The 240,442-nt window shown below is 40.6% G+C and overlaps 2 protein-coding genes across 8 annotated transcripts; both read left to right on the forward strand.

Annotated features, from left to right (window-relative positions):
* The first annotated feature begins 16,711 nt into the window (after nucleotides 1–16,711).
* On the forward strand, nucleotides 16,712–214,100 carry LOC148414816 (receptor-type tyrosine-protein phosphatase F-like). Of its 7 annotated transcripts, XM_088428839.1 has the most exons (34): nucleotides 16,712–17,048; nucleotides 87,408–87,580; nucleotides 101,177–101,322; nucleotides 102,579–102,720; nucleotides 125,234–125,422; nucleotides 126,686–126,703; nucleotides 131,690–131,800; nucleotides 140,098–140,367; nucleotides 141,456–142,037; nucleotides 142,106–142,239; nucleotides 142,920–143,064; nucleotides 146,424–146,729; nucleotides 148,842–149,035; nucleotides 155,862–155,888; nucleotides 159,690–159,807; nucleotides 160,589–161,161; nucleotides 162,823–162,923; nucleotides 164,399–164,652; nucleotides 166,252–166,330; nucleotides 169,174–169,398; nucleotides 181,696–181,853; nucleotides 187,358–187,470; nucleotides 191,250–191,282; nucleotides 192,869–192,966; nucleotides 196,955–197,078; nucleotides 197,156–197,331; nucleotides 202,617–202,736; nucleotides 204,245–204,399; nucleotides 204,796–205,081; nucleotides 207,943–208,121; nucleotides 210,660–210,786; nucleotides 210,959–211,239; nucleotides 211,310–211,445; nucleotides 212,832–214,100. In XM_088428839.1, the coding sequence occupies exons 2-34, from the start codon at nucleotides 87,499–87,501 to the stop codon at nucleotides 212,898–212,900; spliced, it is 5,751 nt and encodes a 1,916-aa protein (XP_088284965.1). In that variant the 5' UTR covers nucleotides 16,712–17,048; nucleotides 87,408–87,498; the 3' UTR covers nucleotides 212,901–214,100. The 7 variants fall into 7 exon arrangements, with proteins under 7 accessions (XP_088284965.1, XP_088284966.1, XP_088284969.1 ...); XM_088428840.1 differs by lacking the exon at nucleotides 155,862–155,888; XM_088428843.1 differs by lacking the exons at nucleotides 126,686–126,703; nucleotides 191,250–191,282.
* Nucleotides 214,101–219,730: 5,630 nt separating this feature from the next.
* On the forward strand, nucleotides 219,731–234,650 carry LOC148414817 (uncharacterized). Its single transcript, XM_088428655.1, has 3 exons — nucleotides 219,731–220,037; nucleotides 226,928–227,225; nucleotides 229,910–234,650. The coding sequence occupies exons 2-3, from the start codon at nucleotides 226,955–226,957 to the stop codon at nucleotides 230,338–230,340; spliced, it is 702 nt and encodes a 233-aa protein (XP_088284781.1). The 5' UTR covers nucleotides 219,731–220,037; nucleotides 226,928–226,954; the 3' UTR covers nucleotides 230,341–234,650.
* Nucleotides 234,651–240,442: the final 5,792 nt, after the last annotated feature.

Here is a 240,442-nt window from a genome sequence, read left to right on the forward strand (position 1 = left end):
GAAACGTTGCTGAGTGTGAGGATAAGCGGCTAAAGAGAGTGGATGGATGGATGGATGGATGGATGGATGGATGGATGGATGGATGAGTGGAACTCCTACAGTATTTGCTCATTAAAATCCCTTGGCATTATAAGAATAAATGCTACATTTTTAGCATTTAGCCTACAAGTACATTCAGATGTATTTGCACTCGAAAGTATTTGCAAACATGTGCAATTATATTTGAAATACGTTTGAACATATACTTGCAGGTGTGTTTGAATGGGTTTACCAGTTGAAAATGACCATTTCAATCATTGCACAACTCAAAGGTTTTTCAACTCTTGCCCATCTGTCTATAACAGTATACACGCTTCAAATTTGGAAGAACCTGGAAAAGCTCTCTTGGTCAATTTAGCCTTTTAGGGATCCCTGAAAATTGAAGGAAAAAAATTAGGAAACACACTTGATTCCAAGGAGAGCATTTTTCTAATAGCAAATGTGTGTTCTCTGAGGTCTTTCCTATCCTTAAAGCACAAAGGGTGTCATGTTTAAGTCCTGCCTGGAAGACATTTGTAAAAACAGGCCGTAAATAGCCACTAGCTTGCCCAGCTCGTAGCCTGTAGCAAGAGATGAATGTTCTTGAGTATGTGTCTAATGAGGAGATAAGTTGCTTAATGACTTCAACATTGATCAGCTCTCGCCGGAATATGTGCATCCAGTCAGAGCTGTTTATGGGAGAGCTGAATGTTAGTGGACTTGAATTCCAATAGGATGGTTACTCATTACACTTTAAGGGAATAGCTGCGTGAGGATTAGAGACGCCACCCTCCGTCTCCAGGAATGGAGTGATAGTCAATACAAGGTCCTCTGAAGGGATGGCAATACTCAAAGTAAGTTTAGAAACTGATAGGTTTCTCCATTTTGTGTAGTGTTTCACCCTGACACAGATCAATTCCCTCCCACTGGAGAAGCCATGACTTCACTCAGAGTGAGATTCTGTTTCCTTTCTTTTCCAATTTAAGAGAAAGCAACACCCTTGTTGTAGAAAAGTACCACCACCAGCACGCACAGACCACCACCATCCTCCTTCCCTCCCTTTTGGAGATCAGCATTTCATCTTTTTGTCTTGTTGTTGTTATCCTTACAAGATTCTAGCAATTACAATGTCCATATTTAACTTCAAGAATAACCATGCACACAGCCAATCACACCTAAGGACTTTATGTCCAATTCACCTGCCATGCAAGTTTTTGGAGTTTGAGAGGAAACCGGAGTGCCCGGAGAGAACCCATGTGGGCTCAGGGAGAACATACATATCCCAAACAGGAAGTCCGGAGCCAGCTGGAATCAAACTTAACAGGATGGCAGACATGCTTACCACTGTGCCCGAATAATCATCCCAAAAAATTTCACCTTTGTCAAAAGTAATTAAAAAAAAGTAATAAAACATGGTATTAGTGTGTTGGTTTGTTAGCTTTCAGTCTGAAGTTTTTATTTGGTCTTCACAAGGTAGATATCTTTAACAAAAACCATTCCAGTAAAACAGTGCGACTGCAAATTAGTGATTGATTTTTCTATAAAAATGTTCAAGTCTGAGTTCGTTACTCACAAATTTGTTGCTTTTTCTGTTGTTTGTTGTTCATGCAAATGCTGAGAACCGACGTGAACAAAGTCTTCTCTTTTTGGTTTGTCCCATTCGGGGTTGACATAACACGTCATCCTTTTCTAGCGAAGCCTATCTTCAGCATCCTCCTCTCTATCATCTTCTGTCTTCCCTTTCTAAATCAGGCAGCCGTATCTTATGTCTTCCTTATGAGTTCAGCAAAGAATGTCTGAAAAAGTCCACCTAAAAGTCAGTTGATGGTAGGTTTGGGACGTAACCGTCATTCCCACCTGTGTGTGGCAGCGTGACCGCCTGTGGTACCAGATAGAGAAATGTTGTCACGGCACAGTGATTAGAGGTCCTGTTTATAATCTCCCCCTGCTCTGTCATTTTTCCACACATCATTACAGTAATACGACAGGCTCTATTACCCCCTCAGCAGCCTTCCAGTGGCCAGCTTTCCTGCAGAGGGCTGATGAGGATGCTTGACTTGAGTCAGGGCCCAGGGTCTTTTTGCTGCAGCATGGCAGCTTTAATTTCACGCTTTGTTAATGCTCCCCCTTGCAAGTGCTCGTCCTGTCCAATGCCCTCCAACACCCCCATCTCAACCGGGGGTCACGCCCATCCTGGTCCTTCTTCACTCTACCATCTGTTTCTACCTGCGCCTCCCCCACATAGCCTATGCACTTTGTCAATGCCTATTTCTCTCTCCCTTGCTCTCCTTGCACCCCTCCCCCCCCTTACAATTATCTGCCTTCCTCATGCCGGTAAACAGTTCTTTCCCCTCCGTTCACTGCATCGTCTCCCCTCGCTACTACCTTGATTACTGCTGTCCATCTCTTTCCACCCCGTCCTCCCTTTTCCTCCCTTTTAATTCCGATGTCTCATTGCACTCAACCACCCACCCCGGTCCTCCGTTTACACACTGTGCCGTCTGTGTTTGCTAAGCAGCAAAAAGGGGCTAGGAATCATCATTCTGTCAGCTGGCTTCTTCTGCATGAGTCGGCACGCGGCATGAAAAATGGCACAGTAAGCACAAAGTTGTTGGAATGCACTTTTCTTTTTAAGAGGCACTCCGGTAACTCAACCCATTCTGTGTGTATCCAAGTGTGTGTATCCAAGGACAAAAATTACTCTCTATTCTATTCTATTCTATTCTATTCTATTCTATTCTATTCTAATACTTTTTGAGCTATGTGTTAAAATGTTCTTGCCAAGAATGACGTATGTGATTGTTTTGGATTAGTCAATAATGTTGGTTAACCAAGGGGACAGAATTACGGACAAACAGACAAATGTCATTCCCTACTTTTATAATAACAGCAGTAGCATGGTTGTCCAGCCCTCCAGAAATGACCCAATGTATCAATCTATTATAGACCCAACTTTACATAAGAAAAGCCAGTCTATCTGTCCATGTATCCATCCATTCATTTCGATTCCATATGTACAAGTATGAGTCAACGTAAAGGAAATAACATCAATGTCAGATGATTCAGTGGAAGACAAGAAAAGTCCAAATAAAAGTGAGTAATTAGAAGTTAACGGGAGTTTGATTTATTTAAATTGGTAGCCATGGTTTTTACTTTTGCTACCCATCTGCCTTCTTCCAATTTAGTATTTACATAAAATTGGTTCTAACATGCCCGTCCATCAGTCCATCCATTTCCTACTAATCTGTTGTCATCAGGGCTTGGATATCTCTTTGTCCATCTCTTATCACACTATTTACCTTGAACCTAGTCATGTTCATCTCTCTGCCCCTATACAACTCAGAAATAATTGTTCATTTTTATTAACATTCCAACAGTGATGATTTACAGTTTGAGGCGCCATCTGTTGCTCTGACATGAATTTGACAACCTGTGACTTTTACCATGATGTTTCTTTCCACTGATTTCCCCCCCACCTCATTATGGGTTGTACATGTGGACATATCCTCAATGAGTGAGCAAAGCAATGCTGACAAAGCATGTATTCTCCAGTGCGTGTGGCACAATTTGACCAACAGCATGCGCCTCATTGCTCACAGTAATGCACCTGCATTTCTTTCGTCTCAAGAGAACCCAGGCTGACAGTGTAGAGGTGACATCACAGTAAACACACTATTCAGCACTTTGACTTACGTCTGACAACCTAACTCAAAATGGCACAGGCCTATCCGCCAGCGTCATGCTTTAGGTTTCTGGACCTGCTGTCACATTTCTATCAGTGAAAAGTACGTTCAAATATTTCTTCACTATGCTAACAACCTTGGAGGAACTCAGAGGAGTTAAAGACATAGGATGTTAGCCAGGAATCAATAAGTTCACTCATCAGGTTGTCAATTATTGGTCATGTACACTGATGGTTTTTAGCCTGAATCAAAATCAATTAGATGCTCTAATCCATTGCTTAAATGTATTTTCAAATTAAATTGTGAATTAATAGATTTATAATGTGAGGAAGATGTGGAATCAACATATTGTATGTCTGTCCAAATGAATGCTATGCAGTTATGCTACCTCTGAGTCATTCAACACAATGGAAATGGCAAGAGTTTGACCAAAATGCAGTTATAATCTAAGCTAAAACGTCACTTCATCTTTGTATTTTCCAGTACTCTGTGTGCACTTCAGCACCATACTGGCTCTCACTTGTCAGTTTAGAAATCTCTGCTAATCATTTAGGATTCATATTTTCCATCCTTCCCTTTTCTGGAGCCACTTATCCGCACAAGGGTTGTAGGCCTGCAAGTGCCTATCCCAGTTGACAATGGGCAATAGAAGGGGGATTCCCTGAGCTGGTTTCCAGGCAATTGCAGGGCACACAGAGACGAGCAACCATTCATGCACCCAATCACACCTAAGGACAATTTAGTGTGTCCAATACACCTGCCATGCATGTTTTTTGTTGTGTGGGAGGAAGCCAGAGTGTCATGGTAAATGGTAAATGGACTTTCACTTATATAGCGCTTTCCTACCTTGGGTACTCAAAGCGCTAAACACTAACTCGTCATTTACCTACTGATGATGCAGTATCAGGAGCAACTGAGGGTTTAAGTGTCTTGCTCAAGGACACTTTGATATGGTCTTGATGGTCGGGGGATTGAACCCACAGCACTCTCAGCTGGGAGGCGACTACTCTACCAGCAAGCCACGCCGCCCCTCCACCGCCTACTGCCCGGAGAGAAGCCAAGCGGGCTCAGAGAGAACATGCAAAATCCACACAGGAAGGCCGGAACAAGGTGGATTTAAACTCGGGTCCCTGAAGTGTGAGGTGGTCGTGCTAATCACTATATCACAGTCGCCTGAATTCATATAGGACATAGGACATATCAGTCGTGAACCTCTGCCTATTTATGAGCTGTTCTTCATGAATTCCCCTGTTCACATTTCTGTGGAACATATCCTCTGATATTCACTAAAAAGCTCACAGTGTGCTCTTTTTACAATACTCTAAAATGCCTGAAGATGGATAAGAGGATAGCACCAATTTATTTCAAAGAAGTGTGTTAAAGTGAGAGCCTTTTTTTATGCAGACGAGAAACATCTTAACCTGGGTTGTTAGTGCAAATTATGGCGAGTATGTACAGTATGTACCTGCGCACTTCCGGCGCATTCTATTGAAATCATCAATCCATCCATTTTTAATGCAGTTCTTATCCTGTTCAGGATCATAAGTTGCGAGAGACATGCCCAACTTACATATGCCACTTATATTTATAGTTATGTTGTAGGATGAGTTTGACATGTCATTAATGTGTTTAGGAAAAATAGTTGGTGTTAGATTGTAGAACAATGTTAACAATCATGTTAGAACCTTTAAAATTTGGGGTATCATTTATTTGCTGTATTTTTATGTTCATGGCTCAGTTTCTACAAATACTGGAAGGTTACTATACTTTAACACAACATTTACTGTACATAAATTTGTTCATAGCAGGTTTTAGATGAAAGGCTCAAACAAGCACACACCATTGTATTGCGATGATGTCTATCTCACATTTTCCACCGTTGTAAGTAAAGGAAACTCAAAACGGTGCACCTCCCCTTCAATTCCTCAGATCTCATTTAATTTCCTCTCTCGCCTACACTCGGCGAGATGGAGTGAAGAGATGGAGGATGGCGTTATATTCGCTCGGTGCATGTGTCACTGTCACAGGGAAGCGGCAGCAGCGTCCGGGCATCCAGTTAATAACGCCGGTGTGAGGTCTGGTGATGGGGCATCATCAGGCGGCTCCGTGTTGCTGTCATGAGCCATTTACTTGTGAGGAGCTCCTCACCTTAATGGAATATCTGTGTCGATAAAAAACTATCATAGCTGCCAATCTTACTGAAAGCATGGAGTTTTTCTTTTGTGGTCAAAAGAAAACATCATAAACATGCTTGAACGTTTTCAGAGATTTGCTTGATCTGCATGAAACCTCTTGTTGTTCATTTGTTAAAAAAGCAAAAGCAGCCAGGGAGCCACCAAAATTATTCTTGGCCAAAATATAAGGCTGAATTTTTCAGGCAATATACAGCAGAAAATTTTTGGTGTGTACCTACCATTGATAAGCCAATGTTAGTCTGACCCAGTTTGTGATTAATTATATTAAAATGTAAGAAACAGGAAAGAACCCACCTAACAGCTCATTATGAAATAAATTAATAATCATATCATTGCAAATATATGAAAGGAACTATATGCATTACATATCACTGATGTCAGGCCGAATCCTCATATCTCCAGTCATCTTTTTTCAGAGACACCAATATGGCAAGTTTGTTCAACCATTTGCATTGCATATTCAAAGTTAGAAAGCCAGTTTCAAAAATTTAGTCATTTGCAAAAATAACAGCAAAGCATGTGGCCTGACTAATCCTATGAATTTTTTAAAGATCTGATATTAATGAAAATGCCACATGAAGTTATGGCCAGACCTCAGTAATCTGTTGATTACACTTTTTTCCACAACCAGACGGTCTGGCACAAGACTTGGTCTACATCTGAGCAGGCGAGGGCTTGATTTCCATCCATCCACCGATATTCTACAGCCACTTATCCTAATTAGGGTCGCTGGCTTTCTGGTGCCGTCTTCAGGTAGCAGGCGGAGGACACAGACTTGACTTTCATTCATTTTCTTATTTTGTTCACAAATGCATGCAGCTGGGCACAGTTTACTCCAGGTTTTTGTGCTGTTGTGGGCATGAACACAGAGGAGCTGATCCACTCCCTGTAGAAGCGGCTTCTCTCATTCTCTTTAAAAATCAAAGCGTGAGAAGTGCACAGTCCTTGTCATGGCAGAGGGAGAAACTGATTTGCCGGAGTCCATGAAGGAGGTCAAAGCATCCAAAATGCATTTATAAGGAACTGAAAACTGATCTCCATGGACGGATGATACAGTGTTGGCCAGGGAGATCTCAGATTTTTGGAGTGAGCACTTGGGGATTGCTTTCCATGCTGATCATATGTATTCATCTTCCATGCAGAATATTGAGCCGAGTTAATTCCAGGGCTCTGACATACTTTGATGAACTCCTATTAGGGACTTCAAAATGTGCCCCAATCAAAAGAAGGTGGGCAGATGGGCAGCACTAAACTTCAAAGCACATCCTCAGCTCCATCTAATGTGGGCAGAGTGTAGCGTCAAAGTTTCGTGATTTTTTTGAGGATTCACCATGAGAAATTTGCAGGAGGGTTAAGTAAAAACATTGCTTAATTGATTCTCCAATTGACAGTTGTTCTTTCCCAGTGGTACTCGAATAGATGTTTTGGTGGGAAAATGGAAAACAAGTCTTTTTTGCACGAGATACAAATACTTATGTGTTTTCTCTCACCATGGCTTAATGAACTGGTCTCAGTATCCACTCAATATCTTTTCAGCCCAGACCCACTATTGTGCCTCCAAAAAGGGTCAATAGTTGGCAATGCATCTTGAGAGGCTTTCTGCCTCACTCCAGGACTCTTAATGGTGTTCAATGGAGAGACCAGCACACAACAATCCCTGGGGGCCGTTCCCAGATATCCGCCCATGATACCTAATCCGGGGGCCCATTAGCTCTCCTCCCAGCCATGAAAGAGCGTGGACTCCCTCGCATCTCAGGAATTAAAAATTAACCAGCTAATATCCATTTGTCTGATGGGCGGCGGCGCGGTTGAAACGGCAGATCCCCCCGTGAGGAATGACTGCTGGAACCCGATCTGCCGGAGGGGACCATGGAGGAAGAAATGCTGACAGGGATGACAGGGAGAAACAAGAAGGATCATGCCTGTCCGTCACATCCATCAGCTCCGCCGCCAACGACTCGTGCCTTTACTGAGAGATGACCTCCTCGATAAAGCCTCCGTCTATTCCCGAGGCGTCACCTAGCGGCATCAACACCTCACAGGTCTTACACTCTCTGCATTCGCAAACAGAAGGACGTGCCGCACACCCGGCATGGTGTAGCGTGGGGGATGTAAGAGAAGCATAGTACATCCTAGCCTAGTTTGAGGCTTCATGTAACAAAACATCTTTTTCTGGAAGGCGAGTGAACCAAAACCGGCTCTCGTGACTATGGAACCACTATTCTAATGTATTCCCCTTAAACACATGTTTTAATATACAGTATATTGAAGTTGTGAGAGTTAATTTCGTACTTGTGATTACAACCTCACATTTCTTCATATTTTAAACTAATGTTCAAGTTTTAAGTAGCACATACTGACCGTAGCACACAGGCGTCCCCAATGAAAGAAACATTTTCAAGTACGATACTTTTTCGAAAGCCTTCGTTTTTAGACTGAGTGTCAACAACCTTGGGTAATGACTTTTAATATGCTTAGCAAATCATTAATAGAACTTGTCTGTTTTAAAAATACTACCACAAGTAGTGTGTAGTGGAGAGCTTTTAATCTCAACCAAGCAGCGTTGACAACCTTGGTTGTTGCACAAAATGTTTCGAGCATATTAATAACTATAAATATTAGAGATGCACAAAAATGTAAATGTTTGCCTGTAACTGAAAACCAAAAACGAGGAACACTTGAACAAAAACCAAACACCAAAACAAACATTTAAAAAAAACGGAAATCAAAAAAGTAATTATCTTTTTAATCTGAAATGTTGTTTTTATGCAAAATCGCCTAGCCCTTCCGCAAATCTTCGCAGTCAATCCGTTCAGCATGAATTACTAGTATAATGTGTGCATTTGTACTTTTTCTGGTTGTCCAACAAGCACAACATGCAGAATATGAGAGTGAGGGAGGGTTTTGCGGCACGTTGCCTCTTATTACGTCTTAGATCCTGGCGCTTAAGGGCCGAGCCGGCCTGCTGTTGCTGCACGGCCAACGGCAGTAGAAGAGAACAGAAAGAGTGGGACGAGAGGGACAGCCTTATTTGCTTGCCCTTCATCTCTCTGCAGGAATTTTCCTGCCTTTGATTTCCTCTTTTTTTTTCATTCAGTAACTGAGGGTTCTTTTCACTGTTGCCAACCCAATAGGCAGTGTTTATGTGTCCTTCATCTAAATCCCAGCCCACCACCCTTCTTCTGCTCATCTCTGTCTTTGTTTCTCTGCATTGGCCCCTTTTTAAATATAGAATCCTGCATTTATGCTCTTGAGTGATTGCTCCATCTTACTGCTTCATGCCTGTTTGGGCTTAGGCGAATGCGTCACATCGCATCGTATTTATTAAAAAGTATCATGTGAGGCATGATTGGCTCATTAAGCTTGAATAAGAGGGACATCTTAGATGAATTGTTGCCAAGAGGCAAACCAGGACCTTAGCAGGAGGTTTAAAATGAGCTTTAGTTTTATTACGTCTGTCAGTTGATAAAGTGCGAAAATAGGAGGCAATTTTCAAATTGATTACCTAGCCACTTGAGGGGCGGCACGGCTCGGGGTAGAGAGGTCGTCTCCCAGCTGAGAGGCTGTGGGTTCGATACTCCGACCATCAAGACCATGTCGAAGTGTCCTTGAGCAAGACACTGAACCCCCAGTTGCTCCTGATGCTGCGTCATCAGTAAGTAAATGGCTAGTTAGTGTAAGTGCTTTGAGTACTCAAGGTAGAAAGCTGCTATTTAAGTGAAAGTCCAAGTCCATTTACCACTTGTGTTCTCGATAAAGCTATGCAGGTTCACTGCATAGTCAGTTCGCTAACTACACCTTAGTCTGTATTTTTATTACCTGTAAAATGATGTCAGGCTCCCTGATTGGGGAATTTGGATAAAATTCCTAGTGAACATTTTTCAATATAATAGTCCCAAAATGGATACATCAAACTAAAACAAATATTTAGGTCTTTGACATTTTTATGTTACAATGTGTTATACCCAATTTTGTATTGTGTTGTATTTTTCTAACTTTTGAGTTTTCTGACCCCTAAAATGCATGATGCAACAATCTTTCCACAAGCTTGTTAGAGGCAGGTTATAAAGCATGAATGGCTTATTAAGTTTCTCGAAAATTGAATCTATCATCTGTTGCCACAAGACCATACCTTAGCAGAAAACACAATAGAACTATAAAATCGACTTGTGATTACCATGGAGACCACCGACAACTGCTTTGAAGCCAGCTCTGAAGCTCCCTCGAAACTTTGCTGCACATCTCTAGCATAGCGTCGCTAAGGAATTCATGTAATGCTGACAGAAATTTGTTTTTGTGGCACAAGCTATTTAAAAGCCAGAGAACTGAGATTGATGCCGCTGGCCCAATTCAATTCTTTCATCTGTGTGACAACAATTTAACAGAAATGTACATGTGCATTTTCCGGCAGTGATACACACTGATACAACATTAGCATAATCTGTTCAATGTGTCCAAGCACTGGCGGAAGGTATAAGCAAAATCATTAACATATTTGGCTATATGTTGGTTAATGAAACAAAGCACTCCATGTGTTCTGGTCATTAACTTCCATTAACTGCCTTTTCCTGCCTCATTGAATCTTGTGTTAATTTTCTTAAAAGTCTTGATTAAAGCCAAAGTCTTGCACTTTTTAGATGTATTATTCATAACAAGTGCAACGAGGCTTAAACCTTATAATCAAGCAAATCGGAAATACATTTGAGGGCAGAATTTGGTCCGGATCCAAGAACAAATGGTAAAAGAACTGCAAGCAGCAACAGACGAGCCCTCACACCCCCTTTTCCATGGTGTGTGTGCATATATATATATATATATATATATATATATATATATATATATATATATATATATATATATATATATATATATATATATATATATATATATATATATATATTCAGACTAAGCTGCAAATAAATCTGATCGGGACAATCCTTGTTAATAACTATGCCAAAATGTTTAACTTTCCAATTAATTTTGACATGAATCCCTGAAACATTTTATGCATTTTGCCATGATAGATACCCACCAAGTTTTTCATCAGTGAAACCAATAAAAATCCTCTTTAAAATGTTGAACTATACATGTAGTTGCAAATAATTTGGGCATCATGAGACAATCAAAGATGGAACTTAATCATCAGTACAGTGAAGCAAATAAAATAATGCTTTGTGTGTTCTCGTAATAAGATCACACAAGAAATTATGGCATTCTCCTCTAGTCACTAAAAAAAGGTGATTTCTACAAGCCATCATGACTGTCTTTCTGATACATACTTTGTGCTTTATGTTATTAGAAATGCCACCTTTGTTCCTTTTTTAGTACTTTTATGTTTTGCATTCTGCATGCAGCTGGTATTGTGCAGATTTTGTAAGCTTAAAACATTGTCGTTGACCAAAATCCCTCGTTATTAAGGTTCAGAAACCCGAACTTCATAATGACCATTATCATGATGAGGATTTCATTACATTGCCAATCAATCTCATTACTAAACTCTTGTTGGGCTTGTGCAAAACATCTCTGTAAATGTTAGTAATTACCAAATCAAAAAAGAAGAAAAGTTGAGTGACATGAAAGTGAACCTTATCTCCAAAGAAAGCAAAAGGGAATTATAAGCCAAACATTCTTGCAGTGGCAGAATTTAATGGGGTTTTTTTGTTCTCTCTATGGAGTCACGGAGGAAAGAACTAATTTGCAAGTGTTCCATAAGATAACGGTCTTGTGTTTTAAATACTGAGAGATGACAAATTTGGGAGACGTGATTCCACTTTTCCAGAGGTGATCAAAAGCAATTCCACTGCCTGACTGAAAATGGATTTGAGATGTGGCTTGAAAACACAGCGGGACAGCAGTCTCATTACGCCAAAACCGTCGCTCGTCATTACACGTTGTATGGAAACCAGCCTGAAACCAGTAATTGTGGACTGCCGGGTATTTCAGACGAGTCAATAATTTGGTTTTCGCTGTCAAGTTAGCGTGTGATCATATCTGAGGCTGTGTGGCTCCAGTTATTTCCCCCACTCAGATTTTCCTTGTGTTGTAGTCGTACAAAATGAAGGATGATGACATTTGTATTCTTGCTTATATACGCACAGAAGCAAATTGAGATACTGTACTTGAAAGTCACGAAAAGAAGATTTTTTTTTCAATTTCAAAGCTGGATAATTCACTAGGTTTAGTGGCAAAATCGTGTTCTGCCCTTCCCCTTGCTCTAAATGTGCTTACACATACACTTATATGTGTATGTAAAAATGTAAATTATGAAAGACTTTTAATCTGAAATTAGAGCTTTTATTTTGTTGTGTAGCAACGTGTCCACTGCAAACAAGAAAGGTTTTGCTACTTTTCCTTGGGAAGGGGGGGAGTATACATAGCAACAACACCAACATTGGTGTAACAAACAATTCCAAAATGCTCGCTTTTCATTTTTTTCTGGACAATACTGGTCATAGCTTCTCATACTGCCGAGATTGAAAGTTTACTTTTTTTTTCTTTTTGACATCTTGTGAGAGGATATGCAGCAAAAGTAACTGCAGGCCCGAATAAATTAGCTTTCCAGCAGTCACTTATCAAATGAGAGGGCTCCGGGACCAAAATGAATCTCTTTACATTAATTTCCTTCCCTCTTATTTCCCCACAGAGATCAATAAAATATTAATAAAGCAGGGGCAGCCAATAAAAGGGATCCAAGTTTCATTCCTGGGGTGTTATGCTTGGAAGCCAGTTTGGTAGCTCTAACCTCAGTGAAGTAAATGACTGCCAAGTGAATGAGTTTTGCCAGGGGAGTACAAGACTTGAGCACAAAAAATGTAGTGGACAAAAGGAAGAGTTGCTTGGTAGCTCTACTTGCGTTAAAGGTCATTGGGACTGTCTCCATAATAGTCATATGAAAGAGAAGTTGAAGAAGACCTGGTGTTGTCAATTATAAAGACTGAACACCTTCTGCTGGTCCTTTTTTTTTTCTTTTTGGCACCCACACTGCCTAATGGCGTCGCCTTCTTGATGTAATAATGCTCTTAATTGTCTGAAAGGAACACTGTGTGCTGGCCAAGGTTATCATTTGTGCACTTAAGAGGAGATAAAGTCCCTTTTAGTAACTGCAGGAATCACCACAACCGTGATACAGATGAGACTCATTTGGAAGTGTGCATGGACAATTATGTCGATCCAATTTGGGCAGTCAGGAAGATTTTTTTTCCAGCTTTCATTTAAGATGCATCACAAACACAATAATAATTATCATTTCAAAAGTACAGCTATTTTATGCAGAATACTTCAATTTTCAGAGAACTCAATTCAACTGCATGTTTGTATTCATAAACGAATTGGGATTCTCATTTATAATGATTCATCCATCCATCCATTATCTTCCGCTTTCGTCTCAGTAGGGAAGCCCAGACGTCCCTCTCCCCAGCCACCTCATCCAGCTGCATCGAGGGTATCCCCAGGCGTTCCCAGGCCAGCCGAGAAACATAATCTTTTCAGTGTGTCCTGGGTCCTCCCATGGGCCTTCTTCCGGTGGAACATGTCCAGAACACCTTACCTTTGTCTGTTCTTGTATGAGATTAGTCTTGAACAAAGCGTTAGTGGGAGATTCTTGTGTATTATTTTATAAATGACACCAATGCTCACTCTCACTCACTCTTTATTAACATGGAGGGATTCTACCAGGTATACATTTCCACCAACATTGAACTCTTTAGTCCACTGTACTTAGCCATGCATCAGCAGTCACACTAAGTCTTCGACGATCTTTTAAACTGCACCTACTTTAACCCACAGGTGTCCGCAGACTGCATGCAGATAGGAGGGCTAAGATTTTCTTCCATCATTTGTTTTGTGAAGCAGTTTGTTTAAGCTGTAAACTATGAAAAGTGCTATTTATTTAAAGGAATGATTGGTTAATAAACTAGATTCAAGCCGAGATGTCAGAATTCTCAAGTCTTTTCAGGCATCTTGAACTAATCATTTTTATGATGCAAAATGAAATACGTTTCACGGAGGTGATTTTTGTGAAAAAAAAAAAAAGGGTCTGACATTCAACCAAATTCCTTTTACACCAAACAAATCCTAAAAGGGATGGTTCAAGACAATATGAGAAAATATTTGTGTCTTTTTAGACATGGGTCAGTCAATTTGTTTTGCGGTTCTTGATAAACATGTCTATAAAATATAATCTTCCTTGGCAAAGCGGTCTTTGGGGACAGAATTCAAGTCAAATTCATAAATAACGCCCAAGAGATGCTACAAAACATCTTCAAGCTTCTGATTTTGCTAAGTGATGCTTCAGAAACAGACAAAAACAACAACAAACAAAAATGGTTGTCTTCTTGCTACTGAGTGTGTATGCTAGGTCGTTAATATGGGGGGGGCAAGCTGCGGTTCAGCGGAGGGTTCAACGAGTTAATGATTGATTACACTGAGGTTAAGAAAGGTGATTGTAGCTGGGTGGTCAGAATCCTTAAGATTCAAGTTCCTCATTAAAAGAACGGTCACTTGCATGGCGAAACGCTCGAGTGTTCATGCACTACAATCCAAGTCAACCCCCTCTGTTGCCATTGGCATAGTTGTTGGCCACATCTATTCTTAATTGGCTGGTGGTTGATGCTGTTTTAATATTCAGAAGTGAATGAAAGCTTGAATAACGACACAAGTGTTCTGTCTTCCAATCCGTGAGCCGTCACCTTATCGCGGTGGAGGGGTTTGCGTGTTCCAGTGATCCTAGGAGCTAAGTTGTCGGAAGCTTTATGCCCTCTGGTAGGGTCACCCATGACAAACAGGACAGAATAATATAGGTCCCTTTTGTAATCAATTGGAATTTCAAGAGTCCTTGAGAGCCACAATTCAGTGTGTTTTCGTTGTTTCCCTTCAACCAACACACCTCATGGTCATTATCAGGATTCTGCGAAGTATTCCAATGGGCTGATCATTTAAATCAAGCGTGTTTTGTTGAAGAGAAACATGAAAAACAGGCTGGATTGTGGCTCTTGAGGCCTGGATTTTGCCACCTCTGCTCTATGCCATTGCTTTGTACGCTGTAAAAAAGAAATAGCAATGACATCTTCTCCCTTCCCCTTTTTGTATAACATTTTTGACTCAGTTATACTTTTTTTTCATATATTTGCTGCACACAACTTTAGCTTTAGGTGTACTGTACCTTACACTGGGCAGCTAACTGTAACGGGCTGGTCAACTGCTAAGTTCCACTACTGCTAATTGCGATACAAACCTTTCGACCAGTTGGTCTGTTTTCACTAGTTTGTTGAGTTCACCCTTCACTAAAAGAACCTCATCAGAGAGGGAAGGCAAACTAGACTCATATTGAAACACACTGATGGGTGCTAGCATTGAGACTTCCAATTACAGTTGCATCATGTGGCCGTCAATGTGAGTAGCGCAAGATGTGTGCAACCCGCCTCCGCCATCTGTTTTAAAAAACAATTTTCAGTGAAAGAGGCAGGAAAAAGTTGGCCCGCTCGCGCGTATAAATTATGAATTACAGCGTTGCCCTGAGCCTTCGCAAGGTGAGAGCAAGGATGACAAATGGGATTTTAGTGGGCAAAGATGGTGGTGGGTTGGGGAAGGGCATTCTATTTGTGGGGAAGTGGTGTAATGGGTAGTTTGTGCTATGTTTGAATGAAAGTCCAGAATCCTCTCCACAGCACTCATTTTTTCTATGTTGTAATTTTAATTTGCCAGTTACTGGTTTGGTATATCTAGAAATAGTTGTATAATATTAGTTAGATAATGATATTGTGTAATTATATAACAACTTCAGTGTAATTTAATCTTTTAATTTAAGATTTAGGACAGGGATTTTTGACGTGTTGTAGTTCTCTGGGTGTGTATATGTTGGTATTGTCAGGTTATGCAATAAAAAGCCATCAAATACCACTTTGAAAGAGTCAGTAATTTTTCTTCAAAGTTAGCCTTTTAACTATTTGCCAAAATAACCTAATCCAGAAAACCAATATCATTCATGTTACAAAGATGTTTGATTTTATCATATCGTAAAAACCTTTCATTTCAACAGGGATTCAAAAGAAAATCAAGACATACTTTTAACTCTTTTCCTTAAAAAAAGCACATATACACACGTTTACAGTGCTTGATATTTGACAATGCAGGGGTGCCAAACTAATTTGTCAGAGGACACATCACAAATAAGGTTTCCTTCAGAAAGCCATTATAACTGTGAACCCTAATAAATGTACGGTATGATTGCCTCATATTACAGTTGCACAACAAATTGATCAAAAACTGGCTTGGAAATTAGAGGCCAGCAAAAACTTCTTGTTCAATTATTTCTTAAAAGTGTGATCGGTTAAAAAATGCAAAATCACAACTTCACAAAATTACACTTTGCAACTTAAGTATTACACATCTTCGTGATGTGATGGGCCTGATCTGCCTGGGCCCCTAGGTTTGACCCCTGTGTTTTAATATGTCATTTTGGTGAATTGCAGTATTGCAGAGCAAAAACACTGAACATACTTTTTCTTTTTTATTGAGGTTTTTTTTCCAATCTAAAATTCATGTATGCTTTTAATGTTACCAGTTAATCGAAGATGAATCATTAATTTTGTCGGTGAAGCATATCGTGAGCAGAATTGAGACATTATTTTTTTTTCCAGGAGTTCGCGAGAGCTTCCGAAGATTGCCGAGTAGTGCCGAAGCCCCAGCCGGTTCGATTGACCGGAGCGAGTCGTCTCTCCTCGGAGGCGGCGAGGAGCAGAAGCGTGACCGAGTAGAGACGCATTCGACTCGCTTCCTCACCTCGCCGTTGCTGCTGCATCGGCTGAAGCGTATGTATTGTTTATCCACTCAAGGAATAAAATAAGCACACTTTGGTATTGTTTTTTTTTCGGGGGTGGTGGGGGATTTTGTGCCCATGCGCACACGGGCACCGAATAGATCCGCTCACTTGTCTCCACGACCCGGTCGGGATAGGACCTTGTGTTTCTTCTTTTCACCTTCGTACTTGGTCTCTTCACATCGCAACCCTCTTGGACTTCTTTTACTCTTTCCATTTTGATCCCCGTGTCGTGGAATTGCCCCGGCAGGCGACGAAGTGGAAGACGTGCAACGGTAGAGGTGGCGTTGAGGGGAGAAGACATGCCAACCGCGGCGGCGGCGACGAGGAGACTCCGTAAGTGCTCCGCAACCACTTTGCTCCTTCAACTTAACTTAAACTGGTTGTTGTTGCTGCCTGAGCTTCGGCTTTGTTTTGGGGACTGTCATGGAACAGTTTGGGGCAAGGACAGGGTCTTTTGGGGGGTGCAACATTTCGCGAAGGTCAGCCCTGGCGTTGACCGACCGACCGAAACCATATAGCCCGGGCTAATGGAGCTCCTGTCGACGGATAATTTTGCGAACTTTCAACTCCCTGGCGGTCAATATTCCGATTTAATTTTGCCCTCTGGCTGAGTTTCGACAACTCCGGCGAAAAAAAATGACGGAATATTTTTCTTAATGAGTTTATTAAGCTGCGCTTGCCTAATGACGTAGTCCCTTCGAAATAAATAAATAAATAAATAAATAAATATATATATATATATATATATATATATATATATATATATATATATATATATATATATATATATATATATATATATATATATATATATATATAATTTATATATTTATTTATGAAAAGCCGCAATGGCGGATTGTTAACGACAGAAGGTTTAGTTAGCTAATGTTGTCAAAAGTGTGGTCGTTGTGTGTAATTAGTGTGTGTGAGTGTGTATCAGCGTGTGCAAGCGCGTGCATGCCCGCAGCAGTTACGTCATAAGCAAGCAGAAGAAGAAGCTGTGGATGTGTTGTTGACACCTGTCAATCACAATCATAGACCTTCCTCTTATTTTTATTTTAATTGTGCTGATGCATAGATAGAAGCTCAGTGGTGATAGCCTGCAGCACTCCTCAAGGCTGGATCCAATCTGGGAAAAGAAGAGGATGGAGGAGGAGGATGAAGAGAGGGAAAAAAGCAGGGGGGGGTGCTTTTCGATGCACACGGGAAGGTTTTAGAGCGATGCCTGCGGTGTCCTGTGTGGCAATCTTGCAGGTTGCATGCGGAATTATCACCATGGCCAAAACTCGAAGAGTCTTCAACATAATGCAGACATCATAAGAGGAGATTGTTGCTTTATGGTTTCTCAAAATTGCATCAGATGCGTGTAAAAAGGAAAGAGAAAAAAAACCAACAACAAAACAAGGCTTGTGCTGTATTTGTGGGATTCTGAAAATAGGGTTCTAAGAGTTAAGCCTGTTTCAGTTGCGTGTCCAATTGTCCACTGTCTACAAGAAAAAATCAAGTGTGATTCTAGAATCACTCCGGTCACTCCGTGTCGCTTTTTTTTTTTTTTTCATCCACTTGAGGCAGGGTTTAAGTGACACAATTCCAACTTCTTTGTTTAATTGCCACTATTTAGATATGTATCATTGTAGGTCTGTTCAGTATTGAATAATTTTCAAAAAAAATTTTTGTTACGAATGATTAAAAAAAAATCAATACAGTATTCCTCAATAGTAGTAGATAGTAGAGTAAGTGTTTAGGTGTTGTTTCCACAGAAATCTGCCGTAGAACCATGATAAGGAAGAGACCAAACAGCTTTGAAAAACAAATTCATATCATAATTAATACTTATCTAATATAAAATAAAATGATGGCTACAGCAATTAAGCACCTGCACGAACAGTGGACATGACATCAGCCATGATGGAGAGTTTGTCATCAAAAGTAAATATCAACAATGTTATTTGTACTATTATGTGGTACCCAGTACAGAGTTTTGAGATTTACACAACAATTCGTATCAAGATGGTTATTTTAATGGATTAAACTTTGCTCGAGGCTTTGTCATAAGTTAAATAGATTTCATGACAAAAAAAAAGGCTACACAATCAAAATGGAAAATTTGAATGAAAGCAAAGAAAATAATGATATGCTGCCTTTTAACAGGAACTATTCAGGGTCCTGTTTGAAGCACTTAAGTTTTGAGCAAAAATATGTGGGTTAAAAAAAAGTAATCTAATCTAACTAAAAATGTATTTTTTACTTACATGATTAGAAATAATTGAATGACTGCAAATAGCATATAAGTACCTCGTATCATTAGTTAGGGTGTTACGGTTCACAGAAGTCATAGTTCTGTATGTACCTTGGTTTTGGGGGTTAAGGTTCGGTATGTGTTTGGTATAATAGGAAAAAGCAACAACAAGTCCGAAAAGCAGGTTGGCCGACAATAGTGCAGTAACATACTTTTTTTTTTAACATGGAGTTATTTATATATTTTAGTGCTATCTAAGAACACTCAGTATAAAGATGCAGATTATCGTAGCCTCACCTATGGCGGCGCAAAAGTAGCGCCATATTTATTCATAAAGCATTTATTGTACGTGGCAAGTTCTTGTCATGTTGTCATGTACACCTACGCGTCTCTCAATAATGCTATTTTTCGCACAGTATAGTTTTATTTATTTATTTTTTGTCCAGCACATATCTTTGGTATCCAATTTGAATGGAGGTGAAAGGAAGCATGCTAACAAATACACACTCAACCACCATCAAGGTAAGTTTGGAAAAGCTTTAAAACTTTCATACTTTCATCAGAATACAATTTTTTTAAATGTACTGAGCATGTTAAGTCACAACACAGTACACAACAAACTATTTGTACTGTGTTTAGGTATTTAGGTCAGTTTCTCAAACTAACAGTGTGAACAGAGAACCTATCACCACTGTTTGTCTGTTTTATTAAGTTTCCCCTTTATTGCTTTGATGCTATTTAGTGGCGTTTTTATGCTAAGGACCTATGCTGAATTGCGAGGTGGTCTAAAAAAGTAGAGCATTGTCACAACTTCTGGCATCTTTAGGCATTTATAAAGGCTTTTTTGTATGGTGTCACTTATTTATATAGTTGTTTGTTTATTTATTTAACCATTCATTTGAGTAAAAATAGCACTCATCAAATGAGAGTGTTTCTTGGGCAACTGGTCTGCCAGAAATTTGGTTGGCAAAAAAATTAGGGATGTTCAATTAATATTTATTTTTTCAGCCTGATGCCAGTATGAGTAGTACTTAGTATTGGTACTCGCTTATACTGAGCAAAAATCTCGATCAAGGCACAGATGAAATTAAAAGAAGCACCAATTTTTTATGTTGGTCTTGTTTTTAGCATCAGTATTCAGAGCCCACAGATAGCTGATACATTGTTTTTGTTTTAGATGTTTTTATACCTGTTTAAAATAGACTACAGGATTTTTGAATTTGAGGGAAAAAAAAAAAACAATTGTATGCTGTGTTCCCTGCTTAACCTTGAGTTCCTTCTAGACAAAATGCAGAATGGCGCATTGTCATTTAGATTCATGGCACTTTGTTATCAAGCTGTCCTACCGCTGTGTTCTGCTGACTACATTACATGGGCCATACGAGGCCTCAGTCTACTGTAAAACATTCCACAGGCAGCTGGTACTATTTGGATGTTGTTATACGGGTGGCCAGATATTTCATGATGTACTCCTCTAGTGCATTGTACTGCAGCAATTTATTCCCCCTACCTGATTGTTTTGCTTTTTATTGGAGCATGCTGTGCTTATGCAGACTGTTTGTGGGCTGTTAATAGTTGGTAATGGTTAAAAGAAGGCATCTTGAGTCAAGATGGAAAGAAGCTGTCTAGGAATCAGGAGGTTACTCTTTTGCTTTGTAGCCTGCAGGCCACTTGCTGAATGTATGAATGATTTTTGTTGACTCACTATTAGAAGTAAAACAGGTAAACAAATTTACACTATATATTTCATGCCGAGACGCCTCAATTTGTCACTTCATTCATTTTAATAGGCATTTATATTTAGAGGGAGATTAATCGATTAATTGGCATCCACTATCAAAATGATCCGAATAACTATTTTAATCATCAAGTAAACCTTTAGAACAATTATTTATCTGAAATATATCCAAATTCTCTAAATTCTGCAGTTCAACAGCAATTATTCTGTCATTTCTGCAGTCCTTCATGAAAACAGACTTGTAATCTTTTATTTAGGCAAAGTTTGACATTGGCAAACATTTGCTTTTACTTCTGAAAATTATGCCCATGCCAGAAACTGACTCATTTTCAAAAAGATTGGTGAGCACAACATCAATTCCTCTCCTGTGATGTTGATTTTTTTTTTTTTTTGTAATTGAAATCATGAACTCACTCCTTAACACTAATATTAAATAATAATAATAATAACAAGTTACACCTCCATATCATAAAATCTCTTCACTAGATAGTTTAAGCTGCCATCTCAAATACTTTAACATAAAGCCATGTATCAAACCAGTGCCCATACATAGAATTGGTACTTGTCTATTCTTAGTGACAGCTCTGTTTAGTGCAGAAATGTTACTTTTTTTGCCACAACATTTATTGTTGACCAAATGAGGTCTTGGGCCACACTCAAAAGAGTAATTTTTAAATTTTTGATTGTACAAAATATGTTACATTTGAGAATGAATGTGCTAAAGTCCTACAGGAATTTGGTTTTCATGTATTTTTATTAAATATAACCTGCAAGATTTTGTGACGCTATCCCTGAAAATTGAGAGAAATCATTTTACATGAACAGAGTAGTCACAACCAAATGTTTTTCTCTTAGAACCATCGCCTTTTTAAAGCATACAGTAAATAATCATAATTTTTCCCCCCATACACCTCATTATTCTTCTTATTGTTGCATTATTCAAAGATGTTTACATTTCATTATAGCTTCTCTCATGATTTTTTTAATTGAAGATCCTGGTTCCCAAACTAACCAACATAAAAGATTTCCTGCCTTTAGTTTTTTTGGCGCGTTTGACAGCCCTAACCTTTTGTATTCATCCAAGTCAAAGTCTTTGAACTTGTTGCTTCCCAAATGCATCTGTTGCTCATTGACCTGAATACGCGCCTGCCACTTGTGAGTTGTTTGCGAAGGGTATTTCCTAGAAGGCTCGGCCCGGGCCGCCCGCCAGAGCATCTGCCTCGGCCTCCTCATCCGGGCTTGGCGATTTTAGCCCTGGGGAGGAGTAGGGGTAAGTTGATGCTATTTCTGAAGTCCATCCACCCAGCGGGCCACACGGTGAGAAACCTGCCAGCCATGACCTACTCCCAGTTGGTTCCTACTGGTAATTTCAAGGCCTCCAGCTCTTTTTAATGAGAGGTTTTGCCTCCAGTGTGTTGGTATGTGGTGAGTGGTATCCGTGACTTTTTCTGGGGGGGTTTATCTGGATTCGTGGCCTGCCTTTTGGGCGTTGGCATTTGAGATCCCAAGGCCTCTTTTCAACCTTGTTCTGGCTGGGTATGAACTAAAAATGTGATGTATAGCAGCTGATTTAATCAAGCCTGGCTACAAGCTGTAGTTGAGGTCCACTTGCTGTGATTCCAACTCTTGTAGATTAATGCATAAAATATTCAGATTTTCTGCTTAGACATCAGATTATGCTGCATCTATAGGGCTGCCAGCTATTGTCCTGTTTAGCATCCCCATATAGTGAGAAGGTGCTCTTTAGTAGCATGCTTGTGGGGTTTTAACAATGCTTAACAATCCTTAACGTCAGCAGCATGGAGGCAGAATGATTTAGTGGTCTTGTCAAGGGTAATGTAGGAGCCATTTGACTGCTGATTGAAACCAGCACTCCCACTTGAGACTCCACTGGTGGCATTATAAACCATTTACACCAGAGGTTTTTATAGGGTACCCCTGAAGCAGAGCAAAAAGTGAAACCAGACCCAAAAGTGTCCTCTGAGCGACATCTTTTTGACAAAGTCTGACGCAGACCGTGTATTGTATCTGCGGAGCGAGGAAGTGCGCGTGGTCGACATTGAGAGGTTAAGTGTTAATCAATTCTGTTTGTTTCTCATTAAAGAAGAGTGTCCATCTGCGAGGTGGTTGTTGAGGAAAAACTAGCTATTATCGAGTACTGTTGGAAGGCGTCGCTATTTTTCGACACCGACTTTCAACCAACACAGTTTCTGCTTTATGATGAATCTGTGAACAGTGGAGGTTTGTTCCACTTGTAATCAGGTTTGTTAGCGACTCTAACAAATCACCTGCAAAATCCAATCATTTATGAATTAATGTGTTGATGATCCATATGTCATAGTGGATTAGGAAAAGGATAAGTCATTTCAGCGGTAATATCAGAGGTATTAACCTCGTGCCAAGCAAGGCTTCGCTGAACTCGCTGACTCGTCTTTTTTTATTTTTTACCGCTTAAATTAAAAATATATAACAGAGGCAACAGCATGCAAGCAAGCTTCGACAGAACAACTGTGAGCACTGAGCAGCGTAGTGTTTAAGAGGCTATTGTTGAAACTGGCTTTCTTTTATATTAGTGACAGTGGTTATTTTGAAAATCATATGATGAGCAACAGTGATTCTTTTCTTTTCTTTTTTTTTCCAGGGAAATATAGGCTGTCACCTATATTGCTAACATTTGCTAACATTTTAGAGCTTGAATTCACTAGACATCAGAAAACAGAGGCAATGAATGACCAGTAGACCATAAAGCTGGGTTAACCTTTGCAAGTACCAGCGAAACTAGAGGATTTGTTCAAGGTCGCAAATGTTCGGCAAAATTTTGCCAGAACGTGTTCAAAATATCCTTGCAACAGGAAACTGCAAATGCTAACATTATAAAATCGAAGGTGATTGCACGTCATTATGCCACAATAGCATTAGCGATAGTGTTGTAGCTCATCCCTTGGTTTACCAAGAAACTAAGAATGGCAATGTATTTGGAGTCCCAGAGTGATCTGAAAATACCAAAGTTTGAAATGGAGGCTCCATAGATAACAGAAGAAAAGTGAATTTTGTGTGGCTAACAAGTTCGACTAACGATGTCTGTTGTGTGTGCTCCCATAGACACAGCCTCCAGCTCTACTTGCTTGAGCTAATAAAGGCGCACATATCAGAACTATTTGTGCGGCGAGTTACACGATGCCATTTGAACAATATGTCGGTGTGCTTGTTTAGCTCAAGTGATACCTCTTGTTTTTGACACTGTGGGATAATTGCTTGTTTTCATTGTATTGTCAAAAAGGGAGTGTGCTTTTGTTTTGATGCCGTCCCGCAGAGAAACTGCTTCAGATGAGACATAACATGCTATGTTCACAGTGGAATAATATGTCCTTAATGCTTTTTTTTTTTTTTTTTTTTTTTAGAAAGTTGCAGGTTTGACTAAAATTGATAATGATACTTGCTCCCTGCCAGCCGTGTAAAATAATGATTACGGAATGAAATAATGATGATGCACAGTAATGCATAACTGAGAATTTTATGACTCATTAAAGCTCCAACATTCTCGTGTCCTCAATAATTGCTAAGTCAGCAAGTGAGCGTGCTCATTTTACATACAGATGCTGGCCTCTTTGGTTTTGTTTTGGTACTTGTCCAGCGGCTGCTTTCAAGTTAGCGCATGATTAGATTTGCGCACAAACAAACAGACTCTACCTGGACGGGTGCTGAATATCACATAAGGTCAAACAGTCCGCTATCTTTATCAGGCCCGACTTAAATGTCACACGCACAGCCTTCATCAAATATGCAAGTGCAAATGTGACACACACACACAGACACACACACACACACACACAGGCACACACCGACACAAGCGATGCAGATTAAACGTTGTCTGCGATGAGCAATGAGCCGATTGTCACACCGAGCTCAGCCGCGGATTCTCCATTTTCATTAGCAGCACGCTACATTAGCCGCACCGCACAGCAAATCAATGCATCCAGACACTTCTTCCCGTCGTCTCCCATCATCACTCACAGCTTTCTCACATTTAAAATGACCCCCAAACGACGATAATGACCGTGGTTACATTTGTGGCGTCACAGTCATAGAATCATTCTTTCACAGATTGGAATTTGATGTTTTGTCCCTGCAAGGAATGGGCATGAAAATCGATTAATTGATGCTCAATGATTTGGCCAATTGTGTGGAATAAATTGTTGATTAACTTGACCTGAGGCATTTGCTAGTTGGGTGCCACCAATAAGGCATTGTTGGTTCTGCTGGTTTGCTGTCAAAGGAAGTTGAACAGGATACCAGCATGGAACATTCTTAGCGAAAGCAATTCCTCAGGGCAGAATTACTCGATTTCTCGATTTCAAACCTTTTGAAATTGGTAGCTATTTCTTGATTATTGAATAAGGCAAAGGGCAACTAGTTTGACATGCACTGTCTGCTTCAGGTTCAGGCTCTTGTTAGTTACTGTTTATTTATACCACGGCTGTAAATTACTGTTATTTTCGAACAGACTAAACACTTTTGGTTGATTGATTGATTTAGATTCCGCTTAACTACTGGCAACGATGAGACATCTCGTCCCACACCAACGCAGTGCTGCGAAGGCCAACGTCAAAATAAACCCCCTACATAATACCATGGCGCCAATGCAATGGTGAGAGTAGGCTTTTATTTTGAAGTCTGGTACTACCTGATACTTCCTTGCAGCTTGACATCACATCTCTATCAACATCACACACCGGAATGATAAAAAATAATAGTAAATCGCTGATTTAAAATGCGCTCTTATACCGGAGTTTTACATCAACGCTCAGCGGCAAACATGCTCTGACGACTTGTTTTTGCGAATCAACGTGGATGCCTGTCCAATTAAAACTGTAACGACTATAGCTATTCTCCAGGTGTTATCTGCTTGTTATCTGCGTATTGCAAGCCCAACTAAGAAGCCACTTCGAAGCGCACGAAGGTTTGATGTAAGGTCGGCTCTTTGCTGGCGCATAACAATCGCACGTCCAAGAACGCAGACACCAGTGATATTAGAGATGGAAGTTCTTTCTGATTGGACAGAATTTGGTTAAACATCTGCCGTCTAGCGGGTTGGCACGCTTCTAAATGAATTTATGCGGATTTGTAGAGCAGCATTTTTTTTTTCAATAAACATAGCTATATGGATGGATTTTTTTTTTTTATGCACTAAGATGGGAGAATCATACGGATTTAAATAGCCCTGGTTAGGCTCAAACAAGGCCCGAATCAAATCCTAAACCCCTGAAGTCAGAAACATCAAATCATGAGGCAAAGATCCCCCCCCCCCAATTAAAAAGCATTCATCATTTTTTTTTTTTAATTTATGTATTTATTTATTTATTTATTTCATTACTTGTGTACTTTTAAACCCCTAATGGTCAGTTGATTCCACATACGTGCAAAAAAAAAAAAATCTTCATTGTGTCTCCTCACTATTTCGAGTTATGGCTAGAATATTAAGTCGGTAGATAATGGGAGGCTCATATTGTAGTGGTCTGTCAAGTGTGCAAATCACGCTGACAGTGAGGAATTACACTGAAGTTTCAAGGAACTTTGTCAGAACTGGCTGACTGACAGCTGAAGTGAACGTCGCCTTGTCATACTTGGCAACAAGCCGCTTTATTGTCACTTTATTCGGCATACGGGCAAAAACATTTTGTGATGTTGATTGCCCAATCGCGGAATAGCCAATGATGAAAAAGTGCATACCTTGCAGTATACAGTTACCTCCGCTGATGCGGCACATGAAAAGGATTTTGAAGGAGTGGGAACGTTAGGCGACCAGGAAGGGAGATGACAGCTCCCTCACAACCGGGGGCCTTGGCTTTGAGTGCCGACTGTGTCCTCCTGACAGCGCTGTAATGCCGTCAGAGATCATTAGCGCTGACAGCATCGCATCATGTCACACGGCAGCTCACGGTCAAGCCATGCATCACATCAATAAAGACAGGCTTGTTTATTCCAATCTCGCCCTGTTTACATTCGCTTCATCCATACCGTCGATGTTGGATGACAATCTTATGAACCTTGTTTCCACATCTCCATTGACTGCCAGACTTGTCCTTCAAACACTGCCTCATATCATATCTTCACCGGTTTACTTTGACTTACATGATGGTAAAATTCAAAGTCGATCACCATAGTTTTATCTTGGTAAACCTATAACCCTTAATCTTGTGTCTTATTTTAAGCAGGTGATCAGCACAAAATTTATAGTCCTTTTCACTGAACCAAATCTGTTTTAACGTAGCTCAAAATTAGGAGGATGCATTCAGGCTTAGCCATTTGAAATGGACCAATGTGACAACAAGAGGACCATAAAAGGGAGATTGCATCTGCTTACATGTTTTGAATTTGAATTACTAAATTAAAATGTATTCCTCTTGCGATTACTTTGTTGATTATGACAATTGATTGACAATTCATCAACCACAAACAGGGCTTTTATTTTTTCCAACTTTTTTTTTCCAGGAAATTTACAATTGTACCTGGTGGATTTTTTTGGTCAATTTTACTGTTTTTGATGGTAGCGTTTGATAAATTGGCTAAAATATTGATTTCTTTCCAAAGTAAAAGCAAACATTTTTATTTATTTATTTATTTTAAATTGTACACTATTATAACCAGACTGCTGAAAGAATCTGACTTTCAAGGCTGAAAATCTGAGATTTTGGACAGTTTGGGGTTTCTAAAAAATCAATTAAAAAAATTATTATCAATTAGTTGATGATTAATATTGTTAATAAAAATACTCATCATCAAACTATCAAATATTCATCATAATAAAAACACAATTATAGTAATGTAATAACAACTATATTCATATAGCACAGTTAAAAATGTTTAACAGAGCATTACCAGATCAAAAAAGTGTATATAAAAGCAAAGTAACACAGAATCAGAAGCTTAAAAACCCATTCACCCATCAAGCCATACATACTTTTTCTATGGCCGCTTATCCTCACTAGGGTTGCAGGCGATCTAGGTGCCTTCAGGCAGTAGGTGGGGGACCCCTTGAACTGGTTGCCAGCCAATTAGAGGGCACACACAGTGCCTCTGACTGGCGCTCATGTGGACACATTCCCTAGTAAGAATTCCTCTAAGAGCCCTAAAATAGGTGCTTCAAACCAACACTGATGACTTCCTGTTCACTTTTGGACGAGGGTGCCTCTTTGATGTTTAACATGTCCACAAAATTTCTTGTTAATCTGCATTTTTTAAGGGAATTTTATTGAGTGACCTCTGAAAGGAAGAGCTCTCATGTTTGGCATCTCTATAATATACTCATTTTCACTAGGTTATGTATGCTTACAACAAACAGTTTTCGTCCATGTTGAGGTACACCAAAAGATTTATTCGTAGGAAGAATGTTAATCAAACCACTAATTCCACTGATTCCATTGGAACCGTATAACAATCTTTTTTTTCAGCTTTTGATATATTTCTGGTTCTTGATTCACTTAAATCCCTTCAAATGACACAAGCGAAGACAAGTGACTCTCATAAACGTGTGTAATTCGATAATTCAGTGACCTAATTAGAAGATAGTCTATTTAGAGGTAGCTGTTTGCACGGCTAGCTAAAAGCTCTGAGCAATAAACATTTACCACTAAAAAATCCTTTCAATGTTTGTTGCACACTCAGATAAATGTTTCTGAACTACCTTAGTCAAAATGGCCTTGATCCACCATCAGGAAATGTGAGAATCAAGGACTCTGATTATAAGCCCGGGCGTTAAACTGAAAGTTCAGCATTATTTTGGCCATTGGAGTGTTCTATTGAGTAGGTTTTGTTTGACCTTGGCGAAAAGAAAAAGTTGTTGTTATATGCCGTAAGTAGGCCTTGTTTTCCAGTGCAGGAATTTAATCATTGCCATTGCGATAAGGCTGAAATCAGCAATACTTTATACGTCCGTGACCTGACTTATACCGTTCCATTCTTATCGTTGTGCAACATGAAGTAATAAGCAACAGGACATCAAACGAACTGGCTTTGATTGGAATGGCCGCATGTTGACTTTCTCTTATATCGTCTAAATACCGCCTTCCTTATTATAAATGACCATCCCGCACACCCATTACCAGATATTCTTTGTGATAAGTACATTTCAAGGTGACAAAAGAAGTCTGGAGCTGAAATACGGTGGAAATGTTCCTCACTGCGCATGGAGAGTTAATGGAATATCACAGTGTGGGGTTACAGGGCAGTTTGGGCAAAAGCATTTGGCTCTTTCAAAGATAAATTGGATTTATAGTACATTTATTTTGTACAGGCACAGGATATTCTGTTGGATTGCATCATTTGCGATGGAGCGGTCACAAATTAGATGTTTCACGGGCTCTGTGGTTTATGTGCATGTTTAAACTAAATTTGTTGGAGCAATTGAAAAACAAAAACAAAGACAGTGCTGTGAGGAAATACATTTTTACTTTATAATTTCCACTGTATCTTCAAACCAAGAGTGCCATCTAGAAGAGGAAAACAAAATCAAAAGTGGTTAATAAGGCTTCATTTTCTTATCATTATCTTATCAAATCAATACATGTCCTGAAATGAGTGCAGGCAGGCATAGGCCTATTACTCTTGATCGCAAATTGAAGCAAAGACAACAACAAAATTGGTCATATATGATGCCTTAACAGTTTGGAAATCTCTGGGACATTTTGTGTCAATGGTTTTAGCCGGATTGAATAAATATTGGTCACATTTGCTGGGGAATATTCATTTTGGAAAATGAAAAACACTTTAAAAGGGTAAAGCCACATAAAAAGATGAAAATGCCCAATTAAAAACTATTAAAGATACCACTTTTGATCCTACTTAACTAACCAAATCTTTGATGTTAAAATTTGATTTGTCCACCAGCAACAATTTGCTCATTTTTTTTCTTCTCTCTCTTATCTGCAAGATAAGTGAGTGCCTCACTACTGAAATGATAAGATTGTGCTTCTATTCATCTTGGATGAATGGTATGTACAGTATGTCAACAGAAACTGTGTGTCTGTGAGTTAATCATATTTGAGATTTTAACCCTTTTTTATCCAGTTCCCTAGCTTTCAAGTCCAGCTTTCAAATTGCTCTTACACTTTTCGATATGAACATAATTCAATAACAGTTACCGACTTACATTTCATATTTAAAACGGTAATTTATTCAGACTGAACCATAAGTTAAGTCAAAGGTTTGTGCCATAATTACACATATAAAACTATTTTTCTCATTAAATTCCAGTCGACTTTTCCTCCGTGTTGCGCTCATGTACCAGCTTCACTCACTCTTAAATGTAGCTGTACTCATAAATATGGTGATTGATGTGAAACATATCTCCCTGCTGTGCTAATGTGCACTTTCATGCTTTGAACATGGACTCCCGATTTTCAAGGCTGTGGTTTAAAAAGCATGAAATTTGATTTGAGAACGTGTGTAGGTACCCTGCTTCATTTTATTGAGAGATATTTATTCATGACATTCTTATTACAAGTATAAGAAAAAGGATCCAAGCATTACAACGAAATGACATTTTTGTCTCACTGGGAACAAACATCTTGAGTCGATGTTGTTTGCTTTATTCCAAAGAGTGATGGGATTAATTCGTTTACAAATTACAGACACACTTTACCTTGAGGAGTATTTAATTAACTGCAAAAGCCCTTGTCGCGTATCGAGCGTGAACTTTGAAGTAAAATGCCCAATTTTACTAGCACTGCAGTACAACCTGTAATGCACTTAAAGGGCGGTCGTTTTCAACTCGAGTGGAGAAGCACTTATTGGTTTGAAGTCGCTTTTTTAAAGAGGTAATTGTGGAACATTGTGCATCTTAGATCAAGGTATGGATATTGCTGTACTAATGTACAAAGAATGTGTTATTGTAATCACTCAACAGCGGGGTTAGAAAAAAAAAGCCATATTGTTTGGGTAACTGCTTTTGTTTAGTGTTGTTTGTTTATTTGTTTGTTTAGTGAAACTGTGGCATCGTCAAGGTGTCAATGTAAAGCAAACATTTTTCAATGGCAAACGCATTTGAAGGAAGTTAGAAGTACAGTGGACCCCTGGTCTACAACATCCCTGCCTTACATTTTTTCAGCTTACGATGTGATCTGTGACGTTTTTTCGTCCCCCCTTGACAAAATTTTGCCCGCTTTACGACAAAAACAACTGTCATGACCCTTGGCTTGGCTGTATTTGTGTTGTTTTGTCTCCATCTTCAGGTGTTTTTAGGTTATTGCTCTTATTTTCTGGTCCCGTCAAACTGTCTACGCTGCAGCACGTCACTCACATGCTGCTCTGCATGTCAGAACACATTTGTAAATATGTCATAAATGTTTATGTTTACTCTTCCATACAAAACAAATTATAAGTGGAAAAAGTAAAACTACTCAACATTTCCAAACGCCTATCAAACACATAAAGGATGCTGGTAACCTTTGCTATCATTTTAGCAGCATTTTTTGTGAGAAAATCTTGTTTTCCAATTTGTTTAACATGAAATTTGTTTTTACATACGTACAAAAAAGGTCACCAGTACACTAAAACAATTAACTAATTTTCGGCCCTTTTCTGTATGCAATTAGATAAAAAGAAAGAAAAATCTATTCAGAGCATTGGCATATCCCAGCTTGCTCCTTTTGTGTCTCCATCGCTTAATGTGTAAATGTACAGCCTTGCTCTACTTTTGGCTTCGTTTGTTGAAACACTACAGTATTCTTCTCTTTCATGTCCATGTGGCACTGAGTTATTGTGTAAGGCAGACCAATTTTTTCCAAGTCATTGTTGAGACATAGAACTATGCTTTTGCCTACTGAGAAGCACCTTAAGGACAGCAAGGTGAGATCTATGCTGTGGTGCTGCTAAAAGGCTAATGATTCATGAAACTGGCTCACTCCCCCCCTCCCCGCCCCACGTCGTCCCTGAGGCTGAAAGGAATAGCTGGCATTATCGTCTGCAAATGGGTTTGAAAATGCTCTCGGCCACGTTGACCGAGGCACTGATTTATGGGCAAGATGGGCTGATCACTTCGGTTTTCTTCACATATTGGCGTGAGTCGCCCCCATTCGCCCCAACCCACCTCCACTGCATGTACACAAACTCACATTGAATGTGCCAAAGTGTCTACAGTACTTGCAAATCCACCCCCATACCACAACACTCTCAATCTATGTATCTTCAATTTAAGCTTCCTTCTGTGAGGTATTCGGAAAAGCTCGAGATAGAAAGAACCTAATTTATGTCGCTGAAGTTGTTGGGTGATAGAAGTAGCCCATTTTTCTTAACACAACAAGCCGAAGAACGAGCACTTTTTTCCCATCCTGTTTGTAGTCAGCGTCTATATATAGATGTGTGAGCCTTATCCTTTGTTACTTGAAGTTTCTTTTCTTTTATCTCGCGTCAAAAGCGAGTACAATTTCCCCAAAATAGCGAAATGGTGAGGATGTATCTCAACAAGAACAGGGAGTTCTTGTTCTTCTGCGTTTTTCAAAAGATTAGCAACAATATCATATCACTCATTTTATCATGGTCACAATGATCATAGCGATCAGAACTATACTACGAAAAAGCCATTGTAAAAAAGTTATATAATGAATACAATAAAATTAACAACCCAATGTATTTTTAGTAGAAAATGATGAAAAGGCAATACAATTAAAAAGAAAACAAAACATTTTGAGGGTCTTTGATTGGCTGGCAACCAGTCCAATGTGTATCACCTGCCCAGTCGGATTTACCGTTGAATGTGTGCAACACTGAGAAACTAGCGAGTTGCACAGATTTGCTCATCTTTATGGAAACTCATATTGGTCTTGACCAACAACAATCACTGTCTCTGAAATTAGCAAGCAAAGAACAACCATTGCACAGGAAATTATATAAACAATAACAAAAAAAAGCAAGTACTGTACTTGATGTCTGTTCATTTTGTATTAGAGGATTATCCATTAACAAATTTTCACTGCATCAAGGTAAATTGCGTTTAGCTGAGAGTCTGGAGATATTAATGAAGTTTTGTTTGACTTCAGAGCTTTGCTGCAACTCGACATGTTCTAATGATTTTAATGTTGGCCAAGGCATACACAATATTTCTGGAATCTGCCCTGTGAGGCATTTTTTTTTATTGCCTTACTCGCAAAGCACTTTGCAGACATGGAGTTGAAACTGGCCCAAGGCCGCTGCCCGGTTAAATCGCGTGTTTGCGTTGATTTAGCCAGGCCCCCCCTGGGTCATGTCCACGTGCGGAAGCAGCTTATGGTTTCACGTCCGACATGCCCTTGCGTCTGATTGTGGTTCCAGCCTTTCTCACCAAAACTGCAGGTCCTTGCGTGGCCCGCGGGGCGGGAAAGACCGAATGCTTGTACAAACTGAATTTGACTGAATTCGTCAAGCGTTTAAAATGCAAGGGGACATAGTGTATTTCAGCCAACATCACCTATTTCTAGTGCCAACGTCTTGCAAACAGCCCCCATCCCTTTTTTTACTTCAGAACATTCCTCGTCTTTTCTCACAAATGTTGCATGAGCTCACACCTCTATCGAGCCGCCGGAAGCCTCTCGAGGTTTCGGCAGCAGTTGCTTTGGGTTTTAATGAGTGAGTGCGTGATCTATAGAGTGTGTGCCTCTGAGGTCTCCGTATGCTACCTAGGGCGGTTATTATCCATCGTCTTCTCTTGCCTCCCTGCCCTTCACCATCTGAAAATCTCCTTTTCAAAGATGGATGTTAATTTGTCTTTAATCTATGTATTTACAAGTGGATTATTGCAATGGTTACACGACAGGCAGATCTTTATCTGGCAGCTCTGCTCGACTCAGTGGGCTTACCATTTGAGAAATTAGTGAGACAGTAACACACAAAGTCTTCCAGTCCGTAAGTAGAATTTATTAAAAAAAAAATGTATACAACAATTTAAGACAGTTGAGTTTGTTCAGTAGTCTGAATTATGCTGTCCAATAATCAAATCATACAAATTGTCAGTATTTGATGGTTAGGTGGAAACAGACAAAAAAAACCTTTAGCTTTACCTCAACAGATTAACAACTAATCACAAACTTCTTAATATACGTTTCAACATATTTTATTTTGAGAAACTCTAAAATCTAAAATATCTAAACTATTTTCCTGATTCATTTGATGAAACATCAAATTACAGCTAGTTGGGGGCCTATATTGCTTTTAACTGGCTCAATATATATATATATATATATATATATATATATATATATATATATATATATATATATATATATATATATATATATATATATATATATATATATATATATATATATATAAAGAATAGTTGTCCATCCAGTGCACACTGTAGTAACAAGCAAACTGAGAAAGAAAAACAAGTGTGGCCATTAATCCATTTATTTGTAAAATGTGTATTTCCTAATTTAGTTAATCAATGCTTGCAGCCAATACATTTGAAATGGGAGAAGATTGCCTTGTCAAAGTTGCCTGTCATAAAAAAAAAGAAAAAAACGAAAAAAAAAGAAAAATGAACTGAACACTACCATTTCACCCAGTGTATTACTGCAATGGCAAATTGCCTGCATTGTGGACAGTGCAACTCCTAACGTGCTGTGACTCATGGAAACCCCATTTCTGTGTCCTCGAGAGAATATTTTCAATGAGAAAGGAATACCGCCATTGATCGAGTGCATTCATCTTTTCATACCTACGCAGAATGTTGAAGTCAAATGTTTCTTAGAAGTGATAGAAAGTGAAGAAAAGTCAGTACTTGCCCATCCATTAAAAAAATGCGCAAGATTGGGTTTGAAGTGAAGCAAAGCAAAAGGACCTGCTGTGAATCTGACCCTAAGGCATTTAAATAAAAAAAACTGAAAGTGTTTTTGCTGCTACTTGGTTGAGGAAGATCATCCCTTTTCTCTGTGTCCAAGTGTTGTATGTTAGCAGTGTAAAGAAATGTTTACATTTTCTCCCACCCTGCTTTTAAATTAGAATAGACACCAATTCTATACAGGAAGTCCATCCATCCATTTTCTGGAGCTGCTTAGCCTCACAAGGGTCGCAGGTTTGCTGCCTATTCCAGCTGATTTCGGGCAATAGGCGGGGTACACCCTGAACTGGTTGCCAGGCAATTGCAGCGCACACAGAGACGAACAACCATTCACACACACAATCACACCTAAAGACAATTTAGTATGTTCATTACACCTGCCATGCATGTTTTTGGAGCGTGGGAGGAAGCAAGAGTGCCCAGAGAGATCCCATGCAGACTTGGTAAGAACATACAAACTCCACACAAGAAGGATGGAGCAACGGAGCAGCATTGTTATTCATGCGACATTAACAAACAACTTCCAAATCAACTCATTGTACTTTTCCCAAAGAAACTATCTTAGTCCAACTAATTTGCATATCAATTCTGAGTTATTACCATTTCCTGTAGAGCCCGAATGTCCAACAGCAAAAATAAGAAGTCATTCAGTATCTTTCAGTGGCTTTCCAATTGAAACTGCAAAATATGAACTTCATACAGGTTAGGGGTCACATTTTAAAGGTCACCCACTTTTCTTTTGCAATCACAAATCTTGAAAACAAACAGAAAGAACTCCCACAAAATTGGCGGGATACTGATATGTGACACAGTGTTTTTATGCAAATTTTGAAATTTCAAAACCGTGGAATTTATAGTACTGTTACGTCCTTATTAGGCAAGACTCAAAATTGAGGATTCACGCTCAGTTGTGATCAAGCCTTTCTCATGATGGCTCACCGTGCAATGAATGGGTTCAGATGAAGCAATCTCATCCAAATGAGACAGGATCCCCACTCAAAAAATACTGATCTGTTTTGAATTTTCAAAACCCCTCTGAATTGTTTTGATTTGTGGAAAAATATCCCGTGTCTGCTCTAAATTTATGCAAAAACAAATGATGACTTGTACACACACACAAAAAAAAAAAAAACTCCACGCAAAGGACATGGGAAATAACTTGTGGCCATTAATGATCTCTCAACTCAATAATCAGGTCTCACAATCAAAAATCCCAAGCACTCCAATATTCCTAAGACCGCACCATTAATTATTAGATGAACAACCTTAACTTGTGCAAGTATGCATATTCATGGTGGCCTTATCCCGGAACACAGAGGCTCATTTAGATTTAAAGCAGCAAGTTGCGGTCAAGGACTGCGTGTACCACGGAAGCTATCGAACATTCCAATGAGTCCGCTTTTTGGCGGGAGAAATATGACTTAGACCTGCACTCCCAGCTTTTAGACAAAAAGTGTCGTAGTGTGAAAAGCCTGTTGTTACTCTTAAAAGCCAACACAAATTTTGACTTAATGATGTGTGGAAAACATCTGGAATGCTCCTTTTCTGCTCCTCGCTTCTGACCACCTGTTGCACAATGCATTTCTTTGTTGAAAGCACACACAAGCTTTTTCTCGCAATTAAACAATTGCCAGGTGTCTTTTGAAAAGGTTTAGTTAATTGTAATATTAATACTTTACCTAACGTTGGAGTTAAGTTAAAAGTTAATGCTGTTAGCTAATGTTACCATGTGGTCACACGGAAGCTATGCTTATCTTTTTGCTTGTTAACATGGTAGTGCTTCAGTGACTCAACTGTTGCTTGAAAACGGTGGATCTTCATCCAGGCAAGTTGCCAACTCATTCGCAGAGCGGTTCAGTCTGTAACAGTGTATATTTAAATAGTTTCATTGTGATGGCGACAAATTAGCCAGTTGTATCGTTTATCAGAAGCTATCACAGATAAGGGTGTTATCTAATGCTTATCTGTTCTAAAACTGCATCCTTTGGTATATTTTAGCTGAGTGGTTCTAATGGCTGCTTGAAAATGACAGCTCTTTGCTTAGCTCGGCCAAGGCATAGGAGGAGAAATATTGCAAGGGAGTGGATATGTAGTTGATCTGAATAGTGAGATTACCATTCCTGTTATTTACATCGTAAAATTTGACAATCTGCAGAACCGGTAGTCCACAGACACAAATCAGAGATAAGCGGGTGATATAAGATCGACTTGGTTGTTTAATTTCACCCTCTGTTGGTGAGTAATCACTGAAGATGCCCAACTATTTGTTTAAAAGCAACAAAATGTCTTTTTTTTTTTCTACAACATGTCCCCTTTAATTGTGGATTTGATGTAGCTACAGATTTGTCAGGACCAGCTTGCCTGTTGTCTTGCACGACAGACGTTGTTGTCGTAATGTTTGCCTCTAGTAAATATTTGTCAAATACACTGAAAGTCAGTGGAAAATATATAGCTTGTGTTTTGATGTTGGACACGAGTCAAGCCTAATGCTTGCTATTGCCAGTGCAACATGTGTTTTAATGACTGCTTGTTAAGCGCAGCCTTCCCTTGGTTTGAAGCCAGACTTTTTTTTTTTTTTTACATATTACTCAAATAGTCTTCCAGACACTGCAGCGGCTATTGAGCATCATTCTGCTGTGACCCTTGCTGAAAGTTTTTAAACTATTATTTGACTGATGAATTTAAGCTCTGGTAATTAGAGCACATGTTTTGATTTGTAATTTGAATGGATTTTGGGGTACTGACGACATTGTGTCTGTTGGCTTGGTGGTGTTGCCAAACACCCTGGGCTACAGAATGTTCAATTCTTTTGTTGCTTCCTTTTGGCTCCTGCATCTTTCATAAGCGCGGCCACACTGCTGCGTGCGCTGTGTACTGCAGTGGTTAACGTCATTCGCCAGTGTGAGGGCTGACACTTGGTGCAGCATGCGGTGCCCTTGTGTACACTTGGAAAACACCTACATATTACACGGTGCATACTGCCGGTTCACAGTAGAGGTTAAGGATTTATTCAAAGCACTGGCATTCAAATACATTTCCTTGATTAGTCATTATTTTAAGGAGATGAGTTAAGCAGAATAATGCAATTTCGAGAAGTTGTGGCAGAGCTCAACTTTTTCTAGCTGATCTCACCTTGGACTAGTTTATTCATCAAACTACTTTATCAAATCAATAGTGTCTCTAGGCGCACCCCACTTTGTTCACCTGCTTCAATCATGTATAATTAACGATTTTGCACAAAATTCTCGAGCTTTCATCATGTTAGTCTTTAGACGGCAACCAAGTGGAGTCAACAGCCATGGATGCTGCCCATTTTGCTTCAATTCTTTCAGGTTGTGAATAATCAATAATTCTACACTGGAGAATTTTTTATTCTCTACTTCCCAATGTTGGTTATTATTGTTCTCCTTTTGAAAGTGAATTCACAGCTCCTTCGGGGTATCACTTTTTGTCTGCATTGCTTCTTGACATCATTCTCCAGCAATTCCACACAATTGTTGGGATTTTTAACAAGTGGATTACTTGCCACAGCTGAAGTCATGTTTTTCTTTTTAAAGATCAGACTGCGGTCTGGTTTAAGCCTTTTTGTGCCAAGTTATGGTGCCCTGCCAGAATTGGCACTGGCCCGATTTAAAACAATACTTACCAAAATGTATAATTATGTATGTTGACCTACCTGTGAAGGAAATTGTGAAGTGTTTAGTAACTGCTTGATTAAGTCTTTAAAATTCTAATGATTGAACGTCAGATATTAAAAGAAGCAATAACTTGTTGACCATCACGTTTAATTATGATATTTGTTCTGATGACCTGGTTGGATTAGCATCAGTGAACTTCAGGCGGCCTGACAAAATCACATGGTGACCCCGGGACATTGATCCATTGATAATGTTGGATCAAGCTGTGAATTAGCTCATTCACTTCCATCCCATTGAAAATGTGTATCTGTTGTCTATGGCTGTCAAGGACACTGAAAGATTATTATTTTCAATAGCCAATTAATCGTTTAGAGACTTGAAATTGTACAAATGATTAGAATTTGAATCCCTCGACTGGAAATTTTATCATTTCTTATATGTTGAACCAAAATAAGACAATTGCAAACACCTGTTTTTAGTATGGATAATAACAATCAACTTTTTTGTCTGGGGTCAGAGCTTGATTTTTCTGAAGAGAAAGCAGCCCAATGGAAGCGCAGGAAGGTTCTGTTTTGAGTTGCTTTTCCCTCCACCTCTAGCGCACTGCTACAACGTGATCATGCGCCTCTTCGCATTAACAACAAGCAAGCGGCAGCCGCCGCTCGAATGTGCAATGCAGGAGGGGGCTGCTGCTGTGTCTGTGCGACACGCCGAGAGGCGAGAGCGAGCCGGTTCACGGGACTTGATCCTCCCGCACATGTCAATAAAACTGACAGTAAGGATGAGGATTATTCCTTTTTCTGGCAGTTTGGCCTGTAAACGACTTCTTCGAGTGTCTGCTGTGTACTTTACATTGAGGATTAGCGCTACCAGTCGTGACTCAGTGTCAGCTGACATAAACCTGTAGTCCTTACCTCTGCATACTGAAAAGATGTGTAGGAAAGATATACCTTACTGTAATAGGATTTCATCCTTACATCCATTCCTGTGTACGGTTTATCCTGTTCAGGGTCAACGTGGAGGGTGCTCGAATGGTAGCTACATATTTTACAAGTCCGGGATGCAGTCTGTATTAAGGACATAAAGAACATAAACAGTGAATACCAAATCCACTGTAATATAGAATAAATGACATTGCTTTAAGTATGTGGTCTTTTAATAAGCTTTTTAGAAAAAAAATAAAAGATGTGGCTGTGAATTGTAGCTTATTTTGCTGATTGTGAGTGATTGAAATGCAGATACAAGGTGAATGATGTACTGTATATCATGTTTAGCAAAAAACGTGCTGTAAATAAGTACTCATTATGCTTTTGTGCATTATACTTTTGAGGTGTATACCTTTAAATGAGGGATGCACTAATCACATGTTTTGCACGCTAGTCGAAATCCAAACTTCTTGATTTTGAATATCTGACTGCCAATACCCAGTTCCAATCATTACTTATGCAATGACGTACACATCTGAATGTATTTGTCTTGAATAGATGTATCCAAAGATAATGCCTTCTGACTTGTCTGTAAAGCTGCTGTGATAGTCAGTAGTCAAAGGGTAAAGAACTCAACTTGATTTAGAAATAAAAAAAAATCTAAATAAATCTTTATCAGTCGATACTGATCACATGATGACATCTCCACTGCAAATATTTACTATATCACATTCTACTATATATGATAATATTTATTTATTTTGTAATATGTATAAAATATTTACTTATTTATTTGTTGTGAGTGCGGAAAAAAAGCATCCACCCTATTTTTTCACTTTTAAAGTAATTTTTGTGTGTATATTGTCACGATGGTCATTAATGATCAGTCAAAGTACTTTAAAAAGGCTTGCAATATAGGGAACTGCATTCAACGTGTCTTGGAGTGAATGTGTTAATATATATCCCAGAAGAAATTCTGTTTTTTTTTACCCGCAGCAATCACAATTACCAAACATACCTCTTTTTTCTTAACCTTTCAGCGTAACCCTTGTTCAGGGCTCACCACAGCAAATTATCTTTTCCGGTCCTCTGCATCTTATGCTCTAACTCAAACTGCAAATCTTCCCACACTACATTCATAAATCTCTTTTCTGGTCTTCCATTTACAGCATTCGTCCACCGATATAGCCACAGTCCCTCCTCTGCAACTTCAGCCTATCTCAATCTGGCTTCTCTTTCTGTATCTCCAAACCTTCTCGTCTCTGCTGTCCCTTATGCAATATGACCTCATTCTTGATCTTGTCCACTCTCGTCACTGACAAAAAAAATCTCAGTATCTTTAACTCTATTTCATCTAAGTCTTTGTGCTGTTTTACGACCAACGTAACAGACCTCCAAAGCCAAAAAATTCTTCTTCTTCTTCTACCAAACACTTTTATGTATGATATTTACATCACGGCAAAACCTGTTGAAAGGTTGTAAACCATGTCACATTTGATTGAGCTAAGTCTGACAAGCATACAACAAAAATCCCAGAACATAGACACGACATCGTTTTATTGGAACTTAGGCCAGGAGTATAAAAATCAAAACAAAAAAAAACAACAAAAAACAGTACTTTGCTTCCCCCACCGCACCCCATCCTAAATCATGTTCCGGGAAAACGGAGGCAGAGCATAACAAACCTCATGAATAGCCATTTTCTGTCAGTTTTGATGTTGCTGCTGATTATATTCGCCGAGAGATGTTACAGGATTTACTCATGAATACAAATTGGGCTGCAAGGCCATTTTAATATTATGGGGTAGTTGAAAATATTTTTTCCTTCTGGTTTTTAGCTGAATTATTCATTCAGTTAAAGAGCCGCTTTGGGATTTTCCCAGGGAGTTTCCCCGAAAGGCTTTCTTCAGTGTATCCCTTGCAAAAAAAAAAAGTACAGAAAACAACAAATAAGTTACAGGGAAATCCAGTTATCCTTCATTCGATTTGAAAACACGAATGCTGCATGTAAGTAGAATAAGAGAACAGTTCTGTGGATGCCTTTTTACAAAATAAAATGGTTAGAATTCTCTCTAATTTTAAATGGGAATACTCAGGATACCAACTTGGACTAGTGGCAGGGACTTCTGCGTCACACGAGGGATTCTGGATACAACTCTCAGGTCTGGCTCTTCTGGTTGGAGTTGACTTGTTCCTCTCTGCGTGTGCTTTTCGTGTTTGTTTTTTGGGGGTTGTGTACTCTGGCGTGTATTTGGTCCATTGAAGACACTGATTTGTCTGTTCGCGTTAACTTGAGCGTCAATCACATTTTAAAGCTTTATGTATGATACAGTTACAACATATCCAAGTGAGATGCAGTTTGTTTTTTTGTCCACTCGGGGTCACAGTCCCCACTTTCCACACTCCTGTGTTTGTGACTTAGAATGTGTGTAGCTTCAAAAGATGAGGCTTGGCCTGTTGATGGACGCCTGAGTCTGCTAATGAGAGTTTAGAGTTGGCTTTTGTTGGCTCAGGATAGCGGCTAGCTATTAACTGACTAAGCCATTTTGTGTGTTGAGCGCCTCTGGGTGTCAGTTGTGCCTGTGCGGTTAGTGTATTAATGTGCTTGTTCTGTGCTTATTTTGTTACAGATTATTCAATAAAGCGATTGAAAGTGCACCAGCGGCTATGTCTATCCTTTACCGCTTATAGAAGGATTATAATTTGCTCTAACACGGCAATCGTAATGTGAGCACTAGCCAAATAGCATAAGTTGAGATGAAAAAATACCATGGGGAAGGGCGAGTACCGACACCAGGTATCGGTATCAGTGCCGATGCCAGCCTTATTTCAAGGTATCGGTAGTCGTGACTGCAGCTGATACCAGTATTGTCTGCCTGCTTGTGTCAATTTCACAATCAAGAGTTAGAAATTAGATTTATAAAAAAAGTTGTCAATTTCTTACACTTTTCAGGAAAGTGATATATTACATTGACATATTGGTCTGGCTTCAACAGTATCTGTTGTGTTTTCCTCTTTTTTTTTTCGTAAAATTGTCTGCATCAAAAAAAAGTGTGGTATCGGCACTTGGTATCGGTATTGGGAATACTACAGAATTGAGTTCACATATGGATATCAGTCTGAACAAAGTGGTATTGAAAAGCTTTAAGTATAACAAGAATATGGAAACTGAAGTTTAGTTCAGTCATTTCTTAATATGATGCAATGTTTTGCTCTTGCGCTTAAGATGATCAACATTCATTCTGACATCGATCAGCGTCCATTTTCTCCTGTCTGATGTACGTCCCTTGTAGAACAAAGCAAAAACAACAGGCGCAGCATACGCCATGTCTTCTAAGATTTTTTTTTTTTTTTTTTATGCTCCACTCATTTCGGTATGTGGCGCCTAGTGAAGCGCTTTTGGATTCATGCCATCAATCTCCACAACGAAGCGCGGGCTTCTTCGCAGCCTGTCTGCCGTCCTTTCATTCCGGCTCTGTTGGGGAACGGTGATTGGATCCCAGTCAACCTGCAATAGATGGATAGGCTCTCGTCCCACCGATGATTGAGTGACTGCACGGCTACCCGCCTGCTGGCCGGACGCCGTCCACGCACGTGTACATTTTACGGCGTTGTCGAGTACGCGTGACGCCGCTACCCTCTGCACAATGACACATCTGTTTCAATACATCTCCTCTCCCATTTGAATTTGGAATCCTCTCCATCACCAGTTTTTGTTTTAGGATGGTTATTCCTGTGAATGTGACAAATGTAATCCCAGAGGAATGGAAAATTCAGCTGACACTGATGTGAAAAGCATGTGAAACAAAGGATGATTACACAAATCAGCCCATTGTAGTTTATTTTTTATTTTTTTTTAAGCAGATTTTCATTTACTCTGAGGCAGGTGTCGTATAAAAGTGTCAGAATACAGGCGCTTCTCATGCGCGATGTTTTCCTGTGTTGTTATTTTTTCCTTAACATCTTTGTCCCCAGTGATTAGTATTTGCTTCGTGTCTCAATGTTGAGATATCTACCATGCGCTATTGTACGAGTTTAATGACATGAAACACTCCACGAATCACCAGCGGTACAGTTCGCCGATTCACATTATGCAGATATCGTGGTCAAAGTTTTGCTGCATTTTGAAGCTGTGCCTTTGCCATGTAAAGTCTATACAGAAACTAATCGCTCGATCCAACTCTTCGCAGTTCGCTATATGTGAATTCACCTCCTCAGTGTTTTAAGAGGGAAACCTATCTCAGTTATTTGCTGAAAAAATTTGCTGAAAATTGTGATCTTTTGTCTTTATGTACACCTTGAGATGGCTCAAGATTACATCAAGGGCCTCTTTAATTAGGAATTCGTGGTATGACTCAGTCTATTACTGTATGACTTGCGATAGCCATATGTTTCATTTAAAGCATGGAACGAATCAGTAGATGTAGTCAGAATGTGTAACATGTATGTATTAAGTATGAGGGTTTTTTTTCTGGGTAGTATTTGTCATTCGATTTGAATGTGTCCTGTTTTATCTTCACTGTGTTTTAGTGAGGCTATATAAAGAATCGTGTATGGCCTACAGCATACAATTCAGCCATCATTCATTGAAGATTCCATCATCTGTTGGGGTCATGTTGTTATGATTCAAGATCCCTCCGTTCCTCATTTCCCTGGTCACACTCAATTTTTTTTTTTTTTTTTTCTTTCTCGACGGTTGAAGCCTGTGTTGGGTTTATTTGCACTTTGAGCTCACGGAATAGCATCCATTTTGTCCCCCTCGACGAATGAAGAATCGTCATGAATCCCTCCAAAATGTTTGTCATCAATTTGTAATGCTACTATTAAGTATTTATCATGTTAATATGTATATTAATTACAGGATTTGTATTAGAGTGGGCCAAAACCATATGTATACATATCCATCTATCAGCTACCACTTTATTCGGGCTCGGGTTGTGGGAGCAGCAGCTTGGGCAGGAAAGTCCAGCCTTTCCTCGCTCAGGCCACTTCATCCAGCTCCCCCATGAGGATCCATCCCCAGGTGTTCCCAGGCCAGCTAGACATTGTCTCTAAAACGTGTCCTGGATTGTCCCCGGGGCCTCCTCCCGGTGGACATGCGTCCGAGAGGCATCATAACCAGATGCCTGAGCCACCTCGACTGGATCCTCACAATACGGAGTACCAGCGGCTTGATACTGAGCCCCTCACGGATGACCAACCTTCTCACCCTATCTCTGAGGGAGAGCTCGAACACCCTGCGGAGGGAACTCATTTTGGCTGCTTCTATCCGGGATCTCGCTCATGCCCATCGTAGGAACGTAGATCGTTGGGTAAATAGAGAGTTTCACCTTTTGGCTCATTTCCTTCTTGACCACAACAGACCAGTACACCGTCCACGTCACAGCAGACGCTGCACCAATCTGCCTGTTGATCTCCTGTTCCATTGAACTCCTCCGCTTGGGGCAGGACCTCATCCCCGAAGAGGACATTCCACCCTTTTTTGACTGAGGACCATGGTCTCAGATTTGGAGATGCTGATCTTCATCCCAGCCGCTTCACACTCGGCTGAGAACTGCTCCAGTGAGAGTTGGAGGTCACAGCCTGAAGAAGTCAGCAACACCACATAATCTGTAAAAAGCAGAGATTCAATGCTGTGCCTAGAATTTCTGTCCATAAAGCCAATGAACAGAATTGGTGACAAGGGGCAGCCTTGGCGGAGTCCAACCCTCACTGGAAACGGATTCAACTTATTGCCGTCAATTGGAACCAAACTGACATTTGTGGTACAGGGACCGAACTTCCCTGATCAAGGGGTTAGTTGCGCCACTCCCGAAGCACCCCCCACAGGACTCCCCTAGTCCCCCTAAAACACATGTAGACTGATCTTTCAAGGATCCTGCCAAGGGTGTCTATCTGGGCCACTGGTCCACGGCCAGAATGAAAACCATACAGCTCCTCCTGAATCCAAAGTTCCACTTTCTGTCCCTTTTCTCCAGCACCCCTGAATAGATCTTACCTTGGAGGCTGAGAAGTGTGATCCCTCTACTGTTGGAACACGCCTTCCGGTCCCCATTCTTAAAAACGGGGACTACTAACCCGGTTTTCCAATCTAGGGGCTTTGTCCCCGATGTCCATGTGATGTAGTAGGCGCTTGTGAACCAGGACAGCCCTACAACATCCAGAGCCTCCAGAGCCAGAGGAACTCCAGGTGGAACCGATCCGCCCCCGGGGTTAAGAAGTCTTTTTGACCACCTTGATGACTTGAACCCCAGATATAGAAAACCCCACCTGGGGTTTCCAGACTCTGTTTTTTCAAGGGAAGACGTGTCTGTGGAAATGAGGAGGTCTTCGAAGTATTCTGCCCAACGGCATAAGGCATCCCTCGTGGAAGTCCGCAGTGCCCCATCTCCACTGTACACAGTGTTAATAGGGCAATGTTTCCCCCTCCTGAGACGTCAGATGATGGACGAAAATTTCCTCGAAACCCTCCAGAACCTGTTTTTCACCTACCAAACTCCTCCAACACCAAAGTTTTCGCCTCAACACAACCTCAGCCTCATTATTACTATTTTAAATCAAATCAAGTCACATCTTTTTGTTATGCCTCTAATATATGTAGATACAATATATTCTATAAATCAAGTATTTCAGTCTAAAAGATTCAGTTAAATGAATAGTTCTGTATTTTTTCCCCCTGGGTTTTCTTGACTTGAGTGCCAGCACCAATCTAATGTGGTATTTACCTTCGTAAAAGCAATGTGAAAACCTTCAATGGCTTACAGAATGTCAGCCCAGCATTGCATTTAGAGAATCCTCTGACCTTTAATAGATAAGATGAAAATGTACACATAGCCAGGCCGACTTTATACATCGAGTGTTCAGTTATGCGTCCGAGGAGGAACTACAGCAAACTTTTTCTATTGTTGAGTGGCTGAAATGTCAGAGTGACTACCTCGATTTGAGTTTTGTGATGTGGTTGTTCCTTTGCTGTTTTGGCGCTTGTACACTCAGACATGCCATCCATCACCAAGCAAATAATACTGTTTGTCACTGAGAAGTTGACTGCCACATGTATTCTTACTTTAAATGGATGCTTTCCACGTCTGAACTCTTTGACTGAAGTTTCTCCTCTCCGGGTCTTCGTCTAAGACTTGTCGCATTTTCTTAAAATAATTTCTTGAAAAAAAGTAAACATCAGCCCCTAGAGCAAATTTCACTTACCAGTACAGTATTAGGTTGGAATGTCTATCATAAACCAAACTTGAGACTTGGGAGTCTCAAGAAGCCATGCTTGAAAAAACACCATAAGTCTGTCATTTCAATTTGAAGCGGCCATTTTATGGTCATTTAGTTCACTTCAAGTATGACCAAATGTCTCTCGTGTGGCGTGTCTTAGTTTAAGACCCTTTGAGACTTGTTTTCCGTTTTATTTTACTAACTTTTGTCATGAAGTATTACACCAAATGTACATATCTCATAGGCGATGTCTTTTTTTTTTTCTTTCATCCTCACGTCCTTGAATTATCCTCTATAGTATGTTAAACACCATCACTTTTTGTAAGAATAGTTCATGGCCTGCCATACATGTTGTATTACTGCCCATCCATTTTGGGAGCTCATTAATACTTTTCTGGTTATTAAATCACCCTGTTGTTAGAGCTAGACAGCTCCAACTTGCTATCGTGAAGCAACGATTGTGTCATATCTTTCTCAGTTGGATATTCATTTGCAGGAGGGGTGGCTTTTATAAAATCCCAAATTGATCCCCTGCAAACCCCAATCAGACGCCTTTACTTCAATGGCGCATCGCCAAATGAGGCTTATGCTTATTGTTAGATGAGAAGGGCACTCTGACAGAGTGTTGGAAAACCCACCTCCCCCAAACCCTTCCACTGTGTGCAGCTCATTTTGTACACGGCAGGCTGACAGTTGTGAAGGAACAGGCCTTAGGGAATGCAGCGCACGCGTCTGATGTTGTATCTTCTCGGTCCAGCACTTGTTCCTTTGGAGCTAGGCTCCAACCAATCCTGCTCCCCCGTTGCTCGCAAGACCCTCAGGGCCCACTTTGATCTCCCTGAGCAGGACAGCGGTTCAAGCATCTTGTAATATTTCACTGTTTAATCCATCAAATGTGTTTGTCTCAGCAATAGGCTAATGAACATGTCTATCCAGAGCCTCTCTTTGCTTCTGAACAACTCGACTGATGGGAAGAAAAATAGGTTGGAATGACTTGTGAATTATATCCGGCTGACATTAAATCGCACATTTTACAGGATGTTGTTCCAGGGTCAAACTGTTGGCACCATAAAACCTTTATAGAATATATGGGCAATGTATTAAAATTAAAGTCCCCTGGTTATTTTCTGGTTGTGCCGCACTCACAAATTATGACATTTAGCCGTGCGCCGATTAATAGACAACTAATCGATTATCAGATTAATTGAAAATCGAATAATCGTTCGGATACCATCTTATATAAAAGTTCTCAAAATTCTTAGACTTTCAGCTTCATAAAAGAAAACATTCTGCATTTCTGCATTCTTCTGTTTTGCAGACTGATAATCTTTTGTGATGCTAATTCAAAATAAAATGAATGCTTTTAATTTGACAAACAATGATCAACATTTGCCTTTTTCTGACAAAACGCATAACTAAATCAAAAATAGTTATGCAATAATTTTCAAATTATGTCCAGTTTTTGAAAAAAAATGTGATTGAAATTTACATATTTTTTTCAGTCAATACTGAGCAGCCTGGACAAAAATGCATATACTAAACAAGGCCAAGCCAATTTGAGACTAGCAGTGGTGTGGGTATACTATAGGCATTTTTTTTTTTTGTAACAATGCTGTAACTTGTGGAGTTAATTCATTTAAGCCGAAATGTCAGGAGATTTACTGGAGTCTTTTAAGATTTTACTGACAACATGTTGAATGCCAGGGGTTGAAAGAAGGCTTTTGAAGAATTTTTTTTTTTTTTTATCGCACTGTAATGTACCTTTTTTTTTGTCGGGGACGGTGATGTGGCTTCTTGAATCAGCATATTTTAGGTTGTGTCCCTTGGCAAGCCACGTCCAGCCTAATCCAGCGCACCCCCTTCAAATCCCCCTGTGGCTGAGATGCTAAGCCATCTAAGCAAAATGTCTCAACTAATTAGAGGCTTTAGAGCAAAGCTGTAGAAATGGATCATATGACTTGGTTTTTGTCTTTCTCTTCAGGTCTTTTCTTAAAATGAGTGTGCTTTGAGCACAGCGCCATATTATCCTAAACAAGGGTGCCAAAAAAGGGATGCCAATTTGCTATTTTGATACCCTTTTCAATTAACTGTTTATGCCTGTGGCCTTTGCTATGTGTTTTGGCCGCAAAACAAAGCCCGACAAATCCATAGGGAACAACAAGGATGAATCCCAGACTATCCCGAGGATTGTCAGATCTCATCTGTTTGTTTCACGGCAAGCACACTGACCGACAAGAACCGACGGCCTCTCCTTGAAAGTATCTTGCGAACGTCAGTCCGTATTATTGATGCAGGCAAGCATGTAGAAGGGCCTCAAGGATGGCTGTCTGTCTTTGAGCGCAAGGAAAAAATAATACAGAGCAAAAGAGAGACAAAAAGCTCTGTTGACCGAGTTTTTGACTTTTTAGTGGCCGTCACTTATCAGGTGGTGTGCACATTTACAGCTCGACATGGAGATGCTCTCATCCCACTTTGCTTCATCTGAGTCTGATGTCCTTTATGATACCTTGTCTCTGTTTACCCAGTCATCACAGGCAGTGCAAAATCAAAAACTGTAGACGCTGATCAATAGAAATGCAAGCATTTGGTCTTATCCTCTCACCCCCACCCTCAGTGATGTCAAAATGACATTCAAGGCTTAAAAGTTTGTGACTTTGTTGCAACTTCCCCCTCAACTGATGTTCAATCTTTAAATTGCTTCTTTAAATTGCTCAATTATTAAAGACATGACATGCCAACTCCCCTCCTACAAATTATATAGGTTTTATACATGTCTAATAATTCCCAGGTGTCAAAGGTGACGTCAAATTATGAATAGTTGGTAAACGTTTGCAAATGTTATTTTTCTTTATTCACTTGACAGTTTGATCCTTCATTAATGGAGTTATGTGGGTGTTTAGAAGATGACACATTTTCAAAGGATTTATATTCGAGAAACAAGTAAACATATGTATTCTAAGTATAGTGTTACTGGCTGCCATGGAGGAAATGATTACTGAATTAGAAGCTACTTGAAGAGCTATTTAGCCATGCATTTAGCTGCACTAGTAGCCAGGCAAAGCTTATTGCTAGCTAGTGGGAGGTGAAGCCAATCTTCTTTTGACTTTGACATTATAGTGCTACTGTGTTATCCTCAAAAAAGAATGATGGTTGCTGAGGGGGTTGTTTAAATTAGCCCTACTGTTCACAATTTGACAAGCCTGCTTACAACTTATTTTCTGACAGAGGAAGTCTGAAAGAAAATGCACTTTGTCGTGTGATTTCACACCGATGTGTGGTACGGCAGTTCTGTGCGTATGCAATGCAGCCTCACGTTGCTTTGCATTCTGTGCCCCATCTTCTCCCTCAATCATATCACGATGCAATATTTGAAAAAAATAAAAAGAAACATGATTGCTTTTTTCGTCCCCAAGTCCATGAGCTTTGCAAATCTTCAAACAAAGTCGTGAGGTTATTTGTAGGATCACTCGGCTCCTTTTCTGTGTTTGCTTGATCAACCTGACACCAGCAGATGAATTTCCCAGGCGACTGTTTAGTTCACAAGTAATGGGAATCCAGAGCATAACAAATGTGCCCATAAAGAGCTTGCTCTTTGGGGCGGTGCAGGTGGTCCTACATTTGCCCTTTGTCAAAGCCCCACTTGAAGCGTGTGCAGTTTTGTTTTTGTATCTGTGGTCAGATTCTGGCATCAGGTCTTCAACCACCCTCTTGTGGTCACATGTTTTTTCAACTGTCCACACACATTTTTTAAAATACTATCTGTCTCTTTTACAGTTGAAAGGTTGAAAGCATGTTATAGCTGTTTTATTCTTTTCATTATTAGTAAAAGACTGACGTCATTCTGCGTCAATATTGCTTAGATTAGAAATTCAATCACCATTTCAACGGTCAATGACTTAACAATAGAATCGATACATAAAAAATGGTAGGGTTATATTTTGACGATTAACATCAAGTCACGTTTTCACCACAAAAGTGTGATAGAACAGAAGAGCAAATACATTTTTGTTGCATGAATTACGCTAATTACTAGCTTGGATGCAATCTGTAATATGCCTCCTATTTCCTCTTCCTTTTGTGACTTGCCAGACATCATAAAATGCTGAGTAGTTTTACTTTACTTAAATCTTAATCCTCAAATGTAATATTTTTTATCCCGAATAAGCTTGCAGAAGGTTCTATGGTTGTCCAAATGTCCGTAAATGTACAAAGGCTGGTAAATATATGATAATAGTTGGTAATGGTGTGCGCTGGCAAGTGGCTGACAGAAAGAGCTAGAAATTAGTTTACTTAAGGATTAAATTAATACGACAACTTAGTCACTTTTAATAACCATAGTTTGGGCCAACTTGCACTGAGTTTTTTTGTCATGTTTTGCCCCCAGAGAGTCTTTCTCATTCCTCCACTTGTATTATTTAGTTTTTTTTTTTTTTTTAACTTCATTTAAATTTCCAATTAAGCTGGGAGTGTGTGACATGTAGACTAATTTGCATAGTCACTCAAAGGGACACGGGGTGGGTTTTATTTCAGTTGCGGACATATTTCAGAGCTTAAATCGGCCATGTGGCGTCACAATTTCAATATGTATCTGCATATGCGCTGCTGCGCTGGTGAATTAATCAATAGACTGCAAACTGGCACAGAAAGCCTACTTTTTTTTTTTTTTTTTTTTTACATATTTCATTGTCACTGTATACATAGTACAGCATTTATACCACAATAAGAGCATAGTTTTGCTAAGACCTCCAGTGATAAACGTGGCCTAGATTTAGCCCTTATTTAATGTCATAAATCAATGCTGTCAGCAAAATAAGACGAAGTAGTGACTTTTATTTCATGTTGTTCTCATAGCTGGACCAACCTTCTTTCCCAATTCCCATGTGGGTTATAAATCTTTGTAATGTAGGGCTAAATCATGAGAGGAACAAAACCTGAACAAAAAGAATAACAACTAGTTTGGATTTTGTTAGTTTCCATGCATATTTGAGAACATAACTATAGATGGAACCTCTCTGTTAATGCCAGCAGGTCTGATAATTTAGACTATGCCAAAAATGACCTTTCTGCATTTGCCGGTACCCTGGTTTCAAGGGGTTTTTATGCACACTCACTATTTTAAACACAGCTTTGTAAATATTGTTGTTTTTGTGAAATTATGACTTAAAGGGAAAGTGTGTAAGATTTTGACTGTTTTACACTACGGACAGCAGGAGGTACTGCAGGTGCTGCATTTATCATTGTCCGAAGCTATAACAAAAATGGCCACAACTGGAAAAGTGCCACCCACCCCCTATGTAACATAATTTAATGATAACTAGACCTATGATTAGATTTAAAACATACCGTTGGTCATTAAGAATACATTCATCTGCAAGTTTTTGAAATTTACAATCATTTAATTTATTCCTTTTTCATGAAAAACGGTCTAAATCTTACACAATGTCCCTTTAAGCAGCAAAAACCGCCCATTTCTACCCATCTCAGGTGGTGCCCATTCTGCCACTTGCTGTCGGCTGAAAATAACATCATAGTGCATAAACGCTCAGGTAACGACCACGTTAATCACAGCTGAGCTTGCAAACGTCACATAACCAAGCTCAAAATACAGCTGAGGAGGGACTGGTCATTACCTGAGCAACGGTGATGTCATTTTAGGTCAGATTTTATACATTTCATAGGTTTTAAACTCTCATTAAGATCATAAACCTAAAGTCTCTTTTCAAAGTCAGCTTAATAAGCCAAATTTGTTAAGATATGAAATAAAACATAATGTACAATACACTGTACTGTGCTGTTAGAGATAAAATGTTGAGCTTGCTTGGCAGGTATTTTGTTTCCCACTCCGCAGTTTCATTTGAAAAGCGTTTTTTTCCCCTCCTTGCCTTTTATTCACGCCTCAAAGAGCTCTCGACTCCAAGATACATTGTAAGATTCACTGGTGATGAGCCACAGTGGGCTTTGAATGTTCCTCTTGGCTCTCTTAAGCCGAGATCTGTACTACCTTGTTCATTCACCCCCTTGTGGATCTCTCTTTTCTAAAGACCAGACGCTTTCAATGTGGATTTAATGTGTCAGAAACTCTAGAGGTAAGTATTACAATGCACATCTCTAACATTAAGTCAAATAGGGATGCTGGAAGTGTCTTTTCTTTGCCCATTAGCTAGCTCGCATAGCCACTCTTCTTTCCTCATTGAATGAAAGAGGCAGCAATGCTATAATAAGAAGCTTTGTGTTGAATTTTTCATTCCCGTAATTATTTTTGGGGCCTCACTTGAAGTCCATTTGTCATACCCCACCGACGGCGCCTGGTTACTAGAGAGAAGTGTTGTCTGAAGTTTTTGTGAGGCTCTGAGTGTAGATTTAGAAATCTTAATGGACATGTTAACATCACTTACGTTTTTAGAAACACCCCCCTAACGGTTACTTTTGATGGCCAAAAACATGTTTATCTCAGGACATTTTCTATTTTTCTCCATTGCTACCATTTTCTTTGGCCAACATTGGGCTATTATCTTGCAGTTTGTCAAGCCGTCAACTCAGAAAAGCACACCATGTTGAAGCAAAATGGCATGAGTGATGGATTACTCCCTTCACTAGGCAGGCTTTTCATCTCTCACGTGAATGTCCACCACCGTGTGAGGATTAGTTGGATATTAGGAATGTTTTTGCTTGTTATTTTCCCCCAAGGAGTTCAATAGTTCATCCTGAAAAAAAATGGAAAATGCGTAGTATTGCTTGGCAAGTTTTTACATGCCCAAGCAGGATTTTGTCAGCTGTATTTTTTTTTAAGTAGTATAATGATCAGTTAGGAGTTTTAAGGTCATGGTATGCTTCTCATTGGTTACAAAAAGGCAGTTTCCCAACGTTTATTGAGCCAAAGAATATATTGTATATACAGTCCATAAAAAATATCACATAGCATACCACGGAACAAAGATCTCGTCTCCATTTGCCCACAAATTCACTTTCTCACACAAAGCTGATATACTTGTAAGAATTATAGCAACACACACACAGATCCTAAATGATCTCTCTTAGAAGAATAAATTGAAATCGAATAATTTCCCATGTCACACATGATGATCTCGAGTAATGTCTTTTTTTTGTTTGTTTGTTTGTTGTTTTTTTTTATGAATGAAGCTGACTAGTGCAGTAACCCCTAGGACAGTCTAAATTACGCTATAAAAGAACAGTGGCATTTGTTAGTGGTTTGGCTTCTTTTGTAAAACATGGGAGGATGGTCTATTCGTCACCTGAAATTGGTTTCTTCCTTTTTGAAATATGTGATCCTGTTTGCTGTTCTGCCAACACGCTACAGCTAGCTATAATGTCTGCTGGCTAAAGGATGAACTGAGCTGGATTCGTTGATGAAGTCGACTTGTGTTCCACTTCCTGTTCATATAGTCGTGTAGGAACTTGGTACACCTCTCTACTATGTCAAACGCCAGTGAAAACACCTTTATGGTCCCTTGCTGTTACCCATTGTCAAAGGTACTTTATTCCACATTTTATTGTCTTTATACATATGTTTACGATTGACTGGGAGGGCTTTACATTATTTCCTATGGGAAAATATACAAAGTATTTGGAAGTAAATGTGGAGTTCAACACCTCAAGGGAATAATTTTTGCCCAAAATGAATTGTTGTTAAAGGTCTCCGATGCTGAAGCTATTTTTTGCCAGTAACTTGTCTTGTGTTCTCATGAAACATGATGAAACACACAAGGCATCCTCAAAACACAGTCTAGAAAAGACCCCGGTGATAGTTTTTGGGGGATTCAAGCCACACTATGGTGAGTTCTTTGCTTTGGTTGAAGTGGAATTGGTAAGTGACAGGGAGAAGGCGTGATGCTGGGGAGTGTTAAAGCAGCAGTTGACACTTTCCACTGTAGCCAGTCAGGCAACTTGTCTTCTTGAGTGCCGTCTTATCGTCAGCGTGAGGCAGAAATATATCGAGGGGGAAGCATCCGGAAGGCAGGCATGTCAAAGACTGAGCGTGTCGACATTTGACTGAGGCGGCACAGCTCCCTGGGGCTCGAACCTACCGCTAAAAGCCTTCCTCGTTTTTCTTCTCAAGCACAGCCAAAATGTGACATAAGCTGGTGACCCCTCTTTGCATTTAATCAGAATGCATTGCTGATGGGTTTGTTTTCACCTAGCTGTCAAAAGCATCATTTGTCAACCCAGTGGTATAGTTGCATCAGAGGTAATGTAGAAGACAGAAACAAACTTTTAAACCTGTTTTGAATACACCGTTTTTTTCCCAGCCATTATTTAACCAAGACACCCGTTTTACATTATACATCATTTAAAACAAACAAAAACAACCTCCAGAGACACTGTCCTGACAAATAGCAAACGTTATAGAATCAGATCTCCTTGATTACCCATCCATTTTGTAATGCCTAGTTGGGGCAGCAGCTTTAGTAGTGAAGCCCATACTTCTCTTACCCTCAGCCATTTCCCTCACGTATTCAAGGGGGATCCTGTGGCATACCCAGGCCAGCCAGTAGACATAGTCACACAGGCATGTCCTGTCTTGCTTCATTTACCGCTTCCTGGTGATATGTGCTTGGAATACCTCACCAGAAAGGCATCCAGGAGGTGTCCTGACTAGATGCCCAAGCCACGTTATTTGGCTACTCTCATTAGGACCGTTCCTTTCTGAGCCCATCTTTGATGATCGATCTCTATATCTCTTAACCCTTTACTGGGCACAGTGCCCATTTTCGGCCAATAGTCTAAAGAGGCAAAATGGACGAAAGTGTCCGTAACAGCTATTGCTTAAATTTTAATGTACCGCTCCTAAATTTCTCTTGAATCCTCAAAATTCTTTCCTCTTATGGACTTTTAAATAGAATAACACATGCCCAATAAAGGCCATTTTTGCCTCTTTAAACTATCGGCCAAATGCGGGCACTGAGCCCAGTAACTGTCCAGGGACTAGACAGTAAACACCTTGTGTCGGGAATTAATTATGGACGCATCTATCAGGTCCTTTGGAGTTTAAGGTATCACTATAGTCATTTAGAATTTGCTGTGTAGCTCCAGCTCAATCGTCAATTTAGTCTGACCTTGGGATCACACGCTAGGTATTTTTTATTTTCTTTTTTTTATGTTACAGAACCAGGGTTCCAAACGGGATTTATTGGCTAATGACTCTTAATAAACATCATAGTGGTTGTAGAAACAGTGTAGCTTGGCTTCTACCCAGTGCACATCATCACAAGCAATATTTGCTTTTGGCAGTACGTCAAACTTGTTTGAAACAGTTTGAAAGTTGCACGGAGCAAGCATAACTTCCACTGAAATTTAAACAGCCTCTCTTGTTCTCTGCAGATGGAGCCAAAGCAATAACAAATGCCATTGGTGTTTTGATACCTTAATAATTCACCATGTTTAAACTGTAAGTGTTGCACTTGTTGGCATCATTCATTTCCTATGCAGAAGACAATCTATTAATGTTGCCATTTCCTAGTAAGATTTAACATGTAATTTAAAATGAAATATGTATGTAGGGAGGGGCTTGGGTCAGTGGCAGTGTGGTCGTCTCCCAACTGAGAGGTTGTGTTTTTGATCCACCACCATTGTGAGAACGTCAAAATGCCCTTGAGCAAGACACTTAACCTCCAGCTGCTCCCAATCTTGTGTTATCAGTAGCGAGATGAGTAGTGAGTATAAAGCGCAATGAGAACCTAATGTAGAAAAGGGCTATATAAGTGAAAGACAATTTATTAAAAGACCGTGTAAGTAATTACTTAGCAAGTATTAGGTCATATTTGGCATTTTATAATGATTTTTTGTCTGAATCTATCTTTTATTTTTTGGGAAATTTACTGATGGTTTCATTTTAGATTTCATTGATCCTCGGTTTATCACGGTACAGTACCAACATGGTTTGGGATTCAGTTCTGAAAAATATGTGATGTATGTCGTCCTGCTACACACGAAGACTTGATCAACTAAAACTGCACTGTTTTTCATTTGACATGTTTTATGTATTACAAAGTGTGGCCTATAAGTGATGTTCTTTCATATTTTTATTTTAATTAAGACTTGTCCTAACGCATGTATAGATTCTAAGGTTCTATACAGTAAATCAGTGTGAAAGCAAGAAGGTGATTGAGCCCCTACTTGGCTTTGGAAGTAGGAGGTGTATGCCATTGAAGGTCACCCGCTAAGATGCCTTTGGATAAATGGGAACCAACATCCATATCATCGATCGCTAACTTAGCCTTTGAAGTTGTATAGTGTTGCCCCGGAGCTTTTGTCTCGAATGCTGTCTGTGTATGCCTCTCGCCCATTGGGAGTATCTTTAAAGCGGGAGCAATCATTATCACAGCAATACAGCTGTGCAAACAAGAGGTGTATGCTGCGAAATGATGTTACGGCACTTTTGTCACCATCTGTAATACCTAGTTCACCTCAAAAAGTGCAGCCCGCCTTGAACGTGCAACAACTTGCGTCGAATGTGAGCCATTCAGTCTCCGTGGGGAGTGAGGGCGGGGGCCATAGGGCAAAGAGGGGCGCTCGGTGCCTCTGTGGTGCTTCATTTCCTCGTTTTAATTGGGCTATCTAAATGCATCCCCATTTTGTCAATACCCACTGGGGTGCCTGATAAAAATGATTTGTCTCCTGCATTTGGTGACATGCTTTTCGCCAATCTCGCCCCGTCAACTGTCAGTGGCAGAGTGTAATTTAGAGTATTCGTTGCTTTTTATTTTCTACGAGTAGCGGTAAAAATGTGCAGTGCTTCGTCCTATTTCCCCCACCCTTGCCTTCTCATCTTGTTCCCCTTCCCCTGCACTCTTTAACCTGTAACCCACGAGTCAATATCAGCAAACGATGCACGCCCACCTCAGTGGAGTGGTAATAAATGACACAAATATGCATATTTGTCATGAAGCCCTACTACTGTCAGTTCTTACTTTTATCCTTTGTCCTTTCTCGCACATCTAATTGTGATGCATACTTTCTTGAATGTTACTGGAGCTTTGGTCATTCATTAGCAGACAGCACAAGGTACAAATTCAAGGTTCAAAATGTATTCTTGTTCATTTATCTTTATTTCTTTCACCGGTATTTTGGGCTGCACGATTATGGCCGAAATAATAATCACGATTATTTTGGTCAATATTGAAAACATGATTATTTATCACCATTATTCATCATGTTTGGTCAAACGTGTCCATTTATTGTCATTTTTTTTAAACAAGCAGTATATAAACGAGGCTTCAAGGCTTGATACTTGTAAATACTAACAATAAAGTAAAATAAATAAAATAAAGTATTAATAATTATGGCAAAATCACACAGGGCACACACAGCTAACTTACTTGCTGAGTGTAAACCAATGAAAAAAAAAAGAATCCTACTTAGAACCAAGCACATTATTTACTTTTAGACAAATTGTAATCAATTAGCAGTCAAAATGTCATTTTCAGTCATTTCAACCTGAATTTATTCAAATTTTTTTATCGGATTTTTCAAAATGGGTCTCTATTGACAGCAAGCACGGTATACAGTATATTAGGAGTCAGGTGGTAAACAATGCCATTTCACACTGATAAATAATATATTAGGGCGAGAAAGCAGAGGCTTTTGTCATGCAAACATGTGGGAAACATTGCCCATTGGTGGTAGGATGACAAAGTGCTTGATTTGACATGTAGTGTCAACTTTTTAAATGTTAATATCGCAGAGGATCAGCTTCATTAATTGTTGCAGCCATTATCGTGATCGTGATTAAAATTCGATTAATTTTACTGCCCTATTGGTATGTAAAGTTGGCAAAGGATGCTCTGTCCATACACCACTAAATGAGACATGTTAAGCTTTTTCAGAATTATAAATGTGAGGGTGAATATCTGGCTCCATGTGATTTCCAATAAAAACAGAATCGAACGGGATACAGACTGAGTCTATTTTCACTTCAACATGCGTCCCAATATTTTTTTTTCTTAGTAGCCATTAGCAGTGAGGTGCTAATGGTAATGCTAAAGATAAACCGCAAACTAGATTCAGAAAATCTAGATCTGGAAGAAACTAGGAAGACTGCGGAAAATTTGACTCAGACAGAAACGAGGAAGACAGCTTGACGTGACATCTTGAGAGCTTGACATTTTGACGACGTGTTAATGGTAGTGTCAATGAGTAACTCGAACTTAAATACTGAACTGTACTGGTTCATTCAGGGTTGGTGGTTTGAATGCATATGACTGATGATAGCTTTGGCCCAAGCAACAGTGGTTGCAATCTATCTTCATTTGTACATTGGTCCCAATAGTTTATCTCATGCTCAACAATGATCTGACCCTTATATTTAGGAGCAACATGCTTCTTCTGTGGGTGCCTTGTGGGAAATTAGCTAACAAGTTGACAAGAGCAGCAGCCAAGCATCGGTAAATAGAAACTCTGGCGGGCTGAGAGGAGTTGGGGGGGTGGGGGGGTGGGGGTAACAGGTGTCGCCCAGCTGTGTCTTTGGCCATGACGACATAGCACTCATGTTAGGAGGCCGGCAGCAGCAGCAGCACACTAACTTTCACAACTTGCCGTTTATGACCCAGGTCAGCATTTTTCTCCCTGGCACGCCGCCACAATTGGGGAGAAAAAACAAACAAACAAAAAATTCTCATTTGAGTCATGTTCTCCACAGGAATTTTAATGATATTGTTCTAACACAGAGGTGATGAATGAAGCGTATATTGTTTATTTATTTATTGAAGAAGCAGAATAAAATGAATGATGGAAAGCTTTTTCCTTCTGTCAGCCGCTCGCTGATGCCCCGACCCCAGCCTGACTCTCTAGGAGGCTTTATTTCCTGAACCGTGAGAGGGTGTTTTGGCAGACTGAACTTGTTAGGCTTGCGCAGACAGTGATATTGATAAAGATTCACCCCCGTTCTGCCGCCTCCAGCATACTCTCTTCCCATCAGAGGATGACTGTAGCCCTCCACTGCCGAGCAGAGCTGTCTGGCTCGATCCAGGTGTTCATCAGCCTCGGTGAGCCTTCAAGCATTGTTTCCCCACCGGCTTAAATCACTCTACTGAGGCCGCCGGGCTCCCTTCAGATTGAAAAGGTTGTCACCCTTTTTGCAGTGTTGTGGAATGAGCGGGGGATGGGCGCTTGTCACAATGTTATAAATTCATTCTTTGTAGAGGGGGTTGGCGGTGGTGTCGGTGGTGGTCTATGCGAGCCTATTCAAACATGGGGGTGGGGAAAGTGGTAAAAAGGCCTCACCCGAGGCAACAGTTTTCATTTAGCATTTTAGCAGTGATTGCGGGGGTCCCTCTGTGTTGTCAGTTTTAACGATCAATAAAGGCAGTTGCGAGCTAATTTGTTGCAGCCAAAAAAGACTGAATTTGCATCCCCAGTTTCTAAGGTAGGGTAAAGTACCCTTGAAATTAATTCTTTCTTTATTCCTATAATGCATTGCAGCATAGATCTATCTATATCACCAAAGCTGTAAAAAACAATTCTAGACAGGGACATGAACTGTGGCTGTCACAGTGCAATGTGATGACACATTATTTTCTATTTCTTACTGAAAGAGATTTTTTGCATGCAAACTTCCTAATAAAGATGTGACGTTGATCTGAGTTTATCATCAACATGGTTAATAAACTATGAAAAAATAGGCTATGATTAGCAGGAAAACCTTTTTTAATTTAACATAGTATTGTAAGTCTAATGCCTGTTTTAGGGACCCTGATTGACAAAATGGCGTCCATAAATCACATAATTTGATTTGAACTATTTCCAGAGCACTATCATGAGTTTTACATATCCAGATTTTGTTTTCTACAGCGTTGTGTAACAGCAAAAAAAAAAAAAAAAAAACATATCTGGAATGCCCCCAAATCTTTTCTTTTAAGAAATTTCAACATCAATAGTTTGTCTTTTTATTAGGACACTTGCGACTTGTGTAACAATAACAAAGTGAATATTTTTGCAACGGCAGCAGTCGCATTTGTTATGGCTTTAACCGTGTGAAGGGCCCGGGAGAGGCTGATTAAAGGCTGTTGAAAATTGCATTGCTCCCTTTTAAAAACTGTTTTTCAACAGGCTGACAAGTTTTACATACTATAAAAGTGTGAACGTTTTTGATGTCCTGATTTTATAAACGTGACGCCCCATCATCAAAAAATAAGACAGAAAAATTCCTCCTCCTACTTTCGGTCTTCTTTGCCACCCCATTATTAGTGTTTTTATGAAACACTAATGTGGAGGCCTGATTATGTTACCACACAAATTTGTACAAAAAACAACATGTGATGTTTTTGAGTTTCAACCATTGTCTATTGGCAGTCAAAAAGTGCTTCCTCTTCCAACACAACATTATTTGTAGTACACTACGTTTTCTCATGGATAACTGTTGGGCAGTGGCTGTTTGTGTGTGTGTTTATTTTTTGTCCATTTATGGGAATTATTGCTTAGCAACAAAGTGAGGGCATAAGAGGTAGGGAAGCATTTAATTGGTTTGACAGTTGACCTACGCATTCCAGCTCTGCTCTGGGACAGTTTTGACTCTTGAAACCCACGAGAAATGTTGACAATGACCCAAATCGTGCAGAATGTAGCAGAACTAAATGCAAGGCTTGTCACCATTGTGAAACTCTGGCGGTAGGTACCATTTGTCTCTGAACAGCAACTGATAATCTTTTACCGTTTATGCTGGTGATATCTGTTCTTCAATTTGATCGTGAGTGAAAATGATGTTTGACACCTACGCTGTTTACGTCTGCAGCAAATGTGTTCCTTTTTCTTCTTCTCTCAGGGGTGCGTGGGTGCTAATTGTTCTCCAGAAGTTTCGCTAGCACATTCATCTCTTTGTAATGCAGTGACAGATTTCCAAAATTCTTCTCTAGTTGTCATTCCCCACACCACTATTTTGCTGCTAGTTGTAATGTACAATTTTAGGACTTTAAATGAACAGGATTTTATTGTCACGCTGAACAGGCGATGGAATTACAGTTTAATCAGATGACCCATATCCTGTTTTGTTCAAAGCCCGAATAAAAAGTTTGAGATAAAACAATTGCTGCTCTTGCTGCATGCGCACATCTGCAGCCTCCAGTGAAATTAGGCTGTCTCTCATTGTTAGCGACGCGGAGAAATGTAGAACACATTGCACTTCGCCATTTTCCGCTGTGGAATTTAAGCCTAGGAGACATTCGACATTACCGCTTAGCGGAAACCCATCATAAGGAGTTTGAATCCTTTAGTAGACTTCTTAAAAAATGCTGTACTTTGTCAGTTGTGCTGCATTGTTACTTCAATTGAAGGGGAACAAACAAATGGCCAAGTAAACCTGTTACGACAGCTAATAGCTGGTAAGATAAATACAAATTTAAAAAATAGGTTCTCGATTGTTGGACATAGACATGCTTGGAAGGCAAGTCACAACACATGAGGACGCCATGTAATTAACTTGTTCAGAGCCATTACAGCCATCGATTCATTTTCTATAGCACTTATGCTCACAAGTGTTGAGGGTGAGCTGTAGCCTATGCAGCCGAAGTGGGACAGGTAGTGAAGTACACCCTGAACTGGTTGCCAGTAAACATATGGAAAAAAAAATAACATTTCACAATGATATTCATAGCTAAGGCCAATTTAGTGTCTTCAGTTTATCTATCTAAGGAGTATGCTTTTGGAATGTGTAATGAAGCCAGAGTGCCTTGTAAGCCAGATTCAAACCGCAGACTCCAGAACTTTTAGGAGAATATACTAACCACTCGTCTGCTGTGCCGCCAATACTTTACATTAATAATAATATGTGCATAGAACGTCAAAGCAATTAGTGCTGAAGTTGTTTAGCTAACTTTGATTACGATCGCTCCGAGATAAAGTGGTGTACTTAAAAAAACAAAAACAAAAAAAAAACCACCCATCACAATCTTTTCAAGATTCTCCAAGTACGGTGGTTCTCACCCTATTTTTTCAGTGACCATAGAAAAATATTAAACAGAAAGCGTCCTGTTTTGGGTTTGCAGGAGAGATCTGTTCAGAAAAAGTGTCAGATATGTTCTCGAAACAAAATAATTATTAATAAATTTGTCCACAGAAAAACAATCAACATAAAGTTTCATGTTTTGGGATTACAGTCGAGATCTCTTCACAAAAAAAAATCATCCACTTAATTATTGATAAATATTTGTCCCCCCAAAAATAATCAACATATTGTCAGACGTGTTCTCAAAAAGAAATAATTATGAATACATATTTGTCCAAAGACGACATTCAATTTAAAGTGTACAAAAATGAATAATTAACTTGACAGTTAATGAGAGGTGGCACATGTCAAGTTGGGTCGAACCATTCTAGAGTGTGGGAGAATCTGTCTTTTTACAATAATGACATTGCATTACCTACTCAACATAAGAATTTGTTTTATGAACTGAAGCAATGAACTATTTCAATCATTATTTTTAAAGGATTTTTGCATGTTTGTTTGTTTGTTTTATTTAAAATCTCGTGTACCCCCTGAAGTTCCTTCACGTACCCCAGGGCTACTAGTACCCCCATTTGAGAACCGCTGCAGTAGATCCTATGTTTAATTACTGTAATTCCCTTCTGCTATTATATTTTTTGGCATAGCCATCTTGTATTGAACATCCAGAACTGACGTAAGGAACACTTTTTTTTTTTTTTTGCCAAGGTACTGCTGCATTTCAGTAACTTAATAATTGTTCTCCTCACCATTGTGACTGGATTCAGAATGGTACAATTTCAAGGACATTTGCTTTGTGCCTCTACCGTTGTTCATATCATTCATTCCATTCTTTTATTGTGATTATTGACTGAGACATATTGTGGTGCACAACCAGGACTGCTTTTCTTAGCTATGCTATGCTTTTCAGTGATGATGTAGCAAATATGCCAAAGATAGGAAATCACACTAACGGTCACTAAACCGAATTTTTCTAGTTGTTATTGGTTTCACAAGGTTCAACCGCTGGACTGGCGAAATAACTTAAAGGGAGTATGTGTAATTTTCCCCATGTGCCCATGGGAATTTTATAGGCATTGCGGTAAATGCAGCAATATACACTCCTTCTCTGGCTGTCCGTAACTATAACAGACATGGCAGCCTCCGGAGGAGATCCACCCACCCATGTAATATCATTTAATGATAACTAGACCTACGATTATATTTACAACTTACTGTTGGTAATTAAGAACACACGTACTTTTACATTTTTGAAATTTATAATCATTTAATTTATTCATTTTTAATTAACAATGGTCTCAATCTTACATATTGTCCCTTTAAATATGGTGATCATTATACTCTAGTCTTAATGCATTATTAAATCCCCAATACTGCATGATGTTATGAATGGCATCGTCTGCAAGCATTTGTCTTGGCCATGACTTGCATTGTCAGCAATGTTGCTGATTAAAAAAAAAAAAAAATCATTACATGGACGGGGGAACATGGTTGAAGCATCGCCGGATGAGCCAAGTTACAGTCCACGCAGTATTACTGGGATAAATGAGCAAACTTCCCTCAAGGTCCCGAGGCCGTGTGATCTATTAAAGCACTGTCGTCTCGGATGGCGAATCTCACAGAGCAAGGGAATTTTGGGAGGGGAGAATGGTTGTGCTGACATCCTCCTCTCGGTGCCATCCCTCGTCCTTGGAGGACAGAGGAGGGAGGGAAAAAAAAGAGCACCCGGAGGCTGACTTGGCTGTTCCTTTGAGCTCCGTCATAAATCCCGCTGAACATTTTTGAACATCTGTTGTGGATGATTAGCTCTGTGGCTAGCAGAGTTTGACCACAGGGAGTTGGTACGAGTGTGTTTGGGGACCGTGTGTGTGTGTTTGTGCGCACACTCGAAACCCTGCTGTAAGTTTATCATTTTTGCATATTCTTTCATTTTCAATCATTGTCAATGCAAATGTGATCGTCAGGAGCAGTTATACAACCTTTATACATTTCCGCCAGTAGGGAGCACCTATTAATCTCTACTGGTGGGCTTGTCACACGTCGTTTGAACAAGCTATGAAAGCTGAAATTATTCATTATTTTTTAATGTCCCTCAGTCTAGTATTTGTTTTACATTTGGTAGCACCCAGACAAAAATTCTGAGCTAGTTTGTATTCGGAGGTCCATCGGTTGCCAAAATGACATTAAACTCAAGCCAAAATAAGAGACCACTCATATGCGTTCGAACATTTCTTGAAGCTTGAAACTTTTTGAGGGGGTGTCCACTATACCATGCCAAATTTCTTTGTTTTTGCTGTGACATAGAACTTGGCAGTCCAAAGTTTGAGGACAGTAGTCCACTATTGTGGTTTGAAATTCAAACCACAATAGTGGACTTCTGTCTTTTCATACATAGGTTAAGACTTTGTTGTGAGTCTACCTCTCATGCTAGACATGCAGTCAGTTATCTTCAAAACTTAATGTTGCTAATTATAACTGACCCCAGGGTCTGAATTTTCAAAACATTATTATTATTATTCATTTATTTATTTATTTTTACAAAATGTCACTAAAATGGTCCTTAATGCCAAAACGTCAGGTTTCATGTCTCTTTCCTGGCTCGCAATTCGTGGGACTTTTTTGTGTGGATATTCTGTTGATGGATGGAAAATGTACGTTGTCTTTGACCCCTACAAAACTTCATGTTAATCAATGAAACTGACTTTGGTGGAGCTGAGTTCTCTTCAAAAAAGAAAAAAAAAAAAGAAAAAGGTGTGTTCTACTGTTGCATCGGACATTCATCTGATTTATAGCTGTACATGATACTCGAGTGAGCCCTGGGTTTAATATAAAAACAAATAAATACTGTTGTCATTGCATCACCAAAAGCACACTTGCACATATGAGCACATAAGTAATATTAATAATAAAAAAAAATCAGAATTGACCCTGCAATACATACTGTACGTAGCCTGCTCCCAAAATTGAACCACAAGGGCCCAACAATCTGTACATCTGTATTTTTTTTTTGTTTTGTTTTGCTTTTTCATATTAAATTGTAAGTGCAAGGCAAGAACAAGTCAAACTTTTTTCTAAAAAAAAAAAAAAAAAGAGGGTGTAGGGTGGGTAGATTGTATTGGATTGGATTGTAGGCTTCCAATTTTCAAAAAGAAGAAAAAATAAAAACAACACGTTGTACCTTGTTTAATTTCAAATGAAGGTGCTGTTTCCTATTGGCCATGGCGCAACAAGGTAAGGCCCCACCCCGCCCCCTTTTTCGACCCACTGAAATTTGACACCAGTGACATCACGCAAGTGGGTTTGGCTTTTCCCATGCCAGTGCTGAGCACCCGCTCAGTGTGTGAACCAGCTCTGCTCTTCGAAGGATCGTTCACTCGTGCCGAACTGCTTACTGGCTGGAATTGCAACACGGGAAAGAAGAGCATATGATATTTTCCTTTTTTTATTCCCCCATTTTGCGGAATAACAGAAGAGCAACTTGAAGAATATTTTGAGGGATAATCCTATTTTTGTATGTCATTGGATTGCCTTTCCCAGGATTAGAACGCTCTTCCCTTTGGAATAAGTGCCTGAAAGTGTAAAGGAATAAAAACAAGATTTATTAGTAATTGACATGAATGGGTAAGTGAAATATCAACGGTGAATTTCTGCGTCAGGGAAATCTTACAGGAAGATGATATGGTGCAGGTGCATTTTGGGGGAACTGTTGCCGAGTGATCCGGAAAAGTTGCTTCTTTTAATCGACGTAATAAAAGTAACCAACTAAGTTGATGTGTCACACGCGAGCGGTCAGGTATTTTCTTCCTTCAGTCTTTTTGTGGGCTTTCTTTTTGTCCTTGCTCACTCTTGCTTGTTAAGCCAAAACAATAGTTTAACCTCGTCTTGGTTTAGCTCTATTGGCTGGCTCTCTGGCAAATTGCCTCGTCTGCCGCGAGCCCTCCCCGAACTTATTGAAGAGAACTTTGAATAGACGGGGGCCATAGAATGTCCCCTAGCTACCGCTGCTAAGGTGAGGCACCCTGCCATTTCTTCTGCGTTTAGGGCCTATGCCTGGGCCAAACAACCAGATTGCAACCCCGGGCAATCTGGAGGCTAGAATTTCAACGACAAGAATTCCAGTCCGAGGGGGACACGGGGAGACTTTGAAATCTCAGATAATTGTAGGGGGCAACACTCCAAATCTACAAATGTTCCTTTTGAGAGCTGCAGAGCCTTAGAATAGAACCTCCGTGCTAAACGTCACGCCTCTTATTGTTCAATTTTAAACAACAGGCTGTAATAACCAAACGTAAACATGGGAGATTTTTGGACAGTTGCTTTTATTTGCAGAGGCGGGGGCTCTCAGAAGCCGCACATTTGGATTTCAGGAGCTTTTCAGGCCTCAAAGTTTCACTGGCACTTAAGACTTTACCCTCTTGTTATATTCTTATAAACAGGCACAGATAGTAACATGTATATATGAAGATCTTTTAGAAAACGTTAGCCTCTTCACTTAACAAAATTTCCCAAAATGTTGCAGTTGGTGTTTCACATTCAACACCTTGTTATTATTATTTTTAAACCGACTCTAATAACCACAAGTAAAAATGGGAATGATTTGAATAATTAGTTTTTAAATAGTCTTAAATAGTCTTTTCTATTTGATGATGAGATTGTTTATTAGAGACACGTTTTCCTTTTGTCCCCCTGTTGCTTCCTCAAAGTATAACATCCACTTAAAGCACACCCCTCTTTATTGCTATATTTTAGTAACAGGTCACTGGCTCTTAAAATGAGTTGGAAACATGAGACATTGTTAGCCTTAGTCTTCGTTTTCAGTATTCGTAAGAAGCTATGGCGGCTTTGCTTTTGGGAAGTGCTCAATAATTGTGAGAGTCAGGGCGAAGAAGACATAAAACGTGTCTTGTGTTGACACATGGGTAAACTATAACCTTGAGGCAAAACCCCAAAAACCATAAGATGGCCGTTAGAATGTCTGTTGAGCTGCTTAAACAAAGAAGACAAAAAGCTACGGTCATTTATTTAAACAAAGCCAATTCCTGTCCACCCCGGGGTGACCTGTGGGTCATCCCCCGCTTTCACCTCCGCCATGCCGGTCAGTGACACTTCACACCACTTTTTACAACTATACCTCGGTCAGTCATTAGTACTGTTGGAGAGAATCGCCAGAACGGGATCCGAGGAAGTGTCTCCTTATCTTTATTAGAGCTTGTGCAAACAAATATCCCTTCTCAGACTTGAAGGCCTTCCTTTGGAATGAATCACACTCAGTCACATAGGCAATCTTTCAATTTTCTTCCCTGTAGTATTCCTCAAAAGTAATTATGGATTGGCGCCCATAGATTTTTCCATTCAACCTGATTTGTCATCACTGGTGACTTGGATAGATGTTTAATGGCCTATTAATGCATGATGAATTTGCCTAATCACTCTCATCCCCGTTGGGACACCAGAGAGGGTTGCTTTAGAATCACAGATCGATCCCTAGGCAGGCCAAACAAAATATCAATATATTACTGTCTGTTATGATACAATTTCGATACACAGGCACCCAACATCGATATAAATATACAAATATAAAATGAAACATAACAATTTAACATCGCCCTCATCTACATTTTAATACATTTCTTACATTTATCTATGGGCAGGACCTTTACTTTTTATGAAAAGAATAAAAATACATTTAAAGCTTACTGACAAAATATAAAGATACAAATATAATGGACAGGGAAAATACACAGACATGAGCAAATTAGTATTTAATAAGCCATTAAAACAATATTAAAAATGACAATTGTTGATTAAAAAACATAAATGTGTAAAAGTATGGTATACACACTAAGTCAGTGGATCTTAACCTGGATTCGATCGAACCCTCGGGGTTCGGTGAGTCGGTCTCAGGGGTTCGGTGGAGCCTCCGCCGCAGAGGTCCACCCCTCAGTCTAGTCTGCAGTTAGTGGGCACAGTCATTGAAAGCGTCCTGCTCTGAGATTTCCTACAATGCACTGTGTTGGTTTTGTTATTTGAACAAAGTGATATTAATGCACAATTCATTTCGTGCACCTGTAAAAAAAAAAATAAAAAAAAATCATATTTTATTTTTTACTAAAGAAAGGTTCGGTGAATTAGCATATGAAACTAGTGTGGTTAGGTGCCTCCTACAAGGTTAAGAACCACTTCACTAAATATTTTGCATTAGGGCAAATTTTTATGAAAAAGCGTTACAACAACAGGTTCACAAATGTTAAACGCAAATTTAAATCAGATGAAAAATATGCACTGTCGTTGGCTGGCAACCAGTTCAGCGTGTCTGTTTCCTGCCTACTGCCTGACATCAGCTGGGATAGGCATCAGTAAGCCCGTGTGAGGATAAGCGGCTATATGATGTAAAATATGCATAGCAAAATTACACCAGAAGGCAACTACACAAATATAGCACAAAACGTAAACAATCATAGAATACATTCAGGCATTATAAAAAAAATATAGTTTGAAATGTTCAACCAAAGTGATTCCATCCAAAAAAAAAAGAATAACTAGTAAATGAACCAAGTACCTTTTGAACATGACATTCCATCATGTTTATTTTGCATCCCTATTCCACAGCTAACAAAATTGCTATTACAATTTGTTTTGCCTGTCAGCAAAGCTTAATTGCTTGGAATTAAAACATGTATCTTATATGTTTTTATTGGATTAAAATGCAATTAATTACCATGCTTCTAATCAATTCGATTAAGTTTTTTTTTTTTTTTTTAATCGAATCCCCCCCACTGTGAGTTTCTCTGCGATTCCCACCCTTAATATGCAGCTCAAAAATGAGTCCGGCGCTTTGATGTAGAACAGACTTGTTTGTGATCTGCCTCAAAGAAGTCAAAGTTGTTTGGTTTTTGCGCCAGGAATTAAACTGCCCGCCGGCGACAAGGTCAAAAGTATCTGCTTTGTGATGACGGGGCCTAATTGCCAGTCCCTCCGTGCTGCGCCAAATAACGTGTTGATGCAGCGAGAGGGGGCTGAACGCACCAGATAGTCACGCATAATATCCAACTTCAATCAGCCGCCACCAACAGCGCGAATGTGTTACTTGTGTTGACAGTCACTTTCCGGGCATGGTTGTGACATTTTGCTCCTAGCGCGCAGCCTCATTCATTGTGACGGCTGCTGGGATGAGATGTATGATGGGGGGGGGCGATGCTGCTTTACCACTAAGATCACTCTGAGAAATAGCAGGAACTCAGAGTACAGCAGTAAAATCCAAAAGAGGTCGGTTCTGTATGTTGACGTTTAGTCTACAGAGTTGCTGAAAAAGACAGAAATGTCTGTGGACAAGGAGATAATGAGAGATTTCTTTAGAGGCAGGAATGCTTAGAAATGCATCAATGAAGGAAAATAAGACTTTGGATTGTTTAGGGTGAGAAATCAACTTTAGAACAAGATTAAAAGCTCCAAAAAGTTGACTTTTCATGTTACTGTACCTTTCAATAATAGCAAAACACAGCAGCAGTTGACGAATATACATTAGATTGTTTTTTTTTAAATGAATATGTATTATAAAATGACAAGAAAAATGGTATGAATTTTTAAAATAAAAACTCAAATACAAAAATAGAGAAAACTACAGTAACCAATAGGCGAAAAGAACGTTAGACAACAAGAATTTCACAATATTGGATACAAAATGCAAAGGTGTTACGACTTATACGGCTATGTTTTATACATGTCATATACCACTAAAGGACATAAATAGATAATACTGTAGATGATAACTGCAGTTGTAACACTAATCGAAGCTGCACTATCATACTATCTGATCACCCCGATGCTACTCATGGCATAGCTCATCAAGGCTCATGAGCGTTACTCATTCACAAACCATTTTTAGTTTTCTTAATTAGCTCCTCAGTAGTCATTTTCAATAACAATTTCATACTTCAAATCTGCTTTGCTTTTTCTGCCAAGTCCTGTTTCGTACAAGCTCAGGTTGCACCTTTCATTCAAACCTCAACGGCTATGGAAATTTCTTAAAAGGAACACAAATCCGCTTTGTCAGCGGGGATGATTTCTGCACAAAACTCATTTAAATCCAATTGACGTAGCCTTATGAATTGCAGCAGCCTTCGTTTTCGATGGGCTGATCAAATTCATTATCGTTTTGGTACAAGGCTGAATGCATACACAAAAAATATGATGTAGTACCTGTCATTATGCATGTTTTGTTGTATGGAACGTCCATTTCTTGAATAACTATGATATTGCAACAACTTACAATGGTGCTTTTACTCACTATTACTAATACATTTTTGAATTTGAGACATTTAAATATTGGAAAAAATACTACAAATATTTGCTCAGAAAATGTCAACTCCAGTTTTCCCAAGATTTGTTTATTAACACTGTTTTTCATTAAAAAAAAAAAAAAAAAAATATATATATATATATATATATATATATATATATATATATATATATATATATATATATATATATATATATATATATATATATATAGGCCGTACTAACCTAACCCTTCCGTGTTTCATGTACATGTGAAACTTTATTGAGAGGGTTATGGACTTATTATTATTATGGGTTATTTTAGTGCTTATGGACATTTCAGTTTACTACTCAGACGAGTCCATGGATTTTTTTTTTCCCTATTTCTACATTGCTGTGTTAAAAGGCACAGCACTTCCTTGAGTGATGCCTTTGCCCTTTTTTTTTAGCTAATATTTTTCGAGGTCTGCAGTTTATTTTTCCCCCAGACATTTCGGTACAAATTAATCATGATCACAAGGTTCCACTGTACTCAATAGGAACACAAATCTTCTTAGTCAGTAGAAAATATAAAACCAGGGTCCCATTTTTTGAATTGCTGCGATATCCTGACATGTTAAAACTGCTTCATTTTTTTTCCTGTTGGTTGCTTTCGAGTTGGTGTTGCTAAACCAAATAAAAATGGAAAAGGCATCTTGATTTATGCGCCGCTTGGTTCTGGCAGCATAGTCTCTTTTGGCAGATTTATGCCACCGCTTCCCAACGCCCCGCGTTCGTGCCCTGGCCCTCCCAATTTCTCCAAATGTCGGGTGTCGACTCCACGTTCTGCTTGATTACTTTATCAGCTCCCGCTGTCGCCGCTTCGGCGAGTTATGACCTCATTTTCATGGGCCCAGCGTAGCGCAACAAAACATGACAGAGTCTGACTATCATTAAAATGTTGCTGTACATAATGGCGACCCATTTCGAGCCTCACATTTTAAGACATTTTGCTTTTTCCTTATTCCTTTTCTGCATGACTACAAAATCCCTGGCTTGTTTTAAGAAGATGGATGGACGTTGGTTTCATTAGTACGCCTGACTTATTTATAGACTGTGTGCTGCTTTTTTGGCCCGCTGTGGGCCCTGTAAAGGATGCTGGAGGCTGATGAGACATTCCTGCGTCTGGGAGGCATTCTCCACGGAGGCTAGGGCGAGAAAGAGGGTGACAAGGCAAGAACTACAGTGAATATAAACAGTCTTCACACCCCTCTACATGTGCCAGGTTTTTGTGTCTGCAAGAAATAAGACAATGGTAAATCACAGAAATATGAGTAGAAGTAAAAGCAAACAACTGAGATAATGTGGTTGCGCGAGTGTGCAGACCCTTTTATAACTGAAAATGTGGCTGTGTTCAGAATTAACATTGCATCACATTCAAGCTCACATCTGCCACCATTCGAAGTGCCTCTAATCAACCTCAAATATATCCCAGCAGTTCTAATTGGCTTTTTCTTGTTTTTTTTTTTTTTTGTTTTTGTTATTTTTCCCCTTAGGAGAAACCTGAAGGCTTTTTTCTAACTTGACTCCTGTTTGGAACTATTCATCATTCCCTTCACCTTGAATAAGGACCCAGTCCCAGTTATTGAATGCATTCATAAATGTTGTTCTTTAATTAACTGCCGCGAGACCCTTACTTGATGTCAGTATTGCCTCATCCCGTGCAATTCAATTCACAGTGGTCAGCTCTTTTAGTAGAGAATCCTACCCTCCTTCCCTTGGGAGAACCACATCTTAATCCACATCACCAACCACAAGACCAAATCACCTCCATCAATTCTGGCCCCCGAACAGCGATTTTCTGCAAGTTAGTTACAGTCTACACGCATTGAAGGGACAATGTGTAAAATTTAGACCGTTTTTCATTAAAAAGAAATAAATTAAATGATTATAAATGTCAAAAACTTGCAAATAAATGTGTTCTTAACGACCAACAGTATCTTTTAAATATAATCCTAGGTCTAGTTATCATTAAATTATATTACATGGGGGGGTGGCTGCCATGTCTGTTATGACAATGGTGGATGCAGCACCTCCTGCAGCCCGTAATGATAAACGGCCTAAATCGTACACATTGTCCCTTTAAATCAGTCAATCAATCAATCAAAGAGATTTATTGTCACTCGTATAGCACAAAACCACATCCTCATAGTGGGTACAAAAAAAAGATAAAAATAAAAATGGAATGATCACTGGATGTGGACCCTTACATTCTCAGTTTGGCACCTGGGATTCATTTAATTTACTGATTTCTCAAAACTGTATTTTATATTATTATAGGGATTGAATCCCCATTTTAAAAAAATAGAACCTGCATATATTTTTAGCCTCATTTATTGCTGAATTGTTTGTCCCCACAAATAGCGAAACTCATTTTTATAAATATATTTTATAAAATATAGTTCATGTATATTAAACTTAAGTGCAGTACAATATGTCATTAAAATACTATGTGTCTATGAACTATTTATCCAGTCTCTACTGTTGCTAGCAAAATCCCCAGTGGCTATATTTTACATAAAAAACAAACTTGTGTTCAAGAACCAACGCAAGTGAAGTACCCCCCCTTCGATCATGCACCTTTTTAGCAGTCCAGACCTACCACCAAATCTTTATCGGGATCTCCCCCTTCTAACTCTAGAGATTAGCTCTTCGCAGCCCTGCAGCGGATGCTGCCTGCCTGGCAATTTGACGGCTAATCCCCTGCCTCTTCCCCTACAAATCTCTTCCCTGATAAAGGCGTTGCTCTAACATTAGTAAACACGGCAGACTCTGCTTGCCCTACTCGTCCTAAGAAGCACTGCTAGGAAATGGAGGGATCACCAGCATTATCATCGTGCCTGCGTTCATGCAAATGGCACACAAAGAAACTCGTCTGAAGGGCCAAGACGACGGACATTCACTTGAACGTTGGACCACGGCTTTTGACCTGAATGTGTTATCCTATTGATCACTGCACTACCGCCGGCTGCTGCAGGATGTCGATGACTTGCAAAAAAAGAATTGCTTGCCTCAGATTTTACTTCACAAACTACCTGTATGGTGTCTCACTGGAATTTAACTGCAAGACTTAGCCTCTGGCCCCTTAACCTCATGTCTGTCTCCTGCACATTTGTTCAACCTTGGGGATCAAAAGCGATGCCTTCAGCCCAAACAAAGCTTGACTGGGGTGACGTTTAACCAGTCGGCGGAATGACTTCGGCTTGATGACCGTGATGGCTTTTCGTTTGCTGACCCGACATGAGGCACTTCTGGTGTCATGATGGATCTAGGCTAGCGATTGAGTGATATGTCCTTTTCCCACGCGACGGCCGCAGTGGTCGTCCCTATAATTGTCAAGAGAGAGAGATGACCTGTCAGGAAGAATTTGGTGCGATATCTGCGCAGCAGTCAGTACGGTGCGTAACAGGTTTGCCTCACAGTTCTGAGGGTCTACAGCTTATATGAGACAAAAGTAGTTTTTCTGCAAAATTTTTGTTATTGTGATACAATCAGGTGCAGCTTATAGTCCGAAATTCGTGGTACTTACTAGTATGGTATCAGTCCATAGTTAGCCAGCGATTCCTCTGGACCAATCCTGGGTTTACCTTGCCTCTTACCCAGTTAACTGTTAAATTACTAGAGTCTGTGTGGTACAACACAAACCCGCCCCTTAAAACTGCAAGGTAAAGGTTCTGTTGACGCTCGAAAATGTTTTATATATGAATCAGCCTGTATTCTGTGTCAGTTTTATGCATTGGCCACAGGACAGTCAAATCCACACTAACATACTGAATCTTTATGATAGGTTAATGGCCTACAGGTCAGTCTATGCCTGGACATTTATCCTTTATTGTGCAGGTGTATGACAAGAAAGTTAAATTCAATCCAATTTGATGTTTCAACTTTACTGAAGTGCAAGAATATGTGGTCAAGTGTCAAAAGAAGGCATGTCCACTGACTGCTTGCTTAGAATTTTTAATTATATATTTTTTTTAACCATGAAGCCCAAAACGTGTTTTTGATATGTTTATTGAATGTACTGTATGAGAAGTGCAGGTTTGTGTTAGAGCACAATATGTTTCAACTTGGATATTGATTCAGGCTAAATAAACTTTTTGTTGAGTTGTAATAGCCCGAGACAGCTAATAATGAACACAGGAAAAAAAAAGTTTAACACATTTATGTTGGGCCTGAAAACCAGTTAGCTCCATTGACTATGAGTTCTAGTCTCTAAAAAAATTCAAACTAAGCCACAGCTAATCCTAGGAGGGGAATATCCTGGAGTTGCCCGCTCATCATGACTGTGTGTATGTAGAGGTGTGAGCAGCAGAACAGTGATTCTACAATGGGTAACAGTGGTAATTGATAGTCTGGAGGTTGTTTGGGTGGCAGGTAAATTCTATCTGCAGCCACACTGCTGAGCGAGCAAGTGGCTGGGGGTACAGCGAGGGTATAAATAAGTCTTCCAAGGTCTGGGGATTTGAAAATAACCAGTCGAACAGCGGGTGGGGGGGCAAGTGGAGCAGATAGCGTGTCTGTTGATAGACAGGTCGAGGGGTGGGCAATATGTCACGTGGCGGCTGTTTCCGTATCGCACCTGATAGCGTATTTAAATCTGACACATTTTTTGTCAGATTTGGAAAGTTATGGTGACTTTCCGTAACCACAGCGCCAAATCCAGTCAAGAGATTTGGAAAGGGAAATGACGATAATGGGGAAAAAAAGTGTGACAGACTGGAGGGTGCGGGGGGGCAATAGAGATTGCTCCCACTGAGAGATTCGTAGGTTATAATGAGGCCATCGTTGGAGTGCGGGTCATCGCGTCGCAGCTCCGGCTTGTCATTATAATGGACCTCGCTAGTCAGCTTGCAATCGATCGAAGCACTCGCCTGTTGTTCCTCACTCCTCTCGCCTGTCAAGGCTGCCACCTTGAGAGAGCAGGATGAAGCATAATCTTTTTCTCGACGACTGATCCGATGTCCAGATATGACCTCATTACCTGCAAGGTGGTCTGAGGTGATGTGTGACCGGCAGAATGTCCGACATCCAATGTGGTAACCGTAATCACCTTGAAAGTAATAGCATCATTTAACATGAAGACCAGTTAATGTGGTTAGCCTGTTTGCCTCGATGGTAGAGGACCCTGGTTCAAATGTTTTTTGGAACATCTACCACAAAGTCAGCAGGTTGGTCCTCCAGGTCACAAAATGGATGATGGCCAAGACTAGTGGTCTATCAGAATGCTATGATTGACTTGATTCAGAATCTATTTTCACCAGGAGTCCTCTGGCATTGACTCCAGCTCACCAGTGACCTTAATGATGAAATGGATAGACTAGGTAATGCAGCTTCATCCTACATTCAGAAAACATGCACTTAAGATCATTCGAGGAATTTAAATTGTCTGTAGTTGTGATTGTTTTTTTTCGTCTGTGTCCTTTGATTTTCTGGGCCTACTTCTTCCCTGGAATAGCTCGGGCTGACTTAAACGAATAAGCCCTGTAAAATACAGTATGTCTACCACTCTGGGTTATGTTGGCTTACAGTACTTTAAATTCTCCTCGTGAGAGTCCGTCTCTGTTCAAATAGTGTCAAACTAAATCGATTAGGATTAGGTATAAGGACATCCTCCTTGAAGTTAATTGCTCTATGGCACATTAATGGTGATTTAAGGCAGACTGAACGAGACCTTGTTTGATGAGTCTGGAATACATAGAAAGTCTGAACGACTCCTGCACTTGTCTCGTTTACATTTTAAATCCCCTGGCCTCTGGAGAGCGATGGGAGATATATGGTCCCATCTGCTCGGGCAGACCGGCTCACGGCTCAGAAGGACAGGAAAAGGTAGAGCTGGAATAATTGACCCACAGAAGCTGAATTTAGGCAGCAAAGAAACAATCAAAGGCAGAAGGACTTGTTAGATGGACAGCGTGGCAAAGAGCCAGTTTTAAAATGGTTTTCCTTTTCTCAACACAATAATCCACCGCTATAAATACAACCTAATTCTTTGCCTTAGAATTTGTTACTTTAGTTAATAAAGGTATCACATATATGTTTGTTTTTTTTCACCTGAGCATGCTTGGAGTTGGGACCACTCTTTACCATACTTTACTTCTTTTTGGATTAGGTTGCATTTTGATCATGGTGCCTAGGTAATATTCCAGGAAGCTTTGTCAGCTTTTTTTTTTTCATGTTATTGACATTAGGCGTCTTTTTTTCTGTGTTGCCAAATAAAAGCTACCAATATGGAATAGGCTCAACTCAGACTGTTTTCCAGTGGTTGGTTCTGTTCACTTCATCAGGGTATGATGAATTTTGATCAAGTTGTGTAGGCGCGATGGTCCCTTTTACACTGTCATTTGATATCCTTTAAAAAAAAAAAAAAAAAAAAAATATATATATATATATATATATATATATATATATATATATATATATATATATCCAGGACATTACACTGATAATACTTCTGAGATGTTGTTTAGATGCTGTTTTTATGTGTGAGTGCACACAGTTGCAGTAATATCACATCAACATTTGCTACAATGTTGTGTCCACTCAACCTTGAACCACACATGCAATTTTTGTCATTGTTTTCAACGTAGTTCCTTGTAAAATAAAACAAATGTCGCTGGGTAGGCTATTGTGAAAGAATGTGGGCATCCAAAGCTACAATTGTATGTCCTCATTGTGGTAGTCAGTGGTTGTTTTAAGAAAATTGATCTTTGGATTTGTGTTGAGTTTCTCCCCCTCTTGGACTATATATGCACTGTAATTCTTTTGTGCCAATTGAACCCCTCCTGTAGGTCTCAAATGGTTACCTATTCAGGGGATAATGTCATCTAGTCAAAGCTATCTCAGGCGCATCTCAGGCGGCCATTGTGTAAATTGTTGTCAACTGAATATAACATATATCCTCATAGCTCAGGTAAAGACCAATTACCACTATCCTGTATTCTGAGTTTGGTCATGATCGCAGGATGAGCTGTGATTTGTCCTTAACTGAGCCCTGAGTAAATGTGGCCATTTTCAGAACCCTATACAATAGTTTAATGATGTTTTGACTATAAGATTAGCTAAAAAGCCCTGATGAATTTGATGTTAAAAAATGATGCAAAATATTATTTATTTTTATGAAACACTTCCATTTGATCACTGTCCTATTATACACTGATCATGCTGGTCCCTACACATGCCACCAAATCCATTATTGCACTAATCGCGATGTTGCTACACAGCAACACATGCCACCAAATCCATTATTGCCCTTCAGCAGTCCCATCCATTGATCCCGCATTTTTTTCCCCCACTGTCCTGACATTTTAAAGGTATAGAATTAGTATTGGAAAAGAGCAAAAGTAACAGCTTGCACAGTGCAGGGCTCTGGCATTGCGTATTTATCATGCCGCCACAGTGTTCTGAGCCAGGTTGCTCTTAAAAAAAGAGCCAATCGTTATCTGTCTCACTGTCTCTTATTTCATTTGAAAGTATCGCCAAACAATTACAACTGGGCGGGGGAAAAAAAGTTACTGTCACTCCTACCTCAGAATTGGGTCCCTGCTGGCCAAAGTGCTCCACTCTACAGGCCGTTACAGTCCCTAATATGGCTTGACATCAAGCTGATTTACAATACCCCCTACCATAAGCGCTGGCTGACTGGAGGTAATTGATTTAGAACAGTGCAGACACCTGCTGAATAGTATGAGACCCTCAAATGCCCCCTGTCTCTGCACTCGCACAAACTTGGGAGTTGAATGTTCTTACCTCGGTGCAACCTATTGAATAAAAATACGTACATACAGTAGAACGTCCATGCTGTGAGGAAACGTTCTGTAATCTAAATTATGCCATATGATACACTAAAAATTTATGTTGTTGGAAAAGTGATCTGCACGTAATTAACAAGATTATTTAAAATTGTATCTGCAAAACATATACAGTGCTCCCTCGCCACTTCACGCTTCATCTTTTGCGCCCTCAGTGCTTCGCGTTCCCCTTTTTTTTTTTTTTTTAAAGATGTATGGCGGCGAGGCGCACTGTGAAAGTTTCCTCCGGGTCAGTCAGACGGGTTGACTGTAAATGCACACTCCACTGACGTCAAACTAGAATGGAGCCCATAGCTGACTGAACATGATAAATTGGGAAAACAGATTTTGCCCTCAAAATTCAAATTTATTACAGTTTGGAACATCTTTTCAGCGCTCTGTTTTGTCCACATCGTATTCCTCACAGCATGCTTTCGAACTCGTGTGTGAGGTGGAGCTGCTAAACCCTGTTTAGTCAGCTACGCGCTCTACTCTAGGTTGATGTCCGAGGGCTGCTAGGCCAGGGGCAACTTCCGCCCTCCGTGTTCTCCGACTAAGAGATAACAGTACAGTTACTGTATATTATACAGTATATTATACAGTAACTGTACTGTATGTTTACCGTAGTAGTAATCCTTTGTCTCAAATATGTAAAGTTTAAACACTTTTACCATTTAAAAAAAATCTGGTACCCACATTTTTCTTTGTGGATTTCATTTTTCGCAGGGGGGAGTTTCGGTCCCCATTAACTGAGAAAAATAAGGAAACACTGTACTTAAAGGGGAGTATCAACATTTTTTTTTTTTTTTTTTAGACAAAATGTCTTTATAGCAATTGCCTCAAGTCATCGGAGATGAGAATCGAACCTTGAGCCTCAGCAGTTTGAATTAAACATGCTAATCATTGATTGCTAAATTAGCCGTAAGCGATGGTAGCGCTTGTCTCTATAACTTAATGACACCATTAACCATTAATTGATTTAAAAAAAAAATGCATCATGAGGCCCCCTCAAATCCTTAGAAAAAATGCAAACACAGCCCAAATTCATGCTCATTTTGAAATGGTCATAATGTAATCAAAGAAACAAAATGACCACTTTTTTTTTTTTTTTTCCCAATTCCAGTTGTCTCATACAAAAAGGCCCCTTGAGATACACAGGGCTACAGTGCGGCTAGCTAATGACGGCCTTCTGCGGGGGTGATAAGAGGTTTGTGTTGTGCTACACAAACGAGCAGAATTTGAACACGGCTCTCATGTTTGTTTTTCATGCCCTCTGAGGCTTTTCTCACTCAAAAAAGGACCTCCAGAGAATAGCAGCGAGACACTCGGTCCCGCACGGTGAAATTAAAGTGTAACATAACCACGTTATTTTCTTTCCCTTTGGCTGTAAGCGCAAAGTTGATGTTGCGTGTCTTTTATATGCCGTTGCCGCGACAAGGCTTCGCGTTGAAATCTGAGCCAACAAAGGCTAACGTCCTGTGACCTATCGAGTTTTACAGAGCGTCTGTTTACAAGCCGATTGCAGGGGGTTAATTGTTAACGCCTTACTGCCAAGAAAACAGCTGAAAGACTGCAGCGGACGACTGGACGTCTTTAGACTGAGACAGGGTGGACTGTCCTTTTTATTTCCATCATGCAGCCGGGTGGGTGGTGGTTACCATCAGTAACTGGCAGCAGGAGCAGTTACATTAAAAACACAAGAGGACTTCAATAGCTCTGTTGAGCAGTTTATCTAAGCGTATAAGTTCCGTCAGCAAGTCTTTTTCTATAGACATGAGTGTTAATGCTGAGAGCTGTGTCCGTTTGTGTGTCTGCCATACGTTTAAAGATGCTTCAATGCAGAGAATGATCGTTAACAGGTGTCCCCAAACATTTGTGAAACTACTGTAACTTTTAAGTGCGAAGCTGATAGTTGGCGCCCCATGGCTGGTTCAGAGAAACAATTCAATTTGCCAAACTTGAATTCAGACTTGAGCGGCTCGGTGGCGCAGTGATTAGCATGTCCGCCTCACAGTTCAGGACTCAAGTTCAAATCCACTCAGCTCCGGCCCACATGGGTTCTCTCTGGCTTCCCCCCACACTCCAAAACCATCCATGACCATCCATGACATCCATACTAAATTGTCCTTGGGTGTGATTGGGTGCGTGAAACGTTGTTTCTCTGCCCTCCCATTGGCTGGCAACCAGTTCAGGGTGGATAGATGGATGGACTTCAAACTTGAACTTGATATAATTTGGTATGGCTCCAAACACCAAACCAATATCCAGTTTAGTGGGTCCATCATGAAAATAGCATGCCCATGATCCCATCCCTTCTTGATGTTCTCTGTTATTTACAGTTTTTTTCTTCTCATGTTGCAGACATTGTGTCGACTTATTGCTTCATGTTAGTTCTGTGGCTGACTGAAGTAGCAGAAGTCTGCGGAAAAACTATACTACTGTAGCTTCGAAGTATTTTTTTTTCTTCTGTAATTGCATGGGGTGTACTTTGACAGTACCAAGTGCTTCTCAGTTGTTCAATGTGGGGAGAGAGAGAGTGAGAGAGAGAGAATCATATGACGCATGGCAGTGGACTTCTTTTTGGACTCATGAGATTATTTCTATTCATTCTTTTCATTGATATTGTACAAAGTGACAGTTCTAATGAATAATTGGCAAGGGATGATCACATTACAGTAGCTGGTATGACATGCTACATTGCTACTAAGGGTACCTACACACAAGCCAAGTGTACTACATTGTTAGTGTCAAGTGGGCTCGAGCACGGATCGCACGTCTCGCACGGCCTAGTGTGAGTGCGCCCAAACACAAAGTGAACTTGACCTACAATTCAGTCCAAGCCCTGCTGTAATAAATCAGATGAGTCAAGTGTATGTCCATGCTAGTGATGCAACCCAGCCCCATTATGTACGTGAGATATTCATGTTTACGACACTATGCTCCGTTTGTGACGCACAAGGAGCGGCGATTGAATGTGCCTGATTAAACAGTAACACGGACAGTCGCTCGTCCCAACATTTCAGGTTGCTTCACTCATTCGATGCAATGTCTGTGGCATTAATTCTAGATGAGTGAACATTTAACTAAACTCAAGCGCCTCCATAAATTCCCACTGATCGGGAGGGGATTTACACCCCTAGAGAAAGGGGGTGCGCAAATCAATCTGGGAATGAGAGGTGATGGGTATTATGCTGATGTGTATTACACGGTGGAGATGATACACACTTTCAATTGGATTTATTGGAGGGTGATTATCGGTGTTGTCGCAAGCAAAAATGGCTTGCACTGCAAAGCGCGGTGCAAAGGCCTGGTAATAAATCAAGAGGCTGGCTTCGATGTAAAACACATTCATCAACAAAAAAGCCAAAGGTGTGAATAGTTTGGTTCGGTGTAAGGAAAATAAAGTATCGACAACCGGCGGCATAATTGGCTATTGTTTAAACTGTAACGCGAACCACAGTTGTAGAATTAGAATGTCATTCATCTGTATGGAAATTACACAATGTATTTTCTTGTGGATTGGAAGGCTTGACTGCCACTGTATGAATGAGGAAGCATACATAGTCATTTAATTGCTTGAAAGAGCTAGTGTCTTTGTTGCCAGTACAATGGTCCAATTAAAGCGGCAAGGTCAAACCCTCACACCCCCTTTTTCATTCTAAAAAAGATCTATCTTTGGTGGCATCAGCCACATTTGATTTGAAAGACAAGGAACGCAAAAAATGTATTTTTTTCATCTACTCCAGAAGAGTATCGTAACAGGCAATTCCATTCTTTCCCTAGAAAGAAGGTAAAATTGAAGGTAAAATGACTTACTTACCTGTGTGCTTAGCTCGAGCCATTCTTTCAAAAGAATAATAGTTTTGTGTTTAATTAAACAGACCCACATTTACTATTGAGTCAATGAGACAAGCCAATGCAAATTTTTGTTAGTTTTTAGTGTCCTATTTTGTTCGGTGCCGTGCTGTCAGTTTTTGGATTTGAAACCGGTCTAGATAATCTGTTTCCAACTGGGACTTATTTTGGCAAATCACACAGGAGTTTGTAAGAATATGAGCTCTTAAATTCACCCAAAATGGCTGTGCCACAATAAACATTAAGATTTGGGCTGCAATAAGGTGAATTCGCCCTCCAAATCACACAAAAACCGGTACCAGTTGATCCACGGCCCGGTACCGGGCTGCAGACCGGTGGTTGGGAACCGCTGATTTAAAAGACACGAATCGATTTCAAACACAGTTGGAAACATAGCAATCTCAGAATGCGCCACTTGGGTACTGTTTATTCAAGGTTTAACCAGTTTGCTGTCTAAAGAAGCCACGCTGACAACAGGTACATATTTAACCAAAGAAATTGTACTCAGAAGTATATTTTCAACAGCAGATGTGCACGCGTACATCAATGGCAAATCCCCACCCCGCAAGCAAAAATGGCCCAAGGTGGCGCCACTTGACGCTTTGCTTGAGGACAGATGGCACCATAAAATGACTGAGCAGGCAGGCACAGAAGGCAAAGCCTCCCACCCACCATCCCCCCTCAATCACACGCACACTTCAGTTCCGACAACCCCCCACCTCCCCCTTGGCGGTAAGCCTTTTCTCCACCAGTACAAGACAAACAGTGTGAAGGCATGCAAGCGCAGGCACTGTAGAATGCAGAGCACTGCCGGTCAATAATTATTCAAGCTGATCTTTAAAAAAAAAAAAAAACATACTGGGGACTGCTGAGCTTTTGAGGTTGCCAATAGTGCAAGTCGGTTCTGTAAAATCTCAACTTGCGAAAGTCACAAGACCAAACTCAGTAAACAGATGAGCCATTATTCGTCCTTACCTGAACACTAAGCAACTTTTGATGTCATTTTTCAGTTGACAGCAAGTGGCAAAATAACCACTCCCTGATGTGAGTAAAACTAGTCAACTAAACTCCTTAATTTATACATAGTACAAATGCCATATTGATCAGTATGCAGCATTTAAAGGAGAGGTGCCCCCTTAAATTGCTATAGTAGTAATGAAATACTGTAGTAATGAAAAAGGCCTGCTGATATTGTCTCTAAATACAGATTTTTTTTTTTCTCTGTTGTTTTGGAAATGTAAAGCTGCCAATGTAGAGTAAACATTCTTAAGTGGTAATCTCATTCAAAAGTACATACAAGAAGATTCCTACATATTTACAAGTATGCTTGAATATATGCTTAAACACAAACGCACCTTCATATTTGTTTGAACTTACTGGAAAAAATGTCTGAATATACTTTTGGCTATACACTTAAAAAATAGTTTTTTTCCCCATAATGCTATGGAGCATGCTCGTCAACGCTAGTACTTCATGAATATTTGTGAGTGTGTTTGGACTTCCTTCAATATATGTCCGAATGTATTTGCAGGTATGTTTGAACATATTTCAATACCTTTAAGGAATTTGTAAACACTTTTGAAAGAGATTTTCAGTCAAAATTGCTTACTCCAAATTAGTAGCGCCACACCTTCATAAGTATTAGGACCCTTTTATCTCATCATTTCACTTTTTCCCCTGCTCCCAAAGCCCCCCAAAGACTTTTGTTGTTTTACAAATTTGTAAAGGTGTACAGAATGCAGGCGGGGACGTGATTTTCAGTAAACAAATTATTTAGGATTCTTAACCCCACACTAAGGCTGTGATTGGCTGGCGGGCTGAGGCGGGAAGTTGCTAAGATGTGCTTCCCATCCCCACACCTTTGAAACATTTTTCACGTTGACCATTTTGAGGTTTCCGCTGTCCCATTCTTGCTTGGCTAATTACTTCCCTAAACCTCTTAGTCTTCTGTCTATTGAGCTGTTACGGGTTGGTTGGGGGCGGGGCTCCCGAGGAGGCTACGGATGAGTCCTGGACAAAAGCTTCCTGTCAGTATGGTTCATTCAAGTCTCTGTGCACACCCTGTGCCCATGTTTCCACGACACCAGGGCGTGTTTCTTACAGTATTTGAAGTGTGCGCGGAGAGTAAATAAGTTGCTTATTAAATAAAGAACTAAACATCGCTCTAGGAATTTGTCTCATTGAAGATGAAGAGCATCTGCCCGACGCTGGCATCTGCTGCGGAAGATATCTGGCGACAACCGCCAAGGGTTCGGAAGCTGCGGACGCGCGCCAAGTCTATCAGCCGCGCCGCACGCGAAGTGCACATGAAAACAGCCGTCAAAACAAATTTGTCAGCCAACAAACTTGACATGAGCTACATTCCCTATTTTTTTCATTTGGAAAGCCGACAGGGCATTAGAAGGAAATAATATTTTGGGTTCACATATGTTTAATTTTGATTGCAGAGTATTGCGAGCTACTTCTATTTGCATCCTAAGTGACTTATTTGCATCTTTCGCTAGCAATTGGGATTTCCATCATTTTGACATTTTGGAGAATCCAACTCCGCAGACTCATGAGGTTTTCCGATTCCCTTTAACCGCAAACAATGAGGGAACCTCGGCAGTGGTTTTCCTTATTCAGATGCATTGTGGACTGGTTTTATCATCTTAACCTTCCTTTTTTTCTTTTCTAATTGTTCATTCAAACATCAAACTACTCAATATTGTAGCAGAGTTTCTACCTCACCCTCCACAAGCTAACATTAAGATCAAAAGGGTAGTGAGAAGGGAGAAGGATTTTGTATGAAAGATCATCTTCAATTAGCTTTTCAGTCAGCTGTTTTGTTGATTCAATGTAAATTGAACCATTGATTTTTATTGAAAATATCTTCTCAAATAGTGCGATGTCTATAAATATACAGGTAGTTGTGAACATCTATGAAGACTGATGATTTGCTATGAATGACAGAAAGGATTGCTCGAAAAAATCCAGTGCATTGGTTGAACACAAAGTAAGGGAAAGGTTTTCAGCATGATAGGTTCTGTAACGATTTGCTGGGAGGATGATTTGAAATGTATTTTGTCTCCTAGATGAATTTCTTTCTTTCTTTCTTTCTTTCTGTCTGTCTGTCTGTCTGTCTGTCTGTCTGTCTGTCTGTCTTTCTTTCTTTGAGTTGCAGTTGCTCATTAAGGCAGACAACGCGGGAGGGAAAAAAAAAAAAAACACCCGGGTTAAGCAGATTTGGACAGTTTTAAATAATCGTGACTTTTAAAATCACGGCATAGTGCCAAGCCGGTTATCGGCCCATGCCTAGTCGCAACAACACGGAAATCTCACTGGAGGAGGCAATGTTTCAGGTGACTCACTGCATTCCTTTGAGCCATTCCACTCAGTCGTGCTCTCACAGAAGAAAAAACAAATATTACACTTCAACTTTTTTTTTTCTTGATTCCCCCTCAGGGTGGTCGGAAATGATGTCCAGCAAATACTTTGAAACAACCATGCGAGTAACACACCGCTCAACACCTCCCGAAGCTCAAGAATGGAACGTTATTTTCTCCCTTTTCTCCACACTGCAAATACCGCAGGCTTTGTCTCCATGACAGGCTAACAAGCAGTATCTATCTGAAATGAATAGACAAGAGCTGACTGGCCACCCACCATGTGTGAAAATATGCCGCACGCTTTTTGAGATTCATTGTCGTTAAGCCTTTCAAGACATAAGTTTTCTAAAAACTTTTCTCATTTTTCTTTACCCCAAAAGTCCTCTGGAGATACTGCTTTAATTCCATGAACAGACGAGATTTCTATCCGTACCATATTGTGGGTCTTCTTTATAGCGTTACAATTGCTCATCAAAGATGCCCCACGGGTGAAAGGATAAGAAATTTTGTTAGTGCAATTTATGGGCACGCACAGTTACTTTGTTTGTAATAGCATTAGGCAGAAACTGCAGGCTATAAGGGGGAAAAAAAGTTTAGGTCATATATCTTGATCCTATTATTTCCTTCACTAAATCTAATTCCTAAAAAGACAAAAAGAAATCCCGCATGCTTTGAAACCACCTTTTTTTTGCTTCTAGTACATTTCCACTGACTGTTTTAACACCAATGCTCTCGCCTTTACGACTTGCTTAATTGTGCTTCATTTGTGGCACACATGCTGCTGGCAGGGTCCCCAGGGGGGCCACGGGCTGAGAGTGTGGTGGGGTTTAGCTATGCATACATGTTGCATTTCAGTGACATTGCCACACTTATTTAATTTGAACCCATCTGGGATACCAATCTTCCTAATGGAGTGCGTCAAGTCAGCTTTGTCCCTCTGGGGGAGACTCTAGGTGCTGGGGCTGGTGCCTGCCCCAGGCAGAATTTTCTTTGTTTGGTGCTTTGTAGTGTTGGAGCAGTTTCATATTGAGAGAACTTTTTCTAGTTTTCATAATTGATGTTTGGTCTGAAGTTAAGTAGGTACTTTAATCATTCCAATCGGAAATTGTGTCCATAACAGGAATGTCTCAATCACATTTTTTTTGCATCTGTTTCCAAGTCCAAGTCATCTCATTTTGAGTATATGCGCATACACAGTTTTGATTTGATACCTCAGGATTATATTAAGGACATCCAAAACTGTCATGCAAACTGCCTTTTTTTCTTTAAACGTCTAGTGAAGCAGTGGTTTAAACCAAGTAGCCAAACATCTTTAAAGGGACCATATCATGGGAGTTAAACTTTTAGGAGAGTTGAAACATTCCAATGTTGAAGCTCAAATTCGTCCCTTCATTGATTCATTTTTAAGCATTTCTTTTTTATTCTGCGCTCTCAGCAACCAGCCCCGCCTGAGCAGATAAACATGATTTCTGAGAGGCATAATGACGGTAGAATGCCCCCGCACCGCCATTGCAAGAGTAAATACACGACGACCTTACCCACGTCTTGGTTTGCGAGTTGAAAAGAGATGTTGCACCAAGTGGGACTAGTAAACAGAAACGTTTCATTTATTAGTTACAATGTTTTACTGTAGAAAATGCAGAAGTGGTGAAAATGTGTGTTTGCTGCACAGCTAAATACATAATATACCAACTGTTGAATGTCATATTCCATTTCAGGAAGCTATACAAGTTTTGCGTGGTTGAGTTTACGGATGTCTGTACTGGTTTACCTACATGATTGTAAAGTGTTTTTTATTTTATTTTTCTGTAATTAATTATACTTACTCTTTCGCCCTTGCAGGTTTTAGCCTTTGATCGTGTCGGAGCGGGACACGTCTAAGCAGGGGGACGACGACCAAAGGCGAGAGCAGCAGCAGTGCCGATCTTGAGACATGGCACCCCCCTCTCGCAGAGGGGCTTGTCTCGTCCTGCCTCTGCTCCTCAGCTGCACCGTGATCTCCTCTGTGGCAGACAGTAAGTTGCTTTGCTCAATTTGGTGGTGTTTTCGACTGAGCGGCCACATCTGAAACGCGTGCATTACAAAGTTCTTTTTCCTTTCCTTATACTGTCGTCTTGGATCAATATTGAAGAGGCACTGTGTTATAATAAGGAGCCATCTGTGTCGCTACTCCATCTGCTGTCACTGTGAATGACAGCCCAGACGGGAAAAAGGTGCACACTTGTATATGGCACTCTAGCTGCAACGTTGGCTCTTGAGAGCCTCTGTCGCATCCAAGGCAAGGTCACGGGCGAAATTAATTCAACACATGACCTCGCCTATAGTACTGTCAACGCGTCACTATAATTCAGCTACACACATGCACGCACAGACTGGCCCTTCCTTTCATGTGTTGCTTGCACTACATTTCTTTTGGTGATCCTGTTTCTTCCCTGAACTCTTGAGTACAGTGTTGTCGTCGTCCGAGATGGTGTGTCTAGGTTTTTTTTTTTTTCATGTGAATTTCATCTCTTAGGACATATTGCATGCGTTACTTTTATTTTGTCTTCTAATTACATAATATGTAACATACATATGTGTATTTCAATTATTTTTTTAACGTTTGCATTTGTAACATACAGATTTTTTTTCATGCAATGTTTGTGAGCAAATCTTTAGGTATATTTTTGTCTTTTTAGTTTGTTCTTTTGGTTGATTTTTTATTGTTTTGTATTGTTTTATATTTTATTATGTTATTAGTCTTTTTCATATATAAGTCACTTTGTTTTTATATTTTAAATAATTAGTGTTATTTATTGTTATGAATACCAGATATCGGTTGATACATAGCTTTATTTTAAGGTATTGATACATCCAAGGATGGCAGCTGATACTATTATCATTCCCGCTCCTTGAGGGGGTTTATGACCACGATATAAAAATGGCATATTAGTTTAATAGAAACTTGCTTTTTTATGATCTTGCTATTTTGGAATGTATAAATTTATGTTTTAAATTAAGCTATTGTTGTGTAGCGGTAACGGTAATTTTTATCTGTATCGATCATGACTCAAGAGTAGTTAATTGTACTGGTATTGTTCTGAAAAAAGTGGTATTGAATGCCCCTATTTAATAGTTTTAATCATTCCTTTGTTTTATTAATATACTTTTTTTGCTGTAGAATATTTGTATTAGTTATTTTTTATTATCTTTTGTGATCTTATTTTTTTACATTATTTAATATTAACTTATTTTTTACCTATGTCGGGCTATGTTACTGCAGTACCAATTTTTAACTCTTAAGTTGCAGTGCTGCAAAACACAAGTTTATCGCACGATACGTGGCTAGTCATCACTCGCTTCCTACTGAGCAACATTGTCTTTGTCGCTCATTTCACAAATAAAGCCACCCAAACGCACTAGGAAATGAATAAGTGATATGGTCACGCAAAAGAATTCCCTCTGAGAAAGGGAACATAAAATCCAAAAGGAACTAATTGAAGCCCGCCTCTGGTCTGAGGTTAAGCTATGCTTGTATTTCAGTGAGCATGCATGCGAGGAAAAAAAAAACGGGCACAGCAGACCTGTTATTACCGCCAGCGTGGAGCAGACGTGGAATTAAAATAAGACCGTTTGGGGTGCGAAAATAACACCTACCACTAATAGCAGGGTTGCGTAAATGTGGTGCCTGTAATTTCTCTGCAACTCAAGTTATGTGAACTTGATAGTGCCGGTTTTGGATTTCCTGTGTTATAGTGCAGACGGCAGACAGATATTATGGGAAAGGTTGCATGACAGGTTTGTGATTACACAGTTTCAGTGTGTCTTTCCAAGATTCTTAAAAAGAAAACCACCAGAATTGTCTGACTCTTGTCATAGAAAGCGATCAAGGTCAGGAGCTCAGAAACAACAAAAAATAAGAACATTAAAAAAAAAAAAGAGGTGTGACAAATCATTAAAGAATCCACGCATGACTTCATCATCTGGAGGGGTTGTGATCACCTGCGCTGAATCGGATTGTCAATGGTGAAGCACCTTCTTTGCCACTCTGCCATACCCAAAACAAAATCATAAGGGTCGCCATTTAACATCATCCATCCATTTAGTATACATTGCCTGAACATGAAAAATACTCAATGACAAAATACTCTGAAGGAATGAAATTTGGAAGGCAACTCCAATGTCATTTGACAAATGAATAGACACACGAAGCAGTCCTAAGATTGTATTGCCCAAAACATATGCATGAGTGAGTACCAAATTTCCAAACCAAGTATCAGGCCAAGCACTAGAAATTACAAATAGGAAGAATACAATACTGCCATATTAAGGAAAAATGCTGCATATGTTTTTCTTCGAAATGTGTGGTTTTTTTTTTTTTTTTGGTCATACCAGTACCAGTAACTACTCAGGACTTGAGTACTCATACTGGTATTAATGTCAGAGGGTGATTGTTATTTTGCCTCAAGAAAACTGTGAAAATTGTTTCGCTTTAAGTATACAGGTTAGGGACATTTTGTAGTTGGTCCTGCAATCACTGGAATCGTGTTTCTTTTCTCTTGTCCAAATTTAAGGATATAAAGCATATACAGCTCAGCCCATATTCTGTACTTGAACCGGGCACATATAGTGAATGGGTGAAAACTCCTCAGTTCACTGCTATCTCTTTGGTTTTAAATCAAAGTCTTAGTTTCCTTAAAAGTCAGTGAACTGACACGCAGTTTGCGTGTGGGCAGAAAGACAAGAAAAAGAAGGAACTAGAGAAATATAAACGGCATGTTTGTTTGCAGACGCGGCCAAGAATAGCCTTAGCTCCTCGGATGCTTTGTCAGTTCCTTCGCTTGGCCAGAGGTGCTCTGAAGCAGCTGGCTTCGAAGCGAGTGGCGTGTGAAGGATCCTCGGCGACGGAGCCGAGCGGCCGCGAGATGCAAACATTTGCTTGTTGCCTTTAAACGCCCCTTTATTTTGCACCGCTGCACAATTAAAGCACCGTCGTGATTCGGCAGCACAAATAAGTCCTCGGGCCGCTCTATCAGCTCGGTGACATTGTTGGTCTTGTGTTGTCATTGAGTACACACAATTCAGTGTTATTACAGTGAGTGCTGATCTCAGACATCCCCATCGATCCTCCCCCGGGAGCTAAGCCTAATCAAGCAGGGGGGGCTCTCTACCAACCCTACTTGTACACAATAGGCCTTGGGGCCCACAAGGTCGGTCTCAAAGTCACACTGCCGGCTTCTTGAAGTGACCTATCTTTGTGTAGCGCTGCCGTTGTGAGTTATTTCACTAGCGTTAATAAGCTTTTGATGTATGTGTTGCCTCTGCGTGCCTCCCTCGTTCTAATCTGGGCTTTTCATGCGGGGACGACCACAAAGGCCTCCTTTGGGTGCACGCCTGAGGATTACGATGCCACATTAATTAACTTATTACCTTTAAAGTGACTTTAGAATATCGAACCATATGTGTTCCCATATGTATGCTGTTCTTTCTGAAGACATCTATTAGTCATACATGCAAATTGAAAGATGAAAAAGCATCACTTGTATTTTAAACTTCAGCATACGAAAACGTGTGACCAAGCAACAACAGATTGGTAGGCATCTCTATCATCATTTGGCCGTTCTCTACACAGTTTCCCTGAGACTATGACAATAAGCGATAGAAAGTTGTTCTTTTTTCCTCAGTTGTGATTTACATTTTTTAATGTGAATTTATCTTGGCTACTTGGATTATAGGCGTGCAACAAAATTAAATGTTTATATTATATTTAAAAGGTTTATTCTTTATTTTGATTCATTAGCATACCAAACACAACAATGAAAGACAAGCCTAGTTAAATTGATTAAGCATTGTATACATAAGTGACTACTTGGATCATGTATTGTAATTCAGTAAAATATCAAAATATTTTCATAACAGCCATTCTTTTTTGTGTATATCCGCTTTAAAAGGTTGACAGGAAGCTCATTATTTAGACAATTGCAGTTAATAATAGTTAACACATTGGCAGACTTTTTTTCTGTTTGAAATATCCACTTGCATTTGATTACAAGCATATGAAATACATTTTTAGCTGCTAGCGCTAACGCTGGAGACCTGTGCTATGTCGTACACCCTACTTGTGGATGGTGAAATGAAGTTGAATAAAGTTTGACTAAGTTACTGTACTGGTTTGTTTCCCATAATGTGTGACAATGTGCTGCTTTATAAACCAATATATATGGAAATTTCATTCATTTAAACTGCACCTTAAAATCCGATGCACCTGATTGTCCCTAAATACGGGACTACAATAATTGCATAAATAAATACATTGTGCCATGCAAGGCAAGATTTCAGATTAAAAATCTCGATCAGCTCTTACAATGTGGTGATGTTATACATGTGCCAAAGTGGTTTGCGGTGGGGGGAGGGGGCAACCAAACGAGCAGCTGGGCGGCAGGAAATTGGATTGTTTTTTTTTGTTTTTTTCTGTTTTTGTTTTTTTACGGTCCATATGGTCTCCTGGTTCAAAATCAAACGGGGGACAGAGAAATTGATTATCTTTTAATTAAAGGTAACCATATCCACCTCGGAGAGCCACTTGGAGAGAGTAATGCATTTAGCACACAGCTGCGGTCCCCAGCCCGCCAAAGATGGACTACAGGGACCACGGCAGCGGGAAAATGATTGGGAAAAAGCAATACGCCCGATTTGTAGAATAATAGCGACGACAAAATAAAGGAAATGGAGTTGTTTTCATAGGTTAAAGTGGAGCGGTGTCACAAAGTGGTGGGGAGACAGGGGTCTGTGGAGGTTAATGATGTGAGATTAATAGTTTAATTAGGGAGCTCGATAGCGGGGCTCGAGGCAGTCACCCAAAACCTTACGCTGTGTCCCAGATTCATCAGGATAACACAACAAGGAAGGCATTTCAATTTGTGTTCATACAGAATGGCTTTATTGACATGAGAAGCTATGCCACCGACTGTTGTCCTTTTGGAATGCTTTGAATTCAAGCTGAAGGCTACGTTGTGCTTGGATGTCAAGCAGAAAGTCCTCAACTCAGGCTGGTAGGAAGTAATAAAATTAATCACAAGTATGTTTCCAGAGTATGTATACTCTTTGGTTTGAAGCAAACAGGTTTGCGGAAGCAACACATACTTAAATTTCTAGCACCCTTATGCGGATGTGCAAATTCAGGATCAAAACTGCCTCCCTACTGCCTTACCATGATCATCCATGTAGACCTTGTTGTCGCTTTCATACTCTTATCAGTTCAGACAATCACACCTTGGTGATTTTTAAGTGCCATTTTCATCATTAGGGCTGCTGGTTGGCTCGAGTCTGTCTTAACTATGGGCAACCTTGGAAGTGCACCCTGGACTGGTCGCCAGCCAAAAAATCGTTTGTGAACTTAAAAATACTAGTTTTTGGAATGTGTGGAGCCAGACTACCCACACAAGCATGGGTAGAATTTGCAAACCCCACACAGAAGGGCCTGATATAAACGTCTATAACCTCAGAATTGTGACGCAGAAATTCTGCTCTATCTCACCGTATTTGCCCATGGTTCTTAAGTGTTGAAGGCATTGGGTTGTGAAGCACTTGAATTGTCCTCTAATCCAGAGTGTAGTCTGCCTTTTGCGTAAATGTCCTTTTTCCAAGATCAATGAACAAGGGAAGCTAGAAGAGAATATACACAATAGACATAGACATGCATATTTGTCAATATTTCACTTGAAATTTAAACATTAGCTCGAAAATTTCAAGTAGTTTTCCAAACTTCGTTGCCTATCAAATGGCTAAAGTATCACACAAATGAGCCGATACGTGGTTAAACTCTTACAGTAGAAGAAGCAAATCCTGCAAAGCCTTAAATACCTCTTTCTCATATTACTACAGTAAGATCATTTATGTGACGCAAGCGGAGACTTGAATAAGCTAAGGCTAAAAGGGCTGGTGTGGTCAAGACGACCAGAACAATGGTCGCTCTCCCAGGGAGGGCTAATCCAAAGAAAGCAAATTAATTAGGTAAGTGGGGTTACAGCCTTAGGATGGGCTTGTACAGTGATGGATGATGAGCTCACCCCCACGCCCCCACAATGGGATGCCTGAAGAAGTTGGTAGCCCTTTTCGCCAGCTGAGCCCCTGCGCCTCTTGGGATCATTTAATACACTTAACATTTAGCCAGCATTGATCTATTAATTGTAGTGTAGGTGACTGCAGGACCCTGACCAGCTGCATTTACAAAATCCCCGCCCTCTTATTGTAGTATCCACTTAGCTCAGATTTCCATCACAATGGTGACACAATATTGAACATGCACTTTGAATTTGGACTGGCATGCAAGTGGTTCTTATAAGCAAAAGCCTGGTAAATGCCTAGTAAGGAATAGTCATTGAAAACATGAACTTTAAGAATGTTGTTGATATTTTATTAAAATAAACTCCCTGCGATTGTTGAGATTTTATAAAGGCCATAGGCATCTGAAGGCCAATTTTGACATTAAATGGAGACAACGCATTGAAAACATAATGGTTATTGTCCAAGGTTTCACTAATTGGTTTATTAATTAAAAAAAAAAAAAAGATATATAATTGTCTTGAGTCTGCCCTTCGTCTAAAAGGAAATACGCATTTGAAGGATTATTATGGCGCTGAATTTAGATACACAGCAAAAACATTACGTTCATTATCCAAGGTTATCAAGACAGTCTGATGAAGATCAACAGCTGACTGTCTGTTTGTTGAAGGGTTCGCCATGTGTGATTTGACAAATTGCCTAGGCCAATGAGTCACGTTCATCCAAATGTAGTTGGGACCCTTGTCTGTGTGAATTCTACCGCTAAAATCAAACTAATGGTGTTATCACATGAACACCCATGTGATGGCCATTACAAAGTCAAATCTTTTTCATAAAACATTTGTTTTAAATGGCCACTCCGTGCGTCAGTTTGGTTCTGAAATCACAGTGTGTGTTTTTCTTCTTGGTCACATGGTGCTTATTGGGCCGTCTAAAGAGGGGAGAGAGAGTGTAGATTTTAGCAATGCCTCCCAAAGTCATAATCGGGCTGGAGAAGATGAAAGCTATTACATAACGGCGACTCACACTGAGAAGAGAGGAGCGAAGGGTAATTGCACTTAGAGTTCTTGTTCTTTCTCTGCTGTCTTGAATAATTCACCGAAAGCTGTGAGGCCTGATAGAAAGTCGCCCCCTTTCCCCCCCACCCCCTTGCCAACCCCCAACCTCTGCATCTTCATGGCACACTGGGGTATTGAAAGTTTGATGTTTCTTTTGCTTCTCGCTGTTATGGGTTTAGACAGATAGGAAGGCATCTCAACGGTGTTGAGTCACGTCGCTCGTCCAATTTGACTTGGGTGAATCGGCGTTCTGTGACTCGTGGAAAAGAAGATTGTTATTGCTGTGTCATGAATCAATTCTGTGTGATTTGACTGGTAAGGAGCGGGGTAATAAAATGAAAACGTTAGAGCTGAAAATTAGACTACACTGCCTTGCTTATGGGAAAAAATAGGCTTTGATCAATATGCCCATGGTTTTAGATGTGACCCACAAAAATGGGCTTAGGAGCATCCTCTGGAACTGTATTAAAATATCCCCAATACAAGTTTGACTCAGTATGTATAACAGTGCCCTCTGGAATTAGCGGAACAACAACAAAAAAGGAGTCAAGAACTCATACTCAAAAGCATAGATCAATTTGCCAATTCTGTTTTCAAGCGATCCTTTTAGGGTCTCTACTATTTCCACAGACTCTTACCTCAAGATTTTTTTCTAATTACTACTAAATTAAAAAAAAAAAAAAAGTTTCCATAGTGTGTAGGCGCATCAGATAGCCAAAATTGATGAGTTTCATAAATATGAAACTGTTAGACATCCCAGACTTTTCCATTTCCATGTGCAAAACACAAATGGAGGCATAATGTTTATTGCCTTAAACAGCCTGAAGTGCCTCAATCTCATTGGGGTAAATAACTTAAAGGGGCGAGGCGGCTTTATTCGGAATTAATTGCAAACAAGTTGCCCGCTAATGGCCTGCAAAAAAGGCCTAAATGGAAGCGTTCCATTAAACCCAGCCACTCTGATGGCATCAGACTTATTCCCGCTAAAGTGTCGCCTTGTGAAAATGATAACTTGCTAATTTATTATTAATAAGAATGAATGGTTTTCACTCTGCCGCGTGCAAATCGATCCACGATACTCTACACTGCAGAGACAGCTCTCAAGCAGGGCAGGTTTGGGAATACGCTAATTGTCAGCCAAAAAGAAGAAGAAAAAAGAAACTGCTACCTACTTATTTGCTCATATCGGTAAAATACTATATATTGTCTTTTATTGCCTTTTCTAACGATGGACAAAATAATTTTTCACACAATAGACCTAATTTTCTGTTCTATTTTTCTCTGAAAACAAACATTTTCTTTGCTTTGTATTGCAACCGCAGCTGAACAAACAGCAATTAACTCAGAGAAAGTGTTCAATACCCACTGTGCTATTTTTTCAAGGCCTGTAGGTCAAGGCCATGTAAAGGTTTGCATATAAATGCGCAATAGAACAGTATTATCTGCCTCATAACAAAGTAACAGTAATATAATGTGTTGTGCATTCAATAACTCATTACAATAATTATGATGAAGAATGTTGCATGTTGCATGTTCGGTCCACATTGCACACATTCACCAGAGCAGAGGAGAAGAGAAACTCTCCTGGAGCATGTAAATCACATGTATCACTGGGTTTTGCCAACTAGGGGTGTCAAAGTCCTTTAAATACTTAAAAAAAATAGGCAAGGTTTTTACTTCTAGATACATACACCAAATAATACATGGGCATGAATGTTGTCCTTTGCAACAGTGCTTTTGAGGACTCATCATCTCGTGAAGAGTTTTTGTTGCCATCACACCACATTACAACACACTGCCATTAAAAAAAAATATATATATATTCAATTGATTTCAGACTTTCAATCATATTCAATGAAAGAAGTGAAGTCATTGACAGGTGGAAGGAAAAAAAGAAAGCGCTAGTAAGTGACGCTGTCATTGTATGATACAGCAGGTCTGGCGTTAGCGCTTGCCAATACTATCATATCGTGGGGCATTCAAATGTAGTCGGACATTTCAAACTCAGAAAAAATGTTAATCCATGCATTAACTGTTAACACCTCCACATAGCTAAACAATTTGGGGTTTCTAATCTATAACTTTCATCTTGCCATCGTCATGATTGGTAAGTCAATCAATCAAAATAAGCAAATAAACATGACTTCATTTAAATTGCTCTTTGAAGTCCATATTCCAGGTCCATGTACAGTATACTGTATATGTATACTACAGGTACGAATGACACTTGCCTTATATTGTTCTTTGAGTTATATTCCTAAAATGTAAACCACTATATTTGACATTTTGAATGTAATGTTGTTCCTATGGAAAAAGAACTTAGAAATTCATACATCCATTATCTATAGCCGCTTATGCTCTCAAGGGTCACAGGATTGCTGGTACCTGTACCAGCTGACTTCCTGCCTGCTCTCGCAGTATCGATGACTACTTATGGGGTGATAACTGGAATTGGTATCATTTTGGGGGGTGGGGGTGGGGGGGTATCAAACATCCCCAGTAGGGAGTGTCCATTTGCTGCATTATGAGTGACTGAAATATGTAGGCACTTAGGAGGAAGCACAAGCCATAGTGTTCAGAGAGATGGAAAAAAAAGTGCCATTTGAGTTTTGAAATCCCACATGATTTTTACATTTGATCCAGTAATGTCACTTAGGCCCTTTTAGGCCCTTCAAAGTCCAAGTTTTAATTCCTGCAATGACTTTTATTTACTCACAAAACCGCAAAAAATCTGCCTATTGTGCCTTTTTAATAAATACTGTACTGTACATCTACTCCAATCATTGAACTTTAGAGTATCGCATCTTTCATCACAAACATAAAAAAAAAAGCATTGTTAAAGTGATTTTCCTCGGACTGAAAATATCGCAAATTGAAAAAGAAACGTAAGCCAAAGTACAGTGGAGAAAAAAATAAAGCTGTGACTTAGTTGTGAAATTTCACTTCATTTCAACTTAATAATAACATCTCCACTCATTTGATATTTATAGGGTCATGTCTTTGATCACAACAAAGACATCCCAGTGCTGTCATTTTATCAGACTTCAAAAGCGATATTGGCATAACCCCAACCTTGAAATTCTGTCGACGCGCACGTAGCCCGAGCTTGACAGTTATGGCGAACGCCACCTCGAAGGAGAGCATGTGTTAGAAGACATGCTCTGTCAAGAAAGGAGTTTTGAAAATTCTTTAGAAAAAGCTTTGAAAGAAGGCGAGTGAGCGTGCACCTCAGCTGAGGGGGACGATTTGCATAGGTAGGCTTATGTGTTCTTCACCTCATCCTTGCTTTTGTTTTCATGTGACAACTGCCTGACAGCTAAGAAATGGGACACAGGCAATGGAAAAATGGCTTTAAAAACGAAGTAACGAAACCCAGTTTGATAACCTCAAGCCAGGCGACTGGAACTCCTTGTCCAAAACGTATACTCTGAAATGAATAGCATTATTTACATTAGAGGCACGTTGGCGGGCTACTGACCTTCTTTTTTTTTTTTTTATTGTATTTATTTTTCTCAATTTATACAAATTCAAAAATTAAAAGAATTATCATCGTCTTTAGGACTACCTATGTAATGCTAACCCACATATATGTATACATATAATGTATATGTATGTAATGGATGTACACACACACACGCACACACACACACACATATATATATATATATATATATATATATATATATATATATATATATATAATATAAGTCTTTAACAAAAAGAGCCTCCATGTTTTTCCCAACACCCGCAGTCCTTAAAGTTGTCATAACTGGATCGCTTGTGTTTATGCCAACACTGAACTCTAGCTGTCCCTTGTTTACCTTGACTGAGCGCCACACCCGACACGATCGCGTGTCGATGCGACAATGGACACACCTCTGCTTTATTTACCGCCACAATAATATGAGCATGGCTTTCGACCAGCGTCACACTGGTGCTCTTGCTACCGCCTCTTCTTTTCAGCTCACGTTACATCTGCGCAGTCACAAGGGAGGCAGGAGGGAGAACACCTCAACCGCTTAGGATAGGACAGCCACACACACACGTACACACAGGGTGGAATCATTATGTCCACAATGGAGACTGCAGCGTTCCCTTATGGAAGATCCACAGGGTAAACTCCAGCAATCGCTGCCACCACTTTGTTCAATAACCTCTATAGGCAAGGAAGCAGTTAGCAAATTTGTCAGATATTTAACGACCGGTTCGCCGCGTTCCTTTAAATCCGGTATGCCCAAAGGACGTCAGACATTCCTTCAAAACAAACTGTTGTAATGATATAGATAACATTTGACACTGGGCCTTTTGTATGCTTTTATTTTGAAGTTCCTCCAGGAAGCATAATCATCACAATGCTGAGCCACCTTAATAATCTTGAGTTCCCAGAGTGAAGAGGCTCCAATGTGAACAACATGGTGCTGTTCTGAAATCACTTTCATACAGAGTTGTTTTGAAGTGAAGTTCATAATCATTCAGGGTGCTTCATAAAAAACAAAACAACAACAACAAAATCAAGCAATGAGTGACTTTCTTTTTTTTCAATTGACAGTCCTTTGTTTTTTTTCTTGATTGAGGTGCTTTTTAGCTGACGAAAGACGAAGTTTCATATCTTGAAAAGCTCATGTTTGCTCTTACGCTCATTTCATTAGATATACCTGCATTACAGCTGTGTTCTTAAGTTTGCATAAACTTATGAGCACAGCTCAATATCCTTAACTCTCATTTTCAATGTTATTGGACTGGTGAACTCAACAGATAAGTACGTTTTGCAACGTTGTGAAAAAACAATTGCAACTCTTCAGCCGGCACCATAAATGTGACAAGTTGTTTCGCTTTAAAGCACAAGCGGAATAATCCACCGTAAACGACGGATGACACTTAGTGCAAATTGCTACAAGGTGGGGTTTTTTTTACACATACTTTGGGGAGTGTGTGTAATATAAATGTGAGGTTAGCCAGCGTGTCTTTGAATTAAACATGGTTATTCCCCACAACACTTTCCATTTAAATAATAGCTCAAGACGCTGAAGTGTGCGGGTTGTTATGCCACACAAAAGAATCTGACACACACACATGCACACGCACTAGCATCACTATTGTTCCTCAACCCGGCTGACATTTGGCTGATATTTTGGGCCTGCTTGTTGCACTGAAAATATTTAGAGTGCAAATCCGTTTTTTTTTTTTTCCTCCCTGCAGGCACCGAGCCGCACTAATGATCACAACCTGATAAGCTCTTATGCCAGAGCATGCATCGTTGCGTGCAAAGGGAGGATTGAATAGTGAGGGGGGGTCTGTATGGCAATCTGAAGACCTGATTATCACCATTCTGACTTCCAGTCGCCGCCGTAACATATGCCTCGTGACGCCTTCTGTTAAAAGTTAATTTTGGGGGTTTCACTTGTGGATCAGAGGGTATCAGAACCACTTTCAAATAAAGGATGCACAGCCGCAAAACATTTAGCATCACCCGATCATAAAAATCATGAGACTTTGTGGTTGAGGAGGAGTTGACATTTTTTTTTTCCCTGTTTAACCCACTTAAGAAAGGCTTGCTAAATTTTGATAGCTAGCTCTGATGATGAGGAAGCAGGCAGTGTGCGCAGCGCTAGTTTCAATGGTTCATTTTACATTATCTAACCTAAACCATTCATGACATGTCAAAAGTGTGGCAATACTCTTTCGTTCAGGCATAATAAACATTTAATTTTTATTAAAAATATATTTTTAATCGATAGTTATAAAAGAGATCCATTCTTGTCCTATTCAAAATGAAAAAAAATATGTTGTTTTGTAGTTATACAAAAATTGTATTACTTATTTTATAATTTGTATCAAATATTGTGTTATAATTCCTTGATAAAAAATATCTTTTCATGAATTATACAAATATTATTTTAAAGTTGCCTGTAGGAGCAGATTGAATAATCAGCTGATATTAGCTGTATTAAAAGCATTTTTACTATTATTATTATTATTATTATTATTTTTAAACCCATATTTTCATGATTTTTGTCTGCCAAATCTCAAAATCTGCTTCAGTATAAAAAAAAAACAATGCTATGCTACATTATTATTGCATTATTTACTGATGACATTTCTTCCTATGTATGCAACTTTAAAATAGAGTTTTTAAGACATTTTAAACTTTAGCTTCTAAAGTATAATATTGATTTTAAAAAATATTTGTTGTGGTGTCTTACATGGTATTCATCATTTCTTGATACATTTATTTATTTGAGATGATTCTTTTTCCATTATATCCTTTGAGCGCTATATTTTCAATGTGCATTTACGTTTCCTAACTTTATAGTTTAATGTATAAATATTTGTATTCATACGCCATTATTTGGTGTGCCATTTGCGTGCCAAACTTCTATCTTCAAAATAACTGCACATTCACTGTGTATCTCTGTTGTCGTGCCATCGATTGCTAGTTTTCATGCGTATTGAGATCTATGTTAAAATTAAATGATGTTGTAACGATAGTTCACTGTCACCCATTTTCAGACTTGCCGAGTTTCATCAAATCCCCCGAGGACCAGACGGGCATCTCGGGCGGCGTTGCGTCCTTTGTGTGCCAGGCGGCCGGCGAGCCCAAGCCCAGAATCACCTGGATGAAAAAGGGCAAGAAAGTCAGCTCGCAGCGCTTCGAGGTGAGCGCGCACAACTAGTGATTTATTTTTGCAAACGAACGTAACGTGTCGGCCGGTCTCCCCATTACTATTGATCCTCAAACAAAGCACACCCGGCTCCTTCTTTCCAAGCAAGACCAGACAAGCCTCCCCTCTTTGGCTTTAATCTTCTTCTGTTTCAGTTTATAGAGTAGTCCACTTCATCTTTGTGTATCCTCGCACCCGCATCGCTTGGCTACATTTTCTCCGCCCATGCATGGCTCTTGATGTGGGACTTGCTGCCGCTTCTTTCAACATGTGTGAGCCAAAAGGATACCTCACACTGCTTTCTCTGTAACTGAATATGCAGGACGTGGCGTGGGTTCTTTTGTCTTTTAAGTTTCCTGATCTGCCTCTTAATATTCTAATCCAAACTTAGCAATTAGTTCTTTAGTTTAGTCTTTCGCAAACCTCTTAAACCAAATACCATGTAAAAGATTAGTTCGCACTCATGAACCATCGTCATTGCCAAAAGCCACATACACTGGTGTGCTAAGTGTGAAAATGATATTATTGCGCGTCACTGTAACAATATGCATTTTGACATCAACGCCTCCTTATTTGTTGTTGTTGGAAATTCTGTTTTATCATAGGAGATAAACCCCTTGAAATGCAGTAGCTAATATACAAGGTGGTACCACACATTTATGTGGAAGTTATCAGGGAGAACAAATTAAGCTCTCCCTCAAATATGTCATGTCATATGTCATGTTGGGAGTTAAATACAACTGAACTGGACTTGGGCAAGGATCCTCCTGTATTACTCCTGTAACATTGCAACAATCTCTGAGTTAGGGTAGGGTTATTGCAACAAAAATGAAAAAAGTGTTTTATCTCTTTTTGTTTTGTAATTTTATTTATTTTTTCATTAATTAAGTTTTTAATTTGGAGGGTTTTTTTTTCATTCATGACATTTTTGCATATTTGTTTGCATTTAATTTTCTTAATGCAATTCATTTTTTTGCCTAAGATACATCTTTGTTAATTATGTTGTTCATATAATATATGGTGATCATATATTTATTTGTTATGATAGCTTGTGCTGTGTTCAGCAATTGGAGTCATTACTTTTTTCACATAGTGCTTATGTTTTTTTTCTTCATACATAATATACAGATAGATAGATAGATAGATAGATAGATAGATAATTGTTCATTTGCTGCAATAGAATGAAACAGCAAGAAGAGAAGAAAAAAGTAAAACCAAACCACACTCCAAGCTCCTCTGCCTTCTCTCAGGTGATCGAGTTTGATGACGGCTCGGGGTCGGTGCTGCGCATCCAGCCGCTGCGCACGCACCGCGACGAGGCCATTTACGAGTGCACGGCGGCCAACAGCGCCGGCGAGATCAACACCAGTGCCAAGCTGACCGTGTTTGAAGGTAGGACGGTGCTCTCCTCTCCTCTCCTCAATTCACCTCATCTAGCTCACATCGCAGACATCAAGATGTGGCTTTTCATCAATTATGCATTCATTTGCATCGAGACACTTTGAAGGATTCCTTGCATTTGTCACTGTCAGTGTGGAGCAATTCATTTGATGTTAACATTAAGTCACACAGTTTTAGGTAAAGATAAGCGCGCTAACTGATTGATTGGTTGCGGAATTGGTTGTTGATTAATTGCTTACTTGGTTGCAACAACCAGTTGCTCTGTCTATTCAACCCCGATTACTTTTCTGTCACAATATGGTGGCATCCTCTATGGAACGATAAGCTAGTACATCCTGATAAAGGAAAAATAAATTAGGTTTTATTTTGTCTTTTGTCATTTGGTTTCTTGACTTAGTCATAGTCAAAGTTTTAATTTAAATCTTAAACCTGCAGGTACTTTGGTATACAAAGATGTACTTTTTGGCCTTGAAATTTACATTCAGATTGTTCATCCTTGGGGGAGGTCAACAGTCGGCACCCCTTCCCCTGAAAACATACTTCACAACCGACATCTCTGCAGCTCCACAAAATGGCCGCAAAATGTAAAGTAGTCATCAAGCGACGTGCCGGATAATCACACAAACAGCATTTGGAGTGTTTTCCACATATTGGCGTTTCCTCCGCCCCCTGCTCGCCCTCTACCCACTCTCCTGCTGTGTGGCGTTAATGTACGTGATGTATGTGGACAGAGGTTCTGCACTCCGTCCCCCGCTCTGCCTTCCATATCAGCAGCTCGTGAGCATGCATTTGCTCCCTAATTGATTGTAATTTTGTCATGTGGATGCGAGTCACTGCGGGGCTTTGATTTCATTAGGGGGGGGGGGGGGGGGACAAGCCTCCGAGCGAGCCAGTGGGAGGATGAGGGTCATCCGTCGCCGTCACGCCGGACTTACAGAAGATCCCACTCCTTCCCTTTCCCCGCCACGCTCATTTTATATCATTGGTCGGGCCTTGCGTAATCTTCCCAAAGGGAATTTTGCTTTACTTTCTTTGCCCCCACCCTCTCTTATTCATCCTCATCTTGTACATCAAGAGCACGAGGTGAACATGAGTCACATAACATTAGGCGCAAGTACAAGTATACAGTCCCCCTAGTTATTGTTGCAGTTATCAGGAAGAACAGCTTCTGCTCTCCTGGGGGGAAAAAAAAAAAAAAAAGATTCTCCAACGTGTCTGTGGGATTTTTGTCACTCATGTTGAGCCCTAAGAGGCCATACCTCACTGTATTCGTTGCAGTTCATCCCGGAGGTGTTTGAGGCCCCTCTTACGCATCTGAGTCATGCATTTGGGCTGTCGGAACACTTCCTAACAGTGTTCCCACAAACTTACAAGTATACCAATGTCTTAGAGTCCCAAAACAAAAAAAAAGTAACAGACCTATTGTGAAAATAATGTTCTTTCTCACAAGAAAAAATACGTAAGGCATGACAACAAAAAAATGGGAGGCGCTTTTTACCGTATGTAACCTTTTGAACCTTAAGATCGTGATTTGTGAGCACAAAAAATGTATCAACACACTTAGATATACAGTACAATGTGTCATTAGTCAGTAATTTGATATCTTCAAGGAACTAGCTGTTTTATACTTTCCCCGGGTGAGCTGCCAAAGCGTTACGGGCATTTTATAAATGCAAAGTTTGACAAAATTATGTTTTATGGTAGCAACACAATTATTTTGATAGTTAGTAATCTTGATTTCTATGAGCATTTTTTTCAATGTCTTTTTGTGGCATTCAGCTCTCCTTTCTCAAGTGATGACTGTCCATAGAATTTATCAGTTTCAAAAGTCATCTTGACATTCCTTACAGTTTTCCGTCAACGGTTTCAGAAGAAAAGAAAAAAAAAAGACTTATGGTGATGAGTAAGAGTCAACTGTTTTGAGCCGACAAAAGCAAAACAATGTGAGCTCATCCATCTTGCGGAGAAAAGCCGCTCTCGGCCTACAAGCTGAGGCAAGCCTCTGCCGCCTGCCTGCACTTACCTGCCCGCAGAGGAATGGGCAAGCAGCCAAAGCAAACGGGCGCTCGCTGAAGGTGAACGCTTCATTGAGCGTCTGAAGCGTCTGTCACAAGAGAGACAGATGTTCTTGCGTGAAAACAGACTCCTGTTGCTCAATGGCCTTCATTGTTTTGCGTCTGCCCTAAATTTACAATAACGTGCTGCCTTTGGCTGAGTGTCCTTTAACATCAGAAATATTTAATGTACAGTACTCAGGCGGTCCTCGGGTTACGAACAAGTAACGGCGTCACCCAAATTTCAGCACAAGTCAGAATTAACCCTTTAATACCCCAAATACTGTACCCTCTAAAATAACTATCCAAATACACACCGACGCCTGGCCTTTTTCGACTCTTCAGCTTCGTTTCCGTCATAATGGCTTTCCTCTCGGCTGGAACAGGATAATAAGAAGATTCTTCTTTTTTTGGGGGGCCAATATGAGAAAAATTTCATTTCATTTTTTATTTCATTTTCCATTCATTTATTTTGGTTGTTTTGAATTCATTTCAGTTCTGTTAATATTTTTTGAAACAGCCCTTAGTGATCCTTAAACATCCCAGCTTTCCAGGGACCATAAACAGGCTTATGATGTGACTTCTGAAAATGGAAAATTACCAGATTGACTTGAGCTACGTTCTGCCAGGCAATGCAGAAGTTGGAAACTTGTCAGGTTGACTCGGGATCCCCTATCCTTTTTTTTTTTTTTTTTTCGGGGGCGGCAGACGTACATTGTGATCAACCTATGGCAAACCTGCCCAATAAATGTTACAATGCCTTGGTAAAATGGTGTCACATCCCCAACACCCCTTAGCCTCAATAGTGAACAACTTCACATAGAATAGCCTTTTATCATGGGTTGCTTGAGGCACACCTTTGCAATAAATGTATTGCGTAAGGAAAGTAGTGGTCACAACAGACATTGGCTTATTTTAAAACCTCTCCGGACCCTCCCAACATATTAAACAACCTTTTGTAATGGGCAGCCTAAGGCACACCTGTGCAGTAATAATGCTGTCTAATCAGCGAGAGCAATGTTTGCTGTGGAATTGGTCTTTTTTTGTATAGAGAAGGAAAATGGGTTGTGCTCATGAGGAATGGGAGCAAAAACAAAAGTGTTATATTTATATTTTTGTTTCGGGTGTAAACACGACAACATAGACCATGCTCATTCAGCGACACAAACCCTCTCTAAAGAGCGATGTCGCCAGCCAGGCTCGACTAAATTTAGGCTATTGTTTGCGGCCCCGGCAATGCATCAAGTTCACAGCAGCGGAACTTGGTGCGAAAAACACGGGGGCAGCTCGCAAGCAGACGGAGATTAATGGTCGCCCAACCTTAATGGACCACGCTAGCCCGCAGCTTTGAGAACTTGTACAGCAGCTCTGATGAAAACAAAGGATGGTGGGGGGGGGACTTTTGTTAACGTTAACTGCAGTGCCCTTGAGCAAAGCACAAGGTGAACACTGTTTGATACTTAGATCGCCTCACTACCACTGTTGATAAACAAATGTGTATATACTTGAAATAAAAAAAAAGGATTTATTAAAAAAATTAGGATTACATTTAAGTGATGGCTACAGATTTAAGTAAACGTTTAAAAAATAGACTAAATTGTTTACATGAGTAAATGAATAATATATAAATGAGTTACGTCATTCATTGAAATGATAGTTTTATATTGAGTTTCTAACCATAAAAAATGTATTATAACTGATCAATAACCAAAATTCATACTTATACTAACCGACATCCATTGAAAAATGAATACAATTTAAAAAAAAAAATGCCCCAAAACGCTGCTAACACTCATAGATATACATAAATATGAATTTGACATATGCTTATCTATATATAGCAAGAAACACATGTACATTAAATTAAAAATAAATCTAACAATTTGTCACTCATTGTTAAAATACGTTAGCCGTTGTAAATTAACACAAAATTTAATTCCAAAGTTGACTTCAGGTGCTGCACTATTTCCAAATCTGTAACTGCAACGCATTTTAAAAGTAAGTTCCAAGACTCACATCCCGAGACCAAAACTAAACAGAGCAAAAATACTCAACCTTATCAAGATTGTACACAGAAATGGAAAGAAGGGGATTGTCAAGGAAATCTTTTGTATATTATTAACTGCCATGCAAGTGTGAAAAGAATTTCACCACTTTATGCTATTTATTTCATTAGTAAATCCTTATGGGGTTTAAGTTACTAAGAGAATGCCTTCAAATGAAAAGAATGTCACGATAGAGCTGCTAAAGCACGTTTTTCCGACTCTCTGCCAAGTTGGACTTTAGCACTTTGGCATGTCAGGAGTCTCCTGTCACTCTGTAATTCATTCTGTCACGCTGTTAAGAGTCCCGCTGTTTTGTTTTGCGGCTGTTCTCACGCCCCTTTTCTTGGCTTGAGAGGTCATCCAGACTTCCAGACAGGGCCCAAAGTCATCATTGTTTTCACCTATAACAAAATAATTATCAGTGTTATACCTCGCTTCTTTTGTCTCTGCTATATTCTTTTATCGCCGCGCCGAGTATACCGGACACTCGGCGATGACCGCAGGGAACAATGACTCGTTACATGGGTAACGATGCCTGCGCCCTGACCCTGCAGCACCCCCGCTTGAATTGAAGCGCTTCAGTAAATGTCCTGCTAAATGGCGCTTGTCCGGCCAATGTGTGAAATAGCACTCCCGCCATCGGAGAAGACATCAGAAGCGACACGGGTGTTGGAACTGCGAAAACCACGCTGCTTTGAATGCGTCGCTAGGAACAACTGGCCAACGAACGCCAACGATGGTGGCTCGGCCGCGCTTCTAAATGTACTATTTTTGGTTCGGAGACAAAGGTAATTGAGAAGAGAGACTTTGGACTACAGGAAGCAGATTGCCAAAACTTGTGCTCAGAGGGAAAAATTGTCCCCACCTGGATGCATTTGAACAGGCAGTTAACCGTGCTGTTGACAGCTGCATTGACTCATTATTGTGCAATTCAGGGGAAAGTCAACCCCCCAAAATTATTCATATTCCTTGCAGCCCCACTAGTCTAAGCAGAGTTCTGATTATAATTGCCCAAACACACAACACAAACACACTCACAGATCAAGAAATCCAAGCTGTTATATTGCACCACATTGAACCTGGAAGTCATTTCACATCAGAAAGCATCAGAGACATCATGAGGCTGACTGATAAAACAGAAAGATGTGCGAAACTGTTATCGCAGCAAAAGGTGCTCACTTGATTATTAATCTACAAGTCAGGGAATGTTCAAATAATGAAAAAACACTGAATTAACCGAAGAATTTCTAACTTTTGACTTGTTAGCTGTATGGCTGGATGGATTGGGATAGGACACACACACACACACACACAGCAAGCATGTGTTTATGGTTGTTCAATGGTTTACGTCAGTCAAACAATCTCTCTGTTGTTGCTGAAAAGCCTCAGCTGGAACAAAACCTGATAAACTGGTTTTGTTGACGCAAAAAGCGTTAATGGCTAAGTCTCGTCACCAAAATGTTGAGTAGTAGAATTGGAGGTGCTTTGGAGAGCCTAGTCTGGTCCTCAGGGGGAAACCGTCGACGCGTCTGAAGACAGGAGAAATGTTATCTAATGGTAACAGATCAAACGCGGACCATCATTACCAAAGTCCTCCCCTGTCAGAGCGTAAATTAGAAATGTTCTTTTTTGAAGAAGTTACCCCGTCAACTCCCTTTGAACTCGCAAAGTTTTTAAATGTGGAGAAAGGTCAAGCAAGAAATAAGCAAGTTATCCAGGCTACGAAGAAAAATAAGCCATCTACTTGTTGAAAACGTGGCGGAAAGAAAACTGTGGAGTGATGCAGCTCCTCGGGAATATTAATAGTACCCCATATGAATTCAATTTGTGCTCTAAAAGGAGACATTTTGAGGAAAACCTCATTGGTTTTTGGACCTCAGTTCATGGACCGCGGCACAGCTCGCCTGTATTTAGCGGCGCTGTGTTTGGTGTGCAGTAAACAAATTACAGCCCGGTCGCCTCGCAGAAGGCCTTTATTTGCTCGTCCGGCTTCAGCGGGTCCCCGGCGCAGAGGCGGGAAATGACTCCGACACAATGCTCAGTAATAAATATCTCTGCGGCCCGGGCAAGTGCGGACAAACAGAGCGGACGGGATAAATAGCGGGGAAATCTCATTGCGCCATGAATGTGTATGCGAGCCGTATTGGAGTGATTTAACACGGAGCCGAGCTCCTCCGACAGCTTAATCCTTTCCTTTGCTTGCCTCTATTCAAATTGCCCACAATGACCAAAATAAGGTGTGTTGTATAACTGATATTCTACCACGTTCTTTCTTCTTTCCTTCCCTCTTAATATGTTTACGTAATGTCCACGCTGCCTTTTTGATGTCCTGAAAGGCAAGCTTAGCATGTCGTTAAACTCTTCCGCCGATGTTCGGTTTTTTTGTCACAACAGACCGGGAATGAAACGCTTTACTGATAAACATTTCAAGGCGGTTAGTATTACAGTTTTAAATTGTTGTAATTGGTACTACTGTATTTACTGTCGCGTCGCTGTGAGTAGTGCTGCATTATCGGATTCGAAATTCGTCTGATATCGTAGGATATCAGATGCAGGTTCAGCTTATCCCCTTGGAAACATGGTGGAAAGTCCCCTGGGTGACTGCGATTTTTGTTTTTCCTTGTATTTTCAATATTATTTTTTGTCTTCGGGTTTTTGCTTTTTTTTGTTCTAATAATTGTGTCAGAATTTTTAAAAAATAAGACGTCTTTTTGGTTGTTTTTCCTGTATGATATTCTTGTTTATGTTGTCTTAAGTTGTCTTAGGTGGGGGACAACCTGGACTGCATGGTTGCCATTCAATCGCAGGGCACAATGATAATACAGACAACGATAATTATTTTGAATTGCAAAATCATTCCATTCCAGAGACAAAATACAAAAGCACGTAATGGCGTTTTGACCTCCTCAAGTATATTCCTCTCTTCCCCCCCCCCTCGTATATATATTTTGCCAGGTCTACTGTGGCGAGCCGATTTAATATCTCCCACCATCTGCTGGCTGGAGGCCTGGCGTCGTAGATCATATCTAGGCTGACAGTTACAAACTGCATCTGTCTCTGCGTGCCTCTCCCAAGGACTTAGACATTATGGCGAGGGTGGACGTAGTGGTCTGCACCCTTACATCCTCGCTTTCAAGGACTTAATGGGCATTTACAGGGCTGACGCCTTTTCAGTTTTGGCCCGGACTGGGAGAGATCTGACTGCGGTAATAAGTTATCATGAAAGACTGCAATGGAAATATCGCAAGGGAAACATGCATAATGACAGATAATGACAATTTGATGATATTTACTCTTAATTTTTTGTCAGTTATTTCACAGTAATGATTTGTACAGAAAATTCAACCATTTTAGATGCATTGCTGCATTCATTTTAAGGATCAAAGACCAGAAGCAACCTTGCAGTGTCCTTCAAGAAGCCAGAATTGCAGTTGGAAAGCAATTTTTTCACAACCCTTTTTTTTTTCGTCGATAAATGATACCTTGTGCATTTAAAGTGAGTGATAAATGCCATCAAAAGTTAAATTTGGTGGAATATTTCCCTCCCGTCGGATGGAGTCGTCCGTACTCTCGGGCGACGTTTTATCACCTCTCCTTGTCCATCAATTGCCGTTTGCTTTTGGCGAGCTGTATCTGCAAAAGAGCAAATGCTGCACTGTCAGTGATGATCATGTCTGTGGCCTCGGGGAAGCAAGGGAGGCAGTGAAGGAAGGAGAAAGTGGGCAGAAAAGGGAGAAGAGGAGGAAACCTCAATCGATGACTAAAAATACAACAAAAAAAGTTGGGGATTGCGGACAAGGAAACCATAAGGCAGGCATGCAATTTTGTAAGTTTGTAGTGAGATTATAGAAGTCTAAAAGTGGACACTTTGGTAAAATGTCGGAAACGTGTAATTTGGTATTAGAAACCCACCCCGACTGCATCTGCAGCCTCTAGAACAGATTGACGCCAAAAGGCTAATGTTTAGATGCATTCATTGGGGTTTCAAGTGGCTACATGAAAAGTCTCGCATAGCGGGCTTCTCCCTCTTTACGCACTCAAGTGTGTTATTTTGGGGAGATATCAAATGGCTTTTTCATGCTAAACGTCCATGCAGCTGTGGACGGACGCTTTTTCTTTGGACTAGCTACTCTGTGTTCGCTCATTTGGATGTCTATTGCTCATCTGACATATCTACATATTAATATGTTGGGTTGTTTTTTTTTGGGGGGGGGGGGGGGCATTTTTCCCAATAGGCCTGTAGTGATCTATTTTTTTCTTGTAATTTTCAAATCATGCAATTTTTTGCATTCTTAAACGAAATATTTTTTTAATATTTGTATTGTATTGATATGTTAATATTTATGTCATATTTATTACTAAATTGAAACAGTGTGAGCTTAACTTGTTCTTTTTTATTATTTTTTTAATACCTACTTGTTTTTGACTGAGTTTTGAAGGTAGCATTTTGAGGTGGCAGTGAACACTCAAAATCCATGCACAATCCTTCCACACAGGATTCGAACTGCGCCACCGAGCCGTCCTTATTTTTGAATATTGAAATTAGAAAAAAAAAAAAAAAAACTTGCTGTAGTATCTGTTTTCTTTTCAAATTATTTTTTTTTCCCTTGAATTGTGTTGTGCATTTTCATTTTATTTTTGTAGTGGAATAAATCAATTCAGTTTTTAAAATCTTCATAGGTTACTGTTAGAAGAATATGCTCAAAGTTTAATGGCCGCACCACATAAAAAACAAAATCCTTATAAATGTCTCGCTAATATTATCCCCCGTTGTAGCGTGGTGATGTATCGGTTTATTGTCACGGCTGAATCTCGGGATGTATTGAACCCATCTGGATGTCGTCTCCGGCCCCGCGGGAAGATATTAAAGATGTGACATGACACACGCCTCCGCTTATATCTGCCAATTGTCAAGAGCAGACAGTGACGTCTGCGAATTGACGTGTGGCTGTTAAATATCCGCAAGCAAGCAAGCAGATTTTTGTTATTAATAAGATACTTTTCTCAGAAGGCTTGTCAGAACAAGACTGATCTGATTATCAGGAGTCGTGTGCCATGTGTCCAGCTTTTTGTGGTTCCCAATAATTTGACCTTCTTTCTGCTGACTTTTGACATGGATCTGTTTGAGGGGGATTTTCTTGATTTAGAGGTTGCCACCATTTGTTTTTGTGGTACACAAAGCAGGTGGCACCAGGCCCTTCTGTGGAATCATCAGAAATGGAGCCTCCAGAGTTCAAACTTGCACCCTGGATGTTTGTCAGTGACAGAAAAGTGACTATATGAATGTCAACTGTATCCTGAATCGATGTCCTTGATGCAGATCTTTATTGTTGTCAACTGCATAGTATTTTTTTTACCTCCCAAATTGGATTCAGTCAAACCTCGGTGTCATGGTAGCATCCCTCGTGAAAAATTGTGTTTGAAAGAAAAATTAGGATAGTTCATAAGAACTGGAGCCAGTTTTACCGCAGTAAATTTCATAGGCATATCTGAGTTGAACCACAAAAAAGCTAATCATCGAAAAGACTTAGGACGTCTGCAGTTTTGGTTTCAAGTGATCATTTTAGGGTCCTTATTGTGACAATGTACAATTGGTAGCATTCAGTGCAATGCTTGAAAATCCATCTTTTGCTACAAGTTTCACTTCAAAAATATGACATTTGTATTGTCATATGCATAGTAATACTACACAATGAAATTCTTAATCTGTTTACTTTTCTGAGCACACTTACATTCCCCACAATGGAGCAAATACAGTAATAAAGTTGCCAATAGTAGTCAATAAACGCAGTAATAGAGCAATGAGGGCAGTGATAATGAGGCCTACAGTCAAGAACCAATGTCCACAAAGACATAGGCAGTAGTCCATTCTTATTTGAAGTAGCCATTTTAGGACTATTTTGGCCATTTTCATTCTCTAAGACAAATTTGATTCCATTAGATGAAAGTTTGCCCAAACATCTCTTTTTAAGTAGAACATTTTTCACATTGAAGAAAAAATGCCTTAATTCCACGGCAGTTCAATCCAAAACATTTTCACTCAGCGATACAGTTTATTTTGGCTCAGTAGACTTGAATTTCCTTATTAGGCCTTTTTTCCACTGCTTTTGTATAGGCAATACGGTCATTACTACAGCTCGACTTCAAAGTTAACAGGAAAGTCGGCACGTATTTTGCCTAGTAACTTAGCATACCGTTGGGCCTAGCACTTAAACCAAGCGTGATTGGAAAGCAAGGTGGCTAGGGTCACATTTTACGTTCATACAAAACAAACTATAGCTTGCTAGAAATAAGAGATTATAAATTGTCCATCTTATACTCACGGTAGCATAAATCGCTATTGCTTGAACTTTGCTTTGTTCGTAATCACCCAGGGTGAAAAATATCAGAGCCGTGACCCCACCATTAAACTGCAATGTCCACCTCATGGCTTTGTGGGCCAATGAGTCTACGGCTCCCCGCTCGCCCTGACTAGCAATGGATAGATGGGTCTTAGCGCACGTCTGCGCTGGAGTCCTCATACCTGCGCGCCATGAACTGGCTAATGAGAGGCCTTTCACCATGACCCTCTTTCTACCCCCCCCCCAGCACTCATGGCGTATCCACCGGACCACCGAAGGTAGAGGTTGCACATCGCATCACCTGACAGCTTGTCTCTTTCTCCGAGGTGTTGTTAGTTGGGGATTGTAATCGTTCACTCTATGTATACCTGCGGTGCTCACTGTTGTTTCTGAGGGCATTGCGTTCATACCCTGCTGCAAGGCATGGCTGACTAAGCAAACATGATCTCATCTGAGTTTGACCTACTTCTAAACACTTGCAGTGTCACACTTAATGCTTCTCTGTTTACTCATTTAGAAGATAAGAATGGTATTTTGAACACTGTCACTCATGGTATGGCTGTGGTTGCCCCCCCCCCACACGGAACCTAAATAAATAAATAAATATAACTAGCCCATTGCCCGTATGTAGCACTAATAATGCAGGTTGGTTCTATTTGTTTTCATTCACTTGTTACAACATGACAACTTTATTAAGAATGTATTAGAAATAACGAAAATGTCCTTTATACACAGCATTACAACTTCGCTTTCTCATATGCAGGAAACATTTAAATTGTTTGTATTTATCTATGTTTAATTCTAATTTTGATGTATTTATCCCCTGTAAGACATGTAAAACAATTGTGGAAAAATAATATCACAATTGTCATAATCACAAGTTTTTTTGAATACTAAAGCATTTTATTTTTTATTTTTTTCTACAATAAAAACTCAAGTTCAAGCATAACCGAAAAGTACCACAAATAGTTATGACAAGTAAAACAAAATATACTACTGGTGCTACTAAAACTAAAGCAACTACTACTACTACTACCATTACTACTACTACCAATACTACTACTACTACTACTACTACTACTACTACTACTACTACTACTACTACTACTACTACCACCACATTAATAATAATAATAATAATAATAACGATGTAAGAAGTAAAAGAAGAACGGCAATTAAAAAAAACTGGTAAAAATCCAGTAATGATCTAATCTGGATACACCCCATAAAATTCACAATATGAAAAAAACAAAAAACAATCCACTAACAACTTGGCCATCAAGAAAGCCTCTCCAAAAATTTGCGGTGGCTTGGGTTGAAGACATGACACTGACAAACTTTGCAAGCAGCTTGGTTGTGCTTGACGTCCGTCAGTTGGAAGCCAGAACGTCGCCTGCTGCTTTTCTTGTTTCCGTTACAGTATATTTCACTCACTTGCCCCACATATGGGGGTACACACACACACACACACACACACACACACAAGCTACACCTACAGGTAAAACATGACATCTGGCCTGTCTACCATACGCACAAAAACAAAAATAGAACCTGCTTGAAGGCAGCCATTTTATCTTAATTTTGGCCATTTTCAGGACTCTTTCATTTAACTTAAAATTTGCTTTATATTCCACCATATTTGTATCATGTATACTAGACAGATGGGTAAAGGGTAAATTTCCAAGAAACTGAGTGTTGTCAAAGCGTGTGGGCAGTGCTTGGCAGCATGTTCAGTTAGCTTGCTACAAAACAAACTATAATAACTGCTCATCACTCAACCCGTTAGAAGAAATGTGAGGAACGCTAAGATGATGCAAATGTGGGCGCAGTCTGAAATCAAGACCGGGATCAGGATGATTTCACTGAAATGAAATTGATACTGAAATGAGATCTTTTTGCAGCATTTTTTGCTTGAAGGTCATGTTTTCATCGTCCCTCTCCGAGCCACCTGAGCTGTTGCCCAATACACGGATGCAATTACCTCTTTTGGGGAATCATTTGCAGGTTGTTTTTGAACTCCTCTGCTATAATCAAAGTTGACACTGTTGACATGGACTGCGTATTATTCATTATGTCTGGCCGAGGGAATGAATAAAGCCTGTCACAGAAGCCGAACATTTTAATTAAGTCAACCCACCACCATTCACTCTCCAAACTCATAAAAGTCGCTCCTATCCGCCCGTAATTACACTTAGCGTGTCACGGCGAAGCTCCGCCAATGATTAATTTGAGGCGCGGAGATGATTGATTCATTCGTTTGTTTACAAACGTGTTGCTCTGCTCGAGCAGACCGTTCCACTCTCCTGGTTTTTGGACCCTTGTCCTTTTTATCCTGTGACTCCAGGAGCGACAATCAAGTCTCATTAGTCACACTGTGGTTTGTTTATTTCCGTCTCCAAAGCGTTTGAATAGAGCAGTAAATGTGTGTACATCATAGTTTCTAATCCAACAAACTCCTCCAGGGTTTCTCCTGGCTGAAATCAAGGCAAAAGCGGTACCGTTTCCAGCGTTCTCACGTGTGTATGCTAAAACACCCCCGATTGGTATAAACTTTTTTAGAATGAAAACCATTAATGACTGTTCTGTATCTTTTTTTGACAGTTTTAGGATCCATAATCAACTATTTGTGATACACCAACAGTCATCAGAAACATAATTAATTTAATTTTTATTGGCCAACTTTGTAAAAAAAAAAAAATAAATAAAGTAATGATAATAATAAACAGCATGAATGTGGTAGTTGGAGCCATTCTAGTGTTGAAGCAAGGTCGCTGACAAAATTGACATTTAGGACGTAAACACAGAACTAAGCATTGTGTGAACTGTAATGCAGTTGTACAGATGTGCAAATGATGATGAGTGACAGTAACAACAGCAAATACACTATTGATGGCAGTACAGAGATCTGCAATTTGGCAAAGTGGCACTGTGAAGTTATGAATCAAGTTAATTGCAAGGAGCTATTGAAATGTTTGCTCGTGCCTATCAGAGGAAATGAACTGGTGTAACACCAAAAAGGCAGTTAAAAATTGTCCCCATCATAGACCTGGTACAAACATAAAAAAAAAAATCTGGCTGTATTTGTTCCGATTTTTTACTTTCCAAACAATGCATGTAAAAGCTTGATCATATTATTCTTCAGAATATTCAACTTTTAGCAAATAGGTTTATGTAGATATTGTGTCAGTAGGTTAAAAGTTACTTGGGTATTCATGCTGTTAGGCTAACCGTATTTAAGAAAACCTCACTGTTAGACCAGCAGTTCTCAAATTAGGCTTCAAGTACTCTTTGGGTTATGTAAATGCACTTCAGACGACACGTGAGATTTTTGCAGATATTAGGAATTTAATGCTTTTGAATGCTCTGACAGGAACAGTTCATTTTTCAAATTTTTCAAATTTAGAGCAAATTTATTGGACTATAAAGTAACTAACTGCTAAATCGTGTAATAGTGACCCCTTTGCAAAATATTGCATGCCTTCATTTTGTTAAGGCTTATTTGGATGTACATTGCCATTAGTGACAATTTTCCAGAAGAAATAAAAGAAATTGTTCCACAATCTCTCTTCTGAAGTTCCTGGATAAAATATGCAACCATAAATAGAGTTCCAAAGTTGAATCAATCAGATATGGATGGCATAACACTGTTTTGAGCCTTATGTTTTTAATGCTTAGCAATGGTTAATGGGTACTTGGCTAAAAAAATGTTTCCCAGTGGCTACATCATTGATAAAATTTGAGAACCACGGTCACAGACACACCCCGCAGACTAGAAAGATCCTGCGAAGGGATACAAGCAAGCGCGGGTATATTGTTTGTCGACACAAGACAAGGTGATTCGGTCAACAACCGCGCGCATTTCAGAGAACCACCCGTGGGTTTGTCATGCCGGGTCGGAGGCCAGGGTTACGTAGGAAAGAGTGCGGCCCGGCATAAATAAGAGACGCGTGGTTTCTGGCAGGGCCGTAGATCACGCTGATGGCAGTGGAAGTATGATATCAGATTGCACGAAAGAGAGAAATAGAAAAGTGGAAGAGATGAAGATGATAAAATAGCAGGAAAAAGAAGAAGGACTTGGGTCGGGTTGAGGGGGAGAAATTAGATGACTGTTATTGATTATGTGCTCACAGGCGGGAAAATAAGAGCAAATGTTCTGCTCAGCCAGACAAAAAAGTATAATGTTGCAAAGGTCACAGAAATGCATTACAGTCATTTTATTCTGGGTAAACAGCACACTAACAGCTACTACATCTTGTTTTGGGTGTGTTAAAAAGCAGCGGTGGCAGTGTTTTTTTTGTTTTTTTTATTTCTTTGGCTGTGACATTGTTTTTGCGACGCTCTGTTACATAGAGGTGTGTCGTGGCGTGCGCGAAATGTTTGTTTGATGCACCATAGCAACTTTTTCAACACCTGGAAATGTCGTGCGAGGCTTGACAAGACGCGTATGTCGTCTCCTCGTCTTGGGTTACGTTGTTGCCCCCCTCTTCCCTCCACTGCGGTTGAGTGTCATAAACACACTTATCTGCCTCTTAGAAAGTGGTGAATGGGAGCTTTCAGGCCAGCCCGTGCAAAGAATTTGTCCATTGTTCACGTTTTTCATTCCGGTCACCTTTTCCCACAGAGATTCTGATCATTTAACGGCCGTGTAGCATCAGGAGACCTTGGAGATGTTTCTTGAAATCAAATGAGGGGCTCCTTCCCATGGTCTTCACGGTAGAGCACATGAGAGTCGTTTGGATGTTTTACAAGCCCGATATGCAGAAATCCTGAATTCCTGGCGTGAATGCTAGCCTATTAGCGGCAACAACTTTGTTTCTTTGCCATTTTTAGCAGTGGCCCAGTTTCAGAGTGTTGTCATTTTTTGTATTTGCACATGCCAAAGCTTCTAAATTACCTCAGCCACACTTTTGTAGGTTTTGGTGCAAGTTTGAACCAGTTTCACTTAACAGCATGACTCTAAAAAATGTCTTTAAAAAAAAAATGTCTTTAAAAATAACGATTCTGCAAAGCACAAAGGAAGATTTCCATTTTGTTTTGAACCTGCAAATTTGGAATCGTTTTGGCCATTTTCAGGTGGCAGTTCATCAAGTTTCTTGCATGTACAAAAGGCAACAAATCATCCAAATAAAAACATTTTGTCAAAAGGGTGAGATTTTTCTCAAAACGTTTGATACAGCACATCAATTTTTTTCATCCCGTTGCGTATGTGTGACCAGTAAATTTATCTCAAATTATTTCTCTTATCCCTAATGAATATTTTATGTTATGTTTTATTCACACAACACTTTAGCCCAGGTTTTGGTGATAATGCAAAAATAGTTTCATGGTGGAGTCAGGCTTTAACTAAAGATTATTTTAAGCAGAAGTGGGCAAGTCTGACCATGCACGTTTCGCAGTTTCCTCTCCCAACACACCTGATTCAAATGATTAGCTCATCAGTACGCTTCAGAAGCTTGACATTGACCCTTATCATTTGAATCAGGTGTGTTCGAGAGAGAAAACTGGAAAACATCCAGGACACCCACCCTTGAGGACCAATTCAACATTTAAAATAATAAATCTGTCAATTATTTTTAATCAATGAATCAGATGTTTAAAAACAATTTATTTTCCATTAAAAAGCCATTTTTTTTTCTTTTTCAAATTGACATTACAGGAAACATTTTTCATAGGAACTTTTTATGAAAAGAAAAGTTCCGTCTTCCATTTGTGAAACATATTGACGAGCAACTAATCAGTCAAGAAGGTTTTTCAGTTGAACTTGCTGAACTTTGTTTTGCATCCTACCTCCCCATCTCCATCCCTTCCGTGTTGATACCTCGCCTCTGTTTCAGGCACATGCAAATGTCTTGCCTCTGTAATTCTCCCGTCAGAAAACAGCCGCAGGGCTTTCTCTTGCTTTTTCTTCCCCTCCAGATGACTCGTGTGGCTTTCAGTGCCATATTGATTCAAGCCCAATTGGAGAACAGACAACACCTTTAGTGCTATTTCGTTTTTTTTTTCATAACAGATGAATAATAAAAGACTTTAGTGTGAGACTTGCTATTGATTAAAATAAAAAAAAGTGGGCTTAATAAAACACATCAGACGGAGAGAGTGCCTTCTCATTCTCCGGAGTCAGAAAGCTTTTTATCCTAATCGAACATGGCATGATGAATGTTTGCTCTTTACAATGCAGCCAGCGGTTTCACTATTTCCTTTAATCTCTTTTATAAATGTTAGTTGTACAGATGTTTTTTTTGCAGATTGTGATGTCACAGTTGGGCTAGTTGAATAGTATGCGAATCACCAACTTTTTTTCTTTTTTTTTTTTTTTTGCATTACGCGGACATGCTTTTGTGTCCCTACTTGCGTTTTTCCATGTATTAGCACTCGTTTTTCCAATACTTGCAGGCAAATTTTGGAGCTGTGTGGATGCCAACTCAACTCACTTGACAACAAGCAAAACTTTAGCAATGAGGAACTTAATTTTGCAACGTGGCCACTAGGGGCCAGTATAACTCAATCATGCCAAAATTGTACTAATAATAGTCAATGTTGCATTAAATTAGCATATTTCTACTGTCTATCTACATGTGTAGATGCATCATTTGTATTTCAGTGTGTTTTTCATAACACCAAGGCTAGCAATGCTATTTGGTTGCCTTTCTGTGGTGTTTGGTATTTTGTTAGCATCGAGCTCATCGAAGCCAAAGTTGTCTTTTTTTTTTTTTCCAAGCACATGTGCTATCCTCTTTGTTTCTTGTTTAGTTTGACAGTAAACTTCAACTGGAACTGGCATAAAATGGATGAAGCCTCTTTTCACTGCATACGACCTGCCAAACTGCTGCTGTTTGTGAAGTGAATTGTGTTCACTGCCCATATGCCGTTGTATCTCAAACTTTAACTCACAATTAAAAATGCTACAAGGCTGTAGGATGTTACACGAAACCGGTCCCAAGCATAATCAACATAGCCAGAAAAAAGTCTAAGGCAAATCACCACCATTTTATTTTGGGAAGGACAAAACAGAGTGATAAAATTTCAAACTTTCAATTCCTCAAATTGTATTCACTATTCTTTAACATGTTGGGAACACTTGCGAACGGTTTTAATTGGGAAAAAAAATGTCATTATGTCTCCTTGAACAATTGATGCAGAATGCACTGAATTATTTTCCTCATGAATATTCGCAGACATATGCTTGCTTCCCTCACATGTTTCACAACCACGTATAATCCATAGGAGGCGTCTGTTCGTCTGCCTACACGTTAAACATTCATAGCAGCACATTTGTCTGCCTTCCGCACTGCAGATTGAAACGAGTAATGAGAAAGCATGGCCACATGAAAATGAGGCACAAGTGCATGTCAGGGCTTCCTTGTTACCAGTTTTCCCCCGTCGAGATGTTTGGGGTTGATGGGGGGCGCTATTGGGAGAAGCAAGGCTGGCTGACATTAGCGTGGTATTGCCATCCAGCGGCCCTCCCACCGGGACAGTAGGACGAGGACGGGTCTATTTCAGCGGGGCTCTGATTAGAGCCATCGCCCTCGTCGCCACGCTCCGCTCGCACTGGTAATTGGAGCTGGCAGGAGGTTGGCATGCAAACCCTCCCCAGTGCCCACCCCCTTCTCCTTGCTCTCCTTCTTGCTTATTTCCACTTTCTCGCACCTGCCTTATACCTCTTTGCCACAGTATTTAGGACTGCCTCATGCCTTCTTAATTGGACTAATTACCATTTTAGGAATGTGGCTGGCCCCTTGCTCCACCCCGCTAATATTCTAATGCAGTAACCCCCCCGACACCCAACAGCCTTCACTGTGATCTCGACTTGAGCCAACTTTACATCACCCACTTGTGTCATATGTTTCTATATTTATGTGCTTAGGCTCCCTTCTTCTCACTGTTGCCTACGGTGTTTGCTGGAAATGTCTGCTCTGCTTTGTTAGTTTAATAGCAAAAATGCGCATGCACAAATGACATTTTGATATGTTAGCTAGTGTCTGCTTGTGTTTCTCCACCAAGCTTGACACCGGTACTACAAATACAAGTCCTAATGGGCCACAAATCATTTTTGTAGTCTACGGTCCATTTATTGAGGTCGATCAGCTATAAAGTTGGGGTGTGCCCAAAAAATGATTTCACATAAGAATTGGAATGCTCATTTTCTACGTTTTAAATCGACTCAAAACGTCACTAAATCGATATTGAAGATTATACAAAAAATACGATACGCTTTCTTTCGGCCTCTGTATTCCAACTGAGGCATTCTGGGCCATGACGTCACCACGCAGCCCGAAAGTGGAAAGTCAAGCCTGTGCTGCAGGAAGCACAAAAACAAATAATGGAGGATATTCGCCCGCCCTGGCTTCATTGAAAGACGGCATGTCTTGTTTTATAATTTTGTGTGATGCACGAAAGCCACACGGTTGCGAATGTAAATGCTGTCACGGGTGTGCTGATTGCTTAAGCATCAAAAGTGGTTTTCCCTATCACTTGTCCCTATAATGGTGAAGCCATGTTAAACATGTCTGCTGCCTTCCTATTAAATAGAATCTCATTAAGTGGGAGGAAGTAACTCCACAACTATCATCGCAGGCGAATATTAATGAAATAACAAATATTCATACAGAGCAGATAGCAAAAAGGTCTGTAATCAACACAGTACAAAACTTCAGCATGTCCACGAAATAAAACAACACAAAATAAAATAATAAACAAACTCCAAATTAATTTGTGCACACATTACTCACATACATGTGCATACATTGTAAATAAGGATAAAATCACGGAACCAAAAAAAAAGACTTACATTTCAGGTAAGAATTATCTGTTCAGGGTTTTGGAGTCAATCGTACGCACACACAAAAAATAAATAAATAACCATCGAGCAATCAAGTCATAAAATGTTGTAAACAACTTGTTTAACTACTGTAAGGCCCACCCTCAAATGCGCTGGGGAAATAAAATAGTAAATGCTAAAAAAAAAAAAAAAAAAAAAAAAAAAACTTTCCCCAACACATTGATAAAAATTCAATTCCTCAATTAGTTAAACTATTGAAAAATCATTTAAGAAATGATGCAGTCATTTCAATGATACTGTCAAACCTTGAATTATAAATAATTGCAGCATAGAATGTCCACATCATCTTTTACTATGTGCATCTGATTAATTATGTCACTTATTGGAAAATTATGACCTTACAGCTGATCATGAATTTTGCATAAAAAAATATCTAATGATCTAATCGAGCTGAGTGGATTTTGTATAAAATCTAAATTCAAGCCTTTGTTAAGGTTTTTATTCTGGATTTTTAGACTGGGTTAAGTTTTAATATTTAGAAAAAATAGACAGGAATGGGCTTTCAAGCAAAGTTGAGATTAAATCAAAGTTTAGTATTTCAAGCAAGGCTTAAAATTTCAAATCAGTCGTTCAAGCTAGCGGTTGTAGTTCAAAGCGGGGCATTAAACAAGGGTAAAAGTTTCAAATTAAACTTCCAAGGTTTAAAGTCAGAGTTAGGGTTCTAAATCACTGTTTCAAGCAAAGGTCAGGGTTTCAAGACGGGGCTTTTACTTAAAAAGTCTTGCTTATCTCAAGAAACATCAAGCCGCATGTTTGATTCGATTCATTGGCTTCCCTCCAAGCATTGCCTGCCTTCTCTGGCGTCCCAGGCAATGAAAGAGGACGTGAACAAAGGCTCCTCTTTGTCTTGCCTGGAATGACAAGTTGGCAGACAGACCAGCTGCAGGAGTTGGGAAAGCAAGCAGCCCTCAAATCTTCCACAATAGCTTGTCAATTTCTCATATTCAGACAACTTTCACATTTTTTTCCAATCAAATCCGAGGGATATGCAAAATGTTCAGCTACTTGTGACAAAATCTGTGTTATTTTTTAAGTATTGTAAATTTGTAAATACTGCCAATTTTTTCACACTATTAGCCTGCAGATTTGCCTCATTAAAGCTGTAAACGTTTACATGTGCGTTTGCATTCTACCCAAAACCAATTAAGATAAACTGGCTCAGATAAACAGGGATAAACAGATAAACAGCGTCAGGGTTTGAAATTAGAATTTTAAATGTTGGTTTCCAAGCCTTGGTTAGGGATTCAATAATGGGCTGGAGTTACATATAAGGATTTAAAGCCCACTTGCCTTAAAGGGACAATGTGTAAGATTTAGACCGGTTTTCATTACGGGCAGCAGGAGGTGCTGCATTTACAGTTGTCAGTAGCGATAACAAACATGGCAGCCTAGTCCCACGTCCCCCATGTAAAAATTTGAATGATAACTAGACCTATGATTCTATTTAAAACTTACTGTTGGTCGTTAAGAATTTATAATCATTCAATGTATTCCTTTTAATGAAAAACGGTCTAAATCATACACATTGTCCCTTTAATGTTTTAAAGTACGGTGTCAAGGCGCAGGTAAGGTTTCAAATTCGTGTTACAGCCTGAATTAGGATTTTAAAATGGTGTCCCAAACCAGCGTTATTTTTTAACAGAGTAAAAAAGAATATGTCTCTCTTCTGGTTCAATGGGACTGAATTTTCAGTGCAAATCACGGGACAGTGAATTTTGCCGCTCATCTGCCAAGCAAACAGGGTGAAAAAGCATCGGGTTCATGTATAAGCCATTATGATTTATTCCCTCCCCGTTTGGCTCTCCCGATATGACTGCACCGCCGGCTCATGTAATATCTCCGTTTGCATTTTTCACCGGCCGGAAACACTCGCCAATAATCTTAATCATAAATATTATATGGGCGGCGGTACAACATTGTTTGCTCTAAAATATCCCCTGTTGACGTTGAGAACGAAAAGGGCTCAACTCGCCAAAACGCTCCAGCATGAATACAAATATTTCCATGTGTAAAGCAGATGCTGGTGCGTAGGATGTTGGAATCATTTCAATGCTGGAGGCGATACGATACACAGTATCTTTGCCATTGTTATATGTTAATATGTGCCACACCTTGTCCAATAGGAATGGACAGAAGGACTCACTAATCCACAAAGCCCCAACCCAATCGTGTTCTAAATTCATTGCGATAGAGCCTGCTGTCACTTTATATTCAAACTGCCACCATGCACAGTTAAATGAACATAACTCAAAATAATCCGCAAAGTCAATGCCTGAGCATCATCATGAATCTGATCACTCCATGTCACCACTTGAATGAACAGTCTATTATAATTAGTAATTGCCTCCTTACACAGTGTCATTCAACAGAACCAATCATTTCCCATCGTCAAATGCGAGTAGACACTACCTGGGCATATCACAAGGCAGCATTTTTTTCAAATTGGGGTACAGGTACCCATGGGGTTACGTGAAGGCACTTCAAGGGTTACATCGATGCTTTTTAATGCTGTGACAGGAACCAAACAGTTCTTCTTTCAAATTAAGGGCAAATTAATCAGAACATGAAAAAAAGTATTGCTCAATTGTGTTACACATTTGCAAAATGGACACAATCTTCATGTATCATATATATATTTGATGTATCATATATATATATATATATATATATATATATATATATATATATATATATATATATATATATATATATATATATATATACACACACACACACACATGATCCATAAAGTTCTGGTGGTAAGCAAAACCACCGTACAACAGAAATGAACAGAGTATGGGAAGCATGTGGCCGTATCCAATGTGTTCATTCTGCCATTTATTAAAAAGATAAGAAATGAAGAGAAAATGAAAAACAGACACAAAACAATTCGCAAAGCTAAAGCCCTTATTTGTCTTGCTCACATGTGGTCACACCTGCCACAAAGTCATAAAAACAACTACCATATGAATAAACTCGACAGCTCCTAATAATGTAGAAAACCCAGAAGGCTGGTGGTGTATTCTAAAGTCAAGCTTTTGGTGTCATTTCTATGCCAATGTTACTTTTTTGTATGCTGAAGACATCTTCATCCTGCACTTAATGTTCATGCGAGCCTGCCATCCTTGAAGCTCTCAAACCTGCTGAGAGGCCTCTCGACGTCCATTCCCCCCCCTTTCTAACTGGCTTTCCTAACAAAAACCCCCGTGTGATCTTCTGCAGAGAACCAGATCCCCCACGGTTTCCCCACCATCGACATGGGCCCCCAGCTCAAGGTGGTAGAGCGGACCAGGACCGCCACAATGTTGTGTGCGGCCAGCGGAAACCCCGACCCGGAGATCACCTGGTTCAAAGACATGCTGCCAGTGGATATTAGCAGCAGTAACGGTCGCATCAGACAGCTCCACTCAGGTACACTCTTACAGCTTTTTTTCTGTTTATTTTTAAATACTATTTATTCACAAATTTGTAAAGTATTATTGTAAGGCATATGTTTATTGAACAACGATCACGTATTACCTTTTTTTTTTATTTGTACTTGAAAATATATATCTTTGTACAGTAATATTCTAGCAAAACAAGTTCAGGAACAGAAACTGAACAATTTTTTTAATAAGTTAAGTTTTAATAATTTTAAGTTCATGCATAGCTACTTCTGTATTGAAGTAATGTCAATGCAAAAACAAGCAATTGGTATGCAACTTGCCCAGTTTCCCAAATCATTACCAAAAGACTGGAAGTATTGTGGCCAATCGTAGACATTGTAACTCTTGTAGCTAGTGGCAAACGTTCATTATTAAAAACAATTATCAATGAATAATAATAATAAAAAACAGATCATACTGATTATGGAAACGTTTTGTGGTGTTGAAAATATTACTTACTATAATATACTATTGCTGAATAACAGTCAAGGCCGATTCATATATATATATATATATATATATATATATATATATATATATATATATATATATATATATATATATATATATATATATATATATATATATGCGTGTAGGATTCTCACGACATCGTCCTCCAGCAACTTTGACAAAGTTTGTGTGAAATACTTGATATGAAAAAATATAGTCAAGAACCTATGTTAAAACCCTATTAGTAGCTCCACTTTTTTTCCTCTCACAAATAAAGCCAGTAACATACTTACAAGCCGAAGTTAAAAACTACTGTCATATCATATGTTCCTCCATTTAGTCAAGCAACAAAACTTTTAATTGGTTTTCTTTCTCGAGTGAGACAGTGAGGGGGTGCCTGGAAACACGCTGATATGCCCTCGGACTAACAACTCTTTTTATCCACCCCCTTCCTATTACCACAGCCCACAATTTCACAGACATCTGCTGACGCATCAGGATTTACTGCTAGCCATATGACGAGATATATAACAAAAATGGAACACAAAGACAAGCGATGCGTGAGGTTTCTGCCTGTTTATTAACAGAACGCACTGTGTCCGGGAACGTTACGTTTTCCGCTGCACCCAGTACGGTGTACTTTATCACATAGCTTCTAATCTGTTTATTCCTTATCTGCGGCCTGCCAGAAAGCCGTGTGTTTTATTTGCCTTTTGTTTTCTTCTCTCCCACTGATGATTAAGTGGATTACTAACTAAATCTCTCAACCCCTGTCTGCCTCAAAATGACTCCTACATAGGTGGTACGCCAATTAGAGGTAAGGACGATGATGTTACAAGAACAACAAAAAAACATGTACTGTATCATCACATCTCATGCATACAGAGCCTTTGCATCAGCCACCTCGCTCTACCCAACGTCACCACCACTTCAGGTTCATTGACGCCTCTTCCACTTTCTCCCTTTGTCTGGAGAGCACCTGGTCTGTCTGCTGTGGTTGCGTTTTACACACAATGTTCACCAGCCTTTGTCCTCGACATTTGCCAAGGTGTTACCGCGTGCGTGTCCTCAGAAACCGAATTCAACGCAATCCATAGTTATTGTACAATAACGTAATGACGTACCCGTTATGCAATTTTTTAAAATGTATTTACTAGCTGTCCGTGACCCACTTTTGGTTCGCAACCACCGTTTTAAGAGCCATTTAATAGCCAGTCAAATCATTCTAATTTGCTGCTTCCACGTCATTCAACAGGCCAGTCACGCCTTTCAAAGGCCCACGCGACCTAGCAGGCAATCAACTCTCACGCCGTAAACGCTGACTTTTAGCCGACCACGTCTTGACCTCGTGGCATTGGGCCAAAGCTGGGAGGATTTTAAAAGGAAGGTCGATTTTGCCACTTGAGGTTTTTGTTGCCATTACATGTCTTGAAATGTAAATTGAGGCCGGATTAGCATGCACTTCGTGCAGCTAACATCCCCGTTCGCCTATACCTTGCGAAGAATCTTGATTTAAACGCAGAGGTAAATACTATTAAGTATTTGTCTCTACACTGCTAAGGAGACTCCTTTTACAAATAGCGCCTTGACCTTGTGGAAGGTACACTCTAAAAGGGATTTTCAAACTTTTTCGGTGGAGGAGAACTTTTCAAAGGACCCAAGTATAGTCTTAGTGCCATTTAGATGGAGATGCCATGTGGAACTCTGGAAACTTTTGAGGCCTTGCATTACCTCTGCTACATGGCAAAGCAAGATTTGCCAGTTTTCTTATCAAAGATTAGGAATATTGGGCATTCAGGTGATATAAAATGACCTTAGAATTTCACCGGTAAGCTTTAGTTGCCCTCACAAACATTTTACTGCAATTGTCTGACTCTACTGTTTCAGTACCAATTGCACGACTTGCTGTTCTCTAACAAGGCCGAAATCCACGACAGAAGTTTGTCTTTATCAAAAAAAAATTCTAGTCGAACAAGAATTGGTATTTTAACGGTCCTCTTCATCACGCTGTTCACAAAGCACCAATCTGCAAATGAATTGTCGGAAGCTGGAATGACAATCCCCATCCATTCGCAAGAATGACTTTACAGATATCTCAAATGCTAGTCGTGGATTGAAAGAATACAATTACAATCTGAAATGTTCTTCATGAATTGCAAACTTCTTCAAATATTCAGTCTAACATTTACATTATCAAAGGGCTTCTAAACTTATATGGCAATTTTTAGAAGTAAATTGTTAATATTTTGCCTGTAGTTAAACAATCATTTTTCATGTACAACTAAAATCCTTGATTGCACATTTTGTCATTTGCTGTCAACTGGAAAAGTCGTGCTTTTTTTATCTATATTAATTTGATTACTACATATTTTTATGTCTGATTAACATGCTTACACATGTGCTTAGGACTCTAGTAGCAACCAATGACAGAATGTCACAAGACCTAAGTCAGGTGACTTGTCATTGGTCATTACCTGAGCCTTAAGCACCTGATGTCAGTTGAAAATGTGTTTTCATAGTGGACAAAATTTTAACTTTTTCCTTCTTAAATTGGCTAAATAAGTTTAATATTCCTTTAAGAATGCTCAAAGGTTTTAAGAAAGAGACTTAGAAGAGTCACAGCATAGCATGAGGCATCCTTGGAAATATTTTGGTCGATCTTTGGATCAAACGCCTGGAGTGAATTTTGCCTTTTACTTTTCGTGAGAAAAAGCAAGCTTTGAAAAAAACACAAGAAGCACTGAGCAGTTGATCAAAACTTTGGAAAAAGTAAAATTAAGTTGACCTGTGTATTTTAGATCCACCCTTTGTAAGCAGTGTATTTTTCTGTGGTTGGGGAGGCTTACCTAGACCTAAAAAAAAAAAAAAGATATGACACAATGATTAATTGTAAATTATCTGGCAGACCACTAGGTTACTCCTCACAGACCCCCAGGGATGCCCAGAGCCAAATTTGAGAACCAATCATCCAAATAGTTGAAAATAACCAGGGAGGGAGAGTGAGGGGTTCGAGTGTCGCAGGTCTGACAACTTAAGCGCCCTCGTTCCTGCAGGCGGCCTGCGCTATTTCCTACCCAACGTGAGATTGACAGTTTGGTGACAGTGTCATTAGTATGCAGGTGCATGTCAGCACATAGTCGCACGGCGGCAAGTTCGCCACCTCGGAATAGAGGATGCGCTGTCGTGAGATCTGAGCACTCTACTCCCTCCTACCCGAGAAGTCTCACCTTGGTAGTCAGTTTGCCGGGTGGTGAGCCTTGTTTGTCGCATCCATCTCATGCTGCATGATGTGGGCAAAAAAAAGAATAAAATTGTATCCTGACACATCATCTTACGCCGACTGTTCTGTCTTGTTCCCAACTGTGCGACTGGCTGGCTAACTTTCACGCTAGTCGTGCTGTTTGGGAAGTGTCATATATGTTCTTGTCATAAACACGTGTTCCTCACCGAAAGTTTTTAAGTGTATGTTGTCAGTCATGAGAGGCAGGTAAGTTTGCTGTTGTTTGTCAAACTGCCATTTGGGACAACGCCTCAGCCTCTTTCACCTTTTTTGGGGACGTGACAGTAGAGCTGGCATTTATTCGCCAGCGCCTTCTCGTGACGACGGAGGTATCACTGGTGTTAAACTGCATACGTACCTTTACTCAGTCCACATTGGTTAATTTAGACACCTAGACGATTAGACGTGTCGTTTGTGACAAAAGATTTTGTGGATAGTGAGATTCCAATCATGAAATTTAATTGTTGGTCATGACTTCTCACAAACTCATGCAAATCTTTTTCTGTTGCCTTAAGCATATAGATGTTGAGGGACATGGTGTTGTCAGTATTGTCTGGGACGTCAACGTTTGCTTTCAATGCAAACCGGACATGAGCAGTGATACCCGCTCTACCCTTACTTGTTTTGTTTTGGTGTTCAGGTTATATGATGTCTAGCAAAATCACAAGCAGCATTCAGGACAGGGACAACCGCTTCCAACATCCTGTTGTCATGGGTAGCTAGTATATGTTTAACGAAACATAGGTTACACCAGAAATTTTGATTAACATTAATATAAAATATGTCAGTGCATCGAATGGAACCAAATCGAGTCATTACGTTTTTAAATTTTTTGTACCGAGATACATATCAAATCATCATCCAAAGAAGTAAAGGTATATCTTAGAAGGAATTTGCACAGTACAGACAAGTATAATTAACTGAATGTAAATTACTCACAAAAACTGAGCCGAACCAAATTGAATCGTTCCACTTTGAAGTTGAACCATTCCTGAATCATTTTGCACCCTACGTCTCATATTGTTTATGAAAACAGACTCACACCTACTAGTTAGTCTCATGTGTCACAAACACAAAAACACAATAGTTGCTACTGTCCACTTTATTACCCTGACATGTTCTACTTCCAGATAAGTTGATGTTTTTGACACAAAGTTTCCATGGGCAGCGAGTTGGTTTAGATTAAACTAAATCTTGGTTTGGATTAAACTTCCGACATCCCACAATACTCTTTATCAGTCTGCCCTTTTACATTACACTTTGTACAAGAATATGGCCGGCAACGCCAACATCTGGGATAGCAACGCTTGCTTTCGAAACAAATCAGGCGTGGTCATCTAAGTCACATATGTTAAACTCAACATGCTGTTCAGGACTTCCTACCACAGCCTATACACTTCACACCTCTGTTACACTTTTGAGACAACAACAGACGGCAGCAAATTCGCGGCCCGACTTCAGCGGCCTCATCTTGCAACCATACCTTACACATGACAATGATCCAGGAAAAAGCCTCCTTGTACAGTACAGCCGGTGTGAAAGGGGCTCGCGATTGTTCTGTATGTGATGTGTCCGAATGATCACAGCATGTCTTAAGCTTTTTGTGATTTATTTATTTATTTATTCATTTTACATTTTTACTCTAAAGTGCTACTGTTAAAAGCTATAACCAAAGCCATCTGCCAGTGTCATGGCTACCCTGGGCGAGCCATGTTGACACATGGTCAACAAAAAAAGTCCATTAAATATGGTATCCCTCTGGTAAAGAACATTAAACGCACACATGCGACTTGAATGTGATTTTATCAAATGTAATGATCATCAGTCTAATAAATAAATGAGTAGAATTTGTAGTCTGAAACACCAATTTAGGCATCTATGGGTATTTGACAGCATTTTTTGATGGAGATAATGCTTAACTCTTTAATTCATTTGCATTTTTTGGGGTATTTAAGCACAATATTATTCAATATCTGTTGGTAATTTAGTGCTGAAATAATCAAATACCTACAGTAACTCATTAAATACCAAAATTATTGATTCCTTTATGTCCTAAACTACTAATCAATTACTTCAGATACTACAGTACGGAAGTTATTAACTTCCATCCTTTAGTACTTAATTTAGGTAGTTACTAAAATAAACAAATACTTAATATCCTACCTTAACTGATTACACTATTACTTTGCACCTAAAGTTTAATACTTAATTAGTTCAAGTGATTGATTACTTTAGTACTTCATTCATTTACTACTAGCCATGTTTTCGCCCTTTAGCCAAACAGTTGAATTGAGTACCTGGAATTGTCTTAAAAAGACATAAAAATATGTCTCAAGGATTTAAAGAGATAACTTAATTTTGTGATTTTATTATTACCATTAGGCATCCATTAGGACACCAGACTTTCAACATGACCAAGACGTAGAATCATATCGAGTTTTTAGCCGACTCGATAGTCGCTGAGCTTTTATGCCAAGTTCCATTTGCGGCTCAATTCTTTCTTCCTTCCGCTCGACACTGCAGGAGCTCTGCAAATTGAGAACAGCGAGGAGTCCGACCAGGGCAAATACGAATGCATCGCCACCAACAGTGCCGGCACCCGTTACTCGGCTCCCGCCAACCTCTACGTACGAGGTAAAGTCCACCAAGTCCACCAACTCACATTTCATCTCGTTTGGTGTCTAACCTGTCTATTTTTGTACCTCTATTTCTGTCTTTTGTGGCTTGTTCATGCATTTCTATTACCTAACCTCCACCTCCAGGTGCAGCGGCCTCTATGCAAACAACTGCATTTAAAGCTGAACTTCCACACAGAAAGGCCCTGTCTCAAATTTCTTATTTTGACTGCATCGCGAGGCTCTCGGAACAGGATTGGCGGGATTTTGTTTCGGTGCCTCCGTGAGCGGACTAATGCAGGGCAGGCTAAGGGCAACCCTGCAAGCCCTGCTGCAGTAGGAGGGAAAAAAAAGACAACAAAGCCTAAAAAAAAAACAAGCCGGTAAAGCAGAGGGAGTAGTGTGCAGGTCAGCCCCAATGGATAAGACTAGCATGTCTGATGTACATGAAACGGCATAGCAGCTTCAGTTGTTAGTATGCAGCGAGAGAGGGATGAAGGGAAAGTGTGAGGCCAAAGACACACACACTTTTAACATCTCACTACTCTGTACCAAGCAAATATAGAAGTAGCCTCGAGTACATTTATCCTCCGTGTCATAGTCACAAAATGACCAACAAAAGCCCTAACATGCTGCACTTTTGGGTTTTCATTTCAGCAAGCATTAAAGAACTGACTCCTCATGGGCTTTTTAGTTTTCATGTCTATTTGCGACAAGAATGTTGCAGTGATATTCAAAAAATTGGCAGAATTGATGGGGAAAAAAGCTGCATTAGCTTGCGAAAGTAACGTGACCTAACTCAGAAAACAAGTGAGCCTGATTGGTCGTTACCTGATCTCTGAGAAACTGTAGTATCATTTTCAGTCAACAACAAGTGACGAAATGGTTGCTGCCTGAGATTGATTAAAAAACGGGTGGCTTTTTTGCCCAAATTCATATTCAACAAACACAGTATTAATCAGATTGGTGTCTTTAGATTGGTGGGATACAATAGAATGTATTGCAAACAAAAATAATTGCCCTTTAAAAAATCGATTAAAAAGTGCAATATTGGCTATCCTTTTATCCTTTTAGTCGTAGCATTGTGATCCACATTGTGTTTAGTTGGATTATTATAACCAGGGCTGCTTTTTTGTTTTGTTTTGTTGTAGTCATTCTGAATTATTTTGATTGTAATCAAAGTAATAAACCCCCAACAAAGATTAAGGTTTGATTCATTCAAAAATAAATCCAGTGCAAAATGGTCAGACAATAATGTACAGTATACTGATTTTAAATCCATTTTAACATGAACTTGACATTCATAGCTTGTACAACAAAATAGCTATTCATAGCTTGTTTGAATGCCACAATTACATAATTAGCAACTTGGTTTCAACTTAATATTGGCTCATTTTTAAATTGTCAATGTTTAAAATGCATTTAATTTGATTTATTGCCCAGCCCTAATAAATATGCATCAAGACAAGTTAGCAAGAGTTAGGCTCAATATTTGACTTAACATGCAATGCAGCATATCAAGTTGGGAACCTTCATGTTTACCTAAAACATTGTCTGTACAGTTGCTAAAGTAAAGGCATCAACTGTTCTAAATGGCGCGTGAGAAAAGTGAAACTACAACAAAATATCTGCCTGGCGAGGGACTTGCATTATCTTTTCAAGGGCAGCTGTGCCATCCAAATTGCTTGATGGAACACAGCAAGCCTCGACAGGTTCTACTCTTAAATCTTAACTCAAATGTGGAGGAGGGGTACGAGGGGGGGGGGGCTAAAAAAGGGATGTAGGTCCGTCTATTAATCAACTGTCACAGGTGCAGACTCTGTCTTTGCTTCCTCTCGCAGGTAATTACAGTGATTGCGTGGCGTGGCGCCAACATGGCCCACCCTTCTGGCTCCGGTAGGTCTCTTAACACCACCCAGGTAGCTGTCAAACCCCCCCTCCCCCAAACCCCTACGCACTCAAACTGATAGAAATCAAACCGAGCGTAACCTTTTAAAAAGTTGTCTGTGATGGCAGAAAATGGGCTTGTTTTCACTCCGTCTTTGTTACCGCAACGATGTAGAGCGTCGGACCCACGGGCCCTGCTGTCGGTGGGCTTTGATTGGGTCCAAAACATGAGCGACGACACCAGTCTGGTCTGTACTTTGTGTGGTTTTATCCTGCGCGCCAAAGGCGAGATTTAGGGGATTAGTATATCTAGCCTCCAAACTGTAAACATGACAGCTTTTGGTTGCAAAATGGAGTGTTTGTAGAGTTAAAAAGTGGAGCAAAGACATATTGATCAAAAATGAGTCCATTCCTGGGAGGGCTGTCACTATCAATGAATTTTTATTGTGGTCATTGCATCGATTAATCGAATAATTGTATTTTTAAGAAAAAAGTAATTGTTCAATTGTTGTTGTTTTTTTCCCCTCTATTACTGTTTGGTAACCAGTTGATCATTGGCGCGTTTGCTGTTTGGCCTAGCAAATAACTTGGAACTGATTCAATTATTGGTTTCATGTATGTTTCTCAAAGTAAAACCGGATTTTTGTAAATGTCTTATTTTGAACTCACAGCTTCATCAGTGTGCTTTCATCACGGACTACAAAAGGTAATAATAATTACTATGTAAATCAGATTTGCGCCGTTAAAAATTTAAATGAAGACAGTTTAAAAAAAAAAAAGGTTAGACAAAAGTCTCAACGATTACTCGACTATTGAAGTAGTTGACTAATATGATAGTTGATTGGTTTTCAGTCAGTTGATTTATTTTGATACCTCTGTTTGCCATCATTCGGTAAAACTGTACAGACAATCTTTTAGGTAACATTAATACTGTATGCGTCACTCTTCTGGGGTGGCATGGCAGAGAAAAAGCCAAAAAATAAAAAAAATCACAATTAGCAAAGCCTTTAGCTGGACATTGGCTGGGCTCAGGAGTAAGGGACTTTTACAGGAAATGAGTTATTCAATTTTCTGCAAGCTCTGAATGGGTGCGGGTGTAGTGTCACCTGGAATTAAAAAAAAAAAATGTAAAAGCTTGAAATATATCCTTATCCAATGTCTGTAGCGGAACACTTCTCACTCTTAAATTCTGAGGCATCCTCATAGAACAGTAAATGCTGTGAAATGTTGACGCATGCTTTGAAGAAGATACAGCAGTGCCATCTGGTTTGTGTAAAGCTAAATGTGGGATCACAAATGGCATTTTTCAAACAGACATTTTAATCTTGTGGAGCTTTGCTATTTTTGCTTTAATTTAATGAACAGACAATTATAAACGATCTCCCTCCGTTCATTCGTCCCAGGCAAAATGGCTTGAAAATAAAATAAATGAAAGGCGCAAAAGGTCTCTCTTGGTCATCCACACACGTTTTCACTCGCCATTACGTGACTAACATATCCCAAAGCTGTTCCTGGCTGAGGGTTTCTGCTACCCGCAGCACAGCCGCCACCCCTTGTCTTGAGATTTTATAGCCGCTGCGGAATGATGTCTTCATGCTTCAGCATGAGGGCGGGAGGGAGGAAGGGGACGTCTTGTTTTTGCTCCCTGTCCTTGCGTACAGACTCTGTCCATTACGAACATTCCGTAGGTGTTGCAGGTGCGGGTCACTGGAAAAGGGAGGACTTGATCAGCGTGGGCGGAATGACAAGCGTCCTCATTTATCAAGCGCTTTGTCCGGCGCAGAATAGCTCCTGTCTGCAGCTGCCCCTTTTCATATATCCATGTGACATCCCCATACGTCACTTGGATAAAGTGCTGCATTCCCACTTTTCATTTCTTTCTTTTCCAAAGTCTCTTCATTCTGTGTGTCGGGAAGGAAACCGTTTGCATATGTTCTTTCAAAAACATGCGTTTGAAACAGCTCTATTTTTTTTCAAATGGTTTACTTGTTGCAATTGTGAAAATACACAGAAATTAACGCAAACAGTGTTAAAAGGACGCAAGGAAGTACAATTAAGTAAAATTCAGGCAAATTCATATATATATATATATATATATATATATATATATATATATATATATATATATATATATATGAATGCATATATGAGTTCACACACAAAGTGTTTTCTTCACCGCTGTACATGTAGCATCTGTGCCCTGTTTTCCATAACACTATTGTCTTTCACCTGTGCGTTGTCTTACTCTCCATTCTTCATTTCCATTGCTCACCTCCATCCAAATCACTTCATCCGCACACAGATCAACGCGAAGGTTGGTTCACTTTGACTTTTCCACCCCACCCCACCGCCTGCCCTTTTAATTTGACACAGATTATACTGTAGGTCACCTTGATGAGGAACCCCAGAAATCCTTTTCCCAGAATTGGGAATCTCTTAATTTCCTTGTTTGTTTGTTCGTATGTTTTTTTCCCCCGTATATTCCTCCTCTCCTCGCATGCAGTCCAAAGCCACTCCCTCAGAAAACAGGTTCTGTCAACTGTCAAAAAATACACAAAGAGCTCCCATTCAGTTTGCTAAAGGCATTATTCGATCTGTGTTGTAGTGTTACTCCTTAGAGGCAGTATACTTTTCCATTCCTGTCTGTTGGCTCATCATGTGTCTATGTTCCAACTGGTTGGTCAAGTGTTTTAGGGTTAGTTTCATTGAGAAAGAATACCCAACACGGTTCTCAGGGTGATGGTCCCATACCTGTTTTGTGTCCCATAAAAACATTCAAAAACGTCCAAGAGTTGACAAGCGATTCAATAGTGCGACTCTGCCAACCCGTCCAGCGTTCAGGAATGAACTGGCACCATGCTGACAGACTGTCTGATCAGCCGTCATCATGCGAGGAATCATCTGGGTAGTTCGCTGACGCTGCCAGTTTGCCCGTCCCGATGGATTGGATTGACGGAACACATTCTGCAATCCTCAGGCGCTTTGAAAAGGCCGTTAAATTTATAGATACCCAGGGCTGTGTGGAGACAGGGCTTTATTTTGTGGTTTTGATAGAGTCCCGTCGGCCGTCTAGGCGAGCGGCTCTCGTCGGCGTTAGAGACTCGACGGGGGAATCGATAACAATTACCTGCCCTCCAGTCATTTAGTTCCGCAGCACCTCTCCAAACTTAACCGCACATCATGAATTATTCACGGCATTAAGTGTTCAAAATACGCAGGGCCCATTGACTGTCTCCTCTTAACGCTGTTAAGTCTGCGCTATCATGACAGAATAACAGACACTTTGAGCGTAATGGTCTTGCATTAGGCCCACATCTCCCCGGGCATTATTCGCCGATGCATGTTGTACAAACTCTCCCCTTGTTCAATGACTAGGAGTGACACCAGTGGTCACAAGGCTACCAGTGGACAAGAACTAGTTTGTCATTTTTTTCGTCCTCAACCAAATCGGTTGCTTTGGCGTCGGAATGCGAAAATCAGACTAAGACGCTCCTTCGTCTTCCTCCTCCTCCCTTATTCTATTAGTGATTCCTTCCCGCATCTTTCCCATGTAACTCCCATGCATGTCTTGCTTGAGAATGTCCTCCTTGTCCTGTTCCCAGTCTAGCAATGTTTCTCTGTCTTCCCAGTTCCTTGCATGTACAAATCCTAACCATACAAAGTTTTTTTTTTTTTTTAATCCTTCCCCCTTAAAGCTTTTGTTTTTGTGTTTGTTGTATTTGTTGTATTTGAAAACTCTATTATGCGTGTTTCCAAGAGTTGCCTTTTTAAGGCAACAACAACAACTAATAATTAGAAGCAGAGATGTATGATGCGCAGCCTACACAACAATTGTAAGGGTCCAGGTTGAGCTAAACCTTATAGTTTATGAATGAGTTAGGTTTAGGTTAGGGTTATGTTTAATGGAATAGGTAAACGTCGGGCTCAGGGTTTATTGCTGTGGTTAGATATGTTGTAAGTGAATCTATGAAAAAGGTCGCCAGTGGTTTGGCATGAACAGTCAGGGATTAGGGGTATTTTATGGGCAAGGCTTTGGCCGTGTGGGCAAGGGTCGGTTGTGCGTTAGTGAGGCGGTTTAGAGATAGCATTGGCACTGTAGATAAAGATTTGATATTCTTATGCTCTATGACTCTTCACTGATGTTTTTACAAGGCACTAGTGTTTGTACTTGCTATTTGCTTTTTTGACTATTTGTTGAGAAATATATAACGCTTTTAGTCAGTCCAACTGTTATTGTTGGATGCTAGGTCTATGTGTACTGTAAAGTTCAGCCAGAACATTTGTCCGGTTCTTTTATCTTTAATGGTCCCTATGTTAAGAGTGATCACTAAAAGACTGCATGAGCTCCATTGAAATATTGAACTGTTTGCCAGAAAGAGTTCACAGTTGTGGAACCTTATTCCCCTCAAAGCGGAAGATGGTCTGATCTCTCACCAAATGGTTCCTATTCTTACTCTGTCTTGGCCACCCATACATAGGGTGGCGCTACCTAACCCATGTGACTATGTGTGACAGTGTGTGCCATTGTGCAAATAGGAAGTTGCAAGGAAAGGTCGTAGTGACACAACAGCCTAATTTAACGCACTTATCTATTCATATGTGCCAAAGAGGCCAAATCCAACAATGTCCTAATTGAATATACAATTGAAATTGATTGAAAATACAAAAAAAAAGAAGGGCAATGCCAATGAAAGTCTTGCAAGCAGAGCTACGTTTCACCAGTGATAACGAAAGGAGTGCCAAGCACACTTGGTAATGATGTTCCCTTTGGAATTTGATGTGGTGGTGAAGGGTGGGTGAAAGGTTGGGAAAAAGGAAGTCGGATGAGGACTTGAATTTGAAAATTGTATTTTGATGGAGACTTTTGCAAAAAAACAGCGAAGCAATTACCGTCAAGGGCTTTTTTTTCACAGAGAAAATCAGATGCTGCAGTAGGGCGGGGAGCGCGGCAGACCAAAATCTGCAGGGATACCTTAATGCCATAGTGTTTAGAATATATTCCACCTATCGTTTTCAGGATAGCTGTAATGGCATCCCACTGGGGAGCTAAATGTTTGGCTTAGCTTCCTTTTTCTTTACAATCAAACTAAGTCACAGCCTCCCTTCCTAAGCATTCCGTTCATGTTGTGCTCCATTATGTTATCGATTAAAAAGTTTGGTTTCACTGCCGTGTCTGTTGCTGACCAAAAAGTTATCTAGAGCGTTGAAAACGGCAAGCATTTCTTATCCGTCCATATTCAAACGGTGAAAACAAGTCATATGTAAATGTTGTCTGTTTATTCTGGGCCCGACTTCTCAGAATGGCACATTGGAGCCTCCGCATCAGTGTTTGCCTTGTCCCTCGGCGACGTCAGCGGGCCTTCTCGTCTCCATGGGAACCCCTTTTTAATGTCAGCCCATCTGCATATCACCACTGCACAAAGAGTGAGCAAGTCAGCCAAAGTGAGCAGAGAGAAAGAGAGCGAGATAGAGAAGGCGAAAGGGAGGAGAAATTAAACAATGCCCTCACTGCAGGCTTCTTCATTGATGGAACTCTTATCATCGTCTGTTAGAATCCCTTGCATATTTATTTATTTATTTGTTTGTGATTTCATGCCATTTTGTGCAGCAAAACCCAATAAAGATAATTTGGTATTGTCCTAAAAGCAATTTTTAACATTCAATCTGAAATATAATTAGCATACCTATTCAGAGTAGCCCCACTTCAGACGTCTCAAAAAGGGATACTCAAAAAGACAGAGTGTCTTTTTGGTTTGAAGCGGATTTTTATGGTCATTTTTAGAGGTAATTAGAAATAGACTTGATTTTGTTGGCATGCCTTTAGTGAGTAACCCCTCAAAGTCTCAAAAACCAGGCTTGAAAGACACAAAATGTCTAGCTTTTAGGTTCCAGCAGCCGTTTTAGGTTCCTTTTTTGCCACTTTGATTGTTCCTTTAAGAATGAAATTTACCCTACATGTCTAGTTCCTACCTTGATTGCACTTCCCAAATGGGTAAAAATGGCTTTCTCACGATTTTAGTTTTGGTTGGCATTTCTTTTGTAACTCAACCCACAAACAAACCCATGTCCTGAAAGGTCTGGCATTTGGTTTAAATCAGGTATTTAGTGGTATTTTTTAAATTTAAAAAAAAACAAAAAAAACATGCAAGTATACCGCTCTAGCCAGGTGAGTAACACCAAATTACTACGACTTTGAACTTTCATGATGTTCCATATGATTTCAAGTATTCCTTTTCGTGAAGGCGATAGTGTTGCACTATATATACTGTATATTCTATATTGTTTGTACTACACCCCCCCCCCCCCAAAAAAAAAAAAAAAAATCAGTCATTCAAATTTAACGACAAATAACAAGAAACTCTAGGTCAAAGCATCATCGTACCCTGCGCACACTAACTACTTCCAACCTTTGTCCCGTCCCTTCTCTAGTACGCAGAGTGCCGCCAAGGTTCTCCATCCCGCCCACCAACCAGGAGGTGATGCCGGGTGGCAGCGTCAATTTAACCTGCGTGGCGGTGGGCTCACCCATGCCCTACGTCAAGTGGATGATGGGATTGAAGGAGCTGACCCGAGAAGAGGAGATGCCCATGGGGCGCAATGTGCTGGAAGTCACCAACATCCGCGAGTCGGGCAACTACACCTGCGTCGCCATGTCCTCGCTGGGCATGATCGAAGCCACGGCGCAGGTCACCGTCAAAGGTGAGAGTTCTACAAATGTGTCCATTTACCTTTTGAAGCTAGGAAGGAGTGACTCATCACCCGGGCTTTTTAAGCTTACCTAAGGGTGGTGTCAAGGGTGCTTTGACATACAAGTTTTATATGTTTCTTCACCACACTCATATCTCAAATATAACTTAAATAATCATGCCTCATTGACATTAATGGAAAAGTCATTTTTCTGTTTCTGCCTTCCAAAAAACTTAAATTTAGCGTTGTGTACCTTAATATTATGCTTGCATAAGCTTAATTATACAGTGCTAATGTAATTAAATAGAAATTAAACAGCATCATTTAATTCAAAGCACATTGTTCTGCTCATTCTGTTGTATGCAACTTGTCCGCCTGGGGGCATTATTCATTATTCGTAATTTAACCGAGGTAATCGATATTTCGTATACACTAGCACTTTCACAACAGCTGCAGCTGTAACAAAACGCTTTACATTACACAAACCCTAAACCTCACTCTTCCAACTGGATCAAACAGCCAATCATATTTGCAGTGAGACATGTTCTTCCTGAAATGAAGTGGGATTCTGAAGTGCTTCTAGCCGGATGTATCGCTACTGTTTCTGTTCAAATATCCATTGCTCAAAGGGTAACTTATAAAATGGCCAAAATGATGGTAATCATCTCTTATGCTAGCATTAGCCTTCAGCTAATTGAGGGCTAGATACACAATGGTTTATTGTAAATGGGCGAGATACACGTTTATTTGCTTTGATTTATCGTATTTTTCAGACTGTATGACACACTGGATTATAAGGTCGTAGGGTTCAAAGCATGAGAAAAAGTAGCTCCTTAAAGTCCAACGTTTACTGTATGTTTAATTTGACAAAAAACTTTAATTGACAATATGGAATCCTTTTTAAATTTCATCTACCACTGTCCCCATACAGCTCTCATATCTCAGATTTGCACTCAAAAAGCACAAGTGAGAATAATCGGTGGGCGAGTATCATGAAAAATTGATTAGTCAATCACTTCTCTCTATGTTTGTATTTTGCATCCAAGCATTTCCCAATAATATGGCCCCTTTTTAAAGTGAGTATTAATCTCTTTCTTTAGCCTTGCCAAAGCCCCCCGTTTCTCTCACGGTGACCGAAAGAACCGCCACCAGCGTGACGCTGACATGGGATTCTGGCAACCCAGAACCCGTGTCCTACTACATGATCCAGTACCGGGCCAAGGCGTCAGACAACGGCTTTCAGGAGGTGGAGGGTGTCGCCACTACCCGTTATAGCATCGGCGGCCTCAGCCCCTACTCGGAGTACGAATTCCGCGTCATGGCCGTCAACAACATCGGCCGCGGAGCTCCCAGCGAGCCGGTGGCGACACGCACGGGCGAGCAGGCGCCGTCGTCACCTCCGCTGCGCGTCCAGGCGCGCATGCTGAGTGCCACCACCATGCTGGTCCAGTGGGACCCGCCAGAGGAACCCAATGGGCACATTCGAGGCTTCCGCATCTACTACACCTCGGACCACACGGCACCGCTCAGCGCATGGCACAAGCACAACACGGATGACAGCAGCTTGACCACCATCTCAGGACTGACGCCAGACATCACCTACAGTCTCAGGGTGCTGGGCTTCACCTCGGTGGGGGACGGACCGCCCTCCGAGGTCCTTCAGGTCAAAACCCAACAAGGAGGTTAGTGTCCAAAGCCTCTCGTCGGCCATGTTCACGTTTGGTTCATATTTGCTTTTTTTTTTCCTCAGTGCCGTCCCAGCCGTCAGGCTTCACGGCCGAAACGGAGCTGGACACTCGTGTCTTACTGTCCTGGCTGTGGCCTCTCCAGGACCCGATCATTAAGTATGAGCTCCAGTATTGGGAGGCCGGCACGGACAACAAGGTTAGGAACACAGATGATTTACACTAGGGCTGGGCTATATTGCTCAAAAATATAGTTCCTTGCTTTTTTTCCTAGTCATTCTGATCAGTTTTAATCAAAGTAATAAACACAACAAACGTTTGTTTAACTCTTTACTGCGCACAGCTTTCGGCCGATTGTCTAAACAGTCGTTGCTTAAATTCTAACGTACCCCTAAATTTCTCTGAAATCTTCAAATTTCTTACGTTTTTTCCTATCGGCCGACAGCGGCTGCTGTGCCCAGAAAAGGGTTGATGATTCATTAAAAAGTATATCCTCAGCAAAATGATCAGAAAACAATCATGTATACTTGTTTTAAATCAGTTTTAAAATAAATGTAAGATTCATAGATTGCGTAAAAAATAGCTAATCATAGCTTGTGCATGACTCGGTCAAGTGCCACACGTAGGTGGTGAGTAACTAATGGAATGTCTTCTAAACCACCCATTCGACATTCTGACATTTCACGATTTAGCTCATTTTCAAATTGGTGATTTGTAAAATGATTAATTCATCAAACGAAAACGATTGATCGCGCAGCCCTAATCGAAGCAACTCGCCAATATTCCATCTGCCTATATATCACAATTCATTTTAAGTGTTTCCTATGGGGAAACGTGACATTTTCCTTTCTGTAAACTTCGAAACTCTGAACTCCGCAGATACACGTGACCTTCGATCCGGCCGGCTCTTATGCGGTGGACGGCCTCAAGCCAGACACGGTCTACTGCTTCTCCCTCGCTGCCCGTTCCGAAATGGGCTTAGGCGTATACACCCAGCCCATCGAGGCTCGCACCGCCCAATCCAGTAAGTCGGTCATCTTTATTTTGTTTTATCTCCTCCCTACCGACGCTAACCAAATAAAAGTCGCCCGCCAGCCGGCTGAGGTCATTGCTTTTAACACGCAAAGTTGAGTTAGCAAAGTGGCAGACGGCGTGGGTTACCCGAATGTCAAAGTCAATTTCCGCACAGCGTCAAATGTTGTCTGTGCGTCCGTCGTCCTTGTCACCACCACTAACGCCGTCCGCTCATTGGAGGGCCAGGCTCTGTTGTTCAACGTCAAAGGTAGGTTTTATGTGTCCCAACCGCATATCATCTGATCCACTTAGCAAGACCTCCACCATGCATGTACTGCATGAATCCCTTTATGTCTCGATGCGATGGGCTGATTCGTTGTCAATCTCTCAAAGAAGCCTTGAATAATTCGCGTGGTTAAACGTGTGAAAAATGTATAAGGCTTTTTACATTTGAAAGAGAAAGAGCTACTTTATCTTTAATTTGATCTTGGTTTCACTCTTTTTTTGCACGCTTGCTCTTTTTTTTTTTTTATCCCCGAGGCACGTGTATTTCCTGTGTTTCCTGATTCGCCGTTTGTCAAGAGGATAATAAGAGATAGATTTGAACGCCTAAACTCTGTACAAAAGCTATTTTTGCTGTGCTGAATTGAGTTTAACCCATGAAAGGCCCATTAAGATTGACTTCCATTGTCAAAAATCATCACTTTCCCACATACCGTTATAAAAAATATACAGTGGCCCCCCGGTTTACGAGATGAATCCGTCCCGGGGTCGGGATCGTAACGCCACTTCACAATATGGTGGGCAATCCAAACCTATGTTAATTAGCTAATGCGCACAAAACCCCAGGTAAAAACATCGAAATTGTTTATACATATTAAAAATTGGCATTGAAATAGTATAGTGAGGAGTGAAAAAAATGGCAATTTTATAATTAAGTACTGAGGTAATTGACCACTTTAGCTATCAAAAGTACTTAAAGTCATTTTTTTACCTTATTACTTTAGGGATTCATGAAATTAAAATGGAAAAGTAAACATTTGGTTTAGGTTACAAGGTAGTAAAGGAATTGATTAATTTAGGTAATAATAACCCGAAAAAATATTTTAGATGTGAGTAATATTTATTATTTGTTAAAATAAAGCAATTAATTACCTTAGAACTTGATCGCATAAAGTAATTGATTGCTTTTACACTTATTTTTTTTACTTTTTTCTTTTTACATGTATTTACAACCAGCCATTTTCAGACACTCCTTTAGCTAAACACTTGGGAAAAAAATAGATCTAAATAGGTACATGAATATTTGGAAAGATTTAAAAATATGTCTTTGAAACAGACTTAATATTAGGTTCATATATGTTCTTATGTGGCTAGAGCATATTTCAAACTTTTGTTTTTGCTTTAAATCAACTGACAAATAAGATACATATCCAACTGAAATGTGAACTATAAAGAATTTTGATTTTATTAACACAGACTGCAGACTTGTGTTAGCATGACACTTGAAATTCAAAGGTTTTAAATCTTGAAATAATTTCATTGTCACACACCAGGTGGAAAATGTAAAAAAGTAAAAGGGATGACATGTTGCATGTTTGTTTGGAGTAAACATCACACCATCTGGGGAAAGATAATTGTTAGCATGCAGGACTGCATAGGTTGTTTGAAGGTAAAAGTCAATTGAAAAAAAACACACACACAGTGTTTTGTTGGACATATTTTCATCACTAGGACCAAGTGTTCCTCTGTCTGTATTGCATTGCCCTTTTAGGCTAATTTAAAAAAGAAAAGATGATGAAAAATATGTCTCTGAAAGATTTTCCTTGGGCATATTCAACCGGTTTTCATTCAACACAGCTAAAAAAGCCTGCAAAAAAAAACGGCACAATATGTCCCTTGGGGTTAATTAGTCTATTAGTTTCCCGTTTTGAGCTCACTGTTCATAGCGCTGTATTATAAGAAAACAATTCGTAAGCATGCTGGCTTTACATTCCATCTTATTTCCCCTTTGTGCTCTTGAATATGTGTTTGTGATGAAGATAGATGCATGTTGTTACAATGCGTACCTCTGGACTAGGGAGCGTTTTTACCATATCACGCTGTGGCTCTTAATTAGCCATAACGACTTATGAGTAGCAGCTTCGTACAGACACGTTAGCAGCCTTCCCAAAAGCCATAAAAATCCCCTCCGCCGCTACGCTTCGTCTTCGCCACCAACATGCAAACATCACTAGACACTTGTTCGCACCCTCGCGCAGTTTTAGGCTCGCTTCGGCGGGGGGGGGGTGGAAATAGCAGTTCAGGGCAAATTACATCTTTATGAAAACACTGACCTGTAAAATTCTTTGGGATATTTTATATTCTGCCCCCGCTGTTGTCATTGTTTCACGGTCTCGCGCGTAATATGAAGTGCCACAACACACACACATTCGTCTGTGTAATCGAGCAAAACTCTTCAGTCCAGAGGTTGCATTTTAGTGTCTCAGGAAGCTTTTTGTATTTGTCCTGCTTAAATTGCTGGGCTAACAATACACTTGTAATGGACAAAAATATTGGGACACACCCCATGAGTCAATTTCGTCCCATTTTAGATCAACTTAAGACACAATTTGGGATGACTCTTTTCTGTTCCGGGTGAGTCTAAGCCAGGTGTGCGTTCTCTTTCATACAGATCAGCATCAGAACTCCATGTGTCATATGGCCACTATAGATTTGCATATTTATTAACTCATTCAATCACAAAGACATGTTTTTTTTTTTGCTTTGTTTTTAAGAGTCATTTCCCGCTACTTATTATTATCCAAGCATATTAATGCCCAAAATGGTCCTTTAGGGTCACTATTTTGATATCATGTTTTTGATATGTCCATGCTCCAACGCACCTGATTCAAATGATCAGGATTGTTACCAGGATTCTGCTGATCTTGCTGATGAGGTGGTCATTGGGGAGCACAGAAACATCAAAAACATGCAGGATAATGCCCACGAGGACCGGCTTTGAACACCTCTGGGTGGGAGGTCCAAAGATAATTGTTACTCTTTTAGTAACCAAAGGTAAACAATTACTTCAGCAATTTAGTAACCTAAAGTAATCAATTAATTTGGTTCAAGTTTACTGGTGTCTTAAGCTTCAAAGAACTGAATATTTTTCTGGAAGGGTCCTTGTTTCTTGTCCCAATATTTTTAGTCAATTTTAAACTCAAAAGAGGACAAAAAGCTTCAGATTTTATTTTTTATTTTTTTGGCTTCAGTTTGCTTGTCTTTTAGCTTTTTATTTTTTTTTACGTTTGCTTGATCCACCCCTTCACCCCCATCCCTCCCTTGTGGTTGTGCTCCCCCCCTCCCCTCCACATCCCTCCTTCGCAGCCCCCTCGGCCCCCCCCCAGGATGTCCACCTATTCAGCCTCAGCTCCACCAGCCTCAAGGTGAGTTGGGCGGCGCCGCCAGCTGGCCGGCGCCACGGCGTCATCGTCAGCTACACAGTCAGCTACCAGGCATTGAGTGGCGAAGACACGGAACGCCACGAGGTTAGCGGCATCGGCGCCGCCGCCTCAGTCTACGTCATTCAGGACCTGGAGCGCTGGACCGAGTATCAGGTGTGGGTGCGAGCTCACACCAAGGCGGGGCCTGGCCCTGAGAGCGCCCCGGTGAGGATGAAAACCCAGCCGGATGGTAGGTTGATGACACCAGAGATGGAAAAACTATTCACGTTCTGTGCTGAACTATTTTAGAGTTAAAAAGAAAAACACTTAAAAAAAAAAAAAAGGCGACAAATGTGGAAGCACTGACTCAACACCTTTACTCAAGTAAGAGACAAATTCTCAGGCAAAGGTTTGGGAGCAACTTTTATTTTAACATAAAGAGGTCAATTCAACTTTTGAACTCTTGAAAATTCACAGCTGTGAATTTAATTCATCGAGTTGATGAAGCTCCATCCATGTCATTTAAAAAAAAATAATTAAAAAAAAAGTGCCCGATGCAGTTTGTTTCACGCATTATTTGATTATCCACGTTTTATTCTGAAGGATTGTCTGTCTTCCTTAGAACGAATGTGTGGCTGCTTGACGAAATTAGAGCGGCCTGACAGGCTAACAAGCTAATTCTGGGCCAACGTGCTAAAAAAAAAAAAAACAAAGAAAAGAAAAGCAGATCTCGTCTCATAGTTACTGGCCAGTAAATATGTCTATCATGCCTGGATCATTTTATTCATCCCTCCCTTCTAAACAAGCTGATCAAGTCAGACTCTCACTGCAGTTGGACAAATGTGAACACAAGAGTGACACAGCTAATTATATCAGCCGCTATATCACTAAACATTGTTTGGTGATGTCACGGCGAAAGAGGAGATATTAATGTCATATGTTTTGGTGTATATGCATCACTGATTATTGGGAAATCAACTTCACGAAGATTCTACTATGTGCCTTTTTTTTTTTTTTTTAACACTGTTATTACTTCGTCCTTTTTACTGCACAATTTTTTGGACTATGAATATTCCTGTTGGGACCCATAGCTTTTTATTATTGCAAGTCCCGGAGACCCAACAATTTCCAGGTAAAATGATCATTGATATTTTCAACATAACTCTGACAGAATACTGCAGAGTTAAAAAGCATTTCAAACTCAAAATCAATACTTTGATTGTGTCTTCTTCTGTCTCCCTTTGTTTAATTAATTTATTATATTAAGGAGCATTTAAATATATTACACACAATTCATATATAAACTCACACATATATACAATATATATATATATATATATATATATATATATATATATATATATATATCAAATTTACCTGTCAAAAACTTATACAAGTCTTTATTCAATTCATAGATACACTTTATATTTTTATTACAATATTTTTTTCCGATCTGTTTCAGAGTTGTTCCATAAATTGACACCATGAATAGAAACACATTTGCTTTGCTGGTGGATTGTCTCCTGATGACTAGCAAAAAAAAAAAAAAAAACCCAGACAAGCTGCACTGGACTATAAGCCGCAGGGCTCAAAAGTTACGGCTCTTATTAGGCAAAATACAGTAATTAAGGCCTTAACCACGGTTGATTTGAGTCTCTTTTTGTATCGTTTTTATATTGCCATAGATGTTGAAAAAAGTAAGCAAGGTTTAAAAAGTAGAAAGTGCTGATTTCTGTTTTCAAATGTAGGGAGTAAAAGTAAAATGGTACCAGACAAAAATACTTAAGTAATGTACAGATACCTGAAAAACCATCCTAAATACAGCAAACAAAGTACCACTGGTTGATGCAAATAAGATGCAAGACTTGCCTTTTTTGCTTTTTGTCTCTCGTTTGTTGATCAATAACAAGCTAATGAGGCGCTCCTGCAGCCACCAGGGGCGCCATGTTGTTTTTTCTCTCCCCTTTTTCTTCTTCTTTCAGCTTTTTTTAAATATATTGCAGGTTATTTCTCATCACCTCGGGACTTGCCTCCATGTCACTTTCCTCTTTCACTGTTTACACACCATGCAGGTTGGAAAGTGGAGCACGGCATTCTTTTGCCCCCCTCTCCTTCGTTTCTTTGCTCGTCCCTCAGAGAAATCAGCCTGTAATGAATCTTTTTTTTTTTTGAAGTTCGGGCTCATTTTTACGCCGTCACTGCACCCAGATGCTGGCCCACATTCTTCCCCGTCCAAAAGTTGTTGTTGATCAAACCCTGCGTTTATTTTTGTGTGTGTTTGTTTTATTATCAGTCCTTTCTCACATCAAAGCGCAGTGAAAATCGCAAAGTCAGCATTTTCCGGACTTTCTTTGCTTCCTAGTGCCGGGAGCGCCGCCCCGGAAGCTGGAGGCCGAGGCGGTCAACTCCACCGCCATCCGCGTGACCTGGAAGCCGCCGCTGCAGAGCAAGCAGCACGGCCAGATCCGAGGCTACCAGGTGGCCTACACGCTGGTGGAGAACGGCGAGCCACGTGGGCAGCCCAACATCCTCGACGTGGTTTTGGCGGAGGAGCAGGTACATTGTCTCCAGTTGTGCCTTGTCCATTTTTTTTCTTTTTTTTTCTTTTTTTTACATCTTCATTTCTCTGCTGCTTCCATTCTCCACTAGTTCATGCTTCATTCCCCCCGCATACACGCACACAATTGTCTCTTTACACTTTCCTCTTCATTTTCTCGCCACTTATCATCTCTGACTTGAAATTGCCTCTTACATCTTTATGTTAAAAAAAGAAAAAATCTTTTGATGGTCTACCTGCAGCCATACTGGAGCTGTGCATACAGTAACCTGTGGGAAGATTTTTACATGCACTGCCTTGTTTTACCACATCTCTAACCAACATTATGTTAACACAATTAATGTACACTGGTGAGTGTCTTTGTTCATCTACCTCAAAACACTCATATCTCAAATCACGCTCTTATGGCCTTTGGCCTTCTAAAACAATATATAAATATCATTCGATAATATTGGATATATACTTAGCGCTTAATTTTAAGTTTAACTTTAGCGCAGCTCCATCTGTTGGATGCATAATGCAACCCCAGCCACTACGGTAGCTTCTGTTCTATGCGCCTTATAATGCAGTGGGCCCTATAAATGAAAATAGTTTTTAAATAGGTCATTCGATGAAGGTGCGTCTTATAATTCGGTGCACCCTATTGTGCGGAAAATGTGGTATGCCTACATTATAGGCAACCACCTTTTTTTCTTTCCAACATCTTACACCATGGTCTGTCTTATTCACAGTGTGATAACTATCTAAAGAAGCCAATAAAGTAGCAACTCTGTTAGTCGTGCTGGCCGCAAACATTAATGGGAACACGCATCCGCGCGCCGCCCTCCGCCGCCTTAGAAAAAACATCTCATTTTTCACACGCGCTCTTGCCGACTCCTTTTTCGGGAGAGCAGCAGGGGTACCGATTGCTTCTCCAGCAAATATACACTGTTGCGCCCTTGAGCGAGGGAGGCTATTAACCCTCATTAGCAATCGTAAATATCCTGCCGTCTTCACCCCATTTCACACTGCCAAGGTCAGCAACGTAAGTAGGATCTTTTTTTCATGATAGGACATCCCTTTGTAAAAGGCGTAATGAAAATTGTTGGTGTGGACAGCTGTAGGCATAAAATGATCATCATTAGTTGCAGGGCAGCTCGGGGTCAAGTATAAAGGCTTCGGCTGGATGAATAAGAGTTTGGGAATAATATAGCATTTCAAGAACTTTTGTTGTCACGATTTAGGCAAAGTTACCTAAGACCAAATGTAACACATTTTCACTGTACACTTACATAGATAGTTATAATGAATCATGAGTAATCTTTTGGCCGGTTTACACACACACGAGCCGCAAATAGAAGATAGGAAGTTGGACTTTTTGCGTGAGCGGGAACCTGCCCGGTTGAACTCGACGTGACCCCAACCTGTCGTGCGAACAATCGTACCCAACAGCTCTAAATTGTGGCAGCTCCGCACAATTAACACATCTCGCAAATTGCTACTCAAGCCAGTCCTGGCGACGCCTGTCTCACTCTCTCTCTCTCGCTCGCTCACTGTAAAACCTGTTGTTCTCGCCTCTGGCAATTCTCTATCTCGCCTTCTGTTTCCCTTTCTCTGTTGTGCTCCACAAGCCTTTTGCGTCATTACAAGTGGGCCTTTGCGTGCGAGCCGGTTCCCCTCCATTTAGTCATCTAGAGCGGGCGACCTGCACAGGCCTGCCTCAACGTCAACAAAGGGAAGGACCACACGGCCAGCCAAAAAGCAAAGTAACGCTCCGACGGCCTTTTTCTCACCAAACCGTATCGACCCACATCGTCTTCCTCCTCCCAAACCACGATATTGTGTTGACGTGTAACACAAGCGTTTTTGTTTGTTGTTTTTTTTAATTTAAAAAAGAAATAGAAGACCATATCCTGCATATTTGTTTAGATGTATATTAAATTTACCATTCCCAAAAAGTTAGAGATATTGGTATTTGCATGAGTGAAGGCACACTGTACACGATGAGACTATTTCATGGAAAACACAAAATGAGGTGCATTAGTCACCCCAATACGACTGCCTCACTATCACAAAAATCTCTGAAGTGAAACAAATATTGTATATATGACATCCACCGAGTCTCTCACAATATCCCTGATGTATTGTGAATGGTGTATTGAGCTTAAAGTTTTTTCGAAAAAATAAAAAGGCGTTGAGGTTTTTTTTTTTTTTTTTGGTAACATTCACATTTGCATACATTGAATGATTTGACCCTCCTGTTGTTTATTTACCAAAAGCTAACGTAAAACAAGTTACCTATAAATCCTGACTTTTTATGGCTATATTGTTATAGCTTTCAACTTTTTTAATATTTCAAACTAGTTTTATTTGAATATATTGACACGTCAGTGTGACAAGGATGTATCAAGCGAGGCAAAAATATCACTCAATTTTTGGTGTACCAGAGAAACAAACTTAATAGGCAAGTTTTGACTATCTAACATGTCACGCAAACCTTATGCGATTGGATGGCGAATTCCGTCTGCATCGCTATCACCTCTCCCTCACCTCTTATCTCCGGCTGCCGCTCGCCTCCTCACGCTTAGCCGCAATGCTACAAGGACTTCTCTTTTTGTGTGCGTGTGGGTGCTACAAGCACCTCTTTTCAAGCCCCAGCCCACACAGCACCCTCATTTTCCGTGCTAATTTTAAACCAAGAGGCCAACGCTAACAGTGCTATGCTATCGACCCCTTTTTTCGCGACTGCGGCAGACGTGGGCCACTTACGTTGCTTTCGGCTAATCTATAGTCAATTTTTACCTGTCATAAAAGCCCCTCTTCCACTGTGCAGAAACTACTCACTAGCTTTTTTTCTTTTTTTTTAACATTCAAAAATTCCCACTGCGGTTCCAAGCATGGCATGGGTGACATCCAGCCAGAAATAAACAAACATGCTAACGTCAGCTTGTCCTGCGATTCAAGTCTGAAGGGAGCGGTACTATGCCCACAGTCTCCACCAGGTGTTAATATTCCAATTTCTATCTAGCCCACTTCTGTTTACAATAGTTAATCGATTTAATCTACTGATTTGTTTATATATTTAGTGTAAGAGGACATGAATAGCTGGTGTGCGAGATGGATGTCAGAAAACAAGCTTAAATGGAGGCGATTGATTGACTGTGGTGACCCCTGAAGGCAAATCCAAAAGGGGAAGATTTATTTATTTTTAGTTAATTTTATTATATATTCTCTTTGAAACATGTACTTTATTTTATATATTCATCATGTTTAGTCAAATGTGTCTATTTTAAACAAGCAGTATATAAACAAGGCTTCAAGGCTTAATACTTACAAATAATAATAAACTAAAATGAATAAATAGAGTAAATAAAGAGACAATTTCACTCAGGATATGGCAAAAACTTGGCACACAGGGCAACACGGCAAACTTAATTGCTGAGTGCAAACCAATGGAAAAAATAAATAGGGTGAGAAATATTCATACTGTTGTAATGCAAACGTGTGGGAAACAATGTCCCCTGGTGTAATGATGGCAAAGTGCTTGATTTGACTTGTTATCAAAAAAAGTGCTTGCTTGACTCTTAATATCACTGAGGATCAGGTTAATTAATCGTGGCAGCCAATACCGTAATCGCGATTAAATTCGATTAATTGTGCAGCCCTACCTGGCCCGAAAATTAGTTTGACACCCCCTGGCGTAGCCTGTTGCTACAGTGTTTTACTCTAGAGTCTCCTTTTAGCTGCAGTAGTCTGTCTTCTTTCTGCCCTATGGCCACAAGTTGCTCGGAAGCTATAAACTATGTAACATTTGGGGAGAACAGCGAAAAATGCCAAACTCACCAAATGATGCAAGCTATATGGTTGCTGCAGTATTGTGTTTCGCAGTTTCTGTTTTGTTGCTGACCACCTGTAGTCAGTCACTTATCAGTTGAGCAAATAGTCATGTTTGCGGATGCAAATATAGGAATTGTTTGCTTACATTTTTGCTGCATGGAAACTAGACTTTATAGAGATTTGATCGGCTTGTTCGAATCGGAAGAGATTTCTAAATTCATGCATAGTTGACGATTGCTTGTGATGTCATTAGCTGTGATGTCATTTACAGATCAGTTGATCAATGGTGTCAATCGGACCCACAAAAAAAAATAAAAACTCGTTCACTCCAAGGTGTCGGCATGTATGGTCACTTTTTTTGTTTTAATTTAATTTCAATATTTTTACTAGTTTGACTGTGATTTTATGCTATTCCTTCTGATGTGCCCACCTTCTTCACCAGGGGGAGTTTTGTCATGCAAATGATAACAAATAATAGATGGCTACCAAATACTCGGATATGAGTCAGTTTATTTGAAAATTAAGATTACACGCCTCTAATTATTTTGTCTCTGCGCTTGTCTTGCGCCACTGTCAACGCTAATCTCTAGCATACCAATGGCGATTTGCATTGTGTTTTAGCATGAATCAAAGCAGACTTTGCTATCCTAGCAACATCCTATCGACAGCGTGCAACCCGTTTTTAGATGAAATATTCAACCTTTTCCAAATTGCAGGTGTTTTGTTGAGCTCACTACTTCGAACAACACTCATATATCACGTTTGCACTCAGTTGTCAAAGCAGAAAAGTTGGCAGGATGACTTGTCGCATCTTAAGAAACTCAAAAGTCGGGCCACTCGAAGTATCTCAAGGCCCCACTGTAAGGCAAAATAAGGACAAACGCAATGTTAGAGAGTGACTTTATGAAGGTGGTCAACCCCGGCTCTAAACTAAATTAGAATTGGTAGGCGCACCATTGCACTTTATCATACTTTTATCAGTGACAGCCATCGGAAAATGGTGTGCTTTGTGGTTGAATGCATCAGCCCGTCTGTTTCTCTATACTTACCGCCCATGTTTGCCCGCATTCAGCGTCCGTTTTCTGAGCTCCATTTTGCTTGACCATTCATGCGTTTGCGCAGTTCACGCGTTTATGCTGGCTCGCGCTTGTGTGTGTGTGTGTGTGTGTGTGTGTGTGTGTGCGTTTGTTTCGCATCACTGCCTCAGATAGGAGCTGAATAGAAATAGGGAAAAAAAGCGCCTCAGCCCGTTTCACTCCATCACTCATGACAGCTCCTTCTCTTCCACATCACTCGTCACGCCGCCGCCACCTCGCTCTTATTCTGATAGCCGCAAATCTCTGCCCGTGTCATCACATTTGCATCCATCGGCGACGATGACACTTATCGGCTCGCCGTGGCGTCGGAAATATAAATGTGTGCCGGGGTAATTTATAAGTCTTGCCTAGGGCTTAGGTAAGAAGAGAGTCAAGACGAGACGGGAAGCTAAAAATGGTTACTGTAGGTACGGCGCTTTCGACTGAGAGTTGTACCTTATGAGTTGGTACTTTAAAGCGAGTAACAGTAAACCTCAGCTTTTGGCAAACCCAGCCGCAAGCAGCAAAAGTTTTGAGTGAGGCACCGCTTAAAATGCTTGGAATTGCCCATAACAGTGTTTCTGAACGGCTCTTTTTGATAGATTCTTGAATGACCCTTTAAACACCCAAATGTCCCATCACTAGTCACATATTCTAACGTTGGTTTCCCTCAGACTCATTATTACCTTACCTTACCACCGACTTTATCGACTCTTTTAAACTCTACTCGACAAAATCACAGTTTCCAACGAGAAATCTACCTGGATGAACTTTACCTTACTTGCCTTTTCTTGTATCTGTTGCGTTGTGGTTCCCAAAAATATTTATAATTTAATTTTTATTTAAATGAAAGCTTGTTTAGGCGGCAAGCTAATTGGTTCTAAACTAATGGTATATACGTTTTGGATTTAACTTTTGATCTGCGGGCCAGCCAAATGGGACCTCTTAGAGAAGTTTCTGATTTTCTGGGGGGGTTGTTGTCGTTCATTGTACATAAGGAAAGAGTGGGACAAAAACCCAGTCAAAATCTCGTTTTTTTTTAATGTTAGGGTTAGGGTTTAATAACTTGAGAAATGCACAAAACAAACTTTGACAAACTTCCTATTAAGCTTTACTCGGTATTTCATACTTGGAATTTCGTAGAATTTCATAGCATGAAAAATGATACCAGTTCACTGTCTTTCACATCTCGCTTCCCTGTAAAATGTACGCTTTCACCAAGTGATCCCCGGCTATTGGGCCGCGCCACTGTAATATATATATGCCATTCACATTCAATATTCTTAATCCTGCTCCAAGTCCTCACTGTGACCTCCCATCAGTGAACTTGGCCCGCGAGTTGTTGAACTATGCAGCGAGTTGCCGGTAAATGGCAAGCGTTTGCATTCCGCACGGACGGGTTTTGATGTCGAAGCGCGAGTACAGTGGTGCTGGTAATAAGATTTCACGCTCGGCGTCGGAGCCGGCGGTAGGAAATGGGCTTTTGCGTCCCGCAGGAATCTCCCGGAGCGAGCAAAGGGGAACATTTGGAAAACATATTGAAATGTAATGAATAAAAAAAAGGGTGCGAGGAAAACGCTTTCTCCCTGAAACGTCCACTGCAGTTACGGCTAATGGAGACGTGTGGGAACATGTTTTTCTTAAGATTGATAGGCAGATGGGAAAACAAAGTAGTGCATCATAACACCAAAAAGTTTCACAATCATTCCCGACCTTGACGACACGCATTCAACTTTTTTTTTTACTGCCTCCCCTCCATCACGCTCTCTCTCTCCGCCGCTTCCTCTGCACGACACCTACATTCATCTGTCTCGCAGCGGAAAAAAAGTCCAAGTGCTTTTTTTTCCATGCCTGTTGTGTTACCTCTTGACTCACTCTCCTCCTCCATGCACCCCACCCTGTGTCCTGTGTGTCTTGTCTTCTCTCCCATCAGTTCAATATTACGGAGTTCACCGAGCATGTGAGTAAGCCTCATGTGTGCTGCTGGGATTGGCGTTTTTTTTTTTTTCTCACAGGTTCCCAATCTGCAGTTTGGGGGTGTTTTTGTGTGTGTGTTTATGTGTTTGGGTTGAATGTATGATTGTGTGCATACCGTGCCTTAAAAGCAAATGATTTGCATTCTCACTTTACGCATTATGACCGCGGCGAGAGCTTTTCACCCATAGCTAAGGATAGGCACTTAGATAATGAGGAACCTGAGTTCTGGAGATCTAGTAGAAAATATTAGTTGGCATTTAAAATAGGATTCTCAAAAAATAGCTGTCTGTTTTGAACAAAACCATAGAAAACTTGAAAACACACTGTACCATTCAGACTATTCAGAATAAATACATATGAACAGTTTGGCTCTTAACGGTACAGCAGTTAGTTGGTGTTCGGACCCAACTAGTTAGTTTAGCAAGAGTTCAGGCCCAACCTGTTCACTATATGAATGAAATGGCATTAAAATTCAAATAATTGTGTCAGTATTACTTTATATACAGTTCAGCTCCAAATTGTTTTAGCACATTCAAATAATTCAGGTCCAACTTGTCTATGTCTCTGTGTCCCTCTTTCATTGAATTTTTATTTGGGCAGCAAACGTGTATTATTATTTCTGAACATATTTCGTATTTCTGAACTAAATGATATGTAACTGAAATTGCAAACGAAGGCAAACCAATCTAAAGAGTATTTGCAAGCAGACCCCCAAATATACAAATGCATTTACAATTCATTTGCTGTCTGAATGGGCTTTCATTGTGATTGAAATGGAAGCTAAATGGCTAATATTAGCATCATCTATCCTAGTAAGATCCAAACACTTTCATTTGTAATTAGGTCAGGGCCAAATAGTTTGCTTTCTGTCAATTTTAACAACAGACCAGTTAGGCAGCAAACTCGTTGGCCTCAAACTTTTATGCGTAATTCCGTCCCAAATTTTTTTATATGGTAATGTTTTTCCATTTCAATCCCACTGCCCACGCCGACAGCAAACGAGATGGGCTAGATAATCTCCGCCTCTGTTCTGCTGCTCGCCGTCAGATAGTTAACTCATTACACTTCAATTGATTCCTAAGACGACGTAGCGATGACATAACAAAACCTCATTATTAAAAGCGTCGGATGGATTTATCGCTGTCAAATTGGATTTATCATAGCCGTCACTGGCTTGGTCCTCCCTGTATTCTATATACATACTGTATATACACCTTCAAGATGCTCAATGCACGAGAGTCAGCCATTGCATCTTCCATTTGGCATGTCCTGTTTTCCTGCTGTGGGAAGACCAATTAGAAACGAGCCTGTTGTCCATCTTGGCGTTTTATCATCCGCGCGATCAGCAGCGGATTTTCATGCCGACAGCAGCTCACCGTTTCGCGTTGCTGTCACACACTACCGTTTTATGGCATGTGATTACCTCGTTTTTATCAACACATGTTAGCATCAACGTGACACCACTTACTCGTCCCATGTCAGAGAATTTATCAAGTGTTGTCACAATAACAGATCTTCAAAGATGTTGTTTTGTAAGACATCTTGAAGAAATTAATTTGCACAGGACATGTGTTTAAAGGACTTTTTGCAACAAATGTCGGTGATGATTGTATTTTGCATGTCACCAGACTATTGAAGAATAATCAATTCATACATGATTGCTTACCTTTCTGACTAATACATTTGAAGTTTTTATCATTTATTTTATACAGTTTGTATTGAAATATGTCATCAAATAGAATTTGTTGTTCAGTGAACCAAAAATACTAGTCCCAAATAATTCACAACGTTCTTGCTTCTACCACTTGATTATCTCTACACACATTTAGACCCTATTGACAAAGAACATTGATTTTGGGGGGAAAAAAAACAGTCTGCAGAGCTAATTCAACCTTGGCATTCAAAAACGTCAAAACTGATTTTGAAGTCTTTTTTTATGATTAGAATAATGGCAATTCATTCCAAAGTAAATTAAAACATGTTTAAGATACAGTTGTCGTTATACGATACCATTTCACTAATGACATGTATAGGAGAGCTTAGCCACCCGTAAAAGTTAGAAGACTTAGTCCTTCCTTTATTTTCCTTTGCTATGATAATGTACTCAAACATTTGAATAAGAAGGATACCAAAGCCTTATTTGTATATAGATACACAGAATGCCGACTTGTGTGTGCATGCATGTGCAGCAAATACTTAAAAAATGCAATTGTGTAAGTGGTGAGTATACGTATGTATGTGCTTTCGTGTGTGTGTGTTTTTTTTGTTTTGTTTTGTTTTTTGAGTGCAAAATTTGTGTTGCTCCATTATTTCACCCAAGCGTGTCCGAGTTCTTATGTCCGGCCCAATGTACACTATGGGAAGCCAGAGGAAAATTACCATTGACATTACTTCATAGGCCAGCATCCATACTTTTCCAATTTTTCAGTGGGGATGTGCTTTTTATTATGTTTCTCCAGTTATTCCATGAACCCCTTTTTCTATGCCACCTTGACCAATGCTAATGCCCTAAAGAGGTGTTGCACTACAATGTTACATTGTGCTCACACTATGTAATTCATGTGTTATGCCATGACCTCATTAAAAAATCTGTATTGCATCCAACCCGGTCAGTTAGCGCTTTACTAGTGGGTCAGTTTGTTTCTGAATTGATTATACGTAGCAAGCAATATTGCGCGTGACAGTTTTTTTCACCTCGGATTATCTCCAGTCATTCTGTTGATTTTTATTATGCAAGATGGTTGTTATTATGAATAACTAGGAAGAAGATCTAACATGACACACAGAGTACATTAAGCATGTGACTGAGTGTTTTATTGTTATTATTTATACAGTATTTCTAGTCATTTTGTCATTTGTATTGTGCAACGCCGTGGTTATTGTCAATGATTGACGAGAAGAACGTCAGCATTAATTATGAATCCTCTACATTATGCAAGCATATGCCCGGGTGACCAAGTGTGCCATCGACGTGACTGTAAATTGTTCGTTGTTGTTTATTTTTGTACAAGGTGGTAGTTATTATAAATAAGTGGAGGAGGGATCACATTAATTATAAGATAGTACAAAACATGCAAATCATTTTTGGAAGTGGATTATTTCTCATCTGTCTGTTTATTTACAATATATTGGGTAGTGTTTATTGTAAATAACTGTGAAGAGGATAAATTGAGCATGTGACAGAGCATTCCAAGGACTTTTTGGTTTTTAGTCTTCTTTATTTCAATGCTTGAGGTGGCAGGGGCGATCATACGTATTGTCTTTAATTAAAAACTTCATGAGTGTGACCCAGCATGCCCTGTCGTCTTTCTATCTGGTCTGTATAATGCCGTTTAGCAAGCTCCGTTTGAATGGCTTAGTGTGAGTACAGCCTTGAACAGCAACAAGTTGAAACAAACTCAAAGCACCAAAGTTTTGATCAGTTCAAATGATTACAATGCCTATCAGTGATTTTCAATGAGTTAAACCTCTGGTTGTCTCCCACACCGCTGGTATGAACACTGACACGTTGGTGACGTTCCCGCTCATCCGGTTGGTTGATGGGGTTTGGAGTGTGCCTTGTAAATGGACATGGGAGTTTTTCTTGACCAAGAAAGATTCCTTTTCCATCTTGTGTGCCTTTTTGGAAAATTGCAGTGTTTTTGAGGGGTGCTGTAAACAGATTTGACCAGGACCCCTAGTGGAGGATGGAGGGTGTCGAGTTGCTTTTGCGGGTAACGTCTGAAAAGGATTCTTACTGTGGTCGTTCATAATTTTGGATTCTGTAAATGTCGCCGCATTGCAGGAGGCCATCATTACTGGGCTGCAATCTGAGACCACCTACTCTATCGCTGTGGCGGCATACACTACCAGGGGAGACGGGCCTCGTTGCAAACCTAAATTGGTCACCACCACTGGAGCAGGTGAGAGTGTGTTTTTTCCATTCCATTCCATTTTTTCCATATTTTAGTAGTGTACTTGCTTACTGTAATGCCAGCAACTTCAGAAGATAGATTGCGTAATCTCTATTTTAGATGGAAAATTGTGCCACTAATTTCATTTGTATGAAATAAAAACTTAAATAAAATGAAGGCATATAATGTTTTGCAAAGGAGTCACTGTAAGACAATTTAAGGATGAGTTGCTTCATGTTCCAGTTAGCTTGTGCTAGAGCATTACTGTACCTTATCTCTTTCAGTGCCAAGTGTTATTGAAAAAGACCAACAGAATACTGTGTGCTATGTCTATGTAAATATGGGTGCTGACATATCAAAGATTGACGTCCATTCTTCAGTTAGAATTGGTAATTGCTGTGTTGGAAGTGGGAAAACACTGCCATCCAACGGTCACTGTTAGCACTGCAGTGTTCAATTGACGTATTTTAGGTAAGCATTCGTCAAGGGTGTCAGCTCTTCTCCATAAAAAAAAAGTATTTGACCAGAATTGTGTTATTTATTATTGTTATTACCACTTTAAAAGATGAGAATTCTCATCCATGGCACTGAAAGAGTTAGTTACGGCATTGTATTTATTTATTTGTGTTTTTCATCTGGATAAAGCCATTAGAAAGAGATTGTCATCTATACTAGTGGGACAGGGACATATCCCCGGCGATATACCAGGGTCCACTCAACTCTAATCTGTCTCCTGAGGGCAAACAAAAAAAGATTCAGCCACTGACTGAATGTGTGTTAATGATTCCAGTGCCCGGCAAGCCCACCATGATGATCAGTGCCACCATGGGCAACACGGCGCTCATCCAGTGGCAGCCCCCCAAAGACATGGTGGGAGAGCTGATGGGCTACCAACTACAGTACAAGCGTACCGACGACGACACTTTCACGTCGCGCGAGCTGCGCAGCACTGACGACCACTACACGGTGACGGGTCTGCACAAGGGCGCCACCTATGTCTTCCGCCTCAGCGCCCGTAACCGGGCCGGCGTGGGCGAAGCCTACACTAAAGAGATCGGCACCCCCGAGGACGTGCCGTCGGGCTTCCCGTTGAACCTGCAGGTGACGGGCCTGACCCAGTCCAGCACCCAGCTCACATGGGAGCCGCCGCTGTTGGCCGAGAGGAACGGCAAGATCGTCTACTACGTGGTGGTCTACCGGGACATCAACAGCCAGCAAAACAGCACCAATCGCACAGCTGACACACGCATGACTATCTTTGGCCTGAACCCCGACACCACCTATGATATCCGTGTGCAGGCGTATACCAGCAAGGGCGCGGGACCCTTAAGCCCCAGCATCCAGAGCAGAACCATGTCCAATGGTAAGACTAACAATGTATATCATATTTATCCTCTTCAGTATAATTCTTGTTTCCCCAAAATCATCATTTTTCAGGAGACCCCCAAAATGGCGAATTTGGTCAAGGCTTCAGTTCAGAGTCTTAAGGGCTTTTTGGCCTTAACTTTTCACCGCTCTTACAGGCAGTGCGTTTGTGGCTGTGAGTGCAAGAGCGGCGCAGAGACGTACCAGACATGAGGGAGGGGGTGGGGCGTGAGGGGATGCATGAAGGAATGACAACTTTGACTTTTACAACTTTGAAGTGCTGTGTTGTTTATTGAAGACTCTAAATTGTCTTCAATGCCATTTCAAAGACATCGACTTAATTCAAGATTATTTATTTTCATCAAATCTTTGGGTAACCTCTGGAAGACAGTGAGGTACTCTGATTGTAATTTGTCATTGGATGAGTGAGTGCCGGTGAGGAGCCACTGGAATGATGAAGAGGGATGAAAGGCTTAAATAATAGAAGCTTGATGTGTCTGTTTTTCTGCATAGTTACATTCACTCTTCATTTTCGTCAAAAAAAAGATTACGCTCACCCTCTTTATCATTTACAGCGACATTACTGTTTATTTTCTACATTTTCACCGATGTGAGAATTTAGAATTTTTGTTTTTTAATCTTTTCGAGTCAGTGGATGTTTTTTAAAAAAAAATTTAGAGACAGTTATATTTGAGGGTAGATCCACAAGGGTTAAAAAAAAAGGCAGTAACAGACCAGTTTGTGTATTGCCATGACCAGAATGGCTGAGAATCCACACAGACACTTGATGGTAAACATATATAATCTGCAAGTGACCATGGCACTGTAAACTTTCCACACATGCTATAATACGCGTTTGAAACTGTTGTTGTGGAGTGGTTAATTAAATCGTTGACTAATCTGTTTAACCTCTACTGTAAATCGTCACATTGTTCCCAAAACCATGGGGCTCTTTGAAGACAAATTGTCTTTGATGTTACTTAAAAGTTTAATTAAACACGCTTGTATTCAGCACTGTAGTCTTTGATGCTTCCCAAAAGTCAAACATACTGTAAATCATCTTTGATGTCTAGAAAAAGCGCTACGTTCTTAAAGACAAAATCATGCATTGAAGACGCGATCGTCTTTGATGTTTGCACATCACATAAACACAAATTAATGTAATATGTGTTTGATCATTCCCCAAAATGCATACATAAGGTTATTTGAGCCCTGTGTTGTCTTTTATGTTTAGCAAAACAAGCTTTAGTAAATTGAAAACCATAAACGGTCTTAAAAAAAACACGAGATTCTGGATTCACATGCACAGCTTGTGGAAGTCACGTTGCCGTCTTGCATTTTTGAACGTTGCCGCCACTCTCGTCTTTTCTAGCGTGCCTCCCTCACCCCCCCACCCCACCTCACCCCTGTGCATCGGTGTGTGTGTGTTTATTGATTTATGGCTGACTAATCTCATTACACGCTACAGTCACACCATCCTCCCTCACATACACAGTGCATCATTGTGCTCCTTATCGCAGTATGAAGTAATGCTACACATTCTTATTTGGGTGCTACACACGTGTGTCTTCCGTAATCAAGAATATTTTTATGTTGTCTAAAAAGCAAGCTGGGCCCAAGCGTGTACGGATAACTGTTTCCCCTTCTATTTGCCCACAGATTTTCCCACTTTGAACTTCGGCGTCAAAGCAGTCATGAAGACGTCTGTGCTCCTCACCTGGGATTTGCCGCCCAATTACAAGTCCCAAGTGCCTTTTAAGGTGAGCGTTCTGCAGGTCAGCGCACGAATGCAGCTATTGTTAGCAAAGGCTTTGATATCGATTTCTATTGTGCAAGGTGGTGCACATGTCGTGAAAAGCCGACAGGAGGAGCCTTCAAAATCATATACTGTAACCTGTATATTATGCGCACGCGTGCGTGACTCAGGATACCGAGAACTATTTTTTGCCTCTGTGGAATATTTCTGTTAAGTTCATTTCTTATTTACAGGGTGAAATGGTGGTCACAGTAGATGACATTGACATGCAATTTGTGCATTTGCCTATGTGCTAGAATGTGACAAGATCTATTTTTCGACTGAATGTTTTTTCTAGTTGCGCTGTTGATTCTTCCCAAGGTGACAGCTACCCTGAGAAATTGCAATAGTAATGTAACAAATATATTGCATTCACACGTGACCGTGTGCACATGCATGACCGACTGTGATGGACTGTGCGGATGACATTGAATAGTTGTGTTGATTTTTATTTTGCAAGGTAGTATTTGTCAGTATTTGTCAAAGCGTCGTATTTGTCATATTTGTCATACTGGAATCCAGCCTTTTAGTGACTGACAATTTTTGACTGACAAATGTATTTGTCAAGTATAGTTTTATGTGTCTAAGCAAGTAAGAGAGCCCTCCTCATTTTGTCTGTGCAATTCTGGTTTTTACCCCCCTTTAATGACTAAAATGTCACTGAAGATGGCATCACTGGATTGCTTTGCAGTTTAGGTCAGCATAGCTTTTGAGTAGAAGATAAAGAAGGACTAAACAAAAGGCCGTATTTATAAATCGGAGGACAGATCTCACATTTGGGAATGTATGGTATAAGCAGAATATGTGGTCATGGTAGGTAGTAACAAGTGTGTTAATGAAATTAATGAGTACACCCTGTGTTTGCGTGTATGTAAATAAATATATATATATATATATATATATATATATATATATATATATATATATATATATATATATATATATATATATATATATATATATATATTATAGACACACACACACACACACAGTTGTTCTTGTTTTTTTCTCCATGATAAACTCAACCCATGTCCTTCTGGTAATTTTTAAAATATTGAAGCGGTGGAAACAAATTATTTCTTTTGTTCACTTTTTTGCTTATGTTGTCACAGAACACAGTATTCTGTTGGTCTGACAACATGGGGGACCTTGGACTTTAAAATGCTTGATGATGGATGAATTATTTGTATAATGTGTATATTTTGCACACACATTCTTGAGTTGGTCGTATTTTTGATGCTGGATTGTGTCATTACATAATTTGGCATATCACATTTGCAACAGAGGGTGGAATTGACTATTTTTTCTTGATATACTTTGCGGATTAGACTTCTTTCTATTATGCAAGGTGACCGCTGTCATGAATAGGCTTGTGTGTTTGCCCAAGCCCCTGCCTTTAGAATTAGCGCTTTAAGCTAACTGTTTGCATCCTATTTCCAGATTCTGTACAACCAGCAGAGTGTCGAGGTTCAGGGCAACCTGAAGCGAAAGCTGATCACGCAGCTGCAGCCCGACACAGACTACTCTTTCGTGTTGACCAGTCGTGGCAACATTGCCGGCGGTCTGCAACAGCAGGTGTCCATCCGCACCGCCCCAGACCTCATCAAGACCAAGCCATTGTACAGCACCCATCAGGCGCAGGGCGGCAAGATGACCATTAACCTGCCCAAGGTGCAGACCACCACGCGTGTCAGGTAAGTGAATTGAAAGGAATATTAAACAGCTTTGATTGAAGAAAAAAAACAAAAGCAGCTTGGCGGTTTTTTGATTGTGGAAGTGTGTGTGCGAGATGGGGTGGTCTGCGCCTCTCAAAATCACAAATTTGGAAGTGCAAGAAGCAAGCCGCCTTGGCTTTCAGCGGCAGACGGCGGGAAAGCGGAAGAGGACTTTTAAAGTTGGCGACTACACAGACAGCAGTCGAGCAGCTTTACAATAATGAGCCTTCATACCCGTCTGTCTTTGTTTGTGCGAGTTGTCTTTTCTCAACATTCGCTTTGAATGAAACAAATCAATAATAACTACAAAATAAGCTACCTGGCTCACCCAAGTAATACTTAAGAAGCTGAAGTAAGGCTGGGGTTTCTAATAAGGCTTGAAATTTGACTTTCCAAGCTAGTACTCAGGTTTCAAATTAATGGTTCAAGCCGAGGTTAGGCTTGCACATTGTTCATGATGAAAATGATAAAAGAGCGATACTTTAAGATGAATTTCTTCATCGTACATAGAATAACATACCGTTGTGGTTATGGGATGGGGCGGAAAGGAGACAGGTACGAGGCAATGTGCGCATAGACACAAATGCTGAAACTAATGTTGCAGCAATGAAATGCTATGAAGTCTCAAAGCTTTATTTTTTTGACACGGCAGAATATTAATTTGTCAAAAAGCCCTAAAAGTCATCATCACTATCTGACAGGTCAAATAAGGATCAAATTATATATATAAATTTAAAGCCTGGTAAATGACATGCTATTACTTATTTTGCATTCAAATTAATGTTGTTCAAACTCAGATATGTGGAAAAAAATTGGTTGGTTTTGTTTTATGTGGTTAGAAGTTGACACCCCTAATATGGAGGTTGAGGATGAGGGAAAAAAATCCGACCTGTACTCGGAGAAATACGGCGCTCGGATAATACAGACCGAGTGGTTTTAGGTTTCTTCCCTTTTATTGTCGGAAGCTCCGAGTGCCAATATTGTCTTTAATGAAAACATGCTTCAATCAGTAAGTGTTAGCGTACGGATAGCATCAGCCATTCAGCCAACTGGTTGGTGTACCATGAGGTTGTATATCAAGGCTTTTCTTTTTTTTTTTTTTTTTTTTTTTTTGAGAAATGATCTCAAAAAAGCAAAGCAATCTGCGGTGAACATTCTCATTCACCCATCTCATTTCATTGTCGGGGCATTGAATCGATTGCAGCTGGACTGTTCTGCTTGTCTTCTATTTTTCAGGATCTTTTTGTAATAGAGATTGGAGATATCATAATGCATGGAAGATTTCTTCCCCCCAATTTATTGATTTATTCTAATTTCCAGATGCACTAAATTCCTGACTTATGGCTCTATTTGAGAGCTGGCTAATTACAGCGATTAGAGCTTACTCACATAGGGCGTCCTGTTAACCTCAGGAGTCTTGCGGGTGGCTTGATGCACCAGGCTCATCTGGCTAAGACAGTGTGTGTGTGTGTGTGCGTGTTGTGTTGCATGGTGGGCATATTAATCTGCCGATCTTCGACCTCGTTTCGACCTTCGAGTGTGCCATTGTCATATGTGTTTGTTTTTTTTTTTTGTCAGGTGGTACTACGTTGTAGTTCTGCCAGTATCCCAGTCGAGCCGGCGCTGGAAGAATCCAGATGAGATGGACCTGGAGGAGGTGAGAATCAGCCAGACTGCGGCCGATTGGCACATTCCATGGCGGATGAAAGGTCGCCATTAATTCCGACTGGGCGGGAAGTGTCCGCTTGTTACCAATTATCTTCACCGCTCTCCTGAGCTTGAGCTCGGTGGAGGTGGTCCGCTGGGGTGGCGACTAATTATTGCATGCCAGGTCTGCAGACAGTGCCCATCTGTTGTATGGAGCATAATCGGTAAACGCTGAATACACAAACACTAGCCTGCACAATAGGCATGGACACAATACTATACATTTTTCAGAAATATAATAATATATCATATAAAATTGACCAAAGTGGACAGTGAGAAAATACTGTATAAAGCATTTGTAGAGAATGGAAACCGGAGAACACATTAACGTCAGGAGTTATAATTCACTGATAAAATACAGTCAATAAATTATGACGTACAGTTAAATAAATAAATCATCTGAATATCAATGCAAAATGAATCCGTAGCATAAAAATCCAACCAGTATCCTAAATATTAGTGTATTAACCATTAAGAAGCCTAAATGCAATGAATTCCAACGTGATGATGGATAAATGCATCTGCAAAGTGCATACAATATACTGTCTAAGAATAATGATCAATCTCAATAGCAGTATCGAAAATTAAAATAAATCCCTCAACTAGTTTAAGTGATCTATACAGAAATAAAGAAAATAACTAATATGATTATATAATAGGGTTAGGGTTTAAATGTTACCTGAATGAAAATATACACAGTTTACCATATTTTTCGGACTTTAAACCACGCCGGATTATAAAACACAGGGTCCCAAGCATGAGAAAAAGTAGTGGCTTTTTTTTTCCGTATCGTATTAAAAACAAAATTACAATACAACCCCTGCCTGTCTAGATATAAAAAAAAATATACTGTGTACAAAATGTGAAACAAATAATATAATAATACCTAAATTAGGACCTTAAAGTGACACTGTGTAAGATTTAGACAGTTTTTCATTAAAAATGAAGAAATTAAATGGTTATAAGTTTCAAAAACCTTCAAATAAATGTGCTCTTCACAACCAACAGTATGTTTTAAATATAATCGTAGGTCTAGTTATCATGAAATGATATTACATAAGGGGTGACACTCCTTCGAAGGTCGCAGTGTTTGTTATAGCTACGGACAGCAGGAATAGGAGCGTTTATTGCTGCATTCACCATAATGCCCCTAAATTACACATACTACCTGTGTAATTTTTTCGCATGCGCCTGTGGGAGCTTTAGGGGCATGACGGTAAATGCAGCAATAACCGCTGATCCTGCTGTCCATAGCTAAATCTTACACAGTGTCATTTAATTATTACTACATCATAAATAAAATACATCACTCATTCGCTTGAATAAATATGCTGTATTTATGAAGAAATAACAAAATTGTTTTCAAAATCAATTGTTAAATATTGCAAATATTGTCATATAGTATTTCTCCGAGTGCCCCCGGCTGCAAGAATTCATGAATTTGATCCAAAGTGCCTCTAAAAAGTCTTGTCCTCCTTAAAACTCGCAGACATCATAGTTTTTACATCAAGTCTTCCTGACTACTTTAACATTCCTTTTAATAAAGATTTTCCCGTCCCACGAGGGGGCTGAAGCGTAACGACAGCGAGAATATTAATAGCAGCTTATTTAAATAAAGCACAAGGCTGGCAGAGAAAGAGAGGGGCCTCCTTGAGTCATTAAACAGCGAGCGGCCCATTGTCTCCACGTTGCGACATCATCATTTAATAAGGCCGCATCTGGAGCCGCGCTTGACATGAAACAAAATGCCGCCGCAGTGCTTTGCCTTATACTGCAGCTGGCTTTATTGCTAAATGGAGGCATGGTGTTCTCTGCTGAGACATTTTAGCCATTGACAGACTTTGGGCTACAGTGATACAAAACATGATCCATACATCAAACTATAAAGGGGGAATTTTAATTTCTCTAAAGGCAAAATCTGTAACAACATAAAGTAACTACTTTAAGGGGATGGATAATTAAAAATATTATTAAACATCAGATTTAATGAATACATTAATTTCACGTATAGTGTAATTGAATAAATACATTTAAGAAAATATATATGTTCAATTAAAATAATTTTTAAAAGTCAAACATTAACTACAGCTGTAGTTATTATTACAGGTCATTTTTACCATAAATCCTCAAATATATGACTCACTTTTTTTCCCAAAAAACGAAGGCCAAAAGTATGGGTGCGTCTTATAAATGGTAACTTCAAAATTTGATTTTTTTTTTCAACACCATTCAAGGACGTGTGATCTGTCAGCCACATAAGCCGAGTTTTGACGCATAGATGTGCATTTAAATATCTATTAGAAGTCATTGATTTGAAATAAACGTACTATTAGTATTATTTAGAGTAGGAGTGTCAGACACTTCTAGTTCAAGTCAAATACATTAAGCGTGATCGTCACACATTTCTTTTACTTAATTTTGAAATCAGAGGCTCGTAAAAACTGTTGCTTGTCCAGAAACTTGAAGTCATAATGAGCATTTCACAGGCAACATATAATGATGTGAGTACCTGGAGAAAACCCACACAGGCATGGGGAGAACATGAAAACTCCACACAGAAAGGCTAAAGCCGAAAATGAAGCCACGACCTCTGCACAGTGAGGCGGAAGTGCTAAGCACTCTACCGTTGCGCCACTCTAAATAAGTAGTTACAGTACTTACAAAAACTTGGACTTTTAAACAGATTTAGAAGTCGCGTTTTCATTCTTCACTGCACAAGCAAGGTTTAGCATGAAGTCACGCCCACCAATGAGTTGCACATCTTTCTATCGAGCAATTGTGTTCTTTCCGCAGCTGCTGAAATCGAGCGAAGGCCCCGCAGTGAGGCGGCGGCGTCACCTGGACTCATCCAAGCCGTACATCGCCGCCAAGCTCGCCTCGTTGCCGCCCGCCTTCACGCTGGGCGATGAGAAGCACTACCACGGCTTCTACAACAAGCCGCTGACCAGCGGGCAGGAGTACGTCTGCTTCGTGTTGGCCGTCTTGCGATCCGAAGGCACCGACAGCGCCTCCAATTACGTAAGCTGCGCCCACACGCATCTGGATTCATATCCAAAAGTTCAATTTGACATTTTTCGATGTCCACCAAGTAGCGTTACTTATTCCAATCCATAAGACACAACAGCTTTTCACACATTGAGACATTCTCTTGCCGATCCATTGACAGGTTTCGCAGACCAATGAAAATAAGCACGTCCTTGCAAGTGTGTTTCTTATGGTAATTATTAGATTTGATCAGAATCATAGAGTCAGCGAGTTCAAAATGACCAATTAGCAATCTGGTCACAATTTGTCATAATAACTTTAAAAACTTGGTAATTAACTGCATATACACGTTCACTGTTTACCAAGTATCAACCAAAATATTATTGTAATATTTATAAAATAAAACCTCTTCTCAATCCCCAAAACTGACAGCGAGGCACAGGTAAGAACATCAGTGATGTGTAGACATTCAAGAGCTAGCCAGACATGAAATAAATGCTCAGGTATAACAAAAACAACTTGAGAAACAAATAATAGATGCAAAAACATATTGTCATGAAAATACTAAACATTGTAATCATATTTTTGGGTCCATACAGTACTGCAAAACAGGAACACATGCTACAGAAAATATTCCTGTAACTCTATAAAACGAACATTTACGTGAATTTTGTCTCTAATAACATTTAGACAGTATATAATTGATCGATGACATCATTGCCCAATCAAGATTAATGATGACATTACAGCCAATCACTGATTTTGCATAAAATAGCATATATCTGCTCATCACGATTGTGCCGATCAGATCGGGATAGAGTTTGGTCATTATTATTAAAATGAAAATAAAACACGCATAAATTAAACTTTAACATTAACACCATTATTATTAGTGGGGTACATTTATATAGTTGTTTTATCTACACCATATGGCGCCCAAAGACACACGCAAAGCCTGACATTCACTCATTTTCACACACATCCTTCAATTCAAGCAGAAGTAATTTTCAAAAAGAGCTACGTGTAAAAAGAATATAGAGTATTTGTATCGAAGTCTTTGGGGGGGGTATTTTTGTTGCCAGGGCCAAACGAGGACATTTTAATGACTAGTTACGGGTTAAGCACCGACTTTTCCAATCAGCACCCTGGTGATAAATCCTTAATGCGTTGCAGTTTTGCAGAACACAACTTGTTGATGACATTTATGACAGTGTAAGTAGAAATAGTTTTTCAATTTCAGACCTAAAGCCTCCTCCTCAAGTCGCCAAATTAAAAAGGAGTCGGCCTCGCTCCCGCTCGCCACTCCTCGCGTCTGACAAACTATTTAAGTTTATCACCCATCCCCAGGCTCTAACTACGCCGCCGCTAAAGCGTGTCCAGAATAGGCGGCAATGGAGAGCCAAATCGCACTTGTTTTTATTGCCACTTAGCCTTTAATACAGCAGCCTCTAAAAGTCATTGCGGCTTGTCCCGCTAAGCCCGCCGCCCCGGCCCCAGTGCCCACCCCCATCTGGCCCCGCCGAGTCCTAGGAGATGTGGCTTTTCGCAAAGCCCCTTACAATACTTAGAAACAAGACGCGTTGGCTTTTTAAACGGACGCATCAAAAAGAGCGCCGGCGCAGAGCCCCCCTCACCCCTCTAGGCCCTCAGCGGGACGGTCAGCAGTCGACAACTCGCAGAAGAATGAGAACCAGCGATTGCTTTGGGCTCCGCTCGACTCCGCGCATGCATATTTAGTAGATACCCCCCACCCCCCAAGTGAGCAAGTGCAAATTAGCCCCTGTTGCTACGTTTTCAGTATTAGTGCTGGTGTCACAGTACATACATCCGTTTTGTGAGGTTGATTTCATATTGGGTCCATGTAAGCAAGGAGATCGAAATATTGAGATAATGCATCAAATCTCTTTATTGCAGAGATTTCCATGCCTGTTGTTCACCGTATGAGAATTTGATGTAACCAGTCCAATCAGTGTCGTAGGCCGCCTGAATGCTGTCGCCCTACGGGTTTGCCCACTTTTCGCAAATGCGAATTTGCAGTTTGTGGTTACGTCACAAACTGCACATGTGAAGAAAACCCCCTCAGAGGCCTCAAAATCGGCGCCTATTCACCTATTTCTTCCATCCATCTCCTCGCTGGCTTTTCTCCGGGTCTCTTTCACCACCGTGACGGGAGCAGAGGAGATTGATTAGCACAGTTGGAGTTAAGAGGCAGAAGAGGGCCCGGTCACAGGGGGCCCAGGGAGACTGTAAAGCAGGCCAGATTCCCTTGAAATGCTGCTTTAAATATCCCTTAGGCCCCCTCCTCGCCTCTAATCCCCGCCACAGTGAGAAGGGAAAAGAAAGGTGCGTCCGATCTTTAATGGGCAAGCCACATATGCTCAAATTGGAAAAAGATCATTTTCCAGATGAATTAACGCGGTAGAATATAAAGTCTAAAAGCCTATCCTTGTTACTTTGAACTTTTTCATCTTGTTTGTCATTGACTTAAATTGGGAGTTAATGTTGATTTCAATCTGAAATCTGAAGTCCCAAACATGAGCATGTGTAATGAACAACAAAGAGTCATGCGCTTGTCATATCTGACGCCGGACTCTTATGTTGGCTTCAGAAAACCCCTCGGTATTATGTCCCAAACCTATGCCAAACGTGCTTTTCTTTTGCCCTCCATCAACATAAACAGGAAGAAGCATGAGATGGAAGTGGCCACTGAATTGTTGGAAGTAGATTGGTCAATTTATGGTGCGTGTACCCCCATTGATGTGAGTTCTCATGTGGTTTTGTTCGCAGTTTTGCGTATGTTAAAAAATCATTTAAAAAGTAAATAATAAACACTTCTGCATCGGTATTTTGAAATTTGGCCCAGGTATTACTTGGTAATGGGTTGAAAACAAAATGATCGGTATCACCAGTCCCTTGTTTGTTAGGGTATCACCAGTCTCTAGTTTGCTGTAACATTGTCACAGCTGCATTTTAATTTTAAATAGAATTACATTAATTTTTACCTTGTTATAAGAAAAAAACAAGTGCTGACAAACATGGAATCATACTGAAAGTAATGATTGTTGTGCAAGTATAACAGTAAAAACACAAAAATGCTGGCAACCTTGGCTTTAGTTGAATTTAGTAAGAAAATACAAGACTAAAAAATGAGATTAAAGTACGGAAATGTGTTGATTTCAATGTTAAAGAGAAGGAACGGGAGTCTGACTGTGATTTTTAACAAAGCTAGAGACTAGAAGGAAAGGACGAAGGTGTGACTGAGGCTGTAGGGCAAGCGACGATACGCTTGACTCGGAAACGGGATCCTGGCCGGCTGTCCCCCTAGCCGCTCAACGCCTGTCGGACACACTCGGCTGCGTTTAATGGGATTCAATATGTGTGTCTTTCTCTGCCAACTGCCCTTAACAGTGCAGCCTCCCTTCACCTTTAATCGCTCGCTTCAATCGCCGACATTTAGCTGCAACAAGCAACATGCTTATTTGACAGCTCAACTAATGTCCTCAACACACCTCAACAGGGTTTTCGCACATGCATCAGACAGGATATTCCAATGCCTTGCTAATATCGTGATGGAGGGATGGCATAACCACACTATACTGGGTAAAAACCCATGTATAATACACATCTTTATATCTTTGCAACTAAATTAGGACAAACCTGTCATTTGTCATGGCTTATGAAAGGCACATTGCTATAAACAGAAAACAACATCCATAATTTCTAACAGTTAGAAATGTGGACTCATCAGACCATAGCACACTTTTCCACACTCAGCCAACAGCAGTTCTGGGTGTTGTTGATGACATAACTTTTGCTCTGCATGGTAGATTTTAACTTTGTTAGATGAAGGATTGTGTTTAATGGTTTTCTGAGGTGTTCCTAAGCCCAAGTGGCAACATTCTTTTTATTATCCTCTTTGGAAATGTGATTTGTGAACAAAGGCGCAATTTTGGTGATTGTCATGTGTGTTCTAATGAATTACAAAAGTTCAAACAGCCTAGTATTAGGCAAAAAAAAAAAAAAAAACAACATGAACACACTTAGGACATTTGTATGTATGTCACTATGTTTTATTAAAATATTAAATGTGAGCTTATTATGCAAGAAAGATACCACGACGCCCACCTTAAAGTTCACTCACGCGTTTGCGTGAGTCACACGGCTTGGGATTAGCGAAAGTCATTACTCATAGTGGCTCTACACTTAAGTTAATTATATCTGGAGTCGGACTGGAACTGGCATTGAAAATGAGATTATTTTTCCCCGGCAGAACAGAGGCAGAACTACAGAGCTTGTCCTCTCACTGAACCGTCAGTCCAAATCTTTGACAAAAAAAAAAAAAAAAAAAAAATCTGTGGGTTGCAGCATACTGCGTCAAAACTCACACGGAATTTGTTTTTCCTCGCCTTCAAAAGTACGTGGAAAGAATCTAATAACTGTATACACCGTACTGTAAGCACAGTTTATTATTGCACCGGCCCCAGCGCACAGTAGACGTGGTGATTACGAGGCGGCTCTCGCTGATTGCATCACAGAAGCCCCTTGCCGCGCTCGGCAAGCGACTCAGCAGGCCTTTGTTGACTATAAAAACAGGTCGTTACCGGACGCCAAACGACGTCATCGCTTTTTACCCCTCGCATCCACCCCACGTGGATCAAAGTGCAGCGCCCGAGTTTTAATAAGCCTTCGTCTATCAACGGCTGCAAACAGCCAAGCTTGGAGATGGGAAAGTGGAGAAGGACGGAAGGAAGTAAGGACGGAAGAGGGAGTTGTGCGCCTTCACGTCGCCCCAGAACCTTAGGCGGATAAACAAGCCTGGGGAAGTGTGAAATGGGATGATAGATGCTGCTGTGTATAAACAGTATCATTTAATGCGAGAGGCGCGCGAGGGAGGGGAGCTAGCATGAAATACTGTGTGATGTGCCGCAGAGAAGGCGGGAAAAAAGGAGGCCTCTCATCCTGCGCAGCCTGGGATGACAGGTGCAGGAAGATGAGACTGTTGTAAAATGTCTCGTAATTGTATATTATTCTATTATGAAGTTTATCAAAAATACTGGCGCAATTTCTTATAAAGTGCAACGATGCAGTGGTCCCTCATGATTCTTGATTCATAGGGACTTAGCCATGAATAATAATGATGATAAACCACAATAATGCCTCCGATTTACCTCTATTAATGTTGTCAAATATCACAAACTATGATTCTAGAACAGTCAGACGCAGCTTGTGCAAATAAATGATTGATGATTTGATTTTGTTACTTCCACCGGAAATGTTAATGTACATGTGCACGCAGTGGAAACGGTAACTAATTTCTGCTGACAGCACAGATATTTATAGAGAGCTTGTATCTCAATGAAGATGCTAAAGATTAAACAAGGCCTACAATGACCATGTCAAATGGATACTTCTACCTATACAATGACATGTGAGTATCACCATAGAAGTAACTATCACTCCGGAGTGGATGTGGCAAAGCTTTCGTTCATGGCCACGTTGAGGAAATCGTAGCGTTGACCTGAAAGAAATTGGTGGTTGTGAAAGTCAAACAGAGCGATCAACTTGTTGTAGTAAGAGGTTATGACCCCAATTCATGGCGACTGGAGAGCAGGCATGGTATCTGTAAAGCTGACACCCGTGGCCAATTCCAAAGGGAAAGTGTTGGATGCGGTGCAAGACCTGCTTAACTTTTTCAACACTAACGTAAAAAAGAATGAGAGAGTCTCTCCATTTCAGCTTGGGATGCTTGTATGAGAGCTAGCAGGTGGAGGACCTTGCTTTTTGTTTGAAAGGAGGGCAAGAAAAAGAAGAGCAGACATTTCTGATATGCCGCAGTATCATTCCCATAAACAAGTGCCCAAGTTCCTGGCCTAATTCTGCTTTGAGCTTTACATTAATCATTTTAAAGCAGGAGCAAATGCTTTGGAAAACACCATCAGAGGAAAATGTTAGAACAAGAGTAGGTAGCGTATTTGTCTATCTGGATGTTCAAGGAAAATATATTGAATTAGAGGAGTGGAAATGTAGGCTCAGGAATTAATTGGTTAAAGATGCGCTTTTCCCGTCTTGCTTTCCTGCATGTAAGGTACTGATCTGGAATGAAGGGTTGAAGCTCAAATCTGCTTGCTTTTCAAGTCATAAGAGGTGGAAAGATGCCTAAGGGTAAAGTGGAAAATAGTGACCAGAGTGGATGTGAGCTCAGAGGCTGCCCTCCCCTTTCACGCAGACCATCTACGATGACTTTTTCCCAATGTGTGTTGATATGAGAAAGGGACTTATGTTGAGCCTCAACATTGCTGGCTTTGAAATAGAGGTGTAACAGGTGGAATCACACCTATGTTATGGCATGTAGCTGGAAATCACGACTGGAATGCTAAGGCTAAAATACTAACAGCAGCGATCGCCCCCCTCGACAGTAGCCCTTTAAACCAGGATATTTGCAACGTACGTGTCCTTTTTGTAAGGTGTACCCATCGGGATGGGTCATTGAAGTCAAACCATGAATTTGCAATCAGAGGTGGCATACTTTACCTGGCATTTATCTCGTGTGTAAGCTGGTGTTGCGGAATGATGGGATCGCGACATTATATTTTATGAATGATGTTTTTGGCGACCAATACTCCCCGGCCATGCTCCCTCGAAGGCAGACACCTTGCGAGGCAACAAATGATCCGAATGCATCAAACCACAATAGCTGAATGAACGCACACTTTGACGTGTTCTCGATGAATGGCACTGGAGAACAAATGCCGTCTCTTCCAACTATTTATGCCTCGGATGTGCAGCGTGGAAGGAGCGCGCAATCACTCTCCAGCTTCCACTTTTTGTCTCTTCGACGACTTCCCCTCGCCTCCCTTCCGGCTGTGTCACGCTCGGATAAGGAGCTGAGCGTGGGCTTCCCCGGGGGAGGCAGCAGGAGACACATAATGGCCGTCTTTGCACGCGTGTGTTTGTTTTTGCCGCTGCACGCCCCCCTGCGGCTTTTTTAGGCCACTTTGGGAAAGACGAGAGGCTCGCAGGGTCAACAGCGAGTTGAAACAAATGTGTTGGTATTTTCCCAGGCACATTGCGGATTGGGAGCTCCGGGGAGGTGGGGGGTTATGTTGCCCACGGGCCAGATCACAGGCTGGATATAGTGCAACTAGCAGAACAACCCTTGCTCTCGTTGTCTCTTTGCTTGCTGCCAGCTTTCATCAGCTGCTAGTTCAGTGTAGGAGTTACTACTTGGGGCCGCAAACTTGGCCAATGTTTTATGCATGCTACTATATGTGCATCTATAAATCACTAAAAAGCTCGGTTTCCAGTTCCTCAAGTACATTTGAGTGGACAAAGCAGTATTGGTTGCTTCTTCTGATAAGCACTTTCACTCTACCCATGGTTATCGCAGTAGCTAATAACGATCTCTTTTTCAAGTTTCGCAGGGTTGAGCTATTTTTAAAATGAAAATTGTCCAAACATTTTACCAGCATCTCAACCACAAGTATTCCTTAATAAGTGTGGACATTAATAAAAACAGACAGATTATTGTTTGTGTTTCATCAAAACATTTGCAAACATCTGTTCAGAAAACCAACTGTACTGTTAGCTCACTCGCCAAAAGTTTGCTGAGTACAGGATTATTTTTGCTTCTATAAGAATAAAAAATTATATAAATAAACAACAATAATTGGTTGATAAATACTAAATGGGGAAAAAAAGGTTTTCTAATACACTTCCATGCCAAATGGTATCCAATTTAATTAACGAATGGAAGTCAGTAGACTAATCGATTCTATAACCATTTGAGTGACACTCTTAATCACCACTGACATCGATGTTATGCATCTCATTGTTGAAATGCATTCAGAACTGTTGATATTAGCCCTTGCTGTTTTCCTGTGAAAGTCACAGGCTTATAAATAATAGTTTTTTTTTTACTTTTGTGCGCCATATAACCCTGCTGTAAGCACCTTTCACACTGCCTGTGAAATCTGGCTTTTTCACAGCATGGCGTTGCTCCGTGTAAAACGTGCCAGCACGATATGGCTGAAGGGCAAACGTGATCCTAAAATTTCCTAGCCTCTGCAGTGATACCGCACAGGTAACAGAGGCGGGACACTGCTATTCGTCTTTGCCCTGTCACAAACAAAGTCTTCAGACACTTTTAGTCCAGTAAAGCAACTTCCTTTGTAAGATCATTAATCTTTGGCCTGTCATGAAAAAAAGTTTCAGATAAGAAGATAAGTTGACAAGTACCAAATAAGACAAGCCTTTTCAAAGACAGGTAGTCTCTGGCCTGGAATAAACAAGGAGATTCACACCCTTGAAAATTATTTGTCAAGGTCCAATTAAGCGGGGACTTTAAGAAGACATTTAGTTTTTGCAGACTGAACAAACTCTTTGACATACTTTAAGATAAGCAGTCAAAGTTCCAGTTAAGGCAGGTTAGCCTTTAGACCAACAGAAACACACAAACACGAAAAAAAAAAAAAAATGCTGTCAAGGTCCAGTTAAGCTGCATCCTTGCAAAGACAACTGGTCTTTCACGGTCACACCAGATGAGATTTTGCTCTGTCATAAACGCCTGATTGTATAAGCGTAGCTATTTCTCATTTCCGAGTTGTATCTGAAGGTTCTGATTATCTTCAGAAATAAAAGAGCAAGGACACATTAACAGGACAAACAACAAAGGGATTCCTGTACTCTACCATAGGGCAGTAACAGGTGGCATGATGCAGGGGATCCTGGGGGAAAAGAAAAACGTTTTTTTTTTCTACCCTTGTGCCGTAACAAATGACTGCAGCTGTGCTTTTAGAAAAGAAAATCGCAAAGGAGGGGTGTTGCTAAACAGAGGTTTTTTTGTTTTGTTTTTTTTCCCCAGTGTTTTTATTTTTTTTCATCGGTCACAGCAGAGTACTCTGAATCATCCAATTGAACGCTGCTAAAATCTGATAAAAGCCAAGTCACACAGCATCTCCGGTGAAGGGCATCACATTGAAATGTCCATTGTGGAATCAGTCATGTTCCGTTTCTTGGACATCGCTGCAACAGAGCTGTGTTTTTTTTTTTTTTTTCTCCATTCTGTTTTGTCAAGCGTTTCAGCTCATTGGCGTGTAGCTTGTAAACAAGAAGGCCATAGCGGCTCCGGTAAACTTTTCTATGTGACTCAGTCATATAAATCCAATCAGCGTTTCACAGCGTTAAATGCTGTGATCTCATTCCCACTTTATGGTTAGACTTGCAAATGCCTCGGAGTAATTACGCTGCCACTCAAAAGCCTTAAAGCACCTGCTTGGTCTAAAGCAACTAAATGTCTTTGTATAACATTGCAGTTGCTCGTATTGTGGTCAGAGATATTTTTTTTTTACTCAGTTTCAGCAAAAGAACGCTAGAGACTATTATTGGTCAGGCACAAATACTACGATGGAAACAGACGCAGTCTGCGTCCTACTTAATTATTTTTTTGTGCCTCTGATTGCAATCCGTTGTTATTGAGTAACATGAAATTTGCTTTTTGTCTCTCGTCAGTCTCAAGATCCTATGCCTGAAAAGGTACAGGAATTCTGCCGTTTTTATTAGAAGGGGTTTTTTAGGGTTATTTTGAGCAATTTATGGGGCTTCTTCAAAATTGAAAGGTTTTGGCCAACTTAGACACGTGAAATTGTTTTGGCAATATTGTCAAACCCCAAAGACACAGAAAGTCAGACATTCAGTTTTAAAGGTCTTTTTTTTTCCTTCAAAATTTCAATTTGTGAAATCCCCTGGAACGTTTTGAAAATTCAGCCCTCAGGCAGTTTCCTTTCACAAAATACATCTTTTTGTTTTTTTTTTGTCTCAAGAACCACTCTCTAAAAGATAGTACTCTTTTAGTCTACCCCTTTTGTCTACTGTTCAGTTTTGGAGCTATCGTTTTAGTTTAGTTCTCAGCTACTTCTTAGGAGCCTTTAAGATAAAACTAGGCCCTCCCAATCATGCCCTGAAGTCAATGTTGTTTGAACTTTGATTTTTTTTTTCTTCAATATGTCTACAATGATTCGACACATTAAAAAGTCATCAACTCATGCCTGAAAAGACACAGCAACGCAGAGATTGTGCTGTGGAGCAGCCATTTTTTTTTGTCATTTTGCAGATGTTTCTTTCAAGAGTAGACCTTCAAAAAAGTCTCAAGAACCCATGCCCGAAAAAGAAGTCTGCTATTTCGGAACGAAGCAGCCATTTAGAATGATTTTGATCCATTCCCTGTGCCTTTAAAAATTAACTTGTCAGCAGATTTCGGTCAAATGCTACCAAATTAGAACCCTATATACTGGCTAAATGTACAATGATAATTGTTTTTGCCTATATGTCATTCGTGAGAGGTTGGAACCTGAGCAAATATCTTCCCACCCTGATGGCGCCCACTATTGGCATAAATGTGTTATGGCAAAAACAGGTTCCTTTATTCAGCTGCGTCCTCTCAGTGTTTTTGTCACCTTTTCACACTTGACCTCTCATGTGTGCGTCTACGTGTGTCCGCATTCTCCCTCACGAAGCTCACACACACCCGCTGTACTCATTTTCCCTGCTCAAGTTGCGATAACAGAAGAGTATATACGACTTTGAGCTCATCTCCGTTTATCTTTCCAATTAATATCTGCCTTTGTGCCGCAGAGCGGGCCGCTGTGCCACTAATGATGCGGATTACTGTCGCCTGCCGGTACCGCCGCACGCTGGGAGCCCGATTTCCCCGCTAGGGCCCGCGATCTGTCACCCGTGGCCCTCCTCCTTTCCCATACGGCGTCCCCACGTTGCCGCGCAATGAGCAGCACGCTGAGCTCTAATGATGAGAAGCTTTGCCGCTCTCTCGTCTGTCACCTCGCTCTCCCGCTGTACCTCTAGCTCACACCTTCGCCCTTTTGTTTCATCTTCCTCCTATTCGCTGTCATTTGAAGACGAAGGACAAGGGAGGGGCGAGACGTCTCATTTACACGCCCCTGTCTCCGTCGCCCTCACCTCACTGAAACCGTCATGCCGCGCACACTAATGAAGGAGAGATGATGCCCCATATTTACCTTTGGCGGAACTTGGGTGTAGCGGGGACATTTTGTTCTTCCGCCTCCCCTTACTTCACACTTCTCAAGGTTAAAAACTCACAATTCTTTACCATGCTCAGTTATTCTCTCCTAATCACAAGTCATTACAGACTTTACATTATTATCTTGCATATTACATATAATATCATGTATAACAATACTATTGTTATTCCAGTGACATCACACATTATCATGGGTGCACATTACGCAACTCTTAAATCAACCCTTTTATGTCATTTGATTATGGCAGAGCCCCTGCAAAAACAGGATAAACTGCTTTGAATTATTATTTAACTCTCTCTCTCTCTAGTTAGTGGTGTCAAGGAGAGATGTTGAATTGATACGTCTTGACTGTGAGACAACCATTTTTGTATGTCAAGAGCACCGGATTTTAACCTTGTTGTTGTTAGCGGAAATTTGGGTTAGGGTTCGCCAAAGTGTGCATTACTTCACAATCAAATCATCCAGTAGCCAATTACGTTTAAAGTTAATGTCATTAAGATGAATTTGAAATGATAGATGCCTATTTGCAGTTTAAACTATTAAAAGAGGTAATAGCGTCAGTTACTTGCATTAGGACTTAAGTAAGTATATATATCACTAGTTTACTGTGCTAGATATCATATCTGTCATATTTAGACAGCAACTAATGTTTGGAGTGTTATTAAATCCACCACTCTCTCCCATATGTCCTGAACTTTTTTCCCGCAAAAGTGTCGAACAGAGCAAAATATTGTGAATAGCGTTTCTCGTAAATGGTGTCCTCTTAGTCTTCTTCAGACACGTAACTCCCCCTGTATAATCCGAACTACTACTTCCACACACATGCTTTAAAAAGCAGAATATGTTCAGAATAATGTTCCCTTGTTTTTTGTGGTTAAATGGGGAACGAATTAAAAAAAATGAATAAAATTTGTAATTATTAAACCTTATTCAATAGCTGTACCGTTATCCCTTTCCATTTCCCATCCCTTGGCTGTCGGGGGACACGGAGGGCCAGTTGCCCTCAGAGTAAAGGCCCTAGACAGGAGCCCATAACTGACCGAACATTCTAACTGAGAAGCAGACTTTATACTGGAATATAGCTTTTTTTTTTTTTAATGAAACATGATGAATAAAACAAGATGAAGTATGAAGTGGCGAGGAATCACCGTAATTGTGGTAGAACAATGAATGACTGTAGCGCAACTTTCCATAACTGGTGTCATGTTATTCTTTGAAACACAATAAATCTCAACGTTATACCCCTCACACTGTCTCTATTTTTGTCGTTCAACAGATGACGTTTTCAGCCAGTCCCTATTCGGACCTCATCCAGGTCACCACACAGTCGCTGGCTCAGGGGGCGGAACAGACTGAAATGCTGTGGGTGATGGGCCCCGTGTTTGCCGTGGTGCTCATCATCAGCGTTGTCATCGCTATCCTGCTCTTTAAGAAGTAAGTGTCTCTCTTCATATTTATATGTAGTAAATGTGATCTTCACTCATTGAAAGCCCTAACTTGAAAGTTGAGAAGCAATTGAATGTGGGTGCATGCCTTTCTAACAGGATTTTTTTTTTTTTTTGTGCTTGTGTTTGGTGTGTTCAATCCTATAGTTCGCTTTTACTGGTCCCAGTAAAATTGAAAAAAAAAAAACCCAACAACTTCATTTTCATTAGTTTAATATCCTTTGAAGCCAGTCAGTCTTTTAAAACAAACATCAGTTTGAAAGGTACACATCCAAATATTTTGTTTGACAGTTTTTGACTATTAATTGTGAACTTCTAAAACCATCAGTCACTTCAGTATCAAGGCAGCCTGCTGGGAAATAGTGAAGATTGTTGCATGCTTTGAATGGGCAATAAGAGCAGCCATACCTAGTGGACAAATATGACCATAAATGGATAACAAGTAGTCCAAAATAGATTGACACAAATATTTGCCTTTGTTTATGATGAGATAAATATTGGACATTGCTTTTCGTTGTTTGGAAGCTTATCATAGCTATTTTTCTTCATTTCACATTCTCTCAAAGCAGAGCTGCAGCCATTTGATTCGTGATGAATCCTATCATTATTAGTCTAAACAACAGCCTATTGAAAAGGCAACCTGTTTTCCAGTTAGCCTCCGCGCCTCACCGCAGTCCGCTAGGAAACTCGCCTAGGCTTGATATCAAGGCCTCGAGACAGCCCACCGCTGCGCCTCCGCCATAGCCTTTTTCTTCCCGCCGACAGATTGACAGGAGGGAGTGTGGGCTGGAAGCTGTGAGCCCTTTTTTCCCCCTCTGCCAATAAAACACACAAAGCGATAATTGAGTTCTCGCCGGAGCGGTTGTTATTGCTACCTGCGCGTTTGCCAAACGCCGAGCCGGCGATGAGGTTGTTCGTGGAAAAGTGGCCTGCTGTAACATCTCATGCTTGACATTTTCAAAGAGCTGGATTAAAACAAGAGGATAATAATTGCCTATTAATCCCCTCCCTCCCTCTCCTTCCTTTTTCTTTATGAACGCAGCAAACAGGAGAGGTGGGTACTGTCACTCATCATCACTCATGTGTCCTCCATTCGTCTTGTGGAGTTTTCAGTGGATCTGCTTCCTCTCACGTGCAAAATCATGACAAAATGGAGACTCTAAATTGGTGCATTGACTTATATGTGTTGGATTTAAAGATGTGAGATGCAACAGACTCCATCTTTGATAAACAGGTTCAAACAAGTCACGTGAAGTTAGTTTATAACATTGTGGATTGTATATGGATATTGTATCAATTACCACAAAAAAATCGGACAATTTAAAATGAGTCCCCTTTAAAACGGTGTAAAAACACTGAACAAGAATTTTACTCAGAGCTAAAGTATGCAGTTTTATTTCATCTTCATCAATCATTTATTTGTACAGGACTGTGAAGGACACCGCTTGTGACATTAGTCCCCCCCCTCTCTACTTCCAGCAAAGTGTTTCTCATTTTTCATTTATGGCCAAACATATTTATTTCGACGCATCTCTCACTCATTTCTCACTGTGAGACGACACAACACAGATAGAAATCATGCTGATCAGTTCACTAGTGAGGAACCTTTCTGTAAAAATGGTAAATGATGTCAACTATGCTTTGAATGTCCCCATTCAGTGCATAGCACCATCGTGTAAAGAAATATTATGGCAGAATGGAGAGCTCGAAGACAAACACCGTTATCAAGCACAATGGAGTTTAGCTGCCAGACACCCTCGCAAAAAACAGTAAAAATGTAAAACATTGCTGCACGCTTTGAATGCGGCAAAGGCAACATTATGTGATAGGCATGTATGAAACCGAAAGTGTTAACAATTTATTCCATTTATTTGCAAAAACTCTGAATGAAGTAGTGTGAACTTGACTGCAAAAATTGAAAGCCAGCAGTCCAAATGAAACATTTAACATAATCCAGCAGTTTAAAATGAATAAGACATCAAAAATAGTTTGCAAAAGACCAGCATTGACAGTTTAACATTAGGAAGCGGTCTGCTTTGAAAAACCACGTTCAAGCAATTCACGGGAGGTGTGGATTGGAGGTTAGGTTAACGCGTGCATGTTCCCACATGTGGTGGCCGTGTTCTTCATCACATCAGCCCTGTCTGCCCGTGCTGTGTTTCATTATCCATCCAACATCGGCATGCGACCCTAGCCGTATCCCACCCCCCACCCCCCATACGTGAATATGCCAAGGCAGCACACGGCTGCAGAATGGCCCATTGTCAAGTAAATGCCAGGCCAGGGGAAAAGTGCCGCAAAAAGAAATGTTCCCGTCTTTGAAGCTGACATTATCCGCAGAGACCCGTTCTTCCAGGCAGAAGTCGTAACAAAGGGCTTGTTCTGCCCTCATTAAGCATACCGCTTACTGCAAAAACACACATACACTTAACATACTCCAACTCACAAGTATATTCTCACGCTCAATTGAGGCATGACGTTCATAATATTGAAATACTCCAGGGCAGCATTTAACCCTCCTGTTGCATTTGTTTCTTGGGAGGTAGCAATAATATTCCAGCGTCACATTAACAAGAGACGTATTAAAAATCCCAAAGTAACCAAAGAAACCACAAAAATCCCAGTAAACTTTGTTTACATGTCATGAACACATTAACAGTTTTAATGAGTTTACAATAGGTCACTTTGACGTCTAACATAATGAGAGTTAACGAAGGCAAATTTAAGACTAAAAGCCATTTTTGATCAAGGTTAAAATGGGTGCCCCGCCAACTGCCCGGAGACAGATGAAATAGGGTCCAGCACGCACACCCTCGTGCGAAAAAGCAGCTTGGATGATGGATGGATGGATGGATGGATGGATGGATGGATGGATGGATGGATGGATGGATGGATGGATGGATGGATGGATGGATGGATGGACATTAGACGTATGTAAATACAGTGTATGAAATGTGTTTCTTGAAACCTTGCCTGACTTTCTTCTTCCTGCCCACTGATCTCCTAACTGTAGTACAGAGGGCATATTGTCATTCATCTCTTTCATTATTATTTTTTCTTTTACAATAAAAAACACTCAGTGAACCAGAGCTAACTTTTCCGACCACCACCATAGTAAAACACAATGTCCATTTGCCCCTAGTAAAACACAGTGCCCATTCGCCCCAAAAGAAGGTTCTCTTAAAGAGCCGGGTTTAGCCTGTGTTCATGTCCCCTTTCTGTAGTCGGAAGACAGGGAGGTTCTCTCGCCAAAGCTGGTTGCCCTCGGGGTAGCAGCCGTCGCACTTTGACCAAACTGGAGCCACAGGATCACAGGGAGCCAGAGTCTGCGATGCAGCAGTCGTTTATTTTTAATTCATTTCATTATATTTTGCACGCCACTTTACCACATGCTCACTGCTTACTTCTCTGTACTCCAGGTCGCACACTGTCCACACCCCCCCTCTCCCTTAATTCCATGCAATTGTGAAAAGAATCAAGTTGTTGCCAAAACGCGCTTTTATATTGCCATGACTATCGAGGTAGAATGACTAGCAGCGGTTTAATCCTCAGCAAAAGAGCCTTTATTTGTGGCTAAACAAAACCAAATATTAATAGGCTGTTAGACTGGTTCAAACTTTACATATGACTAAGCGTGCAAGTATTACTGCCGTATATCATAAAGTTTAAAGTGTCTTAAACAGTGCATCTACAGTGTTATCAATATATGACATCAGCCCCGCCTGTAGTTTTGATATTCAAAATGTCTCCAAAAAACAATGACGAATCCTTTGAAATACCTTCCTTTTCAGTATAGTATTTTCTTAAAAAAAAACATGAAAGGAGTGCCAATTTTCTGTTCTTCTAATTTGTCATTTCTATTTTGTGATTGTAAAAATGCTCTAGGAGTGGTAAATAGTAGTATTAGCTCCTACTGCAATTACCAATACCTTGAAATAAGGACAAGCATTGGCACCATACTGATACTTGGCATTAGGACTTCTTTATTTTTTTTTCATTTTTAAGTCTACATTCACCAAATTAGACAAACAAACAAACAAAAATCACAGTCATTATTTTTTATGTATGTCAGACTAAAACCTTAAATAGGTCCATTTGAAAGCTACTGTAACATGTAGGATTAAATGTGATGTAAATGGGAATCACAGACCAGAACACCCATGTACAAGTCATCAACTGCCTCCCCGGACACAGTGTGGCTCCCAGAGAGGAAACGGACGCTTGTCTTAGATTATGAGTCACGCTGCTCGCATTATCTTAAGACCCCACCGTTTAACGTAACTGGTGGTGCGAGCTCAGGCAGCTGTATATCTTCTCAGCGGCGGGCCTAAAAACCTGTGCTTTATGGTGCGCGGCGAGATGTGAAATTTCCACCGAGTGTCTCCATTTGCAGTCAGAGGGCCCGTTGTGTTGGATGTGTGCGTGCATGTCGACAGGTGCTGGCCGTCTGAACTTTACAATACTGTCCACCTGATGGACAAGGTTACGGTCGACCGAGCCGAGCGAGGCTGAGCCTACGTTAAGATTGGCCAGGCGACACAGGTGCCGCAAAACCGATTTCAATTATCCGGTCGTGCCGCCCAGCTGATGAGCTAATTACAGCGACCGCCTGTTTTCCCTCTCACTCCGGAAAGACTGTAAACACAACGTGTTGTTGGCACACACACATTTACACAACTGTGAAAATGACGCATATGCGCATGTACACATTCCCACACAGCAGCTGTCATTTTTCCAAACGCAGCTTAGACCACTCCAGGAAAATGATGGTGTTTCTATCTCCTTAATTGTCAGACTAATGAGGGTAATGTCCCTATACTTCAATTTCTCTCTTGTTGCGTCTCATGCCATCCTTAAAAAAAAAGACAAATCTGGCTATGCTATTAACCTTAGTCCAGTAAATTCAAGACCGATCTATTCAATCAAGACCATTCGAACACTGATCAAACGAGGAAATTCACTCAGAAATTTGATCATTCACAAAGGTTGTGCCAAGAACCAATCTTTCCAGGTAGTTAAGCGAGGCAGAAACAAAAGCATCCTTAAAGTTTATTCAAGAACTGATTTGTCTGTGAGAATGAATCATACACATAGATCCAACCAGGAAGTTAGTCACAAAATGGATCCTTCAAATAAGCTTCTGCCAAATTTCAGGCAAGAACGGTTTGCTGCCAGGAACTGAAACATTACGCAAGTTGAATAATGAACAGATCCTTCTGTCAGGTTCAGTCAGTCATTTCAGAAGTATCGTTATTGTTATCAACATTTAGATTTACAGATCCTTCTATTTGTCCAATATCTGTCAATCAAGGTATTTAAGTTAATAAGAGACTCCCTATGAAGTTGCCAGACTCTTTTCCTCAGCGTGGCAAGGAGAAATAATCAGTGTCACTCTCAATCATCTCATCATTTCCACTTAAGTGGATGAATGGCTGCCTAGCAGTGGGGCGCCCCCTTTAATGATGTGTTGTTGTTGTTTGTCTCTCTCCCCAGGAAGCGGGCATCGCCCCTGCCCAAGGACGAGCACTCGGGTGGAGTGAAAGACTCCCTGCTGGCCAACTCCTCCGACCCCGTGGAGATGAGACGACTCAACTACCAGACGCCAGGTAGGAAACAACATTCTCCCCCCCTTTTGGCCCATTTACGCATGTCGCCGACATATGGTTATGTTTGTGCCGCACTGCAGGGGGATGTGTCAATTCAAGTCTTCCTGATTAATCAGTCAGTGAATCATTGCAATCAAATAACTATTCCAGATTTTTAGGAATTACTATTTTTCATTTCATCAGTTTAAAAAAAAAATTATTGGACACCATTTTCTACTTGATGAAAATGTTTCCCGGCTCGTGCAGCGTTCACTCTTGAGCTGAAATGAACGAACCACTTCAGTTTATTTGCGAGAGGACTAAGAGCGCCTCTTCAAGCGGTCTTGGCCCATTTATTTGGTGCGCCCCATGACGATGACGAGTTATGGTTCACTTTATTTTACCTTAATCGGATGATGGATTTTTAAATAATCTTCTTGTGGCTCGCTCTTTGTTTTTCCATGGTAAAAAACTGCAACCCAAATTCCCTCGTTTCTAAATTATACGAATGTCAATTGAAAGAAGGTTAGCAGCATGGGCTAGTGTGTGAATAAAGTGGCATAAACAGAGAAAAGGTGAAAAATAGGTATTTAGTGAACAATTATCATATTGTCCACAACGCACCATATGATTGGGCGCAGTCTTGATTATGGGGGTCATTGCCATGTTTAATGAAAACATAGGTTACATAGGCAAGTGTAAACATACAGCCATCAATAAAAGAGAATGTATTTAATCTTGGTTCTATGCCAGCCAGCCACAAAACATCCATCCATCCATCGTCTTGACCGCTCATCTTCACAAGGCTCGCGGGTGCTGGTGACTATCCCAGCAGAGTATATAAAAGAGACAAAAACAGGTGTTCTAAAATGCTCAAGAGTGTCAATCCACCACTCACACAAAGAACTGTTCCCGTAATCAAATACGTCCCCAAGGGAACCTAGAAATTCATAACAACAGTTAAGCATGCAGGTGAATGATTTACTATTGATGTTGATTGAGCGGCTGTGTGCTCCCAAACTCACATTTTCGCCACGTAGGCATTTTCTAAAGTAAAATGTAACACATAAATTAAACGTTGGTTTTCACTTGATTAACTGCAAAATTTCTCCTCTTCAACTCTACTAAAAGTAGTAGATAAGGTCGGCATAAATTTACTTTTGCATTGGTGGTGCTGGGGCGGTGTAAGGGAGGTACAAACTTCTACTGTCCTCATAATTACTCTCTCAAATCATCTTAATCTGCTCGGGCGTGGCTGGTGAGTGCGCAATAAACTTGGAATGCTTTGAAATGCATTAATCAAGGAAATGAACACTTTCAGGGTATTTAGGGTAATGAGCATTGTAACATGGTTAAAAGCTCCAAAAAGTTGACTTTTCATTATAGGGCACCTTTAAGTGCCCAAGCAACTTTTTTTGTGTGTTTTTTGACTGCTTCGCGACTCATCGTTAGACTTGTTAGTGTGTAGTTTCCGCAGCAACGTTTCATTTATTTGTTCCAGAGGAGAGGATCCACATCACACAGCTTGCTGCTGTAATTTATGACATATTGGAGTTCCGTGCAGCTGCAGAGCAAGCTAGAGTAGCACCTAGCGTTGTACAGCAGCTGTAAAAAAAAAAAGTCTTATGAAAATATGGGTGACATAATGCTTTGTTTTTAACTGGTTCTGAGTTGCTCGGTATAACCTGTCCCTGGTTGCATGCCGCTGATTGATGAGCTTGAAAGCAAAGCAAAACACAGCTTTGATAATCTCATATTCGCGTCTTCTGAGGTAGCTATTGCAATCCCAAAACAATACATTGCTCAGTGCTAATTTGGATGAAACTAATTTACATGAAATAACGTAGTATCCTGGCATTGTTCCAGACAGGGAATCCTCCTCTTTGAATCAGTGCAGTCCTCTTTGGAAAAAAACCCTTTTTTAAGCCTTTTTAAGAAGTTAAGATTCAAACCATCTGTGCAGGCTACAGCGTTCAGACGTTAGAAGGCTTTCGAGTTACATGCAAACCACGCTTGGGTCGTTCGAAACCAAACAAGACCATCGGCTGCAGGCGGTCTCCGACCGGTTTACGTGGTCCACACCAGGGAGGTGGGGAACTAACTAGAATTTCATATCAAACAAACTAAAAAAAAATACCCCGGCATTGTGGCTCAGGCAGTCGACAGGGAAAACTCTTTTAGTCAGTCCTTTTTGAAAATGATGCAATCTCTTCACGGACTGACTCATAGCTTTGGAAATACATTTCAATTGCAAGCCAGTGTTTTTTTGTCTTTTGTAGCTCGAGAAGCAGCACAGATCTCTTTCGGCTCTGTCGCTACCTTTCGCAGACCAAGGTCGGGCGTTGGTCTCGAACCGGTTTGGTATACACCAATAAGCGTGTCCAACAACAGCTACAAACATTGAATCGTGGCGTCGCTACTAAGGGCTTCAGACAGGCAACGCTCCCCTTGGAAACCGACACAATTCTATCATCATTGCAGAGGCACAGCTCGAAACATATTTCATTTGCAAACCTTTTTCCCCCACTCTGTATCCTTTCTGAGAAGCAAAACAGAGATTAAGCCAAGCGTTTCCAGCTCTGTCACTGTCAGTGCACAGTAGCAACGTGGGGAGGATTTAGCTGAGGTGTCCGACCTCAGCCTTCCTCCTTTCTCCACCACCCCTCCGCGCCTCCCACATTCCCCCCGCCATCAGCTGCTTTCATCCCCCCCAACTGGTAATGAGTCGTGCTGCCTCTGATGTCAAGGTGAGCTAGGTGGAGGGAACAATGGAGCTGAGAGAAAATGTCAACCCTGGAACAGACACACACACACACGCATCCACTGTGTGTGCGTGTGTGTGTACATTCCTTCTCACAGGTTATTAGAGACCACATTGACACGCACAAACGCGCACACACACAGCCTCTTTGAACCCCTGCAGAGGAATTAAGCAGCGTTGGCGCTCTAAAGGATCCCTGTACTCCCCTCCTCCCACTCCACCTCTCTTTCCCTTTTGTCTTCCATTTTCCCTCCCGTTAGATAATCTTTTTTTCCTTCTTGCGCTCTCTGACGCCCCCTTCCTTTGCCAGAGCGTCAACATTTATCTCTGTCTTTTCCTGCATCATCTCGACACAGGCAGGCGTTTATTATCAAATATTCGCCAAGCTGCGCAGGTCTGGAGCTGCCATTTCTTGCTCGCTTTGACTTGATTGTCCCTCAGCGGGGGAACGTTCCTGCCTTCTTTGTAATTGTTCTTAAGTGCTTCTGTAACATGTTTCTTTGTTTAACATAGAGTGGATATACTGTATAGTCAACACAGCACCGTTCGAATATCAGTTGTTTTTTTTTACATACAAATAATCTTTTCATTGTGTGATAGCTCGAGTTTGCACATCCTCTCATAAGGGATTTGGATATGTTTAGCATTAAACAATCACATTATGTATTTAAGGCATCGGGAATGTTTTTGTACTCTTCTTCTGGTAACTTTGAGCAATGGGAATTAGGATTCCCATGTTATACGGGAAAAAAAAAAAGCCTACTGTTTGAATGTGGTTACCAATTCTGAACACGGATATATCTACATTATCTTGGTTATTTTGATTTACTCTATTTTTTTTCTCAGTTGAGTTGTATATGTTATATACTATGACATCCACTAGCCAGAGCCTGAGCTTCACTGTGTTTGTTTACATAGTAGACATGTGGCTGCTACTAAATGTCCAAAGCAGCAAATACAAATTTATATAGTTATAATTCAGCAACTCTTCTTTTTTCTTCTCTACTTGCGCTCTCCATGGCTTTCCTTTCTTCCACAGGTCCCAGCTCTCACCGCAGCCCCAACACGCCAAGTTAGTCCGCTATTTCGCCCTAAGCCCTTTCACCCGCCACCACAGCCGTACAGTTCCGTTTGGTAAAATTCTCTGGCCTGTTTTTTTTTTCTCTCATTAAGTGGGAATTCTCTATCATACAATCAACACCTGGCCTTCCTTGCACAACTATACGAGTATCGAACTGTACTGCTTGGTGGTAATATCATGTGTCAAATGTGTTTCACACTTGCTCTCATTCTGTGTTCTCCACATCACAATTCTACCTGTCTGGCGCTCCATGGAAGCAGACTTCATGGATAGCCGAGTATACGCGTGTTTTACACGGGTTCCTCCATTTCATCTGTACTGTGGCAGGAAAAGACTCGCGTCGAGGCTAATGTGAATGCGCTGCATTTAATTGGATTCATTGCTCAGGTACTGTGGCGTGGAGAAGTCTCAGGTAGCAATGAATGTGCTTTAGGCGGCCATTTCAAATGTTAGCAAGTTAGACGTACTGCCAAAAGTGCATTACTAGCCGCAGTGCCTGCATGCGTTGCCAGAGGCTGAGCTACACTGTATTTGTTTACCGAGTAAACCTGTCGCAGATAAGTGGCTGATCAATGCACGTCTCGGTTGAGTGGCCTATTTTGTTACCTCCGGTAATCTAAATCTACCACAGCAGGCATGTCATCGGATAACACTGCTTTTAATGAAGCAGCATTTGTTTCATCGCCCCAGGTTATTTTTGCACAAGCAGTCGCATACAAACACTTGTATGTATGTGTTTCACAATGATCCTTTGGCTTAGCGGGATAAGTGTGATCAGATGGTATGGCTGGTCATCACCAGTAAATATTCGCACTTGTAACTGTAAACAATTTTCTGTTTGTAATCACCTCTCATTTGCATAAAGGCAGGGCAGCTACCACCGTTGTGTACTTACTGCGTGCACGCACTCCTTTTTTGTTTTTTTTGATTTTGTGCTGCTTTATCATTGTGAAACTCAACATCTTTAACGTATCTTTGAGTAGTGAGAAGGTGATATACAAGATGGATGATGAACTCAATGCCATCTTGGTGATCTTACTGGTTCCCGGTGATGTGTTTTAAGGCAAGATCAAAGGCGCATGGGGGAATTTGCACTAACACATTAGCAATAAATCGCCCCAATAACTCAAGAAAACAGCAGGAGTGGGTGGCGGGGGGGTGCGGTTGTTTGAAAGTAATCCAGGCCAAGCGCTCCAGGCTGCACCAAAGGATGCTCTATTGTAAGAAGAGATATTTTCAAAGAAATGAGTTCTGGCGGGTGACCAGTCATTTTTTTCTTCCCCTGCTTCCTGTGAAATAGGAGTGTGACTGATCCGATGAGACTTGCGGGGTTCTCTCTCTCTCTCTTTCTTTCTCCGGAACCACGTTTGCTTCTGAGACCCAAATCTCCAGAAGCATGCCTCTCACCCCACAATCACTCGTGCGCACCCACCTGTGTCCTCGCTCGCCATCTATCGTCACAAATGCAGACATATCAACGCCACCTCATGATCTCACCCCATCTTGTGACATTTAGAAACATCAAAGCCATTCTTACCTTCTTTTTTGTTGTTGTTGTTTTTTGTTTCTTCTTTCAGGGATGCGAGAGCACCCGCCCATTCCTGTTGCCAGCCTGGCCGACCACATCGAGCACCTCAAAGCCAACGACGGCCTGCGCTTCTCCCAGGAATATGAGGTAATACTCTTTCAGTGTACAGTGAACCACGGCCTTGCATGGGGGAAAGAGACCGAGCCAAGCTAGGAAAAGTGAACGTTCATAAGCAATTAAATCCGCCATCCCTAAAAGGACATCGTAATTGGCTATACCACACGGTGGCAGCAAAGCACTCAAGGCAGGCACTGGTGTTTACATTGAATTGAACAGCAAAGCATCATGAACCCGTGTTACGTAAATGACTGTGTTCAGTATTCAAATGATTCAACACAAATTGCCATGACATCACATGGGATAAATTGTTAAAATCACCCTATGGCATGTACATGCAACAAATGGTAACGTATACAGGCAAATTATAGCCGTAAATGAGAGTGCAGGGGGCTAATATTTATTTAACAAATGTAATCAAAGACCAACAAAAAATAAACATCAATAGGTTAAAAATTAACAGGGCCAAGATGCCACAAGATGGTGTCTAAGTAATACTGTTTTGTTTCTTTGGGGCTTAGTACAAAAACAGAAAATAAGCAAGGTTTTTTTTTTTTTTTTGTTTTTACCAGTATCTGAGGTTAGGATAAACAACAAAACAACATGAATACGCGGGTATTCACTTTATACCCTCCACCACCAAACACAACTCCCTGCTTTGCATGTTTCCAGGTTTGATCCCAACCCGACATAGCTTGATTACATTAAGAGCTGCTGTGTACTGTTTATGCTTTTTTTTTTTTTTTGGTACACAAAACTAGCAGGTGGTAACGACGCAAAGGCAATCGGTGCACGTCGTATGCGCGCATCTTGTGATGCACCCGGCAAGGGATTACCTCCCGTCCTCGATAAAAGGGAGCAAGGCAAATTAGCATTTAAAGTGGCACATTGCTTTGGAGAGCGAGGAGATGTACCCGTGTACAGAAAAACAGGATACTGTTGTTTGGTTTTTTTTCTGTTTATTCATTTATTTGATCAGACGCTTCAATCTGTTTTGGGTACCAGTGAGTGACTGGTTGGATTGATTGAAGGTTAAAAAAGCAACAACAATCTTTTCCCTTTTGGAAACTTTTTTCCTCCCATAGGATGTAATGGAAATTCAAACTGTGGGCATATATTCACAACTACATCATATGAAGTATGTTATCAAATATGACATAATAAACGTAAGTAACAATAATATGTTCTACGCACCCCAACTATTTAAAAAATGAGTTCAGCAGCAGCAAAATCCTCTCGTTTTTATCAATCTTGAGGGTAGACGTTTTGCTACTTGCTATCAACTGCAAATGACACAACAACACAGAGGTTAAGGGTTCAATTTGTGAAAGTCACATGACTAAACCCAGGAAGTAAGCCACCTGTGATTGTCTTTCCCTGGGCAACTGTGATGTCATTTTTAGTTGAGAGATAGTGACAAAAAGCCTGGCCCCTGAGGGGGATAAAAAGTGGCGGATTTTGCTGCTTAATTTATATTTATATACCGTGGATGAAATAGTGTCATCGTGATTTTAAATGTGCTGCGAACAGCTTACCATCAGCACTCGTTCATTCTGAATGGAGAGCTCAGTCTCAGGCTTTTGGCCAGCTGAGCCGAGTCAGCGGAATCCGGTGCCCACTGGCGGTCCCTTCAAAAATCGGCATCCCCGAGGCGGAACACACGACCGTCAACTGAAGCGTGGCTCCGGCTAAAGACCTGTTTCATTCAAGTAAACGGAACCTTGTGATTGCTGTACGCAATGGAGAAAAAATGTCATCATTAATACATATGGCGTCATCTAAAGGTGTATTTGTATTACTTTGGCAACAGGTAGCTTGCGGCTCTGTCTCGATTACACAAAATTGAACTGGGCACATGAAGCCCCTTGCTACATCGCAGTCGGCCAATCAAATGTCAACGATCAAATGGCCCCACTGGACCCCGGACATTCGGAATTTCAGAGCCACCTCCAAGATGGTTCTGAAAAGCCATTCTATTGTAAACGTTAATGTAGAGGCTCAAAATCCACGGCCAAATGAGGCTGTTTCTGTGCAGAATTGGGCTAATGGAAAAGCGGCATATCACCATCTCCATTGACTTACTGAAGACAGAATCAGGAGCATCTGGGATTTCAGTGTTTTGATCAAAGACACTACGACATGGTCTCAAGTGTTTTAAGATTGAACTCTCATTTGGTAGAGAACTACTCAAGAACCTGAGCCAAGCCACTTACCGTGTGTGATCGGGCCTCTTGACAAGTATTTATGATTCACATTAAAAATAAATGACTTTTCTTGGGTCAAAAGAAAAAATTTGGAGGCTTTGAGTTTCCATACTCGACACACCAGTAGGCGTATCAGTGGTGGTATTAGCTGTAAATAAGTAAAAAATGCCTCTAACTGCAATCAAGGCGCCTCCAGACCGGCACGTTGCCCTTGCCGCATGTTGGTGTAAACGACCGGGGGCTGGCCAGGAAGTGGCCCGCTATGACAGGGGGCAGCTGGCCTTGCTCTGGCAATAGCTACCGAAGGAAAGAAGGAAGGAATCGATCACCTCCGCGGCCCGGCAGATGGTGTGCCAGGCCGCGCGCCACATGACATTGCTTGCGGCGCTTTGTCACCACTACCCCCTGCTCTCCGTTTAGGCAGATTTTGACTGAAAATGGATAAAAACAAAACAATTATCATTTGGGGTTTTATGCCTAACTCTAGTGGTCACACAATGTGAATTTTCATTTTTGCACACGTACACGCACTATATCCATTATCTACACTCAAAATACTGAACTCTAGCCAATATTAAGTGTCACTTTGAGGCTACAAACCGGATTGGTTGCCAATTAGCACATTCACTCCTTCTGACAGCTACATAGGTCAAAAATAGGAAACATTGGAATTAAAAAACAAAAGTCACAGCTCTGAGGCAAACCTGCTAACAATTCATCCACTGTGCTGCCACATACAGTACTACTCTATAACCCAATTCTGATCCCAAGTCGCATAATCGCTCCTGTTTCATCACCCTTAACCCCCCACCCCCCCCCACCCCCTTTTTTTAAGCATCATTCTTCTGCAAGCATCGGACTGCATACGTATTGATCGGCTCTGGATATGCGACTATGTCCTAACCCCGCCTTGATAATGTCTCATGTTATTTGCTATTGATTGTTGGCCAGCGGCTGTGCCGCTGAAGCGTCTTCGCTACTTCTCCTCACTGGAACCTTGCACCTGGCAAATACATCCAAAGGGAGTCTGTAAATGACATTCCAAGAAATGCTCATGTATGTTTAAGTCGCAGAATGGTCACAGTTATTTGATTATAATTTCAGAGTGGAACAGAACTGTAAATATTTCAGGCCTTGTCTACATGTAGCTGTGGTTCTTGCAAACAGGCAGTAAATGTCGCCGTTACGTCCTATTTGCTATATGTGGCCGGGCTTTTGTTTTTTTTCATCAAAATCAAAAGTTTCAAAACCCACGGCCAAAGTGGATAAACAATAAACAACAATAAATAAACGACGACGACAAGAGGGAGTCTATGCGGATTTAAATTAGCCGGTTACATGTAGATAAGGCCTCAGTCTGGAAAAACAACGTTGATCTTTAAACTTTCTGTTTCGTGACTCAGATTGGCCTTGATTAACTTAGTTTTGAAGTATATATTTGATGATAGTTTCGTTTCTGCTAGCTCATTTTTTAATTTCTTTGAAATATTTATTCAACATAGGGTTGCCACAAATAGTCGACAGTTGATTTTTAATTAGTGCACGTGCTTTCCCATCGTCAACTAGTCGCTTTAATTTATTTTTCGATTTACGCGTCATTTGCTCATTTCAGTCCCAGCGTGTTTTCCATTTCTGGAAGCGCGACAGGAAGTGTTTTGTGGTGAACTGTTTTTCCTCCCTCACCTTTTAACCCATATGCGAGAGCAAGAGGAAGAAAGAGATTGTTATTAATTATGGCAATGTTTTGATATGGCCTCATCTTGTGCTACTCCATACTGATGCTATGCTTATGGTTAAATCTCCTCCCTCCTTAGTCTATCGATCCAGGCCAGCAGTTCACCTGGGAGAATTCTAATATGGAAGTGAACAAGCCAAAGAACCGCTACGCTAACGTCATTGCCTACGACCATTCCAGGGTGGTGCTCACCTCCGTCGACGGTACGAGTAAAAACGTGGCGCGGCCGCCCTACAAGCGCCCGGGAAAATGTAAAGTGAAATCCTCTTGTGCTTCCCAGCGGTCCCAGGTAGCGACTACATCAACGCCAACTACATCGACGGCTACCGGAAGCAGAACGCCTACATCGCCACTCAGGGGCCGCTCCCCGAGACGCTCAGCGACTTCTGGAGGATGGTGTGGGAGCAGCGCTCCAGCACCATTGTCATGATGACGCGACTGGAAGAGAAGTCCAGGGTAAGCGCGGGCTAACGACTCCAGAGAAACATTCGGGGAAACTTTATAAGTTCAAACGAGACCAAAAAAGTTACAAATATTTTGGAAATATACTCAAAGTTTCGATGAAAAATGTAAAAAGTATGAGACGACAATGTTATCAAGTAGTGCAAAAATATTGTACAATAATGCACATACATTTGACCAAAATTACACCATGAAAAATTATTAGATTGAATTCATAGAAATCAGATATTGGAAAACATACAACATTTAAAAGTACCATAAATGATTGAAGCTGAAACAAAAATATTAAAACACGATTTAAAAAACATTTTATTAATAACACAAAGTATTCACTGAAAAAAAATGCATGAGAAATACTAAAATGTGAAGTATAAGATGAAAGACAAAAATCTACGTCTTTAAAATATTAGAAATCTTAGACATAAAACTGTAGAAATAAAGAAAAGAAAGTACAAATAAATAAATGTAAAGTACAACATTAGGAAAGAATGCACAAATATTGTTTGGAAAAATACAGCCAAACAGAACAAAATAAAACTGAATAGCAAAATACCCAAACATTGGCCAGTATAATTAACAAATATATATGACTATGATACAAACCATTCATTGAAGATTAAAAAGTATGAGATGAAAACTGAAAATAAGTAAATAAAAAACTCCTTTTTGGCCTTTTTCCACCTATCCAGTATATTCACTATCTATTGTTCAGACATGTCCGAACCATGTCAGTCTAGCCTCTCTGACGTTATCTCCAAAACATGTGCTGTCCGTCTGACGTATTAAATCCTGACCCTCGCCGTCTTGGTCACTCCCAAAAAGAACCTCGGCATCTTCATCTCAGCTACTTCCAGTTCAGTCTTCTTTCTTTTCCTCAATAGCGCTGTCTCCAGGCCAAACAGCATCTCTGACCTCACCGCAGTCTTGTACACCTTTCATTTTCCTCCTCTCATTCTAGCATGCCTGTACAGGGTTCTTCACCTCTTTTCCACACTCTCCATTTCTCTGGACTGTAGGCCCTAAATACTTAACATCCTCCACTCTCTTCATCCCTTTTCCCTGTATCTTCACTCTTCTACTTGAGTCCCTCTCATTCACACTTTATTTTGCTACGGCTAACCTTTATTCCTCGCTTTTCCAGGGCCAACCTCCACCACTCTAGCTTCTCCTTCACCTGTTCCCTACTCTCACTGCTGATCACAATGTCATCTGCAAACATCATAGTCCATGGAGATTGCTCTCTAACTTCCTCTGTCAGTCTGTCCATCACCATAGCAAACAAGAAGGCTCTCAGAGCTGATCCCTGATGCCGTCCCTACTCCACCTTGAACTTTTGTGTCACACCTACAGCACATCTCACCGCTGTCCCACTGTCCTCGTTTATGTCCTGCACTGTTCTAACGTAATTCTCCGCCACTGCAGACTTCCTCATACAATAGCACAATTCATCCCTGGGCAGTAGGCACCCTGTCATTTCTCCAGATTTACAAGGACACAATGCAGCTCTTTTTATTCAATATCCTCAAGGAAAATACTGCATCAGTAGTGCTCTTTTTTGCCATGAAACCACACTGTTGCTCACATTTGTTCACTTCTGTCCTTACCCTAGCTTCAACAACTCTTTTCCCATAACTTAATAGTATGCCTCATCAATTTTATTCTTGTAGTTATCACAACTGCACGTCTCCCTTGTTCTTAAAAACGGGCACCAGCACGCTTCTCCTCCGTTCCTCAGGCATCTTCTCTCTATCTAAGATAAAGGGTAGTTAAACAACCCGGTGAGGAACTCAAATGCTACCTCTCCTAGACACTTCCATAGCCCTCAGTGGCGGTCCTTGCGTTTCACACTTACGCCTTCAGTGATGTCCGACTGAAAAAAATAACTTAGAATAACAATACAATACAAAAAAAAAGATATCTTGTAAAAACGCAGCATGTTATAATGAATGACTGGAACCATGTAATGAAATACTCAACTAACGTTGCAACGTCGGCAAATTTGGCGGTTTCTGTTAATCCCGCTTCATAAAAAAGGTGTTGAACATAATTTAACCTTGGCGCGGTGCCTTTAATGAAATTGTCAGTTGATCCCTCAAATATACACTCCTGCAGTAGCTTCTGCATACAGCCCTTTCCTTTATTTGCCACCTACTTGCGCTCAGCTGGATTTGTCAGCCTGATCAAAGTCGGTTTGCAGACGCCATCGTTCCCAAAGTTTCTCTAAATCTGTTCCTGCTGCACCTGTCTGCCGGACGGATTTCCATAATAATGAGAATTACATTCTTCATTCATTACCACGACACACGCATAATACTAATATGTTTTTGCAGCCACCGTCGACTTTGCGGTTGGTGTTTATGCTCCCTGCTTTGCGTTTGGCCCTTGAGTCGACGGGAGGAAAGGGAGGGAAGAAAAAAAAAAAAAAAAAAAAAGAGTCTTTTAAGTTGGAGTTAAGAGGATTGTCACCCAACATTTGCCCGCTTCTAAAAATACAGCCAAACTATAAAACACACCAAAAAAATAATGTTGGGAAAGTTTTTCAAAATATACCCTTCACATAACAATCGGTTACAAGTTACAAGGAAGCCTTGAAGGAAGGAAAGTAATTACCCGCTCTTCCGTTCCATCCATCAGCATAAATAGAAATTCGGCGAGCGCCTTTGTCAGGTAAGCGCTCGACAGCAACATAACATCGTGTGTTTTAATTTAGCCACTCCCGAGGCCATCGCTCATTTAAGCAAATTGGCCGACACGCTTATGAAAACAGAGCTCACTCCGTCATACGTAAGCGCATCTTTATTGTGCGTTCAATCACGCCACGTGCCGCTCTCACCTTGCCACCGCTTTAAGAGGAAGCGGAATGTAAAGTCGATTTATCGCCGCCGTAAAAATTTTATTAGCGGTACGGGCAATATTTGACGTGACTAACAAGTCGCTAATCTGAGTCGTCATTTTAACGCACGACTATAAATACAAGTTGGGGAATTTCATTCAGCAAACTTAACTTGCAACTTAATTCACATTCCTTTTCATGATTACCAAATTGGAAAAATGCATATTAGAAAATGAATACCAACATTTTTCCTAAACACAAAACTGAATTTGATTGAAACTTGGAAAATACTAAAAATGGACCAAAATTTGGGGAGAATGAGACAAGATAAAACATACAAAAATAACAAAATTGAGACAAAAAATGTTTGTCTAAAATACTACACAAACTATTAAAATAAAAATAAAAAAATATTCAATTAGGAATGCAAAAAATACAATAAAATATTTAGTTAAAATTTAAAAAAAATACTAACATTCTGAGACAATACAAATATATTAGTCAAAATCAGTAAATAAGACAACAGACCTGAAATGAAAAAAAAATTGAGTAGAAGATGTAAAACAAAACAAAAAATGACAACATAAAACAATTGGAAGATCTAAAAGTATTCGACTAAGTACAAAGGATACTCAATAAAAACAAAAACAAAAAACAAATTAAAAAATAAAAATGATAGAAATAAAAAAAAATTATGATGTAAATTTATTAGGCACTAAAACTCTTAATGTAAAAAAAGAAAACAAAATTAGACTGCAATATTATTAGAATAAAAATTAAAATATTCAGTTGAACTAACAAAAGATACTCAATTAACATACAAAATTATTACATTTATATTTTGAAACAAAAATATTAGAAATTTTAATTTTGTAGGCATCGCTATCATGAATTGAGCCACCCAAAAAAAAAATCAAGAACCTCTCTGGTAAGACACAGGAAGTTGACCATTTTGGTTTGAACTGGCCAGTTCGGGTGTCCTTTGAAAAGCGAACAGGCCGGTTTCACTTATTCTAAAATTTGATTTGCGTGAATTTCTTTTTGCATGCGTGTGTTGGCTGCCCACGTCCACACACTGAGATTCTCATTCCAGTCCTGACTGCTAATCCATATGTTTGCACTGCAAGCAGGTCCCCATTACTCAGTGTGCTTTCCCCTGTAATGCAACCTGCCACCGGGCGGGAAATGAAATCATCTGAGAGTTGAGGATTTGACTGCATTATGTTTGTCTGTTTGTGGCATACGCCGCAAGAGACGGCCCCTCCAAATGTCAGCTCTGCGCCACGGTATTAATATGGCTGACCTACCAGTTTGTCCCTCTCGGGTTAAACCCGCTCGATAGCTATAGTTGCAGAAGTTGAAATATTCTCGCGTGGCCTCTTAAGAATTGATAGTTTACATTTTGATGTAAATTATAACGACGAGCATGCGACACGAACCATTTAATAAGGCAAGCGTGTTCATCTTGCACTAATAGTGCACGAATGCTAATCGTGAATGATATCCGGTTATTGTAGATGAATTTTCTTGGTGTCCAAAAATGAATCTCTGTAGAAGATGAGTAGTTATATACACTGACTTTAACTCATCTTCTACCTTCCTAGATAATTCAAAACAATCACCTCACTTTCAACCTGAGTAGATTATGGAAAAAAAATAAATAACTTACTGCTCTCCAATTTTCCAATTCCTATTCTCCAAGTTTCATGACAATGAATTGGGTATATAAAATAACCGCCTTCTTGAAATTGAAGAAATGATGTGTTCAGTGAATGAGAGATCTTACATTTTACATTTCTTATTCAAGTCCATTCGTAATTTTCTCTAGCTCTTGTCCTTAATACGTTCCCGGTTGAGCCGGAGACCATTCTAGCTGAATTTGCGCCAGCTACTTGTTATTCGGACAAACAAGCGTTCACGCTGTTCTTCACACCTTTGGACAGTCCTCGCCCAAGCTAAAATTTTGGAACGTGTGAGAACAGCGTGAACACCCAAAGCCCACACCCTTAGTCAGACATGTTAACCAGGAGTTTCAACGTGCCGTCCCTTCCCTTATTAAAGTCAATGAGAGGAATCGTGGTGTCCTCAGACTCCCCCCGTCCGCCGCAGTGCGACTCGGCTAAAAGCGGACATGACAAAGGCCTGCGAGCCACCTGACAATTAGCTCATTGGAAATGATCACAGGCTACTAAAAGACAAAGTGGCCTTTTGAAGTGCACTTCATAGACACACACACACACACATAGGCGAGGTGAGAGAGCGCATTCATGTTTTGGTGGATGCTGAGTCTTCAGCTTTTAATGAGACAGTGTGCCTCGCCTCTGATCCGACCCCTCTAATGTTCCCTCCTTGTTAATCAGCACCGCTCCACGCTCTCCCCTCAACGCCGCACTCTGTTCTGACAGCCCGCCTCTTCTTTCCTCTTCCCTCTCTCTCGACCCGCCAGGTGAAGTGTGACCAGTACTGGCCGGCGCGAGGAACCGAGACCTACGGGATGATCCAGGTCACCATGCTGGACACGGTGGAGTTGGCCACTTACAGCGTCCGCACTTTTGCACTCTACAAGGTATGCCGCTGAACTTGGGACATTTGGTTGGCAAAGCAAAGTTTGAAGTTGTCACTAAATAGGCATTTAAAACAGTAGGTTTTAAATCCCCATGGATTTAAAAGCAAACTTTTCATTTGAAGTATAAAATACTGGGCAGGCATGGGACACTAAGCGTGAGCTGCTGCGCAGAACACTGCAAGACCGACACATCTTCCTCTGAGAAAGCAGAGTCTAAAAACTCCTGGGTAGGCTAGTGCCTCTGGATTGGCAGACCTGGGTGGTGGTCTCCCTTTTCAAGAAGGGGAAGCGAAGGATGTGTTCCGATTTAAGTGGGATCACATTCCTCTGCCTCGCATGTTCAGGGGTGCTGGAGAGGAAGGCTTTGTCAGGGAGCCATACCTCGGATTCAGGAGAAGCAGAGTGGTGTTCGTCCGAGCCGTCCCCGTCTTGGGTACCCTTTGTCACCCGTTGTGTTAGTTTAAGTATCGCGGGGTCTTCTTCACAAGTGAGGGCTTAACAGGCGAGAGTTCAACAGGCGGATCGGTCTGTCACGCTAAAAAAGGAGCTGAGACCAAAGCTCTCGATACACCTGTTGATCTATGTTCCCTTCTTCACCTAAGATCATCAGCTGTGGCTCATGACCAAAAGAACGAGATCCCGGATACAAGCGGCCAACGTGGCTTTCCTTCGTAGAGTGTCCGGCCTCTTCCTTAGAGATAGGGTGAGAAGCTCATTCATCCGAGAGCGCCTCAGAGTCAAACCGCTGCTTCTCCCTGTTGAGAAGTTAGGATGCGCCCTGGACGATTCTGGACTCGCTGGAGACACTGGAGAGACTATGTCTCTTGGCTAGCCTGGGAACGCCTGGGGACAGTCCCCCCGAAAGAGCTGGATGAAGATCCTGGAGAGAAGGAAGTCTGGCCTTCTCTTGCAAAGCTGCTGCCCCTGGGACCCGACCCCAATAAGTGGTAGAAAATAGATGGATGGACGTTTTGATTGCTAGACTGGTTTACCTGACTAATTGATTTTTTTTTTCTTTTGTAACGAGTTGGCTATTGTTCGTTGGGGGAAAAAAAGTAATGAATTCAATTCTTTGTTTTGGATGACATTTAACTAATAGGCATGATGCAGCGTTTTTTTTTTCACCCTCTAATGCGCTTTTTTTCCCCAAAACGCAATTATCTGTACTAATTAAACACACTCTAGCTAGAGAATGTTCTTGGTTTCAATCAGCAACGAAAGACAATTCTCACGAAACTTTTTCCGAGGAACTGCGGGGGTTTAATTCAAAACGCCGCACCTTATCTCCACCTACAGCCATGTGGTGATCACAGCTCTAGGAGTGACTCCAATCGAGACCTTTGTGAGCAGCAGCGAGGAATATGTGACAATTAAACCGCTGGTGCTTTTCAAATGATTGTCGGGTAATGTCATTAAAGCGCTTTGACCTTTAACTGTCAGGCGCATTTCAACCCAGCTTGATAGGGCTTTCTTTACAATTACATTCAGCTTGAACTTCATCTCTGCAGAATGGTTCTAGTGAGAAGAGAGAGCTAAGGCAGTTTCAGTTCATGGCCTGGCCTGACCACGGCGTGCCCGAGTACCCCACTCCCATCCTGGCCTTCCTGAGACGCGTCAAGGCCTGCAACCCCCCGGATGCGGGGCCCATGGTGGTGCACTGCAGGTGGGAATCAGAACAAGCCAGCGTGCCTTGCAAAGTATATTTGGGGAAAGGTATTTCATAGTTTGTCAATACAGATGTAATTATCACGTGCACACGCTTGGTATAAATTATAACTCGACCGAGTCGGGTAATTGACTTCAATAATAGGGCGACTGAAAATATCCGCCTCGAAGCTGCACCGTTTTCTACATGGACGAAAGTCCAAAAAATAATAATAATAAATGAAAGAAAATTGCAAAATTTAGCCAGTAGAGGGCAGTCGAGCATAAAACATCCAGTCTGCTCATCGAGAAGAAGTACGGAAAGCTAGAAGACGATAAAGAGTAGTTCTATCCACTGATTTCAATGCTTGTGCAAATATGCGCTGTGGTGCAATAAAGTACTTCTGTCATCCAGCGCGGGTGTGGGCCGTACCGGCTGCTTCATCGTGATCGACGCCATGCTGGAACGCATGAAGCACGAAAAGTCAGTGGACATCTACGGCCACGTGACGTGCATGCGAGCCCAGCGCAACTACATGGTACAAACCGAGGACCAGTACATCTTCATCCATGAGGCGCTGCTGGAGGCGGCCACGTGCGGCAACACGGAGGTGCCGGCGCGCAACCTCTACGCACACATCCAGAAACTGACGCAGCCGCCGCCTGGTGAGACGGTCACCGCCATGGAGCTGGAGTTTAAGGTGAGCAATGGACACTATAGAGAATGATTACCACTTAAAAAAAAAAATGCTGTGCCGTGAGCAACTTTTATAGCTGGCATTCGCCGTTCTCTTCATGACATCACAATTGTGTCACCCTTGTTCTACTATCTTCTGCAAGACATACTCTGCTAGGCCGCCATCTACTGGAATCTGTCATAAAAGTGGTTGACAAACCTGAATTTCACAGATAAACATAGCGAGATCGTCTTCCACACCTTGTCAAAACATCCCTGATAAATGTATGTTTTGGAATCCAGTTGACAAATTAAACCAGAGATAGAATGTTTAGCGGCACCGATATTTGGCCTTTTAAAAATACCATCTGCCATTTTCAAAAGTAAAACAGAAGATAAAAGTCTAAAACTTGCCTAATTTCAGGGAACTGTTATTTTAGATTTTTTGAAAAACGTCATCGTACCCAGAAGGAAACAGGACACAAAAGTGGAAGAACATACACAAAATCCAGTTCAACCAAACATGACCATTATGACATGGTGACAAATACTGTAAATCAGTGGTCCCCAAGGTCCGTGGATCAGCTGGTACCGGACCGCGTGGGCTGCACCCTAAAAAATGTTTTGGAGATGATTTACTTTAACAGTTCATACGTTTGTGCTTGATTTTTGTTTTTTTGGCGCTGCCTCTGGCCGCTGTTGATATTACATACATAGTGAGAAGGAAGATGTGGTTTTTAATATAAATCTAAGGCGTTGAACGGTCCGTGGGGATAAAAAGGTTGAGGACCACTGCTGTAAATGACCATAGCAACTGATAATTGAATTGAAAGATTGTAACTATTTACTAGCAATGAGGTTTCATGACACACTGATGACACTCCAAATATTTTTGATGTCTGCGGTCAAAGACTTAAAAAACAAAACAAAACTGAACAATGAACATACTTTAGCTCCAGCTTTAGTAGCCGATTTAAATATTTATCGCACTTCTTTTGCTTCTTTTACTGAATATGAATTTTGGCTACAATTGGTGGTTGGCCTAAGTCTGTATATATATATATATATATATATATATATATATATATATATATATATATATATATATATATACACACACACACACACACACCGTCATCACAAGTACGCCGCCGATAAAATTCATACAAAACGACCTCTGTGCCTATATTGAAACAAACTACATAGACAGTTGGTGTTCAAGGTGACTCAAACACACGTGCAAACACACACCTGCTGTCCAATGTGATGTCATTACACAGTTTTTTCCTCCCAGCGTTGCCGCGCTGCCATTTGCCCCGGTGGTGACCATGATGCATTGTGTTTGAAGTGATAATAGCGCCGGCCAACAAAAAAATGGCTAGAGCGATTGTGTGGTGTTTGTGTGGTTTGAGGGTCACACAACACTCACAAACACTGCTGGCTGAGCATGCTAGTCCATCTGCTGTCTAAAGCAGTGCCAACTTGCTTGTGTCACACCTCATTGCGTGCGCTTTGTTTATAATATTTTCCTTAAAATAGTGCTTTGAAATGGACATGCGCTCATTAAAACATGAGAGCAACGCTCATATGCATCATATATACCGTTTGATTGCATAATCTAGTCATTCACAATAGCTGCTACGTTTTGCAATAAAAATAAAAACAACTTGAAAGCACCCAGTCCATGATCCACAGCACACATGGGAACAAGTGCGTGTGCAATCTACTGTAAGAGTGATAGGATGAATATCATAGCTCCTCTCACAAGTTATTGAGAACTGCCTGCCACCTTGTGCAATAGAAATTTTCATAATGACTAGACGTAACCTAGTCAGAAAAGTTCAATGATCATATAGTCTTTATACTTTACAGGCAAATATTGACAATCATGCAGCCATCTGGCGGCTAAGGCAGCTAGCGGCACAATTCAATCGAGGCCAAGTGTTATACAGATTCTTCAATTATTTGTACACTATTTAATGATGTAACCAATGTATTTTACAGTACTGTAATATAGAGTGATAGGTTTACCAAAAACATGGGCAGCATCCTGCATGTTTTCTATGCTGCCTTACCTAACACACCTGGTTCAAATGATAAGAATCAATTGCAAGCTCCTGCAGAGCTTGCTGATGACCTTATCATTTGAATCAGGTGTTTTGGGTAGAGGAACCTGGAAAACCTGAAGGACTCTGGCCCACGAGGACCGGAGCTGCAACAAGTCTTAACAGACGGATCAATTTCTTGTGTTGGTGCACCACCTGGTGGCCGAATGGCTGAAGGTATTTTTATGTTTTAAAACAGTGATTCGGTTATCAGTAGGTTTTGAGCACATGTAGCTTCCCCCCGAATAAAGAAACTAGCAAACATTAGCACAATCACGAAAATTAAAACGGATTAACAACTTTCCATAAATGATCATTTTAGGAAAATAAACTTAAACAATAACATAACAAATTAACTGACGAATAATATTTTGGCAGTTAAAACAAGTCTTGTATTAGACGTTTGAATTTTGCCTAGTCTGCTCATCAAGAAGAAGAACAGAAACATATTGACTTCATTGCAGCTAACAGGCAGCTTCACAAAATCTGACGCTTATTCATGGCATATTGTTACCGTGATGTCCCGCGTTACCTTCATGCCTACCACGAAGTGTTGCTTTGACATGCTCGGCGAATAAACGGGTACACGCGGCAGTTCAAAGTTCAAGTGCTTTGGTTGGGAAACTCAAGACCTTGTTTCATCCCTAATAAATATCTCTACTTGTTTTCATATCCTACGTGCCACCAGTCAAACATAACACAGACGTACGCAGTAGGAATGAAGGCAGAGTTTTACTATTTGACCCCTACTCAATGCCCTCTCAAATTGTTTTTGGCTCAGCGCCTGGCCAACTCCAAAGCCCACACGTCTCGCTTCATCAGCGCCAACCTGCCGTGCAACAAGTTCAAGAACCGCCTGGTGAACATCATGCCTTTTGAGTCCACGCGCGTCTGCCTGCAGCCCATCCGGGGCGTGGAGGGCTCCGACTACATCAACGCCAGCTGCATCGACGGCTACAGGTGCGCTTTCTTTCCCCGCTTTGTCTCCCGTCTGTTCCTCTTCCGTTTCTTTCCTCCGCTCCTTTACTGCATTTGCCCTTTCCTCCCTAGGATCCTCTTCATCCTTCTCGTCTTCCTTTTTCCTTCTTTAGTCTCGTTCTTTGCTCCTCCTCCCCTTTTCGGTCCTCGCCTCTGTCATGTTCCTTTGCTCCTTCCCCCTCTCAGATTTCCTCAGTGGCTCCTCTCCTCTCTTGCTCATCCCTTCATCCTCTTTTTTGCTCTCTAATTTTCCCATCTGTTATTCTCTCTTCTCTTCTCCCAAGGCTCTACAGCGCACAAGACCAATCTTTCGCACCCTTTTTTGGGGTTACTGCATGATCGCGCTGATACATAGTAGTCTTCCGTAATGGGCCTGCCGCACATCAGACGCCTCAAAGTTCACTCGCTGTGTGCTAGGATTACCTAACCCTTTCACTACCCATTCATTCATATATTAGTTGTTTTTAAGTCTCGGATACATGGAAAATTAGTTTAAAAAATTCCCCGCTTCCATACCCAACAAATACCTCCCCAAATGTCTACAATACATCATAATCAGTGTGATCTATAGCAACATACATATATAGCACATATTATCAATATGTTGTCACAGTACTAAATCATTAGTTCACGAGAAATTGTACAACACAACCTGGCTTGTTGTATATGAAAAAGTTGCTAGTAGCCATTCGAATGTATAGATAGGTGTGCAATGAACGCTGGGATGCCATTTCATCTTATTGCTACCGTTCCTATACCCACCGCGATTTTACAAAATGCTGTGGGACGCATAGTCACAACAGGAGTGAAAGGGTTAAAGGCATACATATTTTGCCATTTTCAGCATCAAAAAGTTAAAATTTTGTCTAAACTGAATTTGATCACTTTTTTTTTTTTTTTTTAAGTCATGCACCGTGCATTTTGCCACTTGGTGCTGACTGCAAATGACATCACATGTACTTAAGTAACAACCAATAACGGCTCAGCTTGCGAGCGATTGGACTTTGAGCACCGAGCAGGTTGTAAGGACAAGCTACCATGAATGACATCGTAGTTTTGTAACTGTAAATGGTGAAAAATAAATAAATAAAAAACAAGCGCGACTGTAATCAAGTGCTGTACAAATTGCTTGAAAGTACATTTTCTTCTTTGCTTTTTTTTGTCATCGCATGGTGCAGAGACAACAGAATTGGCCCCATGAAAACAAATATTGTACTGCAGCAGCACTCAACTAATATACAATAATCCCTCGCTATATTATGGTTCACTTAATTTACAATACAGCAGCTAGTTAACCGCACATCTCCTTTATAATGTAAACAATGTTAGCTAAATGAATATAGCCCGGCACAGTTAATGAGAAAGAATTGCCATCCATAACATGTGGTTTGGACCGAGGAAAGATCGAACGGCTGCTAGCATTCCGCAAATGGTAACAAAAAAAAAAAACAAAGAACTAGAATCGTATTCTTAGCACACCTGCCGGCAGTCTCAGTGTACACCGAGGCGGCTAATGCTATATTCAGGAAATAGCCGGTCATCAATGTGTTTTTCCACAGCACCTCTGACATCTCCTCTCATCCTTTCTCCATGATAGTTTTCTTCCATCTGTCCTTGTCTTTCCCTTTCCTCTTTTAATTCCTACCCTCCAAAGCAAAAAGGCTTATTCAATTAATGATTTTAATTGCGCATTTAAAAAAAAAAAAAAACGTTTTTGTCATACTCCTTTGGGAAAGTTTTTTTTGTGTGTTTGTTGAGCCAATCTAATCCGATCACAAATTTGCATTCCTTTTTTTCTGATATGTCATTTTAATTCGTGAAAGTGGTTTCATTAAATTATAGATTATAACTGCTGCCCTCCATTCCCCGTCCTCTCTTCTTCCTTCTTCTCATCCCGCTTTGATCTTTTGCTGTTTCTCTCTTCTGCTCCGTCCTCCCCATTCATCTCTTCAAATCTCCTCCCTCACATCCTCTCCTGCATCATTCTCCCTCACGGCAACGTCTCTCCTCGCTCGGCTGTCCTCTCTCCTCTTGCGACAATCTGTTGTTTCTTTATTTGTTTGCGGCGAAAAAAAGGCCCTCAGCACATTTTAATCTCCCGGTTCCACATTAGCGCTTCGCCTGCAGCGCCTTCATTAGCTGCTGTGTGTGTGTGTGTTGTCGCGTAACTCGCATGCACATACATGTGAGGCTGCTTGCATCCTACACACGCGTTTGCACACCTGCCCGTTTCCACTTGCGCTGCCATGGACTCGAGCGTGTCAGGTAGAGCTCGCTAGCCTCCGATTCCTGAGCGGCGCGTTGCTGCCACCCGCTGGCCGAGCGGGTAAGCGCATGCCGGTGGCGAGGTCAAAAAAGCTGAACTGATCAATAAGATAATGACATTATATGTACTCTAATTCATTTTTTTTTAATCCAATTGCATTTTTATGATATTATACAATGCAATTAGTAATTTTCAATGTTTTGGGCAAGACAACGCTAACGCTACTGGTGTTGCGCTTTCGTGCATATGTTCAGACAGCAGAAGGCCTACCTGGCCACGCAAGGCCCCCTGGCTGAGACCACCGAGGACTTCTGGAGAATGTTGTGGGAACACAACTCCACCATTGTCGTCATGCTCACCAAGCTGCGGGAAATGGGACGGGTGAGGCATAGTAACGCTATCAGAGCATCATGCTGCCATGTGCTCTTTACTGTGTTGAAATATAGTGCATCACACATTTTCTAACATTATGGTGACAAAAAAAAGAGTGGAAACACTTTTCTACGTACAATATCGTGGGTGTTTTTTGTTAAACGCCGTTGTCGCACAACAGGAGAAGTGCCACCAATACTGGCCGGCCGAGCGCTCGGCCCGCTACCAGTACTTCGTGGTGGACCCCATGGCCGAGTACAACATGCCGCAGTACATCCTGAGGGAATTCAAAGTGACGGACGCCCGCGACGGGCAGTCCCGGACCATCCGCCAGTTCCAGTTCACCGACTGGCCCGAGCAGGGCGTGCCCAAGACCGGCGAGGGCTTCATCGACTTCATCGGGCAGGTGCACAAGACCAAGGAGCAGTTCGGACAAGACGGACCCATCACTGTGCACTGCAGGTAAGAGCGGCGCCGCGAACATGGAAAAGGCGCCAAGAGTGAGGCTAAAGCTGCGCTTGGTGTTCCTCAGTGCCGGGGTGGGCCGCACCGGGGTCTTCATCACGCTCAGCATCGTGCTGGAGAGGATGAGGTACGAGGGCGTGGTGGACCTTTTCCAGACCGTCAAGACCCTTCGCACCCAGCGACCCGCCATGGTGCAGACCGAGGTGAGCGTCGTTAGGATGGGACGGGAAAATAACATGCCCGCGCAGTTTTTTCTTTTGGTTTTTTGGGCTCGCTGGGCCGCAAGTGCAATGGAATACGCGGCAGAATGTGCTGCATGACGGTAAAACATGCCACCAAAAATGGTGAGATCATCGTTCTTCCCAGAAGGAGGGTGGCAAATCGCTCTACTGCACAAACTGTTCCTCCCTCCCGGAGCAAGTCACGACTCCCGATGTAAACACAATGTTGTTCTGAAATCACATTCATTCGCCAATTCCACAGGGGGGGAAAAAAAATGATGGCGCCGACATTTTACTGCGCGATGCCTGTTGTCGGTGTCTAGTGCAGCCACTAGCATAAATTAACTAGCTAGCAGCACTCAAGGGCCCCTAAGAGCAGTCAGATCACTTTTCAGGAGAAATTTAACAGACGTCAATCAAAAGTAAAGTGCACTTTGATTCTGACATCCTGACACGGTCGCAGTTGCTGCTGATCATTTTTCTCCATGCCAGACTAAGTCAAACGTGTCTTCTGTGGGTCTGACATCACGTTTCTGAGCTGTCTAAAATCTCAGTTTAAAATGAGGGTTTTATTTTAAGTATTCTTTACTATTTATATTTTTTTGGTTTAGTGAAAAACAATTTTATATATACATTTTTTGCTCAAATATATTGCCCAACAGAAGCAGCACTACAGAAGAAAATCAGCATGCGATTATTACTTTCAAATCACTTCCATATTCTTTGCCTGCAGCGGGGTGAAGATGTTATGTGGCAGGTGACCGTCTTGGCTCTGTTTTTATTAAGATCATTTCTATGGCAGCTTGTTGTAGTCATTTTTTGAAGGGGGGGGGGGGGGGGGGGGGTCACTCAATAGCAAACTGGTAGGTGCAAGTTTTAGCTCAATGAACAAGTTGACGTCGCATTCTGTCCTAACACGGCGCAGTCCATTAAAATGAACCGGGAGGATTATTTTGGCGATTACAAGACTAGACATAAAAATGTGACCACTAGACATTTATCTTCACAAAATTGCTCCTTCAACCCCATGAATAACTTGACCTGGGACAATGGTGCGTTCAAGAGGATGCCATGAGTCATATGAAAATAAATCAAAAATTTGAGAAACAAAAAGACAGGAGCCATTCATTCATTTCTTGACACAAGGTCACTGTTTTGGGACGTGTACCATTTTCCTCATTTCTTGAGATTCGCCCTAATTGTTCCTCAAATCAAAAACGGAGGCCTCTATTCACCACACAGCTAGATTTTTTTAATTTCTTGAGACATCCACTATTACTTAAGACTCAGAATTGCTCTCTTGTTTTTTTTTCTTAAAGAGGGGGAAAAGTCATTTTGTGAGCCTAAAAGTGTGCCTCTATATGACAGGACCAGTACCAGCTGTGCTACCGGGCCGCTCTGGAGTACCTGGGGAGTTTCGACCACTATGCAACGTAACCCCAGGCGCCGAGGTCGGAGCCCTTCAGGAGTGTGCCAAGTGTCCCATCTCAGCCACCGTACGCCCCGAAAATAAGAAATATAAAAAAAGAATAACAACACCACTCAGCCCTGTTGCTGCAGGGAGAGGCGCAAAGGACGGAACCAACTATGGGACTTGTTTTCTTTTACCTTTTTATTTTGGTGCGCTTTTAAGTCTTGTACGGTTGACAGCGCCACCTGTCTCCCGTCTAGCGGTACCACCACTCGTTTTTACAACGGTTATTGTTTAGTCTACTTTTTTTAATCATTCTTTTTTTTTTTACATTGTGTCTTAACGCGGCTCCAGTGCTTTGTTTTCATAATCGCTACTTTTAAGATGTTTTTTTTTTTTTTTGTATTATCGTTTTAAAAAGGAGTAAAGAGGTACATTTTAGCACACGGACGCTAGATCCTAATCCCCTCCGGATCGGCAGTTTGTTTGGGGTTGTCGTCACGCTTTTGGGATATAGTTGAGGTGACGATGACAAAATAAAACAGCCTTTTCACTCGCTATTTCCTCAAGGACGAGCACAAAGCGGCCGAAGCTAAGCTAGGCCCGCAGACGATGACAACGACAGTGTGTGTACAGGAAAGCAAAGCACATGACTCTTTTTTTTTTTTTTTTTTCTGTTCTTCTGCGAAAAGGCCTTTGTACAGAATGGACCATTCCTCCTGAACGTGAAACACACAAACACAGTTGATCTTATTTTATACAGAAATAGAATTATATAAATTAAATATATATATATGATTATATATATGTACAATGATGCATAGGTGTACACACAGCTTGTTCTTGAGAGACGCCGTTTGCCGTATGTACTGTTCCATCACAAAAAAAAAAAAAAAATGGACATAATGCAGCACAAACCCCCTGTTGTTGCCACACACACATACACACCCACAGCAAGCACACACGCCTAGAGTGGCGGTGATGGGTGTATTGGAAGGGGGGGGGGCTACTTTGTTCATTTGAAAATCTTGTAAATGCATTGTGCTGTAGGGGTGCCACCTGTTGTACACACACAAACACGTCTGTTTTTCTATTTGTTCATAAAGAACTGGAATTTCAGAAGAAAACCTGTTAACGAATGAACACTCGAGTTGTAAAAATAAAAATAAAAAAGAAACAAACCTTGATGTTAATAAAGATACATAATTGGGGGTTTTTGTACAAAACTGATGACTTTGACTCCTTTATTGCATTGTTGTTTTTTTAAGTCAGGATAGTCTTTATACTGCTGCCTTGAATTCCAAATGAGTTTGGTGAGAATTTGCTAGTGCTAATTATCCAAATCAACTTTGGTTTTATTCCCTTCCTTATTCCCTCGCATTTGTAAATTATTTGGCGGCGATCAAGAGGGGAAAAACAATTGCTTGCTGTATTTTCTCAAATGACTACCTATTTCCAGAGAGGAAATGTGACATCTATTTTAGGGGAGGTCTTTCTTGTTTGTTTTTGTTCGTTTAAAAAAAAAAAAAAACCGGGCCACTGAGAACATGTTTTAACAAGAATAGATGACTGTGAGAAAATAAAAGGAGGCTTCTATTTTAGGGGTGGCATTCATTTGCCCAAGTGGCCACGGCACCTGATTACTTGTTTGGCCGCCGTCTATTGCTAAAGCATAAGCTGCTATTTCAGGACTTATGATGAGCTACTAAAGTAAAAGGAGGCGGTATACAGTATTTGTTCAAATGGTCAGTGGGGAAAGGGGGGGGGGGGGGGGGGCATTATTTTGTTCAAGTCAACAATATTCAGGAAAAGCGTCTGAGGGTTTTTTTTGTTTGTTTCTCTCCAACCTGCTTGCTCCCTTTTGAGAACCTTCACCCACTTTTTGTTACTTTTATTTTTAAAGTTTCATAAAATGTCACATGTTTTCATTTTGAATTGGGTCCATTTTTTAAAATGTATCGTCTGGATTGCTTGAAACATATACTAGGGCTGTCAAAGTTAGTGTCAACTTTGGAGATTAAAAAAAAAAGAAACCCTCAGTTCTATTTACTTCCTGTGGCTGCTGAACAAACTTGCTAACTTACCGACGGACTAAAATAGATGTTTGTGTCTTTTTACTGTATTTCAAAAGGTTGTTTGACTTTGCTCACTTGGGAAATACTCTCTCTCTCTCTCTCTCTCTCTCTCTCTCTCTCTCTCTCTCTCTCTCTCTCTCTCTCTCTCTCTCTCTATATATATATATATATATATATATATATATATATGGAGTAAGTGATCGTGAGGAGTAAAGGGGGGCTTGACGTACACACCTTTGGAGGGGCGGGGTCAGGTGTTGAATCCACGTCTCGCTAAACAGGTACTCAGTAAATTCACATGTAGCTGCCACCGTCAAACAGCAGATGGCGCCATTCAGCTGTATTTCATCTCGTGGCTGCCTGATAAAAAAAAAAAAAAAACATCTCCTTACATGCCTGTAAACACCCCGAACCTGTCACACAAATGCCCTCTGTTGACTTCACAGTGAACTCTTCTGTCTGGCAGCAAATTGCCTTGTATATTTTCGTCCTTTGGCTTACCTTGAAACCGCACCCAAGAAAACAAAAAAAGGCCTCATTGTTCCTCCTCCCGATCACTTGTGTTTAGACTGAGACGTCGTCCTTGTGTGAGAGGGAAGGTAGGTGCTGGCGCTTTAATTGCAGCCGCTAATGACACGTGGGCTGGAGTGTTTATGTGCACGCTGATTGAAGGCCTCCTTGAAATTCCCGCCAGAATCTAAACAAGGAGCAGCGTGCTTGTTTGCACAAATGTTGGACGGCTTTTCCCTCTCGTTTTGTATAGGGCGCATGTCACGTCGATGTAATCCAAGCTGCGGCCCCGTGTGTATGCATTCAAGCGTTTCGCTTGTATTGTCTCGCCTCAACTTGATTTAGGGATTAGCAGCAGCTGCTGCTCTTTTTTTTTTCTTTTTTTCTTAAGAGAGAAAGCCCTCCAACATCTGTGAGCAATATGAGAGACCCTTCTAGCGGACGATTCCTTCTCGAGGCCTGAAAAGCGGCGGCATGGCCGATCCAGTGCCAGGAAGCGGGCCTCGTGTCAAACAGGGCCGAGGGATGTCGAGTGATGTCAAGTTTGTGCGTGTTATGGGAGCGTTGAAGGCTTCTGACCGCAGGCTCACAGGTACAGCTCAGCTTTGACAAGTTCGAGTTAATCCAACCTAGCCAGTGTGGTTGGAAACCAACGACGATGTGATTGTGTTCGCTTGCAAAATTTGGATGACAACAAGCTACTACTAAAAAATAAAACAAGATCAATCGACCAGAAGACTGCTGAAAGATTTTCCAAGCAGACTTCCGTTTTACTGAGGCATAGTATCGGGCAGGGTGAGAATTGAGAAGGAAAAAAATATATATTGATCCCAAGATATTGATAAAATCATGACTAAAGAAAAATGACCAAGTAAGGTAAATAAAAAAATGCCCATGTATAGAAAGCCATTTTTCTCCCCAAATGAAACCACATTACATTTAAAGTCTTTTTTTTTTTTTTAAATAAAACAACCATGTAAAAATCATGTATGAGGTGATTGCATCTTCCCCTCCAAAACTGGTCAGAGCATAAGATGTTTATCTTTAAAAAAGACAAATAAAAAAAAAATACAACATTTTTAAATACACCATGTATGGAATTGCTTTTGTGGTTTATTCTTGAGGAAGACATCAAGTTTAAAAGACAATGTATAATAAGCAGGAGGGTGTATAGGGGATCAAATAGTAAACCGTGGCTTTTTTTTTTTTCATAAAAAAGACCATGATGGTAAGCCATTAATTTTTGGAAAAAAAAAAGACATGGATAGTAAGCTGTTTTTTTTTTTTAATTAACCATATCAAATTAATTTTACATTTTATTTCTAAAGACCGTGTGTAGTAAGTATGTTTTGTGTATTTTGTTAAAAAACAATACGACAGTATTGCAGTAAGCCCCTCCAGAAAAGCACCATGTTCCTTAAGGTGTTTATTTTATGCATTTTATGTATAATAAGTTTATGTGTAATAAGTTTTTTTTTTTCTCAAATAAACCAACCATGTAAAGCGAGCCTTTTATTTTAAAAAATCATGTAAAAGTAAGTACTTAAGAAGATTGAAAAAAAAAGTGTGGTAAAGACCAATTATAACGACCATTTATAGTGAGGCATTTATTTTTAATGACCATGTGTAAAAAAAAAAAAAACATGTCAAGTAAGCCACGTTTAAGGCTGTTTTGTTTGTTGGCTTCTTTCTTTAAATCAACACTTACCATTAGGAGTTTTTTAACCAACGTGTAAAGTAAGTAGGCAACTTAGACTCTGAACTGAACTCTGACAATAATAACATAATAAATCGTTTGAGATGTTGATTAGTGTAAATAAGAACTGAAGAAACGACGACACTAACAATCCACTCTTGTCATAAATTTATTGTCAGTCTGTTTGGGCAGGAAATCAAGAGACTATTGAAGTATGGCGCCCTCTGCTGCTTGCTATTTGGTTGTGAAGTCTGCTTTACCTGCTACCTTTCCCCCCAAGACGTGTTTTTATGGGTAGTATTAACCCCGATTAATCAATTAAATTGATCATACCAGTCTAGTGCCTCCTTAGAGAGATCAATTTGGTTTATTGCTAATAAAATAATAACCATTATTAAAAGTATTAAAAGTTTCAATCATTTATGAACTTTACCACAGCCCATTTATGCAGCATTATTTGCATTACCATTGCTTCACATGTTGGAGCTTTAGTCTTAAAACAGTCTCATCGATTGGTCAGACCTGTCCAGTTACTTCTTTGGATAAGCTGAACTGGATCATTCAGGTTCGACTCTAGGAAGCGCATATAGTGTACCAAAAACTCATTCATTTAATTTGCAACGACAGCCCAGTTTAGGCAGTCAAGCAGTTGTGCCTTTTATGTCATGAACTCTACGGTTTCAAGGTGCAACCCCGGGATCGGTCATTCTTAAAACCAACTGATGAACTAAAACGACCTGACGAGTGGCTTCTTTCCAACGTTGTCCTAAATCATCGCCTGGCAGCTTGACTTTTTGACCGATTGATTACCTCGGCTCCCGACGGCAAGGTTGAACGACAGAACGAGGACCTCCGCCATGCACGCAAGTGAACATTTCTGGAGCCTCTCGTAAACTTCTAGTGTTGGGAGGGATTCCCGCACCCTGATGCTGCCTGGCCACAGGCTACACCAAGTGACTCATCAAGCAGTCTGGCGAACCATCACAAATGTTTAGACCTGGAGATGATTGTTTATCAGCTTCCCTGCCAACCTAGCTACACAAAAACAACACGCGACCACCTGCAAATCCCTCCGAAAAAAATCGGATGACAATTTTTTCAAAGTAAATGGTGGATCCACATACCTAACGAGGTGCACGTGTTCTGACTCGAAAATAAATGTTCTGTAGGAGTGCGGGGAAATAACGTTTAGAAAGTTTGATCCAATAAAATCCAAAACATATCTCATGGCAATGCATAAAACGATGAGATGCCCCAAACCCATCGATTTGTTTCTGATTTTCTTGAAATGAAACGAAACATCTTGAAGCACTAGTATGAGGGGACAATTTGGGGGGGTCTGTCAAGACTCTCGCGGAGAGGGACGCCTTAAAAAAAGGAGTAGCACCAGACCTGTCCAAGTGTAAGAGTAAAAAGAAAAAAATAAGGCTTGGCATGGATTCTTTGATGGTCATTTCCCCTTGTACTCGCAAGATAATAAGATCAATTTTCTAGAAGGTTTGAGTGTTCAGTCCGCCTTTGACGCTAGAATGAATTCCAATACCCCGATGCCACTGATCCCTGTAAAGGATGCTTTGTCCAGAGGCCATGCAAGCTTGCATACGTGGAGATTTTGTTAATTGGGAGGTTTATTTTGGGAGGTTAAATAGGTGAGTCCATCACCAATGGTAATGTGAGCCCAGACACCCTCAAGGCCTTTGCCTAATTATTCACTTGACTTGAAAGTAAAGGTTTCATGGGTCTAACCGCTTTGTCTACAAAAGTTAAGGTGCAGTGAAAGACTTTACAGAAATTTGAGTCCATCACAAATTAGCGGTGTGTCTCCTTGCCTTCTTCTTCAGCCAACTTAAATCAAATTCTTATAGAACGGAGAGGAGCGAGCTAAATTAAATCCATGATGAATTGAGAAACATAAAAAAAAGCGAGATGCTCCTGACCCATCCATGCGTTTACATCTTTGATCTCCTGAGGTGACGGGCAAAATTTCTGGAAGGCTTTGAAGAAATTCCAAAACACCCACGCCGCCAACCCTCAGAAGTTGAGGCCGGAGGCCACTCAAGGTGACTCTTGGGCCAGTCTGGCGGCCTATCACCAAAGTTTAGACGCGGAGATTGCTGTTTATCGGCTTCCCGGCCCACCTGTTTGCGGATCTTCTTCGGGGCCGTTTATTTTCTTACAAACAAAACACCCGACCATCTGCGCCCCGAAATACGCCAGCCTTGAGGCGCTTTCGTTGGCAGATTCCATTATCACGGAATACCTCCGCTGTGATAATTTCATCTAAGTGGGTTTAGGCCTGTCTTAGCGGCGTTAAAACCCAGTGCGAACTTTCCTAATTCCCCTTAAAAGATTGCGGCGGACCCCGCGGACCCCTCCTTCTCCCGGCCCGACTCTCGCAGAGCAGAAGGTGAACGTAAAGCCCTCGCTCGCGCCGGGCCAAAGCATCCTCTAGGAGCCGCGGCCTCCAGAGAGATTATCGTGTCGGGGGTAATCCGAGGAGGAGGAGGAGGAGGAGCAACAGTTGGAGCGGTCGGGGGGGGGGGGAGGCGAGCAAAGGCAGGCGGGAGAAGCTCGCCGCCGCACTTCCACCATCTCGCAGCCGCAGACGAGATGCCCGTGGCCACGAGCTTCCAAACTTTGACTTCCCGCGCCCGTCCGCTCGGAGAGCTATGAAAGTCCCGGGAATGCGGATTTGGATCTTGGAGCGCGAGTGACAAACCAGAAAAAGAGGCTCAAAGGGCACAAATCAAGTCCGGGCGGCTCCCTCTCCGGAGGGCGCAGCAGAGTCGGGATGCGCGTTCCGCAGCCGTCGAGGCGGTGATGGACTTTCCTGGCGGAAGACAAACGCCACACAGCTAAATCTGGATTAGCCGGCCCGAACGGTAAGGACGCCGCATCTCCTTTTGTCGGCCTTAAGCCGGTCCGGCTTATGGTCGAGGCGTTTAGGTGTTGCGCCCTGGCGCGTGCCGGGATTAATTGCGGTCGGAAACTTCCGCGCTCAGATCGCCGCTTGATACGGGTTACCGCTGATGCCGTTCTTCGTTTTCTAAAGATGATGCCGATTGGCGCCGTACCGTTTCTGGTCGGTCGCGTGCGTGTGTGCCATTCATGGGATTGCCACCAAGCCAATGAAGTGATGAAACAAAAAACTTAAATTGTGCAAAACGGTATTAAATATGTTTTTAATCCTTTAAAATGATAGGAGGATTCCTGTCATTTTAAAGAGCAAAATATTTGGGGGAAAAAAAGATCCACAAATTGCACATAAATAACAAATATTATTTCAAGCAGATATTTGAGAATTAAATGATAACTATATGACCGTTTCATTTTCATTCATTCTGGGAACTCATTCCACAGAACAAAGATGAGATGATTTTTTTTTTTTTTAACATTAAGAAGGGCTGTTGGCTCCAGAAGTTCGTGGAACTCATTCAACACGTGAAAATAAGCATTTTTTTTTTTTTTTAATAATTAAAAGGGCTGTTGACTTTTAATATAATTAATATTTTTTAAAATCTAATAAATATTAAATAATGTACGATAAAGTAACGCAAGTTCATTATAACTTAATGAAAGTACTTTATTGTAGACATTTATTTTAATCTCGCTCTCTCACTCTCTCTCTCTCGCTCTCTCAGCATTAGGGTTACATCGATATACAAAGATATGCAAAGTAGTTATATGGGAGAGGCTTGGGAGTGGGGGTTAATTACTGGATGTTTATCACTAAACTGGTAAAATAACATGAAAATTATCAATGACATTAAATGGTACGTATTCACAAATAAACATTGTGAAACAAAGGCGTGAAAATGTTTGATCGAATGTCAACGCACTCATCCGCGACTAATAACGGCTTTTCCGACCACTAGTGAATCACACAGCTGACTGATAAGTTCACGTGTGAGAAAAAGCAGAGGGAGGGCGCGAATGCTTCTCTGCCTCTGCGTCTGCAGAAGCATGTTTTTTTTTTTTTTTTTTTAAGATACCGTGTAAGCAAAATGTCATCATATTTCCTACGCTTGCGCCTGCCCGTGCATGCACGTATCCGTGAGCGCTGCTCGGTGGGGCAGTTCAATCCGTCCTAAGTCAGTCTGCGGGATTTGCGCATCCAAAGCACTTTTCCATGCTAGTTTTGCAATAAAAGCAGCATTTGCCTCGGTTTGTGTGGAACTTTAGCTAACAAGCACCAGCCGTGTTCTAATGATCCCGCTGACTCAAGCGCTCAGCTTAATTTAGAACAGTCAATCCAGCCCGAAATATCCACTTTATTTGAAGGCCTTGCCTCGCTGCCAAAGTGGGTGGCTGCGGACCCGTCGCCGCCTTTTTCTCCTCGTCTTCAAGACCCGTGAAGGCGCTCGCTTGCCAAGACTTTGGAAAGTCTTTTAGAAAGGTGAGGTTACGATGACTTTTTTCAGGATGGCAAAAAGCTGACGAGGGAACGAGTAGGGATGCGACCAAGCTCTTCAGACTTGACAATAAAAGTAAATTCGAATGATAAAGAGCCAAGCCACTCTGTCCTTAGGTAGAAAAGTAGACTGTCACAAATGCTGATTTAGCCCCAGAATGAGCATAAGAAAGCTTGTGTTCTCATGCACCAGGCCCGTCTAGGCGCCTGCTACCTTGTTTCTCCAAACTTGAAAACTACTTGGACAATTAAAACAAAAAACACCTTCAGGCAGGTTAGAAAAAAATCGAATGAAATTAAATAGCCTTGTTGCTCTGGAGCCGTCGTGGAGCTCGCTTCCGCATTTCATCAGACCTGTTGAGATGCTGACCTTGCTGTTCTCTAGATCCGTTGAGGTGCTTCCTCCAAAGATTTGAAAAGTATTGCAGAAATATAAAGAACCAACAAACTTTGGCTCCAGACCAGACATAGTGCTCACTTTCTTGTGCCTGTGCGCCCGTTGAGTAGACTTGAACAGAAAAGTCCTCTGCGGAGGCACTTGCTTCCTTGTTCTCCTGACTTGAAGCATGTTTTTTTCAAGGTTGGAAGCATGAAGATGTACTAAAGTGACAGACGGCTCCACACCCATCAAGGGGTTGGCATGTCTGTTCTCCAGACCCGTTAAGGGGCTTAGTTGCTCGTATTTTGGATCCCCCAAGATTTTGGAGCAAAAAAAAGGCGACAATTTCATTTCATATTGCCTCCTTGCTCTCCTAAATTGGGGCGAAGAAGGTCAACTTCATCAACAAGGTATGGAAAGTTGAATTCATCAGAATAGTGAGTCATCCCAGACCTGTTGAGGCATCCATTTCCTCATTCACCTGACTTGAAAAACCCATTCGGAAAGCTGAGTCCGATTTTGGGAGGCTGAAAGATTGTTATATGTGTCACAAATAGTGATGGTTTTCCAGACCTGTCAAAGCATCTCCCGCTTAAAATTGCTTTGCAGGCTGATACATCCCAGCAAATGATCCGCTTTCCGAGCCGACTCTCACAGCCGCGCTCCGGCTTTCATTTCAGCACCAAATGTCCAATTAGAACGGCCAACCTTGGCTCGGCATACCCGCACTTATTGGAGTGCCTCTCCAGACCGCGAATGTGAATTCAAAGGTCTCGCAAGAAAGGAGTTGCTGCTCTACTGCTGACTTGAAGCTGTCTGCTGGATTAACACACATGCACACACGCACGCACAAAGTGCATCTAAAGGAACTGGTCCCTTCAGCCAGGTGTTCACCCACGTGACAGCAGATAAAGCCGACTGCAGGCATTAGCGCTAATCCCGCCCTGATCTTTGGAATATGTCCCTGTTACCTCTGCGAGCACTCCTCTCCCGGCCCACCTGCCGCTGACTCGGGAGGCCAAAGGCAAGACCACGCCCCCCCCCCCCCAACGACACACAGTAGGTGCCGACGTCCCGTCTCGTTTGTTTACGGCGCCATTGCGGTCTTGACGACGGGCCGAATTGCGCGGCGCCTTCAAACCCGACGCCTCGGCGGGTCTCATATCAAGAGCCATTATGTAAAGTGGATTACCAGGTGTTATGCGACGGGGAGCGTGCGGCGACTGACTTTGTGGTCACGTCACATGACCCGGGGAGGTCACCGTCGTAAAACGAGCCGCTATCTCCGTCGCACAAAGATTCGCTTCATACCCGGCCTTCAGAAGCGTCTTGATGTCACATCGGTGCCTCATCTTCCCCCGGGCGGCTCGGCACCGACTCAAATATTTCTCGTTTATCGCGTGCCCTCGGATAATGAAATCTTTGAGCGCCCCCGACAAGAGCCCGGTTGAGAGGGTCCTTTTTTCAGGATGCCCAAAACGTCTCATGCATCAGGAATGGCGGTAAAACGTCAAAAGAAAAGGGCGGCTACGGAAGTCGCGTGTGAGCGCCGAGACGTGCAGTCACGGAGCCAGAATACAGACCAAAGATATGAATCCACGACTTTATTTAGGTTTGCGCGCTCGATTCACGTTTCGGTGCACTTGTAAGTGATGTGTTGAAACGCATGACTTGAGGGGAGGATAAAGTTCATTTGGAACTGGAGGACTGACAGATAAAAAAAAAAAATCCTTCTGGATGTGTTTGTTTTTAATGCCGACAAATTTGTTTTCGCGCATTTATTTTGAAATCCCTACTTTAATGTGTTTAAGGTCTCGCTATTTGAAATATTTCTTTTACTATATAAAATGGCGAGAGACCGGCCATCAGTTCAGGGTCTGCACCCTTTTTCACCCAAAGAATAGGCACTTGCATCACCACCCTCAAGATGATCAACGGCTCAGAAAATGAATGAGAAATGAATGAAACCATTTAATAAATAAAATAGCAAAAATATGTATTTGTCATCATTATCAGTCTTTCTACGGTAATGATAAAAATCTTTTTTTTTTAACTTGTGCAATGGGATATTTTTTTAAATGGAGCTTAATTTTTTTTCCATTTATTTCAGTCTGATAAGTTTAAAATATAAATTTTCTGTGAGAATTCAAAGAACAAAAAAAAATACTCACCAAAATTAATTTAAATACTATATAATGAATTATCCATTTAAATTTCCTGTGCTAAAATAAATACAAATACCTGTACCAATATTTTTGTTTTGAATGCAATAAAATCAATAAAAAAATAATATACTCAAAATAAAAAGATTAAGAAATTAAGTATTTATTAAAAACGCCTATTTAAAGCATAGTATATCAGTAAATATTTGTATTTCATATATTAATTCTCACTTCTTACGAAAGTAAAATGTATACAATTAATATATATCATATTGTTATGCATAATGGCCCAAAATATTGGTTGTTTTGGTTGTTTATGCCCACATTCCCAAAAACATGCATGGGAGGTATATTTTCAGACAGTTCACTTAGGTGTGAGTGTGAATGCTCATTGACACATTGTACCTCATCTACTGCCCCAAGACGGCTGGGATAAACACCAGCAAGCCTATGACCCTTGTGAAGACAAGCGGTTAAGATGGATGGATGGATGGATGGATGGATGGATGGATGGATGGATGGATGGATGGATGGATGGATGGATGGATGGATGGATGCGGGATAAGTGATAACATGAAAGAACTCTGACTGGATGCTAAATAAAATTTTGATCTTCCTGTGACAGTGAAACCCTAATTTAAACGCTTAGCAGGCTGCCAGTGAAAACATCGCGTTGTAAAAGTGTGAAAAATACTTTTTGTTTGTTTGACATTTGTATTGAACTAACATGGTGAGGATGGTATTAGCATTCTAATCATTCTTGGCTGAGATTTCACAGCCTGCCTCAAACATGCAAAAATGATCCTCGGAGACTATCTGTGGCTGCACACATGTGCTCCTTAGCTAGACGCGCACACGAAATGTGCTCTTTTCTCCACATTTTCTTGCGTTTGTTTAGTTTCGAAGGCCTCGTCGGCCTCTCTTATTTCTGTTTGCCGATGACTTTTCCTGCTGCTTCCTCCCCTTCTCCCGGGGCTCCTTCTTCCTCATCCGTCCTCAACCTCCTGGCCGGTTGGCGCGCTGGCAAACATCAGCGCCGGTTCCCTGGAAGCCGAGCGCTCATCCGTGACATTGTGTGTCCGCTCTCGTTCCGCAGAAAAATGTTTAAGATAAACCCGCTTGCAGGTTAGCATTGTAACATGCAACCAATGGCGTTGCACAAAGCGACCAAAACAAGGTGGTACCTCAAGATAAAAGGTTCCTGAGGAATTTAACATATGAGCTGGAATTCAGACGATTTTTTTTTCTTTGACTTCCGCGCGCAAACATGACATTCAAGTGCAGGGATGCAAACTACAACACAAACTATATTTAACTACAACACAAACGAGAGCACAACACATCTAGACGATTAATCTAACATTCATAAGCCTATGTTATTTATATTTGTGTGAGGATTTTAGATTTGTGACTAAATGGCTCACCAGGTTGAATTAATTGCAGCATCGAATTAATAAATAAAGTACAAACTGCTTAATACTTTGTATTCTATTGTCACACGGATGTCAAACTCTAGGCCCGGGGGCCAAATCTGGCCCTCCACGTCATTTTATGTGGCCAGCAAAAGCAAATCATGTCAATTTCCAGGACCCTTGCTCAACTGAGTTTTAACTTGAGATTTTGTAATATATTTTGGTTTGGTTTGTTACAGTAACCTCAACAATCAACAAACTGTTCAAAACTACTAAGCCATCAATTTGTTGTGGACGGTAAAATACTTTGAGACCATTTAAAATTGACTTGGTTTCCTCATCATGTTGGCGCAATGAGGGAAAATGTAGCTACAGAATGGCTCGCAACAAAAATGAGTTTGACACGCCGGTCTATCATGTTATCACTAATAGTAAAACTGCCGACTTGTTTATTGGTTTGATCATGTGACAAAACACCCATTTACCTTAGCGCTTACAGTCAAGCAAATGAATTTGGGGGGTAATTCAATGAAAGTTTCTTGCTTATTAAATGAAAGAACAAAAATACAATTCGATGCATTTTAACATTTCATTTTTTGTTTAGAACCCACGAATTATGACATGCATTTGAACTATAATCTGCAGGCCTGCTCAATTAGCATCAAAGCTAGCGCAAACGCAACATGACCAGTTTGGGTTTGTTCAGCCGAAAGACAGACCGCACCTCCGAAAAACAGGTGCTCCTAGATCACCAAAGCAACAACAACGATGCTATTCTCCTCATTACACACCAGCGTGGTATTAGCATCATTCGTAAGGCGAAACATTATTTACATACTCTTGCTTTAATGGCAAACTTTTGCATGTATGTGCTCCACAGACATGTGTGAACACAATCCAGTCTGGCAAAACACTTTAAGGGCCAGTCTGGATTTGCTGTTAGACACTGACAGACAGTTACTTATTTCCGGCTCGGGGGAAATGATTTTTATTTTTGCAAGTGACGCGTTAAGAAAAATGTGTAGGTATAAGTGTAAAACAGTTAAAGTTGAGCTAAACCCATTAGTCAAAGTTTGTTGTAACCCTAACCCTAAAAGATCAGTTTGCTTGCGCGGTGAGTTTAGAATAATTATAATAACAATAATAATGATCATTTCCTTTTACATGTTTATGTACTGTTGAATATTATGAGGCCTTGGGGTGTAAAGGTTTACGTAACATTCAATCAACCTGCCTACACTCATGCTGCATTCTCAGGTGTCCAAGTGAGAGTGAGAAAGACACCAGGAGGAAGAAGTGCAATTAGGGAATCGCGTTCTACAAACTCTATTAATTAAAACCACACACTGGTGTTAATGCATTCTTTTGTTTCGAGTGCCGATTGACATTTTTCTTCTTCTCTTGCCAGCGTCTCAATGCTCCTCCACGCTCTAAGATGAAGTTATGGAAAAGTGCTACTTTTGCCTTCATGCTCTGTGGCGCCGCCCTGTCTATCATCCTCGTTAGAAACATGGCCACTCCCGCCGGACCCCCAAAGGCAAAGGGCAAACACCAAGCCTCATCTTCCTCATCGACCTCATCCTCATTGTCCTCGCGACATCCATCATTCTCAGGAACGCCATCCTCCTCACCGGCGGCCATCTGGACCCGGGCTCTTCGTAGGAGGACGCGCTCAGCAGACAACTTGAACTCGCTGCTCTCCGAATGTAAGACCCACCTTCGTCGCCGTCATCGTTATCATGCTGCGAACTGCTAGACGAGCGTAAAATGTTAAAGCCCTATCAGAACCCGGGCTCCTGATACTTCATCATAATTTGGTGCATTTGATTAGAAGCCAGGCGTGGTCCAGAAAACCCAATTCACCCTCACATTCACACGAGGACAATTCCGAGCTTTCAATTGACCTATTTGGCCTGTTTTTTGCGACGACGGAAGAAGCTTTAAATCAAGAACAACCCCGAATAAAAACTCATATCCTTACCTTAACCTAGCCTAACCCCGAAACCAAATCAACATGTAAAAGCTATAGTACATGACATCACGCTACAAGCAGTCGCCGCAGCACGTTCCAGCAGGTTTTAATGTCTCGCAATAATCTGCAGGCAATTAACGCCTCATATTTTGCAGCTTATGTTACCTTCGCTAACTTGTACACAAGTTATTTAAAATGCTTTCGCACTGCAGGGTACAACCAATTTAAATCTGTCAACGTCAAGATGGCAGTCGACGCAAATATGTGGTCGCAAATGGTCGAACCTGGCTACAAGTGGTGCTGTACCAGTGTAAAGAAAGTCAAAAATGTAAATAGTCCAAATTGAAGTGTTAGAGTCGATTGGAGACCTAACTGTTCCTAATCCTTACCCAGAAAGCCATTGAACCCTAAACGTGAACCCTGTAAAATAAACGGAGTCAAATTTCTAAAGCCAACGTCAAAACCAAATCCACACACGCAATACTCGACTCCAAACCCGAGCACATGGTCCCAACTCTGAAGTCATACTCAAATTGTCCTGAACCCATTCAAATCCTTCCAAAATCACAATTCCTAAATTGAGGCGTTAACGGTAAGACTAGTCCAAATTAACCCCAACTACAAATCTGAAACCCCGACTCAAACCCAAAACTTATTTCAACCCAAACCTGACTAGAATGCGCCATATCTAATCCATTACACGTATGTACCTAACATTCATTTTCTTTACAGTACTTGCATATTTTTGTCAGAACCAACACTTGTTTTAACCTGTTACACTGAGCTACTACAAATTCTACCTGCTACTTATTTGCATGGAAACCTTGTCACGTGTATTTTTTTTTTGTGTGTAAAACAGAAGTCTGTCGCATGACTTCTGCAATCCCACATAACCGCTAGCAATGTATGACACCATTATCATTCAAAAATGATATGGATCTAGGCAGTCACACAGAACTGCACAAAAAGTTCTCAGTAGCTCAACACAGAAGCAAAATGTTCAAAATGATTTATATACCTGACACGGAAGAAACAATGGAATGCTTCTTCAGCACACACATCCTAAAAGTGTCTTAACGTCGATTTCAGGATATACAAACAGAGAGAAAGTCATTTCTGCCTGGTGAGCGCATTGTGATGATTCACATGTTTAAACAGTTATGGCCATACAATTTCTTATGGTTGAATTTGCCTTCATTCATTGGACATGAGAAATGCTACTGTCTTATCAGGCTTGAGGTTAGGTAATAGTACTCCTACTTGAAGACAGTTATTTGCTACCTCCAACATGTAAGCCCCGATTGCAAACTCCAAATTTGAACAAGGACCGTAACTAAACTTAATCATAAGACCCAGAACCAAACCAAAAGCACAAGATTGTGGCTTCAATCCTTATTTTTCCTAAATAGATGCGTTTATGACAATTTATTGTACCTTCTACTATACTTCAGCCTAGTCCTAAGTGCTGGCCGCAAACCTTAGTGATAGCTGCAAACCATTGGAGGAATGGTCCTGTTTTTGTTTGTTTGTTTGTTGTTGTTTTTGTGTCAAATGCCAAATAATTGGAAAGTAACATCAAAATAAAACTGTGTCTACCCGCTCCGTGACAGAGAGGCTTTAACACTGAGTTTAATTTGGTAAAAAGCTTTGCCGTGGCTCACTATATTTGCGTTTTTGTTGCTATCGTTAGCTGTGGCTACGGTAGCAGCTGGGAGCGTTGCCTAAACTTGAACTTATTCTGTGGCAACTCTCACCCGCTCTTCCGTTTTCATGTCTTCCTTATGTCCTCCCACCCACAAAAAGAGCCTGTTATGCCAAATAAAATGTCAGCTAATCAGTGTCCACTTCAGAGTGTGATTGGTCTGTTTTCCAAACCCAAAAAACTCAAGCACAAGAAGCCCAATTCAAAAAAGAAAAAATAAAGTTAGAAATTCAAATTTAGATTAATGCAATTAAAAAAAATAAATCATGCTTTAACTCTGACTATAATTAATCGACCCCAATTAATAGGTTAATCTGACACCCCTACAAATACCAGCTTTAAAAAGACATTTTTTCCACTTGCTGTCTGTCGACTGAAAACGACAACACACGTGCTTTTCAGGTTTTGGACATTTGGCATTTGCAAGATGAGCTGTTTTTTTCTTTTTTTTTGTTTTACCTTACGCTTGACCACGTCATATTCAATTAGCAACAAGTGGAAAAATATATTTTTGAGGGTGTTAAATCTAATGAAAAATAATGTAGCATTCAATTAAAATATAGCCAAAAGAGGAACTTTTTTTTTAACTAAAATGGCCAATGGATTTAGTAGCCCACTGACTTCCCAAAGCCAAGCCAAGCCCTGGTAGACGTTAATATGTTTGTACAAAATTCCGACCTATCAATCGCCCTCTCCTTCTGGAATCTCCTCTCCAGTATCCATGATGTTCCAGAGCTTCACGGAAGGCGAGCTTCAGCACGTGGTGGGGACTCTGCTGGACGGGAAGAGGCGGAAAAACCGCGATCAGAGCCAGACCAGAAGGACTAAAAGAGCCCGTCGAGCCAAGCCGTGCTCGGTGAGGGAACTGGAGCTGACGGTGAGCGAGCTGGGCCTGGGCTACGACAGCGACGAGACGGTGATGCTGCGCTACTGCAGCGGCAAGTGCACGGCGCAGAGACGCAACTACGACATCACCATGGAGCACATGATGAGGATAGGCTTCCGCAAGAAGGGTCGCAAGGACAAGGTGGGCAACGGCCCCTGCTGCAGGCCCACCGCCTTTGAGAAGGACTTCTCCTTCCTGGACAACCGGAGCCGCTACCACACCATACAGAACATTTCCGCCAAGAACTGCGGCTGCGTATGACCCCGACTGGAGGGAGACTCATTTCTTCATGCTGCTTTTAGCTCTTCCGACACGGAAAACTATGGAATACAGACTCAAGATCAGGAATACGTTCAGAAGGATAGCAACTTAACGGACCAGCGGACAGACAGTGACTGCTATCCACATTCTTTTATATCTTTTCTACCTGTGTAGTAACACTGTAAGCAACGGTGTCGCAGCGATGTGGCGACATCATGTGCGTGATTTGTTGTCGTAGTAGCGCGTGACTAATGCTGAGTCACGGCCCGAGTAGTCCGACTCTGTCACAACATTTCACGCTCCGACCGCAATCCAAATATCTTTGGCAAGGTCGGCCCCAAGCGGGCGTAAAACTGCCAGCAAAAATCGCACAGCACACTACGTACAAACGTTTTTTGACATTTTCACTGCAATCATCCAGAAACACACCAGCATTACAAATCACCGCAAACCACAAGTCTAACCAACAATCCTATTGATATTTTCGACATCTGACAAAAAGGCCAAAGTAACAACATGGAGATAAATGTTTCTTCGAACGTTCTCTTCAACTTTCAAGAAAACTCTGTCAGTTAGCACATGTACAACAGAAGCTTTCACTAACCCCAACTCATACTAACGATCCTATCGGATCCGGTCAGCATTTTTAACGCAATTACTCTCAAAAAGTTTGAAGCTATTGTCAAAAGCAGTGTTTCTCATGCTACGTGAAGGCTGGTATGTGGGCTTTTAACAAAGTTTCTGCAGATACTCGATTTAATACTTTTTAAGGCTGTGATGTTTTGTTCCAAATTAAGAGCAAAATGATTGGAACATGCAGAAACGTCTTGCTTGACAAATATCACTTACAAACCTATAAGGATTGTTTGATGTTAGTCTACCCAAGTCATTATGAGGCTCAAAATATCCAAACTTACTGAAAAAAATGGCTAGTTGAATTCAATAAACTTTCTTTCTTCAGGTGGTTGTATGTAGCCAATAAAACCTAATGAATGCATGAATAGAATAAAATCTAGTTTCTACTTTACCAAGAATCAAATGCTTTTATTTCACACAACCACCTGATGAAATAAAATGGAGTAAATTTAAAGCGACACTTTTTCTGTGCTTAGTTAAAGTGAACCCGAAGCCTTACGACCAATCGGAACCTTAAACAAACCCAAACTGTAATCCAAACTCTAAAAAAAACACTCTATACAAATTTTAGACCCTGACAGCAATATTAAAGCTAAATCTATCATCTTTCACATTATACTTCTTCACATTCTAATGACGAAGACAACTTTTCCTCATCACAACTCATTCCTCAAGCTATTTGTTTACCTGAGCTATAATCACTTGATTTTAAACCAAATCATTGACATCAGACGGAATCATTGTAGTGCCAAAATAATCACATTTCAGGAGACCCCCCAAATAATAATAATTTGTAAAAACAAATAACACCCACATATGTGTCTTGACCAAAAGTAAATATTTCTGAAAAATACGAAATTGACTAAAATGTGACATGAGGTTTTGGGCCCAACCGCAGTGATATCCGAGTCAGTAAATGCTTGCTTTGAATGTATTTGTCTCATTTTATTCATTGCTATTGTCATTGAAGTTAGAATTTATTCATTAATAATTTATTCATTCGTTTATTCCAGAACTTATCGACTTCGAGTCTTTTCCGATCAGCGTACACTAAAACGTCACCTTTTCCCGTCAGTGCTAACTCCTCAAAGGATTGGATTTCCTTAGCGAGAATCAACTGATGAGTCATTCGAGTATATGTTGGGAACAAAGGCAAAGTCACATCGAGTCAATATATTTTGAGTCCTTTTGAGTCAGTCTTAATTGGGTTTAAGGCAAATGGCATATTTTCTGTCACCGTAGGATAGGCGGCTAGGAAAACGGATGGACAGATGTTCAAATTTTTATTTCTTTAACCGAGCAAGAAATGATTGATTTTGGGCAATATCAAATGCATACATGGGAAACCAGCAGAATCATAATATTATTTTAATCTTTATTTACACAAGGAGTACTTGTAAGCGAACAACCTGCCGGTACAAGCGAGTCGTGTGTTTTTGACACTTATCATCGAGCGAAAGAGCAAATAGGATTTGGAGTGCAGATGACATCGAAGGAATGCGCCACAGAAACAATTAAAACAATTCGGGCCTCCTTGTTACAAGTGCGTGACTCATCCGCTTGGCAGCAATTTAAAGAATAACATTACAAAAAAGAAAAGGAAGAGTGAAAGAAAGACGCTGTCCAGACTTGTTGGTCTCGCCTCCACCAAGCAAGCATTTGCTTTTTGTTGTCCAAGTTTGCCGCGTGTTCTCCCAGGTCTCGCTGCACATGAGCGTTGTTCAGAATTATTGCGGCTTTTTTTTTTTTCTCAACAGGAATCTTGTGGATGTTCTCCATTGTGTCTGTATCAGACCCACACAAACCACAGTCCTCCAGATGACATAATCAAAACACGGATGCTAAGTCACCTTATAAGTGTAATTAAAGTCATAAATTAACTATCGAGCTCTTTGTATGATATCTTCCGTGGGGAAATTTATGGTTTACTTTGTTCATTTGCTTTGTGCATGTTACTGACTGCAGTGTTATTCCACAGGAGACTCTATTATCGAGGAATTCTATAGCTATAGTCTTTTTGACTCTAATGTTATTTATTATGTTCTGTGTAGATGACTGAGGCTCCGCTTTCACCTCTATGAAACGCCATGGCTTTCTGAAGCAGGGACTGGGAAGCTTTGGTCATTTTTTTGCCCCTGGTTTCCAATCCTCATCCCTACCTAATCCCCAACTATAGTAAAAGCCTTATTTGAAACACAATCACAAATCTTACCCTCAATCCTAAACCTTACCCAAAATCAAAATCCTTTTTCAAATCTTTGAGCCCAGTTGTAACTCTGAAGCCCACCACGCATCAAGCCAACTCCAACTGAACCAGACAATCGCAAAACAGTTAGCCGGCGACTCACCAACACCTGGCGAGTGACCCTTACCTGCACACATTGTTTTTTTTTCCACAAAACAATGTAATGAGGCTGATATATACAGTATGTATGAATTTGTGAGGCTCATAATTACATCACTGTTTTTCAGTGAAGGCTCTCCACACCTTGCTTTTAGCCACAGACAGGGGAATAGTTAACCCTTGTTAGCTGGTTAGTACAGATAAATAATAAAAACTTGCACGGGTGAACATATTTCAAATGCAACCTGATGGCTGGCTTTGATGAAGCAGATGAACGGACAGTTATCATCAGCATCGTGCAAGTACAGCTTGGTTTTATTGAAAGGAAAGCCAGTGAGAGGAACAAGGGCTACTTCGTTTGTATCAGCTTATATACACGTGTTTTTTTTTCTGTGCACAGGCACATATTTGATCCTGTATGTAGTTAAGTATTTTGGGCAATCACAATATACACGCTTTTTATTTTATTGATACAGCTGTGATAGGGCCAGCTGGAGTTTGCTATGGACCTGGAAACGTAAATCTTGCTGCGAGTGATTGTAAATATCCAACAACAGCAAAATTATTTGTCAATGGGCAATTTAGGAAAAGTAATCACAAAACCCGGCACAGTGTGACAAAATGAACCCTCGGTATATTTCCAAAACCTAATCTTGAATTTTAATCTAAGCCCAACTCTGACTGAACCCAACTCCTAGCCCTAATTGCAACCATAATTTAACCCCAACGACAATTAACACAAGTTCCCCTCCAAGTTAGCGTCTACAAAATTTCATTAAGTCATCTGCGGTTTTCTGACGTACAAAAGCTTCCCTACCCTATCAAAAACACACACACACACAAAAAAAACACATTTCCCCAGACCAAACACTTGAATTATCCTTTGCGCACAGTATCCAAAAGACTTGTCATGACAATTTAAAACAAAGGCATCTCAAGTATCTAGCTGATTGCAAACCTCCTGGATGTAATTTGCAAACGTTTATACCAGCGGAGATTTACAGTAATCTGAACCGGTGGTTGTTTGCACTCATCCCTAAAATTCCCGACGCCATCCAAAAACCCGTCACGAGTAAGAAAAAAAAAGAAAAACAAAAAAAAACAAAAAACGATGAAGCCTCACCTTTTGTGTGCTTATGTGTTTTGAAACGGGCAGTGCATCGTTATTGTAGTTGATATTGTGTATTTATTTGGGAAGTAAATTATGGTTCTTTCTGCATATTTATTTAGTTTACATACACACAGACAAGCTTGTTCTCATGAAGCAACTGTGCCAAAGCAATGTTTATCATTCTATACTGACTGCTGAATAAACATCATTTCACAGGTAGCCAGGCTGTGCCATGTTCATTTCCCGAGTAATCCCGTGAATCAACTCAAAAAAGGGCAACTTTCTTCTGCGTATGACCTATCTGGGAATGCAGCTATACAATGCTGCGCATAGGCCTGCATGCCTAAAATTATTTTTAGCAAGGCCATGGCTGTTGCTGATTTTATACTGTTGCAGATTAGAGGTAGGAGATTAGTTCAGGTAATGACCGGCGTGGCTCACCTGTTTTCTGGGTTTTGTCAGGTGATGTTCACAAGTAGAGCACTTAAGCACTCGGATGTCATTCTCATCAGCCAACACCAAGTGGCAAAATGCTCGTCCGCTAAAATGGATAAAGATAGGAAGTGTTTTTGCTAAACTCATATTCCACAAACGTAATGTACAGTAAATCAAAAAACTGCATTTAGACAAAGTTGGTTATAAAGAAATTTTGGATTTGAATTGAACTTTAATTTGATGCATTTTGCAATCTATGCTTAGAATGAACATATTTTTTTTTCGTTCCACTCATAGAAGTTACAAAAAAAAAAAAGAATATCTGGTGCATTATGTAATGCAGGGGTAGCAAACTCATTTTTGTCAAGAGCCATTCTGTACCTACATCTTCCCTCATTGGGCTAATATGATGAGGAAACCATATCAATTTTAAATTGCCTCATAGTATTATTATTGTCCAAAACAAGTAGATGGCTTATCAGCGTTTGCTAATTCATTGTTGAGGTTACTGTAACAAATCAAAACAAAATATATTGCATAATTTCAACTTTACTATTCATTATAAATGACGAGTTAAAATTTTGGAATTCATCTTAGCGAGGCTCATGGAAATTTACATGATTTGCTTTCGCGGGCCACATAAAATGACGTGGCGGGCCAGATTTGGCCCCCGGGCCACCTGTGATGTCATGTATTCTTACAATGAAAATCTTATATGCAAATTTTTTGTTTAATTATTATTTCAACTCTTAAAAATTACACAAACAATATCTGTTACAAGTATTTCATCTAGCATTTGAAAGAATACTGCATAAATGTGAAAGACCATAATGTATCCCCCATCATAGCTCAAACCAAAACTTAATGGGCAAACCAGTGAATCCCTGCTTCATCACGTATCTCAAATTCCATTGTCAGAATTGAACAAAATGAGATGCTATACAAACCAAGGTCAAACAATTCCATTAAAAAGATATCATGCGTGCTTGGTTTCATGAGTGAACTTGGACTGACTTTCAGGGTGTGTTGCAGTGCATAAAAACATTGAACGACTCTGGAACGAGCCGCGCAGCGAACATAATGATGGAACATCTCCCGTCCTGACTTTTCCCCTCTGTAGATATTTGGACTTGTCATAACACGAGAATGTAATTGCCATCAACGATTCCTGACACATTCCGAGAAAGCGTCGATGTAAGTGTGTCATGCTGAGTGACGTGCATGTGGATTGGTTGACGCGGCAACCGACTTGATGCCAGCCGAGGCTGCCCGTGGGCAGTCCTTGCTGTTGCCGAGGCGACCCAATAACAACTTGTTTTTGTATATGTTTACCATCAAAAGGTGAGTTCAAGTGGCAAATGTTGTCTGTAGTACATCTGACAAATAGTATTTTATAGGAGGAAAAAAAAGAAAGGCGGCAAAGTGGAAGAGTGGTTAGCTCGTCCGCCTTACAGTTGAGAGTCCCTAGTTCAATTCCAGCTCGCTCGGGCCTTCCTGTGTGGTGTTTGCATGTTCTCCCTGTGCCCATTCTCTTCAATTGGTCACTCCAGTTTCCTCCCACATTCCAAAAACATGCATGGCAGGTGTATTGGACACTCTTAATTGTCCTTAGGCGTGATTGGGTGCGTGAATGGTTGTTTGTCCCTGTGTGCCCTGCAATTGGCCGGCAACCAGTTCGGGGTGGCCCCACCTGCTGCCCATAGACAGCTGAGAGAGGCACCAGACCCTTGGGAGGATAAGCGGCAATAGAAAATGGATTGATTTAAAAAAAATGTTAAGTAGGAGGAAAAATAAGAAAAGGTTATAAAAGGGTATAAAAGGTATGTAAAAGGTTATAAATTTGGAAGTCCTACACAAAGGCAAATCGTGTCAATTTAAAGGTGTTTAGTTAAAAAAAAAAAAAAAGATCTGAAAACGTTGAAATTGTGAACGTTTTACAAAGATGAGTCATACCGACAATCTAAAATTAAGTTCAAGAAAAATATTGTCTATTTTTGAGTGCCTGGGTAATATTTTTAGGGCAAAAAGCACGTTTGATTAAAAAAAAAAAAAGTGTGTGTTGTCAATGAAAACTACACGATTTCAAAGGGGAGTGGCAAAATGTACCAGTTGTGAAGATTTCTATATTTAGACGGTACTCCGTTGAGAGCAGCAAAATGCGAGCGATTGTTTGCGATCGCAGCGCGTGACTGAAGGCAAGCGAAGGCAAGGCAAGAGCGGGGCGGGCCAGTCGTGACGCAAATGATCGATGGAGCCACATGTGTGAAGAAATGAGAGAAAGCGGAGTCCACCTGTGACTGCCGCTGCGGGCCACAATCCGCTTCAGTCAACTCACGTTCTCAAAGCCAACAGGAAGACCACGCCCCCTCCCCGTCATCACACCTCCCGACTTGCAATAAAATCAACTATGTCAAGAATTTACCCTCCCTCGACTTTACAGGAAGAAGAGCGGCAAAGGCGTATCAACTACAAATTTTGATGTCATTTCCAGACTGTGCGCGGGTCTCAGCGCACCCCCTAAAAAAGCATTAAAATGTTTATAACAGCTGTGACTTTCTTTTGCCTCGCAGATAAACAGTTATTTCCGCTAGCAGCTGACCGGTGCTGTCAATGTGAAAACAACTTGAGCACATCGGAGCCAAACAAGAGTGGCCTCTGTACTGCATCGCTCTTTTTTTTGTTTTGTTTTTGCAGATGATGTGGGACTGTTCCTATTCACCTATAAATTTATATTTTTTAAGAGGTCCTTTTACTTATTTAGCCATTTACAGCAGCAGTCCTTTTACTTATTTAGCCATTTACAGCAGTAAAAACCTAATACGTATTATACTTAATTTCATCAAATTATTTTTCATGTGCAGTAAATACCTTTCAATACATATTTTCTCCCATTGCTGTCAAATGAAAATGACATCACATGTGCTCAACATCACATGACCAAACCCAGAGAACAGGTGAGTCGGGATTTGCTGTTACCCAAGCACGCTTGAGCGCTTCATTTTCAGTGGCTGTGTTATTTAAGATAATGTGGTTATCAACTTCTATTAAAAGTCACTTTAAAGGAATATGATCTTCAAGAAAATACAATTCTTTAAACATGAAAACGCCTATCCACTGAGTGGCAAACATTTCAAGATTCAAGAGTTTTATTGTCATACAGTACAGCATAGTATTATTACACCACACAATGAAATTCTAATTCTGTTCACTTCCCCAAGCAGCAGACTACATTCCATGATTAAGCAATAAATAAATAGCAATAAGAATAGCAATAGAGATAAAACAACAAAAAAAGTAATGGTGCTAATATTATGGTGCAAATATCATGTAGTGCAAATCATTATTTATGTATGTTGTAAGAGGCAGATTAGTGCGCGAGGGATTTGTTAAGAATCCGGATGGCTTGCGGGTATAAGGTGTATGCCAGCCTGGCAGTCCTGGCAAGTATTGATGAAGGTAGCAAATGTGCGTAGATGGCAGAGGTTTATTGTTATTGTTTTGTGTTGGATTCATTTACTTTTGAGGCACAATATTTCCCCCAGAAATGTGGGTCAAACTTTAGCGCCTGGTTCATAAAAATACACGTGACAGATATGTAATTAACCGTGGTAACCGTATGTCCTTATTGTACGCTGCTCCAAGGCCCATTTCTATACACGCTTTTAAGGATTATTTGTGGGCTCAGATTCCAAGAAGACTACTCACGACGGGAAACGATGAAGTCAGCATAAACAAGACATATGTTATTAACTGCACTGGCAGGATGTACAATAAACACAGCAGAGACACACACGCGCGAGTGCACGCACAGCACACAATTGTGAGGGCTACGGGGGCGTTGACAACAGCCCCACAGTGACTTGGAATGACCCGAAGAGTCAAAGCCACAGCAGGTGTTCCTCCTCAGAGTGAGTGTTGTAATATTAATAACAATAATACATAACACTAATAATGAAGTGACTGCTTTACAGCCTTGGTGTGTAATTACATGTGTTGGATTTATAGCCGGAGCTTTTAGGGAGAAGGCATCGGCGCGCGGATGCATCACTCGCGGGACACGTTTTACACAGTGACTGTGTCCCTCCCTCTCTCTATCCCAGCACACACTTAGCACTTAACAACATTAACAAGCCTGACTGGACGTCAGCGCGGCCCTCGCCTAATGACGAGAAATGGGGGAAAGTTGTAAGTGCTGGGGGGCGCGATATGAGCAATATGAAATTTGAGATGTATGCCTTTTCTTAAATAGACACACAAGAGTGTGAGAAAGAACTGGGAAAGCACATTTGTGTCAGCATGATTTGTTACAATGCGATCAGTAGGGACAGCAACGATGTCGGGCTGTCGGCATCAAAGTGTGCAGACTCATTTAAGTTAAACATGCCAGCCTATATCGAGCACTTACCCAGTTAGTTACCATCTAATTCGTGCTCTACGCATCAACAATGAAGCCCGAGTCACCGGTAAACACTGACGACATTTGTCAATGCCAATGTCTCTTCGCACTGAATTGGCAATTGAGCACGATTTCAGAACAAGGCATTTGCGTGCATACGTTATTTGGGAAAGTAAGATTTATTTGTAAGTTGGCTTTCTCACCGCATTCCCAGCGTGTTCACGCAGAGCATTAACAAATGTGTATGTGATGGGCTTGGCATTTTTCCTGACGTACACTAACAAGCAAGTTTGAAGGGTGAGAGAAAAAAGCAGAGTTCTCGTTTCACCCCAGGTTTGGAGAGCGCACTTTAGGACAGTAGGGGGATGCTCTTTTTTTTCTTTGTTTTGAATTTGGCAATTCAGACGCAGAAGACAGTTTTAATTGGTAACCTGACCCTGGGAAGATATATCTATCATGAGAAGTCCTAACTTATGTCCCAAAATACACAATAAGTTTCTGTTGTTGGTTCAAGGTGGTTAATTATAGGTGAAATTCACATTCAGTAGCATCTCAGGAATTTCAGCCCCCAAAGCTAGTCCGACTAAGCACATGATTTGGAAGGTGTGTCTATCACAAGAAGTCCTGAAACAAACTTTCAAGAACACGAAATTTGGCAGGCCTGTCTATCATATATAGACCGACCATAAAATTCTCAAGACTCACTCAAAGATTTTGCTCTAAAGCGATAAGTAAATTCAACATCCATTTGTGCGACTGATATGAGCTTTGAGCGCTACTTGATGCTATATGCGAGCAAGCTAGGAATCTTGAGCTGGCTAGCTTTACAAATCAATTACAGTGAAAGAAAACGCAGTGACAACAATGCAGTTTAGCTGTTGAGCTACGAGGTCTAAGCTTGAGAAAGAAGGTTTTTTTTTAATGATGTTGCTCAACTCCAAAAGAATGGCGTCCATTCTGCGAGAGCGTAGCGTGTCTAGTGAGACACAGAGAAGGCTCTGTGTTCTGCTTTTGATTTTCTGCCATTTTTTACGTGCTTCCAGCAAAGGACGCACAACTGCATTAACGTTTAAGTTCATGGGTCTCGAAATCGTTTTGTGTCGTTCCGCTTCATGTCCGCTTCTATTTCCCGTCTGGTTTTGCGCTCCATTGTTTCTCAAAAACAACAAATGTTGGTTTT

This window comes from Hippichthys cyanospilos, chromosome 12 (assembly GCF_059441005.1).
Source record: "Hippichthys cyanospilos isolate Australia breed blue-spotted pipefish chromosome 12, RoL_Hcya_1.0, whole genome shotgun sequence".
In the NCBI taxonomy this organism is placed as follows: domain Eukaryota; kingdom Metazoa; phylum Chordata; class Actinopteri; order Syngnathiformes; family Syngnathidae; genus Hippichthys; species Hippichthys cyanospilos.

Excerpts from the sequence above, each read along its gene's own strand:
- LOC148414817 (XM_088428655.1), top strand. The coding sequence starts at position 226,955 with ATGAAGTTATGGAAAAGTGCTACTTTTGCCTTCATGCTCTGTGGCGCC. Across the intron at positions 227,226-229,909 it reads GAACTCGCTGCTCTCCGAAT|TATCCATGATGTTCCAGAGC; the intron begins GTAAGACCCACC and ends TCTCCTCTCCAG.
- LOC148414816 (XM_088428839.1), top strand. The coding sequence starts at position 87,499 with ATGGCACCCCCCTCTCGCAGAGGGGCTTGTCTCGTCCTGCCTCTGCTC. Across the intron at positions 102,721-125,233 it reads CAAGCTGACCGTGTTTGAAG|AGAACCAGATCCCCCACGGT; the intron begins GTAGGACGGTGC and ends GATCTTCTGCAG. Across the intron at positions 211,446-212,831 it reads CCGCCATGGTGCAGACCGAG|GACCAGTACCAGCTGTGCTA; the intron begins GTGAGCGTCGTT and ends TCTATATGACAG.